General features: G+C 48.6%; 3 protein-coding genes and 1 non-coding gene across 5 annotated transcripts; 1 reads left to right on the top strand and 3 right to left on the bottom strand.

The window, feature by feature from the left end:
- The first annotated feature begins 6,288 nt into the window (after positions 1–6,288).
- On the top strand, positions 6,289–9,762 carry GPR3 (G protein-coupled receptor 3). Its single transcript, XM_049774939.1, has 2 exons — positions 6,289–6,399; positions 7,760–9,762. The coding sequence occupies exon 2, from the start codon at positions 7,765–7,767 to the stop codon at positions 8,755–8,757; it is 993 nt and encodes a 330-aa protein (XP_049630896.1). The 5' UTR covers positions 6,289–6,399; positions 7,760–7,764; the 3' UTR covers positions 8,758–9,762.
- A 10,294-nt stretch (positions 9,763–20,056) lies between these two features.
- On the bottom strand, positions 20,057–123,328 carry WASF2 (WASP family member 2). Its single transcript, XM_049774805.1, has 9 exons — positions 123,177–123,328; positions 58,956–59,128; positions 45,573–45,707; positions 44,901–45,054; positions 40,543–40,660; positions 39,440–39,570; positions 29,625–29,780; positions 24,002–24,507; positions 20,057–20,336 (listed from the first exon to the last, which is right to left on the bottom strand). Exons 2-9 carry the CDS (start codon positions 59,083–59,085, stop codon positions 20,179–20,181), a joined length of 1,488 nt encoding a protein of 495 aa, XP_049630762.1. The 5' UTR covers positions 59,086–59,128; positions 123,177–123,328; the 3' UTR covers positions 20,057–20,178.
- LOC126012475 (small nucleolar RNA SNORA65) lies at positions 80,405–80,540 on the bottom strand. Its single transcript, XR_007496940.1, has one exon. It is a non-coding gene; the product is annotated as a small nucleolar RNA SNORA65 (small nucleolar RNA).
- A 61,133-nt stretch (positions 123,329–184,461) lies between the features above and the next one.
- On the bottom strand, positions 184,462–209,643 carry AHDC1 (AT-hook DNA binding motif containing 1). Of its 2 annotated transcripts, XM_049774619.1 has the most exons (4): positions 209,470–209,643; positions 203,895–204,003; positions 198,468–203,369; positions 184,462–185,971 (listed from the first exon to the last, which is right to left on the bottom strand). In XM_049774619.1, the coding sequence occupies exon 3, from the start codon at positions 203,293–203,295 to the stop codon at positions 198,511–198,513; it is 4,785 nt and encodes a 1,594-aa protein (XP_049630576.1). In that variant the 5' UTR covers positions 203,296–203,369; positions 203,895–204,003; positions 209,470–209,643; the 3' UTR covers positions 184,462–185,971; positions 198,468–198,510. The 2 variants fall into 2 exon arrangements, with proteins under 2 accessions (XP_049630576.1, XP_049630577.1); XM_049774620.1 differs by lacking the exon at positions 209,470–209,643 and having other exon boundaries at positions 203,895–204,123.
- Positions 209,644–231,359: the final 21,716 nt, after the last annotated feature.

Below are 231,359 nucleotides of genomic sequence, written 5' to 3'. Positions count from 1 at the left end.
CCCGGCAGTGCTCAGGGGTTACTCCTGGCTCCATGCTCAGAAATTGCTCCTGGCAGGCACGGGGGACCATATGGGATGCTGGGATTCGAACCGATGACCTCTTGCATGAAAGGCAAACGCCTTACCTCCATGCTATCTCTCCAGCCCCGGGTGTTTATTATTTTAAATGAATTTCAGAAGTGTTTGATCCACTTCTTTGAAGAATTTCATGGGTATCTTTAGAGGGGCCACATTAAATCTGTTACAATGCTTTGGGGAGTATTGCCATTTTAATGATGTTAATCCTGCCAATCTATGAGTAGGGTATGTGTTTCCATTTCCACATGTCCTCTCATTTCTTAAAGCAGGGTTTTATAGTTTTTTTTTTTCGGGCCACACCCGTTAGATGCTCAGGGGTTACTCCTGGCTAAGAGCTTAGAAATTGCCCCTGGCTTGAGGGGACCATATGGGACGCTGGGGGATCAAACCGTGGTCCTTCCTTGGCTAGTGCTTGCAAGGCAGACACCTTACCTCTAGCGCCACCTCACCGGCCCCTTATAGTTTTCTTTTATAGGTCCTTCACATATTTAGTAAAGTTGACTCCAAGATATTTGAGTTTGTGTGATACTAATGTGAATGGGCTTTTCTTCTCTCTCTTTCTCTTTCTCTCTCTTTCTCTCTCTTTCTTTCTCTCTTTCTCTCTTTCTTTCTCTCTTTCTTTCTTTCTTTCTTTCTTTCTTTCTTTCTTTCTTTCTTTCTTTCTTTCTTTCTTTCTTTCTTTCTTTCTTTCTTTCTTTCTTTCTTTCTTTCTTTCTCTCTTTCTTTCAATTTTTGGATTTTTGGGTTTTAGTAACCCCAGAAGTGCTCAGGGGTTACTCCTGGCTCTAGCTCAAAAATCGTTCCTGGCAGGCTCGGAGGACCATATGGGATGCCAGGATTCAAACCACCGTCCTTCTGCATGCAAGGCAAATGCCTTACCTCCATGCTATCTCTGGCCCTGGGCTTGTTTTCTTTCTTTCTTTTTTTTTTTTTTTGGTTTTTGGGTCACACCCAGCGGTGCTCAGGGGTTACTCCTCGCTGTCTGCTCAGAAATAGCTCCTGGCAGGCACGGGGGACCATATGGGACACCGGGATTCGAACCAACCACCTTTGGTCCTGGATCGGCTGCTTGCAAGGCAAACGCCGCTGTGCTATCTCTCCGGGCCCGGCTTGTTTTCTTTTTTTTTTTTTTTTTTTTTTTTTTTTTGGTTTTTGGGTCACACCTGGCAGTGCTCAGGGGTTATTCCTGGCTCCAGGCTCAGAAATTGCTCCTGGCAGGCACAGGGGACCATATGGGGCGCCGGGATTCGAACCGATGACCTCCTGCATGAAAGGCAAACGCCTTACCTCCATGCTATCTCTCCGGCCCCCCCGGCTTGTTTTCTTAATGTTCATTTCTTCTCTATCATTATTGGTGTATAAAAAGGCCATTGATTTTTGCGTGTTAATTTTGTAGCCTGCCACGTTGCTATATGAGTCTAGTGTTTCTAGAAGCTTTTTGTAAAGTCTTTAGGGTTTCCTAAATATAGTATCATGTCATCTGCAAACAGTGAGAGCTTGACTTCTTTCTTTCCTATCTTTTTGTTTTGTTTTGTTTTGTTTTGTTTTCGGCCACACCCTTTTGACACTCAGGGATTACTCCTGGCTAAGCGCTCAGAAATTGCCCCTGGCTTGGGGAGACCACATGGGACACCGGGGGATGGAACCGCGGTCCTTCCTTGGCTAGCGCTTGCAAGGCAGACACCTTACCTCTAGCGCCACCTCACCAGCCTCGGCTATCTGGATGCCCTTGATATCTTTTTCTTGCCTAATCGCTATAGCAAGGACTTCCAGTACTATGTTGAATAGGAGTGATCAGAGCGGACAGCCTTGTCCTGTACCAGAATTTAGAGAGAAGGCTTTTAGTTTTTCTCCATTGAGGATAATATTTGCCATTGGTTTGTGATAGATGGCCTTAAATATATTGAGAAATGGGGCCGGAGAGATAGCATGGAGGTAAGGCGTTTGCCTTTCATGCAGGAGGTCATCGGTTCAAATCCCGGCATCCCATATGGTCCCCCGTGCCAGCCAGGAGCAATTTCTGAGCCTGGAGCCAGGAATAACCCCTGAGCACTGCTGGGTGTGACCCAAAAACCAAAAAACCAAAAACCCAAAAACCAAAAAAAAAAAATATTGAGAAAGGTTTTCTTTCATTCTCATCTTGCTGAGAATTTTTATCAAAAATGGGTGTTGGACCTTATCAAATGCTTTCTATGCATCTATTGATATAATCATGTGGTTTTTATTTTTCTTGTTATTGATATTATGTATTATGTTGATAGAGTTATGGATGTTAAACCATCCTTGCATTCCTGGAATGAATTTACTTGGTGTCACAGATGAAACCTGGGTTGGCTACATGCAAGGCAAGCACCCCCTGTTGAGTTAAACACTGTGCTATCACTCAGACCCCCAACAAATCTCCTATTGGATGGGAACACTGAAGTGTGTATGTGACTATCTACACACATATGTATGTGTGAGCGTCTGTGGCCCTGCAGGTTCTCAGGTTAGGAATAGAGGCTGCACTGAGGAAAGGCTCCATCCCGAACACACTTAATCCCTGGATTAAAGCTCCAGCCATGTGGGTGGCCTCAACACAGTGTCATCAATGTTCTTTGCCCTAAAGCAACTTCAGAGAGAAACTTTTGACAGGGACTGGGGTCCCACAGCCAGCATTGGTCAGGGCTTACTCTTAGATCTGAGCTCAGGAATCACTCCTAGTGGGCACAGGGGACCATATGAGGTGCTGAGGATTGAACCCAGGTCAACCACCTGCAAGGCAAATAAATGCCCTACCCACTGTACTATATATAGCTCTGGTCCCTCAGACAGATATGTAAAGGAAACTAGTTAAAGAAGATAAGAGTAGGGACCAGAGGGGCCAGGTAGGTGGCGCTGGAGGTAAGGTGTCTGCCTTGCAAGCGCTAGCCAAGGAAGGACCGCGGTTCGATCCCCCAGCGTCCCATATGGTCCCCCCAAGCCAGGGGCGATTTCTGAGCACGTAGCCAGGAGTAACCCCTGAGCGTCAAACGGGTGTGGCCCAAAAAAAACCAAAAAAAAAAAAAAAAAAAGAGTAGGGGCCAGAGAGATAGCACTGCGGCCTTTGCCTTGCAAGCAGCCGACCCAGGACCTAAGGTGGTTGGTTCGAATCCCATATGGTCCCCTGTGCCTGCCAGGAGCTATTTCTGAGCAGATAGCCAGGAGTAACCAACCCCTGAGCACCGTCGGGTGTGGCCCAAAAACCAAAAAAAAAAAAAAAAAAGAAGAAGATAAGAGTAATTCTGTTTCTACCTTTGGAATCTTTTTCTTTTGTGATGTTGGGACTCAAACCCAGGGCTTTACTTAGTGAGGCAGACATTATTCCACTGGGTCACACTCCTACCCTTGGCCCTAATTTATTTTCTTTCCTTTTCTTTTCGGGCCAGTTATCAATGCTTACTTTTGGCTCTACTCTAATCTTGGCAGACTTGGGAACTGTATGGAATGCCAGGGATTGAACTCTACCTGGCTGTTGTGTATCTAAACATTTCCATGGGATTACTATGTTACTGATCCTACCCCGATCAGTGATTGTGCCCTATCCTAGGGTGTGACCTGGCATTCTGCTCCCGCCCTAGGGTGGTACCTGATTCTGATGTATAAAAGCAAGGATCTGTGGAAGGCAGGGGCTTTTTTCTGGGGCTGATTCTGGGGTTTTTGGCTTCAGCCATGTCCATGGAATAAAGCTGATACCTTCTGAAGCCTGACTGCCTGTTAGCTTTATGCCCACTGCATTCACCTCAGAACCGCTGGCTGAAGAGGTGACAGATGCGTGGTCCGAGCTGGAGGAGAAAGACCTCATCCTCCATCTCTCCATCAGTCAGTCCCATCAAGGGCTGATTGGCAACACCTGGCTACATGCAAGGCAAGTACCCTACCCACTGTACTACCACTCCTGCTCCAATGTTGTGTTTGTATTCAATCTCCCAATCAGAGAATCTTTGTAAAAGGCCCCTCTTCACTAGGCTGTGTTCCCCCATGAATAGAGTGAATGTCTCCACCCACATGGATCCTATTCAAATGCAGACAGCACATTCCAACTGTGGCTACTTTTTACTTTTTTTTTTTTTTGGCGGGGGAGCATACCCAGCAGCACTCAGGGGTTACTCCTGGCTCTGCACTCAGAAATCACTCCTGGCTTGGGGTATCATATGGGATGCCAGGGATTGAACCCACGTCTGTCCTGGGTCAGCCGCGTGCAAGGCAAATGCCCTACTACTCTGATACCACTCCGGCCCCCAACTGTGGTACTTTGAACAATAGCAAATCAAGGAGAGGGGAAAAGGATGAGGGGAAGAGCTGGGGAGTGGAAAGGACTTGGGGCAGCCTGCTTCAGATGCGGTGATAGGTGCAGAGATCTGAGTGACAAAAAGAGGGTCTAGGTACAGGGACTGTCATGGCAGAGGCCCTGGAACAGGAATGTCTGTGCCCTGATAGAGGGTACCCTGAGGTTCCTCCTCAAGGCTCTGCCACTCCCCAGGTAGTGTCACTCCCTCCAGATCCTTAGTGACCACCTGCCCATCTGTGTGTGCCTCCCAGGGCTTACCCTCCTGCCAGAGAGGCCCTTGGCACCAACACTGCCTGTTCTTGGCATACCAGGTCCCTCCCAGCAGTCCTCGGGGCAGGTGCCAGGACTGTCCTTACCTTTGATGAGAAAACAGCAGAGAGCTAATACACTCAGCCCATCTCACCAGCTTGGACAGGGAGGAATTTGCCCTTTGAATCTGGTCTATCTTCCTAACCACCATCATATGATCATAGCAGCCCAAATTCACCAAAGCCCATCACAGTACCATCTCCCTCAGCCCAGGACTTGCCTCTCCTCCCGTGCTCAGCCACTAACACCACTGTCCCCCACAGTCTGGGACCTGTGGTGGTGGCACTGGCAGAAGCCACTGGAGCTGTGCTTCAAATCCTCACTGCCCTGGCCCTGACACCCCCCCCCCCACTCTGTGGCCTGCATGATCCAGCTAGGATGTGGGTAGAGAAAGAGGGTAGAGGAGCAGACAAAGTCCATCCACCCTGGGACAGCCCACTTGGAAGGCTGCTGTCAGCTTTGGAGAGTCCCCCAGATCAGGAAGGCAGAGCAAGGAGAGAGGAGCCCCTGCATCCTGGAAGGGTTCAGAGCGGCCTGCCCTGGGCACTGAGCTGCCAGCGTTTCTGCTTCCAAGTTCTTCCCGGCTCCCATTCCCTGCTGCTTCGGGGAAGTGCCCCCATCCGGTCACCCTGCCTGTTTTCCAGATCCTTGAATAAATAATTTAGTTTTTGAACTGGTGCCAGCTCCCCTCAGCCCCGTGCTGTGAGGTGCTATTGGCCAGACAGTAAACGTCACTGGTCACCAGCTCTGTCCTGGCCCGGCATCACAGGACCTGTCCTGGTAGGACCTCCAGGTCACTTGGTCCAGACCCCTTCCTGCCCTGCCCACTCGCCTGGACACCTCCGCTCCAGCAACTCTAAAACCACTTTACTTAACTTGCTCACCTGGACGCTTGTGACAGGGTCATGATGACCCCCGAAGCCTCACCACTGGGGGTCCCTCCGTCTTCCTTTACCACGACCTACCTTCCATCAAGAACTCCTGTACCACCGTGTCATGCCACAGAGTCACCTGGCATGTCACCGGTGGCTCGAGATGCCCTGCGATTGCCCTATCTATCCTACGGCAGCATGCCACCTCCGCCATCCCCGAGATCGTGTCACGGCACATCCCGTCATCGCCACCCACCTCTGCTCCCTCGTGCTCCTGTCACCACCGTCACCCAAGAGCCCCGTCATCCTCAGGGGGGGACGCCCAATCAGCCCCCTCCATCCCTGGCATCTCTTCAGGCCGCCGTGGTCCAGGCTCTGCCACCCCGGGGTCGCATCACTCCAGAGAGGGACGGGGGTCCCCCAGCCCCCTTTCCGGTCCCACCCCGGCAGCCCCCTGCGACTTGTCCCCGGCTCTTCCAGCCACCCACCCGCGGGCGCCCTGGCCCCGGGGCCGCAGAGGGCGCGGCGTCAAGGACAGCGCAGGCCGGCCGAGGGGCGGGGCCGAGCCGGCCGCTTTTTTATGAATGGGGCGCGGGCGGCGCGAGGCCTCATTACTATGCAGCGCACCGCGCGCTGCGCCCCGGCGGCCGCGCCCATTGGCTGAGCGCGCCGTGACGTCACGGGCGCGGTGGCCGGGGGCGGGGCGGAGTGACTCACGCCTCCCTCTCCCGCGGCCGCGGGGGCTTCTCGGGGTCCGCGCACACACCGGAGCCGCCCGGACCCGAGCAGAACCCTTCCCGCGGCCCGGCCACGCGTGCTCCTGCCTGCGAGGTGAGTGCAGAGCGGAGACCTACTTACCTGCCGCGGGGCCCCCCAGCAGCCCGGAGGAGCTCAGGGATGCTGGAGCGCTGGGCCCCGCCGTGGGGCTTCCTCTCAACCCACCCCCGGGGTCAGATTTGGGGATCTTAGGCGGGCATCGTTTGGGGGAACCTAGCTGAGCACTGGGATAGGCACCTGAGGCCCAGGAGAGGGCTGAGGTCGTCCGAGATGCGATCGGGCCAGCAGGAGGCGTCCAGGGCCGCCACCCGGCTCCCCAATTGGAGGAGAGGGGGTCTAACTTCTTGGAACTCAGATGTCCGGGCTGACCGGAGGGGTGAGACCGACCCAAGACCCAGCTGTCCAGGTAGAAGTGGGCGGGGGGTCTGACTTAGGGATCCAGATTTTCAGCAGAGAGGAGTGATGCTCAGAATACAAGGCAAGACCAGGCAAGACCTGACAAGGGGCTGGCTTGGAGGATGCACACAGAAGTCTGGGCCGGACTGGTTCGTGTCAGGGTCGCAGGGGTGAATGTCCAGGGCTTGTTAGCCGAGGAGGGCAGCGGTAGCTTCACGCATATTCCTTGTGACGGGGGGGGGGGGGGAGGGATCTTCAGGCTCGTGAGGGGTTTAGGGAGCCTCAGAAATTGAGTGTCATCCTATGGAAAGCGAGCAGAGTCATGAGATATTTCCCTCCCCCAGTCTGGTGCCTTCCCCGGCATCTTCTGGATCCTAGAGCACCCTCCACCCACTAGAATTCAAAGCTTCCTTTGATTCTTCTGGGTCACACACGTGGGAGAAAGGGGCCTGCAGGACCCGGAACCGGAAGGGAGAGACGGATAGAGAGACAGACAGGCAGACAGACAGACAGACAGAGACAGGGCGAGAGAGAGACAGACAGAGACAGACAGGGAGAGAGAGACAGACAGACAGAGACAAACAGGGAGAGAGAGACACAGACAGACAGACAGACAAGAGTCGTTCTGCCAGAGACAGCCTACTGGCCTGGGCCTGGAGAGCACCAAAGGAAGGAGTCCTGGGTATGAATCCTGAGATGAGGCAGGGGCACCCACGCACAAAAACTGAGGGATTCAGGGCCGGAGTGATAGCACAGCAGTAGGACATTTGCCTTGCACGCAGACTATCTGGGACAGAGTCAGGTTCAGTCCCTGGCATCCCATATGGTCCCCCTAGCCAGGAGCAATTTCTGACCGTAGAGCCAAAAGTAACCCCTGAGCACCATCGGGTGTGGCTCAAAAGAAAAAAAAAATCCTAAAGGATGCTTCCCGGTAGCCTGAGGGCTAGCTCATCACCTCCCCCCCCCCCTTTCTGGCTACGTCCAGCTCTGCAGCTTCTCACAGGCCTTTCTCCTACAGGTACCATGATGTGGGGTGCAGGCGGCCCCCTGGCCTGGCTCTCTGCAGGCCCAGGAAGCATTAACCTGAGCAGCGTGGGTTCAGCAGAGGGGTCCACAGGCCCGGCAGCCCCGCTACCAACCCCAACGGCCTGGGATGTAGTGCTGTGCATCTCGGGCACCCTGGTGTCCTGCGAGAACGCGCTGGTAGTGGCGATCATCGTGGGCACTCCTGCCTTCCGTGCGCCCATGTTCCTGCTGGTGGGCAGTCTGGCCGTGGCTGACCTGATGGCGGGCCTAGGTCTGGTCCTGCACTTTGCTGCCAATTTCTGCATCGGCTCAGCAGAGATGAACCTGGTGCTGGTCGGGGTGCTGGCGATGGCCTTCACGGCCAGCATTGGCAGCTTACTGGCCATCACTATCGACCGTTACCTTTCTCTGTACAACGCCCTCACCTACTACTCGGAGACCACGGTGACGCGGACCCACGTGATGCTGGCCCTCGTGTGGGGCGGCGCCTTGGGCCTGGGGCTGCTGCCTGTGCTAGCCTGGAACTGCCTCGATGCCCCCATCACATGTGGCGTGGTGTATCCACTCTCCAAGAACCATCTGGTGGTCCTGGCCGTGGCCTTCTTCATGGTGTTTGGCATCATGCTGCAGCTCTATGCCCAGATCTGCCGCATCGTCTGCCGCCATGCCCAGCAGATTGCCCTCCAGCGGCACCTGCTGCCTGCCTCCCACTATGTGGCCACCCGCAAGGGCATCGCCACACTGGCCGTGGTGCTGGGCGCCTTTGCCGCCTGCTGGCTTCCTTTCACCGTCTACTGCCTCCTGGGTGATGCCCAGTCCCCACGCCTCTATACCTATCTCACCCTGCTTCCTGCCACCTATAACTCCATGATCAACCCCATCATCTACGCCTTCCGCAACCAGGACGTGCAGAAGGTGCTATGGGCCATCTGCTGCTGCTGCTCCTCTTCCAAAATCCACTTTCGATCCCGTTCTCCCAGTGATGTCTAGCGGCGTGACCCTTGGTGACCCTTAGCCCCGATCACTACAGAATGCCAGGAAGATAGGTCCTTCGGAGCTTTGTTCCAAACCCCCAAGACCCAGCTGGTTCTGGAGTTCTAGGAATGGGGTGTTTCACAGGAGGCTGTCTAGATCCCTGTAGGGCCAGCTGGCTCCAAGGTTCTTGAATGTTCAAGTGGTTAGGGTTCCGTTCAAAAAAAGTCCCACAGCCCAGCTGGCTTGCAGTTCCTGAATGCTGCCTGGGCATTTTACAGTGCCATTCCAAGTCCCTGATCTTGTCCCATCCTTGACCTTGACCATGTCACTTTACTTTTGAGTTTGAAAGCTACTGAAGAGTCAGAGAGGTTAGTCCTCAGTTGCGGGGCTAGGGCAAAGACAGACCTGTATATATGTGCACATACAGATGATTTATTATTTATTTATTTATCTATTTATTTATGGGTGGCAAAGGGAATAAAGAGACCCACACCTTGAAATTCAGGCCATTCCAGGGTACCCTCCAGTCCCACACCCCCATATCTGACCTCAGTTCCTAGAGGGGGAAATGGGAGAAAGAAAAAACTACATATTTTGTTATTGTTTTTGCTTATTTTTTATCAAAGAGATCATAGAAACCAGAGCCTTCTCCCCAGGCCCGCCCCCAACGGGTTTGCAGGAGGAACACACCAGCCTCTGGTTTTTTATTTTTTTAAGAAGCCATTACCTGAGCAACCAAGAATTCCTCTGCGCTGGGGGCCGGCTGCCCTCTGGTGGCCATTTTGGGGAACTGCAGCCCGGCCAACCAGCCGGGATCAGGATGTGCAAACCCCAACCCCATTCCTGCCTCACCTCCAGCACCACAGCCACGGCCTGGGAGCCAGGCTTCACCCTGCGGTGCCCTTGAGGAGCCAGGGCATGAGCCAACACCTAACCCCTCTGCCAACTGGGGTATGGTCCCCAGTGCATTCCCTATTCCTGTCCCTGGCCCAGCCCACAATAAAAAATGATTTTGTGATAGCCATGTTTCTGTCTTCTAATGGAAGAGAAGGTGGATTGGGGACTGGTCTGCCTGGGAAAAGCCTAAAATGAAAGGATCAGGCTGGCTTTAGGGATCTTTGGGGGGACTCCTTAGACCTGGAGATCCAGGGTGAAGGATGACTTGGCAGGTAACCAGACTCAGGATGCCAAGCTCACTACTCAGAGCCAAGTGCTACCAGGCCAGGACCCTATCTTCCTTTGGGGACAGCATGCAGGAATCTGTGGGGAGTGAAGGTTCCCACATTTTGCCCACAGTAATCTTAGTTGGGGGATTTGACATGAAATATTTACTCAACAAGTCAGCCTGTTTAGTAATGGCTGTTTTATTGTATGCGATGTAAATTACATGTGTTGCCACATCTATGCCTAATGAGGACTCATGGGCCCAGGGAAGAGCTTTCATATTTCATACATGAGAAAAGGGGTTGAGAGAGGGTCAGTGACTGTCCCAAGGTCACACAGGTAGAAAATGACAGAATCAGGGTTCAGACTGGGAAGTTTTTTCCAGAACATGTGCTCTCCCCCTTTTCTCCCTTCCTAAGTATGATAGAGTCTGGTCATTATGCCTCTTCTTCTTCTTCTTCTTTTTTTTTTTTTTTTTTTTGGTTTTTGGGCCATACCTGGCAGTGCTCAGGGGTTACTCCTGGCTGTCTGCTCAGAAATAGCTCCTGGCAGGCACGGGGGACCATATGGGACACCGGGATTCGAACCAACCACCTTTGGTCCTGGATCGGCTGCTTGCAAAGCAAACGCCGCTGTGCTAGCTCTCCGGGCCCTCATTATGCCTCTTCTTGTTTTTGTTTTGGGCTACACCAAGTTGTGCTAAGGGCTTACTCCTGGCTCTGTGCTCAGGAGCCATTTCTGGTAGGGTTCACGAGATATGTGATGCTGGGATCAAACTGGGATGAACTGTATGCAAGGTAAGTGCCCTACCTGTTGTGGTCTCAACTGGGAATGTTTCCTGGGTACAGAACCAGGAGTAACCCCTGAACTTCTCCAGCTGTGGCCCCCCCCCAAAAAAAAAAGAATAAAAAAAATCTGTTCACCTGGATGTAGAGCACAGGGGTTAAGGCACTTGCCTGGCACTTGTGGTTGGATTCCCTGCATCCTATAAGGTTTCCTGAGCATTGCCAGAAGTGATCCCTGAGTGAAGAGCCAAGTGTGACCTCTCTAACCTGTAGGTTCAGAGTGTGACTAATAGGAAACTGGCTTAACAAGTCTCAAGGTAGTCTCTAAATCTAGGGGTGAGCCTCAGTATGTCCATCTGATCTGCCCATTGTACAGAGGGAGAGATTAAGGACCAGAGAAGAGCAGATACTTGCTCACATGGCCCTGGATTCTCTAAGCTGGGAGGCAGGCCCCTCCCTTTCCCTGGCTGGAGCACTGGATATCTGGAATTCTGCCCAGCACCAAACATATTCCTGCTTCTCCTTCAAGCTTTGGGATGGACTCAAAGATGGGGGATGCAGACCTGGACTAAGCCCCACACAGCCATGCTGCAGCATAAAGTGGGGAGGCCAGAGTAAGCCTTTCCCTGTCTCTCTGGGAATCTCCCTGCCTGGCTTCCGTGGGCCCTCTGCCACTTTGGCTACACAGATAATAGACAGGATCCTGCTCTCCCCAATATTCCACATGGAAGTTGAGGTCTGTCTGGTGCCTACCCACTGCTGTTCCCATGAGCAGTTCAAAGTCATACAAGGAGAAGATCCTCAAGCCTAAAGCCAGAGCTCTGTAAAGCCAGAAAGGAGTGCCTGAGTATGGGGTGATCTTGGAACGAGGGTGCCCAGGATGTCTTGATGAGAGCTGACCTTTCATTTGCTGTAAGTCACAAGGAATTCAACTGGAACGTTTGGTTATTTGGGGGGGGGGGGGAATAAAGAGGGACGGATTTGTGGCCCATGCAGTGCCATGTTGGGGACTGAACCAGGACTGACCACATGCAAAACAAGTGCTTAAAAGCAAATGTCTCTGGCACTGAGCTGGGTGTGAGCCCAGGCAATGTGATTCCAAGGGAAATTTTTGGAAGTGATGGAATAGGCTTTCTTCAGAAAAAAAAACAAAACAGAAAAAGCAGGCAGAGAAGCAAGGATGGAAGGAGCCCTAGGCTGGGGAAAAGTTGGGATTCCCAGCTTCCTGTCCAGGCCTTTGACAAGGATGGAATAGAAAAGGCCTCCTTGCCGTTCCAACCAACTTCTCAGGGATCCCACCTAACACAACGGGGCCGTGACTTGTGCTTCTCACTCAGCTCTTGCTCTAGGGCCCGACTGAGCAAATGCCAGCCTGGCACTTGGGAGCTCCACTGGGCCCTGAGTGGGTCCTCTTTGTTTGGCTTTTTATAGGATCCTCCCCAGCAGCTCATTCTCAGTGGCATTCAGCCTGGCTGTGAGGTGCTGCTTGGAGGCCACCAAGGACCATGTGGTGCTGAGGATCAAACTTGTGCATGCCAAAATGAAGTGATATCACTTGAACTATAGCCTCACAGATCTTCGTGTGTCTGATTGGGCTATGGGGGGATCTGAGGCATCTGAGAGGCTGAGTCCTGCATCCACCTGGGCTCCTGCAGAGGCAGTTTCCCACTGTGCTTCATCCAGGCTGGGCCCTTCTGGGGCTGGGGAGCTGGGCTAGCCTTGCAGCTCACTTCTCCATCCTCCACTGAGGAAAGGCAGTGTCTGAGACAAGGGTCTAATCTGCCCCTCAAACTGGAGTCTTGCCTTTTTCGGCTTTAGACTCATCTGGTGCTCAGCCTGGGGCTGTGTGTGTGTGTGTGTGTGTGTGTGTGTGTGTGTGATGTGTACACATGTGGTTTTTGAGGGGTGGGAAAACTGCCTAGTCTTTGCTTCCACCAGCCAACCACCATGCCAGACCCCACCCAGCTACAAAAGCCCTGAAGTCGGGAGCAGAGCAGTGGGGGCCTTCCTGCTGCAGTGGGCTCGGGAGCGAGGAGGGCCCATCTCTCTTCCACTCCTTCCCAGGTCCTGTGTGGGGGAGGGGGCGGCCCCGAGCGCTGAGCCCCCAGTGGGGCCGTGACCGCCTCTTCTTGCAATAAGTGAGGAGACAGCAGCTATTAATATAAGATGAGTTCACGGGCTCACAGCTTCCGCAGGCTGGAAAACAGGCTCCCGGGGCCGGGGGCTGCGGCTCGTCTGCCAGATTCTCTCCTGGAGCCTGGAGCCCGCCAGCCCCTGCAGCTCTGCATGGCCCCCCTGCGGAGTGCAGTGTGCAGGCTGCTAAGTGTCCATGCACGTGGGCACACATCCTGGCACTGGGGGTGTTGAGGGCACACAGACGTGTCTGACAGGTACAGGCACCAACTTTTCGTGTGTTTTCAAGCCAGAGCATCTATGCACGCACCTGCTCGTGTGTGTACACAACTCTTGCAAACAGTGTGTACATGGGCCCAAACACACCTGTATACCTGAACCCATCTGTCCTCCCGCCCCACCAAACTGCACATGCGTTTATAGAGGGGACCTGGAGCCAGGCTACCTCTGCATGCAGGACCACATACAGCAAGTGATTGTGTGCAATGACCTCTGCACAGTGTGCCCAGCTCATCACAGGTACTCACTGTTGAGTGCTCAGCAGCAGGAACCTACCGGCAGACTGCCTACAGGCAGAGTTTGTAGCACTGATGGAGGAAAGGACCCTAGCCTCCCCATGCCCTCTCCTCCCCCATCTCCTGACAGGCAGCTCCAGCTCCTGCCAACCGTAATGTCTGCCTTTGGCTTGGCTTCCCATCCCCCCAGGGGTCCCCAGATCCCTGATTAACCCCCTCGTTAATTGGCCACCAGCCCCTTGACTTTGCTGCAGGCCTTCTCAGGAGCTGGGAGCAAGAGGCTGCAAATTGGCCAAGTAAAATGAATCTGGGGAATAGCATGCAGAGGCGGTGGGTGGGGGTGGGGTGCTGTGAGACCAGTGTCTGGCTGGAGCCAGGCAGGTCATCACCTACGCTAGGGCTAGAGGGAACACTGTATCCTTCTCTCAGAGGACATGGGTACCAGCCATGCACATGGCCATATGCCATGCCACTCTTACACATTTACACATAGCCAAGAACACTCAGGAAGAAATCCAGTACACGTGGCATGCATGCAGAAGCACATCTGCTCCCACCTCTACACATACAAAGCAGGCTTCCATACACTTCCAGGCCACCAATGCTCACGGGACTTCTAAGCATGCTCATGGGCTGTATGAACAGACATCAGACATGAAGTGGACTTGACTCTCCACATGCATGCACACACTGCCTGTGTATATCACCTTCCCGACCAGCTTAGCCCCTTGGCCTTTGGCTTGTCTAGGTGTGTTTCCATTATGGCTATGGAATGGACCCAGGTACCACCCCTAGGCCCTGCTCTTTTGTTTCCAGGATGCCCTAATTGGAAAGGGAGTTTCTGGCTTTAGTCTCTTTACTCCCGTCTCTCTAGCTATGGGCCCTGACCCAATGGATCTTTCGTTCCCTTGAAGGTAGGCCTGAAGCACTGGAAATGAAGGCTTCTATTTATTTCCTTGCCTGCTGCCAACTTGCTGTGTGACTTTGGTTAAGTTAGTGTCTCTCTGAGTCCTTCCTCATCTGTAAAAGGAGTATGTGTAGCAACCAGGGAGTGCAAAGGGCTGGAGAGCTTGCCTTGAATGCATGCTCTCCCTTCCACACTACCGGGGTGGTCCTGCTGGTCTCCTGTATAACTGCTCCATTGCTGCATCTCCATGAACTAGCACTGAACCAATCCCAGCAAAGCCAAATACTTCTGGTAGAGGTCCTTGGGCCTGCTAGGGAGGCCCCTAGTAAACAAACAGGCCTGTGTTGGTGACCCTCTTGGGACTTCAAAGGAATGTAGGGGGCAATGTTTATGGCTGTGCATTACTCAGGCATACAGATCTGGGGAGGTGTTAGTTCCCCAGATGCAGATGCCCAAGTGGAGGTTCCTAGACATCATCATGGTCAACTTCTCAGCACAGGCAGGGAGGCTGGGCCCAGAGAGGTGCGAGAGGGCGCGGTAAGGTGTGAGGGAACAGAGCTGGCCTCTGGCTCCCAGCTCTCTTCTAACATGGAGGCTGTGCTCAGTGAGGGTGGTTCCTGGACTGGGGATGTGGTGCTGCCTGCAGGAGGGTATTTCTGTAGGACTTCTGTCATCCACTGCTAATGATTCTGCTGAGACTCCTGGAAAAGCTTGTGACTATGCATGAGCTTTCAAGCTTCAGAGAATCCTCCTTAGCTACTCACATCACCTGGGGGGTGAGGGGCTTCCCATGGGGAGCATCTGAGAGTGCTCCCCACCTCAAGGTCTGGGTGGGAACTTGCTGACCACCACCCAGTGCAGAACTCACAGGAAATGGGGCCAGGCTGCCCTGGTGGCTGGGTGGCCAGGAGGGGGCAGTGAGGAACTGGTGGAGGCAGCAAAGAGGGGCGGCACCCAAGGCCCTGGTGTGGTCCATCTGCAGTGAAGGACTGCGTTGCCTGCGAGGTGTCCTTGTCTGTGCGAGGGCAGGGCTGTCCCATGAGCCCACCTGGCAGGGCTCTCTACGCATTGATGCAGCCCTGAGCACGCATGCGCAGGTGGGGAGGGGTCAGGGGTGTTCCTACCCACACATAGGAAACTCCCTGTGCCCCAAAGTATACAGGACACTCCCAACACCCAGCAGAGCAGGGTCCTCAGTGCAGCCCACCAGATTCCAGAACCAGAATGCTCCTTCCCTTCCCACACCTGAGCCCAGGGCCTGGGGTAAAGGACTTCACTAAATCCTGGGGCTCTGGACACCAGGATCAGGAGAGAAATGATACGGTGGACAGAGCACGAGCTCTGATTCAAGCCTGTGCACAAAGCATGCCAACTATGTTGTCTGAGGCAACTCAACCTCTCAACCTGTTTTCCCCATGTGGGAAAGGGGCAGCTACTGACTCAGGAGACTGAAATAGAGCTGCAGCGGCTCTCGGCAAGCAGGAGGCTCCTTCTTCTCAGGACAGGACTGAGCAGAGGACTAGCACCAGGTCACAGCTCCCAGGCGGCGGCTTCTCACACCACCATTTTGTCTTCTCCCAGGGCAAGTGTCTGGCTGCTTGTCAGTCATGGCCTTGGGAAGCCAAGTGCTGACTAAACAGAGGCCTGGGCAGGAGGGTGGAGCGAGGGGTTCCGTGCCCCCTCCCCTGCACGGCACTCCCACCCCCCAGCGATGAGCTCAGAGTGGCTGGCGCAGCAGTTGCTGACAACTGAAAACTTCTGCCCCTCTCCTGGGATGCCAGTGGGTGACTGAGCAGCAGGCGTGACCAGCGCAGTCGCCAACCCACTACCGCCCCATCCTGGGGCCACCCCACAATGACTGCTGGGTGGAACTGGTGTCTGCTCATAAATTCCCCCCAGGGACAGTTACCCGCAGCAGCTGTACTCAGAACAACCGTTACTTCCTGGGTAGGTCATTTTTTTGGGTCAGACTCTAAACCCAGCCTCCACGTCTCCTAGGCAGGCCAGGGGTTGCCCAGCAGCCTGGTCCCTTTATCAGATTCTGTTGTAAATCGTTCTATTTAAGGTAAGTTGTTCGGGTCTGAGAGAGGCAGACAAGATGCCGGCCAGATGTGGGGAGGCAGCATCAGCATTCAGCCTGCTCCTCTTCTGCCTCACGCAAGGAGCTGCCAACAGCTCCTTTCCCCTGGCCGAGCACATCCCCCACGGCCAGCTGAGGGGTCTGGTCTGAATCCCTGAACTCTGGGCTCCTAAACCAAAATGGTTCCTGGCCTTTAGCCCAAGCCCAACCATGGGGCGTTGCCACCCAAAGCCAGAGGCCTCCTGCCCTCGGAGCCCGCACACACTGAGCCTTGTTTTGGGCTCTGGCCACCACCTGTGGTTCTCTCCTGTGCCCCCTGCCAAATCTGTCTCCGTCTCTCTCCCACACACACCAGAAACTAAACAGCTACAAAGACTTTATCAAATTATTAAAAATGCTGGCATTTATATGTTTCTATCGCATAGTAGCATGGAACGTTCAGGCTACTGGCTGCAAAGGTGATGCACACAGGAGCCCACGGGGACAGTGAGCGCAGGAAATAGTGGTGCTGCCGGAAGAACTGAGGACCTGAGGAATGGGCCCAAGAGGAAAGGGCTGTGTAAGGAGCCTGGCTTCACCCCACTGTAAGGCTCACATCTGCCAGTCTCTAGGAATAATGACCCATTTCAGACTGTACCTCCATGGCACTATAAACCCACTCCCTAAAATCTACATGTGGCAAACATTTCCAAGAATCAACTGGAATCTGTCCTTATAAATATATTTATGTCAAAGAAAACAAGGCACTTTGGGAGCATTACGGCTTATTTTCCTACATGTACATCATTCTAGACAGAAAGTAAAAATTGGTTAGTTTCTCAAGTGAATTAATTGAGTAAAGTTAATACAATAATGAATTGTTCCCTAGCTCACACAGAGGCACAGAATGAGGCATATATCTGGGCGACACCGGGTCTCATAGAAAAGCTGAGCCCCACTCAAAGCTTCTGACCATCAAGCCTAGCATGTCTCCTGAGCAAAAAAGCCTTTGGCCAGCAGGCCCAGGGCCCAGAGCCCTTGCAGCCCTGAGGTGAGGGGAAGTTGGAGGGTGGAGCCAGGAGTCCAGTGGGAATCCTTAACAGGGTCACCAGAGCCAAGGAGACCTCGATCTGTCCAAGCTGGCGTGGCTGCGTTGGAGGATTGGCGCCACGGGAAGAGATTTCACATTAGCCCTGACAACACCGCCTCAGCTGTGCTGGTGACATTGGCCAGGGTCGTTTCTGAGGGCGCTCGAGCTTCTCTTGGAGGCAAGCAGGAGCCTGGGCCAGCTGCTCTGAGCCTTGGAGGGATCCCCAGCCCACCAGTTCAGCCTCTTCCCCCCTGGAATGTGACATCTAACAGCCGAGCAGAGCTCCAGGCCTCCACAGAGAGGTGAGCTGGACCCCTGGGCCACAGGAATGGGGGCAGGTCCCTGGGGCTGGCAGACCAGGAAGGGAGGTGGCTCCTTGGCTTCAGAGCTGGAGTCCTTATTGGCCATTGTTTCACACTCTTACCAGCCTCAGCCCAGTTTAAATAATCACTAAACTCTGCATTCTACATTACAGGGTTCCAAAAACACACAATTACCTGCACAGGATCCTTTATCATCTTAAAGGGCTTTAGGTTTAAAGAAGCTCCTTTTTTTTTTTTTGGTGCACATATGCATAAGTAGAGCCCAGAGGGCCTCTCGGCTGACTGGGTCCCCAGCCCCCCCAAGCTGAGGAGGCTTCGCAAGGCCGGCTGCTACAAAGCGCCGAGCTTGGCTGCATAGATTTTAATGAGAGCGTCAGGCAGAGCTGTGCTGTTGCTCTCCGGGACTTGCAGATCATTACCAAACCAGCTGTAGGATGAGAACACAGCACATCGAAACCCTAGGAGGTCACTGAGCTAATGATCTAATCCTACCTTCCGCAGGCAGTGCCCCTCCCCACCTTCTCCTGCCCCCAGCCCTTTCCACTGCGGATGGACAGCGGACGCTGTCCATTTCACCAGCCAGGCCAATACCGCCCCTTTCAAGGTCAGAGCAGAACCAGAGCAAGTGGTGCTGGCTCCCCCTTTTCCGGAAAGGAGGGGGAGGGGTAATTTAGTCAAAGCCATTAGGCACAAACCCTGGCCTGGCTGGCCCCAGGGCTCCTATCTGGAAGAACCACTGCCCTCTGCCTGCCTCATCGGGGGCATCACTCACAGCCCTTCAGGGCTCTAAGAAAGCACCTTCAGCATCCACAGTGCAGGGTGGGTGGACAAGGCAGAGGCACAGAGCCTGCTCAGCTCGAATTGGAGCCTGGTGCCAATCCAGTGCCAGAGATACCTGATCCAGGGAGAGGGAAGAGGGGTTGGTCCAGAGCAGCAGAGCAGGAGCGCATGCTGGCACCTCCAGGCTCAGTTCCCAGGCCCCAAGTTCAAGGAAAGGAGGAGAGGGGGAGCATTCAGCCAGGACACAGCGGCAGGACCCATGATTACATGCTCTCCTCCAGCCGGAGGGGTTTACAAGGGCTTTGGCAATTACTACAACCATTTGCTGTGCTGGGCAGAGACAGATCCTGTTTCTCTTTGTTTCAGAGCTCTGAAAGCCAGAGAAGCCAGGAGAAGCCGGTTTCAGCATAAGAGGCCGCACAATAGTTCGGCCACAAGAGAAGAAACCTCACTGTTGGTCATAGCTGACCAGTTTTTTCCTAAATAATAGCACCTGTGAATTAGCCCCAGGAAAGGGGGACTGAGCAGGGAACAACACCGTGTGCAGAGAAGAGGGAAGCTAGAGACAAACCCAGAGTCCCTCTGCCTCTCAGCCCTCCTCACGGCTACCAGGCCCCCCCAGGCAGCGGCTGCCAGCCTGAGGGACTGAAGTTTCTACCGTTGGCTTAAATTGGGAAAATAAAAAGAGGGGGGGGGGGGGGATGCAGAGGAATTGAAAACAGCACCTGTCAAAGCTGCCGAGCTGCTTCCTTCTCTCACTACCTCTGGGCCCCAGAGGGGCCAAGCTCCCAAGGCCATGTGGGAGGGTAGTGAAGGGAACGTAGAGGCAAAGGATTATGGGAAGCTCGGAGGTGTGAGCTGGAAGAGCAGAGCCCAGACTCAAAAGGTGTCTGCTATTTGGTCCCAGAAAGCACAGGTGGCTTGAAATTGGGAACTGAGGGGGTCTATGCTGTCACTGGCCAACCCTGTGAGCCTCAGAAAGTCTCTCCCCATTTGCAGATGTTCATAACATTCAGTGGGTAAGACCCAGGAGTTCTACCATTCCTCCAATTCTACATCTAAATGTGTGGTCCCTGATAGCCAGCAGTGGCCCCGATCCCTGAGGCGAAATGTTAGTTTGGTCATGAGTATCTCTGGGAGTTAGAACTGGGCAGCAGTGCCAGGCAGCACTTGGAGGTGAAGCATTTAAGAAACACCTGAACATTATATTCAGTGAAGCCTTCGAGGAAGGCAACAAGCACAGCCTTCAGAAGGGTGTGATTTCTGAGGGAGACATTCAAGGGGCTTGGTGGCTTAAATTCATGTAGGACCAGAAGTGACTGGCTATTTGAAGTAGCTCAGAGCTAAGCCTTGTGGAAGTCCACAGTTAAAAATGGCTCCTAGTGGGAGGCACCTACTCCAATTTAAAACCATTCTAAGAGATCTGCTTAAAAGTATGAAGAGAAGAAAGAAGGAATGTCTAAACTATAGAACTCCAGAAACTCCAAGGGTTGTGGGGAGGGGGAAAGACGTTAGTTTGGAGGAAGCATTTGGATATATCTTTGGTTGCTTCAGGGAAGACTTTGGCCCCTTGAAATTTCTTTTTTCCTCCCTTTGCTTCCCATAAAATTGTGGGGAGCAAGCATCAATTTAGTAAGTAGGAAGGAAAGAAAAAAGAAGATGGGAAGCAGCCAGAAGGCATTAATCCGACCAGTCGTCCTCATCAAACTCAGAAGAGTCATCTTCCGAGTCGCTGTACTCAACAGCAATGCGGCGTGACAGGATGGTGGCCACGTCATTGCCCACGACATCCCGCTTCTCTTGCTCCCGTTGCTCCTCAACCCTGCGCAGCTGAAAGCCTGGGGGCAGGGAAGAAAGAGAAAAGATTTAAGGCATGTCCTCAGCCTCAGAATCTATCCAGGTCTGAGGACGGGATCCGGCTATTGGTGGGGGGAGCAGAAAGGTTGAGCAAAAAGAATGATCCCTTAAGAAGGTAAGGAAGGGGGGCTAGAGCGGTGGCGCAAGTGGTAAGGCGTCAGCCTTGCCCGAGGTAGCCTGAGAGGGACTGCGGTTCAATCCCCGTCATCCCATATGGTCCCCCAAGCCAGGAGCGATTTCTGAGAGCACTGCCAGGAGTAACCCCTGAGCATCATCAGGTGTGGCCCAAAAACGCCCCCCCAAAAAAAGAAAAGAAAAAACAGTAAGGAGGGAAAAGGGGCGTCAGCAAAGAAAAGGACTTAGGTACATGTCTGAAAAGAAACTGCCATTCTTCCCGATTCCCACAGGGAAAGCTAGTATGGAGAATGGTATTACTCACGAGGTGGAGGGAGGAGTGGACAACATATCCCAACTAGTGGTACCTTGCCTGCCCAATTCTTCAATTATAAAAGGGCTCAGCTACCTGAGCTTGTTCCTTCTAGAAGATCTTTCAGATCCTTGGAGATCACAAACAAAAAAAAATCATGCTAGAGCCAGAGTGATGGTACGGCAGGTAGGGTGCTGGCCTTGCACAAGGCCAAACTGGCAGGGTGGGGTAGGGAATGACACATGGACATTCCATATGGTCCCCAGTCAGGAGTGACCCCTGAGCACTTCCAGGTGCTTGACCACAAATAAAAAAGGAGAAATCACTCTAACTTCTTGAGAACACAGTCCCTGACAGAAAGAGAATTCCAAAAAGGCAAAATGATGATGAAGCGGGTGAAAAGGGAAGAGAGGAAGAAAAAAGTGGGGAAGGAAAAGAGGAAAGAGTGAAAAAGAGAAAAAATAGGCAGAAAAGCTGAAAAAGGCAAAAAAGGGAGGACAGTATCTGAGTCCTACTGAAAGAGGACTTTTGAGGACAGTGGTTCTGGTTTATCTCCAAAGGACAAACCCTTCTCAGAACCTGATGAAAAATAAAGGCACTTCCCCAAGGGAGGGAAAAAACAGACACAAACATACACACAGTATAAATCCTCAAGAGATTCCAGGTTAACAGGGACAAAGGAGAGAACTAAAAGAGGTAAAACATATGGCCAAGGCCCTGAGTTTGATCCCTGAAATTGCCTGTCCTCCCGGCTTTAGCTCTGGCAAGTATACCTGGTCCCAAAGCACTAGGAAGCCCCTAACCCCAAAGACTTTAGGTTAAGAATCCTTTACTTGAAGCTGGAAAGATAGTATTGGGGGAGTAAGGCACTTCTCTGCACGAGGCTAATCCTGGTTTAATCCCTAGCACTGCAGATGGTGACCAGGGGCCACTTCAGAGCACAGAACGTGTATGTGTGCGTTTGTGTGTGTAAAAATCCTTTACTTTTTTGGTGGGGCCAGAGTGATAGCACAGCAAGTAGGGTGTTTGTCTTGCACATAGACGTGGGTTTGATCCCAGGCATTCCTTATGGTCTCTAGAGCCTGCCAGAAGTGACTTCTTTTTTTTGTTTTGTTTTGTTTTGTTTTAGTTTTTGGGCCACACCCGGTAACTCCCAAGGGTTACTCTTGGCTAGGCACTCAGAAATCGCCCCTGTATGGGACGCCGATTGAACGGGGATTGAACTGAGAACCGTACTAGTTTAGCGCGTACAAGGCAAATACCCTACTGCCTGTACCACTACTCTGGCCTACAGGAGTGATTTCTTTTTTTTTTTTTTTTTTTTTTTTTGGTTTTTGGGCCACACCCGTTGACGCTCACGGGTTACTCCTGGCTATGCGCTCAGAAGTTGCTCCTGGCTTCTTGGGGGACCATATGGGACGCCGGGGGATCAAACCGCGGTCCGGTCCATCCTAGGCTAGCGCAGGCAAGGCAGGCACCTTACCTCCAGCGCCACCGCCCGGCCCCAGGAGTGATTTCTGAGCAGAGTCTAGAGTAACCCCTAGTGCTGCTGGGTGTGGTCCAAAAGCAAAAACAAACAAAAAGTAAAATTCCTTTACTTTTTGTTTGTCTGTTTTTTGTTTTTAGTCACACCCAGCAGTGCTCAGGGGTTACTCCTGGCTCTATGCTCAGAAATCACTCCTGGCAGGCTCGGGAGACCATATGGGATACCGGGATTCGAACCACTGTCCTTCTGCATGCAAGGTAATCGCCTTACCTCCATGCTATCTCTCCAGCCCCTACTTTTTTTTAGTTCTTTACTTTTTTTTTTTTGGGGGGGGGGGGACACCTAATGAAGATTAGGTGAGTTACTCCTAGCTCCTAGCTCTGCACTTAGATTTACTCCTGGTAGTGCTCGGGTTGGGGAGGAACCACATGAGTTGCTGGGGATTGATGTCTAGGTATTGATACCTAGATGCCTAGGTTGCTCAAGAAAAAAGACCTACCTGCTGTACTACAGCTCTAGCCCCACTCTTTTTGGGTTTTTTTTGGAGGGGAGGGGCATAACTGGTGGTATTCAGTTATGGCTCTACACTTAGATCACTCTTGGTGGGCTTGGGAACCATATGGGGTACCAATGATTAAACTGGAGTTGAGCAAGTGCAAGACAAGCACCCTATCTGCTGTACTGTACTGTCATTCTGCCTTATATCCCCCAATCCTTTACTTCCTATGCCAAAAATACAGCCAAGTGAAGGAATACGTGTCTGCCATGGGTGAGGCTCTGCATTTGATCCTTGGCATCAAATGGCCCCCTGAATACTTCTGGGGGTGGCTCACTCCTGAAGAAAAGGAGCATGCAACAGAATAGAGTATGTATCTTCTTTCATGTGTAAGGCTCTGGTTTGGACCCCTAGCAACTCCTAAAAACAAAGGGCCAGAGAAATTGTTCAGTGGTCTGAGTTCATGCTTTGCAGATAGAAGTCTGTTAGCTATCCTACAACACTGCACTGGTCCCCGAACTAAACTGGGAACATCTCCCTGAGCATCAGTGGGTGTCACCTAAAGAGAAAGAGTGATGGGGGGGGGGGAGGTAGAGAGGAAGAAAGGGAGAGAGAGAGAGAGGGGGGGGGGAGGTAGAGAGGGAGAGAGAGAGAGAGAGAGAGAGAGAGAGAGAGAGAGAGAGAGAGAGAGAGAGAGAGAGAGAGAGAGAGAATATCTTTTAACCAAGGTGGAAAAAAAAATCTAAATCTTTATTTTTGTTTTGTTTGGGTGATGCTTAGGGTACCATGCAGTGTTAGTCAGTGAATCTGGGTCTCCTGCATGTTCAGCCCTTTGAACCATCTCCCTGGCCTCAAAACTTAAATCTTACTTTAATTTTCTTTTTTTTTGGGGGGGGCCACACCCAGCGGTGCTCAGGGGTTAGTCCTGGCTGTCTGCTCAGAAATAGCTCCTGGCAGGCACGGGGGACCATATGGGACACCGGGATTCGAACCAACCACCTTTGGTCCTGGATCGACTGATTGCAAGGCAAACGCCACTGTGCTATCTCTCCAGGCCCAATCTTACTTTAATTTTCAAAGCCCTTCCTCAGGTTGCCCTTAGGCCTGAGGTACAGATTCCTATTCACCAGCAAACACTGTTTCCTGAGAAGGGCAGGCAGCCCTCATCACCGTAGCAGTCACCCCCAGTGCAGGAGAGAAGAAGCTTTACAATACTGACCTCCCCTCTGTGACTTACCTTGACGAATTGCTGAAAGCAAGTCACTGCGGGCATCACTCACAGGAGGCAAAGAAGACTTGGGTTTGGTGGCATCAGAAAGTGGAGGTGGGGGGGCAGGCTGAGAATCCACACTACTCAAGGGGAGTGGTGGGGGCCCAGGAGGAGGAGGAGGAGGTGGAGGAGGTGATACTCCTACTGTTGGCTGGGACAAAGGAGGTGGTGGCAGGATGGGATAGTCAGCAGCCGGTGGGGGGGGAGGTGGTGGAGGGGCAGCAAAATCAGGGTGAGGTGGAAAAGATGGGGGTGAAGGCGGTGGTGGGGGCCCTGAAGACCCAAATCCTCCAGGAGGTGAAAGGGGTGGAACCCCCACGAGTGGATGTGGAGGTGGAGGTGGAGGTGCAGGTGGTGGAGCAAATCCAGATTTGGGACCCGGTGGAGGAGCTGGTGGTGGGTGGCTCGGGCTGACCACACTGGACCGTTTGGTTCCAACCAAGCCAGATCCCCCTTGGTTGTCTGAAGAATAGCTAAAGGGACAAAGAACAAGATCTGCAATCACTTTCAAGATGCAAACATCTACTTCCAGTTTGGTGTACTTACAAGTCTAGGGCTCATGATGGATTATCATTCACTTACGCTCATTTTACTTTTGCTCAGAAAGCAAAGCCTGGGAGTGCAAACCCAAGTAAAAACTACAGTCATGATGAATAAAACAACTACAAAAGTGCATGGCAACCCTAGTCTGTTGGTTTGCAACAGCAGCAAAAGGAAGGGGTAAACAAGAGGGAATTTAAAACTAATTCTTCAAAATTCTCACAATGGCCATCATCTTTCCTCTTTTGTAAATGGCCTTAGGTCATCTCAAAATGGTTCCTATTTACTTGGCCCAGAAAACCCTATAAAACCAAGGAAGTCAAGAGGCTCAAATCATGTTCACTTTAAGAACAGCCTATGTGGGGCCGGTGAGGTGGCGCTAGAGGTAAGGTGTCTGCCTTGCAAGTGCTAGCCAAGGAAGGACCGCGGTTCGATCCCCTGGCGTCCCATATGGTCCCCCCAAGCCAGAGACAATTTCTTTATTTTTTTTTCTTTTTTTTTTTTTGGGGGGGGGTCACACCCAACAGTACTCAGGAGTTATTCCTGGCTCCGTGCTCAGAAATTGCTCCTGGCAGGCACGGGGAACCATATGGGACACCGGGATTCGAACCGATGACCTTCTGCATGAAAAGCAAATGCCTTACCTCCATGCTATCTCTCCGGCCCCCAGGGGCAATTTCTGAGCACTTAGCCAGGAGTAACCCCTGAGCATCAAACGGGTGTGCCCCCCCAAAAAAAACACAAACAAACAAACAAACAAAAAAGAACAGCCTATGTGGGGCTGGAGAGATAGCATGGAGGTAAGGCGTTTGCCTTCCATGCAGGACAGCGGTTCGAATCCCGGCATCCCATATGGTCCCCTGAGCCTGCCAGGCACAATTTCTGAGCATAGAGCCAGGAGTAACCCCTGAGCACTGCCAGGTGTGACCCCAAAACAAAACAAAACAAACAAACAAAAAAAGAACAGCCTATGTCATGTAGGGCATGTATACCCACAAAGTCACCCAGTAGAGGCTGGTACATTTAGTAGAGGGATGGGTGCTTGTCTTATATGTAATTGACCAGGATTCCATCCTTGACACCGCCTAGTGGTCCCCCAAGCCCCACCAAAAGTGATTACTGGGCACAAAGTCAGGAGTAACTCCTGAGCACTGTCAAGTGTGGTCTAAAAATAAAAACAAACAAAAAAAGCACAGAGTAATGAAGTAATGCTGAACTTAAGGTCTTCGGTGTAGAGAGCCTCTGGCCATTAGGCAAATCTAGGTAAATGCACTACCAAGATGCACTGCACTGCAGTATTAAAGCATTCATAATTAGATTAATCCCACATGAGCTCTCCCAGAGCATAGGAAAAAAAAAGTCTTGTAAGTAATGAGCTTCCCATCAGAAAAGAAATGTAAGGAGACACTGAGAAAAACTACCTAAAACTAGTGAACGTTCTTCTATCATGTAAGAGCAGGCCAAGACCATCTCTTAGGTTCTCATACCTCATCACCATCCTGGGAAAGGCTCTTTTTTGATTTTCCTCTAAGAGGAATCATAGAGTTAGCTTTGGAGCCAGGATGAAGAATGTTTGCATAAAAAAATAGTAAAGGCTAGAGATAAAGCTCAATGAGCTGAGCACAAGCTTTGTATAAAGGCCTCTTCAACACCTCCAGGAGAAACCCCCAAGCACAGAGTTGGGAGTACCCACCAAGCACAAAGCTGGAAAGAGTGGGGGGGGGGGATATTAAAATCCAAAACTAAATGTCATTTATTACTAAACTGTTTTGGTGCAACATTAGGATAATGGAATACTCATTAAAAAGCATGGCACTGGGTGGGAGCGATAGCACAGTAAGTATAGCACTTGCCTGGACACCATTGACCCAGGTTCAATTCCCATCATCCTAATGAGTCCCCTGTGCTCTGCCAGGAAGTCATTCCTGAGTGCAGAGTCAGGGGTATTACCTGAGCATTGCTAGGTTTGGCTCCAAAACAAACAAACAAGCAAACAAAAAACCAAATAAGCGGGCCCGGAGAGATAGCACAGCAGCATTTGCCTTGCAAGCAGCCGATCCAGGACCAAAGGTGGTTGGTTCGAATCTCGGTGTCCCATATGGTTCCCCGTGCCTGCCAGGAGCTATTTCTGAGCAGACAGCCAGGAGTAACCCCTGAGCACTGCCGGGCATAACCCAAAAACCAAAAACACAACAACAACAACAACAACAAAAACCCAAATAAGCAATGGTCTAAAGAGATACAGCAGGTAGGTAGGACTTTACTTTGCATGCAGCTAACCCAGACACTATCATTGGCATTCCATACAATCCCCCAGGCGTCACCATTAATAATTCCTGAGCCAGGAATAACCCATGCCGAGCCAGGAGTAACCCATGACCATTGCTGGATGTGGCCCCAAATTAAAAACAAACAAAAAAAAACATGGCACCAATAATACAAGTGAAATGAGGACAGGAAATCTTCATACACCATGCTAACAAAACCTGAGCAGGGCATAGATTTAGGTGAATACTCCTTCAGCACTCATATGGAAAAAGTGGAGAGAAATGAGGTTCTGAGGGTCAGCAGAAACAGGAAATGAATGTGCCATCAGACTGATGCAGGCTGAGGGAATATGAAGGGGTACTGCTCCCAGGGCAGGAATGCTTGGCTGCTACTGCCAGATCTCAGGCTTTGTGTGAGGCTGAAGAGCTAGCTGTTCCACCTTTGTATCTGCCGTGCACTAAAAACTACGCCTGAGACAAACATCCATCTTGGAATTTTCCACAGACCTTCAACGTTAGCTGAATCAGGCAGGGCAAGCAGCAGGCAGTGATCTGAGATTAGTGCTTTCAAGAGCCAAGAAGAATGGTCCAGGGTGGGAGGCACAGATGGGAGGAGGCACAGCACCTATTTAAACTCCACTGGAGGGGCTATCCACACAGCTACTCTCTGCATCAACAGTGCCCAAAGAGAAAGGGTGACCTTTTATGGCTCTCATTGGTCAGGCATTAGAAAGGGAAAAGTGACTATGAGGAAACACCTCACAGATGTCTTCTGAGCCACTCTTTGTTAACTCCTTCTTACACCTCTGCCACAGACACTGAGAAATATAAAAATGGACAGATTCTAAAGTTTCTTCTCATCTTCCCTTTGTTTAATTCTCCTTACAGATTTTTTTGTTGATCTTGTTTTGGGGCCACATCCAGTGTGATTCTCAGAAGTTATTTCTGGCTCTGCACTCAGGAATTACTCCTAGCAGGTATGGAAGACCATATAGGATGCCACATATGGAACCTGGGTCAGGGGCATACAAAGCAAGCACTTTACTCCCTGTACTAATGCTCTGGTCCCAGATTTTATTGGGGCGGGGAGCCTACACGATGTCAGTGCTCAAAGGTTACTCTTGACTCCTCCTTCAGGAATTACTCCTGGCAGTACTCGGGGAACCACATAGGATGCTGAAAATCAAATGTGGGTCAGTCATATGCAAGGCAAGAGACCTATCTATCTGCTGTACTATCTATCCGGCCTCTCTTCCTACAGATTTTTACCCAGCAATGAAATAAATCAGTCGCAACAAAGAGAAAGGTGACTGTTAGGTTCCTAGATAGTTGTTCAAAGTGTCAGTTAAATATTTTAAGGACAAAAATAAATCAAATATTTCCCTGCTGATTCAATGTTAATATGTACCTAAAATACTAATGTGAAAGAGATGTAAGCCACTCTGATCAAAATAAAAAAAAATAAAAATAAAAAATCAAAAAAATATTTTAAGGATAGCAAATTACACCACTTTGTTTCATACTAGTTAAAACTAAGGAAAACAAAGAGATAAATTGGTAACTCCATCCAGTCAGAAATAGCTGATACCTAGTTTAGAATACAGCTTTAGGGGCCGGAACAGTGGCACAAATAGTAGGGTGTTTGCTTTGCCCACAATGACCTAGGACGGACCGAGGTTCGATCCCCCAGCGTTCCATATGGTCCGCCAAGCCAGGAGCAATTTCTAAGCACATAGCCAGGAGTAACCCCTGAGCCTCACTGGGTGTGGCCCAAAAACCAAACACCAAAAAAAAAAAAAGAATACAGTTTCACCTTACACAGATGCTCTCCTTACACAGGCCTAACAAGGGTTCAATCCCTGGTATCCCATATGGTCCCAGAACTACTAGGGGGTAATTCCTGAGTGCAGAGCTAAGAGTAACCCTTACACAGGTAATGGCCTCAATAATAATAATAAACTCCCTTCAACCCAAAAAAGAAAACCCCACAGACTCTTGAGTCAAACTGATCTGCTTTACTTCTTTTGTTTTTTTGTTTTGTTTTGCAAACATCCTATTCACTATGCTACCACTCCAGTCCATGACCTGTTTTCCAATCATGGAGAACTTTTTTTTTTTGGTTTTTGGGCCACACCCGGCGGTGCTCAGGGGTTACTCCTGGCTGTCTGCTCAGAAATAGCTCCTGGCAGGCACAGGGGACCATATGGGACACCGGGGTTCGAACCAACCACCTTTGGTCCTGGATCGGCTGCTTGCAAGGCAAACACCGCTGTGCTATCTCTCCGGGCCCATCCAACCATGGAGAACTTAATGGCTGTGTGACCTTATTTTCACTGACTTCTCTGTGCCTAATCATTTACTCACTTGCAAAAAGGGCACCTATCTCAAAACCTTGTGGGAATAAAGTGACATAATATTTTTGGCATAATCCTGGTCATCTTGCAAACATGACAAAATTAGTTATTTCTATGAACTATACAGATTTACCAAGAACTATATATATTTTTTGTTTGTTTGTTTTGTTTTGTTTTTGGGCCACACCCAGTGATGCTCAGAGGTTACTCCTGGCTATGCGCTCAGAAATTGCTCCTGGCTTGGGGGATCATATAAGAGGCTGGGGGATCGAACCAGGGTCCGTTCTAAGCTAGTGCAGGCAAGGCAAATGCCCTACAGCTTGTGCCACTGCTCTGTCTCCCAGAAACTGTATTTTTATTAGTCTGGATCTGTTTTTCTGAGTAAGTGACCTAATGAGGGAAGATAAAGGAATACCACCATTTATTTACCTGAATTCTGCTGGTGGGGGAGGCAAGCTGTCTTCAGAGAAGGAAGGAGAAGGTGGAGAAGTAGAGTCTGTCTGTGGTGGTGGTGGGTAGCTGCCAGAAACCACGTTTTCCACAGAGTCGATGCTGCCGTTCTGGTATACCATGGTGGGTGGATACCTGTCAATGAATCCAATGCCAAAAGTCATTTAAAAAGAATTAACAGAGGGGCCAGAGAGATAGCGTGAAGGTAGGGCATTTGCCTTGCATGCAGGACAGTGGTCCTCTGAGCCTGCCAGGAGCAATTTCTGAACATAGATCTAGGAGTAACCCCTGAGTGCTGCTGGGTGTGACCCAAAAACCAAAAACAAAAAAACAAAAAAAAAACAAACAAAAAAAAAAAAAAAAAAAAAAAAAAAAAGAATGAACAGAATGAACAGACCCTTAGGTTTTCTTAAAGGAGATCCCAGAAGGGGGCCGGAGTGATAGCACAGCAGTAGGGCATTTTGCCTTGCATGCAGCCGACCGAGAATGGACGGTGGTTCAAAACTTGGCATCCGATATGGTCTCCCATGCCTGTCAGGGGTGATTTCTGAGCGCTGAGCCAGGAGTAACCCCTGAGCGCCGCTGAGTGCAATCCAAGAACAAAACAAAAGAAAGAGATCCCAGAAAAGTGCCACATGATACAAAAGCTATTAGAGAGAAAAAAAAAAATATATATATATATTCACCATGTATCATGTGATATTGAAATTTTAGTTTAGGATTAAATATTCTGTTGCTCAATATCACCAGGATATTTTTTCTTTTTTATATTCAGGGGTCTATTTGCTATTATAAATTCTTTAACTGAATCACCATGAGATATATAGTTACAAAGTTGTTCAAGATTGAATTTCAGGGACCAGAGCGAATGCACAGCAGTAGGGCATTTGCCTTGCACACAGCTGAGCTGAGATGGACCAGGGTTTGATTCTGGCATCCTATATGGTTCCCCAACCTTGCCAGGAACACAGAGCCAGGAGTAATCCCTGGGAGCCGCTGAATGTGGCCCCAAAACAAAAAAACATAACAAACAAACAAAAAAAAAGATTGAATTTCAGTCATACAATGTACCACACATTTCACCAGTGCACATTTCCTGCCACCAATGCCCCCAGTTCCCCTATACTCCCCCTTGCTTGTCCTGCGGCAGACATATGTCTTCTTTTTCTTTCTCTTATTTTTTTCCCTTTTAGACACTGTGGTCAGCAATATTATTATTGAAGGGTTATCATGTATATCACTTTATCTCCTTTCAGTACCCAGTTGTTAAGAGTGATCATTTTCAAACAATCATTATCCTAGTGGTCCCTTCACTGCCCTAACTGCACTCCCCCTACTATCTGTGGCTATTTCCTACCATGGACTGCTCCCCTCCTGGTCCTCATTTCTATTGTCTTTGGATAGTCACACCATAATATTTTTTTTTAAATACCCCACAAATGAGTGCTCTCCTTCTATGTCTCGCCCAGATATTTCTGCTGGTTTGTCTGTAGGAATGGAATTCAACCCAGATTATGAAAGCCATGCTGTTTCTTTCTCAGAGCTGGCCTTGTCAAATCCAGCAGTTCTTTTAAATTCCCTCCCAAATGTTAGGAGCAGCCAATGCCCAAATCCCAAAGTCTGTCTTGTGGCAAAGGGTAAAGCCAAGCCCCAAGGCTACTGAGCTGCAAACACGTGACTGGCACACAGCCTGGTTTTGAGGTCGGCAAGCCTCTGGAGTGCTCAAAGGCCAAGGAGGCATTTGATTGCAAAACCATGCTGAGGACAAATGCAAGTTGCTGTGTGGTGGTTAGATAGAGTCTGCCAGGTCTCTTTTCAAAGAAAATGAACAGCAGATTAAAGCAGGCAGCCAGGGAATGGAGAGAAAGTATAGGGGTTAAGGCGCTCGCCTTGCACATGGCTGACCCTGACACTGCATATGGTCTCCCAAGCAACATCAGGAGTGGCCATAAAGAGCAAACAAAAGCAAACTTAAAAAGGTAGCAAGGTGGGTTTTGCTCAGAAAAACCGATCCTCAGAGCAGTAGGCCATGAGTGAATTTGCTCTAGGTGTAACAGTAATAAACTTCCACACAACTACAAACATATGAAGCTAGCAAAACAAGCCATATTCTGATACACCTCCCACTTCTTTTTCACCACTGTTGGGCTCTAAAGATCTCACATAACACAGACCTGAGGGACTAGAGAATTGGAGGGAACTAACCAAAATCAAATGATGCTCTAATGCAAAATCTCCCAAGGCCTAGAGCCCTGAAGCTTAGCCTATCCTTTTTTTGTTGTTTTGTTTTGTTTTTTTGTTTTGTTTTTGGGTTACACCTGGCGGTGCTCAGGGGTTACTTCTGGCTGTCTGCTCAGAAATAGCTCCTGGCAGGCACGGGGGACCATATGGGACACCGTCCTGGATCGGCTGCTTGCAAGGCAAACGCCTCTGTGCTACCTCTCAGGGCCCTTAGCCTATCTTTTTACAAATTTAGTAACAAGTATACCCTCATAAACCAAATATGCCTTCTGATCCCTGAACTTTTGTTTTTATTATTGGGTCACACCCAGCAATCAAGAATTATTCTTGGGGCCAGAGTTATGGCACAAGTAGTAGGACATTTTACTTGCATATAATAACCTAGGACAGACAGCGGTTCGATCCCCCGGCATGGTCCCCCAAGCAAGGAGCAATTTCTGAGTGAATAGCCAGGAGTGACCCCTGAGTGTCACTGGGTGTGGCTCAAAAAAAGAATTATTCTTGGTGGTGCTTGGGGAACCATATAGTACGCTGGGTATTGAACCTAAGTTAGTCGTGTTCAAGGCAATACCCAACCCTCTGCCACTACCTTTCTGGCTCCTGATCCCTAAACTTTTGGAAAACAAAATGGGGAAAGTTTGGGCCAGAGACAGTAGAACACGTAAGGTGCTTGCCTTGCATGTAGTAGACTTGAGTTTGATCCCCAGCATTCTATATGGTTCCTGGAGCACTGCTAGGAGAGATTCTTGAGTGCAGAGCCAGGAGTAACCCCTAGGTATTGGCAAGTGTAGCCCAAAATAGACAAAGATCTCTTTTTTTTTTTTTTTTTTTTTTTGGTTTTTGGGCCACACCCGTTTGATGCTCAGGGGTTACTCCTGGCTATGTGCTCAGAAATCGCCCCTGGCTTGGGGGGACCATATGGGACGCCGGGGGCTCGAACCCTGGTCCTTCCTTGGCTAGCGCTTGCAAGGCAGACACCTTACCTCCAGCGCCACCTACCCGGCCCCAAAGATCTCATTTTTACCAGGCCTCATTCCTCAACAAAATTAAAATTCAAACAAATTTAGAATCAATATACCTATCGTAAGAGCCTATCTGAACAGGATGAGGCCACAAAATAACATGGACCCTTTTTTTTTTTGGTTTTTGGGTCACACCCGGCGTTGTTCAGGGATTACTCCTGGTTGTCTGCTCAGAAATAGCTCCTGGCAACAGCCGATCCAGGACCAAAGGTGGTTGGTTCGAATCCTGGTGTCCCATATGGTCCCCCGTGCCTGCCAGGAGCTATTTCTGAGCAAACAGCCAGGAGTGACCCCTGAGCACCACCGGGTGTGACCCAAAAACAAAAACAAAAACAGAAATAGCTCCTGGCAGGCACAGGGGACCATATGGGACACCGGGATTCGAACCAACCACCTTTGGTGCTGGATCGGCTGCTTGCAAGGCAAACGCCGCTGTGCTATCTCTCCGGGCCCAACATGGACCCTTTTTAGTGAGAAGGTTATAAAGGAAACTTGAGGGCTAATTTCCCTACACACAGAATAGTTGTGTTTTTCCTCGCTCCTTGCCCCACCCTTTTTTTTGCCACCCATGCAGTGTTCAGAGGGCTCAGGGAACATTCCAGGTGTTATCTAGTCATCTGGGCTGGTAGTTCACAGAAGAGGGCCTGAGGATACAGTGCTACTAGGGTGCTGCAGGTCTGGGGAACCACCAAGGCCACCCTCATAATGCTAAGAGATTTCCAGGGCTAAATCCAGAGAGGCTTGGAAGGCCATGTAATGCCAGAAATTAAATTATGCAATGCCTTGCATACAAACTATAGTCTCTAGCTTCCATCTTTTTTTCTATTTGTTTTCTGGGCCACACCTGGTGGTGCTCAGGAGTTACTCCTGGCTCTGCACTCAGAAATCGCTGTTAGCAGGCTCGGAGACCATATGGGATGCAAGGGATCAAACCCTGGTCCATCTTGGATCTGCCATGTGCAAGGCAAACACCATGTCGCTGTGCTATTGCTCCAGCACTCCAGCCTCCATCTTCATTACTCTTTAAAATTTCTTTTGGGACTGGATAGCTAGTACAGCAGGTAGGGCACTTGACTTGCAACCAGCCAACCTGGGCTAAATCCCTGGCATTCCATATGGTTCCTCAATTCCCTCCAGGAAGAATTCCTGAGCACAGAGTCAGGAGTAACCTCTAAGAATCACTGGGTGTGGCCCCAAAATTTAAAACAAAACAAAAACCACTTTAAAAAGATTGTTTTGGGAGACCAGAGCAGTGGTGCAAATGGTAGGGCATTTGCCTTGCACATGCTGACCTAGGACAAACCACGGTTTGATCTCCAGGCATCCTCCAAGCCAAGAGCAATTCTGAGAGCATAGCCAAGTTACAACCCCTGAGCATCACTGGGTTTGGCCAAAAAACAAACAAACAAAAAAAAATAAATAAAAGATTGTTTTGGGCCGGAGGGATAGAACAGTGGTAGGGCATTTGCCTTGCACACAGCTGACCCAGGTTGGATCTGGGTTCCATCCCCAGTGTCCCATATGGTCTCCCGAGCCAGGAGTGATTTCTCAGCACATAGCCAGGTGTAGCCCTACCCCCTCCCCACAAGAAAAAGCTTGTTTTAGGCTAGATCTAACAGTGCTCAGGGTTTACTCCTGGCTCTGTGCTCAGGGATCAATTCTGACAATATTCTAGGACCATATGTAGTGCTAGGAAAATTGAACCAGGTTTGACTGCCAAGGCAAATAACTTAACCACTGTATTATTTTTCCAGCCTTTTATTATCTTTAGAACAAATTAATTTTTTCCTTTCTCTTCTTTTTTTTTTTTTTTTTTGGTTTTTTGGGCCACACCCGTTTGACGCTCAGGGGTTACTCCTGACTAAGTGCTCAGAAATTGCCCCTGGCTTGGGGGGACCATATGGGACGCTGGGGGATGGAACCGTGGTCCGTTCCTTGGCTAGCGCTTACAAGGCAGACACCTTATCTCTAGCGCCACCTTCCCGGCCCCTTCCTTTCTCTTCTTTGAGCCACACCTCACAATACTTAAGGCACACTCATTGTGGTATTCAGGAGACCATATACGGTGCTGGGAATCAAATCTAGGTTGGCCTGTGTCTTACCTATCTCTCTTGCCCCTGAATAAATCTCTTCTTGGAGGGTACTGGCAATGTTCAGGGCTTTCTCCTGGCTCTGTCTTCAGGCATAGCTCTGGCAGGCTTGAGGGACCATGTAGGATGTTAAGGATTGAACCTAGGTTGTTTCACTATAACTTCAGACTATCTTCTTATCACTTATCTCCTTTCCTCCCTCAGTTTTTTTTTTGTTTGTTTGTTTTGTTTTGTTTTGTTTTCATTTTGGTTTTTGGGCCACACCCGGCGTTGCTCAGGGGTTACTCCTGGCTGTCTGCTCAGAAATAGCTCCTGGCAGGCACGGGGGACCATATGGGACACCTGGATTCGAACCAACCACCTTTGGTCCTGGATCGGCTGCTTGCAAGGCAAACACCGCTGTGCTATCTCTCCGGGCCCTTTGTTTTGTTTTTGGGCCACACCGGACGGTACTCAGGGATTACTCCTGGCTGTCTGCTCAGAAATAGATCCTAGCAGGCACGGGGGACCATATGGGACACCAGGATTCGAACCAACCACCTTTGGTCCTGGATCGGCTGCCTGCAAGGCAAATACCGCTGTGCTATCTCTCCGGGCCCTCTTCCCTCACTTTCTTTCTTCCATTTTTTTTCTTTTTATGTTTTTGTTTTGGGACCATACTCAGGGCTTAATCCTGCTTAGGAGACTTATGCTGTGCAGGGGATCAAAACTGAGTCTTTTTGTGTGTCAGACAAGTGTCTTACTGTTGGTCCATCCCTCATTCTTCCTGTAACCTTACCTGCTAATAAGACCTGCCCATTTCTGGGAGGGGTCTTTGGTAGGTAACAAAAGGTTTGGCCTAAGGGCATTGGGGGGGGATTGAGCAAGAGAGAGGGAGGAAGAAGCAGGGCAAGCTGAAGAGAGCATGCTTAAATAGGTTTAAGATTGTAGGCCACACATGTGGTGGCTAGGGCATGAATAAAGCTAGATAACTCTTGGAACCTGTCTGTGGATGATTTCCTTGACGCTATCCTGAACTTGCAGACCCAATGGCTGGAGGGAGATGGAGACACGTGGCCTGGGCTGGAGGAGAAAGGCCCCTCCATCAACCCCTCCATCACCATCCACCACCACCCAGCACCATTTCAAGGGCTGTTTATGCAACATCTTACCTGCTGTACTTTTTTTCCAAACCTCAACATTTTTTTCTTATTTTGTTGTTTTTTACCTTGCTTTTGGGCCAGTGGGCAACACTCAGGTATTACTCCTGACTCTGTGCTCAGAAACCACTCCTGGAGGGTTCAGGGAACCATATGGGATGCCAGGGAGCAAGCCTGGGTAGGCCATGTGCAAGGCAAACTGTGGCCCTCCAAACTAATTTCTTAAACCTGTTAAAACAAGTGTGTGTGTGTGTGTGTGTGTGTTGTTGTTGTTGTTGTTGCTTTTTGTTTAGTTTTTCACACCTGGCTATGCTAAGGGATCAAACCTGGGTCAGTAACTATGTGCCAAGTACCTTTCTGCTATATTATCTCTCCACCTTTTTTTGGGGGGTGGTATTGTTCAGGTGACACCTGGCAGTGCTTGGGGGTTACTCCTGGCTCTTTGACCAGATATTGCCTCTGGCAGGGTCAGGGAACCATGTGGGATGCAAGGGATTGAACCTGGGTCTGTCCAGGGTTGGCAGCATGCAAGGCAAATGCCTTACTGATGTACTATCACTCCAGCCCTTTCCAGTTTGTTTTGTTTGTTTTTGGCCACACTTAGCAGTGCTTAAGGGCAACTTCCAACAGGCTGTGGGGTGGAGGAAGAGTTTCTCCTGGTAGGGCCTGGAAAACCATGTGAATAGGCATTAGGAACAGAACCTGACAGAATCAAGCTCCAACACATGGAGCATACACACTAGCTCTATTATCTCCTCAGCCATTATAAGATATAAATACCAATTTTTAGGGGACTTGAGCAATAGAACAACAGAGTGCTTGCCTTGCATGTGGCTAACTTAGTTCGATATCTGGTACCCCATATGGTCGGAGGCCCACCGGCTGTGATTCCTGAGTGCAGATCTAGAAGTTAGTCCTGAGTACTGTTAGGTGTGGGGCTCCCCCCAAAAAAAAACAACAAAAAGTCTGCTTATTAGGGATCGAGAAATAATACAGCAAGTAAGGTGCTTGCCCCGAATGTGGCCGACCAGGATTTGGTTCCAGATACTCCAAATAGTCTCCTGAGTCTCACCAGGAGTGTTACCTGAGCACTACCAGGTGTGACTCTTTCTCCAAAAGAAAAATTTCTAAGAATTTTATGGTAGGGTGGAAGAGATGCTTCAAGAGCATTATACATTATGTTTTGCATAATGTATATTTGCATTCAAGTTCCTAAGCATTGTTAGGTATAGCCCCAAATCAAATCCCCCATCCTTCAAAAAAATGATTTCACAGCAGTTACTCTCAGAAGTAAGAACAACTCAATTTTTTCCTTTTATCATTCACAGATACTTGGCATGGGCTGGCAAGATTCTCTGACAATCAGGATGCAATGTATTCAGGGAGAAACCAGGGTGATATTCATGCCAAGCAGTCACAGTGACTTGGCTTTGAGTGTCAAACAGGTTGAACACCAGGATATGCATCAAAACAAGCTTAGAACCATAAACATACACACACACACACATCCAGTGTGATTTGGTATTGGGAAATGAGGTCAGAATGACATCTACTATTTCTCCATGGAGATCTATAGCCTTAATACTGGCTGAACAAACTTTCCCACAGTATCTCTGAGGTCTACTCTCAATTCCTTGGCTAGCCTCTCTCTCAAGACTGACAAAGGCAGATTGAAAAGTTACTTTGGTGCACAAATACCCTGCCTGGCAGGCTCTCTCTACTCATGTGAACTTCTCTTAGGTTCAACCTTTAAATCAATGCTCTGGAGCAATTCCTGTATTTCCTGTCTTTCATTCCATATTCCAGCATCTGACATGGTAAGGGCACTAGAAGCTATGGGTTTTCTTTTCCAAAAAACTCCAATCACCTCATTTAAATCAGTAAGTTTCAGGCTAGAGAAATAATACAGGGGGTAAGGCACTTACCTTGCAAGCAGCTGACCCTGGTTTGAAATCGAAGCTCCACATACATTTCCTGAACACCATGATGATGAGTCACTCCTGAGTACCTCCAGGTGTACCACCCATCCCCCAATAAAATAAACTGCTGAGTCTCTAGGATCAGAAGGTGGCTCAGTGACAGCGCACTTGCCTCACAATCCTGACACTAGAAAAACACCTTTGAATCAGATCAGACATTTCTCATCCTTCCTGGGAGGACCTAGGTTTGATCCCTGGAATCCCATATGGTCCCCAAGCCTGCCAGGAGTGATTTCTGAGCACAGAGCCAGGAGTAACTCCTGAGCACCACTGAGTGGGGCCCCAAAACAAAACAAAACAAAACAAAACAGTGGCCTAGCTCAATCCCTGGCACCAATGGTCCCCTGGGCTCTGCTGGGAGCAACCCCCAAGTACTGAGTCAGGAGTAGTCCCTGAACACCATAAGGTATGGTACAAAGAAATCTGAATCTATCAACTAATAAAACAACAGTTAAACTACTGAGTGTCTTGACTCATTTAGCAGTTTTTCTTCCACTGTTAGAAGTGAGGTCCATTTCTAGTTCCAGGTGTTCCAGGTGTCATACTGCAGCTCAAACCCAGGTCCTCACACTCTCAAGGCATTTACTCTATCCCTTGAAACATGTATGAATCACCAGATGGATGCACTTTATTTTATTGTGGAGGCACATCCAGTGGTGCTCAGGGTACCATGTGGAGTGCTGGGAATCAAACCTGGGTTGGGTACATGCAAGGCAAGCATCTTATCCACTATATCATCTCTTTGCCTGGAGATAATGCACTTTATTATTACTTTGGTTTTGTTTTTTAGACTATAACCCTGGGAGTGCTCAGGGGTTACTCCTGGCTTAGCACTCAGGAATTACCCCTGGGTGCATGGGGACCATATGGACCAGTCACATGCAAGGCACTGCAAGGCAAACAAACGCCCTGTACTATCACAGTGGCTCAGACAGATGCATTTTATTTTATTCTTATTTTAATTTTGAGGGTTTTTTTGGGGGTAGGGGCACACCCAGCAGCATTCAGGGCAGCACTCTGGCTTTGTGCTCAGAAATCACTTAGTAAAAAAAAAAAAAAAAAAAGAAATCGCTTTAAACCAGAAACCTCTTGGCAGGCTTGAGATATGGGATGCTGGGGACTGCACCCAGCATGCAAGGCAAACACCCTACCCTTTGTGCTATTGCTTCAACCCCCACAGAGATGCTTTTTAAAGAAGCTGGTCAATAGTGGTACTGATCATGCCTGACAGTCAGCCGTTAGGAAGTATGAAAGATGTCACAGCACATCAATCAAACTGCTGTCCCAGAGTCCTGGGCCCCAACAGAACAAAATATCACCTACCCAGAAGTCCCCAACTTTTCTTTGGATTCCACAAATTCTTGACCCATCTTCATTTTCTCCCACTCTTCTTTCCGTGTTTTGATTTTACGTGGGTTTACATTCCCTCGATTTGGATTATCTTTCTTTTCTTTCTAGAATAAAAGAAATAAAAAGTTCATTAAAATTCCATTCACCTTCATGGACACACAGCCAGGAAAGGATGTACCTAGGTAGTAACTATAGTAGTATAGTAACTATAGAATTTATAGAATTACTGAGTCTGAAGTGACGTAGTAGATATGGAACTCAAATTTTCTCCTGAACTCAAACACATTTACTCAGTCCCATACTCAAACACCTCTAGTGATGAGAATCCACCTGAACAATTCATTATGTCTTTGGGTGGTGCCAATTGTTAGAAAATAAGTAAATAGTTATTTACTTGCTCTACGTCAAAGGCCAGTCAACACAGATGAAAAGTAATGATAGCTATTGATATCTGGGACAGATACAAGAAATAGTTTTCAAAACATCTAAGGAAGAATCCTTCAGTCTGCTAGGCAACACTAGCTCCTGACACTCTCTGAGGCCTCCCAGCAGCCATGCTAATGGGACTGTGAGATTGCAGTTGGTATGTCCAATGCTATATCTAAGGAGAGGGGTACTTCCTAAAACTGGACATAGGTCTCCACTCCAACCCCACCCAGTCAGTAGTGAAGGTGTTAAATTGATTCTGTTGCAAATCAAACACTAGAGCCTTGTGCTGATCTCAGAGAAATGAGCTGCAAAACTGGCGGGGAAGGGACTAGCCTAGCTTGAATGTCCAGCAGAGTCAGGTGCAAATTGCAAGAGAAATAAATGGTGAATAGAAAAGTCAATTTCTAAAACTCAGCCTGAATACACTCAATTGTTAATAGCGCTGGGGGGGACAAACACATTTTTGGTGTGATTTATACTTTCATCTTGGTTGTACTTGGAGTGGACACATTTTTTTAAGAGTTTCACCTGGCATCCAAGCAAGCAGCCACTCAGAATGATTACTTCACATAAGACTGGCTTCCTTTTTATCCCCCCTCCACAATCGTGCCTACTGATGTGTAGAACAGAGGCCTCTTTCCCCTCACCCTGTGCTTTCTCTTCTCTTTCATGATATCCTTGGTGTCCTGCAGCATCTTCTCCTTCCAAAGATCAAAGAAGTACGAAGGGTCTGTGTAGAATTTGAGTGCCTCTTTCCCATCGTCCCTGGGATAGAAATGAAGACAAGTAGCTGTCAGAAGACAGATGAGCTCCCAACCAAATCCAATATTCCAAACACCTACCAGTTAGCAGTTTTACACCAAGGAATCAAGAAGCCATTCAAATCGATTGTATATTTCTTTTCCCACACTGGAATCCCAATGTACCTGTGTGGCACCTTTTCACTTACCTGGCTTTTAAAGAACTTTAGCCTGACTTTCAGGTCCTAGTAAAAATCTGCATGATCAGGGCATAAATGAGCCACAGCAGCAGGAAACCTGATTATTTCTAATGATCGGTTCGGCCATCGCTATCTCCCTGAGGATATCTGGATTTTGTGGCACATCAAAGAAAACTTTTGCCACTAGTTCTCTTACAGTCCTCTTCCTACTCTCTCCCCAAATCAGGAGCAGCTAGAAAGCACCTCCCCGAAACCTATGTAGATGTGAGCACTTACATATATTATATATATTATATATAGTCTTATGCATGCAGCTGCTATTCTGCAAATACCACAGTACTTCTTTCTTCTTGCTCCCTTCTAGATCAACATTGTCCCCAACCACAAGGGGGCCCCAGTGGGAAGTGGGCAATATGTTTTAAGATCACAAGATCTGAATACCAGGCCTCTTAAGTACAGGGGCATCTACTGAGAGTATCTACCAGACTCAACAATGGCTGGAATAGCGGTCTGGCTCCATCTCTCACCTTCCAAAAAAAAAAACAACATGTTTTTGTTTTTGTTGTTGTTTGGACCATACCTCACAATATTCAGAAGATCTTTGATATTGGGGATCAAAACTTTGGTCAGCCATCTGCAAAGTAAGCACCTAGCCCTGGATATTCAGTTGAATATTACTCCTGGTCTTTATTTCTGGTCTTCCATTCTGTCACATACAAAGCTTTTCGAGGGGCCAGAGCAACAGTACAAAAGAAAAGTGCTTTCTTTGCACATATCTGACCTGGGTTTGATCCCTTGCATCCCATGTGATACCTCAAGCTCTGCCAGAAGTAATTCCTGAATACAATGTAAGCACTGAGCACCACAAGGTGTGTGCCCAAACAAAAAAAGAAATATTTTCCAATTTAAGACTTATTCATTTTTCAAAAAAGTAAATGTTTTTTGTTTTTTGAGCCAGAGCAATAGCACAGCAGGTCATGCATTCGCACATGGCCAACCTCGGTTTGATCCTCAACATCCCATATGGTTCCCCAAGCCTGCCAGGAGTAATTTCTAAGTGCAGAGCTAAGAGTAACCCCTAAGCACCACTAGGTGTAGCCCAACACCCCACACACACATTTTATTTGTTTATTATTTTTGTGCCACACTTGGTGGTAGTCAGGGCTTACCCTTGGTTCTATGCTCAGGGATTACTCCTAGCAGGTCTCAGGGTACAATATGGGAACCAAGGGATCGTGATTAGGTCAGCTGCATACAAGGCAAATGCCCTATACTTATACTACTATTCTGGCCACTAAAATAAGTGGTTTTTTGGTTTTGTTTTGTTTTGGTTTGGTTTTTGGGTCACACCCGGCAGCGCTCAGGGGTCACTCCTGGCTCTACACTCAGAAATCACTCCTGGCAGGCTGAGGGAACCATAATAGATGCCAGGATTCAAACCACTGACCTGCATGCAAGGCAAACAAACACCTTACCTCCATGCTATCTCTCTGGCCCCAATAAGTGGTTTCTTGTTTTTTTGATGGATAAGTAGGGTCATATCCAGATACACTCAAGGTTTACTCTTGGCTACGTGCTCAGGGATACCTTCCGGTGGTATAGGAGGAGACCATATGCAATGGTAGAGTTGGTTCAGCAAGTTTTTTTTTGTTTGTTTGTTTTGTTTTTGTTTTGGGGCCACACCCGGCGGTGCTCAGGAGTTACTCCTGGCTGTCTGCTCAGAAATAGCTCCTGGCAGGCCCAGGGGACCATATGGGACATCAGGATTCGAACCAACCACCTTTGGTCCTGGATCGGCTGCTTGCAAGGCAAACACCGCTGTGCTATCTCTCCGGGCCCCCCCTAGCAAGTATCTTAACCTATACAATCCTGGTTCCTGATTTTGTGTGTGTGTGTGTGTGTGTGTGTGTGTGTGTGTGTGTGTGTGTGGTTTTTGGGTCACACCCGGCTTTGCTCAGGGGTTATTCCTGGCTCTGTGTGTGTGTGTGTGTGTGTGTGTGTGTGTGTGTGTGTGTGTGTGTGTGTGTGTGTGTGTGTGGTTTTTGGGTCACACCCGGCTTTGCTCAGGGGTTATTCCTGGCTCTGCACTCATAAATCATCCCTGGCAGGTATGGCGGACCATATGGGATGCCGGGATTCGAACCACTGTCCTTCTGCATGGAAGGCAAACACTCTGCCTCCATGATCTCCTTCTGGCCCCTGTTCCTAATTTTTTTCATTGAATCTTATTCTGAGTTAATATACCACTGCCAGTTTTTCTTTCTGGGGGTGGGGTGGGGTAGGGATGGGGGGTGGATTACACCCAGTAGCGCCCAGGGATTACTCTTGGCTCTGTGCTCAGAAATTGCTCCTGCCAGGCTTGGGGGACCATATGGAATGCAGGGGATCGAACTTGGGTCCATTCCAGGCCAGCTGTGTACAAGGCAAAATGTCCTACTGCTGTGCTATCACTTTGGCCCTACTTTTCTTTTCTTTCTTTTTTTTTTTTTTTTAAATGGGACACATCTGGCAGCGCTTAGAGGTTACTACTAGCTCTGTGCTCAGGAATCACTCCTGGCAGGCATAGGGGACCATACGGGATGCTGGGGATCAAACCCGAGTCAGCCGATGCAAAGCAAACGACCTATCAACTGTGCTATTGCTCCAGCCCCAACTGCCCATTTTTGTTAGACAAACTCCAGGTGAGTGAGATAAGATGTTCTGATATTGTATGTTTAAAAAGATAATGTAATTGGGGCCGGAGAGATAGCACATCAGTAGGACATTTGCCCTGCAAGCAGCCGATCCAGGATGGACAGTGGTTTGAATCCCAGTATCCCATATGGTTCCCCATGCCTGCCAGGAGCAATTTCTGAGCAGAACCAGGAATAACCCCTGAGCGCCACTGGGTGTGACCCCCAAAAATGATGTAACAGGAAAAAAACAACTTGTCCTAATATCATAATTTTATCCTATCCTACCAAATAAACATGGTGTCGCATGTCCCTTCCACAGTTATCAAGTGTGTAGTCCCTTCCTGTTCCCAATACAGCCCCTCTGCCCAAATCTAACTAGGTTAAACAATGGAGAACACAGAGTCACCTCCTCTGTCCTGCTATGCCAGAAAGCCCCAATGAAAGTCAAGGGGCAAACAGAATTTCACACCATAATAATATAGGATAGATGCTGTCTACTTTCTATTTGTGTGAGAAGCTACCATGCACCTATTCCAGGCTCCCTGAATCAGGCAGGTGTCCTTGAATTTCACACACACACATTTTCTTCTTTGCAGAATACCATGTCTATCTCACAGAAGACATCTGCCTCCATCTATCTGTAATTACTTTCTACCTGTTCTAAAGATATTTATGGATGCAAGCAGGGTATTTGCTTTCTGCCCCTCAGAGTGGCTTTTTTGCGGGATAATACTGCCAGACCACTAGAGGAGAAGGGCTTTAAGTTGTCCTTAATGGCTACCTTTCTTCTCAAGTCCAGCTGCAGCAGTTAGGTCCTTGTGGAGGGGAATGTGGAGGATGTTCAAAACAAAGTGAAAGACACTCATTTGGAAGAATGCCAATTACTCCTTAAGCCTTGGAAGGACCCTCAGGGCCCCTGAACAGCCAGTCCACAAGGCTGGCCCCACTCACACGCCCAAACATCTGGTAATCTAGTGGTTTCTGAATAAGTGGGAGCCTTGCTAGAATGTTGCCCCTGGGATGCATGCTGTAGGACTGCCTTGTAACAAAGTCCTTTTGGTTCTGTATTAACTAAATTCCTTGGATGGAATCCAAGGTGGACCTGGCTTATACCAAATTAAACTCTGCGCATGAATACGGTGCAAACTTTCAATATATATTATCCTCACTACAAATTTCAGAAGCTGAACAATAATAAATGACAACTGGTTAGATGGTAAACATTAGTTTCTGCTGCCATAAGCAGTCTGGGGCAGGTAGTAAGTAGTTTGACACAATCCTCTGAAAAAAACATCCCCTGACTCAGTCCTATGATATAAACAAGTTTAAATAAAAAGGCAATCTAGGATTTTTTAGCCACAGGTTGAAAGAGATGAGTGAGTTAGATTACCTGTAAGGGGTGAGATTGTTGAGAGGTGGAGGAGTATCACAGGTGTTGTATGTTTCTAAGACAGGTACTGGGAGAGAGTTTCTGTCAAAAAGCTTTTGGTCTTGAATAGTGGAGCTTCTGAAGGCCTTTCTGGTGTTGATTCCTTGTAGTGACACTGAGAGAAGATGGAAGGCATTAGAAAATGGACGACAGGCTATTTGAGCAAACACTGAGTCACACCAGTCGGAAAGGCCTCAGCTGCTGCATTTCTTGGCTGCGGCTGTCTGCAGCCAGGTTTTTTCCCTCCCCCTCTGGGGAAGCCCCACAAGGCTGTCAGCAGCCCAGCCATTTCACGACTGAACAAAATGAGGCAACACAAAGGTTTACTATGTGGCCAGATCTAGCAGGCCTCTCCTTAGGAGGAATGAATCTTCCAAGTACTTTTATGGTAGCAAATTACGATTGGAGAAGGGGGGAACTTGAGAAAGAGGGAATTGGGGGAATGGGAAAAAGGGAGTATGTGGGGGTGTGGCAGAGCTAAAAACGTTCCTTTACACCACCCAGGCTCATGTCATTTCAAACAGAACTCCAGAGGTCTCTGTGATTTCTCCTCTCACTTTTTTATAAATCAAGAAAAAAAATCCTAAGAAACTGCTCAGCAGAGCCTGCAAATGCTGAGCTCAGCTTCCTTACCTTCTTCTTCCTTGGGATCCAGCTGAGTGACTTTCACTTGTAGGCGGTCGACCCTCTCAGCAAGAGAGCTTACCCGAGAGGCAAAGGTATTTGCCTGAATAAAGAGCTCTCCAAAAATGTCCTCTGCATATTTACCTGAAAGAGAAAAGAAACCAAGTTACTAGTGCATACCAGTGGTCAGAAAAACTGGCTACTAACACCCCACTTCCCAAACACAACCAGCCACCCCTAAGAAATATGGTTTGGGCCGGGTAGGTGGCGCTGGAGGTAAGGTGTCTGCCTTGCAAGCGCTAGCCAAGGAAGGACCGCGGTTTGATCCCCCGGCATCCCATATGGTCCCTCCAAGCCAGGGGCGATTTCTGAGCACATAGCCAGGAGTAACCCCTGAGCGTCAAACGGGTGTGGCCCAAAAACCAAAAAAAAAAAAAAAAAAAAAAAGAAATATGGTTTGGCCGGGCGGTGGTGCAAGAGGTAAGGTGCCTGCCTTGCCTGCGCTAGCCTTGGAAGGACCGCGGTTCGATCCCCCGGCGTCCCATATGGTCCCCCAAGCCAGGAGCGACTTCTGAGCGCATAGCCAGGAGTAACCCCTGAGCGTCACTGGGTGTGGCCCCCCCCCCCCAAAAAAAAAAAAAGGTTTTGGGGTCGGGAAGGTGGCGCTAGAGGTAAGGTGTCTGCCTTACAAGCGCTAGCGTAGGACGGACCGCGGTTCGATCCCCCGGCGTCCCATATGGTCTCCCCAAGCCAGGGGCGATTTCTGAGCTCATAGCCAGGAGTAACCCCTGAGCGTCAAACGGGTGTGGCCCAAAAAAAAAACAAAAAAAACAAACAACAACAAAAAAAAAAGAAATATGGTTTGGCTTATATAAAGATACCTGTTCTTGGAAACAGACATATTCTCCATAGCTTGGGCAGTCTGCATATATTCTAAACTTAACAGAGGCTTCTTAGGAAACTCTAAGTAGTCATGGAATAGTCAGAACAGGCTTAATAAAACCAAAAGGTGTAGTGCAAGGTATTAATCCTGAGTAGGCAATATGTCTGCACATTTGCCAATAGTCCTTGCCCTTTTGCTGTTCTGTGCAAGTACATTGTAAATGATTCTGGAAAGCAGACTAGGAGTTAGAAGAACCTTGGAGATGGCCACAATTAACATGAAAAAGTAAGAAGTTACATCCTTAATGAAGTTCCAAAAATACACGAACCACTGTGATGTGGTAAGCTGTGGTACCTTCAAGGGGCCTTGAACTTAACAACTCATAGCAGAGACTTGCAACTTCTACTGACTGAAAAGATTATTCTGTATTTCCTATCTACAACTTTCAAAGTTTTCACTCTAGGTTGCAATCCTTCAAATCTGTATCTCAGGGAAAAAGTAAAAAGCTGAAACTTTCAAACTGTCCCTGAAAAACAGCATACCAGTGGTTTCAGTCCACAATCTTTTATTTTTTAGAAAAGGAAAAGAATTCCTACTTTCAACTCTGGAATGCAAGGAGAATCTGAAGCCAAAGAGACATAACAGCAATCTGACACTACCTCCATATTGTCATTCCAAGCCACAAAGCACATTCTTGTTTGAAAGAAAAGTGGTACACATGAATAAAGGTACTATCAGTTTCTAACTTGCAAGATGAAGGCAGCATAAGTGACTTGCCCACCCAAAAGACCATTTCTTTGAGAACCATTTTTAAAGCAGACCCTGATGTTTCTAAACTACACTTGTGCTTATTCCACACTTTGAGGGGAAAAAATAGTTCAAAAGGCTAAAGAGCACCTTCCCCGTGATCTGCAGTTCACCTTCCCAGTGTAACCTGACAAAGAAAGATAGGATCAAGCAACTGTTTATTTTGAAATGCCGGTAAACTTAATCAATGAGGAGTTTCTAATCAAGGAAGGAGCAAGTCTTAGCATACTGAATGGTTTTGTGATCTAAACAACCATGATCTCCTAGACTCAAAAGACTAATGAGAAGCATTTCTAGTGCAAGTTGAAAAACCTACTTTCTGGGGCCGGGCGGTGGCGCTGAAGGTAAGGTGCCTGCCTTGCCTGCGCTAGCCTTGGAAGGACCGAGGTTCGATCCCCCGGTGTCCCATATGGTCCCCCAAGCCAGGAGCAACTTCTGAGCACATAGCCAGGAGTAACCCCTGAGCGTTACCGGGTGTGGCCCAAAAACCAAAAAAAAGAAAAAAAAGAAAAACCTACTTTCTTTTTCTTTTTTCTTTTTTTTCAGTCCCTATTTTCCTATAAAACCACCTTGTATGGAGCCAGAGAGATAGTACAGTGGGTAAAGCACTTGCCTTGCACAGTCAACCTGGGTTTGATCCCTAGCATAGCATATAGCCCCTGAGTCCAGCCAGGAGTGGTCTATGAGCACAGAGCCAGAAGTAAATCCTTAACACAGTCATGTGCAGCCTAATCACCCAATCAAACATACAAACAAATGAAAAAGCACAGAGAACTAAAGTACTAGAGTCAGGGATGCAGTCCTGTGGTAGAGTGCCTGCCTTGCACAGTACAACCCGAGTTCTGTCTTCATCACGATATACAGTCCCCTGAACACTGCCTGAAGTGATCTTTGAGCACAGAGCCCGGGGTGAGTCCTAGTACCGCTAGGTATGGCTCCAGAACAAGAGAAAAAAATAATAAAATAAATTATACTTACCTCAAGAATTAAATGAGCTAAACGTGGTTGAAATGAGATTTTTTTTTCTTATACTTCCCAATTATATCAGTTTTAAGGGGAGTGCAAAGATTACATGGATTAAAGTGATGGCCTTGCATGCAGCCCACCTTGGTTTTTGCTTTGTTTGGTTTTGCCTTGTTTGGGTCGCATCCAGTGGTGCCCATGGTCACTCCTAGCTCTGGTCTTAGGAATTACTCCTGGAAGACTCAGGGGACCATATGGGATGCTGGATCAAACCTGAGTTGGCTGTATAAAAAGCAAATGCCCTACTTACTGTACTATTGCTTTGGCCCCCTACCCTAGTTTAAATTCCTGTTACCATATATGATGGTCCAGCACCTCCAGGGGTTACTCCTAAGCACAGAGCTAGGAACCTGAGCACTCACCAGGTAAAATAACAAAAACAGTGTTGGAATTATAGTACAAGCGGGTAGAGCACTTGTCTTGCATGCAGTCAAGCTGATGCAATCCCCAACATTGAATATGGTTCCCAGTTCATCAAAAGCAATTCCTAAATGCAGAGCCAGAAGTAACTCCTGATTATCATCAGGTGTGCTCCCCAAAATACACACACACACACACACACACACACACACACACACACACACACACACACACAGATGATTTTTTTATTTTTGTTTTTTTAAGCCACACTTGTGTTACTCCTGGTTCTTTTTCTCTTTTGTTTTTGGGTCACACCTGGTGACGCACAGGGGTTACTCCTGGCTATGCACTTAGAAATCACTCCTTGCTTGGGGGGATCATATGGGACACTGGGGGATCGAACCACGGTCTGTCCTAAGCTAATGCGTGCAAGGCAGATGCCTTACCGCTTGTACCACCGCTCCAGCCCCAGGTTTTGTGCTCAGAAATTATTCCTGGCAGGTTCAGGGGACTAAATGAGATAGAACCCAGGGATAGAACCTGGGTCATCAGCATGCAAGGCAAAAGCCCTCTCAGCTTTTGTTATCACTCCAACTCCAGACACCTTTAAAAAAAGAAAGAAAGAAACAGGCCAGAGGAGTGGGGCAAGTGGTAGGGCGGTTGTCTTGCACTCGCTAACCTAAGATGGATCGCAATTCGATCCCCCAGCGTCCCATATGGTCCCCCAAGCCAGGAGTGATTTCTGAGTGCATAGCCAGGAGTTAACCCTGAGCATCACAGGGTGTGGCCCAAAAAGCAAAACAAACAAACAAATACCTTTTAAGAAGCAAATATCTAAATATACTGATAAATTATAAGCTTAGAGAAAATTTGAAATACAATTCCAGTCAGTGATATTATAGTTACATATTAAAAATGACTCTAACTTCTGGGGGCTGAAGGGACAGCACAGTGGGTAAGGCATTTGTTTTGCACATAGCTAACCTAGGATCGATTCCCTAGCACCTATATGAGCAGCCAGCAATGACCCCTAAATACAGAACAAGGAATAAACCACCTGAACACTGCCAGAAGTGGCCTGAAAAAAAATTATTCCAACCTCTAAAAATAGAAGTGTGATGCTTATATAGGAGAAAAGTCTAAGTGTCTTGCTTAGAGTTAAATTTACTTGTTCAGATTATCAAAACTGACCCACTATCCCATTAGAAGATTAATAACAGGTAAGCCACATTCACAACATTCTAGAAAGTCAGACATTTTTCCTTAAAAGAATTCTTCAAAATGTTTTATATATAAAACAGGTAAAGAATGGATTTTTTAAAATGTTCTTACTGAAATCTGACTGGAAGTCTGAATTCCCCAGTGACATGGCCCTATAGTACTTCACTGAAAACCTAATATTACAGCATGATTTTCTAATGACCCAAGTGGATGGAGGAAGGAGGCCCATTCTCCTGGGTGGAGAAGCAACTGATTCCAGTGTTGGCTAGTGACTACAACTATAATACCTATGATATGGCAACCTAACATATGAACTGCCAATCTCATTGCTCTCAGGAAAAATTAACCTGGATATATGTTTCTGGAGCAATCCAAGGCTGTATAACTTTTTGTCTGGGGCTCTGATCTCTTCTATAATCAGAATTTCCCTACCAAATAGAAACCTTTCATGATATAAGAAAGGTCAACATCATGTGTTAAAAGCACATTTTCCTACCCCTCTCTGCTAGATCCTCGTCATCTTGAGTCCAGTTTAAATGTTCTCTTGTTGTTGTTGTTGTTTGTTTTTTGTTTTGGGGCTACTCCCAGTGATACTTAGTGGTTATTCCTGACTCTGTACTCAGAAGTTACTCCTGACCCAGGTTGGCCATGTATAAGGCAAAAGCCCTACCTACTGTAGGATCTCATTGGCTCCTTAAATGATTTTCTATAAAGTCTTCTTTGACTCTGTCTCTCCCAGCTATGCTTCCTCCACTCTCCACAAAAAAAGCACTCCTTACTTCTTGCATTTTCTACGCAGCATTAGCATAAAGTGGTGGTAAAAATACAAATTTATAAAAAAAAAATCACTCAACAAACATTCAGTGAGCATCTACTGGGTCTTGGTACTATGTAAGGCACTAGGGTTTAATGGATAACAGCACTTAATAATTGCCATCTATTAAAAAAGAAGAAAATAATTTTCAATATAATAATAGAATAGCTATAGGAGGTCAAAGAAGAGCACTCAACCTGATGGAAGAGACCCTTGAACTGGGCCTTGAAGATAGGGATGTCAGGGATCCTGAGGCAGAAAGAACAAAGGCTGAGAAAATGTTCTGAAAATAAAACAAATCAACAACAAAAAATTGGTCTGTCTCAGAAGTACAAATGATTGATATAATTCTTTTTTTTTTTTTTTGGTTTTTGGTTTTTGGGCCACACTCAGTGACACTCAGGGGTTACTTCTGGCTATGCGCTCACAAATCATTCCTGGCTCTGGGACCATATGGGATGCCAGGGGATTGAACTGAAGTCCGTCCTAAATTAGTGCGTGCAAGGCAGATGCCTTACTGCTTACGCCACAGCTCCGGCCCCAGGAATAATTCTTTTTTTTTTTTTTTTTTTTTTTGGTTTTTGGGCCATACCCGGCGGTGCTCAGGGGTTACTCCTGGCTGTCTGCTCAGAAATAGCTCCTGGCAGGCACGGGGGACCATATGGGACACCGGGATTCGAACCAACCACCTTTGGTCCTGGATCGGCTGCTTGCAAGGCAAACGCCGCTTGCTATCTCTCCGGGCCCAGGAATAATTCTTGACTATGTTAAATTTAGGATGATGGGCTGCTGGAGATCATATCTGGGCCTCCTACATGCAAATCATACACTTAGGTCTTTGAACTATCTTTCCAACCAGCCCTCCTTTTTTACCATTCTAAAGAATCTTGTGGGCTGGAGTGCATGCTTTACATGCAAGGGACCCAAGTTCAATCCCCAACACTGCATGGTCCCCTGAGTACTGTGCTGGGAATGACTTCGAATATTGCCATCTGTTGCCTCCCAATTTAAAATTAATAAAATTAGGCTAATAGTGGTTTGGGTCACATTTAGTGGTGACCAGAGGGCTACTCTTGGCTCTGTGTTTGGGAGTCACTCCCAGCAGTGCCCAAAGGACTAAACTTGGTTTTACCTTCATGCAAAGTATGCACTCAGTAGTTTGAGATATCTCTCCAGTCCTAACTAAATTTTTAAAAAGTAAGAGAAATTTGGGGACAGAACAGTAGTATAACAGGTAGGGAGTTTGCCTTGCATGTGGCTGACCCGGGTTCAATTTCCAGCACTCCATATGGTCCTTGAGCCAGAGTAGGAGTTATCCCTGAGTGCAAAGCCAGGAATAAGCCCTGAGCCCTAGGTGTGGACCAAAAACAAAAAACAAAACAACAACAAAAAAAGTTAATAGAGGGGCCGGGCGGTGGCGCTAGAGGTAAGGTGCCTGCCTTGCCTGCGCTAGCCTTGGACGGACCACAGTTCGATCCCCCGGCGTCCCATATGGTCCCCCAAGCCAGGAGCAACTTCTGAGTGCATAGCCAGGAGTAACCCCTGAGCGTTACCGGGTGTGGCCCAAAAACCAAAAAAAAAAAAAAAAAAAAAAGTTAATAGAATCTTTTTCTCTTTTTTTTTTTTTTTTGGTCACACCCAGCAGTGCTCAGGGGTTACTCCTGACTGTGCTCAGAAATTGCTCCTGGGGCCGGAGAGATAGCATGGAGGTAAGGCGTTTGCCTTTCATGCAAGAGGTCATCGGTTCGAATCCTGGCATCCCATATGGTCCCCTGTGCCTGCCAGGGGTAATTTCTGAGCATAGAGCCAGGAGTAACCCTTGAGCACTGCTGGGTGTGACCCAAAAACCAAAAAAAATAAAATAAAATAAAATAAATTGCTCCTGGCAGGCGGGGGCGGGGGGGGGGGAGTGAAGCATGTGGCATGCCAGGGATCAAACCCGGGACCATCCTGGCCATGTGTAAGGCAAATGCCCTACCACTGTGCTATCACTCCAGCCCCAATAAGAAATAGAATCTTGTAAAATAGAGATGGATATAGAAAGTGAGGCTAAAGAGCAATGGTCTTTTTTTTTTTTTTTTTTTTTTTGGGGTGGTTTTTGGGTCACACCCGGCAGTGCTCAGGGGTTATTCCTGGCTCCAGGCTCAGAAATTGCTCCTGGCAGGCACAGGGGACCATATGGGACGCCGGGATTCAAACCGATGACCTCCTGCATGAAAGGCAAACACCTTACCTCCATGCTATCTCTCCGGCCCAAGAGCAATGGTCTTAAAACAACTTTTGAGGAGCAAGAATGATAGCAGAGTAAGGTAGGTAAGGTGTCTTGTCTTGCACATAGCTGGCCTGGGTTTGAGCACTACATATGATCCCCCAAAGAACCTCAAGAGTGTTCCTTGAGTACAGAGCAAGAAGTTAAACTCCGAAGAACAGTTGGTTGTGGTCTATAACCACCAGCCTCAAAAAAAAAAAGTCTGAATGCCTGACTAAAGAACTTAAAAAACTCCATACTGAGGGACAAAGGAGCTAAGTTTGTTGAGTTTTTGTTTTTTTTTTTTTGGGGGGGGGGGAGTCACACCTGGTGACACTCAGAGGTTACTCCTGGCTATGTGCTCAGAAATTGCCCCTGGCTTAGGGGACCATATGGGGACGCCAGGGTATCAAACCACGGTATGTCCTAGGTTAGCACGTGGAAGGCAGATGCCCTACCCCTTGTGGCACGGCTCCAGCCCAGTTTTTGTTTTGTTTTTTTAATGGTTTTGAGCCATATCTGGAGGTGTTCAGGAGTTATTCTTGGTTCTGCACTCAGGAATCACTCCTGAATGTTTGGGATATTATATGGGATGCCAGGAATCGAACATGGGTCAGTGTGTGCATGGGAAGCACCTTACTGTATCTCCAGCTCCAAGACTTTTTGTTTTGGTTTTTGGTTTTCTGAAACACATCTGGCAATGCTCAGGGTTACTCCATATTTTGCGCTCAGGTATTACTCCTAGTGAGAATTGGGGCCAAATGGGATGATAGTGGTGAAGAGAGAACTCAGGTCAGCAGCATGCAAAACAAATGCCTTACCTGTTGTACTATGTCCCCAGTCCCAGATTCGTATTCTTACTTTAAAAAACATGTTTAAAATTACAAAAACACAAAACAGCTTTTAAAAATTCAAACATCTCAGAATTATGTAAGTAAAAAAGTGAAATGTTCATTTTGGACAGACTACTCTGGCAGGAATATAGGTTTAAAACTAATGGGACCAGAGTGGTGGGTGCAGTGGTAGTGCAGCGGTAGGGTGTTTGCCTTGCAAATAGCTGACCTAGGATGAACCATGGTTTGATTCCCCCAATCCCCTGTGTCCTATATAGTCCCCCAAGCCAGGAGCAATTTCTGAGCCCATAGCCAGGAGTAACCCTTGAGTGTCACCAAAAACCAAAAAAAAAAAAAAAATCTAAAAGAATATGCAAGGAGGGGCCAGAGAGATAGCATAGAGGTACGGTGTTTGACTTGCATGCAGAAAGACGGTGGTTCGAATCCCAGCATCACATATGGTCCCCCAAGCAGGCACGGGGGACCATATGGGATACCAGAATTTGAACCAACGTCAGTCCTGGGTCAGCAGCTTGCAAGGCAAAAACGTCCTACCGCTGTGCTATCTCTCCAGCCTGCCAGGAGCAATTTCTGAGCATAGAGCCATGAATAACCCCTGAGCACTGCTGGGTGTGACCCAAAAAAACAAAACAAAAAAAAGAATATGTAAGGTTTTTAGGTTCTGAACCCTGAAATTCAACCCTCACCCTAAACATAGCCCTAATAAAATTATTACCAAAAAATAAATTAAAAAGATACTTAGGTTTATAGACTTAATAGATTGAACAAAGAAAGGAAAACCAGAGACAAGCTAGGGAAATAGTTTAGGTACTTGTCAACAAAGATCTGAACCAGGACAGTGGTGGCAGAGACACCAGGAACAGAAATGAGAAATTCTTTTTTTTTTTTTTTTTTTTTTGTGGTTTTTGGGTCACACCCGGCAGTGCTCAGGGGTTACTCCTGGCTCCATGCTCAGAAATTGCTCCTGGCAGGCACAGGGGACCATATGGGATGCTGGGATTCGAACCGATGACCTCTTGCATGAAAGGCAAACGCTTTACCTCCATGCTATCTCTCCAGCCCCAGAAATGAGAAATTCTTAGGAAATCTGGATTTAAATATTGACTTTGCCTCTCACTGGCTATCTTTGTAGGTAACTTACCTTACTATTATGAGCCTTCATTTCTTCATCTCACCATTAGAAATACTACTACTTATTTTGGGGCCGGAGAGATAGCACAGTGACAAGGAGTTTACCTTGCACGTGGCTGACCCAGGACAGACCCAGGTTCAATTCCCAGTATCCCATATAGTCCCCCAAGCCTGTCAGGAGTGACTTCTGGGGCCCTGAGAGATAGCACAGTGGTGTTTGGCTTGCAAGCAGCTGATCCAGAACCTAAGGTGGTTGGTTCGAATCCCGGTGTCCCATATGGTCCCCCGTGCCTGCCAGGAGCTATTTCTGAGCAAACAGCCAGGAGTAACCCCTGAGCACCGCCGAGTGTGACCCAAAAACTAAAAAAAAAAAAAAAAAAAAAAAGGAGTGACTTCTGAGCACCCCTGAGCACTGATAGGTGTGGCCCCAAGACAAACAAAAAGAATACTCCCAGGGCCAGAGCAGTGGTACAAGCGATAGGGCATTTGCTTTGCATGTGCTAATGTAGGACGGACCACGGTTGGATCCCCCAGCGTCCCATATGGTCTCTCAAGCAGGAGCAATTTCTGAGTGCATAGTCAGGAGTAACCCCTGAATGTCACTGGGTGTGGCCAAAAAACAAAACAAATAAACAAACAAATAGAAATGAATACTATCACTATCCTTACAAAGTTACTGAGAGGATTAAATGAGAATCTATATTAAGATCCAGTAAATTACTTTGTTGGCTTGGAAGCCATACCTGAGAAGTGCTGGGGTTTAAGGAGGCAGTTTAGGAGTCCCTCTTGGCAGTGCTCAGGGAAACTATATGATGTCAGGAATTGAACCTGATCCAAAGAAAAGGCATCATCTTTCCAGGTACAAAATCCTATTTTAAAAAATGCCAAAGGTGGGGCCAAAGAGATAGTACAGTGGTAAGGAAGGCATTTGCCTTAGACGCAGGACTGTGGTTCGAATCCCGGCATCCCATATGGTCCCATGAGCCTGCCAGGAGCCATTTCTGAGCATGAAGCCAGGAGTAACCCCTGAGCACTGCAGGGTGTGACCCAAAAACCAAAAAAAAAAAAAAAAAAGTCAGAGATGAAGCTGGATCAACAGGGGCCAAAGCAATAGCACAGTGGGTAGGGAGTTTGCCTTGTATGCAGTAGTCAACCTAGGTTTGATCCCTGGCATCCCATATAGTCCCCCCAAGCCTATCAGGAGTGATTTCTAAGTGCAGACAGAACCAAGAGTAATCCCTGAGCACTGCCAGGTATGGACACACACAGCGAGAGGGCCAGAGAGATAGTTCAAGGGATGGTTGCTATGCAAAGAGGAAGGCCCAACTTTAATCCTTAGCACTGCATGCCCCCCTCTCAAGCATTATGAAGAGTCAATCCTAAGAGAGTATAGAAGATAGGCTACTTTTCTTGCATGTAATTGATCCTGCTTTGGTCCCTGGCACTACATATGGTCCCTTAAATCCCATGAGGAGTGACTCCTGGGGCACAGAGCCAGGACTAAGTCCTAGAACTTGCCACTGTGGTCCAGAAACAAAAAGTGACCCTCCATCCTCTCAGCACCAAGCTAAGGGTAAGTAACCTCTGAGCACTGCTGGGGTGTGTCTCAATTAAAAGAACAAATTAGGGCCCGGAGAGATAGCACAGCGGTGTTTGCCTTGCAAGCAGCCAATCCAGGACCAAAGGTGGTTGTTTCGAATCCCGGTGTCCCAGATGGTCCCCGTGCCTGCCAGGAGCTATTTCTGAGCAGACAGCCAGGAGTAACCCCTGAGCACCGCCGGTTGTGGCCCAAAAAAACCAAAAAAACAAACAAACAAAAAAAAAAAAACAAATTATGTGAAGGGTGAGGGAAATAGCTCAAAGGGCTAGAATGCAAGCTTTGCAGGCTAGAGCCCCAGATCATTCACCAGCACTACATGGTACCCCAACATTGGCAGAGCATTTATGCACCATGCAAGAAGCAGCACTCCTCTTGCCTCCCCACTCCCACCATTGCTGGAATAAGAACCAAAACTGAAGCAAGAAAAAAAAAAAGAAAGAAAAAGGAGGGGCCGGACAGATAGCACAGCGATAGTGTTTCCCTTGCACGCAGCTGATCCAGAACATTCAGTGGTTCAAATCCTGGCATCCCATATGGAGCGATTTCTGAGCGCAGAGCCAGGAGTAACCCCTGAGCGCTGCTGAGTATAACCCCCCCCCCCCAAAAAAAGAAAAATAACAAAAAGGAAAATAGGCACAGCCAGGTGCGGGAACTCCCCCCCCCCCCCGAAAAAAGAATTATTTATTTCTTAATCTTATGGTAGATTATGAGCTCCTGGAAGGCAGAGACCATCTCTTATTATCATTATATCCCTGCAGCATTTGGCACATAAACTACATTTCAATACATGTTTATTTGATGAATAAAGACTCCACAATGTGAGGAAATCTTGTTTCCGTAGGCATAAGCTGACCTCGGCCTGCAGATCAGCTTCCTGAAGATAGGAGTGGCCTGAACACAAGTGGGGGAGTGAGCAATGGCATCCATCAACACTACCCTGGAAAAACACCTGAGAGAGAGCATAACTCCTGCTGAGTGAGAATAAGAAGCATCATTAGCTAGATGTCCTTTGTCCTACAGAGAAGGAACCAGTGTGTGATTGACTTCCACCTATTTGGCCTTCTCAGGGTGAGAGAAGCAGAAATGATGCTTTTAAGAAACAGTGAGGCTCTCTGCAGCCTTCATGTGCTACCTTGTCAGTTGTGCTGCTGTCAATGTTCCTTTGTGTAAGACAGGCACTGGCAGGGTTTCATTTCTTCCTGACACCCCATCCAGGATTCTCTAAGCCCTGGATCAAGTGAGATGGCCTCTGAGCTAGGTAAAGGCTTAGGAATCTCAGACCCCATACATCATCTGGTCACAGAGCTCTGTTTCCTCAGGCCCCAATTTTAAAGGCAGAGCCTATTACTATCTGGGGGAATGCAGGCTTTCTTGATATTCCACTGCTTTCACTAAGGGCAGTGATGCGATAGGAGGGGTAAATGTCTGAAATAATTCACACCAAGATGCCTTTGCTAAGGAACATCACTAAAATGGCATTTTGACGGAGGTTCTTAAAGGAGCTTGAGTGGCACTAGACAAATACAAAGCCTATCCAAGCACCTGCCTTTCTTATACTTTGGCTACAAGCAAACAAAGTCAGCTAGATTCAAAATGAAATCCACATGCGTGTACCCCACCCAAGGCAGCTCTCATTCATTTTTGTCAATTAAACACACACACACACACACACACACACACACACACACACACACACAGAGCAAACCCCCACACACACCCCCACAATATTACAGTTGAGCTGGCTTCCCTCAGCTCCTAAACAGACTGGGCTGACCCCCTTCTTCCTCCTAAAGAAGAATGGCTCCAGCTACATTGTGTCACTGTGTGTTCACACAGCTTGCAAAACTCTTAATACCCCAGAGACTGCAGAAGTAATTTGTACCCTGAACTTGGACCTGGGGGCTTGCAGCACAATTAAATGTGTACCAGGGTAGACAAGTCAGCCAGAATCTGAGTGCATGTTTGCTTTACTTCTCTTTGGAAAGAAAAGGTGTGTGTGGGGTGGAGGGGGTGGGGGTGTCGGAGAGATAAAGACTATTGGCACATTTGAGGCTTCAACAAAGTCAGGCTACATCGAACAGCTAGTGCAATTACAGGCACATTCCCCAACCCAAGATACTGCTCTGTGAACCTCCCACTTTACACACAGAGAATTCTGCTCTGTCATTCCATCTGCAGTTTGTGCTGCAGCCCTTCCTGCCACCCTTCCCACAGATTTCTTTTGAAGCAGGTGGAGGGGGAAGGGGAGGGAACCTGGAAGGTTCTGGTAGATAAAGAAAGGGCTGAGAAGAATCTATATGAAAAAGGAGCCTCTCTTTGGGGAGAGGGGTGTTTTTCGCATTACCTAGGGAAGGCAGATGGGGGAGAAATAGGAACACGGTGGAGAAGGAAACTAAATAAAGAGCACCAACGACCCCTGAGGGCAAAGCACAGGCTCTCTGCGGCACTCACTCAGGCTGCCCAGCTGTCGGATGACATTTGCCAGGGTGATGTTGGTCACGCATTCCAGATCGCTTGGAACTCTAGGCAACGTCTGACGGCACAGGTGCCTTGGCTCGATGTTCCTCGTTACTAACGGCATGGTGGACCTGCTTCAGGCAATGTTCTGAATGATGAAAAACAACCTAAAAGAGAAATAACAGGAAAGTATTACTCAACCACAAATTCCAGGCACACTAGGGCTGTGCGAATCTTTTTTTCTTTTGTCTTGCTCTCATCTGAAACAGCTTTTAAAAATCTTCCCTCTTCTTTTTTTTTAAGTCCCCCCTACCTCCATTTTAAGGTTTGCTATTAGGTTTGATGATAAATTTAGAAATTTGGAAGGGCTGACTGCATATTGATATAACTAAGCAGCCTAAAAAACTGGGGGGGGGGGGGAAACAAAAAAAAAAAACCTTCAAATATAACAACCATCCTGTAAGCTACAAGTCTCCAGAGGCATGGGGGCATTATTAAAAACTGCCCATTCAGTTGCCTCGATGGTTCAGATCAATCCTTGCTTTGTGTATACCAGGAAGTATTGGGTTCCAGATAATCAATTTTAAGGATCAAAAAAGACCAGTCTGTCATCTGATCATCACCACAACAAAATTAAGTTGCCAATCGTGATTCCATTAATCTCTATCAAGACGTAACTTTTCTAGTTTTTCCCTGGCTGTCAATGTACAACTAATTCTAACTGCCATTATCTATTAACACAGCTAAAGTTTACTTTGTAAATTGACAGAATGAAAGATTACCAAGAAAAAAAAACTTACATATTAATATGGTAAACAAAATGCAGAGAAAACTGTGAACTAAGATTCCCTGGCCCAATCTCCTCCATCCAATAGCTTCCTTTCTCTCTCCCAATCAGGTTCAACACACCTGGGCCAAAAGGCTCTTGAGACAGCAGGAAGTGTCTGGAGCAGATCCGGAAACCTTCCAGTTGCTGTTTCTCATCCTGTCAGCTGAGTGAACCCCTTTCCCTAGGAAATCCCCCAGCACTTCAGATTCACGCTGAGCTATTGTTTTAAAACTAAATGACCAAATTCCTAGCTTCACAAGGATAGGAGTTTTCAGTCTCAACTGAATGGTTAAGACTACATACAGCCAAGGCTCACTATGCTGGTCCTGCTTCTGTATCTTGTGACACTAAAGAACTCTAAGCCAGCCAAATGCTTTTTGTGGTAGGGGAAAATGGCAAATTTGTTTTGCAGGAACATCCCCGGCTGAAAGGTAATATAGCCAAGTCCCCAATATTGCGAATTTCTCTTAAATAAAGCAAAACTGAGGCATACTTACAGTATATCTTAAAACACCAGCTCATCACCAAAAAAGTTGATTGTGAATACAAAATTTTTAAATCAAATTAAACATCACAAATCCAAAATTGAACCAACATATTGTCTGACCAAAAGAAAAAAGAGACCTTCAGACTCAAAGGGGGAATAGAACCCTTTGGAACAGACTGCTCCTTGTTATGGACATTCTGATCTGTGAAGAGTAAAAATAAAACAGGAAGCCAGCAGCTTGGGGAACAAGATTTCCTGTCACCAACAGCAACAGCCCAAGAACCAAAGAATCAGCTGTTTGCTCATAACTTCGAACCTCCCTTTAATAGTTGTTGTGTGGCAGCTGTGCCTATCTTTGGGGTGCAGAGGTGTTTCCTGAATTATTTGTCTACTGTCTAAGGAAATGATTTTCATTCCATTTCTTGGCTAAATTCCCCTTTGACTCAACAAGTTTTCTATTCTGAACCCTATACCTCCCAGTCCAATAATGTGAAGGTTATCAGGTACAAAGACTCAATCTTTAGTAACACAGGGTGAAAAGAGTACTACAATAAAAAAGGCTAGATAAATAAAAACCTTGTGGGGCACCATACACTGTCCATACACTCTGAATACCTCAGATTCCCATATTTTGAGTTATTTTTGAAGAACCAGAAATTCAGAGGTGCAGCCAGAAATGACTGAGAACAAAGGAATATGCTTCCCTTCACAGCAATTATTCCAATTCTTGTCCAAACTCTGCAGAAGGGGCAAAGAAGCAAGACTACCTTGAAATTCTGCTGAACATGGCTACTGACAGGGAGTTCCAGGGATTATCTGAATAGCTAAATGGAAACTGAATTCCAGGAAGATAGATAAATGTCAGATTGAACAGGTGGATTAGCTTTTACTATCTCTGTATTTTAGCATTTATGGCTTCTCCAAGAGCCTTAAGCAAGAGCCACAAATGAAGACAATATCATGATATCATGTAACCTGGATGGAGCTTTTACCTGAAACCAAGTTTTCTTTTTTCTTTTCTTTTCTATTTTTTGTTTTTGTTTTTTGGGGTTTTTTTTTGGGGGGGGGATCACACCCGACAGCACTAAGGGGTTACTCCTGGCTCTACGCTCAGAAATCGCTCCTGGAAGGCGTGGAGGACCATATGGGATGCTGGAATTCAAACCACCGTTCTTCTGCATGCAAGGCAAACACCCTACCTCCATGCTATCTCTCTGGCCCTCTTTTCTATTTTTTAAAGTAACATTACTTTCTTTGGGGGGGGGGAGCCACACCCAGCAGCGCTTAAGGGTTACTCCTGAAATCATCTGGCTCAGAAATCTTTCCTGGTAGGTTCAAGAGACTATATGGAATGCCAGGATCTAACCTGGGTTGGCCCATGCAAGGCAAATGCCCTACCTGCTGCTCTAGCACCCTGGAACCAAGTTTGCAAAAGTAAAAATGTAAAATGATTTTCTATTTTCAAATGAGCTAGCTCCCAAGACAAGCTACAGAATATTAAAGAAGTAACAATTTGTTGGGACTTCAGCGATATAGTAAAGTGGTTAGGGCACTGCCTTGAGGATCATACAGGAGACCTGGGTTCCATCCCAGCACCCCATCTGGTTGCCTGAGTACCACCAGGAATTATCCTTGAGTGCAGAGCCAGAAGTAAGCCCTTGCACCTTGGATGTCACCCAAGAAAGAAAGGAAGGAAAAGAAATACCAGGGGCCGAAGCAAATTATACAACAGATAGGGTACTTGCCTTCTACCCGGCCAAAGCAGATTTGATCCCCTACATCCCATATGGTATCCCTCCACCAGAAGTGATCCATGAGTGCAGAACCAGGAATAACAACAACCCCTGAGCACCACAGGGTGTAGTAAAAAAAAAAAAAAGCAAAAAATAAAAGAAATAACAATGTGTCAATATCCATCAAGACAAAATAATGAGAAAAGTACATCTGCTAATAAAAATAAGAGTCATATACTACTTTGTTTTAATATCACCTAAGAGAGACAAGATTCTATTATATAGTATTACCTGCCTCACTGCTTATTTTCCTTTTGGATAATCAAGGTTAAATGTATTTTGCATAATAAGTATGGAGTTAGGCATGATCTGAATGACAACAGTAACTTAAAAAAGAAAAAGTAAAACCTTATGGTTCTGAGGCAAAGAGATAGTACAGTGGTTAAGATCTTTGCCTTGTACAGGGTCGACCCAGTTCAATGTAAGGCACTATATATATGGTCCCCTATGCATCACAAGGACTGATTCTTAAGCAGAGCCAGCAGCAATTCCTAAGAACCAGGTGTGGCTCCGAAGGTTAAGTAAGTGCAAGGGACGAACAGAACCACACACACACACTCTCACAGACGTTCTGATGGACATAAACTTAAAAAGGGGCAAAGGAATCCCCAGGTACTTGACTCTGTCAACAGCTTTCAGGTTGTAGAGTGGGACATACTTGGGTTAAAACCCCGACTGTGACACCTTACTAATGATGTGATCTTGGTAATTTTCTTAGCAAAATCAGATAATATAAAATCTATAAAATGACTACTTTATAGCAAGAGATAGTACAGAAGATACGAAGCTTGTCTGATTTGCAGCTGATCTGAGATTCATCCCCAGCATCATAGGAATGATCCTGGAGCACAAGCCAGGTGCGAGCTCTGAGTACTGCAGGGTGTTGCCACAAAACAAATACAAAAACAAGCAAAAACCTCTACTACTTTAGAGCTAAAAAAAAGATAATTATTTGTAGTTCTAGAAATCTCTGGCAAATCTTCTTGTATAATTGATTTGATTGGAAATTTTCTGGGGGGGGGCCACACCCAGCAGTGCTCAGGGCGTACTTTTTTTTTTTTTTTTTTTGGTTTTTGGGTCACACCCGGCGGTGCTCAGGGGTTACTCCTGGCTGTCTGCTCAGAAATAGCTCCTGGCAGGCATGGGGGACCATATGGGACACCGGGACTCGAACCCACCACCTTAGATCCTGGATCGGCTGCTTGCAAGGCAAAAGCAGCTATGCTATCTCTCCGGGCCCTCAAGGCATACTTCTGACTCTGCTCAGAATTCGATCCTGGTAGACATGGGGGATCATTTGGAGTGCAGGGATCAAACCCAAACAATCACATTCAAGACATACACCCTACCTGCTGTACTATTTACTATTCCTGTGTTCAGGGGGATTATATGGAATGTCAGGGATCAAACTCAGGTTGACAACGTGCAAGGCAAGTATCTTGGCCCCGGTACTATATCTCTGGTTCAAAAGAAAAGGCACTTTGTAGGGGTGAGTCCCCACCCAGCAGTGCACAGAGCTTACTCCTGGCTCTGAACTCAAGGATCATTCCTAACAATACTTGGGGAATTGAACCTAGGTTGACAAGCATTCTACCTGCTAGATTATCATAAACATTTAAAAATATTCTAGGGAGGGTCAGAGTTAGCTCAGTGGGCTGATATGCATACTTTGCATGCTAGTGGTTCAGGTCAGTCCCTGGTATAATTCCATGATCCTCTGAGCAATTCTAGGAGCAACAACTGAACAGAGTTGATATAGCCCTTGGGCACTGCCAAGTGTGGTTCAAACTGTCACTCACCACCACCACCACCAAAAACACCCCAAACACACTTTAGGGGCTGAGAAGATAGTTCAAAGGACCATAAGAAGTGCATGCCTTTCACACAAGGCTCCATACTCAGTCCCCAACCTTACTTGCCCTCCCTTATAAACAGCAGTAGGCATAGCAAGGTGGGTTCCAGAACACTGGGCCAAAGTAACATTGCATGGCCAGGCCTAAGCACTGACCCATCATGCCCACACTTCTTGGCTGTATATGCTGAACACAGTCCCTGGGCTACCTAAGCATTGCTGGGGAGGCTCCCCAAAGTAAACATAAAAAATTTACGGGGGTGGAGTGACAGTATAGCAGGTAGGACATTTGCCTTGTATGCAGCAAAACCTAATTTGATCCCCAGCATTCCATATGGTCTTCAGAGCACCGCCAAAAGTGATTCCTGAGCACGACTGGTATGTGGCAAAAAAACAAAAACACGCTTTTAGGCAGGAGAGTCAGTATGGTCCTTGGCACCCTACATGGTTCCCTGAGCACTACTGAGACTGATGTCTAAGCGCAGAGCCAGGAGTAAGCCCTGAGCACTATAGGTGTGGGCCCTCCAAAAGACTATATAATTACCCCCCTAAAGAAAGACTACATAACTATTACCATTTCAGATGTACTGGTGAAAATACATCGTGTGTAATGGATGTCTAATGACATTAGGATTTAATTCTCTTATGAAAATCCGAATGAAAAAGACTAAGTCCTCTAGCTAGCAACAGCAATCATTGAGTGGAAAATGCATGGTGTACTCGGTGCTGAGGAACCAGTGAATTCAGGAACTAACATGGTTAAATTTGCATTTCAGACAATCATTCTAACAGAAGCTAAGAAGTTGTGTAGAAGCAGGGGAAAGCTGGATGGACCAGTTGGGAAACTTCACAATCATACCTAGTGGTGCTGGGGACCAAAAAGCCTGTAACTTCACATACACAACACATATGTTCCACCACTTGAGTCAATCCTTATCCCCAAATTATACTTTCCTTTGATTAAGGAGTTATATGCTCTATAAGCATTTGCTAATTTTTGTTTGTTTTTATTATTTGGGTCACACCCGGCAGTGCTCAGGGGTTATTCCTGGCTTTATGATCAGAAATCGCTCCTGGCAGGCTCGGGGGACCATATGGGATGCTGGAATTCAAACCACCATCCTTCTGCATGCAAGGCAAATACCCTACCTCCATCCTATCTCTCTGGGCCCAGCATTTGCTAATTTGGGGGTGTGAGAAAGTCTTTGTGGGATCCTACATACTAGAGGTATTAAATTTCAACGTAGTGATCCATTTAAATAGAGCTGTCTAGTAGAAAGGATTAGAAAAGGTTATCTAGGGGCCGGAGAGATAGCATGGAGGTAAAGCGTTTGCCTTTCATGCAGGAGGTCATCGGTTCGAATCCCGGCGTCCCATATGGTCCCCCGTGCCTGCCAGGAGCAATTTCTGAGCCTGCAGCCAGGAATAACCCCTGAGCACTGCCGGGTGTGACCCAAAAACCAAAAAAAAAAAAAAAAGAAAAGGTTATCTATAGGGGACGGAGTGGTAGCACAGCAGTAGGGCATTTGCCTTGCATGCGACCCACCCAGGAGGAACCTGGGTTCAATCCCTGGCATCCCATATGGTCCTCTGAGCCAGGAATGATTTCTAAGCAAGGTGTAACCCCTGTGTACCCAAAACCAAAAAACCAAACAAAACAAAAACCAAAACAAAACAAACCAGAAAAGGTTCTCTGTAAAGATTGCATTTCCTGAGTACCATACCCTGGATGGACCAGTTATCCAACATGCTATAGAGGAGTAAGGATTCCTAGTTTATATAATGGTGAAATTAGCAGGGTTTTTTTTCTCCTGTGTTTTGAGTCACACCCAGCAGCGCTCAGGGGTCACTCCTGGCTCTACTCTCTCAGAAATTGCTCCTGGCAGGCTTGGGGGACCGACCGTATGGGATGATGGGATTCAAACCACCATCCTTCTGCATGCAAAGCAAATGCCCTACCTCCATGATATCTCTCTGACCCTGACAGGTTTTTATTTATTGGACAAATGCTACAGAAAAAAAGGTATAATTCTTACTGTTAATTTGTAGGTATATATTTGTTTTTGCTGGTGCCAGAAACCAAACCAAGATCTCAAGGTTCATGCTTCCCTATTGAGGCACATCCCTGTGCCTATATTCTTTTATTTTATTTTATTATTGTTTTTTTTTTTCGGTTTTTGATTTTTTTTTTTTTTGTGGTTTTTGGGCCACACCCTGTGACGCTCAGGGGTTACTCCTGGCTATGCACTCAGAAGTTGCTCCTGGCTTCTTGGGAGACCATATGGGACGCCGGGGGATCGAACCGCGGTCCGTCCTAGGCTAGCGCAGGCAAGGCAGGCACCTTACCTCCAGCACCACCGCCCGGCCCCTCGGTTTTTGATTTTTGGTCCAGCAGCACTCAGGGGTTACTTCTGGCTCTGCACACAGAAATTGTTCCTGGCAGGCTAGGGGGACCATATGGGATGTAGGGAATCAAACCCAGGTCCTTCCTGCGTCGGCCTACTGTGCTATCTCTCTGGCCCCCTGTGCCTATATTCTTTTTTTTTTTTTTTTTTTTGGTTTTTGAGCCATACTTGGTGATGCTCAGGGGCTACTCCTGGCTATGCACTCAGAAATTGCTCCTGGCAGGGTTGAGGGACCATATGGGATGCCAGAGATTGAACTAAAGTCCATCTTGGGTCAGCCACATGCAAGGCAAATGCCTTACCACTGCACCATTGCTCCGGCCCTGTCTGTGCCTATATTTTTATCCTAAACTTCCGTTTCCCTCATTTACAAAATAGAGACTGAACTAGCTGGCACCTTATGCTCTAAAATCCTTTATTTTTTGTTTTTGTTTTTGTTTTTGGGAGGTTACACCTAGCAGTGCTTAGGGGTTACTCCTGGCTTTGAATTTAGGAATCCCTCCGGGCAGGCAAGGGGGCATATGGGATGCTGGGGATCAGCCACATGTAAGGCAAGTGCCCTATCCACTTGTGTGTGTGTGTGTGTGTGTGTGTGTGTGTGAGAGAGAGAGAGAGAGAGAGAGAGAGAGAGAGAGAGAGAGAGAGAGAGAGAGAGAGAGTGATTTTTGTGTCATACCCAGCGGCTCTCAGGGGTTACTCCTGGCTCTGTGCTCAGAAATTGCTCCTGGCAGGCACAGGGGGCCATATGGGATGCCGAAATTCGAACCACCATCCATCCTGGATCGGCTGTATGCAAGGCAAAAGCCTTACCGCTGTGCTATCTCTCCAGCCCCGCTGTTCTGAAATTCTTGAATTTGTTTCTAGTTAAACTACAGTAACCTCATCACTTGGCTAACATCAATTTGCATTCTGAGCACAAGGTCAGCTGCCAACTCAAAGCATAAATTCCATCCTGGCACTGATAGTCTATGCTGATCCTATATACTAGTCTATGGATTGTATAGGTTCAAAAGATATGTAAGGGTTAGGAATGTGGCTCAGCAATTGGGCACTTGCCTTCTGTTTGAGACTCTCAGTTTGATTCAGACAGGGGAGGGCGGGAGAAGCCTGAGGGCTGGAGAGAGAATGCAGTGTTAAGATCAAGCTGGGTTTGATTCTGGGCAGTAAGGTTGAATTGGGTTTGAGCCCCAGCAACCCATATGGCCACCAAGTACAGGTACCACCATGAGTAACTTCTGAGCATGCTGAGTTTGGCTTTAAAAAAAAAAAAAATTAGGGCCCGGAGAGATAGTACAGCGGTGTTTGCCTTGCAAGCAGCCGATCCAGGACCAAAGGTGGTTGGTTCGAATCCTGGTGTCCCATATGGTCACCTGTGCCTGCCAGGAGCTATTTCTGCTGGGTGTGACCCAAAAACAAAAAAAAAATTAAAACCAAACAAAGGAGACCTGGAATTAAGTTTTATACCTTGGTTGGTTGGGAATTGGCTACCTAAAGAAGCCAAGGAAACACTGGCTTTGGCCCACTTCCAGAGACTCAGCATCAACCCCTATATTTACCCTTGGCTACTTTCAGTTAATGAGTCTGAAAATACAAAAAAAATATTCTGTGAAGCCTGATAGTACAGCTGAGTAGGGTGCATGCCTTACAAGTGGTCAACCAGTACTAACCCCCCACCCATTCACCACCTCCCTTGAAAAAAAAAAAGTACTTTTGGGGCTTCAGAGATACCACAGTGGTAAAGCATTTGCCTTGCATGCAGCCAACCCAGGACAAACCCAGGTTCAATCCCTGGCATCCCATATTGTCCCCTGAGCCTGCCAGGAGCCATTTCTGAGCACAGAGCCAGGAGTAACCACTGAGCATGCTGATTGTGGCCCAAAAGCAAACAAACAAAAAACCCCATAAACAACCTTTAAGTATACCTTCTGGGCCTGTTGTTTTACATATATACATATATATGGACCAGTCTAAATTGTCAGTGTCATGATAGGCTTCGTGGTTTGAACTGGAAACTATAAACTGGAAATAAAATTCTAGACATTTGGGCCCAGAGAGATAGCACAGCGGTGTTTGCCTTGCAAGCAGCCGATCCAGGACCTAAGGTGGTTGGTTCAAATCCCGGTGTCCCATATGGTCCCCCGTGCCTGCCAGGAGCTATTTCTGAGCAGACAGCCAGGAGTAACCCCTGAGCACCGCCGGGTGTGGCCCAAAAACCAAAAAAAAAAAAAAAAAAAATCTAGACACTTGTATATTACAATTATCAAGAAATAGTTATAGAAGCCGGAGAGATAGCATGGAGGTAGGGTAATTGCCTTGCATGCAGAAGGATGGTGGTTCAAATTCCATCATCCCATATGGTCTCCCAAGATTGCCAGGAACAATTCCTGAGTATAGAGCCAGGAGTAACCCTGAGCACTGCCAGGTGTGACCCAAAAACCAAAAAAAAAAAAAAAAAAAAAAAAAGGTATATATTACATTTGGTCAGAGTGAAGTCAAAAAACTCTGACATCCACACTATAAATTCTCAATGATGATCTCAAAAGCCTAGGGGCAGGAGTGGGTCAAGATGAAAGATGGCGGGCTGAAGTAGGAGCAGAGCAGCAGGGCCTTTGTCTTGCATGCCCGGCTGACTCAGGATGAACGCATGTTTGATTCCTGGCATCCTATATGGTCCCCCAGCCAGGAGCAATTTCTGAGCTCAGAGCCAGGAGTAACCCTGAGCGCCACCGCCGGGTGTGGCCCAAACAAACAAACAAAAAAAGATGAGGGGCCAGAGCTATAGTACAGCAGTAGAGCATTTGCCTTGCACACGACTGACCAACAAGGACGGACAGTGGTTCGAATCCCAGCATCCCATATGGTCCCCTGTACCTCCCAGGGGTGATTTCTGAGCACAGAGCAAGGAGTGCCACTGGGTATGACCAAAAAAAATTTAAAAAAATAAAAATCAAAGAAAACAAAAAAAATCAACAACAGCAACAACAACAAAAGAAGAAAGATGGGTATTAGAAGGGTAGAAGAACATAATGAAAAGAAGCAGCCTAAAGAGAAAATGCCTCATCTGTAACCCACTCTCTCAATTCCTGTCTTACCAGGAGAAAAGACAGATGACTTTTCATTCTGACAATGAGTTTAACACTGGGTATTTATTATGAATAAACAAGCAACGCTTCTTCTAGAGCCAAGGCTCCACATACAGATATTTCTATGATCACATCTGGATATAAGCAAGTATGTCTAAGTTATAGCAACAACTATCACAACAGCTCTCTCTACACACACACACACACACACACACACACACACACACACCCCTACCCAACAACTATCACAACAGCTCTCTACACACACACACACACACACACAAACACACACACACACACACACACACACACACACACACACACACACACACACACACCTACCCTACACTGCTAAGAGCTTTCCCAGGTTTTATCCTCAAGGACCACTCCTTTAACCTTTAACCCCAGGTCAGCCACATGCAAGGCAACTTTCACCTACTGTGCTATCTCTCTGGTCCCTGAATATGTAATATGCTTCTTTTTTTTTTTTTTTGGGCCACACCCGGTAATGCTCAGGGGTTACTCCTGGCTATGCGCTCAGAAATTGCTCCTGGCTTGGGGGACCATATGGGACACCGGGGGGATCGAACCGCGGTCCGTCCTAGGCTAGCGCTGGCAAGGCACCTTACCTCTAGCGCCACCACGCTGGCCTCATGTAATATGCTTCTAAGGCAGTTCCTCTTTGAAATATATCTCCAAAATGCTGATTAGCAATAGCAGGGGATGTTGTATATGTGGCAATTAGGACTTCTGCTTTCACTTCAGCATTTCCCATGTTCTACAATTCAAAGCACTTTGATGGGGGAGGTTTATGAAAAGAACTTTAGTTTGCTCGCTAGCATCCTCTTTTTAAAAAGAAAAATGTTAAAGAATACACATTTCATGACAGTGGAGAAAGATCAAGTACAGTGGGAAAGGTGTTCCCTTGCATGTAGCCAATCCAAGTTTGTAGTACAGCAGGTAGGGCGTTCGCTTTGCACAGCTGACCCGGGTTCAATCCCTGGCATCCCATATGGTTCCCCAAGCACTGCCAGAAGTAATAATAAGAGCAGAGCTAGAAGGAAGCCCTGCTTCCTTTTTGGACATAGCCCAAAAACAAAACAAAAAGAATATGCATTTCAGAGGGGTCTAAAAATTCCAACTGAAAGGTCAAATCATCGTTTAACTTAAAAATGATAGACAACACACAGGTTTACCATAACCTAAGTCTATCTACTAAAATGTTTAAAGAAGCATGAATTACTGTGGCAGATAGCAGTCTTCACTGCCATCCAGCAACCACAGGAGGAATGCCTCACTGCACTTAAGCACCCACCCACTTCCTGTTGAAATACAGGATGGGACTGAACCTACAAATATAGCCAGAGTCTCTATGAAAGGAAGGAGCTGCTGACAAATCAGCTAAGGTCACTAGAGCAATACATAAAAGAGCTACCAAGACAGAAATGAATCGTCTAGGTTAGACACAGTATCTAATTAGAGAACCAAGAGAAAGAAGCTCTTGTGAGCTAAAACCAGAAGAAATTTCTAGTTTCATAAAAGAATGATTATCAGGGGCTGGAGCAATAGCACAGCGGTAGGGCGCTTGCCTTGCATGCGGCTGACCCAGACGGACTCCAGTTCGAATCCCAGCATCCTATCTGGTCCCCCGAGCCTGACAGGTGTGACTTCTGATCACAGAGCCAGGAGTAAACCCTGAGTGCCACCAGGTGTGGCCAAAAAAACAAACAAACAATGATATCAGCTATGAATCAACATTCAATAAATCTAAGTTATCGTGTCCTGATTTGGTTGGGGAGACATAGAAAAAGATCTACATTCTAGTATCTTATTTCTTAAGAACATGGTACCTTTCTCAAAAACCATTCACATCTAGTAATTCCATAACTTTCTACGATCTCTGAGGAGTAGTACTACCTTTTGTTCTTATCTTTATTATTCTTTAGGCTCTAATCCTGAGTTTGCTCTTAAAGTTAAAATTGAGGAATCACTTTTACCTTCAAATTGATTTCTTCTAGTATCAACTATTCCACAGGAAACTGACTCTTAAATGGCCAAAATTAGGCTTTCTTTAGTAGGATCCATCTGGTTGTCCAAAAGAAAATAAATTTAAACTGAGAGGTGGAAACCTGGATTTCATTTCTTAGTCTAATGAAGACTAGCAATTGGGAAAAAATTTCAATTCATCCTTCTAGTTCAGCTGTGAGCTACATTTAAAAAAAGTTGCTAGAGAAATGCTATATAAAACATATTTTTCTTCAAAGAATTCTGAGCACCAAAGAAAAGTTTTATTTGTTTTTAATGTCAAGATCAAACTTAGGGTCTCATATAGAAGAAATATGTATTTATGTTTTACTGCTATACTTTTTTGGGGAGGGGGCCACACCCGGTGACACTCAGGGGTTACTCCTGGTTATGCGTTCAGAAATTGCCCCTGGCTTGGGGGACCGTATGGGACACAAGGGAATCAAACCATGAACCATCCTAGGCTAGCGCAAGTAAAGTAGATGCCTTACGTCCTAAGCCACTACTCCAACCCCTTATTGCTGTACTTTAAAAAAAAATTCCTCATCTTTTAAAGATAAAATTTATTCACATAAAATATTATTCACATATCTTGGCCCCAGTCTCCTGTTATGGACTCACATAAACTATACAAAGTATACTATGTTATTAAGTCATAGGCCATTTATGAAAAAGTTCGTTTTACTTTCCTGATATAATGCCAATTTTGTACTCAAGTCATCAAAATGAAATAGTCTGAAATATTCCCAATTACATTTTTTGGGTTTTGTTTGTTTTTTGGGTCACACCAGGCAGCATTCAGGGGTTACTCCTGGCTCTACACTCAGAAATCGCTCCTGGCAGGCTTGGGGGACCATAGGAATGCCAGAGCTCGAACCACGGCCCCATTTTTGTTTGGTTTTTGTTTTTCATTTCTAAGTCACAGCGGTGACGCTCAAGGTTCACTCCTGGCTATGCGCTCAGAAATCGCTCCTGGCTTGGGAGATCCTATGAGACAACAGGGGATCGAACTGCAGTCCACCTGGGTCAGCAGCATGCAAAACAAACACCCTAACACTGTGCCATCACTCTGGTCCCACAAATTATGTATTTTGTGTGTATACGTGTTTACTTAGAAATGAAGGAATCTGGGTAGGGAGCGATATCACTGTGAGTAAGGTGCCAACATCTATACACAAAATCAGCAAACAAATGACAATAGTCAAGTCTCAATGCTCAGTTCACAAATTTACAAAAACATTTCAACAATTTCAAAGTTCTAAGTATTTTTTATTTTTGAGAGCTGCCTTTTGTTTGTTTGTGGGCCATATCCGGCAGTGCTGAGGGGTTACTCCTAGCCCTGTACACAGGAATTCCTCCTGATAGTGCCTGGGGGACCATATAGGATGTCAGGGATCAAATCCAGGTTAGTTAAATGAAGGCAAACACTACCTGCCTAGCTATTGCTCCAGCCACTAAGAGCTGCCTTTTTTTAATTCACAGCCAATAACGAAAGTTATCTCCAGGGGCCGAGAGATAGCATGGAGGTAAAGGCGTTTGCCTTTCATGCAGAAGGTCATTGGTTCGAATCCTGGCATCCCATATGGTTCCCCCAAACCTGCCAGGAGCGATTTTTATTTATTTATTTATTTATTTGTTTGTTTGTTTGTTTGTTTGTTTTGGTTTTCGGGCCACACCCGGCGTTGCTCAGGAGTTACTCCTGGCTGTCTGCTCAGAAATAGCTCCTGGCAGGCACGGGGGACCATATGGGACACTGGGATTCGAAACAACCACCATTGGTCTTGGATTGGCTGCTTGCAAGGCTAACACCGCTGTGCTATCTCTCCGGGCCCCAGGAGCGATTTCTGAGCATGTAGCCAGGAGTAACTCATGAGCACTGCTGGGTATGACCCAAAAACCAAAGACAAAAAAAGAAAGAAAAGAAAGAAAGAAAGTTATCTCTAGTTAATGGTGTCCCAAAACTGAAGATAAAAAATATAATTGTATTCGTCAGTAGCCAAGCTTGAGAACCTGGAGGAAGTAAACCTCTACATATACTACCTTATGCGAATAGACAGTTGGTTTTAATGGAAGGGGTGCCTCATCCCACCTTATCCAGAGATGGATATCCAGAGATGGAATCAGGCTACACTGTCATTTCCTACCCTCCATCTTATTCTTGCAATAGTACCAACTAGGCTCAGCTCCCTATAGTGGGCATTGGAGCACCCACTGGCGGATTAGGTACAGCAGCAGGTTTGAAAATGAGGAAGATTGGGGCTGGAGAGATAGCATGGAGGTAAAGCATTTGCCTCTTATGCAGAAGGTCGATGGTTCAAATCCTGGCATCCCATATGATCCCCTGAGCCTGCCAGGAGTGATTTCTGAGCATAGAGCCAGGAGTAACCCCTGAGCACTGCTGGGTGTGACCCAAAAACCAAAAAAAAAAAAAGAAAATGAGGAAGATAATCAGAGCTGAATCACACATCAGGCCCCGAGTCAGTCTCATTTCATTCTGCCAGTTGTCTAGCCATTCATTTAAATTTCCATGATGCCTCACTTCTTATTTCAAGCATCTCTCTGCAGTAGCTGTTCCCTCTCTGGGATGGAAAGGCCGAAAAAGAAACCGACTTTACACAACTGAGAAAGGCCCAGGAAAGAAGATTGCAGAGCAACAACAAAAAAGGAAATTCAGCAAAATGTTTTGCTGACAGCTCTAGGGCAATATAGAAACACACCGTGTGGTCATGGAACAAGCAGAAGCAGCAATCCTGGATGTGACTGTTAATACACCAACTTAAGTGAAGAGAAACCTAGCAATCACAACTACATCTGAACACCAGGGAGTGGAACTATGGAGCCAACTGCCATGCAATTCCAAATCAACTATTCTTCTGCCAGCTGTAACAAGAATTCATTTCTGAAAAAGTGTCACACACTCATCTGTCACTAATGGCCAAGCAAGCCACCAGCACTAAGAATCAGCAGCAAAGGGCAGCTGTACATCTACTTCCTCTCACAAGGTCTATTTCCACTCAAAACATAGATTTATAAGGGAAAGTCCTTGAGCAGTAGTAAGAGTAAAGTAGCTATCATTTTCAGTCTGCCCTCAGTTTACCAAGCAGTTACCTATGTCTCCAACACTTAATAAACTGTGGTTGGAACAATAAGAAAACGAACATTAGGGGCTGGCGAGGTGGCGCTAGAGGTAAGGTGTCTGCCTTGCAAGTGCTAGCCAAGGAAAGATTGCTACCGGGGTTCAATCCCCCAGCATCCTATATGATCCCCCCTAGCCAGAGGAAATTTCTGAGCGCTTAGCCAGGAGTAACCCCTGAGCATCAAATGGGTGTGGCCTGAAAAACCAAACAAAAACAGAAAACAAACATTAACAGAACGAGGTATGGTTTCAGTCCACTATTGTCGAAATTTATCTCTGGGAACATGCAGTCAAATCTCTCTATATGCTTCCTGATTTATTAAATTAAGTTAATGATTCTTAGTTTATAAAATTATTATGGGGAAAATGAAATAATGCAGTGTAAGGTGCTCATTTATTAGCACAGTGCCTAGCGCAAGACAGCAATTAAAATAATGGTAGGAGGGGCTGGAGAGATAGTACAGTGGTAGTGTGTTTGCCTTGCATGCAACCAAATGGCGGTTCAAATTCTGGCATACCATATCGTTCCCCGAGCCTGCCAGGAGTGATTTCTGAGTGCAGAACCAGAATTAACTCCTCCTGAGTGCCACCAGGTGTGACCCAAAAACCAAAAATTTAATAAATAAATGAATAAATAAATAAATAAAATAACAGTAGGGTCTATAGTAGTAGTAATGGAAATGGTAGCGGTGAAGGTGCTGCTTATACATACATCTCTCTAGTATAAACAATGCACCAGGGGCTGGAGCTACAGCACAGCAGTAGGGTGTTTGCCTTGCATGCGGCCGACCCTGGACGGACCCAGGTTCCATTCCCAGCATCCCATATGGTCCTCCGAGCCTACCAAGAGCGACTTCTGAGCGCAGAACCAGGAGTAACCTCTGAGCACTGCCAGGTGTGGCACAAAACCAGAAACAAACAACAACAACAACAACAACAAATATATATATATATATATAAAATGCACCAGACACTATTCTTTCTAAATGTTTTATGTGTAGTTCTCTTGACTATCAAACAACAGTATCAGTAAATTCAGTTGTGATAACAGCTAACTACTAATTACATAGTACCCTTCTCAGTCAGCATATAGTAGACACAAAAAAATAAGAAATTCCTCCCAAAAACTTAGAATGTGGGGCCGGGCGGTGGCGCTAAAGGTAAGGTGCCTGCCTTACCTGCGCTAGCCTAGGACGGACCGCGGTTCGATCCCCCGGTGTCCCATATGGTCCCCCAAGCCAGGAGCGACTTCTGAGCGCATAGCCAGAAGTAACCCCTGAGCGTCACCGGGTGTGGCCCAAAAAAAAAAAAAACAAACTTAGAATGTAATTGATGAGACAGATAAAAGCAGGTAAGTGAGACCGAAGATATAGCATGGAGATTGGGTGTTTGCCTTGCATGGAGAAGGATGGTGGTTTCCAGCTTCCCATATGGTCCCCCGTCTGCCAGAAGCGATTTCTGAGTGTAGAGCCAGGAGTAACCCCCCTAAGCGCTGCCGGGTGTGACCCAAAAACCAAAAAAAAAAAAAAAAAAAAAAAAAAAGCAGTTAAGTAACAACAAAGTTCAATGAGTAATATAGTGAATGATGACAAAAAAGAATGAAAAGATGAGAAAGAAGTAAACAGACTTTCTGGAATAAAGATTTGAACTGGGCAGAAGGTAGAGATATAGAATAAAAGGGTAAATGTTCCCAGGTAAGGGCAATATAAACAAACTCTTGAATTCTACCACTAAGAATTTTTTTTTTTTTTTTTTGATTTTTGGTTCACACCCGGCTCAGAAATCGCACCTGGCAGGCTCGGGGACCATATGGGATGCCGGGATTTGAACCACCGACCTTCTGCATGAAAGGCAAACGCCTTACCTCCATGCTATCTCTCCAGCCCCATATTCTACCACTAAGAATTTATGGAAAAGTCACAATTCCACTAGCTTCAGCAGTATTTCATCAGATCTAAGATGCCACCTACTGTAAGAAACATGATTCAAGAGATATTATAATGTAGAAAAGGGTTGAAAATGTTGCTCAAGCGATAAGCACATGCAATGCATGTGTAACATGGTGAATTCAATCACTATACATATATAACCTTTGCCAGCACCACTAGATAATCCTAGGAGACCCCAAACCAGAGCACTGCCAGTGTGCTCCCCAGCCACCATAGCAACACCAGGCAGTGTCACTAAAAATGTGGAGAAATGTATAAAGAATCAAAAAAATATCTTTTTCTGGGTTGGAGAGATAGCACAGCAGTAGGTGTGTTTGCCTTGCACACAGCTGATTCAAGACGGACAGTGATTCAAATTCCAGCATCCCATACGGTTCCCCAAGCCTGCCAGGGGTGATTTCTGAGCGCAGAGCCAGGACTAACCCCTAAACACCCCCAGGTGTGACCAAAGGGGGGAAAACTTTTTTTATAGGCTAGCTAGAGAGTACAGGGGTTAAGGTGAAAGGCTTTTGTGCTATAAGCCTGGTTAGATCCCCAGCACTACATAGTTGTCTAAATCAACATTCTTAGATCTTTTTTTGTTTGTTTGTTTGTTTGTTTTTGGGCCACATCCGGTGACGCTCAGGGGTTACTCCTGGCTATGCGCTCAGAAGTTGCTCCTGGCTTGGGGGACCATATGGGACTCCAGGGGATTGAACCGAGGTAGTGATCTTTCCTTGGCTAGCACTTGCAAGGCAGACACCTTACCTCTAGCGCCACCTCGCCGGCCCCTTATCCTTATATTTTTTTTTTTTTTTTTTTTTGTGGTTTTTGGGTCACACCCGGCAGTGCTCAGGGGTTTTTCCTGGCTCCGTGCTCAGAAATTGCTCCTGGCATGCACGGGGGACCATATGGGATGCCGGGATTCGAACCGATGACCTTCTGCATGAAAGGTAAATGCCTTACCTCCATGCTATCTCTCCGGCCCCTATCCTTATATTTTTTAAATTTTGTTTTTGTTTTAGGTTTTTGGGTGACACCTGGCGGCACTCAGTGTTACTCCTGGCTCTGTGCTCAGAAATCACTCCTGGCAAGCTCGGGATGCCTGAGATTGAACCTGGGTCAGTCCCGGGTCAGCAGCATGTAAGGCAAATGCCCTACCACTGTGCTATCACTCCAGCTCCATATTTTTTAAATGTTTACCAAAAAAATAAAAAAATTGGGCCAGGGGCCGGGCGGTGGCGCTGGAGGTAAGGTGCCTGCCTTGCCTGTGCTAGCCTAGGACGGACCGCGGTTCGATCCCCCGGCGTCCCATATGGTCCCCCAAGAAGCCAGGAGCAACTTCTGAGCGCATAGCCAGGAGTAACCCCTGAGCGTCACAGGGTGTGGCCCAAAAACCAAAAAAAAAAAAAAAAAAAAATTGGGCCAAAGAGATAGCATAGCAGTAGGGCGTTTGCCTTGCAAGTGCTGACCCAGGACCAACGGTGGTTCAAATCCCGGCATCCCATATGGTCCCTGGTGCCTGCCAGGAGTGATTTCTGAGCAGAAAGCCAGGAGTAACCCCTGAGCACCGCCAGGTGTGGCCCAAAAACCAAAATCCAAAAATTAAATAAAAAATAGGGCCAGCAGACTGGCTTAAAAAAAAAAAAAAAAGGCCCGGAGAGATAGCACAGTGGCGTTTGCCTTGCAAGCAGCCGATCCAGGACCAAAGGTGGTTGGTTCGAATCCCGGTGTCCCATATGGTCCACTGATCCAGGACCAAAGGTGGTTGGTTCGAATCCCGGTGTCCCATATGGTCCCCCGATCCAGGACCAAAGGTGGTTGGTTCGAATCCTGGTGTCCCATATGGTCCCCCGTGCCTGCCAGGAGCTATTTCTGAGCAGACAGCCAGGAGTAACCTCTGAGCACGTCGGGTGTGACCCAAAAACAAAAACAAACAAACAAAAAAAAAATTAGGGCTGGAGAGAGAGCATAGAGGTAGGACATTTGCCTTGCATGCAAAAAGGTCAGTGGTTCGAATTACGGCATCCCATATGGTCCCCCCAGCCTGCCAGGAGCTATTTCTGAGTGTGTAGAGCCAGGAGCAGCCCCTGAGCACTGCCAGGTGTGACCCAAAAATAAAAAAAAATAAATTTACTTGGGGCCAGAGAGATAGCATAGAGGTAGGGCATTTGCCTTGCAAGCAGAAAGGCGGTGGTTTGAATCCCAGCACCTTATATGGTCCCCTGAGCCAGCCAGGAGAATTTCTGAGCATAGAGCCAGGAGTAACCCCTGAGTGCTGCCAGGTGTGACCCAAAAATTTTTTTTTCTTATTTTTTGATGAATTGGTTTTGGCCAATACCAAGAGGTAGTCAGGGGTTTCTCCTGGATATGCTCTCAGGAATCATTCACAGTTGACTTGGGGAGACTACATAGTGTGCCAGAGATCAAACCTATGTCAACAGGAGCCGGAGCGATGGCACAGCAAGTAAAGCATTTGCCTTGTACACAGCCAACCCAGATTTGATCCCTGGCATCCCATATGGTCCCCTGAGTCTGCCAGGAGCAATTCCTTAGCACAGAGCCAGAAGTAACCCACGTGCCACAGGGTGTGGCCCCAAAACAATACAAAAACCCCATCAACCACATGCAAGGCAAGGCCTCTACCCACTGTACTGTATCACTCTAGTCCCAATGTAGACCTGGGGCTTGTTTTTAGAGTAGCCTCTCTACTCTATTAATATTTTAGCCAATACGAAGATGCTGCACCTTTGCAAGCATCTATTAGAAGTTCCCAATAAGGAAAATGGCTGGTAGGGACCTGAATACCTCCCAGCTCTATGAACCAATAGCTCATTGCTTCCTGGATATACTTTCCCAACTCCAAGAGTTTGACCTGAGGGATATCTAAGTGTAGTCAGCAAGGCTCAAAAGAACCCTGAAGAAAATTTTGGAACAGTTTTTCTGCATTTACCTCCTTTTAGACTTCTACCCAAATTCCCACTACAGTCTCCTATCTCAATCTCTATAGTTCAGCCACTAAACTATAATCTCTGCTGTCTCTTCAGTTCCCTTACCATGCTCCACGATTAGAATATATCTAGATGAAGTCAGGGTAATCACAGGGCTTTGCAGAAATCATAGTTATGTGCTTTCTTGTTCAGTTAAAGATTGATTTCTACTCTAGGTTTACAAGGTCTCCACTCATAAAAAATATATAAGATTCTTCAAGTTAGGGGGCTTCAGAGACAGCACAGGAGCTATATACTTGCCTTGCAAGCAGCTGACCGTCATCGTATATGGTCCTCTGAATAAGGAACAAGGAATGACTCCTGAGCAGAGAGCCTAGGATAACCCCTAAGCATTACAGAGTATAGACTACTTACCCTCCCCAAATTCTTCAGGTCACATTAATTATAATTCATCTTCTATAAGTGTATACCATGGAATACTATTAGAAGGAGTCACAAGAAAAAAAATTATTGTCCTGAAAAGCATTGAAAGTAAAATATCACAACATAGTGTAAAACACAGTGGGGTGTTTTTGTTTGTTGTTTGTGAGTTGTTGTTTTTTTTTAAGTCACTGTGAAATTACAAAGTTTTTGATAGGCCAGTATCCTCTTCCCTCCTCCGATGATGCCCCCATACATTTACCTCTTACCCACCAGTCTGCTTCTGAGAGGCTTTTTTTTTTTAAGTCTTTGCACTGTGGTTTACAGGACTGTTGCTGATAGGATTTCATACATATTACTTTAACACCTTTTAGCACCACCTCTCCTGTTTAAATGCTTTCCTCCACTAGAGTCCTTGCTCCCTCACTGTACTATCCCCAACCCCCTCCGGTGGCATGTTTTCTACTGAATACCAGGTTCATGTTTTTTGATAAGACATGGATAAATAATATTTCCCCCTTTTTCTTGTTTTCAGGCTATTCCCTTATTTTGGCACAGAGCCATCCACATGAAGAACGACTCTGTTTCCTAAGCTTGGCTTCAGTCTCAGCTCTCCACTGAATTGCATCAGCCAACAGAGAAGGGACAGGTGCATGGTGGCAGTGGCTGGACACACTGAAGTTTTTATTTTCCAGCCATACCCAGTGATGCTCAGTGATTACTCCTGGCTCTGTGCTCAGGAATCACTCCTGGCAGTGCTCAGATGACTATATGGGAAGCTAAGAAGAATCAAACTTGGGGCAGACGCCTTCAAGGAAAAGTTCCCTGCTCACTGTACTATCTCTCTGGCCCCAACATTTAAATTTTTAAATGATCACAACTGAGAATCACAGAAAAGTCCTCTTAAGATCTTCTGGGGATAGGTTCCAAGGATCAAATCCAGAGCTTTATGATTCAAGGCATGTGTTCTACCCAGTAACCTCCAGTAACTCTGAGGTTCCCAAACTTATTTGGCCTTTACCCCTTTTCAGAAAAAATACTCATGCACCCCCTAAAAATTTACCTTCTTTCTTTGAAGAGACAGCACCTACCCCCAATTACAGCTCTACTGTCACTCCTCATAGTCCCAGTGTCCCTAGGGCAAAGCAATATCACCCACTTGAAGAAAAACAGTTATCTATCATGTTAAAAAAAAATCAAATAGGGCCCGGAGATATAGCACAGCGGCGTTTGCTTTGCAAGCAGCCAATCCAGGACCAAAGGTGGTTGGTTCTAATCCCGGTGTCCCACATGGTTCCCCGTGCCTGCCAGGAGCTATTTCTGAGCAGACAGCCAGGAGTAACCCCTGAGCACCGCCGGGTGTGACCCAAAAAAAACAAAAACAAAAAAAAAATCAAATATAGGGCTGGAGCAATAGCACAGAGGTAGGGTGTTTGCCTTGCACGTGGCTGATCCAAAACAGACCTTTGTTCGATTCCTGTCATCCATATGGACCCCAAAGCAAGGAGCGATTTTTTTGTTTTGTTTTGTTTTGTTTTGTTTTGTTTTGTTTTGTTTTTGGGCAACACCCGGCGGTGCTCAGGAGTTACTCCTAGCTGTCTGCTCAGAAATAGCTCCTGCCAGGCACGGGGGACCATATGGGACACCGGGATTCGAACCAACCACCTTTGGTCCTGAATCGGCTGCTTGCAAGGCATACGCCGCTGTGCTATCTCTCCAGGCCCCACAAGGAGCAATTTCTGAGTGCATAGCCAGGAGTAATCCCTGAGCGTCACCGAGTGTGACCCAAAAACAAGCAAACAAACAAATTAAAAAAAAAAACACACAAATATAGGGGTTGGAAAGATAGCACAACAGTAGGTAGGGCATTTGCCTTGCATGCACCCAATCCAGGATGGATGGTGATTCGAATCCTGGCATCCTATATGTTCCCCCATGCCTACCCAGAGTGATTTCTGAGCGCAGAGCCAGGAGAAACCCCTGAGCACCGCCACTTCTGACACACATGCAAAAAAATCAAACGTAACAGGGTGGATCCAGATCCAGAGATATGTTCAGTCAAGCGAATCTACGATTCTCTGAATCTTTAGTTATATAGTTTTTGGTTTTTTGGTTTTTGGGCCATACCCATTGATGCTCAGGGGTTACTCCTGGCTATGTGTTCAGAAATCGCTCCTGGCTTGGGGAACCATATGGGATGCCGGGGGATCGAACCGTGGTCCATTCTGGGTCAGCTGCGTGCAGGGCAAATGCTCTACGCTGCCCCATTGCTCTGGTCCCATAGTTAGATGATTTTTGATCTGCTAATCTCTCTGAGTCTCATTTGTTTTTGTGTTTTTTTAAAATACATTTAAGCATCATGATTATAAGCATGTTTGTAGTTGGATTTCCATTATAAAAAAGAACACCCTCCCTTCACCAGTGCAACCTTCCCATCATCAATGTCCCCATCTCTTCCTCCCCCACCCCTGTATTCAAGACTGGCATTTATTTCTATTTCTCTCACTGAGTCTCATTTGTAAAAATAGGGAAAATGCTACAGTTAAAAGATAAAATATAGGGGCCGGAGAGATAGCATGGGTAAGGCGTTTGCCTTTCATGCAGGAGGTCATCGGTTCGAATCCCGGCGCCCCATATGGTCCCCCGTGCCTGCCAGGAGCAAGTTCTGAGCCTGGAGCCAGGAATAACCCCTGAGCACTGCCGGGTGTGACCCAAAAACCAAAAAAAAAAAAAAAAAGATAAAATATAGCATATAGGGACCAGAGATAGTACAGCGGTAGGGCGTTTGCCTTGCACACAACCATTTCAGGATGAATGGTAGTTTGAATCCTGGCATTCCATGCCTGAGCAATAGCAGAGCCAGCAGGGTGTTTGCCTTGCAATGGTTGACCCGGCTTTGCTCCCTGGCACCCCATATGGCCCCCCAAATTTCTCAGGAGTGATCCCTGAGAGTAGAGCAAGAAGTAACCTGAGAATTGTCTAGTGTGTGCCCTATCCCACCCCCACACTTAGAAAAAAGATGTAACACAAATAAGCATTCTGGAGGGGGGCCAAGCACCTAGTAGGTACTCAATAACTCATTCAAAGAACTGCTGAGTCCTTCCAGTTATAATAGAATAATCTAAGGAGAATTGGTTAAATTAAATAACATTAAGCACTACACAAAGGTTTCCCTTAATAGGCCCTATTTCCTTTGGTCTCAGTTGAGAGCCAACAAAAGGTGAGTCTCTGACTTTCTAAAGAGACAAATGCTGAGAAAAAGGTAGATGCCCTCTGCTTATATTACGCCAATTTTAAGGACTAAGTCACATGGGTCTCAAACTCGTCGTGGGCCCTCCGTACAACATTCTGTGGCTCTGCCCTAGAGGAATCTTGTTTTGTTTTAGTTGTTTGGGTCACACCCCCCAATGTTCAAGGTTTACTACTGACTTTGCACTCAAGGATCACCCCGACTTTGCCTCCTGCGGCCCCCAGGTAAATTGAGTTTGAGACCCCTGGACTAAGACAAATGGTATCAGTCTTCCAAATCAGTCAAGATTCAATTCAGTATTTTCACTTTATGTACTTTGAAAATAAAATAGTCTCAAAGGCACTATTATCTGGATTATGGCATTTCTTAAAAATAAAATCCTTTCATCTTAAAGGCCCAAGGCAAATGTTACCACTTCTAAGAAGTCTTCCTTGACTTTTCTAGTCTGAAGTCATTTCTCCCTCTCAAAAAGTGCCAAAGAGGTATGTTGACCCTCTTTTATGGTACACTACCATTCCTTTTTGTAAGGATTTTTGGAATGCATAACTCTTTGAATATAGGTAATTAAAATAAAGAAATCTTTAAACCTGTAAGTAAGGGTAACAATGGCAAGATATATGGACCTAAGGGCAGGATTCTGTTTTTCTTTCTTTTAGGCTTTGTAGTTTCTGATACTGTTAATGATAGGGTTTCCTGCATAACACCCTCCCTCACCACACCTTCCCCCAGTGTCCACTTTTCTTACCACCCTCTCAGTGTCTCAAGAGTGGGATTTTAAAAAATTCTTCATATCCTAGTACTGTCTCTATAAATACCTGAATTCTTGAAATGGTCCATCCATTTATTCACAGTTTTTAAAATATCTCTAATCCTTAAACACTTCTGCAAATTAAGTAGTAGCATTTATATTTCACAAATAAAAAACCAGTAACTACAACCTTCAACAGGTCGGCTTTTAAATCCAGGTCCATTTGTGTCCAAAGTTCATGCTCTTTCCATGACAACACACCAACTCTTCACAAACACCCAAAGCATCACACACTAGTGTCACAAAACCCCAGATTAATGTCTTTCCCCTCAAAAAGGGGTGCATGTTAACATAAGAAAGACTTCCTGACATATTTACCCTAGAACCAAAACGGTGTTAATGAGGATAACACACTGCTTTCTCCCTCTCTACACCCAATTTTAGCCAGCTGCTCTAGGGCTTAACATCTTTCATCTGCAGCAGCATAAACACTGGCTCATTTAAAGTGCCAGCCTCAGTAACATGTTTGAATGCTATTGGTTTTCAATCAGTAGGCATTTGGGTTTCGTGGCTTCTGTGGGGTTACTATTTTTTTTTTTTTTTTGATCTTTGGGTCACACCCAGCAGCGCTCAGGGGTTCCTCCCGGCTTTACGCTCAGAAATTGCTCCTGGCAGGCTCGGGGAACCATATGGGATGCCGGGATTCGAACCACCATCCTTCTGCATGCAAGGCAAATGCCCTGTCTCCATGCTATCTCTCCAGCCCCCTTGTGGGTTACTTTTACCCCAGGGTCTCTGAGATTTATTATTTATTTCAAGTTTCATTCCCCCCCCACCCCCGTTCATTCAGTTTACCAAATTTTGTCGCTAGGAACTTTATTTGCAGGGAGTCAGGGAGAGGAGATGCACCACACCCATTGACCCACCAGGGAGCTACTCCTGGAGTATCATGTATCATAAAGGGTTCCTGTATGCAAAGCCTGTCATCCTCTGCTCAAGAACCTTTTATTTTTATAATAGCACCAATCTTCTTTTTTTCTTTCATGTTCTTTTACAGTGAACCAAAATACATTCTAATGGGTAAGTACTGAACTATATATGTATATTATAAAATAATAAACTTCTGACCCTTTTTCAAAAAGCACAGTTGTTTTTCCTTTTAGCCTCAAGTAAAAATAATATCAGAACTGCATTTCCTGCTTCCCATCTATTTCTGTATATAGGGAATACTGAAAAGATAAGTCTTTTTTAATTATTAAATGTAAATAGCTCATTAAATATAATACAATTACTTTAATTGTAAAAAGGAAGTAATTACAATATGTACATGTATTCTTGCCTACTAGATTTAATATCTTAAATTAATCTTTCTAGCATTAATATTTTAAATTAACCCCTGACATTAGAAAAATACAAAAAAACTAATGTCTCTTTTGAAATATATATTTATTTTTAAAAGCCGCACTTTGTTGCGATTTCACTCATAATTTTAGTGGGTACAGTACCACTCCCACAGAGAAGAGTAATTAAATACCACCTGCCCTAACTAAACTGGTATTTCTTGTCTGCCATAAATCATATTAAAGGGTCTGTTTTAAATTCTAATGCCTTTGTGGGACAAAAAGCCAAGAGATTAATTCTGTGGCATTCCAGTCATCACAAAAGGCTTTGCTTATAAAGATCATTTCAAGCCAAAATGTGTTGGAGGCATATCTTTGGTACAGTAACCTAAATTTTCCATTACCTAATTTCTGTTCTGTTACTACCAATCATAAATTTCTGAGATAACCCCTAAGCATTCTTCCTGCTCTCTGGGTTTTTTTTGTTTTGGGGCCACACCCGGTGACGCTCAGGGGTTACTCCTGGCTATGCACTCAGAAGTCAATCCTGGCTTGGCTTGGGGGACCATATGGGATGCCGGGGGATGGAACCGCGGTCTGTCCTAGGCTAGCGCTGGCAAGGCAGACACCTTACCTCTAGCGCCATCGCCGCGGCCCCCTCTCTGGGTTTTTAATCCTTCAAGTTTGCTGTTACACTTTCCTTTAGTAGCCAGATGGTTCTCTCATTTTCACAAAGAAAGTGAACTTTGCAATGGTGGGTCGAGCAATAGCACAGAGGTAAGGCGTTTGCCTTGCACGGTGCTGATCTGGGATAGATCCAGGTTCAATCCCCAGCATCCCATATGGTCCCCTGAACCTGTCAGGAGTGATTTCTAAGTGCAGAACCAGTAGTAACCCTGGTGCACCGCCAGTTATGGCCCAAAAACAAACAAACAAAAAAAGTGAACAACGGTAAATAAATTGTATAACTAAATCTCTATAAACATATTTGAAAACAGGCTCTGTCATTATCTATGCACTAAAGAACTTTTATGAAAAGAGAGGAAAAGGTTGGAACTAAGACAATAGAGACTAGGGATGGAGCTCCATGACAGAATGCTTGCTTTGCAAATATGAAGTTCTAGGTACAATTCCTGACACAACCCTATCCCCACACAGACTGAACCATATAACTAAAAAGGTGTGGAGGGAAACAGGTGGTGCCAGAATCTGGGCTGTTGTACACAAGCACACGCTCAACCAATGCATTAAGCAATCTCCCTGTCCCTAAATTATATTTAGATTACATATAATACAAAAATATATATGAGGGGCTAGTAAAATAGTACAGTTAATGGAATACTATCTAGTCATTAGAAAAAATGAAGTCATGAGATTTGCTATAAGACAGTATATCATGCTGCGTGAAATGAGTCAGAGGTAGAGAGACAGAAGTAGAATGATCACACTTATTTATGGAAAATTAAGAAAAAAACACAGTATGAGAATAATATCCAAAGACAACAGAAATAGGGGAAAGTATAGTTAGGATAGAGAAGGAACTATTAGGATAATAGTTTGGAAATGATCACTCTGGACAAGAATTGAGTGTTGAAAGGAGGTAAAGTGATATGTATGACACTCCTTCAGAAATAGTATTGCAGGGAGCCAGAGTGAATGCACAGCGGTTGGATGTTTGCCTTGCACGCGGCTGACCCAGGATGGACCTGGGTTCGATTTCCAGAGTCCCATATGGTCCCCAAGCCAGAAGCAATTTCTGAGCTCAGATCCAGAAGTAATTCCTGAGCATCACCAGGTGTGGCCCAAAAACAAAACAAACAAACAAAAAGAAATAGTATTGCAAACCAAGTTGCCTAAACAGGGGAAAAAAAAAAAAAAAAAAGAGGGAGGGAGGCCATAGAGGCAGGCAGGCAGGCAATGTATACTGGTGAAGGAGGGATGGGTGTTAGAATATTGTATGACTGAAACTCAACCGTCAACAACTTCTTAACTCTAAAAAAATAAAGAAAGAAATAGCACAGTGTTTAAGGCACTTGCCTTGCATGCTGCAGTTACAAAACTATTTCAAATCCTGGCACCACAAATGGTTTCCACCAGCAAGTAAAGCCCTGAAGCACAGAGCCAGGTATGGCTCCTAAGTACCAGCAGGTGTACCCTCTCCCCTAAATAGAGGAACATACAATGCTTTTCTAAATTTTAGGAATAACAAGAACTGTATGAACATACATGTTATAGAGGTAACAATTGGAGTCATGTTTGCACAGCACTTTTCTGCCAAAACAGAAAAGTCCTATTTAAAGTACTAAGAAGTGTCATGTATTTTCAGCTATTCTCAATGATTTCACTGAAACAGATTTTTCTCCTGTTCAGAGTCAAAGATACAGTTCTGCTTCACAGATACCATTTCCCAAAACAAATGGAAGAAACGGAGGAAGATGACTGTAACTAACTTCTTTGGTCAAACTGTAGTTTTGTTTTGTTTTTGTTTTTGGTCACACCCAGCAGTGCTCAGGGATTACTCCAGGTAGGCTTGGGGACCAGATGGGATGCCAGGGATCCATGTAAGACAAATGCCCCCCTACCCGCAGTACTATCACTCTGGCCTCAAACTGTAGTTCTGGAGTACAAAGACAAGCTTATCAGTCATTCAAGCTAACCAAGAAAGTTCTTTATCATATGAAAGGATAGTGAGAAGGATTGCTGGGCCGGGAAGGTGGCGCTAGAGGTAAGGTGTCTGCCTTACAAGCGCTAGCCAAGGAACGGACCGCGGTTCGATCCCCCGGCGTCCCATATGGTCCCCCCAAGCCAGGGGCGATTTCTGAGCACATAGCCAGGAGTAACCCCTGAGCCTCAAACGGGTGTGGCCCAAAAAAAAAAAAAAGAGTGAGAAGGATTGCTAAGGGTTCCCTCATCTCAAACACTATAATGGATTTTAAGCAGTTACCAAAGGTTCACAGAGGAGTGGAGCCTGATAACTGATGATGATCACAGTCCTTTAGAAGGTCAGCACCATTAAAAGACAGCAAAAAGTAATTTCACAGGTTAAAGGTACACCAATAGCTAAAACTAAGCCCTTTCCAAGATTTTAATGGCTCAAATCTCATCTTGTTAACATGGTTATTTTTGTACAAAATACACCTTATTAAGTCAATCCTTGAAAGTTAAAAAGGTGTCTTTAAATGCCTGCTGACCTAAAATTGCCATGTTCCATGCTTGGAAGGGACTGATTTTCTAAAGAAAAACAATAAGATGCCAAAGTCTGTTCAACAGAGATCAGAACACTATTTGGTGGACCTATTTTGCACCTGTGGAAGCAAAAGAATGAGACTGGCTCACACACCCAGGGGGAGGATGGTATTTATGTGGGCTCTCCCTATGACCTCTTTGGCAGCAAATGTAAGAAAGTCCTTTCCCGAGGTTAAGGGGCGGGCCCAAGACTTTCAACTGCCCATTCATGCAGGGTTACTATTCCCCTCCTCCATAATTATGTTCCCTTTCCCACTCTCTGATGCATGCATGAATTGCAGTGACATTGACACAGGGGCCTGACATTAGTCTTTGAAGGTCATTTAAATCCTCCTTCCAAGCTGCTTTAAAAGCAAAGTATCACCCACTCCACAGTGCTCAAGTATGAGGTGTGACCAGAAGGTACTCAAAGCAGAGTCACCTAAATCATAAAAGGATTCCAAATATAGTTATCATAAAAGAACAGACCAAATAAAACACAATTAAATTCCATTGCTAAAGAGGAAACAGTAAAAGAAACATGAAACAGTTAATGTTAGTTGAATGAATACCCTTTCAGTGGTAATCCCTTTTATTTAGGACAACAGAAAAATCACATACTACATGATACCTTTATATAGCTACCATCTGATCTCTTATAACATCTCCATTTACACTGGCCTTCCCTACAGTCCTCTAGACTTTTCCTATGGCTCACCATTGCACTGCATTCTCTCTTAAAACTGGTTTTTCTGGAGGGAAGGGGCCCAAAACTGGTGGCGCTGAAGGCTTACCCCTAAATCTGTACTCAGGAATTACTCCTGATGGGCTTGGGAGACCATATAAAGTGCTGGGGATTAAGCCCAAGTAAACTTCATGCAAGCCAAGCACCTTCCCCACTGCACTATCTCTCCAGCTTCATACTTTTTTTTTTTTTAACCAATTTTTAAGGTAAAGCCCAAGTAACAGTTCTTTTTTTTCACTCTGGGGATTGGGAGAGGCAACATTTTAGTCTCACTTGGCTGTACTCAGGGCTTACTCATGGTTCTTCACTCAGGGTACTACGGATTGAATATGCAGAACTGGAGATTGATCTCAAATTGGCCACATACAAGGCAAGTGCCTTAATCCCTGTACTATTTCTCAATCCCCTGAAAATACTTTTTAATTTCCCAAGCAATGTTCAGGGATCCAGGAGTCCCTCCCAGCAATACTTGGCCAACTAAGCCAGACAACTCAGCAATGCTAGGGGTCACTGGAGTTACCTGGTGGTATCTGGGGACCTATGCAATTCTGAGTATTGGGCTTACCCAAGTAGCTATCTTTCCAGCCTCAAAGTGAAAAATCTTTGGGCATGCCTTTTTGTTTGTTTGTTTTGTTTTTTTGGGTCATACTGGCAGCACTCAGGGGTTATTCCTGGTTCTACGCTCAGAAATCGCTCCTGGATGGGGCCAGAGAGATAGCACAGTGGTAGGGCATTTGCCTTAGATGCAGGACGGTGGTTCAAATGCCAGTATCCCATATGGTCCCCTGAGCCTGCCAGAAAGAAAAGAAAAAAAAAAGAAAACGCTCCTGGTAAGCTCGGGAGACCATATGAGATGCCAGGATTTGAACCACTGTCCTTCTGCTATCTCTCTGGCCCCTATCTGTAGAATTTGTATAAAGTAACATCAATTATATTTATTCACCAGAGAGATAGCATGGAAGTAGGGCGTTTGCCTTGCATGAAGGACGGTGATTCAAATCCCAGCATCCCATATGGTCCCCCGTGCTTGCCAGGAGCGATTTCTGAACATAGAGCCAGGAGTAACTCCTGAGCACTGCCGAGTATGACCCAAAAAACGAAAAACAAAAAACATTCACTCGCTCAACAGACCACTTAAGTACCATGTACTGTGCCATAATAAGGCATAGGATTCAATATTACTCCTGCCTTCATGAAGTTCAAAGGCTATTGAAGACAGATAAAGGGGATACTATTCAGTGCTAAGTACATTAAATTCAAGGTCATAGAAAGGTATCCAGTTCAAGTTAGGAGAAGGGGAATCAGCAAAGAAAGGGTATCTTAAAGGACAAATAAGATTGTTAGATGAGTTTCAGGTGGAGCTGTGTGCACAGAGGCGAACAGTGTTCCAGAACAGCAAATAGCCTGGTGGGGCTGAAGTGCAGAAAGTCATGAGCAATGAGGCTAATAAGGCAGACAGAAGCCAAGGCACAGAGAGCCTTGTATGCTGCACTATAGCATTTGGGAGTGTGCTGAAGGCTATTGGGAACTATTTAAGATTGAAGCCAGAGAGTAACATGATCGGATTTGCATTTAGAAAGGTCTCTCTGGCAGCAGCTGGTGAACATACCACAGAAAGGGGTGAAAGATTGAGGAGTAGTCCAAGAGGAAGCACTTCTAATTGATCAATAGAATCTACCTAATGGGAGAGATGCAACATAGAAGAGTGCTCTATACCTGGTCTGAAACCAAGTTATCACTGATCAACTTTCATTTTTGAAGCATTAAATAATTTCATCTTCTTGGGCCTCAGTTTTTTTATTCCCAAAAATCTACTTGTGTCAAAGCAGAACACGGTGAGACACTAAATTAGAGCAAGTATCACCAATATTCTCTCAATGCTTTAAAATTTATCAATACAAATCTTTTTCCTTTTTTTTTTCTTTCGGTTTTTGGGTCACACCTGGTGGTGCTCAGGGGTTATTCCTGGCTCTGCGCTCAGAAATGGCTCCTGGAAGGTAAGGGGGTGGGGCACATGGGATGCTAAGAATTCAAACCACTGTCTGTCCTGGATTGGCTGCATGCAAGGCAAACGCCCTACCCTTGTCTATCTCTCCGACCCCACAAATCATTTTTTTTTTATTGGTACCAGGACTGAACCTTGAGTCTCATGCATGCAAAGCACATATATCCCTAGTCCTTTTAGACATTATATATTTTAAAATATGTGTAGGTGACCAAAGAGTAAGGTGTCGAGTAAGGTGCTTATGTTGTGTGTGACTGACATGGGTTCAATTCTCAGCAACCCAATGGCCTCCTGAGACCCACCAGGAGTGATCCTGAGAGCAGAGCCAGGAGTTAGCCCTGAGCTTATCAGTTGTGCCCCCCAAATGTTTTTATTTTAATATTTAAAATATTAAATACTTATTTTCTCTCTTTTTTTGTTTATTTTGTTTTTGGACCATAGCTGGCACTATGGGATGCAGGGATTGAACCCCGTGGGTTGTGTGCTAGGCAAACACCCTACCAACTGTGCTATTGCTCTGGCCCCTAGACTTTCTCTTCAAACCCCAGTTTTCCCTTGAACACATCTCTCTTGCTCGTCTGTTTATTTATCATGTTCTCTCGAGCACATACTTCTCTCCCTTTACATTTTTTTCCATTTTTTTTTTATTTTTATAGGTCGTACCTGGCAGTGCTCAGGAGTTATATCTGGCTCTGCACTCAGAAATCACTCCTGGTGGGTTCAGGGGACCATATGGGATACTGAAGATCTGGTTCACCATGTGCAAAGAAAGCGCCCTAGCTGCTATGCACAAAAAAAGCTTATTCTCTTAAACACATATTTCTTTTTTCTCCCCTCACTTTTTCTTTTTTTTTTTTTTTTTTAAGTTTTTGAGCCACACACAGCAGTGCTCAAGGACTGATTACTCCTGGCTCTGCTCTCAGGGATTACTCCAAGCAGGGTCAGGGGACCAGGTGGGTAAGGATCGAACCTAGGTCAGCTGCATGCAAGGAAAGTGCCTTACTACTATCACTCTAGCACCTGTTTCAATCATTTATCTGGTTCTGAGGTCATACCTACCATATTCAGGAGACATTCCTGGCTCTAAAGTCAAGAGTGACCCCTGTCGCCAGACTGATAGCACATCGGTAAGTAAGGCGTTTGCCTTGCAAGCTGAGCCAACACAGGATGAACCCCGGTTTGATCCCCAGTATCCCAGGTCCCCCAAGCCTACCAGGAGCAATTTCTGAGCACAGAGCCAGGAGTAACCCCTGAGTGCCACAGGGTATGACCCCCCCCCCCAAAAAAAAAAAGTGACCTCGTCAGTGCTCAGGGAACCATATATAGTGTGGAGGATATGAACTAACTCCTTTCACTCTGGTCCACCTTCTTGTGGGCAGAAATTTTGTCTGTTACAGTCTCAAAAGTATTTATTAGTACTTCCCACATTAAAAAATATATAATCAATCAAGCCAATAATACTTTTTTTTCCTGAAATGCCAGAAATAAAATCCATGGTTCCAAATTGCAAGAGAAGTGCTCTCCTGTTGAAATATTTCCTTGACCCAATATTTTGTGATTTTAATTAGTTCATGGTTGAACTAATTGATAATTGTAGTTATATTTAAGATAGAGATTGTGGGGCCGGAGAGATAGCATGGAGATAAGGCGTTTGCCTTTCATGCAGAAGGTCATCGGTTCGAATCCCGGCGTCCCATATGGTCCCCCGTGCCTGCCGGGAGCAATTTCTGAGCATGGAGCCAGGAGTGGCCCCTGAGCACTGCCGGGTGTGACCCAAAAACCACAAAAAAAAAAAAAAAGATAGAGATTGTGGGGCCGGAGATAGCATGGAGGTAGAGTGTTTGCCTTGCATGCAGAAGGATGGTAGTTCAAATCCTAGCATCCCTTATGGTCCCCCATGCCTGCCAGGATTTCTGAGAGTAGAGCCAGGAGTAACCTCTGAGTGCTGCTGGGTGTGACCCAAAAACCAAAAAAAAAAAAAAAAGATAGAGATTGGATGGGGGCTGAAATGGATTAGAAGCAAAAGTACAAAAAAAAAAAAAGAAAAAAAAAAAAGAAACAAAAGTACCTGCCTTTTAAGTGTGAGGCCATGAGATTAATTCATGATGCTGCCCTTATTTATACTGAGCTTTGGCTCTATTTTCTGGAACCTCTGGCACCACAACAGAGAACACTCTGGTGTAAAACCCCCTCCAAGCCCTACAACTAAAGATATGAAAGCACTGGCTAGGGGTGTAAACTCGGTGACATATGTGGAAGTACCACCACGATACACTATGAAACCAACCAGAAGATTCACAATTACCACAAACAAAAGAGTACAACTCCCAGCAAGCACATGTGCAAACGCTGCATCCTTACATTAAATCTAGGTCCAGCAATCCAAGAATGACAAAGAGTAGCCCTCAGGCCCTCTAAGGACTACTTGGGGCAGGAATTTTTTTAAAAATCACAAAAAATTAAAAACATAATCATCAATATTATTTTAAGTACAGGATCAAAGATGTAGCTTAAGAATAAAGTCCAAAAAAAAAAAAAAAAAAAGAATAAAGTCCATGGTCAGTGCAAGTACATGGATGGGATGAGAGGAGGAGGAGGGTGGAGGGAAGTAGATTGAAAATGTATTGAAATAATTTCATAATTTAGAGAAATAATTTTGGTGTTTAACATACATAGAGAAATAGTACAGAAATTAAAGCACTTGTTTTTGGATTCAGTAAAACTCAGTTCTTTTTTGTTTGTTTGTTTGTTTGTTTGTTTTTTCGTGCTCAGAAATTGCCCCTGGCTTGAGGGGACCATATGGGACGCAGGGGGATAGAACCGAGGTCCTGATCCTTGGCAAGCGCTTGCAAGGCAGACACCTTACCTCTAGCGCCACCTCGCCGGCCCCTCAGTTCAATGCTTGTCATCATATGTGGTCCACCAAGTGCTGCCAGCAGTGGTCCCAAGCACAGTCAGGAGCAAGACCTGAGCACCACTGGGTGTGGCCCAAACCTCCCCATCCCCCCTGTCCTCCAACACACACACAGAGAGTACAGCAATTAAGAGTACAATCCGAAGCACCCCATGCATCAGCACCACATGGTCCGTCTCTCAAATATTGCTGAGTATAACCCTAAAGGTCCCTACGTATCACAGTAGCTCATATCCTAAGGTCCTATCACAGAACTGCCAGCCTAGTTGGCGGAAGTAACTTGAGCCCCCTGAGCACTTCTGGGAGGCCCCCAAAATACACACACACACACACACACACACACACACACACACACAACATATGCACACTTACAGTAGTCATGTTTTAGCTACTCTTTCCCAAGTCTTATGACTTGGCAATTAGGAATTAAGAATATATAAGGCAGGGGCCAAAATGCTGGCACAAGGGGTAAGGCATCTGCCTTGTCTTCGCTAGCCAAGAACGGATCGCGGTTCGATCCCCCAGCATCCCATATGGTTCCCCAAGTCAGGAGTGATTTCTGAGCACATAGCCAGAAGTAACCTGTCACTGGGTGTGGACTCCCCCCCCCAAAAAAAAACCCAAAGACCCACTACTAAAAATCTGCCTTCTTCAAGCAGAATTAAAGGAAATCCTAAAATTGCACCTGAGGCTACCACCGCCTCCTGAACTGTTTCAGTGTTCACTACCCCACTTCCCTGGGCTGTATGGTCCACCTTAGGAAAAATGGGCATAATGGTAAGATAAGTGGTTTAGGTAGCTAATTTCCTTTCCTAATAGAAAGGAAATTACCTACTTTAAATTTAAGATTCTGCCCAGAACCACCTTGTCTTAGATCATTTTTATTTGGGGGGGAGGGCAGTCATACCCAGCAGTGCTCAGGAGTTACTCCTGGCTCTATGCTCAAAAATCACTTCTGGCAGGCTCAGGGGGCCATGTGGGATGCCAGGATTCGAACCAACGTCCCTCTGTATGCAAGGCAAACGCCTTACCTCCATGCTATCTTTCCGACCCCTATTTTATTTTTGCTTTTTGGGCCACACCCAGTGACACTCAGGGGTTACTCCTGGCTATGCGCTCAGAAATCGCTCCTAGCATGGGGGACCATATATATGGGATTGGGGGGGGGGGGGCTCGAACTGTCCTAGGTCAGCATGTGCCACTGCTCAGCGCTCCCCCACCCTCCAGTCTTGGACCTAATCTAGGATATGTACTTGGTTTAATACATCCCATAAAGAAGGAGAAGCAAAAGGGTAGTGTGATCTTTAAAAATCCTGAGCACAGGGCTGGAAAGATAGTAGAGCTGGTTAGTACACAGAACTGATCCATTTGATCCTTGGTACTGCATATGGATGGTCTCCTGAGCACCACCAGGAGAGAGATCCCTGAGCACTGAACCAGCAGTAAGCCATGAGCACAGCCAGTTGAGGCCTCCCACAGGTGTTGGGGGAGTTCTCAGCAGACTGCTAAAATCACTTTGAAAGTTTATTTATAGAGACTGACTGATAAATATTCTTCTCTGTTAGTGAAGGTCAATGTCTTTAACTACACACAACTCTAAAAGGCTATTACAAATATAAGAAGAATGGCAATGAACAAGACCTGGGCAACAGATCAATGAAGAAGCACATAAATGTCTGATTCCGGGGACCAGAGCAATAGCACAGTGGGGAGGACGTTTGCCTTGGATGTAACCGACCCAAGTTCGACTCCCAGCATTCCATATAGTGTCCCAGACCTACCAGGAGTAATTTCTGAACGGAGACCCAGGAGTGACCCAAGTGCTCCTAGGTGTGGTCCAAAAAAAGTCTTTGATTTCAGACTGATATAATCCCTTTTAGCAAACATTTGCACAGCCTCAGTAAGATTTTTCTATCTATGTGAAGTTGAAGATATTACTTCTCAATTTAGTAATATAGTTGCATTTTACCAGCTTCTCCCTTTGTAGAAATCACATTAATAAGATGTTTGGGAATAACTACACTATCATGACAATGGTAGTGAGTAAAAGAACTATAATGCCTGTCTTGAATACAGGCAGGGGGTGGAGGAGGGGAAGATGGGAGGCATTGGTGGTGGGAAAGTTGCACTGGTGAAGGTGGGGTATTCTTTTTTATAGCTGAAACCCAACTACAAGCATGTTTGTAATCATGGTGCTTAAATAAAAATATTATTGGGGGCCAGAGAGATAGAATGGAGGTGGGGCATTTGCTTTGCATGCACAAGAACAGTGGTTTGAATCCTGGCATCCCATATGGTCCCCCTGCCTGCCAGAAGCAATTTCTGAGCATAGAGTCAGGAATAATCCCTGAGTGCTGTCGGGTGTGACACCCCCACAAAAAATATATATTATTAAAGAAAAAAATAAAAATAAGGGGCTTGCAAGGTGGCGCTAGAGGTAAGGTGTCTGCCTTGCAAGTGCTAGCCACGGAAGGACCACGGATGGATCCCCCGGTGTCCCATATGGTCCCCCGTGCCTGCCAGGAGCTATTTCTGAGCAGATAGCCAGGAGTAACCCCTGAGTAACGCCGGGTGTGACCCAAAAACCAAAAAATAAATAAATAAAAATAAAAATAAGATGTTTGAGGATTTGACTTTAAGTGTCACTATTTTAAAAACTGATTAAGTGCTACAATTTCTGTTAGCATTTTTTTAATTTGGAGGAAACCGTGTCTGACAAAGAATTTCCCAAGCGGTATGGAAAAAAGTAAAAGAATTAGGAAAATCAGAAGGAGAAATTATCAAAGTGTATGAGGTGATAGGCTGACTTTGGCGACAGAAAAAGGTAGTGTGTATTGGGTAAAAAATAATCAAACAAGAGGCTAAAAAGAGAACAGAGGAGGCAGGGTACTTGTCTTAAATGCAACTGAGTTTAATATCCAGCACCTGGAGCCTCACCAGGATTGATCCTGAATGCGGAGATTACCACTGCTGGGTGTGGTCCAAATACCAAAATAAAACAAAATTTCAAATGAAATTTAATTACATTGAAACAATGATCAGGTCTTGACACATTTATTAAAACTGCTTTCTTTCAAGAGGTTTTTAGGATTTACACAACAAATAATATTATCACTCTATCACTGGAGAACACTCAGAGGTGTTAAAACAGCTAAAGGTTGAATGTTTGGGATACACTACATCGTTTTAATTATATAAAACTCAATAAAAGTGTTGAAGGATCACTCCTGGCAGTGCTCTAGAAACCATTTGTAGTGCTGGGGATCAAACTGAGATTGGCCCCAATTTAGCAAATTATAGTCCTGGAGAGATAGGAAGGCACTTGCCTTGCTCTACCCAGGTTCAATCCCCTGCACCCTAATCCAGGGGTCATAAATTCCCTGAACCCACCAGGTGCCAGAATCATATAGCCCCCTGAATCCTGCCAGGAGTGATACCTGAGCACTATCAGGCGTGACCCAAAAGACAAAACAAACCAAACAAAAAAATCAGAAAAAAAAATCAGTACACTGTTTGGACTTCATAAATGTTTCAATACTTTTTAAAAGTTAGGGTTTTTTCATACTTTGAGAAAAGTTCCAAGCAGAAAGAATGTTTCTGCCTAGATCTACCAACTGTTAATATTTTGCCATATTTTTCTATCTTCCTGTTGATGCTCAGGAGATATGGTATGAGGATCAAATCCAGGCCTCCTCCATGCAAAGCATGTGCTCCAGTCTGTTGAGCTCTCTTTAGACCTGGAAGTTATTTTAATGACAATCTCTGTAAATCTTCACACCCTTTAGTTATTATTGAAGGGAGTCTCATTTGTGCTCTGCAGGCACCACTGAGATACTCAGCCAATCAAACTGGTGGTACAACTTTAGAGCTGAAGTGTGGTGTGGTGCTTGCTAGACATAGTCAGGACCACACCAGTAGAACAAAGGAGACTCCAGGGCCACACACAATAGTGCTCAAAAGACTCTAATGCTACAGTCAGTAATAATTGGAAGGCCAGGTGGTGCTGGTGATTGAATCCAGTTCCAGTACAAAAACCCAAAATTACCACCCCAACCCAGTAGTGCTCAGAGGTCCCTGAGGTCTTTCCCAGAGATGTCCAGCAGTACTCAGGGGTCGCCAAACCATACTCAGTAATGTTGGGGGAAATCGTGTGGTACAGAAAATGGAACTCAGGGTCTTGCACATGTTTTGCCTCTCTTACCAACATTCCTAACTCCAATATAATTTATTTCTCAAACAGAATATACTAAGTGTACAGTAACTTAGGTTCTTCACATAAGAAGTTATACTGTATTATAAAAATGTGTTGTTGTGGCTTGAGAGATAACATAGCAGTAGGGCGTTTGCCTTGCACACACAGCTGATCCAGCACAGACCCAGGTTCGATTCCTTTGCATCCCAAATGGTCCCCCAAACCTGCCAGGAGCATTTTCTTTCTCCTTCCTTCCTTCTTTCCTTCCATCCTTCCTTCCTTCCTTCCTTCTTCCCTCCCTCCCTCTCCCTCCTTCCTTTCTTTCTTTTTCTTTCCTTCCTTCCTTCCTTCCTTCCTTCCTTCCTTCCTTCCTTCCTTCCTTCCTTCCTTCCTTCCTTCCTTTTTTCTTTTTTTGGTTTTTGGGTCACACCCGGCAGCGCTCAGGGGTTACTCCTGGTTCTACACTCAGAAATCGATCCTGGCAGGGTCCGGGGACCATATGGGATGCCGGGATTCAAACCACCGACCTTCTGCATGCAAGGCAAATGCTTTACCTCCATGCTATCTCTCCGACTCTACCAGGAGCATTTTCTGAGGGCAGAGCCAGAAGCAACCCAAGTGCTGCCAGGTGTGGCCCAAAAACAAAACAAAACAAAACAACAACAACAACAAGAACAACAAGTACAAGTACAATTGTTGGAACTAGCAAGGATGGAGCACATACTTTGCATGTTGTAGAATCAGGTTCAATCTGGAGCATTGCTGAGAATGATTACTGAGTCAGGAGCAGCTACCAAACACCACTGGGTGTGTTCCCCCCACAAAGAAAAAGTGATGTTTTTAGAGACATCTGAGATATGAAGACCTCATGCCTCATCTATAGATGACTATAAAGTTCTTAAATGTTCCCACCTGCTATCATGTTTCTAAGTACCAATGTGTATTAATGCAGTTAATCTTCATTATTCTAACAATGCTATGGTGATACAAAGATTCTAATTAAAAAGCACTTTCATATACGAGCCAGGGTAAAAGAACAGAGGTAGGGCATTTGCCTTTCATGTGGCTGATCCAGGACAGACCACAGTTCAATCCCCTGCATCCCATATGGTTCCCCAAGGCAGAAGCGATTTCTGAGCGCATAGCCATGAGTAACCCGAGCGTCACTGGGTGTAGCCCAAAAAGCAAAAAAATAAATAAATAAATAAAGAGCACTTTCATATAATCTCTTATTAATTTTATAACTATGATGTCATTTAATTAGCTCATTTCAATCTCACAAGAAGTCTGTAAAGGGGGTGCAGTGATAATACAACAGGTAGGGTACTTGCATTAAACAAAGCCAACCCAGGTTTGATCTCCAGCATCCTATATGGTCCTGAGCAGAGCAAGGAGTAATTCCTGAGTGCAGAGCAAGGAGTAACCCCTGAGCATTGCCAGGTGTAGCCACAAAACAAAACGAGTATGCAATGTAAAAAGACATGCATTTCACCCCAATTTTAATTCCTTTTTTGTTTGGTTTGCTTTGGTTTGGGTTTTTGTTGCTGTTGTTGTTTTTGGGCCACACCCAGTGACGCTCAAGGATTATTCTTGGCTATGCACTCAAAAATTGCTCCTGGCTTGGAGGACTATATAGGAACCCGGAGATTGAACCCAATTTTAATTCTTATTACTAATGAATAAACTAAGGCTCAGAGAGGTCAAATAAGTGATTTACTTTGGGCCACAGAGTCAACAGGCAATTAACATGTGCAACAGTCCTTGCACATGTGAATTGCTGCCCCTCAATATATATGATCATCGTAAGTGTGATAGTTAAGATGAGTCCCAGGTGTGAACAAACCATAGGGTGATGCTACTTATGGGGTAAATATTTTAGCCACTCAAAATCTACCCTGCCACGGAGCCGAAGAGATAGCACAGCGGTAGGGCATTTGCCTTGCATGCAGCCGGTAATTCGAATCCTGGCATCCCATATGGTCCCCTGAGCCTGCCAGAAGCAATTTCTGAGCACAGAGCCAGAAGTAATGCCTGATCACTGCTGGGTGTGACCCAAAAACAAAGAAGAAGAAAAAAATATTACCCTGCTTGACATTTGACTTTCATGTACTCTTCCTCTATACTTTCTCAACTATTCTCTATAAAATTCTCTGAAATTTATAATGCTTTATTAATATAGATGACACACATTTGAAACAAGACAAATTCAGACCTGAACAAAAGTTTACCTCTACACTCTCATAAAGACTAACTAAGAAAACAGTATAAGATTGGAAAGAGGAATGCTTAATGAGTTGTTTTTAAGCTTTTCAGGGGTGTAATTTACATACAATTAAAGTTAAATTGCATATCATTCTCAGCTATTCATTAAACCAGGTACAAGGACCTCTACCTAACAAAATAACCTGGTAACACTATTAGCCTAGTTTCAGCTACTATATGATTCAAAGTAACAGCAGTACCTAAAGAAAAGCAACATATAACACTCTCATTAGGAGTTACCCCAATTAGCCCAAATTAATGAGGTCTGATTGTACTTCCAATGATGACCCACATAACCTACCTTTGCCTGATGGCTGAGAGTAAAAGCTCTTCAATTGCACTTAAACCACCTGTCCTAGAAACTATGAGGAAAATGTACCACAAAAATGGCAAAACCAGTAAATGATATTTTGTGTGTGTGTGTGTGTGTGTGTGCGTGTGCGTGTGTATTTGGGCCACACCCAGATCAGGAGTTTCTCATGTCTCTGCACCAAGAAATTACTCCTAGTAGAATTAGGGTACTGTATGGGATGCCAGAGATCAAATCTCTGTGGCCGCATGCAAGGCAAAAATCCTATCCTCTGTGCTATCACTCTGAACCCATAAAGTAACGTTTCTTGTTTGGTCTTTGTTTTGGATCCACATCTGGTAATGTTCAAGGGCTACTCCTGGCTATGTATTTGTGGGGACCATGCAGCGCCAAGGCTCAAACCCAAATCTCCTGCATGCAAGTCATGTGTTCATCACTTTGAGCTCTCTCTGGTCCATAAACTGCTTTTAGTTTGTTTTGGACTCACACCCTGTGATGCTCAGGCATTACTCCTCCAGTTTGCCCTCAGGAATTATTCCTGGCAGGGCTTGGGGGACCAAATAGGGCAGCTAGGAATTGAATTTGGATAGGCCACATGCATGGCAAGTGCCCTACCTGCTGTACTATTTCTCCAGCTCCCCAAAAATTGCTTTTTAAGGTTATTAAATTATTTGCCTTCCCTGCCATTTGCTGTAGTCATAAAGACAAAGTGCTTTCACTTGGTTGTGGTGCTCACTGGGGGCTGCAATCTGATTGTAGTGCACACAATGGCTACCGTGGTTGCCTGTGGTCGCACACCTGGTTGTGGTGCTTATACATCTTTAGTTGTGGTCTTCATTTGTAACTAGTTGGGGGTACTCTGGAGTTGAAATACTCTATTTTTTTATTAATATCTTTATTTAAACACCGTGATTACAAATATGATTGTATTTGGGTTTCAGTCATGCAAAGAACACCCCCTTCACCAGTGCAACATTCCCACCACCAATGTCCCAAATCTCCCTCCTTCCCACCCCACCCCGCCTGTACTGGAGACAGGCTTTCTACTTCCCTCATTCATTCACATTGTTAGGATAGTTCTCAATGTAGTTATTTCTCTAACTGCACTCATCACTCTTTGTGGTGAGCTTCATGTCGTGAGCTTGACCTTCCAGCCCTCCTCTCTTTTGTCTCTGAGAATTACTGCAAAAATGTCTTTCATTTTTTTTTTAAAGCCCATAGATGAGTGAAACTATTCTGTGTACCTCTCTCCCTTTGACTTATTATTCTCAGCATAATAGATTCCAGGTACATCCACGTAGGAAAATTTCATGACTTCATCTCTCCTGATGGCTGCATAATATTCCATTGTGTATATGTACGAAATACTCTTATTACTGTGCCAGGAGTCCCAAATATGAGTTACAGAAATTACATGCCTGGCATATGTAGGTTGGCACAAGGGGAGCAAACCCATGGTCTCATATTAGTGATGCAGGGACTTCTGCCATTGACTGAAGCCCCAGGTCTGAGACAAGAAAAATCTTATCTGAGGTGTACAGACAGTACGAATCAAAACACATAAACAGAAAATAATGACACATTTCTGAGAAATGAAGAAGAGTACATCATTACAAAAGTAGTGTGAAGCGGGGCTGGAGAAATAGCATAGAGGTAGGGATTTTGCCTTCCATGCAGAAGGACAGTGGTTCGAATCCCAGCTTCCCATATGGTCCCCTGAACCTTCCAGGAGCTAATTCTGAGCGTAGAGCCAGGAGTAACCCCTGAATGCTGCCAGGTATGACCCAAAAACAAACAAACAAAAGTAGTGGGAAGCTAGAAAGATAAGTAGGGTCAAATCACATCATCTAAAACACCAAGTTATAGCTGCACGTTACTCAAAAAGCAGAGGAAGCCACACAATTGCAGTTATAAATTACAGAATACTTAGGAAGATAATATATATACACCCCACCTAAGCACAGTAGAACAGAATCTGAGTTAGGAAGGGGATTGAAAGTAGTAATAATAAAGTAACAAAGAACAAATGGAAGAGAGTTCTTGACCTAAAAAAAGAAAGAGAGTTTTTTAACAATCATTAGTAATTAAGGTCTGACATTTGGATGGACTCGGAAAAATCATTCTTCAGTACTTAGCAGACTTGTACCAGCCCTGAAATGGGCTGAATAAATAAGTGAATTAATAAACAGAAATATGTAAGCCAGGATAAAAAGCAGCAATTAAAGGATTTGGGGGGGGGGGGGAATGTGAAACTAAGTGTATTAATCTCATTTTAACCTATAAGGAAGTACAGATCTTGAAAAAAATGTTGGCCAGTACATTAAATTTCTTAGAAAAGCAAAGGTTCAGGGCCAGAGAGATAGCATGGAGGTAAGGTGCTTGCCTTTCATGGAGAAGGACAGTGGTTCGAATCCCCGCATCCCATATGGTCCCCTGTGCCTGCCAGGAGCGATTTCTGAGCATGGAGCCAGGAGTGATCCCTGAGCGCTGCTGGGTGTGACCCAAAAAAAAAAAAAAAAAAAAGAGAGAGAAAAGAAAAAAAAAGCACAGATGGTAGAACATTTGCCTTGCACATGCTAACCTAGGACGGACTGCGGCTTGATCCCCCAGCGTCCCATATGGTCTCCAAGCAAGGAGTAGTTTCTGAGCCCATAACCAGAAGTAACTTACCCCTGAGCGTCACCGGGTGTGGCCCAAAAACCAAAAAAATAATACAAAATACTGCTGGGGCTGAACAGCACAGCAGTAGGGTGTTAGCACGTGAACAACCCAGGTCAAACTCGGGTTCGATTCCCGGCATCCCATATGGTCCCTGAGCCTGCCAGGAGCAATTCCTTTTTTTTGTTGGTTTTTGGGCCACACCCAGCGGTGCTCAGGAGTTACTCCTGGCTGTCTGCTCAGAAATAGCTCCTGCCAGGCACAGGGAGCCATATGGGATGCCGGGATTTGAACCACCATCCTTCTGCATGAAAGGCAAAAGCCTTACCTCCATGCTATCTCTCCAGCCCCCAGGAGCAATTTCTGAGTGCAGAGACAAGAGTAACCCCTGAACAGTGCTGGGTGTGATTCCCCCCTAAAAATAATAAAATAAAAAATAAAAATAATTTAAACATCTAAACACCTGGAGTTCTATATGCCAGATAATAATTTAGTAAATTGTTGGTGGGAAGATTTGTTTGGACCACATCGGGCAGTGCTATTCTTAGTTCTGCACTTGGAAGTCACTCCCAATGGTGCTCAAGGGGCAATCTGTACTGGGGATTGAAACAGTATCAACTGTATGCAAATCAACTGCTTTAACCCCTATACTATCTGTCTGGTCCAATAGTTTACAGTGTGCAAGGAGAAGAGAGAAGAAAGAGGAAAGGATAACTCCTCTGCACTCAAAAGTCACTCCTGGCGGTTCTCAGGGGACCGTATGGGATGGTAGGGATCGAACCCAGGTTAGCTGCAAAAAGCAAACACCCAGGGGACAGAGAGATAGATAGCACAGTGGTGGGGCATTTACCCTTCACAAAGCCGATCGAGGATGGATGGTGGTATAAATCCCGGCATCCCATTTGGTGCCCGTGCCTGCCAGGAGCAATTTCTGAGCACTGCAACCAGGAGTAACGCCTGAGCGCTGCCAGGTATGACCCAAAAACAAAAACAAAACAAAACAAAACAAAACAAAACAAAACAAAAAAACACTTTACCCGCTGTACTATCACTCCAGCCCCAAAATGTTAAAGCTCTTTAGTGGCCAGGATGTGGCTCAAGTGGTAGAGGACATGACTTTCGTGTGTAAAATCATCTTAGCACCACCCAATCCAAGCACAACAAAAAAAAAAAGAAATCAAGTAAAACAAGAACCAGGGCCCAAGTTCGAACCCCAAGTACTACTGGGGTAACCCCGATGCCTCCAGCACTGCTCGGCCAAGGCAGCACCAGGTCAAGAAGACCAGGAGTGATCCCTAGATCCCTTGAGCACTATATGAGAAAGCTCCCAAGAAAATTAACTAAAAATAAAATTCTACGAATTTTACAAAGCTTTGAAATATCTTACACTTCCTGCTACTCTCTGTGGCATTTCATTTGACTCATTCATTTTCTTTTATTTTGGTTTTTGGGCCACACCCAGCAGTGCTCAAGCATTATTACTGGCTCTGCACACAGAAATCACTCCTGACAGGGGCCGGAGTGGTGGCACAAGTGGTAAAGCATCTTCCTTACACGTGCTAGCCTAGGACAGACCACGGTTCAATCCCCTAGCATCCCCTATGGTCCCCCAAACCAGGAGCGATTTCTGAGTGCATAGCCAGGAGTAACCCCTGAGTGTCACCAGTGTGGCCCAAAAACCCAAAAAAAAAGAAAGAAATCACTCCTGACAGACTCAGAGACCATATGGGATGCTGGGGATCAAACCTGGAACAGTTATATGCAAGGCAAATGCCCTACCTGATGTGTTATCACTCTGGTTCCCTTTACTGCAGGGGTCTCAAACTCAATTTAAGTCAGGGTGAGGCAGGGCCGCATAAGAGATTTCGCTTACCGAATATTCACAATAAAAAATCGCATTAGTGGGGCCTGGAGAGATAGCACAGCGGCGTTTGCCTTGCAAGCTGCAGATCCAGGACCAAAGGTGGTTGGTTTGAATCCCGGGTGTCCCATATGGTCCCCCGTGCCTGCCAGGAGCTATTTCTGAGCAGACAGCCAGGAGTAACCCCTGAGCACCGCCGGGTGTGACCCAAAAAACAACAACAACAAAAAAAATCGCATTACGGGGCCGGAGAGATAGCATGGAGGTAAGGCGTTTGCCTTTCATGCAGAAGGTCATTGGTTCAAATCCCGGCGTCCCATATGGTCCCCCGTGCCTGCCAGGAGCAATTTCTGAGCATGGAGCCAGGAATAACCCCTGAGCACTGCTGGGTGTGACCCAAAAACCACAAAAAAAAAAAAAAATCGCATTAGTAAGAAAAAAAATCGCAAAAAATTGCATTAAACATTTGCATAACCCGAACGGAACTGCTCGGGGTATGTGAATGTTTAATGTGACTTTTTCTTACCAATGCAATTTTTATTGCGATAATACTGCAATATTTGAAGGCTGGCCTCGGGCCACAAAATGTAAGGAGGGCCGCAAACGGCCCGCAGGCCTCGAGTTTGAGACCCCTGCTTTACTGGAATGTTTTTCTATTTTTTAGTCTGTTCGTTTGGGTCACACCCAGCATGTTCAGGACTTAGGACTTACTTGTGATTCCGGCTCTATGCTTAGGGATCACTTCTGGTAATGCTCAGGAGACTATACATAGTGCTTGGGATGGAACCAAAGTCAGCTTCATGCAAAACAAGTGTCTTTTTTTGTTTTGTTTTGTTTTGTTTTTGTTTTTGGGTCACACCCGGCAACGCTCAGGAGTTACTCCTGGCTCTATACTCAGAAATCGCCCCTGGCAGGCTCGGGGGACCATATAAGATGCCGGGATTTGAACCACCGTCCTTTTGCATGCAAGGCAAACACCTTACCTCCATGCTATCTCTCAGGCCCCCAAAAAAGTGTCTTAACCCTTATGCTATCTCTTGTTCCCCTTGGTTTCAGTTTCAGTTTGTTTTAGAGAAGCTTTCTGGGCTATCCTTACCTATGACCTATTACCTACTCTGTTAATGTCTATTATAGAACTCTAATTTGTTCTCTAACATTTCAGTCTTGCAACATTTTATTTCTGTGTTACCTACTCTTCAGTCACTGAGTTATACCTTTTGTAATGGTACAGAGCAGGTAGCTACTCAAATTTGCTGAATCTAAATTAGTAACCCAATAATGGGCAGTTCCATAGAATTAAACATTCAATATAACCAAACATTACAGAGAACCTAGTGTTCACAAGATTTCATGCAATATATAGAGATATACCTGAACAAGAAAATATATGGCACAGTGAAAATTAAATTTAAGAAATTTTTCAACTCTCCACAGACTACTGAAAACAGCATATAAATATGATTTAAGGAGCCCAATCCCCCCCCCAAGAGAATTCATTTAAAAGGAGAAATGAGAGTTCTAATACAGATCCTTCTCTAAAGATGTATAAGCAAAGCCCCCCTCCATTCCCCAGGGATTGATGCTGAAACCTATCACAAGCAGTATTTTTAGAAATTATCTAGAAAAACACTGGTAAAATCTTCCCAGTTTGTAGATATCTCCACGGCAGTAGGTAGAAGCATGAGGGTACAAAGTTGTGTGCAAGGAATAGTGAGAATAGCTTCCCTGTACACAAAAATAAGGTAATGCAGTAATGGAAAAATAGTCCAAACTACATCAGATGATAAGCTCTATAGCTACCTGTTACAATACAAGGGAAAAGTTTCAGAGTTCCTGTACTGTGTCATGAATACAGTTACAAAAAGGCAAGAAAGGGGGCTGGAGAGATAGCATAGAGGTAAGGCATTTGCCTTGCATATAGGAGGACAGCGGTTCGAATCCCGGCATCCCATATGGTCCCCCGAGCCTGTAAGGGGTGATTTCTGAGCGTAGAGCTAGGAGTAACCCCTGAGCACTGCCAGGTGTGACCCAAAAACCAAAATAAATAAATAAATAAATAGTAGTAGTAGTAGTAGTAGTAGTAGTAGTAGTCATTGTCGTTGTTGTAATTGTGGAGTCAGAGTGATAGGTAGGATGTTTGCCTTGCACATGACAATCCAGGTTCGATCCCCAATATTCTATATGGTCCCCCAAGCACCACAGTGATCTGTTTGTGCATAGTAACCCCTGAGCACCACCAGATGTGATCTATAAAGAATAAATAAAACAGGGGCCAGAGCAGTGGCGCAGCGGTAGGGTGTCTGCCTTGCAAGCACTAACCTAGGACGGACTGCAGTTCAATTCCCCGCGCGTCGCATATGGTCCCCCAAGCTAGGAGCAATTTCTGAGTGCACAGCCAGGGTGAGCATCACTGGGTGAGGCCCAAAACAAACAAACAAAAAGAAAGAATAAATAAAACAAACAATAACAATAGCTGTAGGGTTATAGGGGATGTAGATCAGTGGTAGAGCACCTGCTTTGTATGTGTGAGGCTTTGGGTTCCATCCCCAGCATCACACATAAAAATACTAATAATAGGGCCCAGAGAGATAGCACAGCGGCGTTTGCCTTGCAAGCAGCCGATCCAGGACCAAAGGTGGTTGGTTCGAATCCCGGTGTCCCATATGGTCCCCGTGCCTGCCAGGAGCTATTTCTGAGCAGACAGCCAGGTGTGCACCCTGTGCACCTGAGCACCGCCGGGTGTGACCCAAAAAAAAAATACTAATAATAACAGTTTTATATATGAAGAACACTTTACTGTGAAACAGAGGGTATAAAAGGGTACGTACAAACTTCGCATCAAAAGTTGGAAGTTAGGGGCCAAAGTGATAGTACAGCAGGTAGGGCTTTTGCCTTGCATGCAGCCAACACGAATTTGGTCCCCTGCATCCCACATGGTCCCCCAACTCTGCCAGGAGCAACAATTGAATGCAAATGAGCGCCACCAGATGAGGCCCCAAAACAAAACAAACAAAAGTTAGAAGTTAAAAATCAGGTCCAGGGGGGCCAGAGAGATAGCATGGAGGTAAGGTATTTGCTTTGCATGCAGGTTATTGGTTCGAATCTCATATGGTCCCCCGAGTCTGCCAGGAGAGATTTCTGAGCGTGGAGCCAGGAGTAACCCCTGAGCACTGCCAGGGTGACCCCAAAACCAAAAAAAGAAAAAAAAATAGGACCAAAGTGCTTAGTGGGTAAGAGCACATACTTTGCACACAGGAGATCCAGGTTCACTTCTCAACATCACATGGTTCCCTGAGCATCACCAGGCATTACTCTCTCAAAATTAATTAACTTAATAAAAATTAAACCTGAGGGACAATTCAGAGATAAAGGACCTTCCTTACTGTGCATATATATGTATCCCATATTCAATCCTCCCCATATAGTCCCCTAAATGCCACCAAGTGTTTGGTTATCCTGAGCAAAGAGTCAGTATTAGCCTCTCAACACTGCTGGGTATGGTCCATAAACAAAAAAATGCCATAGTTTATTCCTCAATCCAGTATACAAAGTAATAAAACCACTTATTCAGAAAGTACAGAATAAAAGGGGCCGGGCGGTGGCGCTAAAGGTAAGGTGCCTGTCTTGCCTGCGCTAGCCTTGGACGGACCGCGGTTCGATCCCCCGGTGTCCCATATGGTCCCCCATGCCAGGAGCAACTTCTGAGCACATAGCCAGGAGTAACCCCTGAGCATTACTGGGTGTGGCCCAAAAAAAAAAAAAAAAAAAAGTACAGAATAAGGGGCTGGAGAGATAGCATGGAGGCAAGGGGTTTGCCTTGCATGCATAAGGTTGGTTGTTCAAATCCCGGCATCCCATATGGTTCCCTGAGCCTGCCAGGAGCGATTTCTGAGCCTGGAGCCCTGAGCGCTGCCAGGTGTGACCCCCCCTCCAAAAAAAAGAAAAGAAAGTACAGGGGGCCGGGCGGTGGCGCTAAAGGTAAGGTGCCTGCCTTGCCTGCGCTAGCCTTGGACGGACCGAGGTTCGATCCCCCGGTGTCCCATATGGTCCCCCAAGCCAGGAGCAACTTCTGAGCGCATAGCCAGGAGTAACCCCTGAGCGTTACCGGGTGTGGCCCAAAAACCAAAAAAAAAAAAAAAAAAAAGAAAGTACAGAATAAAAATAACAATTTGGGCCAGAGTAGAGCACAGAGAGTAGAGCATTTTGCCTTGTATGCGGCCAACACAGGTTCAATCCCTGGTATCCCATATGGTACTCCAAGCCTGCCAGGAGTGATTTCTGAGCATAGAGCCAGCAGTAACTCCTGAGCACTGCCAGGTGTGGGCCAAAAAATAAATAAATAAATAAATAATTCAAAGATATAGCAGATCTGTTCAGATGTATTACTTCCCTGAGAAATTTCTAAGATAAGACAGAGTGACAGTTAAGTGGGTAGAGTATTTGCCTAGAAATGTTGGGTTTGATCCCCAACATGCCATATGCCCTTTGAGCCAGCCAAGAGTGAGTTCCTGAATGCAGAGCCCAGAGTAACCCCCCTGAGTTACCATCAAGTGTGGCCCAAAACAACAAGAAAAAAAATAAATTCCTAAGAGAAATTATGAGGCTGGAGAGATGGTACAGTGGGTAAGGCACTTGCTGGTGACCAACCTAAGTTTGATCCCTGACATCACATTCAGTCTTTTAGATATTGCCAGGAGTGATTTCTCATGCAGAAACAGAAGTAATCTGAGCATCACTGTGTATGACCCCAAAACAAAACAAAATAAAGAAAAGGAGAGAAATTATGAATTTGGGGCAACATAACCTAAAATTTAAAACTGACATTTTCATTCTGTCCCCAAAGTGGTAGATTTCTGGGCTATCTATCTAATACACAATTTTCTTAATTTATAACAATTGCTAACATTTACTGAACACTAAATTAAGTAATGATATTTTCTTTTTTTTCTTTTATGGTTTTTGGGTCACACCCAGTGGGCACAGGGGTTACTCCAGGCTTTGTGCTCAAAAATTACTCCTGGCAGGCTCGGGGGACCATAGGGATACCAGGAATCGAATCCAGATATGTCCTGGGCCCGCCACCTGCAAGGCAAACGCCCTACTGCTGTACTATCCTTCTGGCCCAAGTAATGATACTGTCAAATCCTTCTTAACATTTGAAATTTTTTCCTGAACTATTTTCTGTATATATTTGGGAGAGGCCCAGATCCACAGTATCTAGGGGCTATTCCTGGCTATGTTCTTGGGGCTCATTTTCAGTGGTACTTGGGAATCCATGCATAGCCAGAAATGAAAAAAGGGTTAGTTGCATACAAAGCAAGCACCATAATCCTTGTATTGTATCTCCAGTCCAACCATTTCTATATTTTACAGAAAAATTAGACAGGTACCCATGTGGGGACTCCCAATGACAGTCTAGCAGTGTCGACTGCACACTTCAATTCTTGGACTAGGTGGTGTAGTTCTGCGGAGGTCCAGTACATGAAGGGGCCACAGAGTAATACCTTGTAGTGTTCTGGAGACCTCGTGAATGTCAAGTATGCAATCTAGTCCTTTGAGCCATCTCCCAGACCCAAGACAGTTCTCTATTTTATAGATTAAACAACTCTGAGGCTTGGATCCAGAGCAACAGGACAGTTGGTAGGGTGTTTATTTGCCTTGCACATGGCTGACCCAGGTTCAATGGCCAGCCTCCCAAGCACCACCAAGAGTGCAAATTTAGGAGTAAGCCGTAAGCATTGCCATGTGTGGTCCACAAACAAAACAAAAATACCTGAGGTTGGGGCTAAGAAAATGGCTCAGAGTGATGGAACACATACTCAGCATCTAGAAGATTCAAGGTCTGAGAATGACCCTCAAACAAAAATAAAAACAAAAAACAACCTGAAACTAAGACAGATGCTAGGATCCACTGCCCAAGTTACATACAAAGCTCCTATAAAAGAGGGTCCTATATCTAAACTCAAATGGTCTGAACCTCAGAATCTATACTCAGAGTCACAGAACAACACTGCCTCCTACACTGTAGCTACGATTGTATATTAGGTATGCAAGAATGAGGTGAGTAATAAAGAAGTGTACAGTAAGTATTGAAAAATGTTGTCAGATGAGGCCAACCCAGCCAAGGTCACTAACAGCTAGTTATTCAGATTTAGAATGGCCTCAAGTATGAACAATGAAATAATAAGAACTAATTAATGAGGATGTGACAAACCTAATAAAGAAGCGAAAGCCTAGACTATAGTAAATACAGTTAATAGTGTTCTGCATACTTGAAAGTTGTGGAGAGTAGATTTTTTTTTTGAATTCTCACTTAAAAAATTTTGTAGCAATTTACAAAAGCAGATGCCAACTAGATTTAATGTAACGATCAATTCAAAACATCATAGTGAATCACCGTCATAAATCTAAAACTAGTGCTATATATAAATTATAATGTTAAATTCATAAAAGGGGAAGCCTTAGAACCCTAACTTCTGGTCTCAGCTAAAGTAATCAAAATTCAAAAAAAAAAGAAAAAGAGAAAAATATCAAAATGTCCAATGGTGAGATTAAGGGGTTATTTTACTTCAAAATTTTTGAAATGCACAAGATTTCTTTTGTTTATTAATATTTTTTAAAGCATTCAGGATCTCAGGAGGAACCTTATAGGGCTGGAGAATGTGCTATGAAAATAAGATACCAATTTTATTTATTTATTTATTTATTTTTGTTTTAGGGCCACACCCGGCAGTGTTCAGGGGTTACTCCTGGCTCTGCACTCAGAATTTGCTCCTAGCAGGCTCAGGGGACCATATGGGATTCTGGGGATCAAACCCAGGTCCGTCCTGGGTTGGCTGTGTGCAAGGCAAACACCCAACTGCTGTGCTATCTCTTGGCTCCAAATTTATAAATCATCATTATTTTATTTATTGTTATTCTCAAGGGCTCTTTCACTCCTGGAGGTAGTCCTGGGAAACCATATGCAGTGAGGGGGATCAAACCAGGACTGGGTTCATATAAGACAAGCATGTTAACTTCTGTATTCTCTTTCCAACCTAAGAGGCTCAAATTTGATCCCCAACACCAAATCAGCCCGAGCACTGTTGGCAGCAGCCCTAAGCAGAGAACCAGGAATTGCACCCTGATCATCACTAATATTGTCCCGAAACAAACAAACAAAATATAATAGTTCACAAGACACTTGCTTAGCATACAGCTTTGGCTGTGACTCTCATTTGAACCAGGACCCCACATTATGTTACTCCGAGTACCCCCAGGCATGACTCTAGAACACAATTAGGTATGACCCTTAAGCACTGCAGGATATGGCCCAGAAATGAAAGAAAAAAAAAAAAACTCACTACTTTTATCATTTAAAAAGGCAGAAATAAAACCAAATCTGGAGAGGGACTGAGGATGAGTCTCAGTAATAAAACACAAGCCTTACAAGTATGGATGCCTGGGTTCCACACTGGGGGGGAAAGTGTTTTGTTTTTTTTTTTTTTGGGGGGGGGTCACACCCAGCAGCGCTCAGGGGTTACTCCTGGCTCTAAGTACAGAAATTGTTCCTGGCAGGCTCAGGAGACCATATGGGATGCCGGAATTCGAACCACATCCTTCTGCATGAAAGGCAAACGCCCTACCTCCATGCTATCTCTCCGGCCCCTATTATTTTATTATGATTGCTACTTTATTAGGGGAGAAGGTATTGGGCAATACCTGGAGATGCTCAGGGCTTACTCCTGGCTCTGAACCTGGATCACTCTAGGCAAGCCCAGGGACCATATGCAGTATAGGGGATTGAACCCCAGGTCAGTCACAAGCAAGGCACCACCTTACCTGCTGTGCTATCTCTTTGGCCCTGTTTTATCCTTATTTACTTCTGACAGTGTAATTTACTACAATGAGTATATTTACTATGATGAGTATATACTATTTTGTAAGTTTAATAACAGTCATAAAAACAAATCATAAATAAATCATCCACAAAAATAGCTTAACAAGTTGGATCACATCATTGTATAAGAAATCTCCATCCAGTTAGAGCCAGACACTAACCAGGAGTAACACTACAGGACCTCACCAGGAGTAACCCTAAGGCAGGGGTGGCGAGCCACATGCGGCTCCCCGCCAAAATGAACGTGGCTCTTTGCCTCTTCTCATTATTTTGTATACTGTGGCTTTTTGCCAACTTTGGATTTTGTTCTGCTGCTTCTGAGGAGAGATCTCCGAGCGTGGAGTCCCACCCCAGGCTGCGTCCTCCCGTCTCCCATGCCTCAGAAACAATTGCAGGGCCAGCGAGCGGGGGACCCATGTGTCACATGTGAAGTCACATCTTGCTGTTAGTTCTGAGTGTGGAGGACGCAGCACACCCTCACCATCACTGCAGGATTTTGACCCTCACTCAAAATGGCAAAATGCAATATGTGTTTCACAGATTACTGTTAAAATTAGATGCTTTTGTGTGAGTGTCTGTTTTGGCAGGTCACTGCATGGTGTGGCTCTCTGACTCTCACAGTTTAAAATGTTGGCTCTTTGTGTCGAACTTGTTCGCCACCCCTACCCTAAGGTGTGGCCCAAACCCTCCTCTCCTGCTTAAAACGAAGATGAATCTCCAGAACTATGAACACATAACTTCAAACATGGGGCTGGAGAGATAGCATGGAGGTAAGGTGTTTGCCTTTCATGCAGAAGGTCATCAGTCCGAATCCCAGCGTCCCATATAATCCCCCGTGCCTGCCAGGAGCAATTTCTGAGCATGGAGCCAGGAATAACCCGAGCACTGCCGGGTGTGACCCAAAAAAACTTCAAACACAAGGTAAATCACGTAAAACAAGAAAAGGCAAAATTAAGGATCAGAGAAATAGTACAGAAGGCAGAGAACTTCCCTTGCAGATGAATCAGGCTCAATCTCTGGCACTCTAAATCAGGGGTCTCAAACTCACGGCCCGCGGGCTGCAAATGGCCCTCCGTACAACATTTTGTGGCCCTGCCCTAGAGGAATCCTTTTTGATTTTGTTTTGTTTTAGTTCTTTGGGTCACACCCCCCAATGTTCAAGGCTTACTATTGACTTTGCACTCAAGGATCACCCCGACTTTGCCTCCTGTGGCCCCCAGGTAAATTGAGTTTGAGACCCCTGCTCCAAATGATCCCCTTTGGGGGCCAGAGTGATAGTACAGTGGATAGGGCACTTGCCTTGCATTTGGCCAACTTGGGTTTGGTTCGCTGGCATCCCATATGGTCCTCTGAACCCTGCCAGGAGTAATAACTGAGCCTAGAGCCAGGAGTAACCCCTGAGCATACCCAGGTATGGCCCCAAAACCAAAACAAACAAATCCACCTCTGTGATCAGGATCACTGTCAGGAGTGATTCCTAAGCACAGAACACAGCCGTATGAGGCCCCAAAACAAAAAAATTCTATTAAAAATAAGAAGCATGGGGCCGGAGAGATAGCATGGAGGTAAGGCATTTGCCTTGCATGCAGAAGGTCGGTGGTTCGAATCCTAGCATCCCACATGGTCCCCGAGCCTGCCAGGAGCAATTTCTGAGCATGGAGCCAGGAGTAACCTCTGAGCACTGCCGGGTGTGACCCCCCCCAAAAAAAAAGAGGAAAATTAATATATAAAGATAAATCTGAGACCAAAGAGATAGCACAGCAGTAGGGCATTTGCCTTGCATGCAGATGATCCAGGACAGACGGTGGTTCAAATTTCAGCATCTCATATGGTCCCTTGTGCCTGCCAGGAGCAATTTCTTAGAGAAGAGCCAGGTGTAACAGCTATAACCCATGAGCACTGCCAGGTATGACACAAAAACAAAAACAAACAAAAAAGGAGTAAGAGTTCAAGCAATAGCACAGAGAGCAGGGCACTTGCCTTGCAAGCCAAAAAACAAACAAACAAACAAACAAACAAAATGAAAATAGGAGTACAATAAATGTTCAAAGAGCTTTAAAAGTCAAGAGGAGGGGGCTAGAGCAATAGCACAGTGGTAGAGTGTTTACCTTGAACATAGCTGACCCAGAATGGACCCACGTTTGGCTCCCGGCATTCCATATGGTCCCCTAAGTCTGCCAGGAGCGATTTCTGAGAGTAAAGCAGGAGTAACCCCTGAGCATCGCCGTGTGTGGCCAAGAAAAATAGTAAAGGGGAGAAAGGAATGGACCAGGTAGGGAGCTATCCTACATGCAACTGTCTGGAATTCAAAACCTGACACCAACCTATATAGTCCTCTGAGCACTGCCAGAAAAGACCTCTGAGTACAGTCAGGACTAAATCATGAGCAGAGAACCAGGTGTGGCCCCAAAACCACAAAATACAAATAAAAAATGTAGAGCCACATATATAGTACATACAAGGGTTAGCACTTGTCTTGCTTTTGACAATATGGGTTCCATCCCCATCACTGCATTGGCCCTGTGAGATCTGCCTGGAGTGATCTCTGAGAACAGCGCCAAGAGTAGGTCCAGGTGTGGCCCACCCTACCCACTCAAGAAAAAGAAAATAGGGGCTGGAGAGATAGCACAGCGGCAAGGCATTTGCCTTGCATGCAGGACAGTGGTTCAAATTCCGGCATCCCAAGCCTACTAGGGGCGATTTCTGAGCGTAGAGTCAGGAGTAACCCCTGAGCGCTGCCGGGTGTGACCCAAAAACAAACAAACAAACAAAATAATAATAATAATAATAATAATAAAAGAAAAAGAAAAAAGATAAAGTGGATGTAGCAGTTAGCCTTACACTTCTCTTAATTCCACTGTAACTATCAGAAATCAATATCTCTTCTCTCCTTTCCTCCCCCTTCCCTCCCCTCTCCCTTTCCTCTCTTTCCCCCCCAATCCCCCTCCCCATATACACCCAGTATGCTGGGTCTGCACTGAGCTAGGGACTTTATGGGATGCCAGGGAATCGTACCATTGTCAGCTACATGCAGGGAAAGCACCCTACCTGCCGTACTATCATTCTGGGCTCTTATTGAAATTGGGGGGGGGGATCATTTTTGGGGGGGCCACAACCGGTGATGCTTAGGGGTTACTCCTGGCTATGCACTCAGAAATCGCTCCTGGCTTGGGGAACCATATAAGATGCCAGGGGATCAAACCATGGTCCATCATAGGCTAGAGAAGCTTTATCCCTTGCGCCACCGCTGGAGCCCCTGGAGATTTTTTTTTAACCCTTGTTTCTCTGTCTACACCATGTTCAGGGATCATTCCAAGCAGTACTCAGGAAGCGAGGCATCTAACCTAGAACTCTCACCTCCAAATTATGCAGGACAGTCTTTTGAGCCCTCTCCTTTAACCCCAGAAGTGCTTTTTGTTTGCTTGCTTTTAAGAAAATACATGGCCTAGAGCACAATTCTTAGGAGTTAATCATGGTTCTGCATTCAGGAATCACTTCTGGCAGTGTTCAACAGACCACTGGGGATGTTGGAGACTGAACCTCTGAACACAGAGTTGGCTGTGTACAAAGCAAGTGTCCTTTCCACTATACCACTGCTTGGCCGCTAGCCTCAGAAATGCTAGTCTTCCCTTTTTTTTTTTTTTTTTTTTCTTTTTTGACTTTTGGGTCACATCCGGCAGCGCTCAGGGGTTACTCCTGGCTCTATGCTCAGAAATCGCTCCTGGCAGGCTCGGGGGAACCACATGGGATGCCAGAATCAAACCCAGGTCCGTCCTTGGTTGACAGCGTACAAGGCAACTGCCCTACCGCTGTGCTATCGCTCCAGCCTCAGGAATGCTATCCTTGAGAACCTATCAGCAATCTACAAAAAGAAACTTATAGTTCTCAACTGAGAGTAAAAGGGAATATCTACAGGTATAAACTAAGACCGCCTTCTGCACAGTTAAATAAAATTTCTCAAGATATATTTTGAACTTTTTAGACTGAGTACTTGCTAGAACAATGCCATAATCAGTGGAGGAAAAGTCTCAATTTTAAATACTTGTGAGTGAAAAATTCTTTTTGTTATTCTACTATTGCAATTACAAAGGTTAAATGTAACTAAAAGTCATAATGTGTATATGTTAAGGGCAGATATGAGCACAGACATATTCACTTGAAATAGAACTGAACTGAACTGCTGCAGTTCTTCCCTAGAGTGTTCTATATTCTAAAAATATGAAACTTAACTGTATTCAACTAGAATTAACTTACAAATAAAAGATTTTCTTTTCTTTGTTTTTAGTCCACATCTGGCTGTTCTCAGGGCTTACACCTGGTTCTGCACTAAGAAATTATTCCTGGTAGGCTCAGAAGATCATATGGCGTGTTGGGCATCAAACCTGAGTCAGCCTAGGTCAGATGCATGCAAGGCAAATGCCCTATCCACTTAACTATTGCTCTGGATGCCATAAGTAAAAAAGATTTTCAATATTTTACTAGGGTGGGGCAGAAGATAGCACAGAAGTAGAGCATTGCAAGCAGCAGATCCAGGACGGATCATGGTTCGAATCCTGGCATCCCATATGGTCCCGCATGCCTGCCAGGAACAATTTCTTTTTTTTGTGTGTGTGTGTGTGGTTTTTGGGTCACACCCGGCAGTGCTCAGGGGTTATTCCTGGCTCCAGGCTCAGAAATTGCTCCTGGCAGGCACGGGGGACCATATGGGACGCCAGGATTTGAACTGATGACCTTCTGCATGAGAGGCAAACGCCTTACCTCCATGCTATCTCTCCGGCCCCTCCAGGAACAATTTCTGAGCACAGAACCAGGAGTAACTCGAGTGCTGCCAGGTGTGACCCCCCCAAAAAATTCCGCATGCAAAGTTTAACTGTCTTTCTCATCAATTTCAAACTATTTTTATTAGCATGTGGAAATCATGATGAAGATCAAATCTTCTTGAAATTCTTCTATATCTGAACATTATTTCCTCTAAAAACATTCAACAATTCTTGCTTCTATTCTTCTCTTTTCTAATTCAATTCTGTTTGGCTTCTAAGTTAAGAAGTGTTTTTCATTTGCATAAATGGTAACTATTCTGAGATACCATTCATAACTATACATTTGAATTCCCTAGAGTACCATTCATAACTCAAATGGAACAGAAAAAAAATACACTCATTCAACTTCATTTTAATGGTGACTAAGACATGAATGATTATAATATTATGTCATGGAGGGTTGCCCAAAGTAGAGAGAAGTCTCCATATGTTGCTTCAACTTGATTTATGAATACCTATGGCACCAAGAACAACCGCCTTGACCAATCTACCTATAATAATAATAAAAAAAAATTTAGAATGCCAGAAACAGTATAGAGGCTAAGGCACTTCTTGCAGGTGGCATAACCTGTTACTGATCCTTAGCATAGCATATGATACCCATAGGCAACAAAGGGTGTTCCCCCATCCAAAAAATACTGATTTGAGGGGGCCAGAGCACTAGTACAGCTGGTAAGGCACTTGCTTTGCATGCAACAGACCAGGGTTCAATCCCCAACATCCCACATGGTCCCCTAAGCCACTTCCAGGTATGCTTCTCCCCCCCAAAAAAATAATACTTAGTTTAGAGAAAAAAAATCTCAATAAAGAACCATGTTTTTAGAATTATAATGTATTTATTTAAGGACATCAAAAGATACATTAAGGAGCCAGATAGATAGTGCAGAAGTAGGTCAATACAAAAGACAAATAAACAAATTACAATAAACCTTAGTTACAAAACTCAAATTTAGCAAGAAATCCTGACAGAGATACTCTCAAATTCTCTTTAAAAACAATGCTGGTTATTATTTAAATGTTATGCTTTTTCAGCTATGTGCCTTTCCAAGAAAATTTTCTGGATTTTTGTTTTTTTAATTTTGGTTTTAGGAGCATTGATTTTTTTTGGGGGGGTGAGTGTGATTTTTTTTTTGGTGTGTGTGTGTGTTCATTTTGTGTGTGTATGTTCATTTTGTTTTGACTTTGGGACCACACCTACCTTAGAGCTCAGAGTTTATGCTCAGGGTTCACTCCTGCCAATGCTACAGAATCATGTGTGGTAGGGGATCTAAACAAGGGTAACTGCATATCTTTCTGGCCCTGAGAAAAAAAAATTTGTATGCAAGATAGTAATATTCTAGTATTTCTTTAATGTGATAGAAAGTGAATTTACATAGCTTGGCATAAATAATTTAGCTGTCTGTACTATTCTTTAAACCAAATACAATTTGAACAAAATAAAAAATAATGAGGTGGGCAGAGTGATAGTACAGCGGGTAGAGTGCTTTCCTTGCATGTGGCCAACCTGTATCTGATCTCCAGAACCCTTTTTGTTCCCTAAGTACACCAGGAATGATCCCTGAACTCAGAACCAGGAATAAAGCTTGAGCATCACAGAGTGTAGCAGAAAAAAAAGTTATTTTTTTAGCCTGCACCTCCTAATTTACCTCATTTTTCTTTTTCGTTCCTTCTTTCATTCAACTGTGAAAGGTAAGTACCAAGCATCTTATTGCATAGCTGATTTCTTCAGTTAACAAAAAGCTATGGATAACCAACTGTTTCATGTGTTATGTGTTGGAGATCAGTCAAATTACAGCTTTCCATTTATTCTCAGGGCATCACTGATGCCTAGTAGCCCTAACTCTCTCATACATATCAAAATACTTGCATTTCTGTGGCTATATAGACAGTATTGTATACAGGGTAAGGTGCCTTGCATGCACCAACCTGGCTAGGTTCAATCTCCAGCACTATATATAGCCCCTGAAAACTGCCAGGAATAATCCCTAAGCAAAGAGCCTGAACATCACCAGGTGCTCCAGCATCCACCCCACCCCTAAAATAAAGTCTAAGAAAAAAACTACTGTCCTAAAGAACTTAACCACAGTCAGTTACAACAAAGTAACTTATAATAGGACTTCAGTCCACAAACTTATAAGCCTTTTGCAATAAGATCAATGCTTATGAAATAGATATGGAGTAACTTAGGGCTGGGAAGATAGTACAGCAGGTAAGGCACTTGCCTTTCACATATCCATACCATATATGGTCCTCTGAGCATGCCAGGAATGATCCCTGAGCGAAAAGAACCAGGGGTAAGCCCTGAGCACATCCAGATGAAACCCCAAAACAAACAAGAAATGAAACACCTTGAATAAAATTTGTTCCTAGGGGATGGAGAAATAGTACAGTTGGTAGGGCATTTGCTTTGCACATGGCCAATTTGCATTCCATCCTGGCACCCCAAATGATCTCCCAAGCCCCACCAAGAGTGACCTCTGAGCACAGAGGCAGGAATAAGCACTGAACTCTGCAGCGCATGACCCAAAAACAAAATAAAAAGTTTTCTGTAATCTTTTTAGTTTTGGGGCCCACCCAGTTCATGGCTTACTTCTACTTCTGATCTCAAGATTACTCATGGAGGGCCGGAGAGATAGCATTGAGGTAGGGTGTTTGCCTTGCATGCAGAAGGATGGTGGTTTGAATCCTGCCGTCTCATATGGTCACCCGAGCCTGCCAGGAGCAATTTCTGAGCAAAGAGCCAGGAGTAAGCACTGCCAGGTGTGACCCAAAAACAAACAAAACCAAAAGATTACTCCTGAAAGGCTTGGGGGTGGGGATGGGGGGGCAATATCAGGTGGTGGAAATCAAACCTGCATAAAAGGCAAGCGCTTTATCTGCTGTAGTGCCTCTCCAGCCCTTAAAATGTTCTTATTTTTGTTTTGTTTTGGGCCACATCTGGCTATGCTCGGCTTAACCCTAGATCTAAACTCAGGGATTACTTCTGTTGGGGCTGGGGAGAGCATAATGGGTCCCCCCCCCTTTTGGTTTTTGAGCCACACTCAGTGGTACTCAGGGGTTTTCTCCTAGCTCTGCGCTCAGAAATCGCTCCTGGCAGGCTCGATGCCAGGGATCGAACCCAGGTCCGTTCTGGGTTGACAGTAGGCAAACACCCTACTGCTGTGCTATCACTCTGGGCCCCCAGGGAAACCATATTGGGTGTGGGGATGGAACTTGGGTCAGCCACCTGCAAGACAAGCACTCCATGTGCTGTACTATTACTCTGGCTCCTGACTTAAGGAAAAAAAACTATCTCAACGTTGAACATTGAACAAATTACAATAAAGTTTTTCTATGAAAGCAAAGCCTTGGAAAGAGGTGATTTTCAAGATATTTGAACTGGAAGAATTACATAGTTCTTTTCTTCCTCCTTCAACTGTTGCTTTTCTGGTTTGAGAGAATCTCAAACAAAGAATACAGATTGGCTCCACTGTAAGGAACGCCCTCTTTCTCAGCAACTTCCTCTTCCAACTTTCTTCCCTACCAATGACAGAAGAATAGTACCCATGATGGATCCTACCGTTTTGATTATTAGCTAAAAGGTCTGAGAGGTTTAGAAAAATTTAGGACTTCAATTTTTACCTAACTATCTGTCACTCCAGGTTCACAATCTTCACTGATCAGAGAAGTGAGATAACAGGAAGCACAAAGAAAGAAATTTGGGTTTAATCAGAGTGGACGGTTGAACCTTTCAGCCCAACAAGCCAAAAAACTTTGAATTAATAAATAGAAAATGTGGCCTTAACTAGGCTGGCACCATGAACCCAGAGTCAAGTGTGTAACCAATAGCTAATGAACCAGCCTACAAGACCCCCAAGACTTCAAACTGAGCTCTCATATTTCTTTTTTTTTTTTTTGGTTTTTGGGTCACACCCGGCGTTGCTCAGGGGTTACTCCTGGCTGTCTGCTCAGAAATAGCTCCTGGCAGGCACGGGGGACCATATGGGACACCGGGATTCGAACCAACCACCTTTGGTCCTGGATCGGCTGCTTGCAAGGCAAACGCCGCTGTGCTATCTCTCCGGGCCCGAGCTCTCATATTTCTAAGTGACATCTTATGATGTAGAGAAATGATCCTTTCCAACTCACGGACTGGACAACGGCAATGGACGTAGAACCAATCTCCAGAGGCTGGATCTGTCTTTAAATCAAATACCTGGGACCACACCCCACCTCCTATTTTTTGACAAAGTAAACTTGAAAGAGGTCAGTGACACCCTGGACTGGCGATTCCCAGAAGAAACACCCTCAAAGTCAGCAATGCACCTTAGAGGGGACCTTGATCAGATGACTTGAATTTTCTAAAACTTGAATTAGTAAATTCCCACGACTGATTGCAAAAAAAAATAAATAAGAATACTGAAATAGGAGCGCCATAAATAAACCCTGCTTTTCCTCCACCTCCTCTAGAACCCTCCAGAATTCTTTTGCACCTAAATTCCCATCAGAACCCAAAGAAAACTCCCTCTTTTGGGGAGTCAGTCCATGAGGAACCCTTCCAGGGGCAGTGGATGAAATCAAAACCCAAGTACTTGCTGGGTTCTCGCCCTGGCTCTGAAGACCCTCCCGGGCATAGATGAGGAGTGTCACTCCTGTCACTGATTGGCATTGTGGGGGGGGGAGGGTTTGGAGCACACAGGGCCCCTCAACTCCCCGTGGGCCAGGCAGGGAAACTGAGGCTCAGTTGAGGGGGGGGGCACTTAACCCAAGATCCCAAACAGCATCAGGGGAGTCAAGTGGTGGGCAAAGGCCTGCCAAGCCTTCCCTTTGCAAAAGGGACGACGAGGGATCTGGGGACGGGAAGTGACTGGCCCAAGGTCACTCGGGAGTTGGTGGTGAAGGCAGGGCGGCCGGGCCGGGCTAGGCAGCACATTCTGAGAAAGTGTCTGAGGTGAACCCCTCCACCCTGGGAGGTAAGTGCCGAGGACGATCGCCTTCCCTACTCGCCGGGTCTGCACACACTCCCGCGGGAAGCCGGCGCGCGGCTCACTCAGGCAGGGCGGCCCGGCCCGGCCCGTCGCCTCCCCACGGGCCCGCCCGCGAGGACTTGTTGCTCACCTGAGGTCGCGCGTGCGTGTCGCTCGCGGCCACGGAAGCACCTGCCGGCCGCCCCTGACCGCCCCGGGCCGGTTCCGGCGGGCCGTGTCCCGCACAGCTAGAGCTTACACAGCCGGACCCCCCACCTCGGCTCAGCGCGCTACGCCCCCAGCCGCGCTCTGCCGGCCCGAGTCCGCCATTACGCGACGGCCCCGCCCCTGTGACGTAGCCACGCCCCCGCCGACCCTTCTGATTGGCTATCCGCCCCACCCTCCCGGTGCGTCCGCGCTTGTCATTGGCCGAGCGCCGTGTCAGTTAAAGAAGTACGCAAACGACGTACTCCGAGGGATCCCTGTCCGGGGAGCTCCACCCAAGCTACTTCCGCAATCGGAGTAAACAGCGGGAGGCGAAGCCACCGAGGTGGGGCCGGAAATGTCAGCGAGAGCCGCCGCCGAGTTCAGCTCGGGAAGTTCCACCGAAGGAAGTTTTAAGCGTCGCACAAAGTCTCTTCAAAGGCCGATTCTTCTACTTCAGACGCCCTGGACCAGGATTTGTGATGGAAGGATGATGTCAAAGCCCAGAACTTTCTGAGGACACCCCGTAAACTGCACTTAGTTGTTGCGTCCCTTCCCCAGGCGGGCCCGGCCTGCCCGAAAGTAGGGTGGGGAAGGAAGGGCAAGGAAGGTAGGGAAGGGGTGAGTCATTTGCTCCAAGCCCGCAACTCAGGGGATCCGCCCGCCTGCCGGGCGGCCTTGGTGGCCTGGGACCAGGTGCGAGTGCTGAAGGCCCAGCCCGGGAGGGTCACCTGAGCTGAACCTGACTCTGTCGCCGCATCCCTCTGGGACCTCCACGACTCCCGAATTGGGGCCCGGAGAGATGATGATAGCACCGCGGGAGGGCGTTTGCCTTGCGAGCGACTGATCCAGGAACGACGGCGGTTCGAATCCCGACGGCCCATATGGTTCCCCCGGGCCTGCCAGGCGCGATTTCTGAGCACAGTCAGGGGTGTGACCCAAAAACCAAAAGAAAAGAAAAGAAAAGAAAAGAAAAAAAAATACCTCCCTGAATGAACCTGGGTGTCGACAGCCTTGAGTGTGACTCGATTCTTTTTTTTTTTTTTTTTTTTGGGTCACATCTGGCAGCGCTCAGGGGCTACTCCAGGCTCCACGCTCAGAAGTCGCTCCTGGCAGGTTCGGGGGACCATATGGGATGCCAGGATTCGAACCACTGACCTTCTGCATGCAAGGCAAACGCTTTATCTCCATGCTCTCTCTCCGGCCAGTGACTGGATTCTCAAAGGTTGCAGCTCTCCCTGCGACAGACACGCCTCAGGCCGTTTTGAGCCCACCGCGGACAGCACCTGCTGGCCTCTCGTCGCGGGAGAGAACGCGGCGCCTCCTTCATGACGTCCCCCTGGCCGCCAGGGACTGCAAACCACCCTAGCAGTTGGTGTGAACTCGAATCTGCCCTGCCCTGCCTGCCCTACGTGGTCCTAAGTATTTAGGGGAGGGGCTCGAGGGTGCCAGGTAAAGCCCCCCCTCAACTCCCAGGAACCAACACCCCACCAAGTTTCTACTCACGCAAGTTACCGGAGATCCCCGCTGAGTAACAGAGCTGTTTGTCCCCAGGCAGGCGAGCCGGCCCTGGAGGCCCATGAACGGGTCCCCCTCCGTGCCAGGCGTCCGTCCCGGTGTCTGCTATCAGAACACAGCTCCTTTCATTGCAGGATTGTTTATCCCGCTTAGGAACGCCTTGGCTGAGATTCCAGGTTCTTTTCCGTCTCTGGAAAGGAAGGGAGTGGGAGGGAACCTGGGCCACAAACGGGGCACGACCACCCAATGGGTGGTGCCCGCAGGGCCCTGGCAGCTGAGTCAGTCAGTGACTAACTCCAGCCAGGTTATGTGGTTCGACCCTCAATAGCCACCACAGTCGTTGCTGCTGCTCTAGGTGCCAGAGGCAGCAGGTGCTGTGCAGAAGTCAGTGACTTTGGTGTCAAAATGACCTGAGATTGAATCATGCGCCATCATTTTGTTTTGTTTTGTTTTGGGGCCATACCTGGCAGTGCTCAGGGCTGACTCCTAACTCTGAGCTCAGGGATCACTCCTAGTGATGCTCAGAGTACCATATGTGGTGCTGAGAACTGAGCCCGGCTTGGCGACTTGAAAGGCAAGTGCCCTATCCACTGTACTGTCATTCAGGTGCCATCATCTTTGGTTTGGTAGGTTTGTTGTCACACCCAGCGATACTCAGGTTACTCCTGTCTCTGCACTCAGGCATTACTCCTGGAAGTGTTCAAGGGACCATATGTGATGCTAGGAATTGAACCCTGGCACGTGCAAAGTAAACACCTTATCTGCTGTACTGTCACCACCCATCAATTTTTAGGGGGCACAGTGCTTATTACTCTGTGTTCAGAGATCACTCTGGAGGGGCTCAGGAGACCTTATGGGGTACTAGGGATCTAACCCAGTGCACTGTTTGCAAGACAAAGCCCCTTATCCACAGTACTCACTTCACATTTTGTTGGTTTTGGAGTCACCCCAGGGCATGCTCAGGGCTTATTCCTGTCTGTGCTCAAGGGTCACTGGCAGTGCTCAGGGGACCATATGCTGTGCCTGGGTAGATCCATTGGTCACATACAAGGCAAAGGTAAGCATCCTACCCACTGCACTGTCTCTCTGGCCCTTATGCCACCATATTTACTTCTCTGAATTTCCCTATGTCTTCTTTCACATGAGGACAATAGGGCAGTTGTAAGAAGTCTAATTATGGAACTAGTGAGTTGTGAAATGAAGTGCCTAGTAGCTATGGATTCTTTCACAAAGAATTCACTCAATAAAACATTATTCAGGGACCACAGCAATAGCACAGCGGACAGTGTGTTTGCCTTGCATGCAGCCAACCAGGATTCAGTCCCCTGCATCCATATGGTCCTCTGAGCTTGCCAGGAGTAATTTCTGAGTGCAGAGCCAGGAGTAACCCGTGAGCACTGCCAGGTTTGACCCAAACTCCCCACAAACTATTCAGTATAGGGGTTGATAGGCTTGTCTCGCATGAGATCAACCCTGGTTTAATTCCTGTACATGTTCCATCCCCCACAAGCACTGCAGGGAGAAACAGCCCCCAAGATTCCCAGAAAAAAATAGGGAGCCAGGACAAAGATACAACAGTTAAGCACTTGTCTTGCATGCATTAGAATCAGGTTCAATCCCCAGTACCAAATATATTCCCCAAGACTTCCAGGAGTGATTCCTGAGTGCAAAACCAGGAGTATCCCCTGGAAACAACCAGGTATGGCCCAAAAGCAAACAAAAATTGGGTCACACCCGGCAGTGCTCAGGGGTTATTCCTGGCTCCAGGCTCAGAAATTTCTCCTGGCAGGCACGGGGGACCATATGGGACAGCGGGATTCGAACCAATGACCTCCTGCATGAAAGGCAAACGCCTTACCTCCATGCTATCTCTCCAACCCCAAAACAATGTATTTAAAGTAATTATTGTGTAGTACAACCTGTTGGTGATGTAGCCACAGTAGTGAGCCAGCCATTCTCAGACCCTCATGGAGCTTAGAATTTAGAGAGGAAGTCATTACATGAGAAGACAAATTTGAACACAATTAGAAAATAGGAAGAAAAGAAAAAAAAATTAGAAAATAGGGCCCGGAGAGATAGCACAGCGGTGTTTGCCCTGCAAGCAGCCGATCTAGGACCAAAGGTGGTTGGTTCGAATCCCGGTGTCCCATATGGTCCCCCGTGCCTGCCAGGAGCTATTTCTGAGCAGACAGCCAGGAGTAACCCCTGAGCAACGCCGGGTGTGGCCAAAAAAACCAAAAAGAAAAAAAGAAAATAGGGGCCGGGGCCAGGGGCCGGAGAGATAGCATGGAGATAGCATGGAGGTAAGGCATTTGCCTTGCATGCGGAAGGACAGTGGTTCGAATCCTGGCATCCTATATGGTCCCCTGAGTCTGCCAAGAGCAATTTCTGAGTGCAAAGCTAGGAGTAACCCCTCAGCACAGCCGGGTGTGACCCAAAATACAAAAAAAAAAAAAAAAAAAAAAGAAAAGAAAAAATTAGAAAATAGTAAGGGAGGGGCTGGAACAGTGGCGCAAGCAGTAGGGCATTTGCCTTGCACACGCTAACCTAGGACAGACCCTGGTTCCATCCCCTGAGCCAGGAGCGATTTCTGAGCTCATAGCCAGAAGTAACCCCTAAGCATCACCAGGCGTGGCCCAAAAGCCAAAAAAAGAAAGGAAAAGAAACTAGTAAGGGGAGCCAGAGTGATAGCACAGTGGTAGGGCATTTGCCTTACATGGCCGACCCTGGACAGACCTGGGTTCAATCCCCAGCATTTCATATAGTCCCCTGAGCCTGCTAGGAGCGATTTCTGAACACAGAACCAGGAGTAACCCCTGAGTGCTGCCAGTGTGGCCCCACCACACTCCCCCCCCCCCCAGATAAAAGAGTAAGGAACCTAAAAGTAAAGTATAAGGTATTTGTGAGTGATTATCATGGTGCTGTGAGTTCAGAAGAAGCTTCCTAAAGAGGTTGTGTCTGAGGTGAGTTGATGAGCAGGGCAATGGTGGCTGGGAGAAATGTTGCAGGGTGTATGATCATCTGGGTCAATGTGGAGAGCTGCAGAGGGCCAGTGGAAGAGATGCACAGCACTGAAACAAAAGAGGTATTGGGAAGCGAATTTTACTTTGAAAACGGGGCTGTTCAACAAGGATCTGAGCTCTTTTTTTTTTTTTTTTTTTTTTGATGGTCCCTGAAAGATACAAGCTTAGGGTGCTGGAGAGCTTGCACAGCAGGCAGCGTGATAGCCTTGCAGGCAATTGACTGGCTTCAATCCTTGGTACCCCCCCACAGTACCAGGTGGTGTCCCATAAGCCCTGAATACCATTCCTGTGGACCCAAAACAAGCAAATGAACACAAGCTTTGACCCAAAAAATAGCACAGTGATGTAGAGCAAAAAAACACAAGCTTTGACCCAAAAAATAGCACAGTGACGTAGAGCACCTGCCATAAACAAGCTCAAATCCCCAAAGTCCCATATGTGCCAAGCATGGTCCCATCAACTCTGCTGGTTGACCTTAGCAACTTTGCTGTCTGCCACTCCAGTACCCCACCAGATATGTAGGAGAACCTCAAAAATTGGTGTGCAGGGACAAAAAAAAATTAGTTATGTCTTATGTTGCAGCCAACTGGTTCAATTTCCATAAATGGTTCCCAGAACAGTGACCAACCTCAGCTTCTTTGCTGAGAATTGGGGGGTAAATATGGATCATGTGGTTTGAGGGTGAGCATTCAGTTGGAAATATGCATAAGCTGTCCTGACTCACTGAAGACATGACATACACCTTGCCAGGTTTTCATAGTGGAAGGGAAGTTTACAGTCCCTGAATCATTAGACCTAGTAGATGCACTTCACAGAGAGTTGGTGCCTGCATCTATGAAGGGGAAGATGTCATCTCTACCTTCACAGACACAGGAGACTTTGGAGCTAGGCTAGCATCAGTTCAAATCACAGCCAGTACCACTGCCTAGCTATGTGGCACCTTGGGTAAGTGGCTTTGCTTCTCTCAGCCTCAGTTTTCTATTCCATAAAATGGGGATCATAAAAATTTCTGTTTCCAGGCCCGGAGAGATAGCACAGCGGTGTTTGCCTTGCAAGCAGCCGATCCAGGACCAAAGGTGGCTGGTTCGAATCCTGGTGTCCCATATGGTCCCTCGTTCCTGCCAGGACCTATTTCTGAGCAGACAGCCAGGAGTAACCCCTGAGCAACGCTGGGTGTGGCCCAAAAACCAAAAAAAAAAAAATTTTTGTTTCCCAGTGCTGTGAAGATTTAAGTGAGACATAAATGTGAAACACTTAAGACAATATTTGGCAAAGAGTAAGCAGTTGTTGAATGTTAAATTTAATAATATTTTCTATTAATATCAGTATTTACTACTCATACTAGAATCTAGTTGTCTGGCAGCAACAGCCTTTGGTTCTTTTGTTTATTTATTTTAGGTTTTGGAGCCATACTGGCAGTGCTAAAGCTTTTCACTCAGGAATAGAATCATTCCTGGCGGGCTCAGGAACCATATGGACTGGTGGAGATTGAACCTGGTTTGGCTGCGTGTAAGGTAAGTGCCCTACCTTCTGTACAATCTCTGCAGCCCCTCATTTCTTCTTTTAGGCAATAGCTTTAGACAAGTTGCTTTCAGAGAGAGTGGTGCTGTGCATTTTCATAGTAGTGCTAATAAGCACTAAGAGCGTTTTCTGTGTGCCAACCATGTGCTAAGTACTTTATGTCCATTAACTCCATTAAATCTTTGTAGGGGTCCAGTGAGCTAAAATTCTATTATCATTTTTGTGGTCCACACTCAGTGGACCAGGTCTTACTCCTGACTCTGTACTTACGGATCATTTCTGGTGGTCTTCTAAGACTATATGGGGTGTCAAGAATTGAACCAAAGTCGGTGGTGTATAAGGCAAGCACCCTACCTGCTGTACTACCGCTCCAGCCCCTAATGTCCTAATTTTTCAAAGGAAGTAAAGGCAGTATAGAGAGGTTTAGAGATGAGGTCACCCACTCAAGCAGCAGCAGAACTAGAATTCAAATCTAATCTTGAGGATCAGAGAGATAGTCCAGGATGTAAGACAGACATCTTGTTTGTTGATCCTGGTTTAATCCCTGGTATCACAAATGGCCACTATCACAACCAGGGATCACTACTGAGATCTAGTTGCTGTACTATATCTCTAGCCCCATTTGTTTTTGTTTTGGGGGTGATACCCAGAAATGCTTAGGGGTTACTCCTATATCTGCACTCAGGAATTACTCTTAGCAGTGCCTGAATACCATCTGGGCTGCCAGGGATCATTGTGCAAGTTAAGTGCCCTTCCCACTGTTGCCATCTCTCCAGCCCCAGTCCAGTTTTCTGTTTTTATTGTTTTGTTGGATTTTGTTTTTTGGGAGAGGGGGGCTTTTTTGATTAGGGGCCACACCCAGCATGATCAGGGCTTACTCCTGGCTGGGCTCCGGGGAACATACAAAGTGCTAGGAACGGAACTTGTGTCAGCTGTGTACAAGGCAAGCGCCTTACCCTCTGTGCTGTCACTATTGGCTTTGTAATCTTGGCTGAGTCTTAACCCCTCTCTGAGCCTCAGTTTTCTTATCTCAGAGATAGGAATGGTGACAGCTTTGCCCATCAGGCTGTTGTAAAGAACAGGAGAAGGCCTGCATTCACTGAAAACTGAGATCAGCCAAGAGTTCTTCTCACTGTTGCTATGGGGATGGCGAGCACTCCAGGGAAGCAGCCTGAGCCAGGATAGCAGGCAAAATTGTCTTCCCTAGACACTAGGCACAATCTTGAGTTCAAATCCCAGTTCTATCGTGAGGCCCTGGAGTGGCCTTGGGCAAGTTATGTAAAGTTGGCTGAGCCTCAGTTTCTCATCTAGAAAGTAGAGTGAATAATACTGATTTTGTGATGCCAGAGAAAACACAAGGAGAGAATGCATCAAAAGTCATGAGCCAGGGCCCAGGAGATCATTCAACAGACAGAAGCACATGCTTTGCATGCAAGAGACCTGGGTTCAGGCCCCAGCACTGCATGGTTCCCTGAGCACTTTGAGGCATGATCCCCCAAGCACAGAGCTGGGAGTAACCCCTAAATACAACTGGGTGTGGCCCCAAAACCAAAAGGAAAAAAAGTGCTTTGAGGCTATGAGCTGCTTAGTGCAGAGCTGGCAGAACAATCACCTAAGGGATTCTGGAAGAATTACTCTGATGCCTTCATACCCCTCCTAGCAGCGAAAATGGAGAGTGTGCTGTGTTCATTGCCCAGAAAGGCCACTCCCTTACCACCTCTGATTCTCAGTGCTTGCTGGGACCATCTCTCTCTCTCTCTCTCTCTCTCTCTCTCTCTCTCTCTCTCTCTCTCTCTCTCTCTCTCTCTCTCTCTCTCTCTCTCTCTGCTGGGACCATCTCTCTCTCTCTCTCTCTCTCTGCTGGGACCATCTCTCTCTCTCTCTCTCTCTCTCTCTCTCTCTCTCCTCTCTCTCCCCCCAAACCCATCACTCAAACACACACACACACACACACACACGCACACACACACACACACAAACACACACACACACTCTCATACTCTCTCTCTCTCTCTCTCTCTCTCTCTCTCTCTCTCTCTCTCTCTCTCTCTCTCTCTCTCTCTCTCCCCTCTCCTCTCCTCTCCTCTCTGTCTCTATCTCTATGTGTATGTGTGTCTCTCACTCTCTCGTTCTTCTCCATTGAGCAATCCCAGGGGGCCCCAACCTCAGTTCCAGCCAAGCTTGCAGGCTTTCCCCGCCTCCACATCCTTAATCCACAGCCTTTGCATTTGCCATTCCTTCCACCTGGAATGCTCTCCACTCCGGAGTGCCTTTGATGGGGAAGAGGGGGTGCTGGAGGGAAAGGATCTGGAATGATGCGCCCCCACCTTCTCACTCCCCTCCCTAGCATCCCCCACACTGCATGCCTGACCTCCCCCCTCCCAGCATGCCAGAGGGGGAGGACAAAGGAGGGGGGACTCAGTGAAGGGCCCTCTGTGGGGTTTTTCACCTGCTCAGAAGAGGCAGACGGAAATGAAGCTCTAGAAAAAAATGCCTGCTGCTCTGCTCCTCTCCCTAGGCCCAGCTAAGTGAAGCCTCATTGCTTTCCCATGGTGCTGTCTCGTCCTGCAGGCAGGTTAGAGAACATAGGTGGGTGGTTCGATCTGGGTTCAAATCCCACACCCACCATCTCCATTAGGTGGCCTTACACAGAGAGCCTGCTTATTTATTTTTAAAAAGATAAAATGGATGGAGCCGGAGCTATAGCACAGTGAGTAAGGCCAGCCTGGGTTCGATTCCTGGCATCCCATAGCCAGGAGGAATCTCTGAGCCAGGAGGCATCTCTGAGCCAGCCAGGAGGGATTTCTGAATGCCAAGCCAGGAGGCCAGGAGTAACTCCTGAACACCACCGGGTATGACCCAAAATAAATAAATAAAAAGGATAATGGAGTTTTTGCCTTGCACGCAGCCAATCCAGGATGGACAGTGGTTCGAATACCGGCATCTCATATGGTCCCCAGTGCCCGCCAAGAGTGATTTCTGAGCATAGAACCAGGAGTAACCCTTGAGTGCCCCCCGGTGTGACCCAAAAGCCAAAAAATTAAATTAAAAAATAAAAAGGATAAAATGGGCTGAGAGAGAGAGTACAAGAAGCAGGTAGGGTTTTTGCCTTGGATACTACCAACCTGGGTTCAATATAAAATATGGTCCCTACAGTACCTCCAGGAACAATTCCTGACTTCAGAGCCAGTAGTTATCCCTGATATCACCAGGTGTGGCCCAAAATAAAAAAATAAAAATATAAAAAAGGACTGGGCCATAGAGATAGCACAGTGATAGGTCATTTACCTTGCACGCATCCAATCCAGGATGGATGGTGTTTCAAATCCCGTCATCCCATATGGTCCCCCCGAGCCTGCCAAGATCGATTTCTGAGCTCAGAGCCAGGAGTAACCCCTGAGCGCCACAAGGTGTGACCCAAAAACCAAAATAAACAAATAAATAAAAAAGGACAAAATGGAGGCCCAGAGATAATACAATGGGTAGGGTGTTTACCATCCTCAAGGCCAACCTGGGTTCAGGTTCAGTCCTGAGCACTCCATACGGTCTCCTGAGCTCTGCAATAGTGAACCCTGAGCACAGCCAGAAGTCAGCCCTGATCACTGTCATGTGTACCCCCCTTAAACTAAGGACATAACGGGGCGGGGGCAAGAGCTAGTAGAGGGGTTAAGGTGCTTTCCTTGCATGTGACCAACCCGGTTTGATCCCCAGTACTTCATGATCCACCAGCCACCACCAGGAGTGATCCCCCTCAAACGCAGAGCCAGGAGGAGCCCCGGAGCAAAACAACAAAGGACTCAGCAAAGGCCAGGGAAATTGCTCTAAGTGCTAGTGCGCTTGCTTTGTACCAGCACTTGAACCTGGGACCTGGTTCAATCCCCGTCTGGTCCACAGAGCACTGCCAGTGAGCAACCCCCAACGCCCACCTGGATATGACCCACACAGCAAAAACAAAAAAAGGACACATCAGTTGCTGCCCTCTGGGACTGCTGTGAGGACTGAGACACCAGGTGAAAGTGCATGGTGCAGCAGGAGTGCTAAATATGTCTATAGAACACTGCAAACACACACAGTGTCCCTGTGTTTGGCACAACCATCAGCATGCATGATACCTTGCATGTATGTCAATCCACTTCATTCCATGTAGTAGATTCCTTACTGTTGCCATTTTACAAATGAGGGTACTGAGGTACAGAGAGACCATATAACTTGCTCTAAAAGGCTGAGCTTAATCTCTGCTCATGTGATAGTAGCACTAAGTATTGTTGTTTTTTTTTGTTTTGGGGCCACACTTAGTGACGCTCAGGGGTCACTCCTGGCTATGCGCTCAGAAATCACTCCTGGCTTGAGGGACCATATGGGATGCCGGGGATCAAACCCAGGACTGTCCTGGGTCAGCTGCATGCAAAGCAAACGTCCTACTGCTGTGCTATCACTCCAGCCCCAGCATTAGTTATTGTTAATATTCGAATTTATCTAAACTGATTATACCATCTGTAAGTTCATTATCCTCCTACCCTCAAATTCATATCTGAATTTTCACTTTTTTGTGGCATCTTATTTTGTTTTGGGATCACACCCAGCAGTGCTCAAGGCTTACTCCTGGCTCTGCACTCAGGGATCATTCAGGATGCTCAGGGAACCATAGCGATGATGAGTTGGCCACATGTAAGGCAAATGCCATACCTGTTGTACTAATTTGCTCCAGCCCCTGTAGCATCTTTTTTTTTTTTTTTTTTTTTTTTGGTTTTTGGGTCACACCCGGCGTTGCTCAGGGGTTACTCCTGGCTGTCTGCTCAGAAATAGCTCCTGGCAGGCACGGGGGACCATATGGGACACCGGGATTCGAACCAACCACCTTTGGTCCTGGATCGGCTGCTTGCAAGGCAAACACCGCTGTGCTATCTCTCCGGGCCCCCTGTAGCATCTTTTAATTTACTTATTTAACAAGCATCTATTGTTCTATCTAGTCAGGCTTATGCAGGGCCACTGCAACCTATCTTTTCCTCTAGTGGCTCCGAATTTAGTTAGTGAGAACAATCATAAAAAATCAAAGAGATGGGCTTGGAGAGATAGCATGGAGGTAGGACATTTGCCTTGCATGAGAAGGATGGTGGTTCGAATCCCGGCATCCTATATGGTCCCCCAAGCCTGCCAGGAGCAATTTCTGAGCATAGAGCCAGGAGTAACTCCTGAGCAGTGCCAGGTGTGACCAAAAAAAAAAAAAATCAAAGAGATGGGGCCAGAGCAGATAGGGTGTTTGCCTTGTATGTGGTCGACCCAAGTTTGATCTCTGGTATCCCATATGGTCCCCCCAGCCGGCCAGGAGTGTTTCTGAGCATAGAGCTAGGAATAACCCTGAGTGCTACTGGGTGTGGCCCAAAAATTTAAAAAGGAAATAAGCCAGAGTGTTCAGGGGCTGGAGAGAGAGCACAGTGGTAGAGCCTTGCACGCAGCCAACCCAGGACAGACCTGGGTTTGATGCCCTGCATCCCATATGGTCCCCTGAGCCTGCCAGGTGCGATTTCTGAGTGTAGAGCCAGTAGTAACACTTGAGCACCATACAGTGTGGCCCCAAAATCAAAACAAACAAACAAAAAAAAGCGTTCTATTGCAGCAAGAGCTGTGAGTTCACAGAAGTGAGCTTAATTTGGCCACTGGGATGGATTTACAGAGGAGGATCATTTGAATAGGCTCTTGAGGGATGTGTAGGAGTGCCTGAGACGATATTATGAAGTGAGGACATAGAATATGATGCAGGGTACAGATGCTGCAAAGAGAACTAAAGACTTCCTACAGTGCCTTAGCCACTGCACTATCTCCACGGCCCCATCAATGTTGTTTTCAAATGGTCAAATAACAAGTTGTGTTTTTTTTTCTCATTCAAAATCATATTTTTTGTGCTCCTGCTTTGCTGGCACCCTTGCTGTGGCCCCTGAAGTGTTGATGACAAGGGAGAGGGAGTCAGCCATGTGAGAGACAGAGACGGGTGTGGCACATGGAGGGAACTACATGCAAAGGCCCAGAGGCAAGAGAAAAGATGGCACACAGCAGGGAAGGAAATCTTGCAGTGAGGGCTGGGGAGGAGAAGAAGAGCAGATGGACGACTGAGGAGTCATGGGAGGGTTAAAACAGGGAGGCGCCATCATCAAATACCCTTTTTGTGAGATCACAGACTATTTCTAGAGGCCGATTTTTGGTCTGAATTTATTCTTCTTTCAAGAAACACCTCGGACCTGTGTTTCAGGCCCTGACCCAGGCGCTGGGGCTGTGGCAGATAATGAAGGGTTCTGCAGACAGTGAGTTGTGGCCGGAACATGCAGCGCCACTCCCGCAGGAGGGTCTGAGTGGATAAAGAGTGTGAAGCGCGTGACTTTCACAAAGGGCGAACCCAGCCCAGTGCTGGACCATGAGGTAACAAGATGGGAGAAGGCGCTTGGAACTTGCCCTGGAGAGACCAGTGATTTGGAAAACAGAAGAATAAAAGGGATGAGAACTGGAGGAAAGGAAATGGGTTCTGGCTGAAAAATCCTCATCTTGTAACCAACCACCTCTGAAGGTGGTCAGGAGGGCAGAAGGGCAAAGGCCCCCTTCCACTACCCTCACACCCCCACCCCAAGCTTTCTCAGCCCTGCTGAGCCCTGCAGCCCTGTCTCCTCCCAGCTCCAGAAGTCAGACAGAGCCCTGGAGGAGAAGAGGCGGGTGAGGAGGGGTGGGCAGGAGACAAGCCCAGACCTCTCCCCCCAGCAGGGCCTTCCTTCCCAGAAGCTGAGCCAACCAGGCTGAGGAGCCAGAGGTTACAGGGAAGGATTAAGGAGTTGGTTGCTTTTTTACCCAAAGTGTGGCTGCATTTCTCTTTCTTTCTCTCCTCTTTTTTTTTTTAAAGAAAAATGTTCCTGTGCTCGCACCCGGAGGCTTTTGCAGGAGGCGGCTGTTGGAGAAGCAGGAAAACAAGCCAAGTAACAAGAGAGGAAAAGACCACGCCTCGCCTGGCAGATTCCTAATGGCCCAGGAGACCTGAGGCTTTGCAGTGGGAGGCCACGGGGGCTGGCTCGGGTGGGAGGGAAGGGCAGGCCGAAGGACAGCCACTTGCTGGCCGGTGACCTTGGGCGGGATGCTGCCTGTTTCCCTCTGGTGAGAATGGGGAGGAGGGGGACAGGGATAAGGCTGGCCAGCTGAGGTCACAGGAAGGCCCCTTCCAGCCTGAAACGCGATCTCGGGATGTGGGGCCTGCCAACCTGCGGCGACCCTGGGCCAGCAGAGATGAAAAGCTGCCTGTCCCCAGCTTCCGGACCCCCGAGGCCCCACTGCCTCAAACTTGAAGGGCAGCAAAGCTGCTGCAGCTGGTTGGAACCGGTTTCTGGGCTCTCCACCCCACTTGATGTCATCCAACCCTTTCTTGTCTGTTTTGCAGAGGCTTTTCAAGCCCAGAGACAACTGGTGACCTGTTCGAGGTCACACAGCAAGTTGGAGGCTGAGCCAAAACCAAGTCTGTGGGCTCCAAGTCCAGGCCTCTTTGCCTTTCCCAGAAATGGGGTTGTCCTGGGATTTACCCTAGGGAACTGGAGCAACCCGGGACTAGGGAGGACAGTTGGGAGCTATGTCTGTTTGAAATCAGGATCTCATGTTGACTACAGTGCTTTTAAAAAAAGAAAAAGAAAAAAAAAGAACCTTCCTGGCCCCTGCCATGAGCCTGGGCTTGCTCTGCTGGCAGGAGAAGGAATGCAGTTCTGGCCGACACAGCTGCTGGTGGCCAGCTGCGGCCTCAGCCCCTGCTGCCCCGCCCCAGCAGGAAAAGGGACAAAGGCCTCCTCTCAGGCCTGTGCCCTCCAGCTTCTTTGAGGGGGGGGTGAGATTCCACCAAGGGGCTTGGTCAGTGCCCCCCCCCAGCCTACTCTTGCCCTTTCTGTAAAATGGGGCCAAAGAATTCACCTGACCTACTTCTCTGCACCGTCTGGATATTCCAAAGAGGTTCCATTTCAGAAGTACCAACCTCTCAGCACCTCCCTCTGCCTCCAGTGCCCAGTCTCCCATCTGGCACAATGGGCCCACCCGATCTCACTCAACAAGATGGTCCCTGGCCCCATCTCATTTCTGGGAGGCTTTCCCTTTTCCCCCAGACCGTGCTGTTCCTTCAGGGTATTTATTACTCTTGTAATTAAATAATGAATTGTGTAATTGGATCTGTCTCCCCACTAAAATGTGGACTCTATGATAATAACAGCTGACACTGAATGCTTCCCTGGTGCTAGAGACTGTACTGTTTTAACCCATTTTGTTCCTATTTATTTCCCCATTGTCCAGGTGAGGAAACTTAGGTGATGAGAGGTTCAAGAACTGAGGGGGGAAGGGGAACATGGGGAGTGAAGAGAGAGTGCAGGGGTTAAGGTGCTTACCTTGTATGTGATTGGTTCAATCCCTGGCATCCCATGGGATCCCCCAGCACCTATAGGAGTGGTCCCTGACTGCTGAGCCAGAGTTATCCCCTATGTACCACAGATATATACCAAAAGTACTTCACAACACCAAGAAAACCTTACCTGTTGCCTGCAGAATAGCAGTGACTTAGATAGAGCACCTGCTTTGGAAGTACATGGTCACAACTCTGAATCTCCAGTGTATCCCATGTTGAGCACTCTCACTGTCCAAGGCCCCTAGTTCTGTGAGCAGTTTGCAGCAGCACCACAACCACATGTGTGAGCACCACAAAAAGGGATATGACAGGGCTGGAATGATAGCATAGTGGTAGGGCATTTGCCTTGCATGCATGGCAGACCCAAATTCAATCCCCAACATCCCATATGGTCCCCTGAGCCTGCCAGGGGTGATTTCTCAGTGCAGAACCAGGAGTAACTCCTGAGCACTGCCGGGTGTAGCCCCTCAAAAAAAAGGGAGTGTGAGGGACCAGGGAGATAATACAGGGCTTAAGGAGTTACCTTGTATGCAGCAACACTGGTTTTGTCCTTGGCACTGTATGGAACCCCCCCAAAAAAAAAAACAAAAAACAAAAAATACTGCTCTCAGCAATTCCTGAGCACAGAGTTAGAATGGCAACTGAGTACCACTGGGTGTGGCCCCTCCCAGAAAGGACTGAGAAATCACCAGAATCAAAACTAAAGAAATGTAAGGGTGTCATTGTCAGGAAGTGACCCTGGTGAGCTGCAGCTATGATCTGTGTGTCGCAGCTCAGAACCCACCCTCTTGAGTACATGTGCAAGTAACAGTGTAAGGGTATAAGGGGTGTAGAGGGCCAGAGATAGTATAGTTGGGTAGGGTATTTGCATGCAGCAGACCCTGGGTACCATATATTGTTCCCTGAGCAACACTAGAAGTGGTCCCTGGGCACTGAACCAGGAGTAACCCTGGACACCACAAGATGTCCCCATCCCCAAAATGAAGTGTAAACCTCAGCAAGCACCTCTATCAAGTGTGTAAGCACTTAAACCTGATGTGTGGCACCCAGTGAGCACCGCAGTTAGAAATGTATTAGCCTTGAAATGAGAAGTAGACCCAAAGGTGGAACCATCATTGGTATGCCAGAGCCATGGTCCTATTCTCAGCACTGCATGGTCCCCTGAGCACTGCTGGGAATGCTCAGCATAGAACCCAGAGAGTAATTCCAAAGTACCACAAGGTGTGGCTCCAAACACAAAAACAGGAAACAAAAAGAAATGTGTACAGCATCACAGGCAACTATGTGTCCATTCGTAGTCATCACAATATCAACAAAATAATAAAGGAGAGGGGATATTTTCTGTTTTCTATTTTTTCTTTTTTTTTTTTCTTTTTGGGTCACACCTGGCAGCCTCAGGGGTTACTCCTGACTCTGCACTCAGAAATTACTCCTGGCACGCTTGGAGGAACCATTCAGGATGCCAGGGATCAAATCCGGGTCAGCCCTGTGTAAGGCAAATACTCTATCTGCTGTGCTATGGCTCCAGCCCCAGGAGCGATATTTTAAGGGAGGGAATTTTGTTGTTGTCTTTTTGGGCCACACCTGGCAGCACTCAGGGATCACTCCTGACTTTGCCCTCAGAAATCACTCCTGGCAGGCTCTCACTCCTGGCAGGCTCTCGGGGATCATATGGGATACCGGAAATCATACCTGGGTCCGTCCTGGGTCAGCTGTGTGCAAGGCAAATGCCCTACCTCTTTGCTATCACTCTGACCCCAGATCTATCTGGTTTTAAGACCTGATTGATCCACTTACTAACTATAGGAGGTTGAAAATAAATAAATTTCCTTCCTTAACCCTCAATCACCGTATCTGGAAAATGGCCCTAATTACAAAACTTCAGCCATTGTAAGGATTAAATGAAAGCCAAAGATGCTGAGCACAGTACTGACACTCCAGTTGTCACCAGAATTCTAATACACTCTTTACCATAAAGAGCACTTCCTGTTATCAGTGTGTGTGTGTGTGTGTGTGCGCGCGCACGCGCGTGCAACACCCAGTGGTACTAAGAGCTTTTTTTTTTTTCTTCAGTTTTTGGTTTAGGGGTCATACCCAGCAGTGCCCTGGTTATGCACTCTGGAAGCAAGCCTGGTAGGCTTGGGGGACCATGTGGGATGTCAGGGATCGAGCATGGATCGGCCTCGGGCAAAATAAGTGCAATACCTGCTGTACTATTGTTGCAACCCCTCAAGACTTACTCTTTTTTTCTATTTTTGTTTGGTTTTGGGTCACACCCAGCAGCACTCAGGGGTTACTCCTGGCTCTGCTCAGAAATTACCCCTGGCAGGCACAGGGGACCATATGGGATGCCGGTGGGATTCGAGCCACCTTCTGCATGAAAAGCAAATGCCTTACCTCCATGCTATCTCTCCGGCCCCAAGACTTACTCTTTTTTTTGTATGTGTGAGGGCCACACATGGTGACACTCTGGGGTTGCTTCTGGCTTATGGGACCATATGGGATGCCAGAGATTCAAACCATGGTCTGTCCTAGGTTAGCTGCTTGCAAGGCAAATGCCCTACCTCTTGTGCGACCATTCCGACCCCTCTATGCTCAAAGATCACTCCTGGTGTAGTTCTGAGAAACCATATGTGGGGGCCGGTGAGGTGGCTGTAGAGGTAAGGTGTCTGCCTTGCAAGCGCTAGCCATGGAAGGACCTCGGTTCAATCCCCCGGCATCCCATGAGGTCCCCCCAAGCCAGGGGCAATTTCTGAGCGCTTAGCCAGGAGTAACCCCTGAGCATCAAACGGGTGTGCCCCCCCCAAAAAAAGAAACCATATGTGGTACTGGGGACCAAAACCCAGGTAAGTTGGATGCAAGGAGTATATATGTTCACATGCTTTATGGTCCAGTTTAAATGTCATATGTTAGAGAAATATTTTCTTGATATCCACATTCCTGTGCATCATGTGCAGTATTGTACTCTTCTTTTTTTTTTTTTGGGGGGGGGGTCACACCCGGCAGTGCTCACCGGCTACTCCTGACTCTATGCTCAGAAATCGCTCCCAGCAGGCTTGGGGGACCATATGGGATGCCAGGTTTCGAACCACTGTCCTTCTGCATGCAAGGCAAAGCCCTACCTCCATGCTATCTCTCTGGCCCATATTGTACTCTTCTGATCATTACTCTACAGAAAGGACCATACCTTTTCCTCTTTTCATGTTTTGAGGCTGCACCTGATGGTGCTTAGGGTCTATTTACTTCTAGCTCCATGCTCAGGAGTTCCATCTGGTGACCCCCAAAACTCAGTGCTTGGGATTGAACCTGGAGCTCCTGTATGCCAAACATGTGCTCAGCCCAATGAACTTTCCTGACTTTACCTTTTTTAGTTCGAATCCCATGCCTGATTCACAGGAGGCACTCAATAATGTTGTTGGCAGGACCGGAGTGATGATACAGTGAGCAGGGCACCTTGCACACAGCCAATCCTGGTTTGATTTCCAGCACTCCATATGGCCCCAAGCTCTGCCAGGAGTGATCCCAGAGCACAGCACCAGGAGTGACCCCAAACCAATAATAATAATAATAATAATAATAATAATAATAATAATGATGATGATGATGATGATGATGGTTGAACTCTCTGGAATTCCCTCTCTAGGGCTCTTCCTAGGTTACCTGGAAGAGAAGATGGAAGTGGCCCAATCCCACTCTAGCAGGGTGGAACTGTGTTGGCAGAAGGGAGTGGGTAGAAGAATCAATTGCCCAGCCTCTAGGCTTTTCCTGCAGGGTTCTTCAGTTCCCCAAGAGAGAGAGAGTGAGGAGAAGCAGGAAGGAGGTCCTACAGGTGAGCAGGGGTGAGGCAGGGCTGTAAGTGTGGGTGTGGACAGGAGCTGGCAAGCTCTGGCTCTTCTAAGACCAGGGCTGGGCTTGGCAGGACAGGGCTTCACAGTCCAAGTCTCCACCTGCAGTGCTCCACCTCATCCTGGCACCTGGATTAAGTGATTTCAAGTTGTAAAACTACATTTTGATTTGCAAGGAAGCAGAATCCAACCCTGACCTTGTGGGCTTGCAGAGCAGGGAGGGAGTGTTTCTGTCTGGTCTTTGTTCTGTGCGGATGAAACCTTACAATCCCAGACACATCAAAGACAGTAATACTCTGTTTTGCAAAACCAGGTTGAAGTCACATTATCCCTGATCTTTGCTTCAATGGTTGCTCCTGCCACGCCCCCTCCTTAAAGCCCTTTCCTAACTGCCTAATAGCTTCAGGATAAAGCCCCTACCCATATGGCTTCTGGGAGGATGGCTCAGGGGCTGAGTGCTAGCCTGGTAAACAGGAGGCCATACGTGTGATCCCCAGCACTGTCCACTTACACGGAGAGCAGGGTGAATCAGCTCTGCCATCTGGGATCCCAGGGGCCACAACAGAGTATACCTGATCTCTAGTCCACTAAAGCCATGCACAAATAAATGAGTTCCACCACTAGTAAGGACCAAACCAAGCAAGCATCACATCAACGGCAACAAAGAAAGGGGGAAAACAAGATTGGTTCACCTAAAAGTCAGGGTGGCCTAGACCCTGCAACCCTTTGGACTTTCATTCTCACCCTGTCTCACTTCTGGCATTTTTTTTTTCCAGTTTCTCCAATATACCTCTGTCTTTCCCCCATACTGTGATAATTTCACTTGTGTTTAGTTTAGTGCTTTTATTTATTTGTCCTGTTTTCTTTTTCCTATTTTGTTTTCAAGCCCAACGGTGCTCAGAGTTTACTCTGGTTCTCTGCTCAGGGGTATCACTCTTTTTTTTTTTTTGTTTGTTTTTGGGTCACACCCAGCAGCTCTACACTCAGAAATTACTCCTGGCAGGCTCAGGGGACCATATGGGATGTGGGGATTTGAACCACCATCCATCTGCATGCAAGGCAAACGCCTTACCTCCATGCTATCTCTACGGCCCTCAGGGAGCACTCTTTTTTTTTTTTTTTTTTTTTTGTGGTTTTTTTTTGGGTCACACCCGGCAGTGCTCAGGAGTTATTCCTGGCTCCAGGCTCAGAAATTGCTCCTGGCAGGCACGGGGGACCATATGGGGCGCCGGGATTCGAACCGATGACCTCCTGCATGAAAGGCAAACGCCTTACCTCCATGCTATCTCTCCGGCCCCTCAGGGAGCACTCTTGATGATGCTTAGGGAGCTGTTTTTGTGATGTCAGGGATAAAACTCACGTCAAGCACATGCAAAGCAAGTGCCCTACCTGCAGTACTATCTCTTCTGCTCCTCTGTAGTGCTTCTTTTTTGTTTGTTTGTTTTGGGGCCACACCTGGTGACGCTCAGGAGTTACTCCTATCTCTGCACTCAGAAATCGCTCCTGGCTTGGGGGACCATATGGGATGCCCGGGATTGAACCCAGTCCATCCTGGGTCAGCCATGTACAAGGCAAATGCCCTACCATTGTGCGTCATCACTCTGGCCCCAGTGTGTAGTGCTTCTGATACCTGAGAAATTCTTGCCTTGGGCCAAAGAGATAACACAGGGTTTAAGGGGTTTTCCTTGCATTCCTCACCCAGGTTTGGATTCCTGGCACCAAATATGGTTCCTTCCGAACCACCAGGGGGTACTCTTGAGCACAGGTTAAGGAGTAGCCATGAAACTGCTGATTGTGGGCCCAGAGAGATAGCACAGCGGTGTTTGCCTTGCAAGCTGCTGATTCAGGACCAAAGGTGGTTGGTTCAAATAGGCCTGCCAGGAGCTATTTCTGAGCAGACAGCCAGGAGTAACCTCTGAGCATTGCCGGGTGTGGCCCAAAAACCAAAAAAAAAAATAAAAAGAAACTGCTGATTGTGACCCTCCCCCCACATACCAACTCTCTCACCCTTCCAAGACTAAATAAATAAGTAAATAAATTAAATACATCCTTGCTTAGCACAAAATTATGGAGTTTGTTGTTGGGGTTTTTTTTTTTTTTTTTTTTTGGTTTTTGGGCCACACCCGGCAATGCTCAGAGGTTACTCCTGGCTGTCTGCTCAGAAATAGCTCCTGGCAGGCACGGAGGACCATATGGGACACCGGGATTCGAACCAACCACCTTTGGTCCTGGATCGGCTGCTTGCAAGGCAAACGCCGCTGTGCTATCTCTCCGGGCCCGTGTTTTTTTTTTTTTTTTTTAATTTGTGCCACCCCTGGTGGTGCTCTCAAGGGTTACTCTTGGTTCTGTGCTCAGAAATCACTCCTGGGGGCCAGGAGAGATAGCATATGGAGGTAAGGCATTTGCCTTACATGCAGAAGGTCGATGGTTCGAATCCTGGCATCTCATATGGTCCCCTGAGCCTGCCAGGAGCAATTTCTGAGTGTAGAGCCAGGAGTAACTTCTGAGCATTGTCGGATGTGACCCCCCCCCCAAAAATCGCTCCTGCAGTCTCAGGGGACCATATGAGATGCTAGGGATCGACTCTAGGTTGGCTATGTGCAAGACAAGTGCCCTACTGGCTGTGCTATATCGCTCAGCCCCCTGGAGTTGTTCTTATATGTTTTCTTCCAGAAGCTTTGAATGTGATTCTTTCACATTTCACACCCAGCTGCACTCAGGAGTAACTCCTGGCTCTGCGCTCAGAAGTCGCTTCTGGCAGGCTATGGGGACCAAATGGAATGCCAGGATTTGAACCTAGGGTTCGTCCTGTGTTGGCTGCGTGCAAGGCAAATGCCTTACCACTGTGCTATCGCTCCAGCCCCTATGATTCATTTTTAAAAAAGTTTGTTTTTTTTTTTTTGGTTTTTGGGTCACACCCGGCAGCGCTCAGGGGTTACTCCTGACTCTATGCTCAGAAATCGATCCTGGCACGCTTGAGGGACCATATGGGATGCTGGGATCCAAACCACCATCCTTCTGCATGCAAGGCAAATGCCTTACCTACATGCTTTCTCTTAGGCCCCTTAAATTAATTTTTGTTCAGTGTAAGGTAGGGCTTGAGAATCAATCTCACTATTAATTTCTACGTGTGCCTTATAGTTCAGTTTATATTTCACCTACTTCTTTGACTCTGTCCCAACTAGATCAAGTTTCTCCCATTCCACAGCCCCTAGCAACCTCTACTTATTGTAATACTTGTCACCATTATAATTAGATAATTATTTGTATAATTAGTTGTTTAATGTCTCATCTCTATTAGCTTTTGACTTTTTGAAAAAACTTTCTCTAGAATAATGTATACATTGAACAAATTACATATATCAACATGAAAATTGATGAATTTTCATGAACTGAATAGTAGAATATTTTGTTCTGTTTTAGCTTGGTTTTGGTTTAGGGGTCACACCCAGCAGTGCTCAGGGGCTATTTCCCTCTATATTCTCAAGGGTCTCTGTTGGCAGTGCTTTTCGTGTGGAAGGTCTGGGTTTGATTCCCAGCACCAGATGGTCACCTCCACCCCCTTGCCAGGAACAAATCCCCAGCACTATGCAAAAAAGCAGCCTTTCAAGGCAAGAGAGATAGTGTAGTGAGTAGGGCTCTGGCCTTACACAGTTAACCCAGGTTCAATCCCCAGCACCACATATGGCCCTCCTAGCCTCATCAGGAGTGCTCCCATTTCTGAGCGCCGAACGGGTGTAAGCCCTGAGCACTGACCAGGTGTGGACAAAAAAAAAAACAAAACAAAAAAGAGTAGTCGGGGTCGGAGAGATAGCATGGAGGTAAGGCATTTGCCTTGTATGCAGAAGGATGTTGGTTCGAATCCCAGCATCCCATATGGTCCCCCGAACCTGCCAGGAGCGATTTCTGAGTGTTGAGCCAGGAGTAACCCCTGAGTGCTGCCGGGTGTGACCCCAAAACAAAAAAAAAAGACCCCAAAACCAAAAAAAAAAAAGAGTAGTCACTGAGCTTTCCAGGTGTTCTCTCTTCCCCCAGACCCCTTCCAATCAAAATGAGGGCGAGCTCACTGGTAGAGTGTATACCTTTAACTCTAATTTGAATGCCCATACCCCCCCAAAAATTATAATAAATAGTAATGAAACAATTCCACATAGCATCCTCTCAACTCTAGAAGAACTGTTTTCTGGATCTCAGGTTCTTTTTTATGATATGGGGCTAGCTAATAGTTCAGACCTGGTTTTCAGGAGCTGGAGAGATAGGACAGAGGGTAAAGTGCTTGTTTTGCATGCAACAACCCCCAGATTGATCCCCTGAAACATACTCTCTGCTAGGCATTGCCTGTAGTGACCCCCCAGGAAAAAAAAAAGCACTGAGCACCGCTGGTTGTGACATTCCCCAGCACTCCCTCCAAAAATAAAAAAATAAGAACATTCTCAGACATGGCTTTTAGAGTGGAATTAACCCCCAAGGTTCTGATATTACTGTCAGGATCTCTGCTGGGCTCCTGCCTGCAAATGAAAAGATAAGAAACTGGCCACAGGCGGTACATCAGAAGCCTCAGTCTGACTCATGGTCTGGCCTCTAGGTCAGTTTCTCAACTGGTGCCATATGGCCTACTGGGAGGCCCCAGGATGGTTCAAGGGGGGCAACAGGTGAAAATCGCATCAAGGATGAGACAAGGGAGGGCTGGCTGTGTGGGGGTGTGGGGCAAGGGGTACGACCAAGGGCCACGGGAAGGAAACAAGGTCAGAGAGGGCACTGGTGGGAAAAAGGTGGAGAAGCCCCAGAGCTCGGTGACCTTGAGCAATCCCCCTCTTTCTCAGGCCTCTGGGACTTTCTTCCCCTACTCTGCTAGCTGAAGGAAGACTTGCAGAACAGAAAGGCCAGCTCCAGGCGTCTGAGCACCAAGGCTTCTTCCTGGAGCCCTCGCAAGGCTGCTCCAGGCTCCTCCCTGCCAGGCACTGGGATGAGAGGGAAGAGCACCACGTGCTAAGTGCCCTGGGGACCGACGGAACGATCTGGCCAGGGGGACCCAATGTTCAGCCAGGAACCAAATGGAAAACGGGTTGGTGGTCCAAATGATTGTCTCCGTGTGGGGCTGCAGAGAAAGGAGCTGGAATGTTCCAAGTAAGGGTAGGAGACCTGGGGGTGCATGGAGGAGGGGAGAGAGAGATGGCTTCCTGGGGAAGAAGCCTTTGGAAATTGGCAGGGCAGCCCAGGGGCGCTTCCCAGAGATGGGAGGAGGCAGGAAGGAGGAAATTGGGTCCAGGTGACCACAGAGCAGCCTCTTGGCCAGGGAATCAGAGAGGCGGGGTTGGCAAGAGCTTGGGCAGCCGCCCCACAGCTGGGCCTAGGAGGGGAAGAGGGGGGTGTGCACAGCCTTGGCCGCGGCCCTGGGAAAGCGCCATCTTTTCAGGCCACAGACCAGGGGAGAAGGGCAGAGGGTGAGCTCAAGCCAGGGGCGCCTCTCCTGGAACAGCCCCCAGAGTTTGGCCTGGCTCTCTTGGGGACTGCAGGCTGCAGTGGAAAGAGCTGTGAAGCCCCAGAACTGGGCCTTGCTTCATCAGGGATTGCATTTCTGCCTCATCCTGGCTTTACACTGGGGGGCGCTCAGAGCACCTTGATTGTGCCCATTCCTCAGACAGAGGGTGAGGCAGAGTGGAGGCAGCTTAGTTCTGGGGCACAGAGCTTAAGCACTGGTGCAAGGGTGTGGTTCAGAACAGTAGAGCACATGCCTTGCATGTAGGAGGCTCTAAGTTCTATTCCAGCTCGTCAGTAAGCCCAGGAGTTCCCCATTCCTAACACCACTAGGTGTAGCCCCTATTTTTTTTTTTTTTAAAGCAGAGGGCCCTGGAGAGATAGTACAGAGGGTAAGGTGCTTGTCTTGCATGCAGCTGACAAGGGTTCGATCCCAGGCTCCACCCCATCACACTATCCCAGAGCATCATCAGGCGTAGGCAAAACAAAACAAACAAGGCTTGACTGCCAACCACCAGTCCTGTCAATTATGAGCATTGTGACCTTAAGTAACTCCTTTTACCCTTTATATTTCAGTTTTCCATATGTAAGTTGGGATGAAAATAATGAGGGGCCAGAGCGTGCAACCAATCTAGCTTTGATCCCTGGCATTCCATATGGTGTGAAGAAAGAAAATGCCCTGGAATTGTTCTTTACTTAAAGCTTCAGTTTTTTTTTTCTGGGGGGTGTGCAAAAGAGCTATTCTCAGGATGGTACTCAAGGGGTCAGACCTGAGGTTTCCACATGAAAGCATGTACCCCAGCTTTTTGAGCCACCCCTAACCCTGAGCCTTGGTTTCATTATGTCCAAAATGCTGCTAATTGACCTATGTAGACCTATGTAGTTTAACAGGCCAAGTACATGCTTTACATATAGGAAGCTCAGGTTTGTTTTCCAACACTGCATAGTTTCCTGAGAACTGAGAAGCGAATCATCTCTGAGCACTGCTCATATAAGTCCCCCCCAAAAAGAACAAAAAAGTAAAGAAATTGTTTTGTTTTGTTTTGTTTGCAGGGGCAAACATCCAGTGGTATTCAGGGCTTACTCCTGACTCTATGTTTAGGAATCACTCCTGGCATGGTCAGGAGACGATATGGGGTTCCAGGGATGTACCTGGGCCAGCCATGTACAAGGAAAACTCTCTAGCCACTGTACAGTACTCTGACAGCACCAATTTTTTTAAATTATGTTAAGAGCCGGAGTGATAGCACAGCAATAGGGCGTTTGCCTTGCACACAGCCAACTCGGGCCAGATTCTGGTTCAATCCCTGTATCTATATGGTCCCTCGAACCTGGCAGGAGCATTTCTTTTTTTTTCTTTCTTTCTTTTTTTGGGGGGTCACACCCAGCAGCGCTTAGGGGTTACTCCTGGCTCTATGCTCAGAAATCGCTCCTGGCAGGCTCGGGGGACCATATGGGATGCCGGGATTCGAACCAATGACCTTCTGCATGAAAGGCAAATGACTTACCTCCATGCTATCTCTCCGGCCCTCTGTCTGTCTCTCTCTCTCTTTCTTTCACCTTCCTTCCTTCTTTTCTTTCATTCTTTTGCTCTCTTCCTCCCTCCCTCCCTTCCTCCTTCCTTCCTTCTTTCTTTTTTGTTTTTGGTTCAAACCCTGCAACGGCAGCACTCAGGGATTACTCCTGGCTTTGTGCTCAGAAATTGCCATTGACAGGCTCAGGGACCATGTGGGATGCTGGGATTCGAACTGCTGTCAGTCCTATGTTGGTTGCATGCAGGGCAAATGCCTTGCCCTTTTGCTATCACTCCAGCCCCCAGGAGTGATTTCTGAACACAGAGCCAGGAGTAATCCCTGAGCATTGTTGGGTGTAGACCCCCAAAAAACATACCAAAATGAATTTAAAAAAGTATGTTAAGTGGGTTGGGGAATGACTCTAAGAGCTAGAGCTCATGCTTTTCATGCAGGAGTCCTGGTATTGATCCCCAATATCACATGGCTCCCTGAACACTGTCAAAGTAGCTTTGAGCATTGAGCTAGAAGTAGATGCTAAACACCACCACTTGTGCCCCCTCAAAAAATTTAAGTTAAAAACAAACAAAACAGGGGGCCGGGCGGTGGCGCTGGAGGTAAGGTGCCTGCCTTACCTGCGCTAGCCTAGGAGACGGACCGCGGTTCGATCCCCCGGCGTCCCATATGGTCCCCCAAGCCAGGAGCGACTTCTGAGCGCATAGCCAGGAGTAACCCCTGAGCGTTACCGGGTGTGGCCCAAAAACCAAAAAAAAAAAAAAAAAAAAACAACAAAACAGGAGGCTGGAGAGCTAGCACAGTGGTAGGTTGTTTGCCTTGCAAGCAGCCAATCCAGAGCAGGTGGTGGTTTGAATCCCAGAATCCCATATGGTCCTCCGTACCTGCCAGGAGCGATTTCTGAGTGCAGAATTAGGAGTAACCCCTGAGCACCACCAGGTGTGACCCAAAAATAAAAAACAAACAAACAAAACAGGCCAGAGAGTTAGTACAGTTGGTAAGGTATTTATCTTGTACTTGACCGACCCTGGTTTGATTCCTAGAATTCCATATGGTCCTTGAAACATTGCCAGGAATGATACCTAAGTACAGAAACAGGAGTAACCCCTGAGTCACTGGGTGTGACCCCAAAACCAAACCAACAAAACAGAGGCAATACCCTGTCTCCCATGGCATTTGTGAAGATGGTGAGGACTTGCTAGTCTTTTTTTTAAAGGAACTTTTTTATTTATTTGTTTGTTTGTTTGTTTGTTTACTTTTGCCTTTTGGGCCATACCCGGTGATGCTCAGAGATTATTCCTGGCTATGTGCTTAGAAATTGCTCCTCCTGGGGGCCAGAGAGATAGCAAGGAGGTAGGGCGTTTGCCTTTCACGCAGAAGGACATTGGTTCGAATCCCAGCATCCCATATGGTCCCCCAAGCCTGCCAGAAGCGATTTCTGAGCATAGAGCCAGGAGTAACCCCTGAGTGCTGCTGAGTGTAACCCAAAAACCAAAAAAAAAAAAGAAAAGAAAAGAAAAGAAAAGAAAAGAAATCACTCCTCCTGGCTTGGGGGACCATTTGGGAGGCTGGGGGATCGAACTGTGGTCCGTCTTAGGTTAGTGCATGCAAGGCAAACGCCCTATTGCTTGTGCCACTGCTCCAGCCCCAGAACTTGCTAGTCTTTTTTTTGTTGTTGTTTTTGGTTTTTGGGTCACACCCAGCAGCGCTCAGGAGTTACTCCTGGCTTTATGCTCAGAAATCTCTCCTGGCAGGCTCAGGGGACCATGAGGAATGCCGGGATTTGAACCACCGACCTTCTTCATGCAAGGCAAATACCTTACCTCCATGCTATTTTGTTGTTGTTGTTGTTTTTTGGGCCACACCCATTTGATGCTCAGGGGTTACTCCTGGCTAAGCGCTCAGATATTGCCCTGGCTTGGGGGGACTATGTGAGACGGCGGGGGATCGAACTGCAGTCCTTCCTTGGCTAGCGCTTGCAAGGCAGACACCTTACCTCTAGCGCCACCTCGCCGGCCCCACCTCCATGCTGTTTCTCCAGCCCCCATACAACTTGCTAGTCTTACTAATGGGAGCCTGAATGTCCAAGCTCCATTCATCCACCCTCAGCAAACAAACCTCTGCCCCTTGGCCTCAGATCCTGGAACTCACCTGGCAGTGGGTACATTTAGGCCTGGAAGATAGCTCAAGGGCTCTTATAATCTGGGCTCCCAGAGGTGGTCTAGAAGTGGGCAGAGGTGAACTCTACATAGCCTTTCAGTTTCTCTGACTCCTCAGTGGGGCAAAGGCCTAGGAGAGAAGTACTGGAATGGATCCTCTGATGTGTAGGGTTTCCTGTCCCTTTGGACCTAAGAATTAAGAATTAATGGTTAGGGGCCAGACAAATAGCATGGAGGTAAAGCATTTGCCTTACATGCGGAAGGACAGTGATTCGAAACCCGGCATCCCATATGATCTCCCGTGCCTGCTAGGGGTGATTTCTGAGCGTAGAGCCAGGAGTAACCCCTGAGCGCTGCGGGTGTGATAAAAAAAATAAATAAATAAAATAAAATAAAATAGGGCCCGGAGAGATAGCACAGCGGCATTTGCCTTGCAAGCAGCCGATCCAGGACCAAAGGTGGTTGGTTCAAATCCCGATGTCCCATATGGTCCCCCGTGCCTGCCAGGAGCTATTTCTGAGCAGACAGCCAGGAGTAACCCCTGAGCAACGCCGGGTGTGGCCCAAAAACCAAAAAAATAAAAATAAAAAAATAAAATAAAATAAAAAAGAATTGATGGTTAGAGGCCAAAGAGATAGTATAGTGGGTAGGGCACTTGCCTTGCACACAGTTGACCTGGGTTTGATTCCCAGAAGCCCATATAGTCCCCAGGAATGATCCCTGAGCTTCATCAGATGAGGACACCCCCCCCCCCCAAAAAAAGAGAATTACATGCCGGAGAGATAGCATGGAGGTAGGGTGTTTGCCTTCTATGCAGAAGGACGGTGATTAGAATCCCAGCATCCCATATGGTCCCCTGAGCCTGTCAGAAGCGATTTCTGAGCCCAGAGCCAGGAGTAACCCCTGAGTGCTGCTGGATGTGACCAAAAAAACAAAAACAAACAAAAATGACAAGTATTAGCGAGATAGTATAGGAGGCAAGGCTTGCAGTTTTGCATGCAACCACAGTGGCAACAACAGTTGTTTGAGCTACTAGCACAATATATGATCCCCCAAGCACCATTAGGAGTCATTCCTAAATAGAGAACCAGAAATAGTTCCAAACACTGCTGGATGTGGCCCAAACCATCACCACCTCAAAACAAATGAAAAAAAAAAAAAAGTGTGGGACAAAGATGCAGGAGAAAAAGGAGGGCAGAAAGAAAGTAGGACAATTAAGGTGTTTGCCTCACACACAGCAGACTAGGGTTTTATCCCTGGCACTAAGATGATCATCCCAGCACTTCCAGAAGTGATCCCCGGGGCTGGAGCAGTAGTACAGTAATAGTAATTTGCTTTGCAGGTGGCCAACTTGGGTTTGATTTCCAGCATCCCATACGGTCCTCTGAGTACCATCAGGAGTAATTCCTAAGTGCAGAACCAGGAGTAACCCCTTGGGCACAGCCAGGTGTGGCCCCACAACAAACAAAACAAAAACAGAATTAGAGGGCCAGAGTGTAAATAATTCCTGAGCACAGAGCCAGGATTAAACCTTGACATTGCCAAAGTGGCCCTCAAAACAAAACAAAATAAAGCAGGGGGCCAGAGCGATGGCGCAGTGGTCGGTCATTTGCCTTGCACGCGGCTGACCCAGGACAGACCATAGTTTGATCCCCCGGTGTCCCATATGGTCCCCCAAGCCATGAGAGATTTCTGAGCACATAGCCAGGAATAACCCCTGGTTACTCACCAGCTGTGGCCCAAAAATCCAAAAATAAAATAAAGAATAAAGCAGAAAGAATGATGAAGCCCACCAAGGCGCATAGAAAGATAAGGGAAATAATAAGAATGGTTGCCATTCATTATCTTTACAATAAGCCCCAAATCAGTCATTATCACGTCCATTCTGAAAATGAAGAAACTGTGGCTCAGATATAAAGTCACTTGTGCCTGTTCCAGGTAACTCAGCTATAGCTAAGGGGATATCTGGCAAGGTTGGAGTTAGCTGACTCCAAAGAGACTGCTAGCCTAGAGATCTTCATGAGCAGATCTTTATTGGGGGTGGGCCAGGAGCCAGGTGCAGGAAAGGACATTGTATGCCCCAAAATGATGCCCAGACCTGTTTAGGAGAGGGTTAACTTTACTCTCAGAAACCTGTTTTGGAGGCAGGGACTATAATTCAGTAGCACCCAGAACTTGCCTTACATGGGTGAGGCCGTGGACTCAATCCCTTGCACACACACACACACACACACACACACACACACACACACACACACACACACACACACGCAAAGAAAAATAAACCTGGGCTAGAGAGATAGTACATCTGATAGGGCACTTGCTTTGCACACAGCTGAGCTGGGTTCAATTCCTGGTGTTGCATATGGTCCCCTAAAAGTACCAGGAGTAAGTCCTGAGCACCTTTAAGTGTGGCCCCCCCAAAAAAAGAAGAAAAAAGAAACCTGTGTTTGAGCCATTTCACCATGCTCAAACCGTATCTGGTTAGAGATTTTTCTTCTCTGGATCTGCCCTCTGGGTGTAGCACCCAGGGAGCCATGGATGAATCAGATATGGCCACTCCCCTCCAAATCTGCAAATCCTGGAAGGAGAGGCAGAATCCAAGCAAGAAAACCTTATTATATGGGGTGAGGCAGACTAGGGATTAAACACATGAGTTGTGGCAACTACCTGCCTGGAATGAGGCTGGGCTATATAACTTATTATCTGTGGACACCGAGTCAGTCTTTCTGAACTTCAGTTTCAGAGTAAATTGGGAATGATGAGATACTTTCTTAGTGGGGCCAGAAAGATTGTATAGTAGGTAGGCACTAGCCTTGCATGAGACTGTACAGGCTGATCCCAGGCACCATCACATATAGTCTTTGAGTGTAATGCTAGGAGGAAGCCTTGAGCATGGCTGGTATGGCTTAAATTAAGACAAACAAACAAACAAACAAAAAAACAAAAAAAAACCCTAGGAATATACCCTAGGAACACAAAAATACAATACAGAAATCCCTTCCTCATACTTATATTCATTGCAGCGCAATTTACAATAGCCAGAATCTGGAAACAACCAAAATGCCCTTCAACAGATGAATGGCTAAAGAAATTGTGGTACATATACACAGTGGAATATTATGAAGCCATCAGGAGAGATGAAGTCATGAAATTTTCCTATACATGGATGTACATGGAATCTATTATGCTGAGTAAAATAAGTTGGAGGGAGAGAGATAGACACAGAATAGTCTCACTTATCTATGGGTTTTAAGAAAAATAAAAGACATTCTTGCAATAATTTTCAGAGACAAAAAAGAGGAGGGCTGGAAGTTCCAGCTCAGTATATGCAGCTCACCACAAAGAATGATGAGTGCAGTTAGAGAAATAACTGCATTGAGAACTATCATAACAATGTGAATGAATGAGGGAAAGCCTGTCTCAATTACAGGCGGGAGTGGGATGGGGAGGAGGAAAATTTGGGACATTGGTGGTGGGAATGTTGCACTGGTGAAGGGGGTTGTTCTTTACATGACTAAAATCCAACCACAATCATGTTTGTAATCAAGGTGTTTAAATAAAGAAATTAATTTTAAAAAAGTAACAAAAATTAAGTAATGTGAGGACCGGAGTGATAGCACAGCAGTAAGGCGTTTGCCTTGCACGTGGCCAACACAGAACAGATCCTGGTTCGAATCCCAGCATCCCATATGGTCCCCTGAGCCTGCCTGGAGCGGCTTCTGAGCATAGAACCAGGAGTAACTCCTGAGCGCCTCAGGGTGTGACCCAAAAACAAAACAAAACAAAACAAAACAAAAATCAATGTGTGGGTTGGAGCAGTGTAGAAGAAGAGTGGTAAGGCTTTTGCCTTGCACACACTAACCTAGGACAGACCACAGTTTGATTCCTCGGCATCCCATCTGGTCCCCGCAAGCCAGGAGCGATTTCTGAGAACATAGCCAGGAGTAACCCCTGAGTGTCACTGGGTGTGGCCCAAAAAGCAAAAATAAAATAAAATAAAGTAATGTTCGGAGAGATAGCACAGCGGCGTTTGCCTTGCAAGCAGCCGATCCAGGACCAAAGGTGGTTGGTTCGATTCCCGGTGTCCCATATGGTCCCCCGTGCCTGCCAGGAGCTATTTCTGAGCAGACAGCTAAGAGTAACCCCGGAGCAACGCCGAGTGTGGCCCCCCAAAAAACAAAAATAAATAAATAAAGTAATGTGGTGCATATGAATTACTTATGTAAAGTCTAGCATATAGGACCAGAGAAATATGGAGTTAAGGTACATGCCTTGAAAGCTGCCAGCCCTGCTTCAATCCCTGGGAATATAATGATCCCCTAAACACAGAGCCAGGAATAAGCTCTAAATATCTGTTTGTGGTTAACCCTTCCACAAAAGTCTAGCATGAAGGGCAGGGGTCTCAAACTCGCGACCCGCGGGTCGTTTGCGGCCCTCCGTACAACATTTTGTGGCCCACGGCCGGCCTTCAAATATCGCAGTATTCGCGGTTATTCACTTACCAAATAATCGCAATAAAAATCGCATTAGTAAGAAAAAAAAATCACATTAAACATTTGCATACCCCGAGCAGTTTCATTCGGGGTATACAAATGTTTAATACAAATTTTTGCTTTGTTTTTCCTTACTAATGCCATTTTTATTGCGAATATTCGGTAAGCGAATAATCACGAATACTTTGCGCCTAGTGCAGAAGTCATTTCCACTGCTCCTGCCCGCTGTCCTTTGCATTATCGGAGGCCTAAGGGAGAGAAGAGAGAGAAGTTTATTACAGAATTAGATTTTGTCAGGCCTGGAGAGATAGCACAGCGGTGTTTGCCTTGCAAGCAGCCGATCCAGGACCAAAGGTGGTTGGTTCGAATCCCGGTGTCCCATATGGTCCCCCATGCCTGCCAGGAGCTATTTCTGAGCAGACAGCCAGGAGTAACCCCTGAGCATCGCCGGGTGTGGCCCAAAAACCAAAAAAAAAAAAAAAATTAGATTTTGTCATACCTTCATCATGACTTCATCAAAGCCTGCAGTGGAGAGAAAGATTGATGATGAGCACAATTTCAGGAAAAGTGGGAGACACAGTATTTCTTTGTTGAGCACAGGGACATCCCCACATGTCTTATTTGCTCAGAGTAAGTTGCAGTGTACAAGGAATACAACTTGAAACGCCATTATTCAACATTGCTGAGGAATGTGCAAAATATCAAGGAAATGAGAGAGCCAAGCAGGTTGCCAGTCTTAAAGCATGTCTAATGAGGCAACAAGATTTCTTCAAGAAAGCAACCAAAGAGAATGTTGCATCAGTTGAAGCTAGTTACATGGTTAGTGAGATGATTGCTAAGGCAGGGAAACCATTCACAGAAGGAGAGTTTGTTAAAAAATGCATGTTACAGGCTGCAAGTATTATCTGTCTGGAAAAGAAAGGTCAGTTTAGCAAAATCAGCCTTTCTGCCAACACTGTGGCAGAGCGCATTTCTGACATGTCAAGTGACATTTATCATCAACTGTGTGAGAAAGCCAAATGTTTTGATGCATGCTCTTGATGAGGGCACAGATATAACAGACACTGCGCAGCTCACAATTTATGTCCGTGGTGTTGATTGCAATTTTGAATTGACAGAGGAGCTGCTCACAATAATTCCAATGCATGGCCAGACCAACCCTACTGAGATATTTCGGCATCTGTGTGATGCCATGAGAATGCAGGTTTGCCATGGAAGAGATTTGTTGGAAGAATAACCAATGGTGGGGCCGGGTGGTGGTGCTAGAGGTAAGGTGCCTGCCTTGTCTGCGCTAGCCTTGGATGGACCGCGGTTCGATCCCCCGGTGTCCCATATGGTCCCCCAAGCCAGGAGCGACTTCTGAGCGCATAGCCAGGAGTAACCCCTGAGCGGTACTGGGTGTGGCCCAAAAACCAAAAAAAAAAAAAAAAAAAAAGAATAACCAATGGAGTGCCATCGATGACAGGGAGGAAAAATGGACTGGTGGCACTTGTTCAAAAGAAACTTTAAGAGGAGGGTGTAGGGGCTGGAGAGATAGCATGGATGTAAGGCGTTTGCCTTTCATGCAAGAGGTCATCGGTTCGAATCCCAGCGTCCCATATGGTCCCCCGTGCCTGCCAGGAGCAATTTCTGAGCATGGAGCCAGGAGTAACCCTGAGCACTGCCGGGTGTGACCCAAAAACCACAAAAAAAAAAAAAAAAAAAAAAAAAGAGGAGGGTGTAGAGAAGGCCATTGCTCTTCACTGCATTATCCATCAGCAGGCCCTTTACAGTAAATGCCTGCCGGGTGACAATGTGATGTCTGTTGTTGTGAAATGCATCAACAAAATCAGATCCAGGAACTTAAAACACAGGAAGTTCCATGCTTTTTTAGAGGAAATGGAGTCAGAATATGGAGATGTGCTCTATTTCACCAAGGTACATTGACTCAGCAGGGGAAATGTCCTGAAAAGATTTTTTGAGTTGAGAGAAGTGAAAGCCTTTATGGAGAAAGATGGGAATGCTGTTTCTGAGCTGAGTGATCAGAAATGGCTCATGGACTTAGCTTTTCTTGTTGACATCACACATAAGCTGAATGTACTAAACAAGATGTTACAAGGCCCAGGGAAGCTTATCAGTGCTGCCTACGACAACGTGAGAGCATTCTCCACAAAACTTGTGTTATGGAAATCCCAGCTCTCTCAGACAAACCTTTGCCATTTCCCAGCATGCAAGGAACTTGTGGGTGCAGACATACCATTCAGTGGTGAGAAATATGTTGATGCTATTTTTAAGCTAGGGAAGGAATTTGATCACAGATTTGCAGACTTCAAAAAGCACAGAGCCACTTTCCAAATTTTTTGTGGACCCCTTTTCCTTTGATGTGCAAGATGTCCCTCCTGTGCTTCAAATGGAGCTCATTGACCTGCAATACAACTCTGATCTCAGAGCCAAGTTCAGGGAGATTAGTGGAAAAGCAGACATGCATGGGCATTTTTTGAGAGAATTGCCCCACAGCTTCCCTGAGCTTTCCCGAATGTTCAAGCGCACCATATGTGCCTTTTTGGGAGCACATATTTGTGTGAAAAGTTATTCTCCACATTGAAGTTCAATAAGTCAAAGTACAGGTCTAGACTTAATGATGATCATCTTCAAGCCATACTGAGGGTCTTAACTGCTTCCTCTCTAAAGCCAAATATGGTTCAGATTTGTGAGAAGCACTGTCAAGTCTCTGGCAGCAAGGAATAGGCAAAAGATGCCATGTTCAGAAGAACTGGTCATGATCTTCACTCAATGTTCTATTCATGTTCAGAAGAAATAATTAAAACTGTTAATAATGACGTTTGAGGACTTTTTATTGTGTGTGTGAAATCCCTTATGCGGCCCTGCCTCACCCCGACTTTGCCTCCTGTGGCCCCCAGGAAAATTGAGTTTGAGACCCCTGATGTAGGGGGACTGAGAGACAGTGAATAGTACAGTGAATGTTTGTCTGCACACAGACAATTTGGGTTCAACCCTGTCTCTCTCTTTTTATTTTTTGGGTCACACCTGCCAATGCTCGAGGGTTACACCTGACTCTGTGATCAGAAATCACTCCTGGCTGGCTCAGTGGACCATATGGGTGCTGGGATTCAAACCACCATCTGTCCTGGGTTGGCTGCATGCATAGCCCTACCGCTATGCTATCTCTCCGGTCCCTATCTATCTGTCTTTAAGTTCAGTGACTATTCCTTATTACCCCATCTCCCTGTACCTACAGGAATGTCTTTGTTACTTTCTTTTTTCCTTAAATACTTTATCCTTCCACAAAAAGTATAATGGGGGCATAGAGGAGATACCCAGAAGTGATCAGGGGCTACTCTTGACTATGTGGGGGTGTCATTCCCAGAAGTACACATGGGGACCAGGTGGTGCTGGAAATCAAACCAAAGCCTCCTGCATTCAAGGCTTCCTGTACTCAGTCCTTGGAACTTTCTTCCATCCAAAACCTTTCTGTTGTTTTTGGGCCACACCTGGTGATCTTTGGGCCCTGAGCTCAGGGATCACTCCTGAGGACCAGAGGAGCATATGTGGTACTGTGGTGCTTGAAAACACACAGCTTGGCTGTTTTCAAGGCAAACACCCTGACCACTGTATTATATATCTTTGACTCCAGAAACTTAAAAGTATATGTATTTTCCTCTCTTCCCTTCTTGTTGGTGTTGCTTCCATGATTGAGGTTGCAGTCTGAATTGCATTATTATTATTATTACTTTTCTTTTGGGGGGGGGTCATACCTGGCAGCACTCAGGGAGTACTCCTGGCTCTATGTTCAGAGATCGCCCCCAGCAAGCTCGGGGGACCATATGGGATGCCGAGATTTGAACTACCGTCCTTCTCATGCAAGGCACACACCTTACCGCTGTGATATCTCTCTGGCCCTATTATTATTACTATTACTATTATTATTATTATTATTATTATTATTATTTGGGGCCACATTCACAGTGCTCAGGGGTTACTTCTGGTTCTGTACTTAGAAATTACTCCTGGGCCGGAGAGATGGCATGGAGGTAAAGCATTTGCCTTGCATGCAGGTTGGTGGTTCGAATCCCGGCATCCCATATGGTCCCCTGAGCCTGCCAAGAGCGACTTCTGAGCATAGAGCCAGGAGTAACCCCTGAGCATGGCCGGGTGTGACCCCAAAACAAAAACAAAAAACAACAACAACAACAAAAAAGAAATTACTCCTGCAGGCTCTGGGGACTATATGGGATACTGAGGATTGAACTTGGGTGGGCCATGTGCAAAGTAAATGCCCTACCTGATGTGCTATCATTCTAGCTCCAAACACACACATTATTTTTGCCATTCAGTGGTGCTCAGGGCTTATTCCTGATTCTATGCTCAGGGACCATTACTAGAGGCAATTAGGGATCATATGTGGTACTGGGGATTGACTTGCAGAGTAAGCCACTGTACCATCTTTCTGGCTCCATTGTTTTTCTTTTTTTCTTTTTTGGTTTTTGGGCCACACCCAGCGGTGCTCAGGGGTTACTCCTGGCTATCTACTTAGAAATAGCTCCTGGCAGGCACGGGGGACCATATGGGACACCAGGATTTGAACCAACCACCTTAGGTCCTGGGTCGGCTGCTTGCAAGGCAAACGCCGCTGTGCTATCTCTCCGGCCCCTGTTTTTCTTTTTTTTTTTTTTTAAGCAGTGTGTTCAGGGTTACACTCAGTAGTGCTCAGGTGCTCCTCCTGGTGAAATGCTTAGAAGATACTCTTGGGCTCAGGGGATCCTGAGGTACTGGGAATTGAAACCAGGCCACCCCAATGGAAAGCATACACCCCAGCTCTCTGAACCATCTCTCTGACCCCATTGCATACATTCTTTTGGGAGGAGTTTTGGGTTACCTGGTAGTGCTCAGATCCTACTCCTTTCTCAGTGTTCAAAGACTACTTCTTGTTCTACCACTCCTGACAGTACTTGGGAGGACCATATGTGGTACCAGGGATCGAACCAATGTTAGGCCACATTCCGGGAAAGTGACTTATAACCCCTGTACTATTTTTTTCAGTGCCTCATCACTCACTTTGTTTTTTATTTGGGGGGGGCAAAACCGGCGGTGCTCAGGGGTTACTCTTGACTCTGCACTTTAGAAATCGCTCCTGGGGCCGGGTAGGTGGCGCTGGAGGTAAGGTGTCTGCCTTGCAAGCGCTAGCCAAGGAAGGACCGCGGTTCGATCCCCTGGCGTCCCATATGGTCCCCCCAAGCCAGGGGCGATTTCTGAGCACATAGCCAGGAGTAACCCCTGAGCATCAAAGGGGTGTGGCCCAAAAACCAAAAAAAAAAAAAAAAAAAAAAAAGAAATCGCTCCTGGCGGGCCCGGAGAGATAGCACAGCGGTGTTTGCCTTGCAAGCAGCCGATCCAGGACCAAAGGTGGTTGGTTGGAATCCCGGTGTCCCATATGGTCCCCGTGCCTGCCAGGAGCTATTTCTTTTTTTTTTTTTTTTTTTTTTTTTGTGTTTTTGGGCCACACCCGGCGATGCTCAGGGGTTACTCCTGGCTGTCTGCTCAGAAATAGCTCCTGGCAGGCACGGGGGACCATATGGGACACCGGGATTCCAACCAACCACCTTTGGTCCTGGATCGGCTGCTGCCAGGAGCTATTTCTGAACACACAGCCAGGAGTAACCCCTGAGCACCGCCGGGTGTAACCCAAAAACCAAAAAAAAAAAAAAAAAAAAAAAAGAAATCGCTCCTGGCAGGCTCGGGGATAATATAGATGTCAGAGATTGAATCTGGGTCGGCCATGTGCAAGGCTGTGTATGTTACCACTGTGTTATTGCTGGAGCCCTCAGCATCACACACTTTTGTTTTGCTTTGTTTTTGAGCCACGCCCGGTGGCACCCAGGCATTACTCTTGGTTTTATGCTCAGAAATCACTCCTGGCAGGCTCAGTGGATTATACTGTATGTCTACCCAGGTTGAAAGCGTGCAAGGCAAACACCTATCCACTGTGCTATGGCTTTTGGTCCCTATCACACACTTCTATTTTTTGGTTTTGTTTTGGGGCCACACCAGTGAAGCTCAGGGGTTACTCCTGGCTATGCACTCAGAAATAGCTCCTGGTTTGGGGGGATCATATGGGATGTTGGGGAATCAAACTGCGGTTCGTCCTAGGTTAGGGTGTGCAAGGCAGATGCCCTACCGCTTGTGCCACCACTCCAGACCTGTTGCAAGTCAGCCCGTGAAAAGGTTGAGTGATGGAGGGATGGAGGATAAGGTCTTTCCTCTCCAGCTCGGAGCACGCGTCTGCCACCCTGTCCAGCTGATGGTTCTGAGGTAAAACGGCGGGTAAACAGCTCGCAGACAGTCAGGCTTGTGGAAATATTAGCTTTATTCGGTGGACAAGACTGAAGTCCAAAGTCTCAGCCTCAGTTCCAGCCAAAAAGCCCTTTGCCTTCCACAGACCCTTGTTTTTATCCCCCAGAATCGGGTACCACCCAATGGTGGGATCAGATACCACCCAAAGGTGGAAGCAGAATCAGGTACCACCCTAGGGTGGGGGCAGAATGCCAGGTCACACCTTAGGGTAGGGCACAATCACCGATCAGGGTAGGGTCAGTAACATAATAATCCCATAAAATGTTTACATACACAACACAGACCCCCTTATCACACACTTTTTTAGTTGTGATGCTTCCTAAAAGTCACACACTTGAGGTGTGATGTTCAAGCACACTTTGACTCAGTGCTTGCTAGGGGTTGTACACTTGATTACAGAATTTGTACACTTAGATGTGATACTCACAAGAAGTCACACATTTCAGTTAGGTAAAGGTGATGGAGACAGGGATCCCCTAAGGAAATGGAAACTGGGATTGCATGTGGGATTCTCCATCATGAGAAACATTTTTGTTGGGAGACAGGAATCTGGAGAGGCTTTTTTTTTTCATGGTGGTGGGATAATTTCTGAGTTTGTATTATTTCTGGCTCTATGCTCAAGAGTGTTCCCTGGCGGTGTTCAGGGGACCATATACAGTGCCAAAGAACAAATGGGTTCAGATGCACTTAACCCTGTAACATCCCAGGAAAGTCTTAGAGGATGGGATAACTTCATTAGAGGATGGAGAATGGAATTTTTTACCTGGAGAAATGGGAAAGGGCATTTTAGAAGGAATATTCTACATTCCTGGACAAAGGCCCAGAGCTGTGGAAGGATATGACCTATTTGGGTGTGGCTGCAGAGTCAGCTGGGAGGAATGATAGGAAACCAGGCTGGAATGGCCTTTCAGGGGCCTTGACTGAGGCCTCGTCGCCAAACTGAGTTTGGACATTAGAAGATTTGGGATGAAGCAGGATTTTTAAGAACTGGGAAGAGACAAGATTGTGCCGGTTTTAGAAAGACGATTCTGCTTTCATTTGGAGATTGGACCGGAAGGGGAGAGACCAGCTTGTTTGGGGAGCAGATCTGAGCATGCTCCTTGGCGGGCTGAAGTCCCCCCCCCCCCGGGGGGGGGGGCTACTCACCAGCTTGTAGAGCAGGGCTCTGATCTCCATTACTTCTGCCCGCTGCCCACAAGCTCTTTCTCCGGTGGGTGAGGGGCTCGTTCTGTCTCCCTCGGCGCAGCTGCTTCCTTTGGTTAGCCACACTTTCTCCCTCTGGGCACCCCAGTCCTGCTCCTTGGTTCCTATGGACTTACTTGTGTCTCCTCTACAAGACCCCTGCCAGCAGTAGGGACTGTGTCTTCCTCACAGTTCTGAGCATAAGGCCCAGTGGGGTGCCCAGACAAAGGGGCTCAATTGTGATCAGATAAATGAATGAACCAGCCTCTGTGAGTGGAAGAGCCCATTAAGGGACAGGTGTGATAGTCGAAGTGAAAATAATGGGTTTTGCAGTGGTGATGAGGAGAGAGAAGGCAGTGAGAGAATTGTACACAGTGTTGAAGTGAGTGATGCACTGGGTAGTGGTAACTTAGCATCTAACAGAGTAGGGAACACAGGTGGGGAAAGAGAACATAGGCAGGGAGGGAAACTTTTGTCTTCTGGAATATTCATTCCTCTCTCTGTTTCCTTATGATGAATATCTTTCAAAGGCTATAACTCTAGAGCTAGACAATTGATGCATGCTTTGCATGAGGAAGGCGTGGGTTTGAATCCCAGCACTACACAATCCCTTATGTATGTATTGTTGGGAGAGGTCCAAGCATAGAACCAGGAGTAGCCCTAGGAACTGCCAGGTGTGGCACTACAAAAACAAAAAAAATTCTTTTTTTTTTTTTTGTTTTGTTTTTGGTTCATACCCGGCGGCACTCAGGGGTTTCTCCTGTCTCTGTGCTCAGAAATCCTCCTAGCAGGCTCAGGGAACCACATGGGATGCCAGGAATTGAACCAGAGTCCGTCCTGTGTTGGCCATGTGCAAGGCAAATGCCCTACTGCTGTGTTATCCCTCCACTCCGCCCCCCCCCATTTTTTTTCTAACTTTAGGGGCCAGGGAGATGCTCAGTGGTCAGAGACGTATGTCTTATAGGTGCAAAGACCTGAGTTCAATCCCTGGTACCCCATAGCGCCCTCAGCACCTTTGAGTATTATCCTGGTATCCCTAACACCTCAGCCCCAGTGAATTTCTGGGCCCCCAGCACTGAGCACTGCTATGAAGACACTCCCAATTACCCCCCCCCCGCACCCCCACTGCAGAAAAATTCCCCAAACAGAGGCTGAAGTGATAACACCTAAAGCAAAGTGCATATCTCTATCCAAAGTTGCTTCCTCAATACCCTAGTTTGGTTGTCCCATCTATAAGTTCTCCTCTCCAATTGCTTCCTAGCCCTCCTCAGGACTCTCATCTTGTACCCATTGCTCTGGATTTTGTCTATAGCAGCTCTCTTGCTGCTGGGGGGAGAGGAAGTTCTAACAAAGTAGGGATCAGGCTTATTTCACTTACCATCTATACCTGGCAGGCTCCCTGGACACAGAAGAGGCTCAAGAAAAGATCTGTTGTTTGCTGGAATGAATGAAGGTCTGAAACCCACCCTCAGGAATTCACTCAGCCTTAAGGGGATGGGGAGCCATGGAGTGTTGTAAAGGCAGGCAGTGGAAGGGTTCAGCTTGCCTTCTCTGAAAGCTCACCCCTGGGGCTGTGTGGAAGATGGATTGGGAAGGGAAGCAGGGGGAACTGAGGAACTATTCTGGGAGACAAAGACACAGCACCTGGGACCTGGCCTGGGAGCCCCCCTGCCAGTGGGGGCCCGGAACCCCCTCCCTGTCCTTCCCTACCCCCAGCCAAGCCTGTTGTCTCCGAGCCCAGCAGCGGGCGGTGGGAAGAGCAGGGCTGGCAAAGCTGACACTCACTAATCACGGCCCTCACCCCGGAGCCGCACTGACTGTCTGGTCTCCATGGAGACACGGCAACCTCCGGCCACTTGTTAATGGCAGCTCAACAAGGCTGCAGCGATGGGGACGGGCCTGACCAGCGGGCCCGGACCTCCACCACCTGTCCCAGCTCGAGCCTCTGCGGCAAACCCTAGGGGTGCCTGAGTTGGGGGACAGGCCTGGAGGACTGCTGGCTGGGAGGCTCTCCCCACACTGCAGCCCCGCCTCCCTTGGCACTGCCAAGCCCTGAGAGGGCAGAGGCAGCTCTGCCTCTGCTGGGCTGACTCCTCCATGGGGCTGCTGGGAAGCTGAGCTCATGCAGGTCACCCAGGCAGGGTCAAAGGGCTGCAGGGGGCTGGTGGGGACATAGTGGGGGAGACCTGCTTGCATCCCACACAGGAGAGCAGAGGCAGGGAGGGGGGGGGGGCACTCTGCCTGTCCTGACAACCCTCTGTTCTACTAGCCTGAGGCAGGACCTGGTTGGGAACCATCTGTCCAGAACCTCTTCCTGGTTTGCTGTCACTGCCTTGGGAAGCTGAAATGCCACCATTAGCAATTTGCTCCTTGAGGAGGCAGCGTGATAGAGCACAGAAAAATGGGCTGTGCAGTCAGGGAGGCCTGGGTGGGAGCCTGGCTCCCTCTCTTCCTCTGCGCATTGATTTCCCCATCTGTGAAATGGGGTACTAATTGTACCCCTGCAGACACACAGAGCAGTCTTCTCTCGAGGTTCCCTGTGACTCACCTGGAAGTCTGAGCTCAATACTCAAGCTTCCTCTTCCCCAGGCCTTTCTTCACACCCACAGATGAGCTGGGGGGGGCCTCCTACAGTGTTCTTAGGATGCCCCCAGCTTCCTACTTAGCTGTGTCCCTCACATCCCCCCCAGAGGAAGCAGAGAGGTTTGTGGCGTCACCAAGAGGAAGGCAAGCAGAGACCCTTTAGCGTCCTTCCTCCTCAGGAAGGTTGTGAGTAAGAGCACTGACCAAGAACCGAGGAGTCTCTTCCTAGCTCTTCTTCACACAATTGCTTGTCCAACTGCCTGTCCATCCCTATAAGTGGCAACTCAGAGAGGGTTCAGAAGGAACCCCAACAGGTGAGGCAGTGATCAGTATGCAAGTGGGGAGTGGATCAGCTGCTGTGACTGGGCTATCTAGTCTACCAGGCTCATGGGACAGATGCCTATCACCCCATGTTTCTCCCTGGTCACTCCCTAGGCAACTGTCCAATATGAAAGGCTGTTGGAAATTGTCTAGTTCAATCTATTGCAGCCAAATGAAAACAACCCAGGCCCAGAGAGGACTGTGGCTGGCCTGAGATTCCCCAGCAGCCCTGTTCTGAGCTGACAATGTACCAATTATGAGATCCTGCTTGGAAAGTGGCTTAGGTTCTCTTGGCCCCATGGCAGCTGTGTTCCCTGTGGCAGCTGGAATGTGGTGGAAAGCCTGTCTGACCTTTGCACCCTGACTTCCCCCGGGCAGAACCAGGTGGCTCTGGTGGGATGGGGGTGGTGGCTGGAGGGGTGGGTGGGCTGGGGGTGGCAGGGAAACTCAGGAGACACCTGGGTTCCAAGTGTGGTTCTGGAAAAACCAGGAGAGGAAGGAGTTGGCATTGATTTAGCAATCACAATCAGAATCCCCAAGCTCCTTGCCCAGCTCCTGGCTCAGTTTAGCCACTAGCTACACAACCTTGGGACACCATTTGACCTCCCTGAGCCTTTTCATCTTCAAAACAGTGCTACCTCGGATGAATGTGATTTGTGTGATGGTTGCTGCTGTATAGCTGAAACCTTTTACCACTGAACTGGAAGGGAAAGAATTGAGCCTAAGGCCACAGGGTGAAAGCTGCTCCCTCCTACCAGCTCCTTGCCCCAAGCAGGAAACAGGTTTAGATCTGGGAAGAAAACTGACCTGACAACTCACTGGCTGAAGAAGGATACCAGATCAGAGATGGGGAGCAAGTAGCCCAAGGTCACCAGTGAATCTGGGCCCAGTGCCCAGGCTGGGCACAAGGTCCCCCTGCCCAGCTGCCTTGCTTGCTCATCCAGCCCTCTTGGTTTTGTCTCCCCCAGTGAGTGGGCGCAGAATGGGCCCAGCTTCCTTCCTGCCTCTCTGCCCGCCGTCTGCCACGTTGGCAGCCGCCTGCAGCCTTCTCGCCCCTGCTGCTGCTGCTGCTGCTGCTGTTGATGATGATGATGATGCGGCATCAGCCGAGACCAACCCGTAGAGAGTTTGCCCAGAACAGCCAGGGCTGCCAGAGCTGGAGCCGGGGCTGGGCCAGCTGGCTCTGCTGGGGAGGAGTGAGCAAGTCAGCCGACAGAGGGAGGGAACAAGGGCTGAGCCAGTCTCTATCCTTCCTAGCCTTCCTCCAGGGCTAGAGGGATGGGTATCAGATTAAGATAGCTGGAGTGGGGGCTAGAGAGTATGGCAGGTTTGATCTGCAGCACCCCAAATGGTTCCCTGAGCACCTCGAGGAGTGATTCCAGAGTTCAGAGCCAGGAGTAACCCCTGAGCGTTGCTGGGTGTGGCCCAACCATAAAATAAGTGCACTTAGGTGTGTTGGGAGCCATTTGTGAGTCTGTTTGCTGGAAGGTGCTGCAGATTTTAGTGTGAGCTTGTTTGTGTGTACATCGGGGCCACTGGGTGATTATGGAGGCACAAGGGAAAGCTGGGTATGTCCTGAACTTGACATGCTGCGTCTAGCTGGGGGTGTGTGCATGTGAAAGCCGACTGTTGGTGAAAGGCAGCTGTGTAGGCACAACAGAGTCAGTGTGTGTGGCTGTTTGTGTATGTCAGGCCTGGGCCCCTGGGAGGCCCCTGGGAATTAGTCATTGTGCACAAGAGAATAACCCCAGACTGTGTTTGAGTTCATCTGTGGGTGCCCACGGGACAGTGACTGGGTATACCTGTGTGAGTGTGTGTGGTGCTCTTCGGGCAGCCATGTAGGCTAGTCCAAATGGCCAGGGAGTGGGCGGGCGTCTGTGTGCCCGGGGAACTGTAGCTGTGGTTATCTGTGGCAATGCAGAGCCTCACCGCGTGTGGCTGCATCTGCTTGGCTGTGCATACAGGGGAACAGGCAGCATAGGCAGTGTGTGCCCGTGGCTGCCACGGCACGGAGTGGGAGAAAGCTGTGCACTGAGACAATATGGTGCAGGTTTGCACTTGTTTCTCTGCACGGCCAGGCCCTGTGTGTGACCGTGTTTGTGCGTATCTGTGAGCACCACACACTGGAAACCGTACTTCTGCGTCTGTGGTGAGCGGATTGAAGGAGGAGGAGTACATGGCCCTGTTTGTACTTGTCTGCAAGCCCGGGGTCAGATGCGCTCCATGTGCTGCCGCCTGTGTGTACAGGTGGCCGCTGTGTCCAACCGCGCCTTTGTGTGTTTCGGGTCGTCTGAATGTGCACAGGAGGAAGATGTGAAGGGGGGGATTTGAGTGCGTGCCTGTGCAGGCCTCTTTACCGTGGCAAGTCTAAGAAATGTCGGCCTTTTTGGCAGCAAATCTGGGCTTGGTTCCACTGGGGGTGTCTGCAGAGAGGGGCTCTTTGAAGGGACGTGCTTGAGCGAGAGAGACAGGAAGGAAAGGGGGGCAGCCCCAGCTTGGGGTTTCCAGGAGGGAAAGCCAGACATTGGAACTTGTCAACGCTACCTCCTTCCCTACCCCCACCCCCTAACTGCTGGCTCCCCTCCTGGCGCCTGAAGGCTGCTGGCAGCCAGACAGACAGACAGACAGAGCACACATAGACTGGCTCACCGGCACAGAGCCGAATGTGAGCCTCTAAATACACAAGCCCGGATGCCAAAGGTCCCTAGAGGGCAAAAAACATGGTTAAGGCTTGGGGGAGGATGTGTGTTTATAGGTGTCAGGGAAGGGGGTGCTTTTGACCTCTGGTATTTTAACCTTCACTATAGCACAGGATAGAAAGGGAAGAGGCTAGGAGGAGATGGCTGGGGAAGGGATTCTTAGTTCTCTAATCAGACCCCCAGGTTCCGATGCCCTCTCTCTGTTTATACAACTGCTGCAGTGTCCTTGAGAATCTCACTGGCTCAGAGTTCACCCACTGCCATGTCTTCTTTGTTCGAAAGCAGAAACTAGATCCAGAGAGGGGTAGCAACACATCCAGGGCCACACAGCACAGCCAGGACTGGATCCTAGCTGTGTCTGCCTGGCAGGCCTCGCCCTCCCTTGGCCTGGTTCACTTTCTCCCTCTGAGGGCCTTGGGATATAATAATGACCTCTGGGTTTTATTTTGTTGTTGTTGTTGTTTGTTGGGGCTGTTATTCTACTTTGCTTTTGTCCTTAGTACTGTATCTATCTGCTTGTTAGTGTATCTGTTTAAAGGGCTCCAATGCCATTTCCAGCAGTAGTCCCTGGGGGGAAAGAGGAGAGTTTAATTCTGGTACAGGGGCTACTGGGAAAGTGGGGTTGGATAGAAAGATGGACAAGAGAAGGAACTCAAGGAGAAAGAGGAAGGGGAGGAGAGCAAATGCAAAGAGCTGGGGCAGAATTGAGAAGTGGAAACTATCTCTACCTCTAGCCTAGGCACCAGAAAAAACTCAAGAGTAGAAGGAAGACTGCCTCTAGGGGCTGGGCTAGGGACTCCATGGCTTCTCAGACAGTAGAGGTGATTCCAAGCCCAGGGACAGCAAGGCAGAATTGAAACCTTGAGGGCAGCTTTTTGGGTGTAAGTGGAAATTGATTCAGCGTGTTCAGGATTTTCTTTTGGCCACACCCAATGGTATTCAGGGGTTACTCCTGGCTCTGCACTAAGAAATTGCTCCTGGCAAGCTTGGGGGACCAAATGGGATGCCAAGGATCAAACCTGGGCAAATGCCCTACCCGCTGTGCTATTTCTCTGGCCCATAAATGTTCAGTTTCTTTTATGTATTTATTTATTTATTTATTTATTTATTTTTGGTTTTGGGGCCACACCCGATGACACTCAGGGGTTACTCCTAGCTATGCACTCAGAATTCGCTCCTGGCTTGGGGGACCATATGGGATGGGGGGGGTTCATCCTAGGCTAGCGTGGGCAAGACAGACGCCTTACTGCTTAAGCCACCGCTCTGGCCCTGAGTGTTCAGACTCTTTAGAGGATAGCAGTTGGGTGTATATGTGAAGTTTTGAGTGTGTTAGGAATGTGCCTGTACATGTAAGACGTGGCAACCAGGCTTGGAATTCACTGTGTTGGCAATGGAGAAAAGGCTGTGTGTATGTGAGAGAGAGATTTTATATTGAGGGGTTGGTTGTGTGCATGTGTGTATAAGTGGGTTGTATATGCTCTGGAGACTGAATTCTGTGGATGGAGGAAAGCCAAATGTACAGCTCTGCACATGTATGTATGTTTGTGTGTATGAGAGGATCTGCATATGTGTGCATTACTGTGTATGCATGACTGTACACGTGTGTCAGACTTTGTGTGTGCATGTGAGGTTCTGTACAGTGTGTGTAGGGGAAGGCTGGATGTGTGTTGTGATTTTTTTTTTTTTTTTGGTTTTTGGGCCACACCCGGCGATGCTCAGGGGTTACTCCTGGCTGTCTGCTCAGAAATAGCTCCTGGCAGGCACGGGGGACCATATGGGACACCGGGATTCGAACCAACCACCTTTGGTCCTGGATCGGCTGCTTGCAAGGCAAACACCGCTGTGCTATCTCCCCGGGCCCATGTGTGTTGTGATGTTTAATTGTACAAGTGCTCACAGGAAAAGAGTAGAATTGCATGTGTGCTGCTGTGTACATGTCTGATGGCTTTTAGGTACACAGTGGAGTTGTTTGAGTCTGGTTTATGGGTTGTGTGAACAGTGGTGTATATTTGTGGAGCAGGCAGAGAATGTTAGGGAGCTGTTCAAATGTATAGTGTAGATTTTGAGGGACTGGGTTATAAGTGTGGTTTTTGAAAGCATATTCAGTTTATATTCTGTTTATTGTCAAACTTCTCCCACCAGAATATAAACTCTACAAGGGCTGGATTTTTGTCTATTTGGGGGGAGGAGGGTGTCCACATCCGGTAGTACTTATGGCTTACTCCTAGCTCTAGTATCAGGGATCACTCCTGGTGTTGTTCAGGGGAAACATATGTGGTGCCAAGGATAGAACTGGGGTTGGCCAGGTGCAAAGCAAGTACCTAGATTCCTATACTATCTCACTGGCCCCTGTATATTTGCCCACTTGTTCAGAGAATCTCTAGTTTTTAGAATAGTGCCCAACACAACAGGTACTGAAAAATATTTCTTGAATGAATGATGAATGAGTATGTGCATGCTTGGCTAGTTGTGGGAAGTATGCTACATGTGTGAATTGTGCATGTGGTAAGTGTTGGGCGTATGAATTAACACATTTTAGTGTATGTCCGGTTCGATGTGTGTGTGTGGTTTCAGCATAAGACACACATGAACCAAGTGAGTGCCCAAGTGCATGTATGAGTTTAGGTATGTGACTGTGGACCTAAAGGGATGCCACCTATGTGAGAACTGGAAGTGTTGGGGCCTGGCTTTGTGCGTGCACAGTTGTGTGTGAGTGTGCACGGGGGCGGGAATGTGCTGTCGGCTTCTCCCAGCCTTCAGCACTCACTCAGCTTCACCCCAGGTCGCCTGCTGCGAAATGTCAGTGGCAGAGAAGCTAAAAATACCCACTCTCCTCCTCCTGCTCACTGCTTGGGCTGATGGGGCTGTGGGGCCCCAGCAGGCCCCTTGGGCCCTGGGGGGAGGAGGAACTGCTGGATAGGGGCGGGGTGTAGGGTAGGAAAAGTGGCCTTCTTCAGCACACTTCCTCTCCCCCTTTTTCTGGAGCTCCAAAGCCAGGCCCCAGACTTACCTTCAAGAATTCCTAGAGCACCCCCCAGGAGCTGCTGTGTACACACATATGTCTGTCTGTGTTTATTGGTTTGTAGTGTCCAGAGTTGCTTGTTTTCTTTTGGGGGGTTTTGGGTGGTGCTTAGGACTTAATCCTGCTTTGTGCTCAGGCATCACTCCTGGCAGGCCTAGGGAGGCAATATGAGGTGCCAGGGGTTGAACCGGGCTCAGCCATGTGCAAGGCAAGTGACTTATTTCCTATACTCTCTCCAGCCCTGTCAGGGTTGCTGGGAGACAGGAATGGAGCTCCTCTGGGCAGGACTGTGCCTGCTGTCAGTTGAAAGGCTCAAGAGAACAGTCTCAGCCAGACAGCAGGCTCCTGGCCATGGATCTTTCCTCTCAATCTGGGGGCTCCCGGGGAAAGTTGGAGCTGCTTCCTCCCTAGAGGATCAGAAGCTGTTGAGGTTTATCTGGTACAGGGGCCATTAGGGCCTCTGACTTCAGGGCTGCAGCTCAGGGCTTGGTGGTGCCCACACCCAAGGCCACATGTGATTGTGTTACTGGTATTTGTGTGGGTGCAAGGGGGACATGTCAGAGCCCGTGGTCCTTCAGGACTGAGCCTCTTCATATGTTGGGTTCCAGGGTGTGTCTCTTGCCTGTCAGTCGTGTTGGCCACAGCCTGCCTTGAGCACTATGGGCCAGCACCTCAAGTGGGGGCGTCAAGCATATGGTGACTCCGTATGTGGGTTTGGGTTTCTCCCTGTCACAATGCAGACCTGCACACGCAGGCTGGCATGGACTCTGTTCATGTGGGGGGTGCCTGTCTGTGGGCCTGTGTGCTGGAGTGTGGCTCTGTCAGCTGCTCTGCGCCTACTTGTCCTCTGTATGGAGATGTCTGTGGGTTGGGGTTTCAGCTTCTCGAACACTGTGCTTGTGTGTTTGCGTGTCTGTCTGCCCAGATGTCATGATGTCAGCGGGCAGCCCAGTGCCAGCGTGCCCAGAACCGTTTGCTTTGGAGGAGGGTCTGTATGTCATGTCTTTGCAAGCATAGGTCTTCACTGTGGACTGAAGTCAGCACAAACTGGGTACCCCCTATTCGGCTTTTCTCTACTTTTTTGGGTTTTGAGTCACACCAGGTGGTACTCAGAGACTGCACCCACCTCGGTTGGGGGGGCATGGAGTGCCAGGGATGGCACCCAGGCCTCTAGTATGTAAAGCATGTTCTCAGTCTTTAGAGCCATCTCCCTGCACCCCCCCCCACCTCTTCAGTCTCCATTTCTGTACTGAAGTCTCAGGGACTATGTGTGTGCCCCCGTGGTGTCCACATTAACTTTCTTCAGCGCCAGTGCCTCCAGCTCTGAGATCTGCCCTCCTCTCCCCGGAACTGGGAGTGCAAGCTACAGGGAAGAGGGCAGGCACTGAGCCCACCACAGCCGGGGGCATGGGCCAAGCTGCCACGAGGGCCCTGCCTCAGCTTTCCTCCAAGCAAGCGCTAAGCCAGAGCCTCGGTTACATGTAAACACCAGCTGTGTCAAGACGGCGCAGCTTCTTCTAGGTCAACAGACAGCTGTGGGGTTGCTAGGCAACCGCCTGGCTCCCCCCCACCGCCTCTACCTGCAAACCCTGGGCTGACTCCCCCACCCCCTACCCCAGGATACCACCACACCCCTCCATGCCAATTAAAACAGCGGGGATGAGGGGTAGGGGGTCAAGGCTATGAGGGGAGGCCAGGATCAAGGTGTGACAGGCTTTTAACCCTTCCCCTGACCCCCAGGAGTCACTTTTGAGGGATGGTACTGATGCTGATGCATCCCCTCACACTCTGGCCTGGCCTCCCGCACAAACACTGGACCCGATGGGGAGTGCGAGGTGCGGACTGCACCGGTGCTCTGTCCAGACTTCTCCCCAGCCAAGTCCCGGGCAGACCAGCTGGAGGGTCATCTGGCAACCAAAGGGTTAAGCTGCCCCTTCAGTGGCTCCCCCTCCCCGCCCCCCAGGACGGCCACCCCATTTCAAAGCAGCACCTGTGTTCCCAGCTGCCGGCGGCCCCTTGGTGCCCACGCCCATGCCAGGCAGCCCCGCGTGGCGCCCTAGGCCTCGACCCACCAGGCTCAGACCCCCTGCGCGGGCCGCGCTACGGGCCGGAGGGTCAGGGTGACTTGGAGCAATGGCAGGAAAGAGTGGGAGGAGAGAGGGGCCGGCGGGGGGCCGCGCCCGTGGCCGCCCCATTAGTATGCGGCCGCCCTCACGCGCCATGGCAACGGCTCCCCCACCCCACGCCGGCCGCAGCCCCGGGCGCCGCGCGCTTCTCCTCCCACAGGTGGTGGCGCGGGGCGGGCACGCACGCTCGGGCACGCACTGGGGTGCTCGGGGGCCTGCCGGGGGGCTCAGGGCAGTGGAGTGGCCCGGAAGGCCCTTCCAGTCGCCCAAGGGCGTGTCCCAGGTGCTACGGTGCGGAGGGGAGGAGCCCAGAGGCGGGGCTCGAAGGAGCTGTGGCCTGCCCTGTCTGTCTGTCTGTCTGTCTGTCTGTCTGTCTGTCTGTCTGTCTGTCTGTCTGTCAGTCATTGCTGGTCTGTGCTCCTCTTTCTCATTTCTGAATGTGTGTGGCTTGAAGTCCCTGCAGCTGGGTAACAGTGTGTCCTCGGACTGCATGATTATGGCCAGATTGTGTGTGCTATCTTGTGCCTAAAAAGATGTGTGTGTGTGTGTGTGTGTGTGTGTGTGTGTGTGTGTGTGTGTGTGAGAGAGAGAGAGAGAGAGAGAGAGAGAGAGAGAGAGAGAGAGAGAGAGAGAGAGGAGAGAGGAGGAGAGGAGAGAGGAGAGAGAGGAGAGAGAGAGAGAGAGAGGAGAGAGAGAGGAGGAGAGGAGAGAGGAGAGAGGAGAGAGAGAGGAGAGAGAGGAGGAGAAGAGAGAGGAGAGAGAGAGGAGAGAGGAGAGAGAGAGAGAGAGAGAGGAGAGAGAGAGGAGAGAGAGAGAGGAGAGAGAGGAGGAGAGGAGGAGGAGAGAGAGAGAAGAGAGGAGAGAGGAGGAGAGAGAGAGAGAGAGAGAGAGAGAGAGAGAGAGAGAGAGAGAGAGCACACTTGCTATCTACTTGTGATCCTGTGTCTAGCATCCCAGTGTTGTTGGGGCGCAGCTGTGTGCAGCAGCGTGACCTGTGTGGTTGTCCCTCTCCCTGGGTGTGTTTGGGATCCAGCCCTCTGTGATGGCGCTGTGTGTTCCCAGGGAGTGCCTGAACCGTTGTGTCCCGGAGTGTGGCTGTGTGTCTAGGGGCTGCTGGCTCTGTGCCCTCTTCAGCTTCACTCCCTGCTGCCTGAGTGAGCTGACACCTGCTCCCTGAGCACTGGGGCCCTCCCCCCAACCTGGCAAGGACAAGGAAGGACACAGAGATGGAGGCAGACATGATGGAGGCAGAAACAGAGACTTGGCTGGGGACACAGAGCCAAGTAGGCTGGAGAGGTGTTGACCCAGAGTCATGTGACCGGCATCACAGTCCAAGACCCAGAAGAGAGGGATAGAAAAGTCGAGATAATCCGGACATTAGAGAGGGAGAGCCAGAGTCACACGAAGTCTGCAACTGCAGAAACAGACCCGGGATCAAGGATGTGGCCCCAACTGCCCCCCACTGCCTCCCTCTCTCCTTCCCACTCCAGAATTGTCTGTTCCAGCTGTGCCTCCCCACAATCACAAAGCTGAATTCTGTAGCTTCTGTGCCCTAGGACTGGAAACCGCTACCTGGGGGCGGGGGCTGTGTGTATGTTTGTGTAATTGCTGTGTGTCTGTTGTGTGACTTCTCTGATGTGATACTGTATGTGTGCCTGTAAGTGCATACCTCTGTGCATGCCAGCATGAGGTGGTGTGACCAGGTGTGTGAGAGTGAGACTGTGTGTACCTGTGTGACAGAGTCTCAGTGCCTCTGTGTGTGTGAGAATGTTTGTTTCCCTGTTTGTGCCTCTGTGTGCTTCTGTGTAGACGCCTCTGTGTGTGCATCTGAGTAGAGTGTGTAATGATTGGGCCCCTTACCTGGCACGCTGTCTTGTCACCTTCAGTTGTCTTTGTTTTCACAAGATTCTTGCACTCCTTTATTTACTAACTTGTCACATAGCATGTCACACTTATTCAAACTCAGAAACCTGCCCTGGGACTCCCATCACCCACAGGCACAAGGAGCTCTACCATGTACTGGCCACACAGCAAGTCTTACCTTCTTCAGCAACTTTAGAATCATATTTATTTATTTATTCTTAGGGGGCAACACCTGGTAGATCTCAGGAGTTACTCTTGGCTCTGTGCTTAGGTATTATTCCTGGTGGGTTCAGAGGGCCATATGGGGTGCCAGGGATAGAACCTCGGTCACCTCATGCAAGGCAAGTGCCCTACCCACTGTACTATGGCACAGCCTTTACTTCAAATCACTTGCCCTCAGCAACCCCTTCATCCCATAAGAATAGACAAAAGACAGGGCTGGAGCAATAGCACAGTGGGTAGGGTGTTTGCCTTACATGCGTCTGACCCGGGTTCGATCCCTGGCATTCCATATAGTCCCCCAAGCCTGCCAGGAGTGATTTCTGAGTGCAGATCCAGGAGTAACCAGAGTGCTGCCAGGTGTAGCCCCAAAACAACAACAATAAAGAACACACAAAAGAATAAGCTTTGTTAGTTCCAACATCTTACACCCACAAAGGCAGAACTCTCTGCCTGTCTTATTCATTGTTGTGTCCCCAAGTACCTAAGACAGTTGCTGGAATCTTGTAGGTGCTTAAAATTATTTGTTGACAGGTATAGCACAGCAGTAGGGCGTTTGCCTTGCACGTGTTGACCCAGGACGAACCTGGGTTTGATTCCCAGCATCCCATATGATCCCCAGAGCCTGCCAGGAGCGATTTATGAGCGCATGCCAGTAGTAAGCCCTGAGGCACTGCCGGACATGGCCCCAATAAATAAGCAAAAACTTGTTCAGGTGGCTGGAGCCATAGTATAGTATGTCGGGTGTTTGCCTTGTATGGAACCAACCAAGGTTCAATCTTTGGCACTCCGTACGGTTCCTCGAGCCCACTAGGAGTGAGTCCTTAGTGCAAAGCTAGGAGTAAGCCCTGAACACTACAGGGTGTGGCCCAAAAACTAAACAACAAAATACGTGTACTTGGGGCTGGAGAGATAGCATGGAGGTAGGGTGTTTACCTTGCATGCCAAAGGATGGTGGTTCAAATCCTGGCATCCCATATGGTCCCCCGAGCCTGACAGGAGCAATTTCTTAGCATAGAGCCTGAAGGAACCCCTGAGCGCTGCCAGGTGTGACCCCCCCCCCAAAAAAAAAAAAAAACTCGTACTTGTCGAGGAGGCCAGAGAGATAGTATAGCGGTTAAGGTTGGCCCCAGTTTCAACCCCAGCATCCCATATGGGGTCCTTAGCACCTACAAGAGTGATCCCTGAGCACAGAGCCAAGGGTAAGACCTAAGCACAATTGGATGTGGCCCCAAAACAAAACAAAACAAAAACAAGAACAACAGAAAAACCTGCTGAAGACTGGAGTACAGGGCTTTTTGTTTTTGTGTTTGCGCCACACCTGGTGACGCTCAGGGGTTACTCCTGACACTCTGCTCAGAAATCACTCCTGGCAGGCTTGGGGGACCATATGGGATGCCAGGACCACCACTGGTCTTGGGTCGGCAGCTTGCAAGGCATATGCCCCACCACTGTGCTATCTCTCCAGCCCCTGGAGTACATGTTTTTGTTTGTTTTGGGCTACACTTGGCAATGCTCAGGATTTACTCCTGGCTCTGCACTCAGGAATCAACCTGGCAATGCTCATGGGACCTAGGGGAATCTGGGGGTTGAACCTGGGTCAGCGAAGTGCAAGGCAAGTGCAAGGCTACTACCTGTTTGTAGAGGAGCCTTGGATCAGATCACCAGCAACACATGGTCTACAAAGCACCACTGGGAGTAGCCCCTGAACACTTCCAGGAACAGGCCCTGCCCATCCCTCCAAAAAAAACAACATTCCATGGGGCTGGAGCAGTCAGTGGTGCCTTGCCAGCACTAGCCAAGACGGACCGCAGTTCAATCCCTCAGCGTCCCATATGGTCCCCCAAGCCAGGAGCAATTTCTGAGTGTATAGTCAAGAGTAACCCCTGAGTGTCACTGGGTGTGGCCCAAAAAGCAAAAATAAGAAACAACCATCCAACCAACCAACCAACCAACCAACCAAACACACACACACACACACACACACACACACACACACACACACACACACACACACACACACACATACACACAAAACCCCCAAAACACCAACGAATAATACTTGGGACTTGAGATAGATAGTACAAGGGTAAACACTTACCTTACGTGCAAGTGACCCTGATTTAATTCTTGTCTTCAAATATGGTCCCCTGAGCACTGCTGGATTTGCCCCCAAAGTTAAACAAAACAAAGGCCAGAATGACAGTACAGTAGGTTGTTGGGTGCTTGCCTTGTATGCAGCTAAACCATGGTTCGATTCCCAGTTCCCCATATGTCCCCCAAATCCCACCAGAAATAATTTCTGAGTGTAGAGCCAGGAGTATCACCTGAATATGCTGAATGTGGTCCAAATCTCCCTCCCCAAAACAAAACAAAAATAGTATTTGTTGGAGCCAGAGAGATAGCACAGTGGTAGAGCATTTGCCTTACACACAGCCAACTCGGGACGGATGGTAGTTCGATTTCTAGCATTCCATATGGTCCCCCGTACCTGCCAGGAGCGATTTCTGAGTGCAGAGCTAGGAGTAACCCGAGCACTGCTGGGTGTGACTCCAAAACAAAACAAAACAAAATAATAATATTTGTTGAATGGGGACTGAAGAGATAGTATAGCAGCTAAGGTGATTGCCTTGCGTGCAGCTTATCTGATTTTGGTCCCCAGCACCACTTATGGTCCAACTCTCTAGGAAGGATCCCTGAATACAGAACCAGGAATAAGTATCACCAGTGTGACCCAAAACAAACATGTTGAATGAACATGTTCACACAGCGTCTCAGGTAAAGACCTGGAGAACTCATGGTCATTCATAGCCACCAGAGTGAAAAATGCCAATGGATACAGTTCTGAACAAACAAGATATCTGACAAACATCTCAGACAGAGGCTAGAGAGATTACAATAGAGAAGACACTTGCCTTTCATGTAACTGACCCAGGTTGATCTCTGGCTCCATATACAGCTCCCCCCTCCGCCCCCCCATCCTCAACGGGAATAGTGCCTGAGCAACAGAGCCAGGAGTAAGCACTGCAAGCTGAGGCTAAAAAAAAAAAAAATCAAATTAAAACATAACAAAAACCTACCTTGGACAGCATAGTAAACACAGGTGTGGTTGCTAGTGTGCAAACTGTTGACACAATGACTGGGTTAGTGGTCTTCACTTTGTTTGCACGCTGGAATCCGATAGCTTTATTTCGTTTTTATTTTTATTTATTTTTTGGTTTTTGGGCCACACCCAGTGACTCTTAGGGGTTACTCCTGGCTTGGGGAACCATATGGGACGCCGGGGAATCGAACGGTGGTTTATCCTAGGCTAGCGCAGGCAAGGCAGATGCCTTATCGCTTGCACTGCAGCTCCGGCCCCAACTAATAGTTTTTTTTTTTTTTTAATTTGTTATTTGGGGGGCTGGAGAAATAGCATGGAGGTAGGGCATTTGCCTTGCGTGCAGAAGGTTGCTGGTTTGAATCCCGGCATCCCATATGGTCCCCCAAGCCTGCCAGGAGCGATTTCTGAGCGTAGAGTCAGGAGTGGTCCCTGAGTGCTGCGCGGTGTGACCCCAAAACCAAAAAAATTAAAAATTAAAAAAATAATTGTTATTTGGGTCACATCTGGTGGTGTTCAGGCTTCAGACTCTATACTCAGGGGTTTACTCTTGGAGGTTCTGTGCTGAGGATCACACTCAGGGTTTCTGCATTCGAAGGATGTGCTTTGTTATACTGGGAGTTGTTGTTTTGTTTTGGAACATAGCTGGCAGTTACTCCTATCTCTGTCCCCAGGGATCACTCCTGGTGGGATTTGGGGGACCATATGTGGTGCTGGAGATGGAACCCAGGTCAGCAGCATGCAAGGCCAGAATACTTCCCACTGTACTAGCTCTCCAGCTTCCTATCCAGGGAATTTTTTTTTTTTTTTTTTTTTTTTGGTTTTTGGGCCACACCCGGTGGTGATCAGGGGTTACTCCTGGCTGTCTGCTCAGAAATAGCTCCTGGCAGGCACGGGGGACCATATGGGACACCGGGATTCGAACCAACCACCTTTGGTCCTGGATCGGCTGCTTGCAAGGCAAACACCGCTGTGCTATCTCTCCGGGCCCTATCCAGGGAATTTTTAAAAAATAATCTTGATTCTCAGGCCACACTAACCCAATATAATCAGACTCTGGATTGCTAAATAATGCTCTAGAAGAACAGACTTGAAAACAAAACAAAACAAAACAAAACAAAAAAGAACAGACTTGAAAATGTCCACCCAGAATTGATTACAAGGATACAGAGGGGTGCTCTTTTTAGTGCAGGGAATCAGACGTAGGGTCTATTTTTTTTTTTTTTTTTGGTTTTTGGACCACACCCAGCAGTGTTCAGGGGTTCCTCCTGGCTCTACGCTCAGAAATCGCTCCTGGCAGGCTCCGGGGACCATATGGGATGCCGGGATTCGAATCACTGTCCTTCTGCATGCAAGGCAAATGCCCTACCTCCATGCTATCTCTCCGGCCCCCCCAGATATAGGTAGTCTTATATGTGCAAGGCAAGGGAGCTACATTCCTCAGTCCAGGGTTTTCACTTTTGTTGTTGTGGTTGGTCATTTTATTAGGGGGGGTCATTCCTGTCTTGGTGCTCAGGGTCTTCATTCCTGTCTTGGTGCTCAGGTGTCTTTTATATGTCTACAGGACCAGATGTGTTGCTGCGAATGAAGCCAGTCAGCCACTGGGAAGGCAAATGCTCTGAACCAGGGGTCTCAAACTCGAGGCCCATGGGCCTTTTGCGGCCCTCCGTACATTTTGTGGCCCTGCCCTAGAGGAATCTTTTTTTGTTTTGTTTTGTTTTAGTTGTTTGGGTCACACCCCCCAATGTTCAAGGCTTACTACTGACTTTGCACTCAAGGATCACCCTGACTTTGCCTCCTGCAGCCCCCAGGTAAATTGAGTTTGAGACCCCTGCTCTAAACCCTGTACTGTCTCTCTAGCCTTGGTTTTTCACTTTTACCTGCACAGAACCAGATTGCTCGATTTGGACCATGCCACCATTTGTTCAATGTTCCCTGCCAATGACCTTTCTTTACCAGTTTCTTGTTTGTAAAATGGGGACAATGTTATAGTAATACTTCATAGGATTGTTCCAGAGACTGAAAGTTACTGTATGTGTAAGGTGTTTAGAGCACTATATGGTAGTGTTATATAATTATTTCCTCTTATTATATTATTACATTTTGTTCTGCTGTTTCTGAGCCATACCTACCTTGTGATGCACAGGAGAGACCCCTGACTCAGTGTTCGTGCTGTGCTGGGCATCAAAACCAGGGTTCAGGCATGCCAGCATGTGCTGTAGCTCCCTCAGGCCCTCATTAAATGTTTTATTATAGACTAACTTTTAGATGACTTACAAGTAGGACTTTTTGTTTTCTGTTGTTGTTGTTCTTGGCCCACACCTAGTGGTGCTCAGAACCACCTGGCTATTCCCCCAAGGATCACTTTTGAGGGGCTCTGGAAACCATATGAGGCACTTGGGATTAAAACTGGACTAGTCCTGGGGCTGGGAAGGTGGCGCTAGAGGTAAGGTGTCTGCCTTACAAGACCGCGGTTCGATCCCCGGGCGTCCCATATGGTCCCCCCAAGCCAGGGGCGATTTCTGAGCACATAGCCAGGAGTAACCCCTGAGCGTCAAACGGGTGTGGCCCCCCAAAAAAAAAAACTGGACTAGTCCTGTGTGTTTGCCTTACCCACTATACCATATCTCTGGCCCTGTTCCCTTTTGTTTTTGTTTGTTTTCAGAGGGGCAGGGAGGTCAGGACACAGACCCAGTGATGCTCAGGGATTCCTCCTGGCTTTGTACTCAGGAATTACTCCTGGGATGATGCAAGCACCTTTGCCCACTGTACTATTTTTCCAGCCCCTCTATTTTCTTCTCTAAATTGTTATGGAAAAACAAAGAAGCACTGTGAGGCTCTGGGCTAGTGGCCTTTAGCTGCACTGGGTGACACTGAGTTGCCTCGTACTTGGAGTCTTTGAACTTTTTTCTTTTTTGGTTTTTGGGTCACACCGGGCAGCCCTCAGGGGTTACTCCTGGCTCCACGCTCAGAAATCGCTCCTGGCAGGTTCGGGGACCATATAGAACACCAGGATTTGAACCACCTACGTTTTGCATGCAAGGCAAATGCCTTACCTCCATGCTATCTCTCTGCCCCCCCCTTATTTGAATTTGTCTTATCTGTAAATGAGTTATTTTTCTCTAACTTAAGAACTGTTTTGAGGAATAAACACCTCAGGGAAGTGCTTACTAATGCGTGGAAAAGTTCAAACATCTAAAAGCCACGTTTTTTGATGCATTCTGGGACTGGATGTGTGAGTGTGGTGTGATAAAGCACCATTTTTATTTTTTGGTTTTGGGGCCACACCCGGCTACGTTCAGAAATCGCCCCTGGCAGGCTTGGAGGACCACAGGGGATGCCTGGATTCAAACTAGTATCCGTCCTGTGTTGGCCGCTTGCAAGGCACACACCCTGTCGCTGTGTTATCGCTCTGGCCACCAAAGCACCATTTAAAAAAAGAAACATTTTATTGGGGCCGGAGAGATAGCATGGAGGTAGGGCATTTGCCTTGCATGCAGGACAGTGGTTCGAAGCCCTGCATCCCATATGATTCCCCACTGTACTATCTCTCCAGCCCACAAGCAACAATTCTTTGGATGGGATTGTTGTTGTTTTGGCTACACCTGGTGGTGTTCAAGGATTACACCTGACATTTCACTTAGGTGTTACTATTGATGGCTCCAGGGATAATATGGTGTGCTGATGACTGGTACTATGGGTCAACTGTGTGCAAAGCAAGTGTCCCACTCACTGTTTTATCTCTCTGGCCCCAAGCACCAATTCTTTTTTATTGTTTTGTTTTTTGTCTTTTGGGGTCACACTCAGCAGCGCTCAGGGGTTCCTCCTGGCTCTAAGCTCAGAAATCGCTCCTGGCAGGCTTGGGGGACTATATGGGATGCCAGGATTCGAACCACCATCCTTCTACATGCAAGGCAAATGCCCTACCTCCATGATTTCTCTCTGGCCCAACACCAATTCTTGATAAGAATAATTCACTTGGACAGTCTCTACTGCAACACAGAGCATAGAGAACTTTCTTCTATCCCAAAGATTGGTCCTTCTGAGTCTAAAATTAGAGCTTGGGCCTCCTAAAAGTCCCAGAACACTGGGCTCCTCCCTCGAAGAGCTGACCCTTTTTCCCCAAGGAGCCCCTCTTCTCAGAGCTTTCCTCCCACCCCATCCCTGAAACCACAGGCTTCCTATGGGGTGCCATCTTGCCCTCTGCAGGTGCCCTATTCAGCCCGAGTCCCCTATTCCCTCCTAAGAAGCTCTTTTCAAACCAGCAAGCCTGCTTTTAATCACCTCCCTAAACTCCCATTTCCTTCCCGGGTTACCCCTACCCTTCACTGTCTTCCAGCCCCTTTTCATGCAGAGTTCCAATCCCTTCCACTCAACAGTCCCCCACAATCTCCTTTTCTCACTGAACTGCCTTCCCTTTCCCTCACTCCCACCTGCTGGCAGGGACCATCTCCCCAAGTCTCTTCTGCTTCCTCAGCCTCTAAACCAACTAACTCATTTTCTCCCTGCAGGAATCATGTTTATTTCTTTGCAGGGAGGGGGGGAACCACCCAGGCATGGAGGGTGGAGTGGGAGTGCTACTCCAGCACTGCTTAGGGGACCTTGTGGTGGTCGGATGGAGTCTTGGGTTCCGGCCTGCAAAGTGCCTGCTCCAGCCCTTTGAGCATCTTCCAGGATTCACAGCTCTGAATGAGCTTCTGCTTCCTGACTCAGACCTACACACCTAAGACCTCTCTTCCTAACACAGTTCTCCAGGGATCTGTGCACAAGCTCTTTTCTTCAGGATCATCCCAGTTTTCTTCCTGGCACCCCAGCCAAGGTTTCTGAAATGCTTTATTCTCTGGGAAGCCTCTCCCGGGCTCTCAGGCTCTTGCTGCTGTGGCTCCTGCATCTGGCACCATGTTACTGCCTTTTTTTTTTTTTTTTTTTTTTTTGTGGTTTTTGGGTCGCACCCGGCAGTGCTCAGGGGTTATTCCTGGCTCCAGGCTCAGAAATTGCTCCTGGCAGGCACGGGGGACCATATGGGGCGCTGGGATTCGAACTGATGACCTCCTGCATGAAAGGCAAACGCCTTACCTCCATGCTATCTCTCCAGCCCCGTTACTGCCTTTTCACTGTGTGGGTGGGAGGACAGTGACTTCATTTGAATCTTGGGACACAGGAACAGGCCTGGTGGGTGATGCAGCACAGACTGCAGGTGATTTTCTTTTTGGCCACCACACTCATTAGTGCTCAGGGGCTACTCCCAGCTCACTGCTTGGGGGTTGCTTCCAGCAATGCTTGGGGGAACCATGCCCTGCTAGGGAGCAGACCTGGGGCTCCTGTATACAAAGCCTGCATGCAGCCTGTGGAACAGCCCTCCAGTCCTGATTGTTCTGTTTTTGCAGTGCCAGGACTGGAATGTAGGACCTCATTCAGGAGGCCTGTGCGCCTGCTAAGCTGCATGCCTGTCCCAGATGGCAGTTTTCGGGACTGATACCAGCCAATGTGGATCCTCCATTCAGATAGGGGCAGCCAGAGGCAGAGTCTGTCTCCCCTCAGGCCAAGAATTCCTCTGATTTTCCCACAGCATTGCTTCAGCAGGAGGGACTGGGAGACTCACCTCCTCCCCTCTGGCAGAACTTATTTACATGGCTGGGGATATAAAGGGGGCCCACAGGAAGGTGCTCACTGAAGACCAGGAGGCCTAAAGTATGCATATATGTAAGGGAGGGATTCCCTTGGGTCAGGGAGTGGGAAACAACGGAGTCATTCCAAGACCACCAGAAGGGAACACAGGACTAGCAGTTTCTTTTTTCAGAGTTTATGAAAGCTGGGAGGAAACAGGTTTGGCATGTGGGGTTCATGTGGTAAGAAAGATGAGGCAGAGAAACCCTGGATGACTGGCCCAGCCATTCCCTTGGGTTTGCACAGGCAGTTGTGGGGGTATTGGAGTAAAGTGGGGGATATGCAGATAGTGGAGACTCAGCAAGCTGGAGGGCAAACAGGAGATGCACTAATAGGGGGTTACTCTGGTCCTTGTGGGAAGGGGGTCAGAGGGTTCCACAGGGTTCTTAGGCTTGGGATGGAATGAGTATCTCAGAGATAGTTGTCATTGAACCAGAGTACAACTGTGGGGCCCGAAGTTTAGGGGAGACCCAAATCTAATGAGGGCTCCCTATAAAAACCTAGGGGGAAACGAGGCACAATTGCACTGTTTGGTTTTTTGGGGCCACACCTGGAGATGCTCAGAGGCTACTCAATGCTCAATGCTTGAAGGACCAGGTGGTGGTTAGGGGTTGAACCTGGGGTTCCTGCATGCAGAAAATACACTCCATCCCTCTCCCTGGCCTGTACCCCCACACTGTGAAAAGAATGGGGGCCCATGGGCCATGGAGATCTGGGAATATCTAAAGGGGGAACTGGGCCTCAGAGAAAGGTGAGAGCCTGAACCGAGGGCAAGATGAAGACATGAAAGGTAAAATCCCTGGACTGGGACCCTCAGGGCCTTGGGCAAAAGTAGGGCGCCCAGCTAAAAAGGCAGTTCAGATCTCGGGCACAGATCTTGGGACAGCACCAAGGGAGGGAACATGGGGACCGGTGACAAGAAACCCGAACCCAACCGAGTCCCCTGCTGCCACTCCACCCTCCCTCACAAGACACAGGTGGGTTTTTGGTTTTTTTTTTTTTTTTTTTTTGCTTTTTTTTCATTTCTTTTTAATACAAACTTGGATCTTTGGGTGTGTCCTGCCAACAGAAAACAACAACAACAGAAGAGAAAACCCAAAAGAGTGAAAAATAAAGAAAAAAAAAGCTCCCGCAAGAGGTTCTTCTCCCCCCACCCCCACCATGCGAATTTGCACACCACGGGACCACAGCAGGTTTACAGAATGCAATATACAATCCACGATTTATAATAAAACAGTATATACAATAAATAGGATATTGTTCATTTTTGTCAAACAACCTGTAGATAAATTTCTCAGTGCACACTTGCAGGGGCTCTGGACACCATGGGGCCCCAGCTCGCGACCTCTTGCACACGCTCTCTCGTTCGTTCATTTTTTTTTGTCTTTTCTAAAACTGTTTTGTTTTTAAGTTTTGTACATTTTTAAAAAGTATTTACAATTGCTGGTTTTGTGCAGAAAGGGCTCACCTTCGGCTTCTGCGTGGAGGAGATGGGCAGGGAGGGATGGGGGAGAGAGGGCTGCGGGAGGTGCAGGTGGGGCTGGGGGAAGAGGCAGAGAGGCAGGTGCTTGCTCCTGCCAGAGGACGGTTGTGGACGCTGGGAGGGGTCTTGGCGTTGGTTTTCTGAAAGCTGCAAAGAAACACAGGGGAAGAGGAAGGAGGAGTCAGTGGAAGATTCTGACTGTGGGGAGATTCAGAGCAAGACACCCTCACTCCCAGCCCGCTCTCAGTTCCTTCTTCTAGGAAGCTCCATGCAGCCTGTTAAGACTCTGGACTCTTTTTTTTTTCTGGTTTTTGGGTCACATCTGGCAGCGCTCAGGGCTTATTCCAGGCTCTACACTCAGAAATCGCTTCTGGCAGGCTCGGGGGACCATATGGGATGCTTGGATTCGAACAACCATCCTTCTGCATGCAAGGCAAACGTCTTACCTCCATGCTATCTCTCCAGCCCTCTGGACTGTTTCTGACCTTCTCTGACTATGTCCATAAAGTAGGTATGTGTCCAAGAGCTAAAATTCTAGGACTCAAGGAATGGGATGGAGGGGTGGGTGTTAGAACCCGGGCTCCCGCCAGACAAGGCTGAGTTCAAATGCCAATGCAACCAACCATCTATGACCTGGGGCAAGTGAGGGAAACTTCTGCAAGCCTCAGTTTACTCAGCTGTAAAAAGAGAACAGAGCTACCCCCATAGGTTTGTTGGGAGGATTCTGGGGCTTAAAGGCAGATTAAGCCTGGCACATAAATGCATAATAAATTATACTAATTACTATTCGTTATTTTCCTGGGGACTGAGCCAGTTGGGCTCTCAGAGAAGAGCCTTGGTTTCCTCGTCGAACAATGAGTTTTAGTAATTCCCCCAACCTAGGCCGTTCTGGGAAATGACATAATGGGGAGGACAGGGCTCGAGCCCAGCACAGGTGCAAACTGCTGCTTCCATTTCTTCTAAGCCCACATCTCCCGTCCCCACCACACTGTTCTGCTCCTCAGAGAGGTGAGAAGAGGAGGAAGCCTGTCTGCATAAAGGAAGAAAGAAACTGCCGAACACAATACCATCTGTGTCTGCCTGCACCCCCTGCCTTCCTGAAGCTCTGCAACTCTTCAGTTCCCTATCCCTTGTGCTCACCAGGAGAGCTGCAGAGCCCCTGCTCTTCCCAGTCTTAACCCTGTTTGCAGGACTCCAGTGCCCTAATATTCCTCTCCAGACCCTCTGCTTTGCCAGGAAAGCAGGAAGGTGCTCAAGAGGTGAACTGGACTGCTCCCTGAACCCCATATCTAGCCAGCCCTTTTGGAAGCTGACACGCAGAAACCTCCCACCCTTGGGAAGTGGCTGGGGTAGTGTGTGTGTGGGGTATATGCTAAAACCACCTTCCAAGGCCCAGGGCAGGCCTCCCAATAGAGCCCCGCGGCACAGAACCCTTCCTCCCTTGTCCGTTCTTGGCTCCCCTTCCCACAGGGCCACATTGAAATTCTGCTCAGCCCCACAGTGTCTGCTGGGCATTCTGCCCCGGGGAAGTCTGTGCTGAGGCTGGCATTGCCAGAGCTACCCCCCCCCCCAGGCCAGGGCACCAGGTGGGCACCCCAGTCAGGTCAGGCCAGGTGGTAGGTACAGGCATGCAGGGAGGTGGGGCTGTACTTCTTTCTGCCCATTGTTGGGGATATGCAGGTGAGTGTTAGGCGTGAGGGTAGTAAGGGAGCTGAAGTGTGTGAGAAAAATAGCTTCCAGACAGGAGGTACTGCTGAGATGTGTTAGTTCTATCTGGCTTAGAGAATAGGGCTGGACAGATAGCTCGGAGTGGATTGCATACTTGGCATGTGGGAGGCCTGGGTTCTATTCTTTCTACACAGAGCTGGAGCAGCCCCTCAAACACTGATGGGTATAGCCCCCAAACCCAAAAGAAATCTGGTCTAAGGGGCAAACAGGTGAGAGGGGTGTCCATTAGGGAAAGGACTATTTTCTGGGGTTCAACTGGAGAGCAGGATAGTGTCACTGCAGCTGAAGAAGTGAAACATCTGCTGTGGTGACAGGTAAAGGGTGTTGGGGGGATGGGAGAGGGAGAAATTTGGGAGGGTGCTTCAAAGTGCTGAACAGGCCAGCAGTGCCAAACCCCAGCCTCCCATTTCCTCCAAGGGCCCCGGGGCAGGCTGGGAGTCTCCACACAAATCCCTGTCCCCCCACCCCCTCCAGCTCTTAGCCACTGCCAGTGACCCTCTCCAAGCCAGGTCTCCATGGTGATCACAGCCCAGCAGGCAGCTCCTGCCAGAACCCTTCCCGCCGCGCCCGCAGTGGCCAGGCAGCAGGGCGGCTTTCTCAGCACGGCTAAGCCAGGCCTGCTCACCTTCCTCCTCCCACCACCCTCCCAGCAGCATTCAGAACTTGGCCAGAATCTGGAGGCTGCTGGGGGATGGGAAGAGAATCAAAACCAGAGGTTCTTGAGCCCAGGAGCATTAAGAATGCTGCAGCCACCCAGAAACCCAGGCTCACCAGGTTCAACTCTCCACCAGACAGAAGCAGTGCTGTATGGCTGGGAAGATCAGTGCCAGGCACAACCGACAAAGCAGAGGGCAGGACAGAGCTGGTCTCCCTCGTGAAGGGCTCACAAAGTAGACCCCCAAGCAGGCAATGACAGTGTAGGGAGATGGGGGCTGCTCCGCAGGGAGGGAGGCAGCCCTTGGGTGCACCACTGAGTGTTGTGCCCTGTGCCAGCCCAGGTCAAGGATGTGTGGGAGTGAGCCATGATCGCGTCCAGCTCTGAGCCTGCAAGTCTCATGAACCCTTCCTTAGCTCACCTTGGGTTACCATAGCTACTGCTCTACTTGTCATTCCCTTCCATGCTCCTCCAGGCCAGAGACCTATGTGCGGTACCTCTGTAATGCCCCATGACATTACTGGGCCCCAGGACACTATGGTTCGTTTATTCTTCCTGAGACTTAACCTCTTCATATCTCTCTAATGGGGAACTGCAATGTCACTGTCCTTCCGTTCCTTGAGCCCTAGCTTCCAACAGTTTGATGCTCTCAGGTGTGAGGACTTAAGTGTACTGACACTGGGGGTGGGGGGTGGGGGGCAGATGGCTGCAGGTCACAGGAAATCTCAGAGAGTCCCACTCACTGAAGCAACCAGAAAACAAATCTGCCTGCCCACCTACCACCAGCCAAGCTGGAACCCCAACTCCAATCTCGGACCTCCTGAGGAAGGGGTTTGCTCTGTATCACCCACAGCAGTGGAGCTGGAGGCAAGGAGCAGGCAGGGACTGTGGGAGTAGCTGGCTATATAGCCTTGGCAAGACCCTGACCTTTTTGTACTCTTCAGCTTCTGGTAAGACAAGGGGCTTGAGGAACCAGGCGGCAGAGACTGACAGCCCACCTGCACACACACTTCTCTGAGGCAGGGCTCTACTTAAACATGGTGGATGTGGCTTCCAGCTGGAGGACACTGAGGCACAAGGCTCACAGGGGACTGGGGTAAGGGTGGGCTAGAGGGGGTGTGAATTATTTTTAGGTGTTAAACCCAGGGGTACTTGGGATCATTCCTGGCAGTGTTTGGGGGATACTACGCAGTGCTAAGATTACACCAGGGTCGGCTACGTGCAAGGCAAGTGCCTTAATGCCTGCACTATTTTAATTGCTTTTATTTTTGTTTTCTGGGCCACACACATAGGTGCCCAGGGATCACTTCGTCGTGGGGAACCAACGGGGATGCCAGGGATCAAATCCAGGCGGTTATGTCCAAGGCAGTGTCATTGTAGTGTCATTGTCTCACTAGCCCCTTTACCTATGGCCCCTAACTCCAGAATTTTTCAATCTATGTGCAATAGTGACCAGAGATGTTGCTTTAGTCTAGCTCCCTGGTCACACATCCGCTTAGGGAACTGCCCCCCACTCCCAACTGCCTAGCACAGAAGGGACATTACTGGGACTTTTCTTTTTTTTTGGTTTTGGGTCCCACCCAGCTGCGCTCAGGGGTTATTCCTGGCTCTACGTTCAGAACTCGCTCCTGGCAGTCTTGGGGGACCATATGGGATGCTGGGATTCAAACCACAGTCCTTCTGCATGCAAGGCAAATGCCCTACCTCCATGTTATCTCTTTGTCCCCAGACATTTTTTTCTTTTTTTGGTTTTTGGGTCACACCCGGCATTGCTCAGGGGCTACTCCTGGCTGTCTGCTCAGAAATAGCTCCTGGCATGCACGAGGGACCATATGGGACACCGGGATTCGAACCAAGCACCTTTGGTCCTGGATCGGCTGCCTGCAAGGCAAACGCCGCTGTGCTATCTCTCCAGGCCCTGACATTTTTTTTTTAATAAACCAAGGCACATGTGTTGCCTGAGTACAAGTCACCTGCATCTCTGCTCTTAAGATGTGACTTTCCTATTTTCATGCTGGGTAGTGCAGGGTTCTTTCTGCCTTTAAAGAGGTCTGTACTCTCTCTTGAGCATGTTACTTGTTAAAATCTTTTTTTCCTCTTCTCCCTCCCTTCCTCAGTACCTCCAAATTAAATGTTTTTACTTAAAATAAAAATAAAATAAACCAAAAGGTACCGAGTGATTCCCAGGGCCCTTGCATGTGCCCTTCTCCCTCTCTGCACATAGAAGTTAGATGGGGCCGGGAAGGTGGCGCTAGAGGTAAGGTGTCTGCCTTGCAAGCTCTAGCGTAGGATGGACTGTGGTTCAATCCCCCAGCGTCCCACCATATGGTTCCCCCCAAGCCAGGGGCGATTTCTGAGCGCATAGCCAGGAGTAACCCCTGAGTGTCAAACGGGTGTGGCCCAAAAACCAAAAAAAAAAAAAAAAAAAAAGGAGAGAAGTTAGAAAGCCCAGGGGCCGATGATATAGCATGGAGGTAAGGCGTTTGCCTCTCATGCAGAAGGTCATTGGTTCAAATCCTGGCGTCCCATATGGTCCCCTGAGCCTGCCAGGAGCGATTTCTGAGAGTAGAGCCAGGAGTAACCCCTGAGCACTGCCGGGTGTGACCCAAAAACCAAGCAAAAAAAAGAAGTTAGAAAGCCCAGTTAGCCTTGAGAGTTTGTTTCCGTTTTCATTCAGTTTTTCATTGGTTTGTTTTTTAGTTTCTTAAATGATGCTGGGGCATCAAGATAGTGCTTAGGGGGTCAGGCAGGGTTGAGGATGTAATCTGGGCCTGGGCACTATCTCCCTGACTGACCCAGTTTTCAAGATGGGACATATGGGTCTTGAGAAGTCATCTCCAAACCTTTCCCCTAACCATTCCCTAGCACCAAACCTTTCCTCTTAAGAGTCCTCCTGAACCTCAATGTTCTTTTTGACTCAGGGTACAAAATAAACTCTGAACCTGACAGGTTCCAGGCAGATGTAACACTGGGGAGGGAGATGGGGACAGCAGAGACATGAGTAACTAGCCTAAGGGGGCTGTGGAAAGGACATTCCCAGCAAAGGCTGTCATGGATGCATAAAGGGTTGAGAGATTAATTGGGCCTGGGAAGGATCCTGGAACACTCCTTGGAGGAGGTGCTGTCTGAGCGAAAGATAGAAACTGACAGGTGGGAGATGGATGCAGGGAGGGAGGGTGGTTCAGGCCAGGGAAGAGCTTAAGGCACAGGGCAATGGGGGGGGGGGGGAGAGAAAGTCCCAGTCCAGAGCTAAAGAGGGAGGGAGTGAGATAAAGTTGGATGTGAAAAGCCTTCTTGAAAACCCAGAGTGTCTCCAAGGTGGGTCTTTATTTTGTGGGCAAGAAGGTATATGTGTGGGATGTGGTGTAATGAAAAGATAATCAGGAGGAAGCCATGGGTGTAGATGGGTAGAATCTAATCTACCCAGCCAGAATGATAGAACAGCAGGTAGAATGCTTACTTACACACAACTGATCTGGGTTCAATCCCCAACACCCCATAAGGTCCCGAAGTCTGTCAGGAGTGATCCCCTAGCATAAAGCCAGGATTAGGTCCTGAACAATACTGGGTGTGGCTCCCCCTAAAACAGTACCAAGTGAACATGATGGTGGGGAGGGCGTGTTTGCAGACATGATGAAAGCACAGTGCAATCTCTGGTGACTCCAGGTAGGGGAATGGACTTGGGAAGGCAGATGCAGCAGTGCTGTAGGGGTGCTGACATTAGTGGGGGGCTGCATTAGGGATACACTTTGGAAACCTCTGTTCTGTGTCCTGCTTCCTAGGATTTCTGCTGAGAACATGTTAGCCAGTTTAGAGCCTATTGTCAATAAGGGTTGGAGTTCTAGGTGTGACCATAGGGACTTTGACTGTCTTTGAGCCCCACAGGGAGTAATCAGCCCAGTGTGGAGGCAAAGAAGAGCTGGCTCTTCCAAGTCTCCTGCTCAAGGAGGAGCACTAGCTCCTAGCCGAGGCAGGAGGGTAGGGATGCTTCAGAGGTCTGAATGCAACAGGAGAGGGTCAGAGACTCTTGAATCCAAGGCTGTGCTGAAACACTTACTCATTCATTTGCTATGCGTTGGGGCCTGGGCGAGGTGCACTGAGGAAATCACAGCTAATTCTCAGGGGAGACCCAGCAAGGTGACATGACTCACCAGCCCACATGTTGGGGAAGGGCCGGGAGCAGCCTCTGCACAAAGGACTGTAGGTACCCACAAGGCAGGCTCTGAGCTGTACCTTGTACCGAGATCCTCTGCATTCCTCCAGCTAAATAAGCATGTATATGGGAAGTTGGGAGAGAAGCATGAGAAAGAGTGTGCGGGGAGAGATTCAATTTCTGGGAAAAGAAAGCGCAGAACAAGAAGACCTGGCCTGAAAATGGCTGTGGGAGAGACAAGAGACAGGCCAAGGGAGGACGGCCTCTGCGAGTGGGGAGAGGAGCCCAGAAGAGGCAGGGCAAGACTGGCTGACCCCTGACAGGAGGGCCTCTTGCTTGGAGCCAGAGGCAAGATCAAGTGACCTCTCGAGATTTCGAGACACGAAGAGACAAAGCCCAGAGCAGCCGGGGCTGGCCCAGGTCTGAACATGCCTGCTGACCCTGGCTGGCTGGTGGCCTTGGAAACCGCTTCCTGCTCTCAGCAGGCCCCAGCTGGCGTAACCTTGCAGGACCTGTGACATTTCTTTTGGCCTTGGGTCCAGGTCTGAGTGGGAATAGGAAAGAGAGGGGGTACTTAAGAGTCTTGGAGCCCTCATACGGACCTTTCTCCTCTCCTGGCTAGTTCTGGGGTCAAGGAGGACTGATCTTCAGTCCTGGGTCCAGTTTGACTGCCTTGGCTCCCCATCAAGGGGCTAGGGATGAGGTGTGTCTGGCCCAGTTGCCCCCACCTCATCTTCCCTCTGTCCTCAGCCACAGACCTTGCATGGACTAGACTCCACGTCTGCTGCTCTGGCTCCTCTGAGTGGCCCTTGTCTTCTTCACACTGGGACGTGACCTGCCCTTGCCCACAGCCCACAGCTGCCTCTGCCTGAAATGAGCAACCCCCTCCTGCCTCGTGTCAGTGTGTCCAAATCGTGCCTATTCAAGGTCGAGTTCAAAAGCAGCTTCTACAACAGAACCTCAAAACCCATTTAGAATGTCAGCCTCAGAGAGGGTTGGTGTATAGACTGTGTCCAACCACGTATCATTAGGGGGATGGGGAATCAGGGTAAGAGGTAGAAAGAGAACCCCAGCTGAGGCTGGGGGCGTAGAGAGGGTGGTGGGCTTTGAACGCTGCTTCACCACTATGGCCTCATCCCTCCAGGCAAGCCTTCCAGCTTTTCCCTTTTCCTTGCTCTCCTGGCACTGGGGTGGGTAGGCAGGGAAGCAAGACGTGAGTTGGAGTTGAATGACTGCTTTTGGAGTGCCTGGCGCCCAGAGCTTACGCCCTTTGGGCAAATGATCCGGTCACTGTCCTGTCCCAGCTCCTCTGTGCATGGTGGCACCCTCAGCTACACTTCTTCCTTCAGTCTTCTTCCCTTAAGTTCCTCCCCAGTGATCTGAACCAATCCTTGTGACAGGCAGCCCTACATGAGGGAGCAAGTGTGACTTCAGAGGTGAAGATCCTGCCTTCTCTGGAACCAAGCAGTTGCCCACCAGATTCCACCTTGTCTTGTTCCACTGTGACATTCAGTGGTTCCTTAAATACCAAACCCCTTTTAGTTCTCTGCATGACCTCTTGTCCACTCAGAATTTTTTTTTTGGCGGTTGGGTCTCCCAAGCAGCACTCAGGGAACTTGAGGCCAGTTCTATCAATACTGGGCTGAATGGTTCAGCAATGTAGTCAGTTCTGCTCAAGCTCTGCAGTGCTGGGGACCACTAGAGCCACACTCAGGAGCACTAAGCTGAAGGGTATATTTGGTGCCAGGGACGAAAGTTGGGGCCTCAGGCATGCAGGATACATACTTGAGCCTTTGAGCGAACTTCTTAACCACTTTGTCCCCTCTCACTTGGAATTACTATAATATTATTATCGGGGCTGGAGTGGTAGCACAATGGTCGGGCATTTGCCTTGCACATTGCCAACCCAGGACAGATCTGGGTTCAATTCCAATCCCATATGGTCCTCTAAGCCTTCCAGGAGCGATTTCTAAGCACAGAGCCAAAAGTAACCCTGAGTGCCCATGGGTGTGGGCCAAAAATAAATTTTTTTTTTGGTTCTGAAACCATACTTGGCAATGCTCAGGGATCACTCCTGGTGGGGCTCAGGGAACCACAGAGGGTGCAAGTGTCCTATCAACTATACTACCTGCTCTAACCCCCTCACTTGGTACTTGTGTTTGCTTCCTTTCCTCAAAGCAGAACAACTTGTATATAGGGACTTGCACCTCCTTTCAGTGCTCTCTGCACAGACGGTCTCCCACTGTTGAGATGATGCCCACCTCCCACGAGGTACGAGTTTCAGGTTCTATCTTGACTCACAGCTTCTCTGCTTCTTTCCATGCAGGCCTGCCTCAGGCCAGGCTTATCCAATGCTTCATGTCACTCTGTGCACTCTCTCCCTCTAAGCCGGAAGCCCCCTGAGGATCAGGATCCCATCTGTGGTGTTCATTGTGGCCCCCCGCCCCATGCCTGGCAAAGGAATGAGAAGTGGACAGATGTTTCTGGAATAACCGAATACATCAGTTCGAGGAGAAGCTGTCAGTTCCCAGCTCTGAGTGCAGAGCAGCTCCAGAGTGAGGACTGGGCTGGCCGCCCAGTCAGTCCCTCCTCTGGGCAGACCTCTCCGGGTGGTTCCATTATGGGGCTCACTGAGCTGTGACCTGCCCCCACACCGTTGATTTCTTCCACCCAGAGCCCGAGAGGAACAGTTTTAGGATTATTTCACATTTCTGGATTATCTGTGAGCCATCTCCCTTCCAGTGAGAAGGATCAAGAGTTTGACATTTTAAACCCTAAGCAGCTTCTCCCTGGCTGCCTTCAGATATGCGGCTCTGCTGCCTGCAATGAGACGCATGGAGAATGGAAGGTCATTTAAATCTTGGCTTGGCTTCATTAGCAAGAAAAATATGCTGTTCCCCAGCACCCCCATTCCCCCCCAAAAAAGTTTGGTGCATTGTCTATGCCATGCAGATTTAGGGGCTGATCAATATTAGCTTCCCTTTACAGATGAGGAAACAGAGGCTTGGTGTGGAGTGTGAAAGCTTGCTCAAGGGCATGTGGCAAACTGGAGACTAACTTGAAAACAGTTCTCTCCAGGGCCTCTGGTGGACACCAGGGAACCTGGCATCAGGCAGAGGTTTCCACCATCATGACTTTAGGACCCTGAGTCACCCTGGCCTGGAATGGCCTCCTTAAGCAGGACGGGGTTTTCCAGGAGCCCTGTGATTCCTTCTCCAGGAAGAGACACTCCCAAAGGCTGCGGTGGCAGCTGAATGCAGGGTGCAGAGTGCAGGGCCCCCTCCACTACCACCACCCACCAGGTCTGGGTGGATTTGGGGATAGGTCTAAAGCACAAAAAGGGGATTTGGTGGGTTAGTGGCAGAGTAGGCCGGTCTCCAAGGAAATGATTCTACCACCTGGTTCCCTTTTACCATTTTGGGGTCATTTCCTCTTTGTGTGTGTGTGCGTGTGCGTGTGTGTGTGTGTGAATCTGTCCATGGAGGCACTTGGGGCTGCCCTGGGTGCTGCTCAGAGTTCTTGCATGCAAAACATGCACTCCACCCCTTTGAGCCATCTCCTCAGCCCAAGTGTTCTATTTTAAGGACAAGATCTTGACTTGTCTATTCTTTGGGGGTGGGGTGTCACACACAGTGGTGTTCAGGGGCTACTCCTGTCTCTGCTGAGGGCTGTACCTGGCAGTGCTCAGTGGACCCTGGGGTGCTAAGAACCAAACTTGGGTACCTTCACACGCAAAGTATGAGCGGAGCCTTTGAGTTATGTCTCTGATCCCTCACTGCGGATTCAACTTTGTGTTTTCCTGATAATTAGTAACACTGAACATCTTTTTATGTGGTTATTAACCATTTGTCCCCCCATTCAATTCTGGGGTTCAAGAGTTACTCCAGCCGTAGTTTGGGGACCATGCAGTACAGAGCACTGAACTTAAAGTTCCTGCATGCAGAATGTGCACTCTGGCTATTAAGCTTTCTCTCTGACCTAGCTTACTTCGTGGGAGTTCCTTCTATAATCTGAATATTAATAGTCAATGATTTGTGAATATATTTCCCATTTCATGGATTGCCTTTCCATTTTTTCTTTTGCCATACACAGTGATGTTCAGGAGTTACTCCTGGCTCTGCAACTTAGTAATTACTCCTGGGGATGCTCAAGGTGACTATATGGGATTCCAGGAATTGAACCCAGGTTGGCCTCATGCAAGGCAAGCGCCCTACCTACTATACTATCTCTCCAGCCTTTCTTTCACTCTGTCGATAGTGTCTTTTCATGCTAGATGTTCTTCTGGCTCAGGACTCAGGCTGGAGCAATAGTTTGTCTTGTACACTGCCGACCCGGGACTGACCCAGGTTCGATCCCCAGCATCTCATATGGTCCCCTGAGCCTGCCAGGAGCGATTTCTGAGCATAGAGCCAGGAGTAACCCCTGAGCACTGCCGGGTGTGACCCCAAAACAAAAAGAAATAAAACAAAACAGGGGTCGAGTGGTGCCGCAAGCTGTAAGGTGTCTGCCTTGCAAGCGCTAGCCTAGGACGGACCACAGTTTGATCCCCCGGCGTCCCATATGGACCCCAAGCCAGGAGTGATTTCTGACTGCATGGCCAGGAGTAATCTCTGAGCATCAAGGAATGTGGTCCCAAAATAAAAACAAAACAAAACAAAAAAGTAATCACTCCTGGCAGGCTCAGGGAACCATATGAGATGCTTGGGATAGAATCCAGCTCAGCCACATGCAAGGCAAATGCCCTACTTGTAAAACTATCACTCTGGCCCCCAAAACTTTAAATTTCAGTGAAAATCAGTTTATCTATTTCTCTTGTCATTTTTTTTTTGGGGGGCCACACTGGGTGACACTGAGGGGATACTCCTGGCTATGTGCTCAGAAATCATTCCTGGCTTGGGGGACCATGTGGGACACTGGGGATTGAATCAAGGTCTATCCTGGGTCAGCAGTGTGCAAGGCAAATGGCCTACCGCTGCAATATTGCTCTAGCCTCTCTCTTGTCATTTTTGGGCCACATCCAGTGATATTCATGTCTAGCTCAGGCTTGGTGCTCAGGGGTCCCACCAATGCTTGAAGAATGAGTTAGTAGTGGGAATAGAGTGGGGTCTTCTGCATGCAAGTGTGTCCACTTGCCCTGTGTGCCTGGTTCCCAAGCACAAAACTTCGAGAAGACTAAAACAATGACTCCAGTTAATGAAGCCATAGTGTCTGAGAGAAATGGTCCAAATTCCTAATGAGATCTAACTAAACTCTTGGTAAAAGCACTTGGTTTCAGGCAAAGGTCTGTATGCATTTTTCCTTAGGCAGAAGAGGTGACAAGCCTACTGGCTGCAGCTTCCCCAGCACAGCAGAAACTCCTGAGCACTGAGTCTACCTCAGGGCAAAGATGCCTTCCACAGCTCTCTTTTTGGGAGGTAGGACCTGAAAGAAACCAAAAAGGCTCCTTCGGGCCATTTTTAGTGTCACTGTGGAGTGCACCACAATACAGGGCCACACCCTCTGCCTGGCCCCTGCCAGACTGCATTCTACACTAAAGCAAGCAAGTTTTGAGCAAAAGGCTGGACCTGAGTAGATGACTGTCTAACTTGATCCTTTCTCAACTTGCCTAAGAGGCCTTCATCCTAAGGTCAAATATAAAGAGTTTCATCAGGTAATGAGAAGTGCCCGCCTAGGACCTAGCACAGATGAGGGGACATTTGTTGTTGTTTTGGGGCCACATCTGCCTGTGATCAGGGATTATTCAGGGCTGTCCACTTAGGAATTACTCCTGGTGGACTTGGAGAATCAGATGTGGTGCTGGGAATAGAACTTAAGTCTGCCATGTGCATGGCAAACATCCTACCTGTTTCAGTCTGGGGACATGTGCTTGATGAACCTACCTTGATGGCTTCCCCATCCAGTCTCTGGTCCTCCTACCATTTCAATAGAGTTCCCATCCAAGTGCCCCTTCTCTTCCCAATCTCATTCCAGACTCTCAATGCCTTATCAGGGCCCATGTTGTCCTGAAATCTTCCTCTTTCTCTCTGATTCCTCTTCCCCTTGCTCAGACTCAAATGGCCTCTGCCCTCCCAGCTCCCTGCCACCAGCAACCATGTGTCCAGACTCACCCAGGAACAAAACCTCGAGGTCCAGTCGGCACTTCAGTTGGCACTACAGGGAGGTGACGGTGAATGTGTCCTCAGGATGAGGTTCCGCCATGGGCCCCAGGAAGCCGCTCTTGGGGCCCCCACCAAGGCCGGGATGCGCCTGCGGCATGAAACCTGGATACCTGTAGGCGGTATCCTGCAGGGGCAGCAGCGAGTCCCTTGGAACTGGGGACAGCGTCAAGTCACTAAGGAGTGGGCAGCCATAGCCAGCAGTGGCAACGGCAGGGCCCCGGGGCGGGCCAGGCAGCCGAGCCATCTCCAGTGGCTCTTTGTCTGCCTTGGGTGTGGCTGGTGGGCTGGCCAAATGTGGGGCACTGAGGCACGTGGCCTCCGTCCTGCCCAAGAAGTCAGCCAATAGCCCTGTCCCCACCTTGCCTTCATAGGGTGGGCTGCGGGCAGCGGAGCCCGGTGGGTACCAGTAGGCTGTGCCCTTGCAGCTGGGGGAGTCGTAGTGGGGTTGGCCCAGGGGCAAGTCCCGGCAGCTCAAGTGGGCCTGGGCTGCGTGGCCTAGACTGGCGCCTGTGAGTCCGTGCTTAAGGGGCTCACAGGCTGAGAGTTTGGTGGGTGGCGGCCGCAGTTCTTCCTTGAAGCCCAGTGTGGGCGAGCAGGTGGGTGAGTAGGCCTTCTGCAGGCCAGCATCGAACACGGTGGGTGGGTGGGCCAGTGGCGGGAAATGCTTGCCATCTAGTTCAGGGGCACCCAAACTGGGCGAGTCGCAGTGGAAACCTTGGCCAAAGGTGCCGTCGGACGGTGTTGATGGGTTCATGGAGTAGGGTCCCATGAAGTCACAGGGGTCTCGCTCCCCCACGCCAAAGGCCCTTGACTGCGAGGGGAGTGGCGACATGCTGCTGTCCCCGCTGTAGTAGTCCAGGCCGAGGTCGGGGCTGTCCTGGAACAGCGGATTCACCGGCTGGGGTTTGGGGATAAACTTAGCTTTGGCGGCCGCGCCACCCCGTTCCTTCTTGGCTGAGCAGGCCCCGCCGCCCCGGCCACCCCGAGGCTGCCGGGGCCCAGTGCTCCGTTTGGAGGGGTAACCCGAGGCAGTGGCTGAGGTGGCTGATGGGAATCCCAGGTGGGAGGCCTCGAACAGGTCCACCTTCTTCCGTCGTCCCCGGCCTGGCTTGGAGCTGCTCTGGAAGAGGACGCTCTGATTCCAGTTATAGCCAGGGGCGGATGATGCCTCATTCCAGTCCATCATCAGTTTCTCTAAGCTAGACAGGCTCGACTGGCCTTCACTGCTTGAGGCCTCGCTGTTGGCACGCCGAAAGCCACCACCGACGGGCTGATTGAACTGGGTGCTGTCGGAGGAGGACTCGGAGAAGGTCTCGGACACAGCTGTCTGCTGCTTCACCTTCTGCGGTGTGTAGTTGGAGATATCCAGAATCACATTGGGCTCACTGACGTGGCAGTCGAACCCGGGATTGTAGAGCTGACTGAAGGCCTCTGAGGCCCAGTCCAGGCCTCCATAGCCCTGCCGGAAAGGCCACTGAGAAGCCCCCACAAACTGCCGACAGTTCTCAGGAGAGGGCTGGAAGGAGGAGGAGGAAGAGGAGGCGGCAGAGGTGGCAGAGGCCGTGGTGCCCTTGGGCACCATGTAGCCACCAGGGGAGACGGTGCTGGCCCGGCTGTCACAGCGCAGGGGTGTGGGGGCTGAACCAGAGAAAGGAGTCCCCTCAGAGCTGTTGAAGAAGGAGGCCTTGCTTGGTGGCAGGCAAGGGCCACCAGTAGGAGGTGGGGCATAGCCAGCGCTGTGGGCACTGCTGGGTGAGGCGGGCAAGCTGTTGCCACTGCCATAGGCAAAGCTGCAGTCTTTGCTGTTAGCACAGTCCTGGCCCGAAAAGGGCTTAGCTGGGGCAAATACGCTTTGTCCAGCCCCGTAACCACTGTACTGGGGAGGGTAGGTGCTGGCAGGCGGGTGGGTGGTGGGTGAGCGGGCCACAGCTGAAGGTGGGGGAACCAGCTTCGGGAAGGTTTCTGCTGCCCGGCAGTCTGACGTGGCCGGAGTGATTCCATAGCTCGCAGCCCGGCCCGGTGGGAAAGTCTGGCGAGTGGGCAGAACAGGCTGGAATGAGGGCTCTGTCCCTGCCCCACTACTGCCCACAGCCACGGGGCTGACTTTGGCTCCGCGGCTCGGGAAAGTGGGCAGGCCCCGCTGTGTGGGCAGGGCACTAGTGGGGGGCCCTGTGTAGTTGCCTGATGTTTTCCGGGACTCGGGGCGAGAGGCTGAGAGGGCAAAGTCCAGGAGGTCGGAGGAGTCGTCCGAATCGAGCAGAGAGCGGAAGTAGCCGGTAAAGAGGCTCTGGCGCTCTTGGCTGAGCTCGGCTTGGCCCGATGGGGCACTCGTGCCGTAGTAGCTGCTGCGGCCAGGAACCCCACTCTCCAGTCCAGTGGAGGCAAAGGCCCTGGTTTCAGTCCCTTGGAACCCACAGTTTCGGCCAGCTTGCCCGCCTGGGTGCCCATGGTGAGAGGCCCAGCCACCAGCCTTGTCCCCAGGCCACTCAACCCCTGCCTCCCCGAAGCCTGGGCCACCGGTCACCTGCTCGGGGAATAGAGCCCCATTTTTCCGGGACCGCCTCTTGCGCTTGGGCTTCCCAGTCAAGGCATCCACCTCCCCCCGGCCCCGTTTACGGGGGTGTCCCAACTCAGTGAGGCCGGGACCCCCGATCCCAGTGGCTGCCACGGCCACCACTTTCTTCTTCTTGCCGATGCCCTCGAAGAAGTCACTGAAGGAGCATCGGGCAGCCTTGGCGGCATGGCCACCACCCCGGCCACCAAAACCACCCGCTTTGCCACCACGCCGCCGGAAGCCTTGCACACGGTGCAGGAAGTGGGAGATGCTCTGGGTGTCAGGGGCCTGGTGCACGGATTCGGGCTCACTGGGCGTCCAGCAGCGGGGTGGGGAGCAGCGCCCAGCACACTGGCTCTGGCGGTTCAGAAAGGCCAGCTTGGCGAGGACGTCAGAGTACTCGGCCTTGCTGTCATTGGCGTCTGCAGCGTAAGACGGCTGGGGAGATGCCAGCTTCTGCTTTCTCCGCCGTCGTTTCTTCACCTCAGGCACAGCCAGGGTAGTGGCTGCCACAGTGGCTGCCTCGGCTGCCACGACAGTTGGCTCCTTGGGCTTGCCGGGCCCCAGCAGCAGGTTCTTAGGAGGGCGGCCTCGCTTTCGCTTGAGGATGATGGGCATTTCCCCAGGCGGGAAGACCACCACTACATTCCGCCCATTGTTCTTCATCTTCAGCAGCGGGGTGGGCTCAGCTGACACCCGCAGGCCAAGCTCCTTGCCCTCTACGCTCAGGCTGCTGCTCAAGGAGGACACCTTGTAGGTGGTCTTGTTCCGCCGCCCCAGCGACACGGGAATCTTGGCCATCTTGACTACCATGCGCCGCACGCCCCGGCACTTGCTTTTGCGGGAAGGAACCATTGGAGTCTGGGAAGATTCCGGCTCTAGCTCTGGGACTGGGCCGGGACCTGGCAGGGCAGGAGGTGGTGGAGGGGGTGGTGGTGGTGGCTCAGCCAGGGTGGTTGCCAACCCCGTCGACATAGGCAGGGCCAGCAGACGGCCCTCGGGTCCTGCATCTGCCTTGCGCCCCCGTCCAGCTTTCCGCCGGCGACACAGGATCTTTGGCCTATCAGTGCGCCGCAAGGCGTACTTGGGGTGACCCTCTGGCCCTGGTGGGCCATGGGGTGAACACAAGTCCAGGCGCAAGGGCTCGGCCAGGGGGCAGGGCCCCAGGGGCTGCTGGGGCTCCAGACAGCGGCCTGAGACGTCAAGCAGCTTGGGCAGGGGGTCGAGGGCCTGAGGGTCCAGCAGCTGTGACTCCAGGGAGTCAGGGAGGGTATCCAGGGCCTGCAGAGCCAGGCCTGGCAGCCCCAAGGGGTCAGCAAGGGGTTGCAGGGGAGGCAGCTCCAAAGCTTCCCCGAGTGGCTCTAGCGCCTGTGGGTCCAGAAAGCGGGGCTGGGGGTCTAGGAGCTGAGGCTCTGGCTCTGGCGATGGTGGCTCCAGGGACTGGGCCTCCAGCAGCTGAGCCTCAGGACAGGTAAGGGAGGCCAGTTCGCTGAGGATGTCTGCGTCAGCCAGTTCTGAGTAATCGGGGCCGTCGGGCTCCGGCTCTGGGGGCAGCCCAGTGGCTGCAGCTGTGGCTCCAGGACTGTGGCCTTGACTGGGCTGAGGACTGGCCCGAGGCTCTGGCTCTGGCTCATAGAGTGGGTGGCCGGGCCGCTCGGACTTGGCATGGGGGGTGGCCCTCTCCTCAGGGCTGCGGATGCTGTTGGCTAGGCTGGGGGAGGAGAAGAAGCTGTACTGGAGGTCGCCGGGTGGTGGGGCTGGGGGGCGGCTGAGCCGGAGGCCCCCGCAATCCAGGTGCACGCCGCTGTGTTGCAGGTCTTGGGAGAGACGCGTCAGGTCCTTCATGATGTCGATGAGTTGCACGACTGGACGCAGATTCACCCGCCCGTTGTCCCAGCGGCGACGGGAGCTACTGCCGTCTCCGGCGGGCGTGGGGCACCGGGCCTGTGAGACTGGACGGGCTGCCCTTGGGGGCAGCGGGTCGTCTCCCTTGGCAAGGACCGGCAGGCGCCGGGTGCTGGGGTCCCGGCGTGGGGGTGGGCGTGGGTTCTCGGAGAAGGTGTGGGCGAAGGCCTTGTCTGGGGGACTGGCAGGGGGTCGGGTGGGAAGTAAGGGCCGGGGGGTGGGGGGGCCACCGGGGTAATACTTGGGCTCCCGGAGGTAGTCAGGAGAGCTGCACACGGCACTGGAAGTCACCACCAGGCCCTGGGGCTTCACACGCATCCTGACCTTGTCCTCCGCGGGCCACCGGGCTGGGCCGGGGCTGACATGAGGGTGCGAGAAGCCGGGACCAAGACCTGCTGGGCAGGACAAGGAGAAAGTCCCTCACTGAATCCTCATGGCTTCCCTCCTTTCTCCTCCTGCTTGTGCCTCTCCCCTGAGGCCCCTCCTCAAACCCAATCCCCTGATCTTTTCCAAATCATCTCACACACACAAACTTCTCATTGGGTTTGTACCTCATTGCCCCACCTTCCAGAACCTGACTCTGGGCCTCTTAGAGGGACTTAGAGGGAAGCTTAGCTGTGGGATAGGGGTGGGAGGACTCCAGATGGAACTTATGAGGGTTCAATTCCTGCCCAAGGGCCAATAAGTCCCATCTGCTTTCTCAGCCCATCCCAGGTCTCTAGGGTAGCCTAGCCACTCACCCTTGGCTCTACCGCCTGAGTGGTCACATTAGAGATGGCTGTGGGCAGTAAGACAAGAGAGCAGAATGGTCTTGCCACTGCCCAGTCATGACCTACTTGTGCACTAGTCCAGTCTCCTCCTCACCCCCCCACCCAGCTTGAGTCTCCCTCCAGGACATGCACCCACACCCCGCTGACCTGAGAGAGAGGGCCCCTATTCCAGGGGCTCTGCCAGTCGCTGGCTGTCAGCTGGCAGTGGTGGGGACCAACTTCAGCTGGAGCCCAGGCTTCAGGGTGTGGTCGGCGCCTGCAAAGGACCATAACAGCTCAGGTTCAGTGAGCATCTCCTGCATGCCAGGCAGCGGGCAGGAAGCCATGCAGGCCACATTTCATTTCACTCTTCAGCTGTGGATAAAACGGCTTTGCAGATAAAGAAACAGGTACAGAAGAGGGAGCATCACTCCTTCACATGCTCAATGTTTAGAGAGTCCTACTTTACAGTAGGACTGGGTAGGCAAATATTGATCAGATAATCACAAATGATTTAATTACGAATGGGATAAGAGCTGCAAAGAAAACGTGAAGAGCTCCTGAGGTCAAAGGGTCAACAATCATACCAGGTGTCAACAACAGTAAATCCCTCATTTTCTTGATATTTTCTCTACTATCTGCGCTGCACCAAGGAAGCCTTTTTGTTTTGTTTTGCTTTGTTTTGTTTTTGGGTCACACCCAGCGGTGCTCAGGGGTTACTCTTAGCTCTTCACTCAGAAATCGCTCCTGGCAGGCACGGGTGACCATATGGGATGCTGGGGTTCAAACCAGCATCCGTCCTGGATCTGCTGCATGCAAGGCAAATGCCCTACCACTGTGCTATCTTTCTGGCCCCCCCAAGGAAGCTTTCTTTGTTCGTTTGTTTTTGGGCCACACCCAGTGATGCTCAGGGATTACTACTGGCTATGCACTCAGAAATCGCTTCTGGCTTGGGTGACTATATGGGACGCCGGGAGATCAAACCATGGTCCGTCCTAAGTTAGCATGTGCAAAGCAGATGCCCTACCACTTGCACCACCACTCCAGCCCCAGCATTTTTATATGGATTATCTAACTCCTTTGCAAAACTGAGGCCAGTGATAATCACCCCCATTTTACAGACAAGAAAGAGATCTAACTGGAAGGGAAGGTGCTGGGTCCTTTACATCTTGTGTCTTTCCCAACACCCAAATTGGCATATGTCCTAAAGCCTGGGCTTATGCATAATATTTGCTGAATGAATGAGCAAGAGAATGAATAAGCCAGCAGTGAGGCTCAGAAGAACTCGTCTTGCATGCACGAGGCCCTGGGTTCCATCCCCAGTATTGCGTACACACACAAAATAAATCTAATGAAGACAAAGCAAGAGAATGAATAAGCCAGCAGTGAGGCTCAGAAGAACTCGTCTTGCATGCACGAGGCCCTGGGTTCCATCCCCAGTATTGCGTACACACACAAAATAAATCTAATGAAGACAAAGGAAGGCACATTGAACGATCCATCCCACCTCTCCCCATCAGCCTTCCTCTCATTCCTCTCCAGACCCATATGTGACCCAAGAAGGCTGTGCAGGGAGCAAGGAATGTGCTGAGGGACATGCTCTGACCCCTCTTCCACTTCTGTCAGGAAGGCCCTCCCTGACACCCAGCCTCCCTCTGGCCTCGTTCCAGCCCCGGCTGCATCCTCACTGCCTCACTTGCCTTCACGGTATTTATCGCAACTGCAATCAATTTACTCGTATGACGGGCTCTTCAGTGTGTCTCCCCCCACCCCTGTTTCGAGTTTGGGTTCTTCAGGGGCATGGATGCAGCCACCTTGTTTTTAACTGTAACCCCTGACCCCAGGGCCCAGGCCATAGATGCTACATAAATATTTACCTGCTGACTCCCAGAGCTGCTCGGGGCACAGCTGGAATTCAGGCATGTTGGGTTCTCAAGGGAATCAGGAACATGAGATTTTGGCTGATCCCTAGGAACTGGGATCTTGGGGCATGGGCATGGGGATCTTGACCCTTGGGGCCTATGTTCCCCTGACTCTTCCTGCTCCTTGACTTAGCTGTTGCCCAGTGCCAACACCCACAATAAGACTGCAGAGCCATCTTACTGGGAAAATGGCAGGAAAATTCTTGACTCTATTCCCTTTGGTGGAGTTACCCTGTAATCCATAAAGCACTGAATTTTCCCAGCACCCCAGGTGGCAGGGCTGACTGTCCCATACCAGAGAGGCTGCACAGGCTTATAGTGCTTATAACACATGAAGTCACAGGAGACAGAAGTCCTTCTGCCTCAAGCCACTCAGGCCCCCTTAGTGATTGGCCTCTTGACACTCCTGAAAGCACTTCTTAAAATCAGTGAACCCACTGGCCTTGCACCCCGTGGTGGGGGAGCCATGGAACTTTCCTGATGTCCAGGGGATCTGGCTTATGGATCTGAGGGAGACCTCTGGGAATCTGTATTTTGTCAGCTCCCCAGAGTGATACTGTGTCACGGCCACCTGTGCCTCTCCCATTCAACAGATGAGGAAACAGGCCTGAGAGACTTTGCCAGGATCACTAATGGCACAGGGCGGGTCTTCTGTCCCAAGCAGGACACTCCTCAGTCCACTGTTCCTTCCCTTAGCAACTTGCTCTTGCCCCCAGCCAGAAGAGAGCCTGTGGTCAGGCCCACCCCGCGCCAGGCTGTCTCTGCCTGCAGTGCCTGCGGGAAAGTGCACTGCACCTGCATGCATAGCGAAGGGGCTTGGACTCTGGTGTTGTGGCTTCCTATGTGCTCTTGCAGATGCCCCCCAGAAGCTACCACTGCCCATCATGGAGGATGGAACTCGCCCAGCCTCCCTGCTCTGGAGACCTCCCACTCAGGGCCTCAGGGCAGAAGAACAAAACCTCCTCTCTGGTGGCTGGGCCTGTGCCACCCACCTGTGCAGACCTGCGCATGTGTCCTCCTGCAGGCTCCTGGACTAGAGGGAGGAAAGTAGCTGGCTCCCTCCCTACCACACCCTGCAGCCATTCTCTTGGCCCCTGCCCAAGAGTGCCACCTAACCTAGTCTGTGACAACGGGCAAAGGGTCCTTCTGTCCCTCCACTGCTTCTGGGTCAATGTGTCTGAGCCAGCCCACAGGGACACCAGGCAGCCAGGAGGGGGCCAGGGGCCCCAACCTGCTGTGCAGAGTGCCGGGAAGCGCCAGCCCACATCCTTGAGTCCCCAGCCCCACCCTGCCGCTGTGGCTGTGACCACCCCACCCCTTCCCCAGCCTGCCTCCCCTTCCCCCACCCACAGCCTCCCCAGGGGAGCCCGGCTGCCAGCCCCAGCTCTCACTTCCGGCCTCATGACCCTCTCTCCAGTCTGTGCACTCCTCCCCCTCACACCATTTCCCTCTGAGCCAGGCCCAGGGATGTCCTCAAATGGAAAACACTGCATCAAAGGGGCTGCTGCTGCTACTGCCACTGAGCCTTCTCCCCCACGGAGCCTTCATCACTCAGGAGTTGCCCCTCAGCAACCACTTATCACACCACTCAAAGGTCTTCTCTCTTTCCAGCCCCCTCCATCCACCCAATTGTGCCTGAAGCTCTTCCAGTGGGCCTCCAGCCCCAACTGGCAACAAAAATACCAAGAACAGAAATGGCGGTGATATAGGGAGGCATGGCAGAGTCATGGATTTAGCCTCTAAACGGAGGCACAGAGATGCTGAGTTATGTTCTTAAGGACAAACAGCCGTGGCATGGGGGATCTCTGATGCCTGGACTTAAATTACTTGGATTCTTCTAAACCAAACTTCTTCTCCGACCAGAGACTGGGCTCCCTCCCCTGCAACCTCCTCCAATTGTCCCAGTTCCAGCCCCCAGTTCTAATTTTTGGCTTCTAATCCACCCCTCCCACCTCAGCCATCCAGATGCACTACTCTCCCTCGCCACTAGGTGTCCCCTTAGAGCCGCTGATGCCCCCAAGGGGAGCAAGCCCCGCCCCGCCCCCTGGAGCCTTCAGGGCCCCCCCATCCCACTAACACAGCTCACCCCACCCCACCCTACCCCCAGCCACACAGAGCTCCTTTGTGCAGCCCTCGCCCACCCTCTTCCTGCCCAGAGTGGGGCACCTGGCAAGCAGGTCTGCCTAGCACCGCCCCCTGCCAGCCCCCTGCCCTGGATGCCAGGTGTGCGGGCACCAGCGCCAGTTTTGGCTGAACCTGAGGGTCACCCTGTTGGGTGGCTCGGCTCTCCCTTCCTCCCTCGGAGGTCACCCAGGGACTGTGCTTCCCGCCCTGCTCCGCCCCCATACCCTCCTGCCCTTGGCCCTTCCAGACTCCTGTCCTTGTCTTTCCTTGGTCTCCCCAGGACTCCCCTCCTCCAGCCCCTCCAGGCCCTCTGCTGCCTCGCACCCCCGCCCACCTCCTTCCCCAGAGAGCTCCCAGTTCAGCCCCCTCCCTCCCCACCCAGGTCTGAAGAACTCCTCCTCCTGGAAAGTTGCTGCTGGAAAGGAAGTGACTTCAGCGATTTGGCCACAAGGCTGGGCACTGCTGAGCCCAGCTCGACTGAGGGCTTGCCCAGCCCACCTCCAGAGCACAAACAAGCCACGTGCGCACAGCCACCCCCAGTGTGCACCCAGAACCCGGAAGACACTCGTCCCAGTGACAAGCACCGTATCATCCCAGCTAAGGCACGTCTGTCTTCCCCAGTGCGTCCAAATTCTTGCCCACGCACCTCACTGGTGCACATGGGTGCCTTGCACATATCCGCTACCCTGAGTGGTACACAATGCTCTGTGTTCCCACACCTGCCCAGGACACACCCGGAATTCTATGTACTCACCACTCCAATCCAGCACGCTGGCTTGGAAAGCACCAGGCTCGGAAAGCCTGGTCCACTTACACAATGCTGAATGCAGAGACCCACACACCTTGGGACAGGGCCCATGTGGGCGGGCCTGCATGCAGCTGAGTGCCTGCACACAGGGTGCCCTGGACACTCAGAGTCGGGGTACACACAGCCCTGCTCTCCACCTCCACGATCCCAAGAGGCCCCACCCCCAGACTTCAGGCCCCAGGAATGCTCTTTTGGAAGGTGGGTGGGGTCCCCAGGCAGGCTGGGCTCTGGGGAGCTGAGCCCCGAGGCTTCATGTGTCAGTTGAGGGAGTTGCCTCCGCAAGGCTGGGCAGCTCCACCTGGTCTCTGTGCTCTGAGCCTGGGTGGGCTAATCTGGGCCCAGAGTTGGCAAGAAGGGCCCCGCCCAGCATGACGCCTGTCAGATCTGGGCTCCCCCAGTGTGCCCATCACCTTTAGAGCCCCAACTCTTGGCTTCCACCAGTCTAGACAAGTCTGGGGGCACAATTCAAGCCCTCTGCCCTGAGTTCTGGTCACGGTCACGCCCCCTTTCTTCTCCAGCTTGCTCAGGCCATCAAAAACCCTGAAGGTCCTGCCCAGACAAGGTGGAAGGATGGGGGGAGAGGGCTTTGCTATTTGGCCTGCTCCCTTCTGGGTTTCATTGGATTGAGGGAACTGAGGGAAGCTGGGATGATAGTTTGGATTTTGTTTTCAGTCACACCCAGTGGTTCTCAGGGCATGTTTCTGGCTTGGTGCTCAGGGATTAAACCTGGGTCAGTCGCATGCAAGGCAAGCACTCTAACTGCTGTGCTTGATGTACATATAGGCTTATGGTGAAAGGGGATCCCTACTAGGGGTGGGAAATAAGTCCCTCCAAGCTCTACCTCCAGAGGAAACCCAAGCCCAGACCTGGCTTTCCTGTAACCACTTACCTGCACAGGCTGTGGGGTCCGGTCTGGCTTAGCAGGAACACTGTGTCCTCACCAGTGATTCCTGGGTAGTCTCCTTGGTGGCCTGAGAGTCGCCCCACACCCAAGGCCCTCTGCACGTGCTCAGCTGGGTGGGCTCTGGGGTCCAGGCTGATAGGTAGACAGGCAGGCAAGCTCCCATCTATGGAGGCAAACACAGTGTCCCAGGCATCAGCACAGACTTTCAGCATGAGTCAGTCAGAGGGACAGGGCACAGGGGGACACAGGACCGAGAGGCCATCATGCATGCGCAGAATGGAAGGGCCTCAAGCTGACTTCAACAGTGTAAGTAAGTACATGAGCTGCAGGGAGAACTGGCCTTGGGGTTTATTTCCTTTGTGCAGGCCTCAGAACTGTGGGCTCGTGGGCAAGTCATTAACCTGTCCCTGGCTCTCCATTTTCTCACTCATCAAATGGGAGTGCGGGAAATGCTCTAGGCCCTCATGCCTTCAGTCATCTTGGTCCTTCTCTGTCCCTAACTGCTTTCTGTCTATCTGTCTGCCTCCAAGTGTGTCCTGGCCCAGAGAGGGTCTAGGAACCACGTCCCCTATTGCTTACAGATCCTGGTTTCTGTTAGCGCCCCTGTCTGGAGAAAGGCAAAAATAAATATACCTTTCTGTGGGTTCTGGGGTCTATCTGGCCTCCTGGTGCTTCTCTGCATCTTTGTGAGTCTGTATGGGATTAGGTGTTTGCTCACTATGGTCCCTGTGCTCAGCTCTGTGTGTGAGGTTTATGTGAAGCTGGGTTGAGGGGCTTCAGTTTGGCATGGTGGTGTACAGCTGAATCTATTCAGGTCTGTCTATGTGTCTGGTTGGGACCATGTCAGCATGTTTCTGAAGACACATAAGTGTGGAGAGTGCTGCCCAACTGTGGCTGAGAGATGTGTGTGTTTGTGTGCACAATCTGTGTCAGAATCTGATCAGCCCCTGCCTGTCTCAAAGTGTGTGTGTGTGTGTGTGTGTGTGTGTCTGGTTGTCTGCTGTGCCTGCAGGTTTCTACTCTGTCTGAAGGCACTAATGTCTCCTCCTTCTACCTCTGTCTTTCTCTAGGTTTTCAGGGTCACAGTGTTCCCATGGGTCTGTCTCCCTGGGGCTCAGCATGTGCTTGTGTGTGTGTCCACAGGCTTCATGCTAGCTCCTTGCCTATCCGTGCCTGGAGAGCTGGGGAAGTGCCAACACGTGTGAGCAGGCCTGTGTGGTGTGGCTGGCCACGCCTGTCTCTGTGTTTGTGTGGTACCTTTGTGTAACTCCCCAGTGTGTGTGCGTGTGCTTGGAGGCCCTTTGTGAGACAGTGTGGGTCTGTGTCACTGTGTTTGTGTGCCTGCTTCCCTCCTCCCTATCTCCTATGGTGCTCTCTCTCTTTCTCCCTCTCTCTCTCTCTCTTTCTCTGTAGGAGCCAGACAACTCCCCGAGCCTGGATTAGGGACAATTTATCCACAGGCAGAGGAGAATTCCAACCTCCCAGAGCCTCCCTCCTCTGCTCCGTCCCCCCTTTCCCCGTGGTTGGGTGGGCACAGAAATGCAGCCTGGCAGCTCCTAAGCCCTCAGGGAGCCCCCACCTCTGCAGTTCCCTAGAGGCCCTGGAAGGTGGAAAAGATGGAAATCTGGGTGGCCCCAGAGCCCTCCAGTGGGGGTGGACTGTTTGCATACCCCGCCAGGTCCCCACACCTCTCTTCATTTTGGTCCTGTTCTGAACACCACATGGGGTCTAGGGTTTGAGAGGACCTGAGAAGCAAAGCTGCTCTCAGCCCCCCCAAACTTGATATTCCCCAACTGATAAATGTCAGCTTCCTTCACTCCCTAAAATGTAAATGACTGGGGAACCTGCCATTGTACCCACACAGGCTGGGGGCGATGCTGGGAGGCTGGGGACAGTGTGGTGGGGGTAATGCGGCAGGGGGAGCAGGGCTTAGCTGGGACTCAGGCTCCCTTCACGATGCTCCAGGCGCGAGGCAGAATCACATGTTTCCCATTAGCTGCTCTGGCCTCCTTGTTCAGGGGGTGTTGGCTGGGGGAGATTTGTTCTGGTTGCAGACACCAGCCGAGACCACACAAGAGAGAGAGAGAGAGAGAGAGAGAGAGAGAGAGAGAGAGAGAGAGAGAGAGAGAGAGAGAGAGAGAGAGAGAGAGAGAGAGAGGAGAGAGAGAGAGGAAAAGCCGGAGAGAGAGGAAGTGAAAGAGGCAGAGAGAGCGAGAGAGCAAACACCAGAGGGAGGAAGAAAAGACAGAGGGAGAGAGAGACCCAGAGAGACTCACATAGGAAGGAAACAGAGGCAGAGACAGGAGGGGCAGAGAAGTGACAGACATGCTGAAGAGACAAGCACACACAGACATGACAGAGAGGAGAGAGAGCTTGGATGGGATTGGAGAGCAGAGTGAGGATAGGATGGAGGTGGGGAGGCTAAGGCCTGGTGGCAGGGCGGCATGGGGAGGGACAGAGGCACTGAGGCTGCGGGGCGGGCACAGAAAGAAGACACAGACCTGGGGGGAAGGTTTGGCTGAGATGCTAGGGGTGGCCTGAGGGCCGGGCGAGGGGAGATGGGGGATGCGGGCGGGAGGGGAGTGGACACTCTGGCGCTGGCCGGGCGGGGGCGGCCTGCGTGCCCAGAGCCTCCCGCCTCCTGACCCCCGAGCCTTGGAGAGATAACAGGCCTGAATAGTGCTGACTTGCGGTTCAGAAATCCAATATCCTCCGTGGCGCACTAATCGACTACCTGAGCTCCCGGCCCGCGCAGAGCTGCCCCGATTAATCCTGCGGCTCCACGGCCTTAATTAGTTTAACAGTTTCAGGGGCAGAGGAGGCAGGGAATAGGGTCCCCCAGGCGAGCGAGAACCCAGTCCCCCAAGCGAACACTGCCAGGTGCCGCCCCCCCAGTCACACCTGCCCCAGCCCCAGAGGCCCCTTCCACAGCGCCTGACAAACACTGGGTCCTTCCTCCTGGGGACCGATCTGAGGGCTGGCACCTGGGCAGAAGGTGAGTCGCAGGAGACTGAGACACCCCCAGGCCACACTGGTCCCGGTGCTCTGGGCCTTGCTTGAGTGCTTCCTCAGACCCTCTCCCTTCCCCTTGGGGGGCCCCCTGAGGCAGTTAGGGAAGAAGGCCAGGCCATAGGCCCCTGTTGTTGCCTGAGGGTTAGAGAAAAGCTCCCCAAAGCAGGACAGAACCACACATGTCACTCCCCACACAACAGCAGAGATGGGTGCATGGGGGACACAATAGTCAGGCATCTCAGACACCCAGACAGTATGAGTTAGGAACCTTCATAATGGTAAAACCAACACAATCACTGACAAGGTACAAGATACACAGGGAATCTGTTTGAATATTCTCTCTCTCTCTCTCTGACACACACATACCCCTCACCTTCTAGGTGTGAAGAAACAGACACCCCATTCCCCTGCACAATATAAGGTAGAGACACAGCTGTGCCCCTTCCCCATGTACCCTCCCTCCAGATTGCAAGTCGGACACACAACCCATTGCCCTCTGACTGCTTCAGACAGGTGACAGCACAGCCCACCCCTCCCTGTCTGTCCTGGTCCCTGTCGCCAGCCAGGGTGGTGCTGTCCTCTGCCTGCAGAGACGTCACAGCTCACAGGGCATGAATGTCACCCCAGTACTGCCAGAGCTGGGCACAGCCACACGTTGCCCCAGTGACAAACACCACTGGCCCCAGGAGAAGGTGGAGGCACCCGGGTCTGGGCGTGACCTTGGTCCCTGGACACCAGGAGAGAAGCCACTGTGGCCTCCCTCCTGGGGAAACTGGTGTCCCAGTGCTGACTTAGATGCTACTACTTCTAGATGAGTGTGGGGGTCCTGTAGAGAGGGGACAGATTGAGTGTGGTGCAGGGCATTCTGAGGCCCAGGGGTATTTGAGGAGCCCTTCCCACAAAGGTTCCCAAAGCCTACCAAAAGGAGACGAGGTAGAAGAGGACTGGGAAAAGGGGGCTGGGAGCCTCAGACCCCCAATACTGCCAGGAGACGGAGCCCCTCTTCCTGACAAAGGCCCCCTTTCCCAACTTCAGGCCACAAAGCCTGACAAGGAGGCCAAAGTCCAGGGCCATGACTCACCCAGGGAACAGACCTCGCCTGCTGGCCAGAGCAATGGAGGCCGGCAGCCAAGGCCTGGGTTCCAGTGTGAACTCCTCCCAGTGAAGGGAGCGAGCTGGGGGAGCAGTGTGGGCTCTGGCTTCGGGGAGGGGAAAGGGTAGCCACTGGGGAAGGGCTGGGGCTGGAAAGCAGCTCAGGCTGGAAACCGCCACGAGAGCCAGGAGGGTGCACGGGTCTAAGCCCAGCTCCACCGCTTCCTCACAGGGGACATCCTCTTTCGGTACCTCAGTTTCCTCATCTGGAAAGCAGGGACCAGAACCTCAGCCACACGCAGCAAGGCATGAGGTGTTCAGGCACTCAGAAAAGGGAGCCTTTGGGCCGGGCATGTGGCTCAGCAGCAGAGTGCATGCCTAGCTTGCATGAGACCTGGGATCCATCCCTGGCACTGCAAATTTACACACACAAAGCAACCGAGTGTTGGGCTGGGGATGTGGCTCGACAACAGAGCACATGGCCTGCATGTTGAAAGCCCTGGGCCCAAGTCTTGGCTGATAAAGAAAAAGAGAGAAGACAAGAAAACTTCTTGGGCTCTAAGAGACAGTACAGTGGGTCAGGCTTTTGCCTTGCATGTAGCTGGCCCAGGTTCAATCCCCAACATCCCATATGATCACCCAGTCCCACCAAAAGTGAATCCTGAATGCAGAACCAGGAGTAAGATCTAAATACTGTAGAAGATGGCCCAAAAACGAATTAAGAAAGAAGGGAAGGAAGCAAGGAAGGAAGGAAGGAAGGAAGGAAGGAAGGAAGGAAGGAAGGAAGGAAGGAAGGAAGGAAGGAAGGAAGGAAGGAAGGAAGGAGAGAGAAAGAGAGAAAGAAAGAGAGAAAAGGAAAGGAAGGAAGGAAGGAAGGAAGGAAGGAAGGAAGGAAGGAAGGAAGAAAGAAAGAAAGAAAGAAAGAAAGAAAGAAAGAAAGAAAGAAAGAAAGAAAGAAAGAAAGAAAGAAAGAAAGAAAGAAAGAAAGAAAGAAAGAAAGAAAGAAAAAGAAAGAGAAGGCTCTTGCTCAAGAGTTAGAAAGGAAAGATTGAGACGACCCTACTCAGAGTCCAGGAGTGATACAGGATCAGCTGAGCCTAACAGCTGCCACCTGGCATCTCACCTGGAGTTGTGGCTCTAAGGCTGCTCAGTAGTGGTATGTTGTGTGTAGAGGAGAGGTCGGGGTGTTATTGGCTACAGAGCTGCCCTTGCGTGTCATGGAGACCAAGAAGACTGACAGAGCCTCCTAGACTCTTTGATCCTAAACCAACTTTGATCCTAAACCGGCTAGGCCCACCTTTAGGTCCTGAAACAGGGCAGGAAGCTCTCAGGGAGAAAGGTGGCATAATCCCCCTCATCCATTTCCAGCACCAGCATCTGGTGCTTGTGAGGATCGGGGTCTCTGGGATGGACCCCGTTATATAGTACTGAAGCCCAGAGAGGGACAGGCCTAGCCTGGGGTCACACAGCACGGCAGCGGCAGAGCTCAGAGTCTTGGTCAGGGACAGTCTCGGAGCAGAGTCCCTCTAGCCCCTGAGGTGGCTGGAGCTGGGGGGCCTTGGGGGACTCAGCAAAACGTGGCGACAGATGGCCTGCCGAGGCAGCGGCGATCTGGGCGGCTGGCAGGCATGCTCGCTCCCGCGCAGGGAAGCGGCTAATTTTAGCTGAGGCCTCGATGCCAGCTTTGTTCCCCCCACCCACCCGCCAAGGGGGCCCAGCATGCCTTGCGTGCAACCCGTCTCCCCCAGGCACCCTTATTTCCCCCCCCCCCCCGCCTGGCTGGCCCCCTGGTAAGAAGTGCCCAGACCCCAGGGTCCTAGAACTGTTGGCATGATCAGGCCCCATCATGGCCAGAGGCAAGGGCTAGGCCCTGGAGGCCTGGCACTGCCCCCACCCCCCACACTCCAGGGCCTGTTTGCTTGGACTCCATACTCACTCTGTGAGAATGGAGAGGGGTAGTGCATTGGAGGCCACAGCCCAGACTAAGGGAAGGGCCTGACAGGAAGGGTGCCAATGTGGGGTGGTAGGGGCAGGCAGGGCACTGCCCACCACTAAATAGTTAAGAAGATAGGAGCCTATTCTGCCTTTGCCCTGAGACAGAGTCAGGGCAGGGGGAAGGATGTTGGTGAACAAGGGGGTACAAGTCATTTTCCTCTTTCTGTGCCCCTATTTTGGACTTTGTTCCAGGAATATAAAGTCAAAGTGAGAGTAAGGGTAGTAAGTACCCTTGGGTCAACATGGAAATTGACGCACAGTATGAGACAGGTCTCTCTGTAGCAGCGGAAAGCCTAGCACTGAGGCCTAGTGCACTCTTCTCTGAGTTCATGGGCTAGCATAGCCCTGGACACACCACTCTACCCCATCTGAGATGCTAGTAAGGAGGCTGGCCTAATGGGAGGGCACTGGTCTCCACAGCTATGGGCTCTTTAACCCTTCAGCCCCCTATTCCTGTCTCAGATTCAACCACAAGGGTTCATTGGGCAATCAAGTCCCTAGTTGAAAGGGCACTCGTTGGGGATGACTCTGGTGTGCCCCTCTTTTCCAGATCCAACCAGGGGGCCAGGAGGGAAATGAGCAAGTGGAAAAGAGAAGAAACCATGAAACCCATCTATTTTGTAGAGGAAAATCAGTGAGAAAGAGAAGGAGGCCAAAGCAGGAAGTTGGATTCAGAGAGAGCAGCTTAGAGAGGAGAGAGAAAGGGGAGAAGGGAGGCGGGGGATGAGAGAGAGACGGGGGAGAGAGAATATGTTGGAGGAAGGACAACTGCAAAAAAGAGACTCAGGAAGACAGGGCCAGAGGAAGACAAAGAGCCAGAGACAGACAGGCTGGGGCAGAGACAAAGAGTGAGGGAGACAGTCAGTTCCACATGGAGGGAAGCGGTGAGGATCTTGGCCCAGGCAAGGCAAGCACAGAGGGTTGAGGCTACCACAGCTGGAAATGGACAGAGGGACCCCACTCCTGGGACGAGCAGAGACTGTCGCAGAGGGTGAGAGCCACTCATGGGGTAGGAAGGGAGAGACATGAAGAGATGGGGGGCAGTAGGAGTAGACAGAGGCAAAGAGGGAGAGGGAGGGTGTGAGGAGGAGGAGACAGAGATGATGTCCTCGCCAGAGCTGGGGGGACAAGAGGACAGAAATGGAATGTGGGTCTGGGCATGAGGCTCACAGATGCATCGGCTCCGGTTTCAGCTGGGGCAGTTGGCTGCTGGGGGTGGGGGGAGAGGAAAGAGCAGAGCTGGAGAAGGAGGGGAGCCTGTTGCCATGGCGGCGGGCACGGCAGGGGCACAGTCTGCTGGCACTTGGAGTTCTGGGCATGGTAGGGGGCTGGCTGAGGGGGATGAGGGGGGTGATGAAGTAACCTTGCCCCTGCCCCTTGGGCTCTACCAGGAAGAAAGTTTCCAAGAGGGTAGAAGCTGGGAGCGAAGGCTGCCACCAGGGGAGTGCAGTTCTCCAGGCACCTGCGGGCCCCTCAGGTGCCCACCTGGGCCTCGGGCCAGACCCGCCTTGTCTGTCCCCTCCAGTCTAGCTGCAGCTCCCACATGCTGCTGCTGCTGCTGCTTGCAGAGGCGCCGCAGATTGTGAATTCAGGATCTGTAATCCTAACGCAGAGCCCAGGCCTACCGGCTCCAGTTGCCAAGGCGACGGTGGGTCAGAGGGCAGCGCAGGGCGCCCGCTCCTCCAAGTCAGAATCCCAATTGTTAAAGCCCAAGAATAAACAGCTGAAGCGGCGTGGGGGGGCTGGGAGGGGGGCTGAGGTCTGCATCGGCTCAGTGTGGTGTTGTCAAGCGAGATGTCACTAATTGTCTGAAGGAACGGGCTGAGGCAGCTCTTAACTGCTTCTGTGCCACCGGGAGACACCTTGGCTGCCTGGCCCCATCCCCTGGGCCTCCCAGCATTCCACTGGGCCAGTTTGTGGGTGGGGGGGAATGTTGGGCCAGAACAATCTCTGCCTTCCTCCATCAGAACCCCCACATACTTTGGAGCCCAACATTTCTTTGCCCAACTTGGAACCTCCCACCTGCAAGCTCACTCCTTAGGTTCCCAGAACCAGTACCCACTCCCCCTCCCCAATCTCTGTGGCCACAAGACTCCTTGCAACCCAGAACTGCATCATCTGCAAAGTATCTCCACCTCCCCTTCTTCCCCTCAGAAGTCTGGGGTTCTGGTACAGAGGAGTGGATGCAAGGCAGACTTCAGGTTTCTCTGTCTGATCTCTTTCTGGGAGGGGCAGGGAAGACCCAGAGCTTCTTTCTGTAACTCACTGCTTGACCACACCGCAGATACAAAGCCCTGAAACTGTGACAAAATGCCTGGTGTCTAGATCTGATTGTTCTAGCTACTTGCTATTTCACTTTGGATAAGAAATTTTCCCTCCGGTATGTTTCTTCATTTATCCTCCACCCTAACATTTGGTAGTGCCTGGCATTACCTGGAAATCCAATCCAGTCCCTGAGAAAGGCGCATAACACAAGGCAGAAAGCAATCAGAGATCCATCAGGTAAGATATTCTACAAAAACCATGGACAGAGTGGTCTGATACAGAGCATCGTGTCCATCCAGTAGCTGGTAGCTGGCTTTAATAGGAGCACTGGTTTTACCATTAGCACATGGGGACATTGAAAGGGTGCAGACAATCAGGTAAAAGATTGGGGAAAATGTAGGTCGGATCTGGAAAGCTTCCTGCTGCATAAGGCAGTATGAGGCAAGACTGGGCAGGCAGGCAAGAAGGTAGAACACTCTGGGTAGGACAGAGGAGGTCTTTCGAGGTCCTAGGGCAAGAGAGAGGAGGTCTTCTGAGGTCCTAGGATGGGTGCTCAGCCCCTCCCAGAACAGGAAGGGTGAGGCTTCAAACTCCCTAGCCCCACCCAACAGGGGCCAGATACCAAGGAGGAGGCGGGCACTTGTGGGCAGAGCTCCTGGAGATTGGTAATACCTGCAGTGAAGTCACAGGGGCAGGATCAGGGCTCCAGGCACTCCCCAGACCCAGACCCCAGACCCACCCAAGACCGGCTGTAGAATGGGGTCCACTGGAACAGGGGCAAAGGCTGCCTTGCTGCCCCCTCAGGTGGTGGGTGTGGCCAAGGTGCAGTTCGTGGGCAGGGAGCTGGATGCGGAAACAGGGGATCCCCCAGAGAGGGCCCAGCCTAGCCTGGGGCTGGACGTGTACAAAAGGCGATTTGTTCTTTCTCGGGATGCCTGTGCCTTCTCAAACATACCTACAGCCGCACTCCGGGGACAGCTACACCCACACATGGCTGCACAGAGCCCGCAAGGGTGGGAAGTGGGGGGCTGTCGACAGGCCTGGAGGTCAGCCGTTAAGAAAAACCTTGTCTCAAGCATGCCTTGCCACATCCCATTCACATCACCCCATCTCACCCCAAGTGGTCAGGACACCCCCACAGCCCCATGTACAACCGTGGGGACACCAGTCTCATTCTCACAACCACCCTCTCCCAGAAAATCATCTATAATTCACCCAGCTGGGTTTTCTGATCATACAACCATCTGCTCTACAGGGTATGACCTTGAGGTGACTTTTCCCTGAGCCTTACACTACGCCCATCCTCCCAGTGACCCTGCCTGGTAAATACTAGTATCTCCCCTATGGTGGTTGGGGAAACTAAGGCTTAATTTAAATGGCTTGTGTGAGGCAGAAGGATTTGAACCTAATTTATGTTCTGCTTTGTGTGATCCCCACTTCCCAATACACCATCTCCTACCTGAACACCTTAGGTCCCATACAATCAAAAGCAGCCAAGCCCCCAACATGGCTTATGTCACTGATCAGTGTCACTGTCTCACAGAGAGCTGAAGAGTGGGGCATCTCTGACCTGGGCTGTCATCCCCCTGCCCTGATGCCGGCCCAGCCCACCTATTATCACTGCACAGACACAGCAGGGCATGGCTACCTGCAATCTTTCCAGCACCTCCCCTCCTGCTCCTCTGACACCAGGATGACAAAGTACTGCAGGACTGGTTGGGGCTCCAGGCCCCCAGCTCTCCCTGACCCTTTGGGCCAGGACCCTTCCCTAGCCCCCAACCCCTGCTGAGAACAAGTAGAAACAAACTCCTTCCTGGGGCTGTCAAAGCACCTTTCCTGGGGGAGGCGGCTCTGTGATCCCCAGAGCCAGGCTAGGGCAGTGGATCAGGTTACTCTTTCCCCAGCTGTGCCTGGACTCCTTGGAGCTGACCTTTCACCTCATCCAGGCCAGGACCCAAAGGGGGCCTGAATCCAGCCCTCACCTCCCGTTAACCCTGCACATTCCTCCTTTTTCCAGTCCTGACTCCCCTTCCCCTCAGAGCCCAGCTGGTCTCAGGAAGCTCTGACTAAGGGGCCTGCCAACCTTTCCCAGCACTCCCATCCTGGGGTCTGGTTTCCCAAAGAGCTTTACAGAATGCCCCTCCCTGCCCCCTGCCCAAGTTGCCTTGCCCTGCTAGGATCAGATACCTCTGCCCAAGCAGCTGAAAATGACCAGGGCTATTTTCACCCTGGGATCGCGTTGCAAACTCCCCATTGGGCAGGCCACTTCCCACAACCCTCCACACCATGCCCCCCCACTCCTTGTCCATTAGCCAGAACCACTGACCCAGAGGACAGAAGGCTCTTCGGGACCACTGGCCCGAGTAGCTAGGACAGGGAGACAGGCCTGGAGTCAGGCACAAAGCTGGGCACAGAATCAGACTTTCTGGGTCTCTCTCCTTTGAGCAGCATGGCCTGCCCTGTACCCGAGATCTCACAGCACCTGACCCAGCCAAAAGCCCAGCCGACCTCCTCCAACACCGACAAGTCACACAGGAAGATACTCACATGGCCCCATTCCCGTGGTGTCCCCAGGTCAGACTCTTCGGCCACACTTTCCTTTCTCTTTGTTGACAATGGGGACCAGATCTGTACCTGTGCTGTGACAGTGGAGCATGGGAGCTGGAGCGCGGGAGGTATGAAGTAGAGGAAGGACAGGGTTGACTGAGGCCAGGGGGCAAGAGAGGGATTCAGCTACCTGAGGTTTATATGACATCTACTTTCCTGTTCCCAGTCGTCCATGACCCCAACCCTCTATATACCCCCTTCCATTCCTACAAATTCACCCCCCTCCAGGCTCCTTACCCCTGCCCCTCAAACTGCAGCCCTCCTGGGCAGGAATGTGACTGGTCAGGTCTAAGCTGACCACATGAGTGGCTATAAGGCAACAGAACCCCCATCCTCTCCCATCCCCACCCTACCTTCCCAGCCCAGGGAAGCTCACATACCAATGCAAGGTGGAGGGAGAAGGGGAGACTGCTTTAACCCATTGTAGCTTTGCAGAAAGGGGAAAACACAAAGTCCTTTCTCTTCAATGACCACTCCCCAAAGGCCAGAACTGTGGGCAAGCCTCTCACCTTAGGACGGATATGCCCTATCAGTCCCCTCTAAGAAAAATTATCCTTTGCTGACTCTGGCTGCTTAATCTCACCTCCCCTGACATTTGGAAAAACAGTCATGAGGTGGTACTGAGGGGAGTTGAGAAAAGGAGGCATCCTGAACCCCAACCTCAGGAGCCCCTAGTCTGATGGGAGAAATACAACCCTGCCCTGGGGAGTCTGATGGGGGAGACCAAGCACAGAGGCTGGGACAAAGAGCCATGAGCCCCAGAGCACAGGGCGCAGAACAGGCCAGGTGGGGTCAGATGGGGCAGGCTTCCCAGAAGCCCCTAGGCCCCCACCCCAACCCCCAGGCTCAGGAATCTCGGGGGTCAGGGATGAGGGACAGCCCCACCCCCTGCTCCCCTCAGGCTCAGGAATTCCACCAGCCAAGGGGGGGGTGCGGGTGGCTGCTTCGGCCTGAGTCCAAGTCTGCTCCCACTGGACCGGGAACTGCAGCCTCCGGGGCCCCGCCCCCCCAGCCCCTGGGCTGGCCCCTGGCCCCCTCCCCTCCCCCTCTATGACTGGCACGGTGTGTGCCAGGCGCTGGCAGAAAACAAACCCGCCGGGGGTGGGTTTGCAGGGAGCGGGGTAACCTTGACACAGTTGCGGCAGTCGCTAATGGCAGACACACACTCCGCCTGTTCTGGGGGGACTGTTGCCGTTGCTAGGAAACCAGCAGCCGCGTGAATGGAAATGGGTCAGTAAACCTGGGGAGAGATAGTGTGACACTCGAACCACTGCAGCTGCTCCAGCCCACACCCAAATCCCTCCTCTTCAATATTTATCACTCCTGCCTGGGCCCTCAGCTCCAGGCAGACCTAGCACCAGCCTGGCCCACAGGCCCCCTCCAGGCTCAAGAGGGAATGGGGGAGAAAGAGAGAAGAGGTGTCTCATTCATTTCTTGGGGGACGGAACTGGTTCTGGAGGGGCTTGAACAGGAAACAGAGTCTAATCCCGTGGCAGGGAAGGGGTTAAAAGGTCAATTCCAGCCTGTTCACCATTTAGGCACTGTGGTAAAATTACTGAGAACTCGAGTGGAATCCAGCAGGCTTGCCTACCTGTAGAGGGACTGCCTGCCTGAGACAGGGCAGTGTGTCTTCCAGTGTGTCAGAGAGGGAAGAGGCTCCCAAAACATGGCCAGGAAACAATCTCTCTTCAAACTCAGCAATCCACCCAAGCAACAGTTCAAGTCTTCTTAACAGCTAGTCTTGGGGTTGGAGTGGTAGGACATTTGCCTTGCACGCGGCTGACCCAGAACGGACCTGGGTTTGATTCCCAGCGTCCCATATGGTCCCTGGAGCCAGGAGCGATTTCTGAGTGTCTATCCAGGAGTAACCCCAGAGCGTCACCGGGTATGGCCCAAAAACAAAACAAAACAAACAAAACAACCCCCCCAAAACTAAACAGCTAGTCTCCATATTCCCAACTACACCCTAATGGTCCAAAGGGCTCAGAACTGCTGGCTTACCACCCTGGAAGGAACGAACACACACACACACACACACACACACACACACACATTCTCTTACTTCCCGGCATCCCATTCACACACACAGCCATTCACACACACACACACACACACACACACACACACACACACACACCACACACACACACACACCCTGAATCCTGGAAGGAATGAACACACACAACACACACATACACACACACACACCACACACCTGGATACTGTTTGAAAAACCTACTGAAACATGACAACTACATCCAGAATGGTCAGTTCAACACAAGTTCAACACAACACTCATAAGCGGGCTGGTAAATCTACACTGTTTGGGACTGTGCTGAGTTTCCAGGCACTTTGCTAGTCTGTGGCTCTAACCAAGCCCTGGCTCTAGATTCCATCTTTTAGCGCCCCGCCTCCTCGTTGCTAGCCTCCTCTTGTCTTGTATTCACCAGTATACAGCTCCAGCAATTGCTTTTCTGGATACACTACCCCACAAGCTACCTGCCAAGTGTACTTCTCCCAGTTTCTTTCTTTCTTTCTTTTCTTTCTCTCTTTCTCTTTTTTTCTTCTCTTTCTTCCTTTCTCTTTCTCTCTCTTTCTCTCTTTCTCTCTTTCTCTCTTTCTTTCTTTCTTTCTTTCTTTCTTTCTTTCTTTCTTTCTTTCTTTCTTTCTTTCTTTCTTTCTTTCTTTCTTTCTTTCTTTCTTTCTTTCTTTCTTCTTTCCTCTCTCTCTCTCTTTCAATATAGCTGCTTTATTTAATCAATGATCCCCACTGCTTCTAACAGCAGAGTATATGGTCACCCACGCACATGCCCTTCCCCAGAAGTAAGCCCAGTTTTGGCCCAGCCTAAGATCTTTTTTTTTTTTTTTTTTTTAATTTTTTTTTGTGGTTTTTGGGTCACACCCGGCAGTGCTCAGGGGTTATTCCTGGCTCCAGGTTCAGAAATTGCTCCTGGCAGGCACGGGGGACCATATGGGACGCCGGGATTCGAACAGATGACCTCCTGCATGAAAGGCAAACGCCTTACCTCCATGCTATCTCTCTGGCCTCCCAGCCTAAGATCTTAAGCTCTTAAGCACAGGTCTCTCAGCTGATAAGAGGGACATTGGGAACTAGAACCACCATTCACTTGGGTGACTGACCCCTCCACAATCCAGATCTTGGGGAAGGGGTGCTGAGAGAGAGGATACCTTGACAGGGATCTCCCAGCTGACTAGGTTCTCTGTGCTTCCATCTCCTAGGATACATCAGTCAACAAGGGTTTGGTGTCTGTCAGAATAGGAAGACACCCTAGGGAGAATCTAACTCCCTCTGTCTTGCAGAAGATAAAGCTCAGAGAGAGGAAGAAGCCTTCCCTAAGCCCCATTCTCATCCACAGTCCTCAATGATAGACCTCTATGGGTTGGTGAGAAATTGGGGGCGTGGGGTTCGGGTCGGATATCAGATCAAAAACACTTTGTAGTGGGAAAGGCAAGTGGAGTATCTGAAGTTCTGTAGAGGTTTTTGAGAGAACTGTGCAAAAGTGCATTGGACACACTGGCAGTTGGCAGCCCTGCACTAGGGCTCTCAAATCTGGACTTCGCCGAAATGATCTGATGGACACTCACCCTCACCCCTTTCCTGTGTTCCACAGTATGGTCTCTCCAACCAAAGGTAAGGAAGGCTGGCCTTGAATGGCGTTCCAGGGCATATCAGCCTCTTAGTATTGAAATAGGGCTCTGCCAGGAAGCTGGTGGGATGCTAGGGTAAAAGTGGGGAGTTCCGCTAAATCACTTTTTATTCCTACTCCACTTCGTACAAAAAGCAAGTTGAGGCTCACAGAGGTGCAATAGTTTTGCTCAAGTTGACAGAGAGACCAAATGGAGCCTTGAGTTCCTTTCAGGATATTAAGACAGGCCAGTCCAACAGAAAACTGTGAGATGTGAGGTGAGGGGGATATGGGGAAGGAAGGTTGGGAGGTGAGAGGGATTTAAGTTTTGCTGAGGGGAGTCAACAGCAACAGCATCTAGATTTGAATCTAGGTCTCTGGGTTTCTTCCCACCACTTCCACACTCCATATACACAAGGGTAATGGTGTTGTCGAAGGTCAGCATGGAGCTGGGAAAGGGAGCAGAATTCCAGTCTCTCAGCTCACCTGGGTCATAAGGTCCAAGTTCGCCTCCTCCCTCCCAGGACTCTGCCAGTCTCTCCATCCTCATGAGAACTAATATTACAAGGAGGGACAGCCCTCTCACTGGGCCTCAGTTTACCCATCAGTACTGTGCTAGTACTGTGTTGCTATCAGAAGCAACTGCCAAGGTCCCTTCAAGCTTTTAACATTTTGTGAAAACCAACGACTAGCTCTCAGTCCCCAGCCCAAGTTCAGAAATGTCTTCCCAGTCTGGAATTTGCGGATAATTTGGATCAAGTGCTCAACACATAGATGACACTTCATAAAACCCAGTTTTTCTGATTTCTCCAGTGTGGCTTTGAGGCTCAACTTACCTTGGGAAGCAGGTCTGGCAGGGCTGTGATGGGAAACACTTGGAGGGCTCCATATGAATGTGCATGGTCCACAGTGCCCTTCATGTCCTGGCCTTACCACGTACAGCAGGGTGCTGTCCACTCCGCTAAGTGCTTTATGGAAGCTTGCAACTTGAAGCCCCACCTCAAGGCCACCGCCTACTTTCTGTCACCTAGTTTTGTGGGTAAGGAAAGGCACCACAGGGGGACTTCTCACAGCCACACATACAGTGAGAGGCAGCGACTCCCAAAAGAAGGGACCCCAATATGCCTATCCTCACTTTTTAACAGTGGTGGTTGGAACAATAGATGAATTGAACGAGGACCATTGGCAAGGGGAGAGGGGCCCACCCCAGGTGGGGCGGTGCCTGCTGAGTGGCCAAACAGTTCTTCAGTCTGCCGAGCACCAAATGGTACTGGAACTAGCCAAGTGGTGGCAAAGCATCCTTTCCCCACCCCCACAAAGAACAAGGTAGCCCTCACGCCTCTCCCAATCTGTGAAGCCTGAGAATTACTTAACTCCCCTACGTCTCAGGTCTCCCCTAAAAAGGCGCCCCCACCCTCAGGAGTCCCTTTATGGGCTTTACAGACCCTATAAGGTGTAGAGCCGCCCCCAAAGAGCAAGCCACCTCCAAGGCTGACAAAACTGTCCAGGGGTTTTTGACACCCCTCACCCTCACCCCTGCAAGCTTGGCAGTTTTGGGGAGTGGAGGTGGGGGTGCCGCCTCCAGTACACCCTTAAGACTCCAGTTCTGGTTCTAGTTGGAGGTTCGGGGTCCCAGGCCCAACCCTTCTCAGCTCCAGTGGTTCGCCTGCGACCTCCCAAGCTACCTGGAAAGCCCCTCTCCATTCCTACAACTGACCCCCCTGGCAGACCCAGAGCAGAGGTGGGCACACAGTCAGGGGTTGCGGGAAGGAACTCTAACCCCCCCCCCCCACACACACACCAGCCTTCGCCGCCACGGCGCCCCCTAGGGCAGGGCTGCGGGGCGCCCCTGGCCCGGCCCGGCCCGGCCGGCCACGCACTCAGCCCGCTCCCCCGGCCGGCCGCGCGGTGCAGCTGCAGGAAATTCCAGAAGCTCTCCATCATCCCGGCGCAGCGCAACCGGGCTGCCAAGGCTCCCCCGAAGGAGAGCCACATGCCGGCCGGCCTCGCCCTCGCCCTCGCCCCCTCCCCGCCGGCCAGGCAGCCACGTTGGGCCGGGCGGGCCCCCCAAGTGTCCCCCCCCACTCGGACTCCCGGCCAGCCGCCCCTTCCCGCGCCCCGGACCCGGCGGAATGCGTGGCAGCCCCGGCCCGGGGTTAGTTATTTTGAGCGGGAGGGAAGCGGCCCAACTTGGTGTTTTGGGCTTTTTCCTGGCCCCCCGCCCGCCCGCGGAGTGCAAGGGGGTCACGCGGGGCGGGCTGGGGAGGGAGGGGCGGAACAGGGCCGCCGCGATCCGAACCGGTTCGGCTCCGACGTGGCCCCGGCCCAGGCCAGAAGCGCCCGGCGGCGGTGCGCACCTCTGATGCCGGTGCGGTGCGCTCGGCAGAGGATTTTTTTTGGAGGGGTCACACCCGGCAGCGACCAGGGCTTACTCTTGGCTCTATGCTCAGAAATCGCTCCTGGCAGGCTCGGGGGACCATATGGGATGCCGGGATTCGAACCACCGTCCTTCTGCAAGCAAGGCAAACGCCTTACTTCCAGGCTGTATCTCTCCGGCCCCAGAGGGAGGATTATCAACCGCGCCCGCCCGCCCTTAGCTACCTGCATGCCACTCCGGAGCGCACCCGCGCTCGGGGCTCTCCCTCCCCAGTGGCGGACTCGGGCCTCACTGGATAGCACAGCGCAAGGGTGCACCGGCGACCAATCGCTGGCCTCGGGCTCCTCACCTGAGAACTGGGGCTGAGCTACCTACTCGGCTTTAGGTGGTGTGTGTGCTAGAGAAAGGCACTGCTTGCTTTTCTGCCTCTCTTGGGCATAAAACGCCTTGCTTGGGTGGGGGGGCCCGCGGGGAACCTCGTTTTCTCCTCTATAAAATGAAGGGATCTGGGTGACTCCAGAAGAATCCTTTACATTTGAAAGGAGGCGTGTTATTTGCTTATGACCCATTTAAGGGAAGCAACCTCACAATGCTAAGAGCCCACCCAAGCACCTGCCTTGCATGACGAGCAAGCACGAAGTAGGTAATATTTGACTTTGTGGGGCTGGAGCGATAGTACAATGGCATGGTGTTTGCCTTGCATGCGACCTACCCGGACGGACCCGGATTTGATTCCCGAAATCCCATATGGTCCCCCCATCCCCACCCACCCACCCCCGAGCCTGCCAGAAGCGATTTCTGAGCACAGAGCCAGGAGTAACACCGGAGTGTGGCCCAAAAACAAAAACAATTTTTTTTGTGATTTTGTTTTTTACTTTGTGCTGATGAGGGAACTGAGGGTAAGATAGACATGTAGTGGCAGTGAGCAGTCAGAAACTCTGGTTCTGACTGGATCTGAGCTCATGAATAGAAAAGTGTCAAAGGGGGTGGTGAGACTGTACAGCGGGTAAGGTGCTTACTTGCAGCTGACCAGGGTTTGATGCCAGCATCTCATATGGTGCCCTGGGCAAAGCTAGGCTGATCCCTTAGCAGAGCCAGGAGTAAGGAATAAACCCTGAGCATAAAGAAACAGGAGTGTAGGGGCCGGGCGGTGGCGCTAAAGGTAAGGTGCCTGCCTTGCCTGCGCTGGCCTTGGACGGACCTCGGTTCGATCCCCCGGTGTCCCATATGGTCCCCCAAGCCAGGAGCAACTTCTGAGCACATAGCCAGGAGTAACCCCTGAGTGTTACCGGGTGTGGCCCAAAAAACCAAAAAAAAAAAAAAAAAAAAAAAGAAACAGGAGTGTATGGGCCCGGAGAGATAGCACAGCGGTGTTTGCCTTGCAAGCAGCCGATCCAGGACCAAAGGTGGTTGGTTCGAATCCCGGTGTCCCATATGGTCCCCTGTGCCTGCCAGGAGCTATTTCTGAGCAGACAGCCAGGAGTAACCCCTGAGTATTGCCGGGTGCGGCCCAAAAAAAAAAAAAAAAAAGAAACAGGAGTGTGGGAGGGAACCCAAAACACTACCTGACATAAACAAGACAAATACTGTTCTCTTATAGAAGAGGAAGCCCAGGTTCAAAACAAGATCTCCCCAATACTCATTTGACCAGTTAGGTTGCACAGATGGCCATCTAGCAGATCTAGCAGGGAATCTATGATGACCTATGTTCAATGTTGATCCAATGCCCTGTGGCAGCCCTCTGAATATCTGGGACCCAGGGCATATAGACACTACCCCTGTGGCACAAAACTGCATCCAGTGACCAGGAAACCCTGTGTCCCAAGTTTAGACTCCTCACAATGTTTATGAACCTCCTCTAATTCTAGATTTAGTCAGGCTGAGCAATGGGGTCATGGGGCATCTGGAGGTGAGAGGAGATGGCAGGCAGGGGTCACAGTCTGGGATAGGACCTGGAGTTGCTTCCTGCCTCCCCTCCTTACCTCCCAGCAAGGAAGCACAAAGGCTGGCAGGCTCCCCCCACATTCCGCCCCGGAAACCTGGCAGTTTATTTCTGTCCCTGGGCCCCCTGTTTCCACAGAGTCAGTCCAGGAAGGCTGGCAGCAGCTGGCCTGGAGGGGTGGAGCGCCTACTCAAGGGTCCAGCTGCTGCCCTGGCCCATCCACACCTGCCAGGACAGACCCGCTCCAGAGCCAGAGGTGACACTGGAAAGAGGACAGATGGCACTGGAAGACAGATGGTTCAGGACCCTAAGGCAGAGAACCTCCACTTCTCAACCCATAGACTAGATTTCTCCCATGGTAAACCAGATTACAAACCCACTATACTCCTTTTAAGAATATTCCTCTGTCGGGCTAGAGTGACAGCACAGTGGGTAGGGCGTCTGACTTGTACACGGCTGACTGGGTTTGATCTCTGGCATCCCATACGGTCCCCCAAGCACCACCAGGAGTGATTTCTTAGCAGAGAGCCAAAAGTAACTCCTGAGCATGAGGTGTGACCCCAAAACAAAAACAAAGAATGTACCAAGAATATACCTCTGTCTGGGGAATAGAGTAGAAGTATAGTAGGTAGGGCATTTGCCTTGCACACTAATGACTCAGGTTTGATCCCCAGCAGTCCATATGGTACCGTGTGAATTACCAGGAGTAATTCCTGAGTGTATGCTGAGTATAGCTCCAAAAACAAAAAAAACCTCTGGTGGTGTCAATTCAATTAAGTTCAGATCATTCTAACTCATGTGTCCCAAAGAAAAACCTGCATCTACATTTGTGTCGCCTGATATGGTAGAAATTCATATTAGATGCTGAGAATATGGCTATATAGAATTTGGATGAGCCATAAGAATGAAATATACACCAGATTTTGAATTTAAATACTAAAACCATACACTATCTCATTAATAAGTTTTTATCATGATTATATGTTGAAATAGAACATTTGGGCTATGTTGGGTTACAAGAAATAAGACTATTAACATTTATTCACTTCTTTTTACTTTGTTTAATGTGGCTACTAAGATGACATAGGTAGCTCCCATGAGTTGGGAGGTGCTGTTCAATATCCTACAGTTCTCGGGCTTAGAACCAAGACTTTGCCTGCTTGACTACTAACTATCTGTGTACCTTCGGCTCACTCACTTCCCCAAATCGAGAGGTCTTGCTTGTGGGTCTAAATCTCACTACCCACACTACCCTTGCCCAGCTTGCAGTGAATCTAGACACAACCAGTGCTGACTGTTAAGTCTGCTTAAGTCATTGCCTAGTATATTTCTGTTTCACTAATTAACAATTATCTAGATCCCAGAGCAAGTGGCTCTAGATCAGCCGATCACCTTCCACATCAAGGAGCCTGACACCTAACCTTGTTTACTTAAACCACTTCTATTAAGATTTCATTTTGAGATATCTTAGGTGGAATGAGGTTCTAGATGAGGGATGGTAAACTATGGCCCAAGGGCCAAATCCAGCCTGCTGACTGATTTTGTAATCCAAGTGTAACTGGAGCACAGCCATACTCATTCATTTATGTGTTATCTGTGACTGCACTCAAGGTAGAATGGTAGAATGGTAGAATTACATGCTGTGTTCATGACAAAGAAAACAAATGGTCTAGAAAGACTCTTTTTTTATTTTTTACTAGTTGGATCTATACAGAAAGTTGCCGGCTCTTATTCTAGATAACCAACACGTGAAACCCATCAAAAAATCTTGGTTGCAACCCAAGATTTTGGTGAAACTGAATCTAGACCATCTTCTCTCTGAGAGATGGTACTACTGACCAGAATCTAACCCAGAGCTTAACCAAGACCCCCATATTGCCTGGGTTCCAGATTTTAATCTCAGCAGGTAGACTTCCAGGTCTGTTCTCCGGAATGGAAAAGGTCTTCTCTCCACTTCAGAACTCTGCTAGAGACAAGGTCCAATGGCCATTTTCACTGGCCGTAGGCACATCCTGGCTACAGCACTGGAGGCCAAGTCAGAGTCAGGGGTAAGTCCTGCCCTGCCAAGGAGTGGAACATAATCAGGCCAGAAGGCAGAGTTGCTCCACACTCTGCCCCTTCTTAGGAGACTGTGGAGCAGGTCACTTAGTTGGGGGTCAGTTGTATGGGACAATCCCTTCTTCCAAAGCTAGATCAAAGGACTCCAAGCACAATCTTCTCCAGACCCCCACCTCCAAACACCATGTTTCCCTAGAATTGAATGAGTACAATTGTCGCGGTTTCCTATGGTTTAGTCCAAGTCAATGGCTTTCCTTTCCATTCCTCCCACCTCTGTCCCCCTTACTGCTACCATCTTTCCTCACTCCTAGAATCCTTGTCTTAACCTCAGTGATCAAAATCACAAGCTCTGACACCGTCAAATTCAACTTCAATCCCAGCTCTTACTTTGGGCAGATCATTTCACCTTTCCAAGCATCCTCAGTGTCCTCACCTGTTAGAGAGAAGCAACATAACGACACCTACCTCACAGGGGTGGTGTATGTCCTTACCACCATCATGACGTCAAGCACTTTCCCCAGCACCTGGCCCATCAAGTGCATATTATGCCCATTACTTTTTTGTTTTGTCTTTTTGTTTTTGTTTTTAGGTCACACTCTGCGGTGCTCAGGGGAACCTGAGATTTGAACACCGTCCGTTCTGGATCAGTTGTGTGCAAGGCAGATGCCCTACTGCTGTGCTATCTACGGCCCTTTTATTATTATTATTATTATTATTATTATTATTATTATTATTATTACTACTACTACTACTATTATTATTTTGCCATTGATCATCTAGCGTGGTTCCATGTATGGATCTTGGCATATCTATACACCTTACAAAACTCCTTTGGGACCATTCCAGGCTGTACTCATGTCTTATTCCTGTCTCTGCACTC

The sequence above is a fragment of the Suncus etruscus genome, chromosome 6 (genome assembly GCF_024139225.1).
Source record: "Suncus etruscus isolate mSunEtr1 chromosome 6, mSunEtr1.pri.cur, whole genome shotgun sequence".
Classification (NCBI taxonomy): domain Eukaryota; kingdom Metazoa; phylum Chordata; class Mammalia; order Eulipotyphla; family Soricidae; genus Suncus; species Suncus etruscus.
Note: the sequence above shows the minus strand (reverse complement) of the source record. Positions and strands in the feature narration are given on the sequence as shown.

Excerpts from the sequence above, each read along its gene's own strand:
- GPR3 (XM_049774939.1), top strand. The coding sequence starts at position 7,765 with ATGATGTGGGGTGCAGGCGGCCCCCTGGCCTGGCTCTCTGCAGGCCCA.
- WASF2 (XM_049774805.1), bottom strand. The coding sequence starts at position 59,085 with ATGCCGTTAGTAACGAGGAACATCGAGCCAAGGCACCTGTGCCGTCAG. Across the intron at positions 40,661-44,900 it reads AACAATCTCACCCCTTACAG|GGACGATGGGAAAGAGGCAC; the intron begins GTAATCTAACTC and ends TTTCTATCCCAG. Across the intron at positions 39,571-40,542 it reads AAGAGAAGAGAAAGCACAGG|AAAGAAAAGAAAGATAATCC; the intron begins GTGAGGGGAAAG and ends CTTTTATTCTAG.
- AHDC1 (XM_049774619.1), bottom strand. The coding sequence starts at position 203,295 with ATGCGTGTGAAGCCCCAGGGCCTGGTGGTGACTTCCAGTGCCGTGTGC.